The sequence below is a fragment of the Camponotus floridanus genome, unplaced genomic scaffold (assembly GCF_003227725.1).
Source record: "Camponotus floridanus strain SB8 unplaced genomic scaffold, Cflo_v7.5 scaffold133, whole genome shotgun sequence".
In the NCBI taxonomy this organism is placed as follows: Eukaryota; Metazoa; Arthropoda; class Insecta; order Hymenoptera; family Formicidae; genus Camponotus; species Camponotus floridanus.
Window position 1 is genome coordinate 57,501 of NW_020229252.1, and position 270,000 is coordinate 327,500.

At 31.4% G+C, this 270,000-nt stretch overlaps 15 protein-coding genes, 3 long non-coding RNA genes and 2 pseudogenes across 34 annotated transcripts; 13 read left to right on the forward strand and 7 right to left on the reverse strand.

The window, feature by feature from the left end:
• The first annotated feature begins 66,957 nt into the window (after window positions 1-66,957).
• LOC105253716 (tubulin gamma-1 chain) lies at window positions 66,958-79,199 on the forward strand. 2 transcript variants are annotated; one of them, XM_025406122.1, is made up of 8 exons: window positions 66,958-67,121; window positions 72,600-72,802; window positions 72,885-73,031; window positions 73,953-74,089; window positions 74,154-74,460; window positions 74,907-75,038; window positions 75,158-75,340; window positions 78,954-79,199. In XM_025406122.1, the coding sequence occupies exons 2-8, from the start codon at window positions 72,782-72,784 to the stop codon at window positions 79,155-79,157; spliced, it is 1,131 nt and encodes a 376-aa protein (XP_025261907.1). In that variant the 5' UTR covers window positions 66,958-67,121; window positions 72,600-72,781; the 3' UTR covers window positions 79,158-79,199. The 2 variants fall into 2 exon arrangements, with proteins under 2 accessions (XP_025261907.1, XP_011260230.1); XM_011261928.2 differs by lacking the exon at window positions 66,958-67,121 and adding an exon at window positions 72,179-72,314.
• A 93-nt stretch (window positions 79,200-79,292) lies between these two features.
• LOC105253715 (tRNA (adenine(58)-N(1))-methyltransferase catalytic subunit TRMT61A) lies at window positions 79,293-81,122 on the reverse strand. The gene is made up of 4 exons (XM_011261926.3): window positions 80,684-81,122; window positions 80,354-80,626; window positions 79,989-80,158; window positions 79,293-79,663 (listed from the first exon to the last, which is right to left on the reverse strand). The coding sequence occupies exons 1-4, from the start codon at window positions 81,036-81,038 to the stop codon at window positions 79,505-79,507; spliced, it is 957 nt and encodes a 318-aa protein (XP_011260228.1). The 5' UTR covers window positions 81,039-81,122; the 3' UTR covers window positions 79,293-79,504.
• Window positions 81,123-81,559: 437 nt separating this feature from the next.
• LOC112637124 lies at window positions 81,560-83,864 on the forward strand. Its single transcript, XR_003122423.1, has 3 exons — window positions 81,560-81,710; window positions 83,368-83,532; window positions 83,753-83,864. It is a non-coding gene; the product is annotated as an uncharacterized LOC112637124 (long non-coding RNA).
• Window positions 83,865-85,025: 1,161 nt separating this feature from the next.
• LOC105253717 (transient receptor potential channel pyrexia) lies at window positions 85,026-90,040 on the forward strand. The gene is given in 8 exon segments (XM_025406126.1): window positions 85,026-85,030; window positions 86,342-86,611; window positions 86,979-87,161; window positions 87,396-87,672; window positions 87,926-88,300; window positions 88,499-89,580; window positions 89,582-89,959; window positions 89,961-90,040. Coding segments are annotated over 8 exon segments (2,634 nt in total). The 3' UTR covers window positions 90,025-90,040.
• A 9,170-nt stretch (window positions 90,041-99,210) lies between these two features.
• LOC112637126 lies at window positions 99,211-105,784 on the forward strand (annotated as a pseudogene).
• Window positions 105,785-132,061: 26,277 nt separating this feature from the next.
• Window positions 132,062-132,868, reverse strand: LOC112637127 (histone-lysine N-methyltransferase SETMAR-like). The gene has a single exon (XM_025406127.1). The coding sequence runs from the start codon at window positions 132,866-132,868 to the stop codon at window positions 132,062-132,064; it is 807 nt and encodes a 268-aa protein (XP_025261912.1).
• A 1,288-nt stretch (window positions 132,869-134,156) lies between these two features.
• On the forward strand, window positions 134,157-135,940 carry LOC105250531 (pre-mRNA-splicing factor RBM22). The gene is made up of 3 exons (XM_011256694.3): window positions 134,157-134,390; window positions 134,482-134,535; window positions 134,737-135,940. The coding sequence occupies exons 1-3, from the start codon at window positions 134,337-134,339 to the stop codon at window positions 135,862-135,864; spliced, it is 1,236 nt and encodes a 411-aa protein (XP_011254996.1). The 5' UTR covers window positions 134,157-134,336; the 3' UTR covers window positions 135,865-135,940.
• A 111-nt stretch (window positions 135,941-136,051) lies between these two features.
• LOC105250529 (Bardet-Biedl syndrome 5 protein homolog) lies at window positions 136,052-140,039 on the forward strand. 2 transcript variants are annotated; one of them, XM_011256688.2, is made up of 8 exons: window positions 136,052-136,276; window positions 136,496-136,644; window positions 136,758-136,807; window positions 137,317-137,444; window positions 138,647-138,782; window positions 138,885-138,986; window positions 139,270-139,461; window positions 139,806-140,036. In XM_011256688.2, exons 1-8 carry the CDS (start codon window positions 136,236-136,238, stop codon window positions 140,019-140,021), a joined length of 1,014 nt encoding a protein of 337 aa, XP_011254990.1. In that variant the 5' UTR covers window positions 136,052-136,235; the 3' UTR covers window positions 140,022-140,036. The 2 variants fall into 2 exon arrangements, with proteins under 2 accessions (XP_011254990.1, XP_025261906.1); XM_025406121.1 differs by lacking the exon at window positions 136,052-136,276 and having other exon boundaries at window positions 136,606-136,644; window positions 136,733-136,807; window positions 139,806-140,039.
• LOC105250530 (WD and tetratricopeptide repeats protein 1) lies at window positions 139,692-152,093 on the reverse strand. 6 transcript variants are annotated; one of them, XM_025406120.1, is made up of 17 exons: window positions 151,677-151,928; window positions 150,746-151,082; window positions 150,328-150,384; window positions 150,029-150,142; window positions 149,709-149,839; window positions 149,520-149,631; window positions 146,509-146,892; window positions 146,329-146,443; window positions 146,008-146,178; window positions 145,806-145,930; window positions 143,112-143,239; window positions 142,947-143,027; window positions 142,472-142,614; window positions 142,177-142,324; window positions 141,868-142,060; window positions 140,577-140,727; window positions 139,692-139,863 (listed from the first exon to the last, which is right to left on the reverse strand). In XM_025406120.1, the coding sequence occupies exons 4-17, from the start codon at window positions 150,092-150,094 to the stop codon at window positions 139,859-139,861; spliced, it is 1,953 nt and encodes a 650-aa protein (XP_025261905.1). In that variant the 5' UTR covers window positions 150,095-150,142; window positions 150,328-150,384; window positions 150,746-151,082; window positions 151,677-151,928; the 3' UTR covers window positions 139,692-139,858. The 6 variants fall into 6 exon arrangements, with proteins under 6 accessions (XP_025261905.1, XP_025261903.1, XP_019882877.1 ...); XM_025406118.1 differs by lacking the exon at window positions 139,692-139,863 and adding an exon at window positions 152,010-152,093 and having other exon boundaries at window positions 140,134-140,727; window positions 151,677-151,855; XM_020027318.2 differs by lacking the exon at window positions 139,692-139,863 and having other exon boundaries at window positions 140,134-140,727; window positions 150,746-150,982; window positions 151,076-151,082.
• A 1,201-nt stretch (window positions 152,094-153,294) lies between these two features.
• On the forward strand, window positions 153,295-155,617 carry LOC105250527. 4 transcript variants are annotated; one of them, XM_011256684.3, is made up of 4 exons: window positions 153,295-153,660; window positions 153,729-153,924; window positions 154,008-154,594; window positions 154,896-155,617. In XM_011256684.3, exons 1-4 carry the CDS (start codon window positions 153,505-153,507, stop codon window positions 154,959-154,961), a joined length of 1,005 nt encoding a protein of 334 aa, XP_011254986.1. In that variant the 5' UTR covers window positions 153,295-153,504; the 3' UTR covers window positions 154,962-155,617. The 4 variants fall into 4 exon arrangements, with proteins under 4 accessions (XP_011254986.1, XP_011254988.1, XP_011254989.1 ...); XM_011256686.3 differs by having other exon boundaries at window positions 154,008-154,556; XM_011256687.3 differs by lacking the exon at window positions 154,896-155,617 and adding an exon at window positions 154,699-154,760 and having other exon boundaries at window positions 154,008-154,556.
• A 13,979-nt stretch (window positions 155,618-169,596) lies between these two features.
• LOC105255154 lies at window positions 169,597-174,021 on the reverse strand. Of its 2 annotated transcripts, none has more exons than XM_011264283.3 (7): window positions 173,539-174,021; window positions 173,114-173,245; window positions 172,903-173,028; window positions 172,715-172,831; window positions 172,447-172,629; window positions 172,070-172,302; window positions 169,597-170,189 (listed from the first exon to the last, which is right to left on the reverse strand). In XM_011264283.3, the coding sequence occupies exons 1-7, from the start codon at window positions 173,601-173,603 to the stop codon at window positions 170,182-170,184; spliced, it is 864 nt and encodes a 287-aa protein (XP_011262585.2). In that variant the 5' UTR covers window positions 173,604-174,021; the 3' UTR covers window positions 169,597-170,181. The 2 variants fall into 2 exon arrangements, with proteins under 2 accessions (XP_011262585.2, XP_011262584.2); XM_011264282.3 differs by having other exon boundaries at window positions 173,114-173,296.
• A 9,153-nt stretch (window positions 174,022-183,174) lies between these two features.
• LOC109610598 (putative gustatory receptor 28a) lies at window positions 183,175-196,860 on the reverse strand. The gene is made up of 6 exons (XM_025406124.1): window positions 196,535-196,860; window positions 193,250-193,646; window positions 190,282-190,485; window positions 188,161-188,223; window positions 187,950-188,039; window positions 183,175-183,444 (listed from the first exon to the last, which is right to left on the reverse strand). The coding sequence occupies exons 1-6, from the start codon at window positions 196,858-196,860 to the stop codon at window positions 183,355-183,357; spliced, it is 1,170 nt and encodes a 389-aa protein (XP_025261909.1). The 3' UTR covers window positions 183,175-183,354.
• Window positions 196,861-204,929: 8,069 nt separating this feature from the next.
• LOC105259413 (28S ribosomal protein S35, mitochondrial) lies at window positions 204,930-206,692 on the forward strand. Its single transcript, XM_011271317.3, has 3 exons — window positions 204,930-205,144; window positions 205,652-206,268; window positions 206,407-206,692. Exons 1-3 carry the CDS (start codon window positions 205,030-205,032, stop codon window positions 206,671-206,673), a joined length of 999 nt encoding a protein of 332 aa, XP_011269619.1. The 5' UTR covers window positions 204,930-205,029; the 3' UTR covers window positions 206,674-206,692.
• A 5-nt stretch (window positions 206,693-206,697) lies between these two features.
• On the forward strand, window positions 206,698-207,889 carry LOC105259414. Its single transcript, XM_011271319.3, has 3 exons — window positions 206,698-207,247; window positions 207,341-207,524; window positions 207,605-207,889. The coding sequence occupies exons 1-3, from the start codon at window positions 206,985-206,987 to the stop codon at window positions 207,635-207,637; spliced, it is 480 nt and encodes a 159-aa protein (XP_011269621.1). The 5' UTR covers window positions 206,698-206,984; the 3' UTR covers window positions 207,638-207,889.
• Window positions 207,890-208,070: 181 nt separating this feature from the next.
• On the reverse strand, window positions 208,071-212,846 carry LOC105259412 (kinesin-like protein KIF18A). The gene is made up of 3 exons (XM_011271316.2): window positions 212,616-212,846; window positions 209,912-212,498; window positions 208,071-208,207 (listed from the first exon to the last, which is right to left on the reverse strand). Exons 2-3 carry the CDS (start codon window positions 212,482-212,484, stop codon window positions 208,168-208,170), a joined length of 2,613 nt encoding a protein of 870 aa, XP_011269618.1. The 5' UTR covers window positions 212,485-212,498; window positions 212,616-212,846; the 3' UTR covers window positions 208,071-208,167.
• A 1,697-nt stretch (window positions 212,847-214,543) lies between these two features.
• LOC105259410 (vacuolar protein sorting-associated protein 4A) lies at window positions 214,544-217,899 on the forward strand. Its single transcript, XM_011271314.2, has 6 exons — window positions 214,544-214,599; window positions 214,707-214,818; window positions 214,952-215,328; window positions 215,428-215,695; window positions 216,788-217,230; window positions 217,604-217,899. The coding sequence occupies exons 1-6, from the start codon at window positions 214,579-214,581 to the stop codon at window positions 217,703-217,705; spliced, it is 1,323 nt and encodes a 440-aa protein (XP_011269616.1). The 5' UTR covers window positions 214,544-214,578; the 3' UTR covers window positions 217,706-217,899.
• Window positions 217,900-217,995: 96 nt separating this feature from the next.
• Window positions 217,996-221,539, reverse strand: LOC105259411 (pyruvate dehydrogenase [acetyl-transferring]-phosphatase 1, mitochondrial). Of its 2 annotated transcripts, none has more exons than XM_020030036.1 (4): window positions 221,157-221,539; window positions 220,384-220,525; window positions 219,718-220,275; window positions 217,996-219,147 (listed from the first exon to the last, which is right to left on the reverse strand). In XM_020030036.1, the coding sequence occupies exons 1-4, from the start codon at window positions 221,286-221,288 to the stop codon at window positions 218,468-218,470; spliced, it is 1,512 nt and encodes a 503-aa protein (XP_019885595.1). In that variant the 5' UTR covers window positions 221,289-221,539; the 3' UTR covers window positions 217,996-218,467. The 2 variants fall into 2 exon arrangements, with proteins under 2 accessions (XP_019885595.1, XP_011269617.1); XM_011271315.3 differs by having other exon boundaries at window positions 217,997-219,147; window positions 219,718-220,191; window positions 221,157-221,537.
• A 14,942-nt stretch (window positions 221,540-236,481) lies between these two features.
• LOC112637128 lies at window positions 236,482-240,959 on the forward strand. Of its 5 annotated transcripts, none has more exons than XR_003122426.1 (6): window positions 236,482-236,805; window positions 239,841-239,901; window positions 240,101-240,314; window positions 240,393-240,667; window positions 240,748-240,834; window positions 240,917-240,959. It is a non-coding gene; the product is annotated as an uncharacterized LOC112637128 (long non-coding RNA). The 5 variants fall into 5 exon arrangements; XR_003122425.1 differs by having other exon boundaries at window positions 236,482-236,793; XR_003122427.1 differs by having other exon boundaries at window positions 236,482-236,764.
• Window positions 240,960-261,160: 20,201 nt separating this feature from the next.
• Window positions 261,161-261,899, forward strand: LOC112637129 (annotated as a pseudogene).
• A 621-nt stretch (window positions 261,900-262,520) lies between these two features.
• Window positions 262,521-262,848, forward strand: LOC112637130. The gene is made up of 3 exons (XR_003122429.1): window positions 262,521-262,558; window positions 262,659-262,719; window positions 262,820-262,848. It is a non-coding gene; the product is annotated as an uncharacterized LOC112637130 (long non-coding RNA).
• Window positions 262,849-270,000: the final 7,152 nt, after the last annotated feature.

Below are 270,000 nucleotides of genomic sequence, written 5' to 3' on the forward strand. Positions count from 1 at the left end.
TATAGTAAAAAATTATAATAAATCGTAAAAAATATTTACAAATTTTCTACAACTTTTTACGAACATTTTGAGCGATGAGTTAGTTGTAAAAATTGTAGATAGTAATTAAATTAATGTAATTATAGAAAATAATTTTTAACGTAAATTTATGAAAAAATACAAATGTGATCCAAAACGTGTATTTTAAGATAAGAATTACGTAAAAATAATATAAAAAATTTGCAATTACATTATAAAATTATCGCATTAATTTTCGCATAAAATATTGTAAAATTATTTTTTCATCAGGATGGTGTTTTAAAAATTAAAAAAATAATCATGAAGAAAAGTTTGTTTTATTTTTGTTATACTTTTCTAAATATTGAAATAAAAAACTAAAATATTTATATTTTTAGAATACGAAAAATATGAAATAAATTTTTATAATAAAAATGAGGAAAATAATTAATGATGCGTATATCTGTAATAAAATGATTCACACATAATTTAATTATAATACATAATTTAATTTAATTATATATCTTTTTTCTCATTAAAACGACAAAAACACTATTAACTCGAATATGTTAATATTATTTAATTTACCATAAAAGTGATAATGCTATATACAATAAAATAAATTTTATAATAACATATTATTAATATAATATTATATTACATATTATATCAACATTATATTACATATAAATAGTAATAATGTAATATCATATTATATTAACATATTATATTAACATTATATTACATATAAATAGTAATAATGTAATATCCCGTAAAAAAAAGTTTATAGATAATTATATATAATTAAGTAAAATTAGATATAATTATATATAATTACATATATTAAAGCCTATTTATATTATCATTTATATCCCGTGTAGAAAAAGTAATAAGGTTTTGAAAAAAAGAACCTGATTAATGCCTTAAAATTAATCGGGCCCTACTAAGTATAGAACGCTTGGACCCTACATGGTTTGTAATAAATGGTGTTTTAGGGCCTGATAGGGAAATATTATCAGGATCCTATGTGGAAACACTATTGGAGCCTCATCAAAAAATTTTATATTGTCCGCGATTCGAAATTTCACAAATATTTATAGGATATGTAAACCAAGATTCTGTAGATATCATATAACATTTAGTGGAGATACTTATATAGATATATTTATTATTACATATTGATATTTATTTCTACATTTATTCTATCTTCTATGATACATATATGAATTCGTGATAAAAAAAATTAACCGTTTGCGGTTAATTTTTAGACCTCTAGGGCTCCTCACAAAAAATAGAAGAGATGCGGTTATAACAGTTTTCGAGCTAATGCGCTCTTTGATCGATAAGCCGTGATTCCCGAGATCGTGGCTTTATATACTGTCTTAGATGGATTCTACTTTATTATTATTATATTATTATTATATCAAGATATTTGTAACCTATCGAATTACACAAAAAATTTTATTACAATTCTTTTTCGTAGAGGCCCCGTTTGCCTAGAAATTTTTTGCTAACAGTGTCGTTTGTCGACATCCTATTTGTCGACATCCCGTTTGCGCTCAACAATTATTGCCAACAAATCGATTACCTATGAGATTTAATGCGCCCAAATAAAAAATCAAGTTAAACGTACGTTTGCACACATAACATTATTACCAACAGATCAATTGCCTACAAGCCCCATCAATGTGAAACCAGGTTTATATTGTACGGTTTCATGTGGGTTTGCAACTTTACATGCGATGCGAGGTTCACCCTACACCACCCCTGAGTCAGTACGAAACAAGGTCTATTATTGTATGATTCAATATGGATTTGCATGATATTTAAAAATTAGATATAATTCGTGAAAGTTCTTTTTTTTTAACTTTTTATTAAACGAGCGATGACTAAAATCTTTTGAAAGTCATTCAAAGTCGTGGCCTTGATATGTCCTTAAAAATTAAATCATTTAAAATCAAGATCAACTGAAAATCATTTCGAACAGACTGTCTGAATGTAATATTTACTTTTACGAAGAACATATTTAAAAAGTGTCTTAATTTTTGAATCACCAAAAATCCTTCTCATTTACTTCATTTTTTATCCTAAAGAAACCGATTTACAAAATTTGATCAAATCAGAGCATTATGTTTTTCGAAAGAACAGCCTATTTTGTGCAAAATAAAGCTTATAGGCAATCGATCTGTTGGCAATAATATTATATGCGCAAACGTGCGTTCGTCTCTTAATTTTTTTATTGTGCGTAATAGAGCTCATAAGTAATCGATCTGTTGGCAATAATTTTTTACGCAAACGGGATGTCGACAAACGCTGCAAAAAATTTGTAAGTAAACGGGACGTTCCTCCCGTCTCCATTGTATAAATATGTGTAACTATATCAAATCAATTGTATATATGATATAATTATAAATTTATATAATTATATCAAATTATATATAATATAATAAAATCATATTATCATATTATCATATTATATATAATTACTAGTATATATCAAATTATATATAATTATATATAATAAAATATATTTATATTATTATTTATATATAATTATATTAAAATATATGCAACTTCATATCAAATTATGTAAAACTATATTTTTATTAGTTATTTACGAGTTATTATATTTATACTTATTATTGAGTTATTAGTATTATTATTATTATTATTATATAATACTCGGAAAAAGTATTCTAATGTGTAATTTTGCGTAATTCAATAAAGGATTATAAATAGTGTTTAACATCCCACTACGATAGACTCTATAAAATGGAGAGTGTCTTGCGTGCGGGGAGGGGATAGCGGCCGAATGCGCAAGCGATCCCGTGGCCCCCCTCCCTCCAATTGTGCGCGACAGTGTCCACCATGGCGTTTTAGCGGGTAGCCGAGAGGTTTTTATCTCTCGCAGTTCCGCATAACCGTTTCCTAGGGGATATGTATAAATGCATTTCCCCATGTTAAAAAAAAGGGGATTATAAATAGCTTGACATAATAATATATAAATGATAATATAAACAGATCTTAATACATATGTAATTATGTACAAGTTGGTCCATTTAAGTAAGGCCACTTAAATATCTCTTCGAAGTGTGATGATGCAAAAAATATTTTTTACATAATGTGAATGGTATCGAAAAGCCAATATTCGGCAAGAATATTTTTTTTGCAAGATTTTTTTTCGGAGTTTTCAAGGTCATCGATGTTTTATTGTATACAAATATGTATTTTTTTTATTGCATCTTATAGCTGATTAAAAAATACATTCAGACATGTATAATAACATGATCTTGGCCAAAGCCAGCGATCTCAATGAACATAAATTTACGTGAAACTTTAATTTTTGAAGATCGAGGTAATTTTAAGATCATGTTATTATACATGTTTGAACATATTTTTTGATCATTTTTTGATTTTTTTACACACTGCAATGAATAAAAATATACAGTTGTATGTAAAAAGACATCAATGACCTTGAAAACTCCAAAAAAATGATCTAGAAAAATGACTTAGAACAAAATATTTTTACCGAATATTGCTCCTTCGATAACATTCCCATTATGTAAAAAATATTTTTTGTATCATCATAACTTGAAGAGATATTTAGGTGACCTTACTTAAATGGACCACCCTGTATAATTATATAATATATTTAATATTTTATTTAATTATATATAATTATTTATAAACTTTGTTTCTGGGTAGATATTTCAAAATAAAATAATTTATATATAAAGAAATTTTTTTACATGCTTATTAAAAATCATAATTTTACATGCCACACACACGTACGCACGCACGCACGCACACGCATATGTATATTAATATTGGAACCAAAAATTAAAATTATATACGTACATAAAGAAATAATAACCATATATTATTATTACCATATATTATATATACCATTATTATTACTTAAATAATAAAATTATTACTTGGTTATACTTTTATATTAAAATATTATATATAAAAAGTAACCAATAATATATACGATATTTTCAACTAATTGTAAGGAAAAAAATTTGACGTAGAACTTATATGGCACAACAATTCGAGAAATAATAGAAATGCATTTGATACATATTGCCGTTCGTTGAAGAGAATTTACTGTGCTGGAGAAAGGATAATGACATTGCGAAGGTTCGCAAATGGGTAAGGTAGATAGCTGAGGTCGTGGTAGCAAGCTGAACGACAAGAGGAAGCGGCAGGAAGTAAGCCACGTGCGCATGTGGCACAAGCATAGACTATATCGTGGTTCCCTTAATCCGTAACTTAATTAATGTCATCGGTGGAGAACTGTGCTTCATAATTTGATTTTCACGATGACGCCTCACCATAGATGTTACGATATTTGAACGATGAACGAATTACCTATCTTTCAGACACCGATAAACGTTTTGTCTTTTCTATCATAATCGAAAAAGCAATAAAATATCTAAAAGAAATTAATTAATTAGCAGAATAATTTGATAGTCTTCATTCCATTAAAAAAGTTTAAAACTATAAATTAAAAAATATATCACCATCTACAGGAAACACATTCAGAATATTAAAAAATAGTTAATTTTTTAACTTATTAAGATTTTTTTATTTATTTCTTTAGTTTTTTAATAATATTTTTTATTTCTATTTTTGAAACAATTAAGATAAATCTATAACAAAATTAATAAGTGATTAAACAATTTAATGAATAAATTATTTTTATTTCAAATTTAGTACTTACAAAAGTATTTTAATTTAATACACTTACAATAATATTAATTATCAGTAATTTTGATAATTAATTTTGATAAATAATAGATAAAAAACAACTATAAATAGTATGTTATATTGAGAATTATACATATATTACATTATAAGTAGAATAACATCAAAGCATATATCAAAAGTACTCAATGAAAATACTTTATTATAGTGTTTTGGAAAGCTCTCGACATAAGCTATAAAAATATGCAATAAAAAATAGATGGTTCTATTTAAGAAATTAAAGGTGTCCTTGACCTAACCTTAACGATGCCATCCAAGGTCAAACCAATGACACCATCTTATGTTCCCCTCAAAACCATCCAATTTTTGTCGAAAACGTTTTTCTCTAAAATGCTTAATTTTTGAAAGAAAAGAGTGTACGGGTGGTATATATGTATACATATATATATATATATATATATATATATATATATATATATACAGGGTGTCTGGAACATTTTTGCAGTCCCGAAGTGTGAAGATAGATTGGTTCAAATTAAGGAGGAACGTACTATACTATTTTGCGATATTCGCAATAATTAACGAAAAATAAATTAAAGAAGATCGGCCAATGCGCGTGGCTAGAAGTGCGTGGCGGTGAAGGCGGTCTTAGTGTAATATATATACAGGGTCTACCAAAAGTGTGGAAACCCCTAAATATCTCGGAAAATATACGTTTTACAGAAAAGTGTTTCCAACAAAAGTTGTAGGGTTTAAGAAGATCTATATACTGATTCTATCAGTTTGACCTTGGATGGCGTCGTCAAGGTCAGGTCAAGGTCACATTGACTTTTTTAAATGACACCCCCTACATTTGATTGCATATTCTTATAGCTTAATTCAAGAGCTTTCCAAAACACTATAATAATGTTCATTTTTATTAAGTACTTTGCGAGTTATGAGGGTTGAATGATAGAGTAGCGCCGGTATTAACATTATCCAAGGTGTACTACATGGAGGTTACTCGCTCGGATTTGCATCTGTTGTGTGTGTGATCCAGCTAACTAAGGCAAGATCGGTCGTGGATCCAGTCAGCAAAAGCAAAGACCCAACCAAATTACAATCGAGCATTTAAAGACCTGGAAAGCAATCGACATAGTAAACAGTAAATAAATTTGTGGATGCTCATTTATCATAATAATTGTTCGAAATGTGTGCGTGTGCGTGCGTGCGGTGCGTGTATACAGAGATCAGGTTAGGTTGCACCAAACGATTGCAAATGTGTTTCAATGTGTTAAAGTAAATGCTGAAAGTGGCTGCCATTTACTTCCTGACAATATGCTAATCTTTGGTAGAATGTAGAAATGACTTTACGATTCGTTTCAAAAGGTATCAAAGCCATTTCATCCCTTATTCGCTGTATCAATTCGTGAATGGTTTTAGGTTTTGTTCTGTAAACCTTACTCTTCAGATATCCCCATAGATAATAATCAAGAGGAGTTAGATCTGGTGACCGAGGTGGCCAATCCTCTCCTCCCTCATTTCCGTTCCTTCTTCCTATCCACCGTAGCGGAAAAGTCTCATTTAAAATACGACGTGGTCCTGCACCAAAATGAGCAGGAGCTCCATCATGCTGAAACCATATTTCTTGGAAATTATTTGGAAAAGTATTCTGTATGGCTGGAATTATTTGATCAACAAGTAATCTCTCATACCTTTGAGCGTTCAAATATTCTTCAAAAAAAAACGGCCCTATTAAATAGCCATCTATTATTCCGCACCATACATTTATTTTTTGTGGATGTTGTGTGTGAGTTTCCCGCACCCAATTCGGATTCTCATCTGACCAGAAACGAAAATTTTGATTATTAACTTCTCCCGTTAAGGTAAAAGTTGCCTCGTCTGTGAAAACAATTTGATAAGGGAAGATGGGCCGGACATCTATTAGTGCCATCATTCTTTCACAGAAATGTATACGACGCTCCTCATCTCCGTTTTGCAATTCTTGAACGTATTGCAATTTATATGGATGGAACTTGTTCTTCTTTAAAATTCTCCAAACCGACATGGGAGCAATATCGTGAGTTTGAGCGACTCTCTGAACACTAGAATTGGGATCTTCAATAAATGTCTGCAGAACATCAAGTTGTTTTTCTTCGTTGGTTGCAGACAATGGTCTTCCTGACTTAGAGCGATTTCTTACGCTACCAGTTTGTCTAAAACGTTCTATTGTTTTTAACACAGTGGACTTATTAATTCGACGGTTCGGATACGTGTCATTAAATAATCGAACGACATCAGAGAACGATCTTTCGTTATCACCCCATCCACGCATCATGAGGATAGTGATTCTTTCACGTTCCGACAAGTCGCCAGCCATTTTTAAAACGTTTAATTTTAATTAATCGTACGTTGTATTTGGACGATAACAATTAATTTCTGCTTGCTCAAAGCTGAAGTTAGAAGGTGCTCGTTCTTTGATAGCTTTATACATTCTTAGTTGAATTTTAAATGCGAGTTAGACTGCATGTAGTGCGTCACATAGCGGTAAATGAAGGAACTAACGAGACGTTTCATACACGTTTTATGGAACAATTTTTTGGCAATTTGACTTCAGCGAAATATGAGGATATGTTGAGGAATCGATCTTGCCTTAGTTAGCTGGATCACACACACAACAGATGCAAATCCGAGCGAGTAACCTCCATGTAGTACACCTTGGATAATGTTAATACCGGCGCTACTCTATCATTCAACCCTCATAACTCGCAAAGTACTTAATAAAAATGAACATTATTATAGTGTTTTGGAAAGCTCTTGAATTAAGCTATAAGAATATGCAATCAAATGTAGGGGGTGTCATTTAAAAAAGTCAATGTGACCTTGACCTGACCTTGACGACGCCATCCAAGGTCAAACTGATAGAATCAGTATATAGATCTTCTTAAACCCTACAACTTTTGTTGGAAACACTTTTCTGTAAAACGTATATTTTCCGAGATATTTAGGGGTTTCCACACTTTTGGTAGACCCTGTATATATATATATATATATATATATATATATATATATATATATACATATATATACACAGAATGTTCCTAAATTCGCGATAAATATTTTAATGACAAATTCTTTGTAACAATTTAAAACGAAAATTCTAATACAAAAATATCGAGGCTATAATAGTTTTTAAATGAGAAAAGTTTAAAGATCACGAATGATAGGGCTAGAGTTTCGCGCGCTCAGGAGTGGCAAAATGGCTAGTGATAAAGGTCCATGAATCAAATACTTTTAACATTGGTAAAATTATTGTGAAAATATTCAAGAATTTTATTAAAAATCTATTTCTACTTATCCATAATAAATTATAATAATAGTTTAAAATGTTTTCATTTAATAATTTAATATCGATATTGATATCTGCTGTCATATTTAGCTCCACTGAAGTTCGATATATAACAGCTGACACATATCAATATTAATATATTAAATTATTAAATAAAAGTGTTTTAAACTGTTGGTATAATTCATTATGGATAAATAGAAAATAATAGAAAAAAATTTCAGAGATTCTATTTTATTCTTTTGTAGGAAAATATTGGATGCTGAAGCAGTTCGTTATTCTTTAATAATAAAAAAAAATTAAATTTGATTTAGCGAGCAATAGAAATAGAAAATTATAAACTGTTATTTTATTAAACTTTAGATTTTTGGATTCCATTTCTTAACAACAAAATAGCTCTGAAATGGCTTTTTTACTCAAAAAATATATAAAAAATTTAAAATCTTATTTAATAAATTACATATAATTCCTAAAAAATTATTTTAAATATATGTATATAACTTTTCTTTCTAACTTTGAAATTATAAAGATAAAATATAAGAAAAGCAATATAATTTGATAATATCATATCGTTATTAATATAAAATCTGTAATAATTTTAATAATAATTTGAATGAAAAAACTTAAAAAAGTTACAAGGAAACTTTTTTATGTAAATATAAATAAAATTTAAATGTAAAATTTAAATTTGAATAAAAAAAAAAAATATTCTTATTATTACTTTCTTTAATAGATTTATAAATATATCTATCAAAATCATTTTTTTATATTTTTAATCTTATACAATTTTAAAATCCTAACATGATCTAATTTTCATAATCTCTAACATTCGGCTAGTTACGAATTATCTAGCCAGTTAAATATTTCTTATAAAGTGTGGAGAGAAAAGATACTAGATATAAAGATGAAGGCATTACAAAGCGTTTCCAGCAGTTTTTATATAACATTGTATTTCATTGCTCTTGTTCAATATGTTATTTTTGCATAAAAATTATAAATAATTTGAATAAATAGATTTGAGAAAATAACATTACACGTAATTATTATTCGTAAAATTGTTATTCATAATTTCGTTCTTAATTACTCGAAGCTACTTTTTCCATCATAAAATTTGTAATCAGTTTGACATCAGTTGTAGTTATTGAAAAAAAAACTAACAATAACGGCATTACAAGCAATGCTTTACTTCTCAACCCTAAATAGAAAATAAAATATAAATTAATAATAATATACATTATTGTTCATATAAAATCCACATTAATTACGAGAGATTGGATAACAATTTATTAATATGTGATGCGATATTTTATTCTCTGAATCAGTAAAAATGTCAGTGATTAAAATAATGACATAAAAAGAGATTTCATCAAAAATCAGTAAGTATTATTGATTTCCAATGAAAAAATTTACAGTTGTCTGTCTTATGTCTTATTGATTATGGCAATAAAATTTCACTAAAAAAATTTTAATTATAATTATATATATATTGCTACTTATATGCGCCTTGTGACGTACTTTTTGCGAAGATAAAATCGTCTTTCGATGTACTTCAAAACATCGATAAAATCACAAGTACCAACGAGAGCGGAGTTGAATACATAGTCGGATTTCCGATAACGGACATGACACACAGCGCGTTCCTATTCTTCCAAGTCGTGTATTTGCCAGAAAAGGTTTCTCGAGTTTATTCAACGGGATGACCCGTAAATCCTCTTACTGAACGTTCTGTACATCCGGTTCAATCATTTTAATCTCGTAACTCTATATCGAAGACGAAACCTTAAACGTTTAAAAATCTGTGTATGTGTGCATATCTTGGCACGTGTTGCAACAGCAAGTATCACTAGGTAAGCTATTAAACTCTTACTCCTTTTTACCTCAACGAAACGTGAAACCTTTCTCACTGTCAAGGATTCTTTGTAATACGGGAAGTTTGAGTTTCATATGCTATCTTTAACATATATGTTGTTCTATTAAAACTGTTGAAATAAGAAACCTACAATAGCGAATATGTGTTTTCCTCAATGTTTTATTTCCAACAATTAGAAATATTTTCATTGTTTCGTTATGTAACATTTAACATTTTTATTAGAAATGCTGCATTATAAAAATTCATATTCAATGTACACGACTTAATTCAAATTCGATTCTCTTTTCTTTTTATTAAAAATAAACAAAATATTTCTCAATAGATAACCCTATTACTTACATAGCCCTATTACTTACATAGCTAAATAGTAAAATAAATAGTTTGCAATAAAATGTAAAATACCGCAAAATTTATAATAAAATATCATATAAAAAAATCGAAAAAGCTGCTCTAAGCTGCAAAATATTATCAATACAATATAATTTCTATAATAAATCTGATATGTAATTTTTAATAAAATAATCTTAATAAAAATTTGAAATACAGTGTTTTTAATTATATAAATATAGTTAGTATGTTAGAGAAATATTGTAATGATGTGATCAAATAATTCAATACCTCAGACACAAATCAGAGATTAAAATTATTTTCTATTATTTTTTTATAAGACATTTCCGAAATAAAACGCTTCATATATCAAAATTTATATTTTAATTTATATTTTAATATTTTATATTTTAAGTTAACTTTATATTTTAATTTGTGTGTAGATAACATATAACGATGTGGATGATATATTTACAAAGTTATAAAAAATATCTAGTACGAAAATATATCTTGTGTCTATCTAGATATGTACAAAGAAAAAATTTTTTGAAAAAATAAAGAAGCAATATTCTATAAAATTGGTTTTAATATATTTAAGAATTTAGTGTACCTATTATAACGCAACCTATATAACGCATTTTTACGAAATATATTATCTTTAAACTGTGTTTTATTTAATACTGTGTTTTATTAAATAAAAAACATGTGTAGCATTCAAATCTAATAATAAAATATGTAATATATCTTTTAGATACATGAAATGATTCTACATGTATCATAAAATAAAAAACTTTGTATGCCTAAAAATCTTTCTTTTAAACTTATTAATCCTTATATTGTATTGTTATTTTTAGCAACTTAAAAGTGTACAGGGAGTTATTTTCTTTTTGTCCAACGCGTTTTTCAATCATTAAAACTGTCCAAAAAAATCTGAAAAAAGTTATGTACCTTCTTTGATCCTCTCTTAAATAAAAGTTAAAATAATAAATTTGCAAAAAAAAATTGCTTTAATATATTTTTATTAAATATATGAAACAAAATCTCAAAATGCTCGCTATGAAAACATTAATGAAATTAAAAATGACCACCGTGTACAGAGTAAGGATTAAATATTAAAAATTTTTAACATTATAACATGTGAATTGTTATATCATGCAAATCTGTATAAATATTTTATTAGATAATGTTCATATATTAGATCTCATACATTTAATATTGTTAAAAGAAGATTATATATAGATATTTATTAATGCAAAATTAAACAAATCTTGTTCTTAGATTAATAAATAAGAAATATATAAATTAAATTAATCCATAATTTGTAGTGTTGGGAAAACTGCAGATTGGAAATAATACAATTATCAACGCGTATTTTATTGAAAAATTTATTGAAAAATATGTAATTTGCAATTAACAATTCCATATTTTTTCTTCGAAACAATTATTTTCTTTACACTAATTCCTCTCCTTATTTTGTACATGAAAATATTAAGGTAGGATAATCGAAAAATGAATATTTTACTAGATATTTTACGATTTATGTAAAATTAAGAAATGATTTTAAGCCTTATAACTCGGAAAATACTTAATGAAAACTAACTTAATTATAATGTATATATACTTATTACATTTTTTGTAAATTTCTTTTTGAAATTTGTTGCTGGTACAAGAACTCCCAGGAAAAAAAGTTTATGTCTAATTATATCCCGGGAAAAAAAGTCCAAAATTGTCCTGTGCCATATATGGATTTTGTCAATCTATTTATGTTTTGTCAAATATAGTCATATATGATATCATATATAAATAAATATTATCAGATCTGAAAACCATGACTCCGACCACTTAACTGCTTCTATAATAATATAAATATAACTATTGTTTTTAAATACTGCATAATAAATTATTAATTAAATATATAATGCAAGATATAATTTTTAGAGAAAATTATATTTGTCTATATAAAAAAAGGTAAAATCATATATAATTATATATAATCTTAAATGATTATATATCATATATGATTTATATCAAAGCATACATGAAACTAACCTTTGCTTTGCTTTTATACGCTTTATATGCTTAGATATGATATCAGTATCTGACTATGTCTGATTGCATAAAATGACGTGAGGTATCTAATATCATTTTTTAAGATCAGAAATAGTCAGAGATGAACATCATATCTGAGCATATATAATACAAAAACGTATACTCTGATAAAATCATATGTGATATTATATATAATCATATGTCTGTATATAATTTTACTTTTTTTACATAAATAGACATGAATTTTTTTTCTTATATCTTGACATAACAGTATAAAATAATATGTAAATGATAGTATAAATAAATCTTAATATATATAATTATATATAATTATATTTAAATTTATCTAATTGTATATAATTATTAATCTTTACTTGAGTTCTTTTATGTGTGTGCGTGTGCGTGTGCGTGTGCGTGTGCGTGTGCGTGTGCGTGTGCGTGTGCGTGTGCGTGTGCGTGTGCGTGTGCGTGTGCGTGTGCGTGTGCGTGTGCGTGTGCGTGTGCGTGTGCGTGTGCGTGTGCGTGTGCGTGTGCGTGTGCGTGTGCGTGTGCGTGTGCGTGTGCGTGTGCGTGTGCGTGTGCGTGTGCGTGTGCGTGTGCGTGTGCGTGTGCGTGCGTGCGTGCGTGCGTGCGTGCGTGTGTGTGTGTGTGTGTGTGTGTGTGTGTGTGTGTGTGTGTGTGTGTGTGTGTGTGTGTGCATAGAGAGAGGGAGAGTAAGTTTAACTGAACTCGAAGTATATGTATATGTATCTGGAAAGACTAAACTTTAAGAGGATAAGTTCACGATAATGAAAAAAATTACCTATATGAACAAGATCTCGTTTTAGAAGCTCTCAAAAAACTTTGTTATAGAAATAACAATTATTAAAAATGAGATATCTTCAACATTATTTTTTTATTATTAACGCAAACATAATAATATTTTAAAAAAAGCTATTTAAAATATCTTGTTTGAGAATTTGTAAGTTTCCATATTTGTGTATAAATTGCATACATTTATGTATAAATTGTTGTATGCAGTGAAATATATCAAGAATGTTTGAAATATATCAAGAACGCAGCATTGCACATATCTATCAAAAATTCATGAAGTTCACAGAACGTAACATTATATAAATATAATGACAATTATTTTTATCTAATGAAGAAATGATTAGAAATACTTATCAATACATTTTTTTCCTAAAATTATGTTTATTTTGTAATTTTTTTAGATATAAAATCGTATAGAGCAATTCTGTGCAGTCTTCCGGTTGATTGTGTACTGTTATATATCGATTCCCGTTTCAATAATACTTATTGGTAAGCTCATTATGTCTGAGCAATGAGTGGAACATTTTCCCTGTCGGAGCATATTAAACTGTTTTATCCTATACAATAATCATGAAAACTCTCTATTCATATTATAGTTATATGTTATATTATATTATGTATATTATATATATTACATTATTGTATTAGGTTATTAGTTATATATATTACATTACTGTTATATTATTAGATATAATAAATTTTGTAAATTAACAAATTAATAAATATAAGAAATTTTGTAAGAAATTTTAAAAGAATTTAAATTTTTCTATGAAAATATGTCCTAATTTTGAATTATAATAAGAAAAAGAATTTTCTAAGAAGTAAATTTACCAATTTAACTTGTTATTTATTAATATTATTATAATTATTAATATTATTTTATTTATAAAAGAGAAATATTTTATAGATATGTAAAATTTAAATAACATTTGATGTTCATCCGTAATTCTTTAAGACCAGTGGTGACGAATCTAAATCCAGCGCACGACTTCAATCTCCAGATTCGTGCTTCGCGCTTTGGATACCAAGCGTCCGAATTGGGAATTCCTAAGCCCGGATCCCACAAAGTGGCGTTTAAATATACATGCGGAATAAGGCAATAATTCTGCCTACTTGAAATACGTACGCTCTTTCTAAAAAAAATATGAAAAAAACACTTGGAAAAAAGAAATTCTACAATATCAAAAGAAACAATGAAAGAGACAGAAAGAAAGAAAGAGGAAGGGAAAGAATGTATGAGAGAGTGTGAGAAGGGGAGGGGGAAAGGAGAGGTAAAAAAAGAAAGATACAGAAAAAAAAATTTTACGAATGTAAATATAATATAATTCAAGTATTCAGGTTTTTAAAATAGATGTATTGTAGATCATACATCCGTAAAGAATAGAGTTTTCATTTTTTATAATATGATTGATAAATTCGTATTAATATATTTGTCCATATAAGATATGTGTATGTATGTGTAATGAGCACAAGAAAAAAATGAAAAAATCTAAAAATCGTTAAAAAATAAAGCACTTATAATAATCGTTAAAGACAAGCTTAGCATTAACATAATTCTTAAATTAAAAAACTTAACGTTCAAGTTAAATAGGCAAATATTCTCTTTTTTCAATGTACAACTAATTCTAAAGAAATTACAAAAGAAATCATTCAATCGAAAAGTGATAGTATATAGCACAAAGAAAAAATTATATATTAAAATCAATATACTCAAATTGTTCTTATACTTCTTGTTTATAAAAAATAAATTTGAGAATGTCACGGTATAAATAAAACTCAAAACGTTGATCGATCACTTTTATATATTTTAACTTATTTAAATAGCAAAAAAATAGAGAACACGAAGAATATATATTAACCCTGCACTCCTAATTTTGTTATACAATCTACCAGACAATCCCAAGACATTTTTGTAATATATTTTGGAATATAAATAATTTTAATCGACTACTGTGGTCCGTTAAATTGTTTCTATATATATATATATATATATATATATATATATATATATATGTACGGCTTAAGACTGTTATAGCCGCATCTCTTCTATTTTTTGCAAGAGGAGCCCTAGAGCTCTAAAAATTAACCGCAAACGGTTAATTTTTTATGGCGAATTCATATATGTATCATAAAAGATAGAATAAATGTAGAAATAAATATCAATATATAATAGTAAATATATCTATATAAGTATTTCCACTAAATGTTGTATGATATCTACAGAATATTGGTTTATATATCCTATAAATATTTATGAAATTTCGAATTGAGGACAATATAAAATTTTTTAATGAAGCTCCGATAGTGTTTCCACATAGGGTCCTGATAATATTTTCCTATCAGGCCCTGAAGAACCATTTGTTACAAGCCATGTAGGATCCAAACGTTCTATACCTAGTAGACCCGATTAATTTTAAGGCATATTAATCAGATCCTTTTTAAAACCTTATTACTTTTTCTACACAAATTATATATCAAAATAACAAGATTAAAAATGTTTATAATAAGTTAATAAAGTTCTATGTTTGCTTAATTTAAAATAATTGCATGAAACATAAAATTCAAGTCAGATGTCAGCATTTGAAATAGATGTCCGTAATAAAATTTGTAGAACAAAAATATATTATTTATATATATGATTTATGAAGGATTTATTTCTATTCAATGCAAAAATAATATGTAAAATGCGTTTCTTTTTCAAGTATTTTACCAAATTTTACTAATAAATTTTTTATTTATTAACCTGTTTTATATAAATAAATTATATCAACATTTAAATATAGGCTATAAATATTTCAAAATTATAGCTTTAAAACATTTTTTATCTTTTAAATTATATAATTTCCATTGTGTATGATTTATATTTTATTACCATAATCATAAACAATATTAAATAATATTTAGATACTTAATAATTTATTTGAATGCTAAATTTTTTACTATAAAATTTTGTACTACTTTTTACAACTTTTTTTCAATGCTTGTAATTTGAAAAAATGCATCTTTCTTATATATTTTTCTTATATTTCTATAGATAATATTTTTTCATTAATATAATTTTAATAGATGTTAATAAAATTTATTTACATTTGGAATATTTTATATAAAATATATAAAAATGTAATAAATAAATATATAAAAAATAAAGAGACAATAGCGAAGGAGTGAGAAAATGCATGAGAAAATGAGAAAAGAAAAAATCAAGATAAAAAAATTTAATGTTTACAAATAAACATCTCACTAAAATTTAGATTATTATTTGTTAATGTTATTGTAAAATAACGATACTGTAATAATATATTTCTTTTTAAACATGTTAAAATCTTCATTTATATAATTCAGAGATTCAAGAAATGTTTATAATATAATAATTTTCAAACCAGTTATTTACTGACATAATTATTGAAAAATTAACTATATTTTGTTTATAATATTGCATAAAAAAAAAATATATATATATATATATATATATATATATATATTGTAAAACACATTTATTTTTTATGTAATATTACAAATAAAATATAGTTAATTTTTCAATAATTATGTCAGCAAATAACTAGATTGAAAATTATTATATTATAAATATTTCTTGAATCTCTGAATAATATAATTATATAATTTATTTATAAATTTATGTATTTTTATATAAATGATCGTTGATTACAAGCGCTGCTATTGCAACCTTATGTCAAACGTTAATCATGTTTTTTGGATGATCAAAGAAAATAATTGGGATATTTCTTAAATTTTTTGTCTCAAATTTTGCTGTAATATCTTTGTGAGTAAGACATGTAAAGCAATAGTAAACATACTTTTGTTATATAATTAAAACCTATCTATTACGCCCATACTTAAAAACTCAATTTATATAGCCATTAAAGAGATTTAGTAATCTAAAGTACACTTTCAATTAAATGGTTCGTGTATCGATACATGATCACTTGATTTAAGATACTACTCTTAATGCAAACCCTTTCCGCTGTATGTGTGTTTAGATGAATTCTTCAAAGTGTCCTTCGACTTTTGAGCAATCGGTAGTAAAAACTGAGAAACTATACAGGGTGACTGAAAACTTTTTGCACATCCGAAGTGTGAAGATAAAATGGCTCAAATTAAGAAGGAAGATCCTCTACTGTTTTGCGATATTCGCAATAATTAACGAAAAATTAATTAAAGAAAATCGCCCAATGCACGTGGTCATAAGCGCGCGGCGGCGAAGACGGTCTCACTTTAACATAATGGCAGCGTGCGGCGAAGCGGTGCCATTATGTTATAATGAAACCGCTTTCGCCGCCGCACATTTCTAGCTTCACGCCACGCGCATTGGCCGATTTTCTTTAATTAATTTTTCGTTAATTATTGCAAATATTGCAAAACAATAGAGGACCTTCCTTCTTAATTTGAGCATTCTACCTTCACACTTCGGATGTGCGAAAAGTTGTCAGCTACTGTATTCCTTATTCTTCCTAATATTCTATTTTAATATTCTTCAGATATTTATATTGCTTTGTAAACTTTTCAGCTACTCTGTATTCCTATTATTCTTCCTAATATTCTATTTTAATATTCTTCAGATATTTATATTGCTTTGTATACTATTCGATAACGTAAATTTGCAAGATTTTAGTTGATAATTTCAGAAAAATATTAATTTCTCTTTATAAAATTTTGAAGAAAAAAATTCTCTCAAAAAATTGGCCAAAGAATCTATAAAATTTATCGAAGGGAAGTACAGAACAGTCTTGTCTCTACCAATAAATTTTTAATATATTTTAAAATATCATTATATGTATAGTATTAAATATATTCCTTTTTTTAATATTTTAAGTTAATCGTTGCTATATAATTAAAAGAGAAAACGAAGAAAAAAGAAAATTTTAATTTTATTAAATAAAAGAATGACATGATCATTACTAATAAAATTGATTTCTTGTAATTTCTTAAATCATATTTATCAAATATAAGAAATAATTACATTTTTTTTTAATAATTATTATATTAAAATGCATCAATAATTATCAATATAAAATACATCAATATTTTTTTATATAAAATGATTTTTTCTAGAGAATCTTAAAAAATATAATAAAAAGAATAATTAAATATAATTTAAGATTCTGTTTAAATATCTGACTTCTTTGATTACAGGCTTGTGAGGTTCAATTACAAAAAGCAGAGTAAGTGAATCTGTGACGTTGAAAACGAATCTAGCCGCAGAATTTCCCTAGCACGTCAGGTTTTTGAGTAATTTGTAGTTGAATGGCCCAAAAATCGCTATTTTAGCTAATTTCATGAATTTATTGTGGAAAAACAAATTTTTTTGAAATATTTCTGCCAATGGTATCGTATAGTACTCACTTTCACTTTTCAAATCCACTTTCGATTACCGCCGCACGATTTTTTTTCGCTGAGATATATGTATAAGTATGAAGTTATAAGAAAATTTACATAGACATCAATATGATAGATTCATCACCTTGAAATTTGAAAAGATTGACATATGTCAGGTTCAGTTGCATAAAAAAAGTAAGAAATATCTTTGTTGCATATTTTGATAAATTTTTCTAAATTTTATTTTGGAATGCTTAATAACTGCTGTCTTACTTCACGATCAACTTTATTTAACAATCACATATTTTTTGCGTAACATTGTTCTGCGTAACATTCTTGCTATCTCTAGTTATTTTTTTTCGCGCTCTGCGCCTCCATCTAGCGTTACAATCCTTAACATGCCGCCTCCCTTGAAAGGATTATCTTTCAACAAAATTATCGCTTTTAATCCATTCCATTCATATTACACGAGAGACTTGCACAACTTAACCTACATAAATGCTATGATAAAATTAAGAAACGTAAAGAAACATTAAATTGTGAGGTCTTCGCTTCTGCTAAAATAACTCCAAAATAATATTGAATTCTTAATTTTACGAATAAAGTTAAATAATAATTGCCTCTAAGAAATATAAATACGAAAACATAATTACGAGAAACATAAATAAAATATAGTATATAGTATAAAATATAAATATAATAAATTTGCGGAACTTTACGATAATAAACAAATAATAAATTCTTTGAACTTTCTCTAAACGGTCTAATAAATCCGCTTACTCGTTGTTTGGGCAAATCTCCCATTTTTGCATCCTGTAGTGTTGGCCTAAATCGAAAACAAGCCAGACAGCCTTTAACAACCTTTCGTACTTCTCGTCTGCCACATACTGGCCAATAACGATTCCGAACTACGCTGAGAAGTTGCTCCAGTGGGCAATGATGATGTCTAACATGCTCATTGTGTATAATCAAACCAGTTACAAAATGCTTGGCCGGCAAAATTATTTGATGCTTTTGTGTCCAGGGTAGATTTGAATTTTGGAGTCTCCTATTCGAATCAGACCGTCTGTATCCAGAAAGGAATCTAATCCTCGTATTTGGCTTTTGCGTGAGATTTCTCGTTGCTCCTTCAAATCTTGAATCTCTTGACGAAATGTTTCTTGTTGCACCAATTTTACTATCGCCCTTTCAGCCTCATCGCATTCTTTGACCGTCAATGGACCGCCAATTTTCTTCTTCTTCTTGAGAGCGTTATTCTTGAATCGCATGCAATACGCAATCACACGTTTGAGCTTGTCAAAGGAGGAAGACCTCATTAATATGTCGTAATCCTACGTTGTCTTCATTGTAATCGTTGTTGATTTCATTTCCGGTAGATTCATTTCTGACTCTTCTTCCTGTTCGGGTCGACAAGAATCATATTTTAACCAGTGGGGACCGTTCCACCAGAGGCTGTTATTTAATAGCGTGTCCACGCTGATCCCCCTCGTGATTAAGTCAGCAGGATTTTCCTTAGAAGATACATGATGCCAGGCAATATTTTCCGTCATATCTTGAATTTTTGAAACGTGATTCGCTGCAAACGTCTTTAGCGAACTGGGCGGACTTTTTATCCAACCAAGCACTATCGTCACTCCAGAGGGTAACGATTCTTGAACCATACGATTTCACGCTATTACGCTATTACGTATAATCGCGAAAGTAAAAGCGCGGCTTCAAGTTCTAATCTGGGTAATGAGATTGTCTTCAAAGGTGATATTTTACGGCTTACGGCTTACGGTAATACTTTCGATTTCGAGCAAATAAGATGAGAATTGACGTTACCATTACTGTCAGTACTTACTGCGTACAAACATGCTCCGTACGCTTTTTCTGATGCATCGCCGAATCCAACGACGTTGAATTTCTCCGAGTTACATTTCTCGGAATTCGTAATTCATTGACTTTCGGCAAGGAGAGATAGTAATTTTTCCACGTTGCGCGGATATTTTCGGGTACACTTTCATCCCATTCGATGCTATGCGATCATAATTGCTGGAGAATTATTTTACCGTTGATCAATAAAGGAGCTAGAAGCCCGAGGATCGAAAACTTGTGCTATTTTTGACAACAACATCCGTTTAGTTATCGTTTATGAGTTTGATATCTTGATGCTATACTGTAGGCAATCTGATGCCGAGTTCCATAGTAAACCTAATGTTTTTAAACCCCCATCGTCGTCGATGAGTAACAAGGTATCGGTTCTAACCTTCTCTGAAAGATGTCGAAGTACTTGTGGGTCGTTTGACCTCCATTTACGAAGAGGAAATTGCCCGTTCATGAGAATTTGTGAGATATTCTTTTGCAACTTAATCGCATGATCGAGTTTTCTCGATCCCGTTAAAATATCGTCCATGTAACAATCTTCCTTAATGGCATGCGCAGCTTCTGGCAAATCGACAAGGTACTCCCTCGCCAATTGTTGAAGACAACGCATCGCCAAATATGAAGCGCATGCTGTTCCATATGTTACTGTGTTCAGCTCAAAAACTTGTACCGGTTGACTCGAATCTTCTCTCCAGTGTATTCGCTGTAACACTCGATCTCGCTTGTCCACACGGATCTATCTGAACATAGCCACCACATCTGCGGTTAAAACGTATTCGTGCGTCCTAAAACGGAGTATAATGTTTATTAATTCCTTCTGTAAATTTGGGCCTGCCATTAATTTATCGTTTAGCGAATTCCCCGTACTCGTTTTGGCTGCATCGAATACAACTCAAAGCTTAGTTGTCACACTATCAGGTCGCACTACAGCTTGATGCGGCAAATAATATGACTCCGATTCGAGTGCGTTTTCATTCGTCACTGCTGACATCTGTCCTTGTTGCTTGTAGTCTTGCATGAAATCCACGTAGCTCGCCCTTAACGTCGGATCTTTACTCAATCGTCGTTCTAGCGCAATAAATCGCCGATATGCCGAATCTTTCAAATCGCCTAATTTCACGCTCATGCATACTGGTAGACAAACAATAAACCTTCCTGTCTCGTCTCGTCTTATAGTTTCGATAAACTTGTCTCGCATTCTACATCTCCTTTCGTGTATTGACAGACTTCGGGAATCGTTTCTTGTTTCCAAAACCGCTCGACTTGTTCACTCAATATTTGATCCAACACGTGCAGACATGACGACGAAGAATTAGCTTCATCGTCGTTTAGGGGACCTTCTACTATCCAGCCAAGCTTTGTATTTTGCAACGCAGGTTGCCCGTTTATGCGATTTCGCGGTGCGCCTAGAAGTATTTTCCAATATAATTCTGCGCCAATCAATAGATCAATCGATCCTGGTTCCTGGAAAATAGGGTCTGCCAGAGAAATATTCTTCGGTAACGTGATACTATTTATTTTAATTCTTTTTTGCGGTAAATCTTCTGTTATCGATGGTAAGACGAGACACTCGAGTATTGTCGCAAAGTCATTGTGCATCGACGCAAGCCTTACTTGCGCGACCTTTCGTATTCTTGTTCTCGATTGACTGACATCGCAGACATCTCGGTCTTCTGATCGGCATGACAACTTTCGTATCATTTTTTCTGTGATTAGATTTGATTGTAATCCAGGATCAAGTAATGCCCTGCAAATCTGTTGGTTGCCCTCTTCATCTTGTACATATACTCGAGCTGTTGATAGTACCACACGGGATGCTGGTCTTTGAGTAGTATACTCCTACCGTCTCCTCATCTTTCGAAACTTCTGTCATCGGCTGTATGGCTTTCGTCGATAAATTCTCTGAGCAAATTGTCACTGCTGACATTTCCGTTTTTTCGTTCTCATGCGACGATGTTTCCGTTTCTCTGTGTAGAATAGTGTTGTGCTTGCCTTGACATTTTTTACACGATGATGCTTTGCAATTTTTTGCATAATGCCCTGGGTTGAAACAATTTACGCAGAGTTGCTTCTCTCGAACCAATTTAAATCTTTCCGATGTTGCCGTTTTGAGCAACTCATCGCATTTGTATGCTGGATGATCTTCGTTGCAAATCTTACAACTCGATGATGTCGAAGCAAGAGAAACCTTTTTCTCACTCTTTTTCTGTTGCTAATGCTTTTGCACTGTAGGTTTTTCCTTTGAGTTGTTCAAGACTCTGAGCATGTGACAACGTTCCGTCAAAAACTTAAATTCGTCTAGTCGTGGCATATTGTAGGGTGTTTTACCTTTAACAATGTTATCGCTGCTCTGTGAAATCGAGTTTTTTCTTTGCCAGATGTATTATGATTGTCTTCCATTCAAATACGGGCTGTTGCAACGCTTCAAGCGATTTGACGTGTGTATGAATATGTCAAATAAATTGTCGGATTGATTTAGCTTTATTTTCCTTCGTGATATTCGGAAATTTTAACAATTCATCGAGATGTGTCTCGATTATGATCATCTCATTGTCATAAGTGTCCTTATTTCGTAGCTGTGACACTCGCCACGCGCTGGACTCTTCGATTTTTTGTACTTTTTCACCAAATTTCGACACAAACTCTTTTTCTCAGATTCGGTTCGTTGTTTCTAGTTAGGCGCCATAATGTTTTAGAATGCTTAATAACTGCTGTCTTACTTCACGATCAACTTTATTAGTGCATTTGAAAATATGTTTGGTTGGTGTTGGGAAAAAAGAGAAAGTTGGCAATATTGAAAACTCCCAGCGCTGCGTTTCGTTTCTACCACTGGGATCACTAGGATTTAAAAAATTTGCTACTTGAGATATTAAAAGAGGTAAATAAGTAGTTAAATATATTTTATAATAATATGTTTAATAACATCACATATATTATTATTAATACGAACGTGTGTTTTATATTAATAATGCTATAATTATAATAAAGTGACATGATTTATCTAAAATGTGATTTAAATTCAATATTTGTATATCTGGTAACAACATTTTCCAAATAATCTGTTATTTTTGATACTATTTTCCTTTCATCTCTATTGTTATTACCTCTATTTTCGAATAAAATATTTTGTAATTCTTCATTATTATCATCACTATCTGAAGAAGAAACTACTCAAAGATTCAAAAATGATGTTTTCGAATAAAATATATTGTTCCATAATAATAATTAATGTAATTGCAACACTTTTATATATTGTACATACATACGGTACAATACAATCCTAATAATCCCAATACAATACAATCCTAATGATCCCAGTGGGAGAAACGAAACGCAGCACTGGAAATTTTCAATACTGCCAACTTTATCTTTTTTCCCAAACATATTTTCGAACGCACTATATTTAACAATCACATATTTTTTGCGTAACATTGTTCTCGCGTGCACACGCACTCTCGCCATCTTGCTATCTCTAGTTATTTTTTTTTTCGCGCTCTGCGCCTCCATCTAGCATTACAATCCTTAACAAATTTTATATCTTTTTATCGTGAGTCTATCCACTATATTAAAAGCGTCATTTTTAATTTCAAAAAGTGACAAAAAGTATTAAAAAATATATGTTTTTACCCTAATTTTGATTCATAGTGAGATAGAGAGGTGGCACGGTTGATTTAGATTGGATCCCTGTGCATGGTCTTATAATTGTATATCCGAGTGAAAAAAAATCGTGTGGCGATAATCGAAAGTGGATTTTAAAGATGAAAGTGAGTACTATAGTATACGATGCTATTGACAGAAATACTTCAAAAAATTTGGTTTCCCCACAATAAATTTATGAAGTTGATCAAAATAGCAATTTTTAGACCATTCAACTACAAATTACTCAAAAATCTGATGTGCTGGAAAAATTCTACGGCCAGATTCGTTTTCAGCGTCATAAAATCTGTCAGATTCACCTACTCTGCTTTTATAGCTGACAAAAGCTTAAATTTTGCAGACCTGTGTTATTTAGACATTCCATATACATGTATATCTTAAAGCGATTTTAAGCAAAAAGATTGAAGACTTTCCTGATATTACACCTTTTTAATAATATCAAAAGCTTGTCCTCCACATAATGGAAAATACAAGACTTAATAGAAACGGATTATTGCATTGCAACGCGATGCACTCATTCTAACTATTTTTATCCCATTGACATACTAATGTACTTTTTGAAAATATCTAAAGAACATGTATTTTTACTTCATGCTTTTCTCGCACATATCCAGCTACAAATTCAATTTCAATATTAGATATTATTACGTATAAATAATGTATAAATAATATTATTTTAGTAAAATTAAATGATAATATTCCGAGTGTGTGTATGCTTTTAAATAGATTTAAAAAATACTTTGGTACAACTAAAGCATTGCTAAAATAATATAACAATGTACTAATAAATTTTATTTTAGTTAATTTCGTTTACATATATTATTTTACATTTTATTATTTAGTAGTTAAAAATGTATACAAACATAAATGATTTAATTTCTAAAATTTTTGTCTTCTTAAATTGGTAAATTTATTTTATAATAAAAAAATATAAACGTTTATAAAAATTAGCGAAAGGATCTACTTTAGATTTTTACACAAAATTTATAAGCTTATTAACTTTAAATGATTCGATAAATGAATCTTTCTTGCTATCATACAGAATATATACATAACATTAAACTTATCCAAATTTACGTCTAAAACACTTCGTTTTCGTAGATTTATTGAATTTACGTCTAAAACGCTTCGTTTTCGTAGATTTATTGAACAAAGCATTGTGTGTGTGTAAAAAAATAAAAAAAAAAATAAAAAACATATACTCAAAGAAGCTTCACTTATAAATCGTGATATTGACATATATTTATTAGAGTGTTATATCTCAAAAACTATAATATATATAAAACCGCGATTATAACATTATAATTAATTAATATAAAATAAAAAAGTAAAAGAAAACAAGAGCCAAAGCGCAGGAAGTAGATGCAAGAATCTACATACATATTGAACAAGAATTATTTTGTGTGATGACTTACCGGATTTTTTTCTTTTTCGATCATATTAAAAAACAGCAGAAAATCGCATCAATTTTTTATCTAATTTTATTATGATTATTCACTTTTAACGAATATTTTATAACTACTTTTTAATGTTTTGATTGATACGATTTCTTCGTTGAAAAAAGTCCTAAGATTGACAGAAACATTCAAACTTTTCTGTAAAAAGTAATTCTTCTCCTACACAGAAAAAATTATCTAATAGATATCTAATAATTATCTAAATGTCTATATGAGATTCATATCCTCTATAGATAACAAGTAGATGTATATATATCATTCATATATCTATATCCACTAAGTAGCTACCAAAGATATCCACTACATATAAACATATTATTCGCATATCTACATTCACACACAAAAAATATGGACCACTAAATTTTGGCATACTTTTTTACAAACATCTTTCAATAGCAATAAATCAGCGAAAAATCATCATATTGAGATAAAACTAAACTCAAATTAAAGCTTCAATATTTCTCTTAAAAAGAAAAACACAAATTTGAATTACAAAAAATGTTTACAAAATGGCGGATGTAGAAGATAAACTTTGAGAAATAGAAAATAAATTTTTTTTAAACTGTTGCATTGCTTGGGAGAATCAGCTTATTAGTGCAAAAATATATAAGTTTTTAAAAGCTCATTTATTTCCTAATAAATTCATATTTTAATCAACTTTTTACGATCTTTTTTGATAAAGTTATATTGTTTTGAGAAAAGATTCAAATCTGACTGTCTATCTATGTGAAGCATCTTGGATTACACTTTAATTTCTTTTTTGAAAAAGTTTTCCGTGATAATTTATTTCTGAATTGCAGATTTGACAAGAAAAGTTTCATTTTGTAACATTTTCTTCAAAACGGTATAACTTTGTCAAAAAAGGCCGAAAATTGATTAAAATATGGATTTATTAAGAAATAAATAAACTTAAAAACATTTTTGTATCAGAGAAACGATTTTCCCAAGTAATGCAACAGTTTAAAAAAAAAATTTTGTTTTCTATTTCTCAAAGTCTATTTTCAGCATTCGTTATTTTATACATCTTTGTAACTTAAATTTGGTTTTTTTAGTTCTTAAGAGAAATGTTCAAGCTTTAATTTGAGCTTTATTTGATGTCAATACAGTGATTTTTTGTTGATTTATCGCTATTGAAAGATATTAAAAAATTGTGCTAAAATTTATTTGGCTTGTTTTTTTGCGTGTTGTGAATGTATATCCACATTGATGGATATGATATGGATATACACAACACGCAAAAATGGATATCTTGAATGGATATACATTTAAGAGCTTTGTGCCTCACCGGTAGACGGGGGAAACAAAACCGCCTAACCCGAAAGTGAGATCCATCTAAGGCAGTATATAAGGTCGCGACACAGACCCCGCGAGTCATGCGGCGTCTACAATGAGATTTTAAGGCGTAAGACTTAAGAAATTGAGTATGAAGAGAATACTCGACTGTGATTGGTCAATTTCTTAAGTCTTACGCCTTAAAATCTCATTGTTGACGCCGCATCACGACTTTACGGTCAAAGAGCGCATTAGCTCGAAAACTGTTATAGCCGCATCTCTTTTATGATTTGCAAGAGGAGTCCCAGAAAATTAACCGCAGACGATTAATTTTTTTATGACAAGTTCTGTCATATATGTATCATAGAAAATAGAATAAATATCCATGTAAAAATAAATATTAATAATATAATAATAAATGTATCTATATAAATATCCACTGAATGTTGTACGGATATTTCCAGAATATTGGTTTACATATCCTGTAGATATTTATGAAACTTCGAATTGCGGACAGTTGGATATCTATAGCATCTCTAATAACTATTTTTTATTTGTGGATATCCTTAGTGCCCAAAAGAAATATCTAGTGGATATCAATTGTTTCTGTATGGGCTAATATGTGCATATACAGATTTTACCAACTTTTTACTGCTCTTATTTATTTTTACTGCTTCATTATTTTATTTTTTATAGGATCTTATACATTTGTACATTTCTTATATATTTTTATATATTCTTACATTTATGTAACTAGTATACTTATTTATATAAAGTTAATTTTATAACATATATATATATATATATATATATATATATATATATATATATACAGGGTGAGTCATTTTAAGTGACGGACTAAAATTTCTCGAAAACTATAGGAGATACAGAAAAATGTTTCAAACAAAAATTGTAGGGTGTAAAGGGGGACATAAGATGGTAGCATTGGTTTGACCTTGGAAAGTCATTTGAAGGTCACATAAAAGTCACCTTCAATTTCTTAAATTAAACCCACTATTTTTCATTACATATTCTTGTAGCTTATCTCGAGAGCTTTCCAAAACACTACAGACAAATGTTTTTTCATTAAATACTTTTTGAGTTATAAGGCTTCAAAGTTTGCAGTACTTCGATATAAAATGCAAAATATCTCGTAAAATATTTAGTTTTCGGTAGTCTTACCCTAATACTTTTATGCACAGGATAATGAGACAAAACTATTGGTGCAAAGAAAACGTATGATTGTTTGTGATAAAAAATGTGTAATTTGCAATGCACTTTTTGTTATAAACAATCATGCGTTTTCTTTGCACCAATAAATTTTGTCTCATTATCCTGTGCATAAAAGTATTAGGGTAAGACTACCGAAAACTAAATATTTTACGAGATATTTTGCATTTTATATCGAAGTACTGTAAACTTTGAAGTCTTATAACTCAAAAAGTATTTAATGAAAAAACATTTGTCTGTAGTGTTTTGGAAAGCTCTCGAGATAAGCTACAAGAATATGTAATGAAAAATAGTGGGTTCAATTTAAGAAATTGAAGGTGACTTTTATGTGACCTTCAAATGACTTTCCAAGGTCAAATCAATGCTACCATCTTATATCCCCCTTCACACCCTACAATTTTTGTTTGAAACATTTTTCTGTATCTCCTATAGTTTTCGAGAAATTTTAGTCCGTCACTTAAAATGACTCACCCTGTATATATATACATACAGGGTGTTAAAACAGTATCGCATACGCTTAGTGTCATCCGATAGAGAAGGAGAATTTAAGAAAAAATGTCTAATAGTATTTTTCGATCCCATGAATAATTTCGCCGCAATTAATTATTGTAATCAATTAATCAGCGCGGAGCTACAAGAGGAAGCCAGGGGCGAAACGTGCGAAGTTTATGGCGCTACCGCGCTAGTCGTATGCGATACTTTTTTAGCACCCTGTATATATATATATATATATATATATATATATATATATATATACTAGGACTGTGAATTAATTTTGAGGGATTTACAATAGATGGCGTAACTTATGCTATATCGCATCGGACACTTCAGTAATTATATTCATGTCAAAGCTCTGTCATTAGGCTTTACTTTTTATTATGTGTCATTTTGCTGAAGTGTAAACAACATATTTTTTCTCAGCTCCGAAGATGTCGAATTACGAGCCAACAAAACATCATTTGCGAGAAGTTTTACTTTTCCTGTTTAATTCAAAGAAAAGTGCTGCTGAAAGTCATCGAGTGCTGTTGAAAACTTACGATGAACATATTCCATCGATAAAAACGTGTGAGTATTGGTTTCGACGTTTTAGAAGTGGTGATTTCGATACAGTTGACAAAGAACGCCCGATCAACCGAAAAAGTTCGAAGATGAGGAATTGGAAGCATTACTCGACCAAGATTCATGTCAAACGCAAAATGAACTTGCTGAATCGTTGAATGTTGATCGCACAACAGTTTCCAAACGTTTAAATGCACTCGGTATGATTCAAAAGTAAGGAAATTGGGTGCCATACGAATTGAAGCCGAGAGATGTTGAACGATGATTTTTCACGTGCAAACAATTGTTTCAACGGCAAAAAAGAAAGGGTTTTTTGCATCGTATCATCACTGGCGAAAAATGGATACGCTACGATAATCCTAAGCGTAGAAAATCGTGGGGTTTGCCTAGTCATGCATCAACATCGACGGCAAGACCGAATATTCATAGTTCGAAGCTCTTATGCTCTGTATTTGGTAGGACCAGCTTGATGTTGTGTACTATGAGCTGCTTCAACCGAATGAAACCATCACTGGTGAACGCTACCGAACACAATTGATGCGTTTGAGCCGTGCATTGAAGGAAAAACGGCCAATTCGAGCAAAGGCACGATAATTTCAACATGACAACACTCTATTACATGTTGCTCGTGTAGTCAAAAAAATACTTAGAAATGCTGAAATGGGATGTTTTACCCCACCCGCCATATTTACCAGATATTGCTCCATCAGATTACTACTTGTTCCGATCCGTGGAATACGGCCTGGCTAAGCAGCGCTTCCAATCTTACGAACATACGAAAAATTGGATCGATTGGTGGATAGCATCAAAAGATGAGTTGTTCTTTCAACGCGGAATCCGTATGCTGCCAGAAAGATGGGAAAAAATAGTGGCTAGCGATGGACAATAATTTGAAAAATAATAATGTACACAATTTTTCACAATAAAGCCTTGAATTTACAAAAAAATCCCTCAAAATTAATTCACAGTCCTAGTATATATATATATATATATATATATATATATATATATATATATATATATACAGGGTGTTCAAAAAGTCCCGGTACGGGGGAATAACTCGAAAAGTAAGGGTCGGACAAAGAAACTTTTCGGACAAAAGTTGTAGGGCTTACTCCGAGCTTTTATATCGTGACCTTGAATTTGACCTTGAATAGTCATTTGAAGGTCACATAAAGATTATCTTCAATTTCTTAAATGGAACCCCCTATTTTTCATTGCATATTCTTGTAGCTTATCTCGAGAGCTTTCCAAAACACTATAATTAAGTACCTTTTTATTAAGTACTTTTTGAGTTATAAGGCTTAAAATAATGTCTTAATTTTATATAAACCATAAAATATCTAGTAAACCATTCATTTTTCGATTATCTTACCTTCATACTTTTATGTACAAAATAATGAGAGGAATCAATTGGTGTAAAGAAAACATACAGTTGTTTTTAAGAAAAAATATGTAATTTGCAATTAACAATTCCATATTTTTTCTTAAAAACAACTGTATGTTTTCTTTACACCAATTGATTCCTCTCATTATTTTGTACATAAAAGTATGAAGGTAAGATAATCGAAAAATGAATGGTTTACTAGATATTTTATGGTTTATATAAAATTAAGACATTATTTTAAGCCTTATAACTCAAAAAGTACTTAATAAAAAGGTACTTAGTTATAGTGTTTTGGAAAGCTCTCGAGATAAGCTACAAGAATATGCAATGAAAAATAGGGAATTCCATTTAAGAAATTGAAGATAATCTTTATGTGGCCTTCAAATGACTATCCAAGGTCAAATTCAAGGTCACGAGATAAAAGCTCGGAGTAAGCCCTACAACTTTTGTTCGAAAAGTTTCTTTGTCCGACCCTTACTTTTCGAGTTATTCCCCCGTACCGGAACTTTTTGAACACCCTGTATATATATATATATATACACAGGGTGAGCCATTTTAATTTATCCACCCCAATAACTTTTTTATATTTGAATGTACAACAAAATGTTTCAAATAAAAGTTGCTTGACTTCGAGGGAGACAGAAGATGGGTGGCAAAAATTTGACCTTGGATAATCATTTGAAGGTCACATAAAGGTTACCTTCAATTTCTTAAATGAAACCCCCTATTTTTCATTGCATACCCTTGTAGCTTATCTCGAGAGCTTTCCAAGACACTATAATAAAGTACTTTTTCAGTAAGTACTTTTTGAGTTATAAGGCTTGAAATAATTTCTTAATTTTACATAAACCATAAAATATCTAGTACCATTCATTTTTCGATTATCTTACCTTGATACTTTTATGTACAAAATAATGAGAGGAATCAATTGGTGTAAAGAAAACACATAGTTGTTTCTAAGAAAAAATATGTAATTTGCAATTAACAATTCCATATTTTTCTTAAAAACAACTGTATGTTTTCTTTACATCAATTGATTTCTCTCATTATTTTGTATATAAAAGTATCAAGGTAAGATAATCGAAAAATGAATGGTTTACTAGATATTTTATGGTTTATGTAAAATTAAGAAATTATTTCAAGCCTTATAACTCAAAAAGTACTTAATGAAAAGGTACTAATTATAATGTTTTGGAAAGTTTTCGAAATAAGCTACAAGAATATGCAATGAAAAATAGGGGGTTCCATTTAAGAAATTGAAGGTAACTTTTATGTGACCTTGAAATGACTATTCAAGGTCAAATTTTTGCCACCCATCTTCTGTCCCCCTCGAAGTCAAGCAACTTTTATTTGAAACATTTTGTTGCACATTCAAATATAAAAAAGTTATTGGGGTGGATAAATTAAAATGGCTCACCCTGTATTTGTTGTATATAAATTAAAGTCTGTATTTACATCTAAATTTTAAACTAATCTTGTGTCTGCAATAAATTGTAACAATTTAACTTACCATATTGCTATCAAGTTTAAATGAAAAACTGAATCAAAATTTTTATTTTATATGATAATATATTTTATATGAGAGAGTAATGAAATACAATAATAAATGAATGAATGAAAAACAGAATAAATAAAAATATTTTTTATCTTTTGGTTTAATAATTTGATGGAATATTTTTTTATATTTGCTTTAAAAAAAGGAAGATATAGTAAATAATTTTAGTAAATAATAATTTTAGTAATAAACTATTAAGCAATAAAATCTAAATAAGCTAATAAGCAATTAAAATTTAGCCAAATAATTTTAGCAAACTTTTATAGAATTGGTAACAATATTGCTGTAATTATATAGAATGCGATTCTCTACAAGTCTTTTGCAATCAATTGCGTTGCATGTAGAAAGTTAGCCGCGGTAAGTTGGCGTGTGTACTTTTTATAAAATTCTGATCAATGCGAATTCGCAATGTATATGTGTCTTCTTAGTTAGGAATTGCTCCAAGGTTTCGTAAATATGCACGAATTTTGATTAACTTCCGGCTTCGTGACTATGCAAATCCTCTACTCATGCAGCGGAAATATGCAATGTAGTTTAATCGTAAGGACTTTCTTGAAAATTAAAGAAATACGGATTACATATTAAATATTACAAATAATTCCACGGTAAGAAATGATAAATTAATAAGTTAATAATAATCATTCAACATTATTTTATTTTGTTTTATTTTCATAAATATGAACGAAGCGTGGCACAGTAGAAAGCGCACTAATCTACAAAGCCAAAGGGCTACAAGGCCCCAGATTCGATTCTCAGTAGAACGAAAAGTTGTATATGCTCGCTACTCTCTCGGAAGGCAATGGCAAACCACCGAAAAATCTTGCCATGAGAATCTCTCTAATCTAGCCGGAATCGGCATTAAACTGTAAGTCCCATATACATGTGATAATTTGGTGCGTAATACAAGTATATGAAAGAGATATCACCACGTTCGATAAATCGAGCAAAGGACTGAGGAGGAGAAAGATTTTTATAAAAATAATAAATAATTCTAAGTTATCTTATTTTTAAGCAATAACAATTAAAAAATAAATCAACATGTTTAAATATATTATTTATTTTATTTATTTATCATAAATTTTATAATAAATTCTACATTTTAATAAATTACTATATCTTATAGCGTATTACACTATATATCATTAAGCTATATATATATTTTACAAATAAATAGAGAAATAAGTGAGAAATATAAAATTTTTTAAGAGTATTTAATGTCAAAATATATTACAATAACAAATAGCTAAACAAAACTAATATATAAATTTTTCCTATAATTGTTAATAATTATTTTATCAAAAAGAATTGAAAATTTAAATAGGATTTTCAAAGTTTTTTAAAATCCATTGAAAATGAAGTATAAAAAAATATAAAAAATATTTATTATTAATATTTTTATTATTAATATTTTATATAAAAAATTTATATAAAATATTAATAATTTACAGAGAATCTATTATTATAATTTTAAAATATATTTTGGATAATATAATAATTTCATAATATCCTCTATTTATTTATTTATTTATTTTATTATTTCTACAATTTTCATTTCGTTAAAACACTATTTTAAGACATTTTTTAACCTTTAGACTGCCAAGAAAATCACTTTTGTAACTTTGAATAAATCTAAAAATTCTGCATGATATATATGTTATTTATATAAAAAAACTTTTGGAAAAAAACTCACTATTTTAACGAAAAAATGCCAGCAGTCTAAAGGTTAAAAATTATGATTAGGAAATCTTATATAAAATATCAAAGGATATTTTACATGAAACATGTGGTTTCGGTCAAATTGGCTGAAATTGAAATATGTTGTAGTTTAGGTGGTGGTGATCAAAAATTTTCTCGGTCAAAAAGTCCGAAAATCAAAAGTATAAAAGATATAATGATTTGAAGTGAAGATTTGAAGTATGATATTGAAATTTTAAAAACGTCTATTTTTGAATACATAAATTAAATTAATATATAAATCTTTGAAAAAAATATATATATATACAGGGTGTCTCTTAACAATCCATTATGTACTTGTAAAGATATAGAGATGCACGACGGAGGAGAGGGACAGCGCGCCGCTACCCGTGGTTACTACTATCGCCATTTTCACGTTTCGCCGGCAATGTCTGACACGATGGACCGTACTATAACTCAAGCGGTCAAGTGATTCTCTCATTCGTTCGATTTTAATAATTAATATTTCTAATATTATTGCAAAAATTGTTACATGGAATAGAACTTCTTTATTTAATTTACTGCGCTCTACCTCCTCACAAGTGCGTGATGGAGTGCTCAGGGACACCCTGTGTATATAATGTGTGCCAATTCTACAGTATTTAATCATCCTAAACTCTTTTTGTCGTTACGTTTACTTGTTTTGTGTGTTACGCAGAGATCAGGCACAGCACACACATATACACGCACTCATGCACGCATATATAACGGAAAGGATTTGGAATCATTAAATATTGTAGAAGTGGCATACATTATATATAAATTTTTTTTTCAAAGATTTATATATTAATTTAACCTATGTATTTAAAAACAGACGTTTTTTAAGCTTCAATTTTAAGCAGCCATTTAAAAAATTATTGTATTTTTTTACTTTAATTTTTGAACTTTTCGCTCCAGAAAACTTTTGATCAGCACCATCTAAACTACAATATATTTCAATTTCAGCTAATTTTGATCGAAGCCACTTCTTTCATACAAAATGTGCGGAATCCTTTATATTTTAAAATTTACAAATTAAGAAACACGATAGTGTTTTGTGCCAATTTTACGCGCAATAGTAAGGTATTCCTTAAATTATCGATTTTCAATAACTCCTAGACTGATCGAATTCTTAATAACCTTAATCGAGCTTGTGTCTTAAATATACACGAAACAGTCTTTATTTTTTTCTATATGTCCTATATAAGCAGAGATATAATACAAAGTTTTAATATGAAAATTTTCCTTTAAGAAACGTCCATATATATTCCAATTATTTCCATGAAAATATACTTTCCCAACTTCATACACAAGATGGCGTTAATTGAAGTTATCGAAAATGCATAATATTGTATTAGAAATGAAATTACTATTTAAGATAAAATTATATTTTGTGAATGTACATGCATGTATACAGGGTAAACCATTTTAATCAATACACGTGAATATCTTAGAAACACTGCATTAAATCGAAAAATATTTCAGACAAAAGTTATATGGCTTGAAGAAGGACATAAGATGGTGCCATTAATTTGACCTTGAAGAGTCACTTGAAGGTCACGTGAAGGTCACCTCCAACTTTTTAAATACCCTATATATTTTTACATATTCTTATAGCTTATCTCAAGAGCTTTCCAAAACACTATAATAAAGTATTTTTACATTGAGTAGTTTTCGACTTATGAGGCTTAAAATAATATCTTAATTTTACATAAACCATAAAATATCTAGTAAAATATTCATTTTTTGATTATCTTATCTTAACACATTTATGCAAGTCATCGAACAAGGTAACAATAATTATTCTTTGGCGTTGTGTCAAAACAGATCTTGGGAAGTCAGATAGTTTCCCAGAGGAAAATCGTAAAAAGAGAGGTGTTTTTAGTGGGTAGGGAGTACCGAGTTGGTAATTAGACTTGGTACTCGAGTCCCACATAACTCACCGGACTGAGCGGTGAGTATGCATAAAATGCATTTTCCCCTCTCGTAAAAAAAAAAAAAGAAAAAAAAACAGGTAAGTGAACGAATGAGAGAGAGAGAGAGAGAGAGAGAATGTATGTATTCGCATGTATGTCCGTGCACAGTATAGCGACCAGCTGATCGCCGAAGACGCCCCGCGTGAGCGCCCGCGTCTGATGGTTAGTTGCGCCGCCCTTGCACGCCTCTTGTATCCGACCCGTAATAAGTAAAATATTTCTCTTAATAATTCAAAAACTATGCTTTGCATGAAATTTTGCCAAAGGAAAAATCGTCTTAGAATTCGATCAACATTATGTCTTTGCAAAAACATAAGGTTATTTAGAATCACCCTGTATAGTAGGATAGTAGTATAATAGGAGCCTTTCTCACCGCGCATTTCTATTCATGCGAATTGGCCGATCTTTTTTAATTAAGATCTCGAAATTTTATGTGATTGTTTACAAAAAGATATAGGACTTTTTAGTTTGGTTTAACGAGATCTACTATGATTTTCTTTTTGGTACATAATACGACGGACACTCTGTGTAAAAATATAATATATAATTTCTATATTATTATATATCATAGTATGTATAATTTCTATTATATTATATAATGTATATAATTTTGGGAGGACTTCAGTTGCCTACATTCCCGATTGCCAACTGCTACGTTTAACATTTTGACGACAGCTTCTTTTACGAACATTCCCGATTGTCTACATATATTATTGCGCACACGAAAAAAATAAAATTACGAAAGTATGATTTTGTACATGACATTATTGCGCACATAATATTATTATACATATGTACATTGCACACATGACTTTATTGCACACATGCTCATTGCGCACATGAAATTATTGCATACATGAAGATTGCACACATGATATTATTGCGCACACATACATTACACACATGATATTGTACACATGCACATACAATAAGAAAACCCAGATAGCACAGGACATTCTATTCAGACATTCATTTCATGTTCATTTTACGTCTGCAAGTCTCCATGGACATAAAATAACCGTTCATCCGATTCGAGACATCCGTTAACGGCCAATATTTGGACGTCCACAAAATGTCCGATCTTTGGAAGTAAAAGTTTCATGCGAGCACGCAAGGATGTGTTAGTTCATTTACTACTATGCGACGTGCGATGCGTTATCTTTCTCGTATTTATAAGTTTTAGTTATGAGAATTATATAAAGTTTGCAAAGAATAACAAATAAGATTAAAAATATACTGTTAAATTTAATTTCTAATTTCAATGCAGGAGTTTCAGATATTAAATTGATTTTATAAGTCGGACAAGTAAATAATCGGCAAATAAACGAAAACAATTCGTTCATTACCTATTTAAAGTGTAAAGTGCACTATGCAAGTATAAATTATAAATAAAATTTTTATATAAATTTTTTATGTAAAATTTTATATGAAATAGATAAATTAAATTATTATTTAATTTTGTTGGGCCAAATGTTTTATATATTATAAAGGATGGATAATGCGATCTACTTATACAGGTGTCTGAAATTTTTCCCGGTCCCGAAATGTGAAGGTAAATTGGCTCAAATTAAGAAGAAAGGTCCTCTACTGTTTGGCGATATTTGTAATAATTAACGAAAAATTAATTAAGAAAGATCGGCAATGCGCGTAGCTAGAAGTGAGCGGTGGCACACGGTGAAGTGGTGATTGGGGAGGGGAGGAGCGATTAGTGTATAGGCGCGCGGCGAAGGCTCCTCCCCTCCCCAATCATCGCTTCATCGCACGCTGGCAAGTTACAGTGAGATCGTCTTCGCCGCCGCGCGCTTCTAGCTACGCGCATTGGCTGATTTTCTTTAATTAATTTTTCATTAATTATTGCAAATGTCATCAAACAGTAGAAGACCTTCCTTCTTAATTTGAGCCAATCTACCTTCACACTTCGGGACCGCGAAAAGTTTTCAGACACCCTATACATAGTAAAAAATAATAATTATTAAAATAATAATAATTATTAAAATAATAATAATAATTTTATGTGTGTGTAAATTACAATTCCACTCTTTTGTCATGTCCAAGACATCTGTCGGATATCATTTAGGGATTAAAGCATGTCCACCAATTTCATAAACAGATATATCACGGACGTCCATTGAATGACCGCAGAACGTAAAACGGATTATCTGTGGAATCCTCAATATCTTTAATGGTCGTCTTATGTCTGAATGTCCTTCGGATATTTTTGTGCCGTCTGGGAATATACACCTGATATTGAACACATTGCATACACACAATAAGAAAATAGCTTTGCATAATTAAAATCCACAATTAAAAGTACAGACTGATACTGGGATTTCTCATAGAATCCCATACGGAATTCTCATAGGATCCCTTTTAAAATCTTTAATCAATTTGATAATAAGATTTCCATATGTGACTCACTTTCGAATTTGATCAACTTTTATGCACATATAATACTAAGTAAAGTCGAATCCCATACGGAAAAATTTATCTAATAGATATCTAATAAATATCTAAATGTCTATATAAAGTCCATATCCTATAAATAACTAGTAGATGTATATATATATCCACATAGTAGATGTATACATATCCACATATTTATATCTATTATATCTACTAAGTTATCAGATATATCCACTAGATATACACATATTATCCACATATCTATATTTATCCACAAAAAATATGGGCCACTAAATTTTAGCACAATTTTTTAACATTTTTCAATAACAATAAATTAGCGAAAAATCATCGCATTAAGATGAAACAAAACTCAAATTAAAGTTTGAACATTTTTCTTAAATAAAAGTACAAATTTGAATTAGAAAAAACGTTTTATAAAATGATGGACCTTGAAGATAGACTTTGAGAAATGAAAAACAAATTTTTTTTAACTGGTACAAAAATTTTCTGGTTATAAATTACAAAAATGTATGGGTTTTTAAAAAATCTGAATTATTTCCTAATGAATTTATACTTTAATCAATTTTCTACAATTTTTTTTATTGTTATATCGTTTTGAGGAAAGATTTAAATCGTCTGACCGTCTGTCTCTATGTGAAGCATCTTGGATCGAGTTACATTTTAATTTCTTTTTTGAAAAGTTTTCCATAATATCTGCATATAATTTCTGCATAATTGCAGATTTTATTTAAAAAATTTCATTTTATAACATTTTCTTCAAAACGATATAACTTTATCAAAATGGTCGTAGAAAATTTATTAAAATATGAGGATTTGTTAAGAAATAAATAAACTTAAAAACATGTTTTTATCAAGAAGTTGATTCTCCTGAACAATGCAGCAGTTTAAAAAAAAATTGATTTTCTATTTCTCAAAGTTTACTTCAGCATTCGTCATTTTGTGAAACATTTTTTGTAACTCAAATTTGGTTTTTCTAGTTTTTAAGAGAATTATTTAATTTGAGCTTTATTTCATCTCAATACAATGATATTTGCTGATTTGTTGCTATTGAAAGATATTAAAAAATTTTACTAAAATTTATTTAGCTCGTTTTTTGCGTGTTGTGAGTATATATCCACTGGATATTCATATACAATGAAGAGCTTTGCGTCTCGCCGCTAGGCGGCGAAAACGAAAGCGCCTAACTCGAAAGTGGGATCCAAGGCAGTATACAGGGTGTCCCTGAGCATGTGCTCACTCACTTGTAAGAAGATAGAGCGCAGTAAATTAAATAAAGAAATCCTATTCTATGTAACGATTTTTGTAATAACAATCGAAATATTAATTATTATAAGCATACGTGTGAGTTTGACGCCTGCGCACTATGATTACACTCACATGTCCGCTCAGCTGTCAGCTGTAGTTGCGTGCTGCTGGCGTACGCAGTCTGGTAACAGCGTGCGAGAGCTAAGACGTTGTAATAAAAATCTTGTGTTTGCGTAATAAATTAACAGTGAAAATGAAGTGTACTCTGCAGCAATATACGGATATGATTGTGGCATACGGACTAGCGGAAGAAAATACTTATCGTGCGGCCGCAATTTACATGGAATTATTTCTCGGGCGTGCACGAAAACCAAGTGGCCGTACAATTTTACGTGTTGTGCAATAAATTATGTGAAACTAGGTGTCGTGCATAATATCGGGATAACCGGTCCAGCAGTGCGCCCTCGTGTACGAGATGAAGAAAGGATTCTTGAAGCATTTTATTATTGTATCATTATCAACGTGTGCAATACATTTTATCGAGGGATTTTCAACCACGGATCAATTTTTGTAAAGGTACTGTCACCATTAATTTTTTACATTTACGATATATTCAGCGTATAGTAATAGCATTTTGAATAATTTTCAAATTGAGAGTGAAATAGGTCTATGGGGGAAACCAGTATAAAAAAAGCGTACCATGCTATCTACTGCAAGGTGGTGTGGAAATGATAGCGCATCATTTTCTCGCCACTAAAAGGACGGGTCATTTTTCGGCGCGAAATTGCGATATATCGCAAACCATCATCATGTCTCGGAAAGCGATCCGCCCACCGCTTCGCCGCACTCGTAATATCGGATTACAATGGGACGACTCTCGTCGCCGCGCGCTTCTACTCACACAGATTGGCTGATCTTCTTTATTTAATATTTCGTTAATTATTGCGACAATCCCAAAACAATACAGGTCATTTCTTCTTAATTTGAGCCAATCTACTTCTTTATTTCGTTAAGGTCGAAAATTGACGGACACCCTGTATATGTCTCATGAAAGATAGAATAAATATCCATAAATAAATATCAATATATAATAGTAAATGTATCTATATTAATAATGTATCTATATAAATATCCACTGAATGTTGTACGGATATCTACAGGATATTGATACATATTTACATATCCTGTAGATATTTATAAAACTTCGAATTGCGGACATTTGGATACACAGCATTTCTAATAAATGTTTTTCATATATTCGTAGATATTCTTAATGCCCATAAAGAATATCTAATAAATATCTAATACCAATTATTTTCTATATGGAATGCTACAAAAGCAAATGTGCAGAAATGTTTACTTTTGAGATATTTTTATTTTAATTGTTTTCTTAAATAAACAATATTTAAGATTTCTATATAGAAAAAAATATTAGAATTTAAAAATATTTTGGATCTAGGACTATACTTTGGAAATAGGAGTGAATCTTGCGTGAAACCCATGCGGAACAGAATAATTATGGACCTCATTTCGAGCCATAAACACGGAGGTGTGGTATAGATTTCGTTTCGTGGAAGTTCAAAACTCATGTGGAACAGAACAATCATAGACCTTGTTTCAGGCCGCACTATGTTTAATGACAAACTCAATTCTCCAAGAATCGACCTTGCGCTTACGCAATCAAAAAATTCAATATGTATTAAAATAATAAAAATTTGAATATCTCAAGAGAACAAAAAGCCCATACTACATGTCTGTAAAAATTGATTAAATTTGGAGATAGATCGCATACGAAAGCCTTACCCAAAACATCAAATTATATTTTAATTTTTTACATGAAATAATATCATGTGTACAATGTGTACGTGCATAATAATATCATGTGTGCAATCTATATGTGTGCGCAATATCATGTGTGCAATCTGCATGTATGCAGATAATTTCATGTGTACAATGAACATGCGTGAAATAAAATCATGTGTGGAAAGTTAATATAATTTTCTTATTTTACATGTGCAATAATGTCATGTGTGCAATGTGCATATGTACAATAATCAGAGTTGGGAACGTTACTTCAAAAAAGTAACGCGTTATCGTTACTTTTCGTGAAACTCATTACCACAGTAGCGCAACTCTCCCGATTTTGTGTAGCATAAAATGAAATGCGCATGCGTGAAGTCAGCGAGTATATCAGTACTGCCATCTGCACTTTCCTCTCACTCTCTCCTTTGGTTTTTGTTCTCTTTCTAACACATTATAATATGTAATATAAATTAAATTCAATAAAACTTGAATATATGTACATAAAGAAATTGTGAAAAATATAATATAAAATATATAATGCAAATATGTATAAAAAATAATATATATGACATGATGTGAATATTAATTAACCATTTTATATGTCATATATAACTGATAGCAGAAAAGAATGAAAAGATATATACTCATAATACTCATATATAATTTATAATATATTTACATATTAATACTTACATATATAATTTTTAATATATTTATATATTAATTGTACATACATATATTCTATATATATATATATATATATATATATATATATATTCAAAAACTTAAAATTCAAAAAAAACATTTAGATTAAGACTACAATCACTTAAATTTTTTATTATATAAAATATATATATTTATGTGCAAAATGAATAAAAAAATAAGAAATATATATTTGTTAATAATATATATTATTAGAAAACAAGAAATATATATTTGTTAATAATATATATTATTAACAAATATATAGTTCTTATTTTTTTATTCATTTTGATCATAAATATATATATTTTATATAATAAAATTTAAGTGATTGTAGTCTTAATCTAAATGTTTTTTTTTAATTTTAAGTTTTTGAATATACATATAGAATATATGTATGTCCAATTAATATATAAATATATTAAAAATTATATATGTTAGTATTAATATGTAAATATATTATAAATTATACATATATGAGTATTATGGGTATATATCTTTTCATTCTTTTCTGCTATCAGTTATATATGATATATAAAATGTTAATTAATATTCACATCATGTCATATATATTATTTTTTATATATACTTGCATTATTTTTTATTATATTTTTCACAATTTTTTTATGTACATATATTCAAGTTTTATTGAATTTAATTTATATTACATATTATAATGTGTTAGAAAGAGAACGAAAACCAAAGGAGAGAGTGAAAAGAAAGTACAGATGGCAGTACTGGTATACTCGCTGACTTCGCGCATGCGCATTTCATTTTATGCTACACAAACTTCAAAGGTGCCGACAGGAAGTTGCGCTGTATATACTGTGTCATTACCGTTACTTATTATTAAGAAAATAACGATTTGTTACTTTTTATAATACAAAAATTAAATTAATTTATTTTAAAATATAATTATTATTTTATAGTATTTATTATAATTGATTTTAAAATATAATTATTACTTTTATATATTCGACAATTATAAATTATTCCATCATTGATGTTCTTATATTCAATTCATATTCAATTTTTCATTTATTGTAATTTAGAAATTTTAGATTTATGAGTACAGAGAAAAACATCACGCAAGTATATAATTTTCCAAAATATTTGTAAACTGTTTTGTAATAGGAATAGATTTTTCAATTACTAAGGGGATACTATCCAAGATTACAGAATTAAAGTAACGATAAAAGTAACGGTTAAATTCGTTACCCTTACCGTTACAGTCAGAAAAAAGTAACGATCGTTACCGAAAAAAAGTAACGGTAACGGTAACGACGTTACAAGCAATGCATTACTTCCCAACTCTGGCAATAATGTCATGTATGCAATGCGTATATGTGTAATAATATTATGTATGATCTCCAAAACATAATGGCGGCGCACAGTGCTTCAGCGTTGCGTTGGTAAATAAACCCCCGGCCACTGCTTCGCTGCGCGCTTAGTATCAAGTGACACTGGGACGGCTTTTCTCGCTGCACGTTTATACTCGCACGTATTGGCCAATCTTTTTAAATTAATATCTCGAAATTTTACGGGTTGTTTTCAAAATGATATATGACTTTTTAATTCGGTTTAACGAGATCTACTTATGATTTTTTTTGGCGGATGATAGGACGGAACATCCTGTATGTATCTAATAACCTTTTGCAATCCCGAAGTGTGAAGGTAGATCGGCTCAAATTAAGAAGAAAAGTCCTCTACTGTTTCCCATTATTCACCATAATTAACAAAAAATTAATTAAAAAAGATCAGCCAATCCATGCAAGTATAAGCGCGCGACGAAAAAGGCCATCCCACTGTAACTTGATTCTAGGCGCAAGACAAAGCGATAGGCGGAGCTTATTTACTAAACGTAACGCTGTAACGTCGTGCGTTATCATCAGTTCAGTTTAATGAGATCTATTTATGGCTTTATTTTGTTTCGAGATACTGAAAACACCTTGTATATGTATATCGGGGAGCCCAGGTAGTGACAAGCTGTCCTTCCCCTCGCCGCGCGCCGGCAGGCAATGTCTGACACGGTGGGGCCGTGCTATATCGGTCGAGCGCTTCTGTCTTTCGTCCGATTTCAATAATTAATATTTCGATTATTATTACAAAAATCGTTACATGGAATAGGATTTCTTTATTTAATTTATTACGCTCTACTTTTTTATAAGAGCGTGAGCTTATGCTCAGAGACACCCTATATATATATATATATATATATATATATATATATATATATACAGGGTGTTCAAAAAGTCCCGGTACGGGGGAATAACTCGAAAAGTAAGGGTCGGACAAAGAAACTTTTCGGACAAAAGTTGTAGGGCTTACTCCGAATTTTTATCTCGTGACCTTGAGTGACTTTGAGCTTGACCTTCAAGGTTATTGGAAAGTCAAAGTGTTTTTTTTAAATGGGAACCCCTATTTTTGATTGTATATTCTTATAGCTGACCTCGAGAGCTTTCAAAAACACTATAATAAAATATTTTTCCCTCAAGCATTTATCGAGTTATGAGGCTTCAAATCATTTCTTAATTTTACATAAACCGTAAAATATCTTGTAAAATATTCACTTTTCGATTATTTTACCTTAATACTTTTATGTACAAAATAATGAGAGGAATCAATTAGTCTAAAAAAAAACACATAATTGTTCCAAAGAAAAAATATGTAATTTGCAATTAACAATTACATATTTTTTCTTAAAACCAACTGTATGTTTTCTTTACACCAATTGATTCCTCTCATTATTTTGTACATAAAAGTATTAAGGTAAAATAATCGAAAAGTAAATATTTTACGGTTTATGTAAAATTAAGAAATAATTTGAAGCCTCATAACTTGATAAATGCTTGAGGGAAAAATATTTTATTATAGTGTTTTGGAAAGCTCTCGAGGTCAGCTATAAGAATATACAATCAAAAATAGGGGTTCCCATTTTAAAAAAACACTTTGACCTTCAAATAACCTTGAAGGTCAAGCTCAAGGTCAAACTCAAGGTCACGAGATAAAAGCTCGGAGTAAGCCCTACAACTTTTGTCGGAAAAGTTTCTTTGTCCGACCCTTACTTTTCGAGTTATTCCCCCGTACCGGGACTTTTTGAACACCCTGTATATACACGGTGGACCATTTTAATCGATGCACTCGAATATCTCGAAAACAGCACTCTTCAGAAAGAAATGTTTCAAACAAAAATTGTAGGGTGTGAAGGGGGACATAAGATGGTAGCATTGGTTTGACCTTGGAAAGTCATTTGAAAGTCACATAAAAGTCACCTTCAATTTCTTAAATTGAACCCACTATTTTTGTGCTTTTATGCACAGGATAATGAGACAAAACTATTGGTACAAAGAAAACGCATGATTGTTTATAACAAAAAGTGCATTGCAAATTACACATTTTTTATCATAAACAATCATACGTTTTCTTTGCACCAATAGTTTTGTCTCATTATCCTGTGCATAAAAGTATTAGGGTAAGACTACCGAAAATTAAATATTTTACGAGATATTTTGCATTTTATATCGAAGTACTGCAAACTTTGAAGCCTTATAACTCAAAAAGTATTTAATGAAAAAACATTTGTCTGTAGTGTTTTGGAAAGCTCTCGAGATAAGCTACAAGAATATGTAATGAAAAATAGTGGGTTCAATTTAAGAAATTGAAGGTGACTTTTATGTGACTTTCAAATGACTTTCCAAGGTCAAACCAATGCTACCATCTTATGTCCCCCTTCACACCCTACAATTTTTGTTTGAAACATTTCTTTCTGAAGAGTGCTGTTTTCGAGATATTCGAGTGCATCGATTAAAATAGCCCACCGTGTATACATATATATATATATATACAGGGTGTCCTAGACCACCCGTACACTCCTTTTCTTTCAAAAACTAAGCATTTTAGAGAAAAACGTTTTCGACAAAAATTGTATGGTTTTGAGGGGAACATAAGATGGTGTCACTGATTTGACCTTGGATGGCATCGTTAAAGTCAGGTCAAGGACACCTTTAATTTCTTAAATGGAACTACCTATTTTTTATTGCATATTCTTATAGCTTATGTCGAGAGCTTTCCAAAACACTATAATAAAGTATTTTTTCATTGAGTACTTTTCGATTGTGAGGCTTAAAATAATATCTTAATTTTACATAAACTATAAAATATCTAGTAAAATATTTATTTTTCGATTATCTTACCTTAATACTTTTATGCGCGTGCGCGCGCGTGTGTATGTATATGTATATGTATATATAGGGTGTCCCATTTTAAATAATACCCCTATAAGCACACAATATTCCTAGGATATTGTATAAATATTATTAACTGGTAATAATATTTATACAATATTTTAGGAATATTGTGTCTTATGAAGACGCGCAAATATCTCCGAAACGGTGCGTTAAATAAAAAAAATGTTTCAAACAAAAGTTATATGACTTGAAGGGGGCCATCAGACGGCAATGATTTCACCTTGGAGAGTTACTTGAAGATCACGTGAAGGTTACCGTCAATTTCTTAAACGGACTCTTTATTTTTTATGACATATTCTTGTAGCTTACCCCGAAGACTTTCTAAAACACTATAATAAATTATTTCTTCATTGTAAAGTATTTTTACTTTTTGAGTTATGAGCTTGAAATAATTTCTTAATTTTACATAAACCATAAAATATTCATTTTTCGATTATCTTACTTTAATACTTTTATATATAAAATAATGAGAAGAATCAATTGATGTAAAGAAAAAACATAGTTGTTTTTAAGAAAAAATATGTAATTTGCCTCGACACGCGACGAAGGGAGGAACAGCGCACCGGCAGGCAATGTCTGACACGGTGGGCCGTGCTATAGCTCGAGCGGTCGAGCACTTCTCTCATTCACTCGATTTCAATAATTAATATTTCAATTATTATTACAAAAATCATTACATGGAATAGGATTTCTTTATTTAATTTACTGTGCTCTACCTCCTCACAAGTGCATGAGCTCATACTCAGGGGCATCCTGTATATACAGAAGAGTGTTCCAGCTATCGCATGCCAAAGAAAAACCAGAAGTCGATCTCGCTAAACTGAACTAAAAAATCCTATATCATTTTGAAGAAACCACATAAAATTTCGAGAATTAATTAAAAAGATCAGTCAATTCGCGTCCCACTGTAACTCAATACTAGGCGAAGCGGTGGGCGAGGCTTACTCATGTAACGCTGAAATGCCGCGTGATCATGTTTTGTCATCATGTTTTGGAGAGGGCGCCACCCGCTACTTCCTCGGCGCCTAGTACTAACAATAAGTTACAGTGAAACGGCTTTTTTTGCTGCGCGCTTTCACTCACGGGAATTGGTTGATTTTTTTTAAATTAATATCTTAAAATTTTACATGGTTTCTTGCAAAATGATATAGAATTTTTTAGTTTAGCGAAATCTATTTATAATTTTTCTTTGGCACACGGTAGCTGGAACTCTCTGTACATATACATATATCTTACAATTAGATCCTTAGCATCTGCTGCACAATTAAAATTTTGTAATTATAAAAACAATTTTATCATGTTTTTATTGAGATTTGTTATTTTTTAAATGAGTTTATTAAAAAATTATATTAAAGATGCATATGAAAACTTTGATTGGAAACAAAACATCTAATTAGAAACAAGCATTGAAAATCATAATTTAGTTTAAGAAATAACTGATAATTTTATAGAATTGAAAATATATAATAATTTACATAAAATAATTCTGTATGTATGCATGTGTGTATGTATGTACATATGCTTAAACATATAAAAGTATATAATAAAATATCATAAATAAATACTGAACTTGTTCAGTATTTACTGTAATTATGTAGTATGTTTAATATAATTTAATATGTATTACGCTTAATATAATAATAATAATATAATAATATATAATCAATTTTAAGATAAAAATTATCTATTTGTTTTTATCTTGCTGATTCATTTCAATATTTTTCATATTAAAAGAGTTATTATTTTTATCTAGTTCTTTTAGGAATATATATATGTTGAGGTATGACACTTTTATATTCTCTTTTTTATTCTTATTTTAAGTTATCTATAATTGTCTTTTAAATATAATAAAGAACAAAAAAGATTCATAATAATTCATCTCACCTTCCATGACACGTGTTCCATGTATTTTTGTCGGTCTGGCTTCTGTTTGTAAATTGATTGAGACGACCAATGCGTCAAGCTGCCTGACTGTAGCGCAATTTCATTTAGAACCTGTTTGTTCTTACAACTCGCGCAGTAACCGCATATTCGTAACCGAAACAATATTTCACTTGATTGGTTTAACTCACAGAATGATATCTCGCACAGCAGCGGAGTCGTCAGCTGGCTTTTGCCTGCAGTCGTTCAGCATAAACGGAAATAATTTCTTTACAAACGGAAATAATAAACTGTCTTCTTTCGCTTTACAAAGTGTTTATTTTATGACGGTTAAACTGTTTTATTTTTTAAAGTATTGATCATACGATAAAAAGTATTTAATTTTTAATTTCCAGCATTGACACAAAAATTTAGTTTATAAAAAAGTTATATTTTACATTATCTCTTTTAATTTAATAATATTTAAAATTATAATAATATTTAATACTTTAATAATAATATAATTTAATATTTAAAATAGTTTCTTAAATTGTTCTGCTAAAACGTTGCATCTTTTTATTTATGTATTAAAAAAAGTAATTACTATCAAAATAAATTCGGCAATATGATATAAGGTTGCTCAAAAATCATTCAAATTTAGAAAAGCGCACAAATATATTTTGAACTTCCCAATTTCCATGTTAATTTTTTTTAAAAAGAGCCTGGTATAAAAAAATTCTATTTTACATTCTCTATCCATTTTTATAAATAAATTATATAATCTTGTAGAATATACTAAAATCTTGATAGTATATACATATATGGTATAGGATAATTCATGTAGCTGAAACTTCTAACCAAACTTAAAAACAAAGCATTTCTCTGAAAATTTTAGGTTGAGGTTATATTCAAAATATCAAGATAGATATAAAATTATGCTTACATATATGCGTTTTAGATTTATATTTTTATATTTTTATAACTTCCATTCGAAATATTTTTTTATACTTATGAATACTTTTGCGCTATTTAATTCAAAAAATATACATTTTGAAAGTTCAAATTGCTTTCACATAAAATTATTTCAAGTGCAATACATTCCAATGATTCCTTGACAATTATGCATATGTATGTATACAGGGGGTTTCTAAAACTAAGTCGAAGATTTTAAGGGCGTATTCTAAGGATTAAAATAAAAAAACAAACTCATATAAACGTGAGTCCAAAAATGCTTTTCCTCCAAGTTATAGCCCCTTAAAGTTGAGGGAAAAAATCGAAAAATGTATTGTAAATCTCGGAGACTTTTTCATAGAACGTTAAAGTTTTGCACAGCGTAATAATTAATAATGAGCTTCATTTTTATGTGGTTTTGACAATTTTTCCCTCAACTTTAGAGGGCTATAACTCGGAGGAAAAGCATTTTTGGACCCATGTTTATATAAACTTTTTCTTATTTTAACCCCTGGAACGCCCTTAAAATTTCCGACATCGTTTCAGAAATACCCTGTATATTTATGTATTAGTAATATGTGTTTATTTGTGAACAAATCTGTTTTTATCGTTACCAAACTCAATAACGTAATGTGACAGAAATGTAATAAAGTACTTATTTGACATAAATCTTACATTCTTATAATCATAAAAAATAAGTTAAAAATCCTAATAGCTTATTATTATCATACATTGCTGGCTATTAAAATTGCAACATACACACACACACACACACACACATATGTATGTATGTATGTATGTATGTATGTGCACGCACGCACACGCACACACATACAGACATGCACGTGTATTGTTATAATTTTAATGATCAGCAGTATGTGATAATAAGGATTAATCATGTAACTTTTATTATAAAAAATTCAAATTAATTATAACTTCTATATATTCTATATATTATGAAGCCAAATTTTATGATAAAAGCAGCACAAATTTTACCACTATTTTCAAAATGATTTGAAGTCAGTCTTTTCCGTTCTAATTTATAGCTTTTATGTACATAATGCATATGTAATCTGCATATTAAAATATACAAACAAGTTTCTATTATATACTACTTGATATTAGTTCTTCACAAATTAAGTTTTATTGTTATTTTGTTGCATTGACAGTTACTAATTATAATGAGGTAATTTATTCTTAATGAGATAGTTGATATAATTATCGAATATGGGAAATGTGATGGTAATTGGTTAGATAAGCGACTTAGCTATCGTGAAAGATATGTATTTGAATTATCGACATTTAAATTATAATGATATATATTGAAATTAATATTAAAAAACTTAAAACAGTATTTTTATGAAAGGGCCAATATACAATTAAATAATAACAACGATATGTTAGCACTGGCAATTTCGCGCTTGAGCATATAATTTCGTCTACTATATATCAACTTTTCCAGGCAATTATAATAACTCCATTTAATTAGTTTAAAATATTTAACAAATATTTAACAAATTTTTTAAAAATTGAATCTCTTTTTGGTTGGATTTTTCACTAGCAAATCTGTTGTTCTTTAGTCAGTACAAAGCTGAATTTTATATAATCATCTTAAACTTTATCTCTCACAAAGTTTCATTTTATTGTCGATATGTTTGGTCCTATAGTGAAATTCTGTCAAATTGATCAACTAGAGATCGCACAACAAATCATTTACATTTCTAACCATTCAACGATACGACTAATTGTTGTAGACTAATGTTACTTCTTGCACTGCTGTTACTGCTACGATGTATCATGTCGCTTTCAAGCATCGACAATGCGTTGCATTCTTATACCATATTTATGCAATTGTCCCTCTATATTTCATCATTATATACGTTTGTTGATTTGCGATCGTTTTGATGATCTACCTAATCAGTGTCTGAATATGAGTTCCGAAAAGAATTTTTTTTTCTTTAATTTGCCATAAATAAGTTCAAGATTTGAATATGTCTTTCAAATAATGAACAATATATTTTATTGTTTGTTTTCCTAGATTTGTCTTGAATCAGCTTAGCAGATTAAGATTTGGCATAGATAATATCCAGATGCGTCAGATTGACAATGAACTGCAGTAGCCCAGCAGTTCGTTATATGGCTTTATAATCATTTCCGTTTTCTTTATTTCTTGTTTTGGATATATATTGTTAGAATAATTGATTATCGGATTCAGGAGCACTAACGATCATCATATTCACTAGTCTGAACTTATTCATAAATTCTTCAATATAGTTGGCCTGATGGGTCTTCACTGTTCTCTTGTTCCGATCTCTCTTTATCTCGAGTTTGATATAATATTGCGACTCGTTTATTTTGACCTCAAACTTAGTTCTTCTAAGAACTGTCTTAGCATTTCTGCCGAAGTATTCCAGACAAGCTCGTTGTCCATATAAAACAAGTAGAGTTTGTTGTTTTTTTATCCATATAAATGTTAACCTACTGGAAATTTTTCTGGTTTGTAGTTTTTGATAAAATTATCGAACTTTGCTTCTAGCTACACACACAGTTGGCTACAGATAAAATTATCATACCCTATACATACGCGCACATATAATTCCGATGCTAAATTTGACAAGAGTGAAAATAACCTCATAGTAGATCAAAGCCCCGTACAAACTATTAATAATATTTTGAGATTCTGTTGTAGTTATATTTATAAGTTTTTAACGTTTATAAAAATTTTAATTTTATTATTTTAGATGTAATATTTTTAAATTAATGTTGAGATCTTTTTCTCTATGTATAGAATTGTTGATATAAAAATATAAATATATATAAATATATTATGATACAAATGATACAAATATTAAAAGAATCTTTCGAACAAAAAAATGTAATTTGCAATTAACAATTACATTTTTTTGTTTGAAACAATTATGTGTTTTCTTTACACCAATTGATTCTTCTCATTATTTTGTACATAAAAGTATTAAGGTAAAATAATCGAAAAATGAATATTTTACAAGATATTTTACGGTTTATGTAAAATTAAAAAATGATTTCAAGCCTCATAACTTGGAAAGTATTTAATGAAAACTAACATAATTGTAGTATTTTGGAAAGCTCTTGAGATGAGCTACAAGAATATGCAGAAGCATATAGGGTGTCCCATTTAAAAAGTTGGAGCTAACCTTCACGTGACCTTCAGGTGGCTCTTCAAGATTAAACTGACACCATCTTATGTCCCCCTTGAAACCATACAACTTTTGTCTGAATAATTTTTTTGTATTCGGCTTACCAACGGAGATATTCAGGTGCGTCGATTAAAATGGGCCACGGTGTATATATATATATATATATATATATATATATATATATGAAACAAATATTTTTTCATTAATTATACAATTAAGAAATAATTATTATAGTCTTTTTAACAAACTTATTTATTCATTATATAAAAGGGATAAAAAAATGGCTATTATTATTCTCAGTTCAAGAGATTATATAGTTTAATTAATTTTCTAAATGAAAACTTTGTCTTTTTGTTCTGAAAAAAAAATATAATACATTTCTATCTATTAATGTCATTAATAACTATATAATATAAAAATAGATAGACAGATAAATGAAATGTATTTAACATTTCATATTATTTTAGATAGCTATTGCAATACGCATCAATTTTCATTCTACAGATAATTGCAACATATAATTTGTTATATACTTGTACGAATTACATATAATATAAAATATTAATTATTATTATATTAGCGAATTTGGCTATCACAAATTGAATTGTTTTAGATTCTACAATATTCTGCAACTAATTGGTATAATATATAACAGAGTGTGTAAATGAGAATTCTCGTATATTGAATATATTATATTAATATATGAGAATAGATAGTAAGTTGTTGTAAAATTTCATTACTTTATATTAATCAAATAGCAAATGTGAAATCATCTTTACTTTAACAATTATGTATATGCAGAATCTACTATATACTTTTATGATTTAATATTTGTGAAAATATTGTGATTTATTATTAGAGACCCCATTTCACATTATAGAAAATTATCTTTTTATTAAGAAGAAGAAAGAATCTTTATCAAGAAATGTGTTGCGAATAAAAAAGCGTTATTTTATTGTTTATTGCTTATATCATTTTCATAATAATAATATTAAAAAATTGCACTTACAAATAAAAATTCTGGATGATATGTACAACTTGCAAGATATTTTTTTAAATACTTATGAAGATGTAATAAGATTATATGTATGCATAAATAAAGCTACGGAGTTAAAAATTAAAAAATTTATACAAAGAAACTTGGTACTTCTATAGTAATTAGATAGCTAATTAGCTAGACTTTATTAATAATTGAATAGAGATAATGTTATAATTCCTAATAAAAAAATCACTAATGACTAAAAATTTTAATTTTTATTTATAGAAGTTAATATATATATATATATATATATATATATATATTATATTCAATATATATATTATATTCAATATATTACACGAAAATTATTATATTACAAATTGTACTGATCATTTTATATGATTATCAAACTAATTACTTGAGTGTTACAATAAAATCTATTATTATATTAATAGTCAAATATTTTCTTAATTAAATATAATACTATATAGTATATATAAAAAATTTAATAGTATATATAAAAATCATTAAAAAGATACACACACATATATACATGCACATATACATATGTACGTATTTACCTCTATAATGTATAAATGTACATGTATATGGTCTGACTATAAAGTTTTAGGACTATCTCTACCAAAAATAAAGAAGTCGTTATATCTTCAATATTATTATTTATTTTTCAATATATATTCCTTTGAATTCCACACAAAACTTGGCGGGTTGCTTCAGTTTGTATAAGGCATTTTGAAAATCCGAAATCGGGACGTTGTTTAATTGTCTTGTAATGCTGCTTTGAATCTGCTTCACACCGTCAAATCGGTTTCCTTTTGACTTTAGTTTAAGTTTGAAAATAGTCATCCGAGGACAAATTGGAAAAATAAGGGAGATAATAAAGCACAGTCACATTTTTAGACATTAAAAAGTGATTGCAACGTTATACGCGAAGTGTTGTCATGGATCAAAACCAATTCTTTTCATCTCATTCCTTTTCATTCAGTTCGCACACGGTTGATTCTTGCAAGCAACTTTTCCATGACGGTCTTGTAAAATTCAATTGTTGTCTCTTGAAGGGGGGGGGGACAAATTTTTTAATTGCCTATCACATCAAAAAAAGCAATGAACATTGTTTTCATTCTTGACTTTTATAATCGAAGTATCTTCTTTCTTGGTGAATTTTTTCCAATCTATTTTACACTTCTTTTATCATATGTATATTCTATAGTATTTACCTAATTTTACTCAAAACTTGATCGCATAGCGTTGTTCGATAAACACTTCCATGACGAGACAAAACAAACACGTTCGCACAAAACAAGTTCGAACTGCAGTTATAAACTGCACTGAATCAATATTGATAAAACTTAGTAGAGGCGTAGTTAAAAATTAATATAAAAGATTTCAAGTGGCGAAAGAGATAGGTGGCACTATTTGAACAAGTTTGATAAAATTAGTCCTAAAACTTTATAGCCAGACCTGTACATACAGAATATCTCAAAATCTCTGTATAATTTAATATCATAAGTTAAAGATAAAAAATAAAGTAAAAAATCCTAATAAATAAAAATATCAAAGTGTCACACAACAGTTTTTAAGCTATAAATGATCAAAGTTCATTAATAGTATTGTATAGAATTCGCTCGTTCATGCTTGCATATTTATGCTTGTATCGATTTGTGTATATCTATTTATATATTTGCATATCTATTTATTTCATATTTCTATTTATTTGTATTCATTTATTTTTATGTATTTCTACTTATTATATTTCGTATTCTAATATATATATATACATATATATATATAGCCACTATATATATGAACTATATAATTTAATATTTTTTTGCTAAACATCGTAGAAAAAATAATATGGGATTCTTCATCTCATTTTATATTAAAAAATAATTGTGTAATTCATGAGCGTAGGTTATGATACACTTTATATATACAAAAATTCCTATCTAAATGTAATTTCTATCTAAATGATTGATCAGGGATTGATTTTTGTTTAGAATAAAATATCGCAAATATTTGAAGTGTATCATAACTACATACACTAATATGGATTATACTATAAACGTGATAATATATAAATGTTATCATGTTTATAGTATAATCCATATTAGTGTATATCTTTCTAAACATTATTCCTCCTATTTATACATAAATATGTACAAATATAAAGTGTTTATAATGTAATTTATGAATATGCCCAGAAAATTCATGCAAACATTGAAAATTATTGAAAATAATAAATATAGCTTAACTTATGCAAAGATTCAAACATAAATAAATTTATTAACTCATTTAATTTAATGCATAGATTTATTGTTATATAAATATTAAAATATCAAGCCAACTTATATAATTTGAAAAATTGCTGTTATATTTAAATTAATATGTTATTTATGTTATATTTAAATTACAATTTAATATAAAAAGAATAATACTTATATTTCTAATCTCAAAAATGTTCTTGTTAAACTACTACATAGATGATAAGATATTTCTAATTCAAAAATAAAATGTATTATGCTTGGATTCACGTTTATGTAAATTTTTTATTTCTTAACAAAAAATAAGATATATATATATATATATATATATATATATATATATATATATTTGTGAGATAATATATCTATATATATATCTATATAATCTATATATTTTTCAATTTCAAAGATTTATTAATCTTAAATATATAAATATTAAATATTATTCTAATTATTATAATATTAATAAAATATGTAAATTACTTTATTAATATAGCATAATTTAAATTTTTTACATTCACTCTCATAATATTATTTTAGTCAAATTAAAATATAAAATATCTTAGTATCAATATAGATAGATACGATTATATTTTAAATATTTATAATTACTTACAAAACTTTTGATATAAAAGAAATCAAATATGCTAATTTATGAATTTTTAAAGCTTTGTTACAAATTTTGTTGTATAAAATATTCACAGTGTGTTTATAATTAAATTAACTATTAAGAACTGCTTATTATGACAAAAAAGAATTATTTTATTTTTAATCTTTTTCTCTCTTTCTCTTTGTCTATTGTTATTTTTTATTTTATATGTAATATTATATGAAATATTTGTATTTCTCAAAAATTACATTTTAAGAGTGATAAAAAAATTTACTCTGCATAATTATATTCAATAATATATTCTCATATATATTTCTTTTTATTCTTATTTTTATATAAAAAAGGTATAAAAAATATTATAAATATAAATATTTTACCATTTCATATATAGCATAAATCATATTTAAACTACATTTATCCATGACAAAATCAAGTTTTTATATAACTGCTCAAACGTTTTTGATACTACTTTAAATATTCCATAGGGCTGCATCCGCATATTGCACATCCTATGAATTCGTGAATACCTCGTAACTGCGCAAAAATAGATAAAGCGGTATGCATACATTCGCGAAATTCACCAAAACGCTCAATATATAGTTAGATAAAAACTCAAATCTTATGCGTCTTCATATACCTTAAATAATTTAAAATATTTAAAGAAATTTATGTTTTTGCTTTTCAAATTTTTTTTGTATTACTGTATTGCTATTTGTTTATAAAGTACATAAAATAAAAAGCAATTTTTTTAATTCATTTATACTATAATAAATATTATATGATTGTAAATTTTATGTCAATTATAATCAATGATGTTTTAATGCTTATTTTAAATAAATTATATAAAGAATATTATGTGACTATATGAAAAGTATTATAATCTTAAAATTGTAATATTTTCTTATTTTTTCTTTATTTTATATTATTTCTATATCTAAGCTATTAAAGTATATTATATTATACTAGTATTATATTATAAATTAAGTATTATAATTCTAAATTTATAACTCTTTTCTTATTTTATATATATTATTTTTATATTTATAAACTATATAAAGTGTTATAATAATACTAAACTACATAAAACATAATTATAAATTTATAACTTTTTCTTATTTTTCAATTATTTTATTTCTATTTCTATTTTCTATTTTCTATTTCTATTTCTATTTCTATTTCTAATAAGATAAACAAAAATATTTGAAGTAAGAATTATTGTAAAATTTTTCTGTAAAGTTATAATAATTTTAATAGTATGTCACATAATTTTTCAGGAAAATTATATGTAATTTTATAGTTGAAACATTTTCTTTATTTCTCTTCTATATTTTTTTCTGTCTATACATATATTAAAATACATTTACAGTTAATATCATATTACACATTGATATTTTCATAAAACTGATGCATTCCAGAAATATTACATTATGCCAACTCATGTAATTTCGTCTAATGTACTAAATTAAACCGAGTATACCCCTAAACGGATTATCCGCTTTTATACGAGCATATGAAATCCTTCATAAACGAATCATCTATATGTAATAATTAAAAGGTGAAATTATAAGCAATCCTTTTTTACAAAAATTGCATATGTGTATATGTGTATATGTGTGTGTGTGTTGTGTCAATCACAGAAGATATTACTTATTATTTACCTTGAATGCATCCAAGCGCGAGTAACAAGGACATAAGCAAGCAGTAGTGGCTTCTCGTTGACATGATTTTCTATCCACAATCACGCGCGAAGTTTATCTCAAAAGTAGAAAACACTTCATAGAATATGAGGCACTTCATACACGCACTTATAAGCACATCCTGTAATGATGTATATACATCAGTAGATGATTCTGTTATATACTTTGAATGAGCTAGAAGATTACAAGAAAAGGAGATGAATTTCTTTCTTGAACGTAGAGCAGCGTGCAGAACAACTACTTTAATAGAAAGTACACGTAAACATTGCGCGACGAGGAACGGAAGCAAACTGAGCCATGGCTAGCTGTCCAAAGTCCGTATCAAACCTCTTCCCTTCCGCCACCTCACCGAGTCACCCTTCCACCAGCCGCCAGTTATAACCTCCCACTATCCTTTGCTCACGCGCTCACCTCGCATTTCGCGTTCCACCGTTCGCACCATCAGACAAACCTCCCTCTTTACGTTCGGTACCCCTCCTGACACTTCCGGCAACGCGTTTGCATCACGCTTCTCGCTCATTTTTCCATCCCCATGGATCGTTCCGTCCTTTTTCGTTTCTCTCGACATCCATTCCCCTGGTGCATCCCCTTGATATCGTGATGCTACTCCAACATGCTTATTCCTACATGTCAATTTATCGCGTCTCCAGTTTATCGAACGTAGGATTATCGCGTTGCGACGCTACATCGGGCACACGTTTTGTCATCCGCTTGAGTATCTCTCGTGGATAATATATGTTTTACCGTGCGCGCCGCTATTGATCGTACCCCCTCAGGATTGTAATGAATCGTGACATTTACCAGAACTGCGAGATACAATTTTTCTTTATTTGATTTTCTCGTTGTCTTAAATATATCATTCTGCCGTATATTTTGTCATAAGTTGAAATATATTTTATGATTTTCATAATAATCTTATAAAATTCTCTCTCTGAATAAAATTTGCACACAACATACACACGTTTTCATCAAAATAACTATGTGTTCTACTTCTCTTATATTATTATTTTTATTATTTAAAATATTATTTTTATTTAATGAAATGAAAACAAAATGGAGAAAATTTCCTTTCGTAATATTAAATTATTAAAACTTTCAAAATATTTTACAACATGTTTTACAACATTTTTTAAAATATTTACACATACTTTTTTAACATGTATTAATGTTTTAAAAATTTATGTTGACTTATATCAGACATATAATCAAAAGATCTTCTTTTTTATCTAATAAATAATTGAAAAATCTTTTAATATTTTCATTAAAAAGTGCACGTTAATATAACAACATTTACAATAACAAATTACTTTGTACAAGATAAAATAAAGATGCCAAGTCCAATCGTGGCTATTCAAAAAATTGTAGAAAGATTAGTTTAATATTTCTAAAAATTTATATTTTTAAAAAAAGGTAAAAAAAATGCTAAATTCATGTTACAATTGTAAAAAACCGTTATATAAAAACAGCAATATTTTTAATTATTTCAAAAGGCTGCTCTACAAAAATAATAATTTTAATTTTCAAAAAAAAATAATGATATCAAAAAGTTACGCCAAGAATATAAGTTTTATGCAATAATTTCATTTATTATTATTATTATTATTATTATTATTATTATTACACATACAAATAACGTATTTTAAAATTATTACTATTCATACTATTCACTATTATAAAACAAAAAAAAATAAAATTAAAAATTAATACAAAATTTAAAACTTATAATATAAAATTTAAAACTTATAAAATTGATACAAACAAAATAAAAAATTTAAACTTATATAAAATAAAGAAAATAAAAAAAGTTAATGAAGAAACATGACTGCTAAAATAAACACACATTTTAATATTTTAATATTAATATTTAAATTTAATTGCATAATTTCCTTAATTAATTTTTAATTAATTTATGTTAATTTATTGTGTTGATTTGAAAATTTAGCAGTGCCAAGCTTTTTTAATTAAATTTTTTTATTTTTTTATTTTGTACAATTTCCAATTTTTTACTTTTTAAGGTAAATGTTTACTTTAGATTACACAGTTCGAAAAATTTTTATTTTCACATATATTGTAGAGGATACATTTCTAAATAATATGCTGTTTGAATTTTGCGGAGGTCGCTTTTCGTTCCTGAGATATGCGATTTTGAAATTTTATACTTACATCATCTTTTTGTTACATTCTAAATATGTTTATATTTTTCTATTTACATATCCCGAGGTCATTTTTCTGAATAACTTTCAGAAAATTTCAACCGCTTGTTATTTATTAAATAGTTATTAACAAAAAAAATTTCATGAATAAAATATAATTTTACCACATCATGTATGTTTAAGAAGAAATATATTTAATAGAATATATGTATTTGCAAACTTTGCTTTGTCTTGCAAAGTACATGCGTGGACATTGTGTGTTTTGTCCCCTCCCCCCCCCTACGAGGGGCTCCATTTTCGAAAGATATAACCTAACCTAATTTGTGTCTGAAATGTAGGAAATACCTTGATATATGACATTTCGTTTCATATGGTTCATATGGTTCATAGGATTTTGAGTTTATGTAAGTTTGCAACTTTCTATGCGAAGCCAGGTATATTCCACACTTCAGACACGGGTTGGGTTAGGTCATATCTTTCGAAAGTGGAGCCCCCCGTAGGGGGGCAGAACACACGGCATCCACGCATGTACTTTGCAAGATAAAGCAAAGTTTATAAATACATATATTCTAGATTTCAAGATTTCTAGCAAAACTAAATAATAATTCTATAGTTTAGCGATATGGAAGTTACAACGAGCAAACATAAACAAAAAAATATAAACACACAAGTAAAATATAATATGAAACCGTGATGAGTAAGTATAAGCATATAAATAGTAGCATATAACGCGAAAAGATGACATAAAAGTATAAAATTTCAAAATTGCATATCTCGGGAACGAAAAAAGACCGCTGCAAAATTCAAACGGTGTATTACTTAGGCTCGGTTGCACCAATATTATTTTAACTTTAAGCAAAACTTAAATATATATCTATCTTTATTTCTTTAGAAAGAAAGATAAAGATAAACATATATTTAAGTCTTGCTTAAAGCTAAAATAACGTTGATGCAACCGAGTCTTAAGAATGTATCCTCCACAATATATGTGAAAAATTGATAAAAATTTTTTGCTGTGTAACCTAAAGTGAACATTTACTCTTTTTAATATCAATTTTTACATTTTAAATTTTGTATTAATTTCATGATTTTTCTGTAATAATGAATAAGAATAATAATAATAAAATATATTATTTGTAATAATAATAATAAGAAAAGAAATTACTTATTACATGAAATTTATATTCTTGCCGCAATTTTTTGATATCATTATTTTTGTAGAAAACTAAAACGATTATTTTGTCTTTTATATTAATTAAAAAGAAAAACTGTTTTTATAATACTTTTTTATAATTATACCATGACCTTTTTTACTTTTTTTGTAAAAAGATCAATTTTAGAGGTATATCATGCGTTTTCTTAGTATATATTATTTTCTATGATTGAATTTTTAATATTAATTTGATGTTATTTCAAGTAAATAATTAAATAATTAAAAAATAATTAAATTAATTATTAGTTTTTGTGTAATATGGGATATATATTAATTAAATTAATTAAATTATAATGTAAATAAATTAATTAAAATAATCAATTGTAATAAATTAATGTAATAAATTAATTTAATTAATTGATTAAACGATAATTCATAAATACGTACAAAGTAAAAATATTAAACCAAGCATTTCTTTTATGTGATGTAAATGATGGAGATATATTTATGTATGATTTTGACATACATTCACAAACATTCACATTTTTTACATAGGAAAAATATTGTCTTTATATCTGAAGAGAAAAAATATGACGAAACTACCGAAAACAATGCTCCAATTTAAGTCAAATTTTGTAAATAAATTCTTTTTAGATAACAAAGAAATATATTAGAAGGATTTTGAGCGTTCAAATATTAAGACATGTTTTATACATTTTTTTGTATAAGTGAAATGTATCTTTATAAAGAAATGTATGACCTTGTTAAAATATATTATTTGTCATTTTGAGTCATGTTGATGCAATATACAGCAATCATGCTTTATTGAGAAGCATTGAAGCTTGAAAAATGTAAGAAGAAATAATAAATAAAAATCTTTTAAAGTCACTAATTTTGTTATCAAGATTCAGCCTAAGTAATATTGCGAAGATTTTAACTGGGCACTCAATGTTTATTAACTTTTTGCACTCAGAGACTTTTCTCAGATCACTTACCAGCAACTCGACCGCATTTTCTTACGAAATAGTAGAAAACAAATCACTTCAAATTAAGCTTTGGAACCAATTATTTTATTCGAATGATATTCAATCTTATAGTACTTATTTATGAACAAAAAATTTTTACATTATAATTATATTTTTCTAATATATGATAATATTTGAAACAATCACCAACATGCATCGATAGTGCACCTTATCTATCTCAAAAGCTTATCTATCTTTTCAGTGAAGTATCATTACAGATTTGTAAAGATTTGACGAGCGTTTGATAAAGATTGGACCAACGTTCATGAACGAGTAGAGCGCAATAAATTGAATAGAAAAATCTTTCACCATTTTGCAATTTTTACAATAATTATTGATATATTAATTATAAACTATTGGCAAATTAGCACGTCTTTCGCACACCTAATAAATTATGGGATACATTCTCTAGATATGTCAATGGCGAATGTTACATGGCAACGAAAAGTTTAGTAATGTGTTCTCCAACTCTTCTCTTTTCGTTATCATGCGATATTCGCTGTTGACACGCCTAGAGCACATATCTCATGATCTAGTTATATGAAACAAGCTCATTTACTAATCTTTTAAATTAATTTTTCAATAATCATTGCAAAAATTGCAAAATGGTGAAGGACTTTTCTGTTCAGTTTACTATTTTTTATCCGTTTATGAGCGGATTCAATCTTTATCAAACACTCTATATCGTATGTCACAAATAATATTCCCAACCAAAAAGAGAACTGCCTTTCATATAGAATCGCTCTTTATCGCTATCTCTTATTACAAAGAAATGCCGTCAGCGAAGACGCGGTACCACTGATTGATTTTTCTCTTACGTATATCTAAGCATACTTTCCATTTCTATATATTTCTTATATATATATGGACGCACATACACAAAATATAATTTTATCTCAAATAATAATTACATTCAATATTACGCATTATCGATAACTTCAACTATTACTATCTTGTATATAAAAAGTGTATTAGAAAAGTATATTTTTATAGAGATAATCAAAATATAGTGACGTTGGCATTTTTTAAATAAAAATTTTCATATTGAAACTTTTATTATCTATGCTTATAGGACTTGTAAAAAAATAAAGATAATTTTATTATATATTTATTCAAACTCGATAAAATTTATGTAAAAGTCAATCAATTACAGTTATTAAAAACCAATAATCTAAAATATTTTCAATTTCAGCTGATATATAAATATGCAGGGTGCTCTACTACTGTATGTGAACTTGATGCGAGACACTACCATATTTCTTGGTACATGAAAAAATGCATTGTACAAAGAGGCATTATTTTATTGTATATTGTTCAAGCTTGTATTTTCTACAATTATATTATAAAACAAAATATTTTTAATTATCTCGATAAAGAACATTTAATTATCGTTAATTGAAAAAGAATTATTCAAAATATATCTTACTAAAATTATGATATTAAAAAATATTGCAAAAATATAAAAAAACATAAAAACTTAATTTTAAAAAATTGGCGCTGCTATGACAGGATTTATTTAGAATGTATATGTATATTGTACCATATAATAATTAATAATAAAATATCTAGTCATCAATTAAAAAGCAGGAGGATCTCTTAGCACGTTTTTTAGCTCGCACAGGATTTTCAAGAGACAATTTTTTTGTATTGTATGATTATTAGGAATATTAAAAATAACCCCGTTAGAAAAAAACGGTTCATAAATAATATCACTCATGACTAATAATAAATGGACTAATAAAATATTTTCGCTCTCATCAAATCAATTTCTGCTCTGCCATCAAATTAACCATCATTTTAGATTATAACATGTATCATCTTCAATGTAAAAGTAAATACAGTTCATAATGAAAGATTAATTTTTTATTATTCTTGATATATGGATAACCATAATAATAGGTGATTATATATGTATATACATATATACGATATTATTAGTTGCTTGAGCATCTCACCGCATCAAAATTGAGATTATTGTAGAAGTTTTATTATTTTCATTTATTTTTTTATTTTATTTTTTGTGTTTTATTTTTTTTCAGATTTTTTATTTTTAAGCGCAATAACAAAAGTTTTGTGATATCTAGGTTATTCTAAATACAGTTATAACGTTCACAACAGATTATTAGAAGATTTAAAAAATAGAAGATTTAAAAAAGTATAGATAATACCTATGATTACTACTAGATAAATAAAGATAAGAAAGAAGAACCATCAAATTTTGAACAATTATTAGAAAATACTTAAGAGAATGTCAAAATAGTGACTAAATTGTGATAGAAAAATGCTCTCATTTAAACATATATCTAGATTACAAAATTATAGAAATCTACAATACCAAAATAGCTAAATACTTTACCTAATTCCTCCCCTTTTCAGTAAACCCTGTTTCCATTCAACGGATTTACTGGGGATGAGGATTATGATCTATCTATCATCAAATTCAAAATCAGAAAGTAATCAACGAAAAGGAAAATAATGCATATTAAGCAAAACAATATAACAATACCATAAAAAGAACATAAAAAGCACAAATAATACAATTTAAACTTAATCGTCAAATCAAATAATAGTAATAATAATGATAAAGTAAGAAAAAAAATTAAAATAATTCAAATTAAAATAATAAAAAATAATATGAATAATATTAATTCAATCATTAAATCTAATAGTAGGCAATAATAATCAAATAATAAAGAGAAAAGGATAAAATAATCAAAATATCATTAAAAAATTATCATAAAATATTAAATCAAATGATATTAATAATAATAATAATAATAATAATAATAATATAAAAAATAATAAAATAAAATAATCTTAAACCTTATCTAACTACAATTTCCGATTATCCCGTATTCACCGGGCTTATAATATACTTTTTCTCCTTTTCTCTAGCTTGATTGAAATATCATTTTCAATTCAGAGACTTCGCAATTTAAATTTCTTGACGGATAATAGATTGCAAAATTTGATATGATTTGAGTGAAAAGCGGTTCACAATAAAATCACTTGTAAAATAAAATGATAAAAATAAATCATTACAAATAACTTCCTCTTAATATCAGTATATATTATAATAAAAATATAAAGTAATAGTATAATATAAAATAGAAGAATAGGAATGCAATGATAATCAGTGAACGTCTTGATAGTGAGACGGAGAAGAGACTTCTATTCCTTGATGAAACAATGCCAGTAGAAGCCGGTCCTTTTCGGTTTGTTGAGGGATTAGATAATGCAAATTTAATCATCTTTTTTGTTCGGTAAAATAATCGATCAGCTTAGTATGCGGATCTTCTGTTTCGTTGATTAGCGAGTCGGTAGATAAGATGTTTAGTTTAGATAAAGTCTTATAATCAATATTGCGCTTCGATAATTTCAAATAATCTAGATAGATTAGATAAAATATATGTGTATATATCTCATAAGATTACTGGTTGAAATAGTCAAAATTATTAACTGATTCTTTTAATAAAATATCACACTGATTTAGAGTCCTGTACTTATAACTGCTGTAATCAGTGACTAATCATTTACTGTTTTTTAGTGATAATACACTGATTCACTTTTAGACAATGCTTTATTCGACAACACTATTAAATATATTATTATGCTAAGAAAAAGACGTCAAAATATGGTATATTTTATGATGTCAAAATGCGGTACATGTCATGATGTCAAGAATCTGTGACATTAGCCCGTCACTTTTACGTCATAAAAACGTCAATTCGTGACGTCAAGAATAGTTAGTGAATGACCAATTTGAAACGTCAAAATGACGTGTGCTTGCTACCTGGGACGTATATGTCAAAAAACATTCAATTAAGTGCATAAAATGTTTAAAGATTACGTGAAATACGAGAACTTTTTTTGTTTATAACTTTTAATAAACAACGGGCAACGCCTAAAACCTTTTGGATGTTACTCAGGGCAGTGACTTTGACAATATATGTCAATGTCAAGTCATTTGGGACTGGCTGTGTAAAGGTAAATATTTATCTCTTAAATTATTTTATATGACAAAATATTATTTATGCAATATCTTTTTTCTAAAAAATTTGATATCCTAGCAAACATCGCTATCTTCTAGGCGCGTACTTGCTGTACCTGAGCCGAGAGTGCGCGAATGTGTGTGTGTGTGCGCGCGACGTATCGTTGCTTTTGTTACAGTGCTGTCTTTTACGAACGTACTTGTGAGCCGCGAGTGTGAATGCACGTACTGTTTTTTTTTTACTTTTCGTTTAATGTTCGTACTTCTTTTTTACTATTCGTTTAATGTTCTTAACGTATTCTGTACTGCGTTTCATCTATTTCAGCAAGACAGTCGAAAGATTTATTGTGATATTAGTAAAGTGTGACTTGTGATATTAGTATTGATAGTGATATTTGTATCGTATTAATGATATTTTGTGATATAAAGTAATTATATGAAGATGTTTAAAAGAAAAATGGAAAATGTCTCTAGATCTTATCATAAACACAATTTTAAAATATAGAAAAGAAGATAATAAAGTGTCAAAAACTGCTTTAATTTGGCAAAAAATTTAAAGGAATTAACAAATAATGGATGAATTAAAGCAACATCATTATATACATTTGTTATTTGCAATATATATAATTTGCATAAATTATTATATATTAAATTCTCTAAAATAGATTTGTGCATAATGAAAGTATTCAATCTATCAATATTTTATCAAATGATTCTAATATTAAAAATCAATAGGCAGAAAACCACAGCAGAAAGATAACGGTAACGCAAAAGAACAAAAAATTGATGACAACAAATAATTTCAAATTAAAAGTATATTCAAGGAAGGACAAACGTTTCGATCCGGATCTGCATCATTTTCAATGTCTCACAAATTACAATAAAAATAAATATCAAAAGAGATTGCAATATAGAGCAAGGTTAAATCAAACAAGAACAGATGGATTTTAGTAATATTACAAAAAAAAGAAAAAAAACGCAAAAATCACAGAAAGAATGGTGATATAATGAGACGCACGCATAATTATAATTTTGTAAATAAAAATCCAAATTTAATTTCTCGCAAATAACGACGAGATGACGCTCACCTATGATATCGAAGCGTAAAGAGCAAGTGGTTGCAAAAAAAGGATAAACAGGCAATCACGTGAGAGAAGCGCGTAACAGATGAACTCGTATGATAGAGAAGCATAACGGTCCAAAGATGTAGCTCCAAATATTACATGGTGAGAAACAAATGTCCAAAAATATAAACGTAATAAAAAATGTCCTGTAAAAATAAAAACGAAGGCAGAGCAACCGGCGCCGCAAGAAAATCAAATTACACACAACACCAAACAACAGAAAAGATAAATTGATAATGAATTGATAATGAAAGTTATAAAAATCATAAAGTAAGAGCAGAATAAAATAGCGCAAATGAAAAAAAATAAAATAAAATTACCTAAAGATAAAAGATGGTATATGGGAAAGTCAGAAAAACAAAGGTACAGGGACTCGGAAAGAACGGGAGTCCCGTTAGCGCACGGTGCGATAGCGCACGAATCCGATAACACACGAAAAATTGAACACAATTCCCGATAGCCCACGTCCCGATAGCGCACCAACCCGATAGCGCCAAGCGTACCAAGTACAACTGCATGCAAAAACATACACACACACACGAGGGGATGCAAGGGGGGACCTTCTCCCCCCCTCCCGCACCCACCCCGTCCCCCTCGCTTCGCGTGCAAAGTTGTAGTTGGTGCAAAGTTGGTGCGCTATCGGGTTGGTGCGCTATCGGGATGTGGGCTATCGGGAATTGTGTTCAATTTTTAGTGTGCTATCGGGTTCGTGCGCTATCGCACCGTGCGCTAACGGATCCGCTCGGAAAGAGCGAACTGACTCCGACGATATATCTGTGGTTAATATGTCAATAAGGAGGGGTAACAAGAAAACGAAACAATTCAAGGCAGTGACAGGAAGATGGCAACACTGGAAAGACAATTTTGAAAGAGACAGGACTCTAAGGTTAAGAAAATTTGTGGATAATTGGAAAATAGGATTTGTCAAGGAGATCCGTATCAGTCTGTACGTTAATGCCATTTTTTTGACACGCAATATGCATCATTTCAGAAAATAATCTTCTTCTGTAGGAAGGTTCTTCATCCAAAATCAAGATATTATCCCAATCAAACTCATGACCAGAAAGTCTGTGAAAAGAAATCACTGATAATGAATTTGAGTGTGTATTGATATTATTAGCCTTGTGTTCTTTGATTTTCGTAATTAATTGTCTACTGATTTGACCTACATATTACGCTAAACAGTCATTGCATTTAATTTTATAGATTATGTTGGAATGATTAAATTTAGGTAAAGGATCTTTATGTAGTTTGATGAAATTATTTAATTTATTGCGCACAGCAAAGACCGCTAATTTGTTTAGATTATTGATAACAGGAAAGAATTCAGACTGTCTCTTTCAAAATTTTCTTTCCAGTGTTGCCATCTTCCTGTCACTGCCTTGAATTATTTCGTTTTCGGTTCTTGTTATCTCTCCTTATCTGTGATGCTAGAATGTTTACGCTGGCAACAGCAAATTATTTTGCATAGAGTATAGCTCGGCGTTTCTGTAGAACAGTCGGGGGTGTTGAGGAACGCCGAGCTATACTCTATGCGAGATAATTTGCTGTTGCCAGCGTAATCATTGGCATCACAGCTCCTTATTGACATCACAGCTCCTTATTGGCATCACTGGCCTCACTGGCATCACAGCTCCTTGACATGTTAACCTCGGTCACCACAGATATATATCGTCGGAGTCAGTTCACTCTTTCCGAGTCCCTGTACTTATGTTTTTCTGACTTTCCGATATACCATCTTTTATCTTTAGGTTTTTATTTTATTTTATTTAGATTTAATTTTGTTTTATTTTTTTCATTTGCGCTATTTTATGCTTTTACTTTATGATTTTTATAACTTTCATTAAGTTATTAAGGTTAAGTGAGATCTCCCCTATCACTAAAAAAGGCCTGAATTTCCAGACCTGTATGTAAGACCACAGTATATACAGTAGCGCAACTCGCTGTCGGCACCTTTGAAGTTTGTGTAGCATAAAATGAAATGCGCATGCGCGAAGTCAGCGAGTATACCAGTATTGCCATCTGTATTTTCCTCTCACTCTCTCCTTTAGTTTTTATTCTCTTCCTAACACATTATATTATAACCCCAATAGCCAAGTCTGCTAAAGCAGATCTTGTCAGGGAATCTGTTAGAAATTGTTGTCGACAGAAAGATTACAGAATCGATGCAGGTTCTGATATATCATGTGATGTCGCCAGAATGTCAACAGAAATATAACAAAGCTTGTTAACATAATCAGTTACCAGATTGGCAGCAAAAATCGAACAGATTCTGCCGGCATAACTTAGTGGCAGATTGGTGGCAGAAATTGAACAGGATCTGTGCGATGCAATTTGACAACAGATTGTCGGCAAAAATCGAACAGGATCTGCGCATACAATCTCTGATAGCAGATTGATGGCAGAAATGGAACAGGATTTGCATGATTCGATAGTTCTTTCACTTACCGCTACGTGAGCTGTACTTTCTCGTAATTGAATTTCTGTCAGAAATATATATAAAGTCACGAATATGAATAAAAGACTAAAAATATAGTAATTATCATTTTAATTTTTCACTTTAATTTCTGATATCTGATACAAGCAAATGAGAGTCAGAATTCAGAATATTAAACTGATTGGAATCAATATAATATATGGAAAATTATTCATGCACTGGCTATTTGAGGCATAAAGCAAGAATTTAATTCTAAATAAATTACATCTCAAGTTTTACAAGTTACATTTACTTTATTATTAATTTAATTAAATAGAATTGAAATTAGTTCTTCGCTATATGAAATATAACTATGATATAACATATTACATATATGTCATTTTCTATAAGAAAATTCTAATTAACTTGCCGATAATATTGTTATTTAGCACCTGTAATAATCAATTTTGTTGCATTTATATAATATTAATAAAAGTGCAAATCTTGTGAAATTTCTACTGTCCATTTGCCATCAGGTTGCATCCGCAGATTCTGTTCGGTTTCTGCGAACAATCTAACATCAAATTGCACGCGCAGATCCTGTTCGATTTCTGCTAACAGTCTGACATCAAGTCATGTTAGCATTGATAGCAGATCCTGCTCAGTTTCTGCCGACAATCTGATATCCGATTCTGTGAGCAGGTTCTGCTAGCAGATTAGAAGCAGAATGAGGACGCAGTAGATGTCATTCTGCTGACATGGTTTGATCAAATCTGTTGCCAGTCTGTCGACATACTGCTTACATTTTGCTTATTGGGAATATGTAATATAAATTAAATTCAATAAAACTTGAATATATGTACATAAAGAAATTGTGAAAAATATAATACAAAATATATAATGCAAATATATATAAAAAATAGTATATATGACATGATGTGAATATTAATTAACCATTTTATATGTCATATATAACTGATAGCAGAAAAGAATGAAAAGATATATACTTATAATACTCATATATAATTTATAATATATTTACATATTAATACTTATATATATATATATATATATATATATATATAATTTTTAATATATTTATATATTTATTGTATATACATATATTCTATATACAGAGTGTCCGTATATATATGTATGCATGTGTGTATATATGCATACATACATGGGAAAGTCAGAAAAACATAGGGACTCGGAAAGAGCGAACTGACTCCGACGATATATCTGTGGTGACTGAGGCTAACATGCCAAGGAGCTATGATGCCAATGAGGCCAGTGATGCCAATAAGGAGCTGTGATGCCAATAAGAAGCTGTGATGCCAATGATTACGCTGGCAACAGCAAATTATCTCGCATAGAGTATAGCTCGGCGTTCCTCAACACTCCCGACTGTTCTACAGAAACGCCGAGCTATACTCTATGCAAAATAATTTGCTGTTGCCAACGTAAACATTCTGGCATCACAAATAAGGAGGGGTAACAAGAACCGAAAACGAAATAATTCAAGGCAGTGACAGGAAGATGGCAACACTGGATTCGTGAGGGACCAAACGAAAAGTGATGATAGATTGGGTCAAACTAAGAAGAATAGTCCTACCATTTTACAAAATTCGCAATAATTATTAAGTAATAAGCAAAAATGTACATACATATACTTACATGCATACATATATATACATGCATACATACATATGATGATAGATTGGATCAAACTAAGAAGAATAGTCTTCTATCATTTTGCAAAATTCGCAATAATTATTAAGTAATAATAAAATGTCCCGGCGCATGAGAAGCGGTAGACCGCTTTTTGCTTATTACTTAGTAATTATTACAAATTTTGCAAAATGGTAGAGGACTATTCTTCTTAGTTTGACCCAATCTATTATCATATGTATGTATGCATGTGTGTATATATGCATACATATATATGTATGCATGTATGTATATGTATGTACATTTTTGCTTATTACTTAATAATTATTGCGAATTTTGCAAAATGGTAGAGGACTATTCTTCTTAGTTTGACCCAATCTATCATTACTTTTCGTTTGGTCCCTCACGAATCGGACACCCTGTATATATTCAAAAACTTCAAATTAAAAAAAACATTTAGATTAAGACTACAATCACTTAAATTTTATTATATAAAATATATATATTTATGAACAAAATGAATAAAAAAACAAGAAATATATATTTGTTAATAATAAATCACAAAATCGGGAGAGTTGCGCTACTGTATATACTGTGGTAAGACCGTGACCCTGGCACACAAAAATACATAAGCAATAAGACGCGAACAGTAAGAAAATCAAAAAATCGGAATTCTTAAGGCCTTTGCACATACAAAAATTTTAGTCGTAATCGTAAGGCCGTAAGAAAACTGACCAATCACAGTTGATTATTCTTTTATCGCAGAAAGAATACTCTACTATGATTTGTCAGTTTTCTTATGACTTTACGGTTACGACTAAAATTTTTGTACGTGCAAGGCCTTTATGTTTTAATATGGCTGCTTTGCTGTTTAATCATGATTGGTCAATTTGCTCATTGACGTTTCTGCTTATGTATTTTTGTGTACCGGACCCTATCTCGTCGGTAACACTACTTATTACCAACACGAGTTCAGATTGGCTTATTGCTTTATTGTTTTCTGCTTTCCTGCCAGGGTGCGTCCTAAAGGCTTCTAATGTAAACTGTCAATCTATGTATTTTACATATCTATGACATTAATAGTGTCAGTTGTGTATTCTTTTTGTACCAGTTAAAAAATAAAGTGATTTATATTTGAAGTATTTACAAAAGCGTCAAAATGCCTTGCGAAATGATAACTTTACAGCTTGGCCAATGTGGCAATCAAAGTATTATATGTTATTTTGCTATGGATATATTCTTTTCATGTATTAAAATTTTTTGATGCAGCTATAATTTCCAAACAGAGTAGCAAACCAAATATTAAGATTATAAAAAATAATCTGTATGATACTTTTTTTACATGATGGAAAATATAACAAAGAAATCAAAGAGTTTAATTCATTTTGTGACTTAAGATTTATAAACTTAAACTTTTTATTATTATCATAAAACATATATTTTCTTTCTAATAATAAACCTTATGTATTCTTATTCATGTATTTTTTTTATAGTTGGATTTGAATTTTGGAAGAGATTGTGTGCCGAACATGGAATTAGCCCAGAAGGAATTTTGGAAGATTATGCTGTAGATGGAACAGACAGAAAGGATGTTTTTTTTTACCAATCAGATGATGAACATTATATACCTCGTGCTGTATTATTAGATTTGGAACCTAGAGTAATTCACACTATTATGAATTCTCCATATTCAAAGGTAATATACATATTATTATTTTTATATAGTTTTATAGTTATAATTGACATAAAAGAAATCAAAATTTTTTAATTGTTACAAGCTATATAATCCTGAAAATATCTATTTATCAAAACATGGTGGTGGTGCTGGAAATAACTGGGCATCAGGATACCATCAGGGTGAAAAATTACAAGAAGAAATCTTTGATATATTGGATAGAGAAGCTGATGGTAGTGACAGTTTAGAAGTAATTATCTTTATTCTTTTACCAATAATAATATATGATATAATTTAAAATTAAACAATTAAATTTTGCTAGTATATTCTATGAGTAAAAGTAAGAAAAAAATGTTATATAATGTTATAGATCCAAAAAAATATTATATAACTATATATAATTTTAAGATCCAGAAACATTTTATAAAAATGTTATAGCGAATAACATGAAGTTGCTGTTAATGTATTATGATTTAAAGATATACCAAAGTAATTGAATTAATAAGACATTAGGTCAATGTAGATTAAGTTAGCAATATGGATTTAATCTATTTATTTTAATTATTTATTATTTGATTTAAGTGAAATCATTGAAGGCAATTAATTTTGGTAAATTAGCAATTTGTATCTGTCTTGAAATCAGTATGTTATATCAGTATGTAATACAATTTTATATTAAAATGCCATGAGTGTGTTCTCAAATGAAGAATATGCAAATATGATTGCTTATGGTTTTTATTACCAAATTTTACACTGTTAGATTTTTCTGTGACAAAATGTAAAAATGTAATATACTGTGCAAGAAGATTAATCTGTGATAAGAATTGATAAGCAAGATTAATGATGAATGAAACTGAACTAAAGCAAAATAGATATGAAATTTATAGGTATTTAATTTCTCAATGGTGTCAATATTGCATAAGAAATACCAGACAGTATTTTGAAATGGAAAATTAAATTTTTTTTTCAATATAATATGATATGTTTTTGAATCTACAACTGTATAACATTTTTTTTCTTATTTCTACTCATAGAACATTGACAAAATTTGAACCTTTAATTTTGCTCTGATTTTAATTTCATATTTATAAAATCTATATAAAAAGATATTAATTTTTTGTCATATAATTTTACAGTTTATGATAATTAAAAAAAGCTATTGAATTTATAGGGTTTTGTTTTGTGCCATTCGATAGCAGGAGGTACAGGTTCTGGTATGGGTTCTTTCATGTTAGAATCTCTTGCTGATAGATTTCCTAAAAAATTAATTGAGACATACAGTGTTTTTCCAAATCAAGATGAAATAAGGTAAATATTTATTTATTAAGAAAATTATTCTTTAATGTTTATATGTATCAATTCTTTGTTATAGCGATGTCGTAGTACAGCCATATAATTCACTGTTAACATTAAAAAGGCTGACTCAATGCGCAGATTGTGTGGTGGTTTTAGATAATACTGCTTTGAATAGAATTGCCTCAGATAGATTACATATTCAGAATCCTAGCTTTACACAAATTAATAAACTTGTTTCAACAATAATGTCCGTCAGTACAACCACCTTGAGATATCCTTCATATATGAATAATGATTTGGTTGGTTTGATTGCACCACTCATACCAACTCCTCGCTTACACTTCTTAATGACTGGATATACTCCACTTACAACCGATCAAGAGGTAATGATCAAAGTTCAGAATTTATCTTATATTTTATGGTTGATTACTGATATAATCTTACTAATACATGTTAAATGAAAGCATTGCTATGATAAGTAACAATTAGTAGCTCCAGATTTATGATATTATTATTTGCAATCTAGGTAATAGATGTTTAAAATGGAACAATCAGTCATAAGAGACAATAATTTTTGAACATTGCCAATAATTTATTTGGATAGAAATTTGCTAATTGTATACATTGAAATTATATATGCATACTTGTATATAGTTATTGTATATAGTATTGCACTATTATATGTATATTTAATATTTTTATTTTATATTTATCTAAAGTCAATCTTATTTAAATCCTGTCATGTATAATTGTCAATTATGACTGAATTTGGTATAAAATATACGATGTTATTATATCTATACTTATAAGAAATATTATTTAATAACAGGGCGCATCTGTAAGGAAAACATCTGTTTTGGACGTAATGCGACGATTGTTGCAACCAAAAAATATGATGGTTTCTACAGCATTAGATAGAAATGCATCTCATTGTTATATATCTATCTTAAACATAATTCAGGTAAATTTCTTTAAAAATGATCATATTTAAAATTGATTATTTCTTGAAATTCACTTAAAAATCAGACATATGTGTGAATTATAAAACACATAACACAAAAGACTAATAATGTATTTTAGGGTGAAATAGATCCGACACAAGTGCATAAATCTTTGCAAAGGATTAGAGAACGAAAACTTGCACAATTTATTCCTTGGGGTCCAGCTAGTATACAAGTAGCTCTTTCAAGAAAATCTCCTTATATACAAAGTACACATCGCGTTTCTGGCCTGATGTTAGCCAATCACACTAATATATCATCAGTGAGTGCTGGCAATTCGACATTACACAATCATTTAAATTGATTAACACAATATATAGTATACAATACATATATCTATAAAGTATATATTACTGATTTCTTAGCCTAACAATAAGTGGAGAATGAAGTTAAGAGAGAGAGAGAGAGAGAATATATTTCCCTCTTTACTCATGGAAGCATTCGTTGTTATGCACATGCATATATCGCTCAATACTACTATGTCAAGAGAGAAAATGATATATTTGCACTCTAGTGTTGACTTTATTTTTCAGACAGTATATGCTTTATAGATATATAATATAATATTAAAACTTAAATGTACTCTAATAAATAAATACATATATATATGTATATGTATGTATATATATATATATATATATATATATATATATATATATATATATATATACATACAGGATGTCCCAAAAGTCCCGGACCGGTCGAATATTTCATAAACTATGCACTTTAGAAAGAAATGTTTCAGACAAAAGTTGTATGGCTTGAAGGGAGCCATCAGATAGTGGCAATGATTTGACATGGGAGAGTCATTTGAAAGTCACGTGAAGATCACCGTCAATTTCTTAAATGGAATCCCCTATTTTTTATTACATATTTGTGTAGCTTATTTCTTAATTTTGCATAAATGTGTTTTCATTACACCAATTGATTCCTCTCATTATTTTGTACATAAAAGTATTGAGGTAAGATAATCGAAAAATGAATGTTTTACAAGATATTTTACGGTTTATGTAAAATTAAGAAATGATTTCAAGCCTCATAATTCGAAAAATACTCAATGAAAAAATATTTAATTATAGTGTTTTGGAAAGCTCTCGAGATAAGCTACACGAATATGTAATAAAAAATAGGGAGTTCCATTTAAGAAATTGGTGATCTTCACGTGACTTTCAAATGACTCTCCCATGTCAAATCATTGCCACTATCTGATGGCCCCCTTCAAGCCATACAACTTTTGTCTGAAACATTTCTTTCTAAAGTGCATAGTTTATGAAATATTCGACCGGTCCGGGACTTTTGGGACATCCTGTATATACAGGGTGAGTCATTTTAATCAATACACTCGAATATCTCGAAAACAGCACTCTTCAGAAAGAAATGTTTCAAACAAAAATTGTAGGGTGTGAAGGGGGACATAAGATGGTAGCATTGGTTTGACCTTGGAAAGTCATTTGAAGGTCACATAAAAGTCACCTTCAATTTCTTAAATTGAACCCACTATTTTTCATTACATATTCTTGTAGCTTATCTCGAGAGCTTTCCAAAACACTACAGACAAATGTTTTTTCATTAAGTACTTTTTGAGTTATAAGGCTTCAAAGTTTGCAGTACTTCGATATAAAATGCAAAATATCTCGTAAAATATTTAGTTTTCGGTAGTCTTACCCTAATACTTTTATGCACAGGATAATGAGACAAAACTATTGGTGCAAAGAAAACGTATGATTGTTTATAATAAAAAATGTGTAATTTGCAATGCACTTTTTGTTATAAACAATCATGCGTTTCTTTGCACCAATAGTTTTGTCTCATTATCCTGTGCATAAGTATTAGGGTAAGACTACCGAAAACTAAATATTTTACGAGATATTTTGCATTTTATATCGAAGTACTGCAAACTTTGAAGCCTTATAACTCAAAAAGTACTTAATGAAAAAACATTTGTCTGTAGTGTTTTGGAAAGCTCTCGAGATAAGCTACAAGAATATGTAATGAAAAATAGTGGGTTCAATTTAAGAAATTGAAGGTGACTTTTATGTGACCTTCAAATGACTTTCCAAGGTCAAACCAATGCTACCATCTTATGTCCCCCTTCACACCCTACAATTTTTGTTTGAAACATTTCTTTCTGAAGAGTGCTGTTTTCGAGATATTCGAGTGTATTGATTAAAATGACTCACCCTGTATATACAAGGTGTCCCATTTTAATCGATGACCCCGAGTAACTTTTTTAATTTTGATTGTAGGAAAAAATGTTTCAGACAAAAGTTGTATGGCTTGAAGGGGGACATAAGATGGTATCATTGGTTTTATCTTGAAAAGTTGTTTGAAAGTCACATGAAGGCCACCTTCAATTTTTTTTAATGGAACCCCCTATTTTTTATTACTTATTCTTGTAGCTTATCTCGAGAGCTTTTCAAAACACTATAATAAAGTATTTCTTCATTGAGTACTTTTCGAGTTATGAGGCTTGAAATCATTTCTTAATTTTGCATAAACCATAAAATATTTAGTAAAATATTCATTGTTCGATTATCCTACCTTAATACTTTTATGTACAAAATAATGAGAGGAATCAATTGCTGTAAAGAAAACACATAATTATTTCGAAGAAAAAATATGTAATTTGCAATTAACAATTCCATATTTTTTCTTAAAAACAACTGTGTTTTTCCTTTACACCAATTGATTCCTCTCATTATTTTGTACATAAAAGTATTAAGGTAGGATAATCGAAAAATAAATATTTTACTAGATATTTTATGGTTTATGTAAAATTAAGATATTATTTCAAGCCTCATAACTCGCAAAGTACTTAATGAAAACTAACTTAATTATAGTGTTTTGGAAAGCTCTCGAGATGAACTAAACAAAAAAGGCAAAAGCATATAGGGTGTCCCATTTAAAAAGTTGGATGTGATCTTCACGTGACTTCAATGTCAAACTAAAGACACCATCTCATGTCCCCCTTTAAGCCATACAACTTTTGTCTGAAATATTTTTTCCTATAATCAAAATTAAAAAAGTTATTCGGGATCATCGATTAAAATGGGGACACCCTGTGTGTGTATATATATACAGGGTGTACTACCTAGAAGTGGCCACCCCCTTTTATCTTTTAAACTAAAAGAGATAGACCAACGCTAACGATAGACCTAACGCTGTTTGAAACGAATATAACGATGCATGATTTAATGTAAATATTTTACATATTATACGAGATTTTCCGGCTGGAAATATCGCGGGCGACATCCACCATTTCATTTCGGCCCTGCGATATAGCCAACTTCCGACTCGTGCAGTAGAGGTTGACATATGTCATGTTGTCATTTAATCATGATACTCAGTCAGAAGTTGGCTATATCGCAGGACCGAAAATGAAATGGTGGACGTCGCCCGCGATACTTCAAGCCGGAAAATCTCGTATAATATGTAAAATATTTACATTAAATCATACATCGTTATATTCGTTTCAAACAGCGCTACAACTTTTATTATATCAAAATATCTACATTATTATAAAAAAATTATACATATCTTTCCGTTCTTTAATACAGATAAATTTTGTAATCAACCACTATGCTCACAATAAAGTTCAGTTAAAGCCATTTAATTTCATATATATTTGTTATGGTCTATCTCTTTTAGTTTAAAAGATAAAAGGGGGTGGCCACTTCTAGGTGGTACACCCTGTATATATATATATATATATATATATATATATATATATATATATATATCCTGTATATGTGTGTATGTGTATATATATATATATATATATATATATATATATATATATCCTGTATATGTGTGTGTATATGTATATATATATATATATATATTTATATTTATACATATTTATATATTTTTTGTAGCTTTTTGACAGAGCTTTACAACAATATGACAAACTGCGTAAGCGAGAAGCGTTTCTAGAACAATTTCGCAAAGAAAAAATGTTTGAAGACAATCTTGATGAATTAGATAATTCGCGAGAAATTGTAGAATATTTGGTGAAAGAATATCAAGCTGCAACTCGACTGGATTATCTTAGTTGGAATCCAAGCAAGACAGATGCATAAAATATTCAATATATAACAAACATAAATAACAAATGTATGAGTGATTTTTTTATTTTTTATAATTCCATTTTCCTAATATTTTAATATTTTATATTTATTTCATAGATAATACATAGTATTAAAATGATATTACAATAGTAAAAGCAATAACTTAAAAAATAAGCAAAATCAAAGTGCTCTTTATAGCTTTCTGTAGCTTTAAAATTACGAAGTTTTTATTTGTGACTTTCAGTAAATTTCTTATGAATTCTATTCAACTGTTGAATGCACATAGCATATTTTACTTTTGTATTTTTAAATTGTTTGCTTGTCTTGATCTGAATTTTAATAGGATTAATAATTCTTTTTTACTTTTGTGTACAACGATGACAAGAAGGAGGGAGAGTGGCAATTGTAATAAAGCCTGTATGCCCAGGCAACGACTGAGCATGAATAACTGTAAGAAGTTTTCCCTCTTGTTTCCTTTCTCTTCTTTCATTCTTCTCAGTTATATTCTCATTTGTGTGCTATAATTAAACAATTATATATTTTGTACTTTGTACGCATTAACATTTGTAATTTATGTTATATTTTTATTTAAAATTTTTTTCAATATCTTAAAAAATCTTATCTGTATCTTTATCTTAATAAATGTCACAAAAAAAATATTAATAAGGAATTGTACAACAAAAATTTAAAATAAGATATTCAAAAATATTCTGTACATTTCAAATTCATTCTATCATTTAATATAGCATTTATATCAATATGCTATAGATTTTCAATATAAGATATAATTATTTCATTTTCAATTAAAGATAAATATTCAGTGAATAATAAAATGCACAATACCTTGTATTTTAAACATTCAAAATCTAATATTGGCAGAGATCTGTATTGAACGTTCATTTCTCTTTGCAAACATTCATATGTGTTTAATTCTATGAATCCCTCACAGATAAGTTTGGCACAAGTACGTTGAACTTGCTCAATGCACGGAGAAAAAAAACATAGCTTTCCACCTATTTAATACCAATTATTATATGTAATATAAAATATAAGTTTTGCATAATATAAATGGTATGTCTTGGAATATATTTATACAACATTGCTATCATATACATGTATTAAAATATTTTTGTCGTAGAAATTATTTATTATATTGACCAATATTTTAAACAAATAATTAATTAATTAAATTAAAGAAAAAGTCTCACCTATTTGTTTTAAAACAACAGTAGCATGTTTTATAACTAACCATGGATGTGGAAGATCTAGAAAAACTGCATCAATTTTATGTTTCAGTTCTTCTCCAAATCCATCTAAGCAAACATCTCTTTTCTTCAAAGTTACAAAATCACTCAGTCCATGTCTATCAAATTCTGTGTTAGCAATAGACACACGCTGTTCATGAAAATCAAAAGTATATAAGTGACCATTTGGACGTATCACTCGAATTAGAGAATGTGATAATGAGCCACTACCAGTGCCTAAAATTGATTTATGAAAAAAATATAAAGTTCATTTCAATTAATATTATAGCATACCTGTTTCAATAATTGTACTGCCTGGTTTAAGTTCCATTAAATGTGTAATAAGGCTTATATCTGGACTATAAATAATTTGTGTTCTATGTGGCAATATCATTGTCCAGAGCTCTGGTGTTGGTTGTAATACATGTGCCCAACCTTTAGTTAGCTCTATTTTTGAACCATATTTTTGTCCTACAAGCGAAATGACTTTCAATGCACCATATGTAGTCTGAAATACATTATCCACGAGTTCGGCTTTCTTGTTAAAAGTTTTTGCTTTTACTTCCAGAGAATATATGTTGTTTGGATTCAAATACAAAATAACAACATCTCCCTCTTCTATAACTTCCTTAGTTTTATTGAAACTCATATTCCTCGCAAATATGGAATCAAATATAAGGAGACTTAACTAAATAAAATGGGAAAAAATTGATAAAAAGGTCTCGTACAATACCAGACCATCGACTTATAAGATTTGTCGCGTCGCATGCTCCAATGTACACTCCCGAGATCACAGATTAATAGACAGATAGCCAATGACCCGGGTAAAGACTAGACCGGTACTTTCTCACTGATTTCAGCGCCATACCGTAGTAGTGGCCAATGCAGTAACTACTAACTACGTTCTTAGGATGAAACAGAGAGATAAGTTAATCTGACAAAGACTAACAATCCATCGCTCTGACTTTGTCTCACCAACGATGAGCGACCTCGTGGACCCATGCGATGGCAAGCATGAGATATCGAGACACCTCCGATTAGACACAGTATAATTGGACACAACTGGCTTTGATTGGCTAATCGTGCTTGATCGTGCTGGTTACCCTAGGCATCGGTCGATATAATTGGCTGTGTCTAATCGTATTGTGTCTAATCGGGAAATCCCCTGAGATATCATCTTTCGCGTTTTTATACTCGGCAAGCGGCAAATCACAAACGATAATAAAAGTATGTGTATTTTTGTATTTATCAGTTTATTCGAGACGGTGAAACGATTCGCATCAGCCAGCAGAAGAAATTTTGTAGATTAGTTAGAAGTTGAGTAAGTAGTAATTAATTAATATTATATATTTCTATTTACATATATACGCGTGCGTACGTGCGTGTGTGTGTGCGTGCGTACGTGCATGTGTGTGAAGAATCTCTATGTATACTATTATTCAAAACTTAAAATAAGAACATTCATATATTATAATGCAAAATAACCGACGAATTCAATTTATCCGCTTATCAACTCGTTGCGCTTCTTTGTTAATTTGAATTCGTCGGTTATTTTGCGTAATTTTACTTCGACATTTCTGACTCTTTTATTATTATTTATTTTGCTTTGCGTCTTTCCGTTACTTATTTCTAATGACTGTTAATTTGACCTTATATTTATTTTATTTTTATGTTTATTACTTTATTCCGTGATTTGACATTGAAAAGGATCCGAATTGGATCGAAACGCAGCGTTTGTCACTTAAATTAAATAAACGTTTTATTAGGTTTATTATATTAATATAACCGTTTTTATTTTCGCATCTTTTCACTTTTGCGCTGGTCCTTTAAGCCTTTTATGAAATTTTATCGATTTTATCCTACAGACTTTTATTCTATTATAATAATTTTGATGTAAAAATCGTTGCATTTGACAATGTAGCAATTAGTTTCTTGTAAACGTTTTATAAATTGACTAAAATTCTCTCTTAGCCAGATTGTAAAACATTTCATTTTTAACTTGAGAATGTAACCGCACTTTATAAAATGTCTAGACGTTTTATAAAACGATGAATTTTGTAATCTGGCTACGACATTATTTTTATTTATTAGTGTTTGCTGCGATATATGTACATATAAAACATTAAATATTATGGTCATCTTTAATTTTTTAAACGGAACCCACTATTTTTTATTACTTATTCTTATAGCTTATCTCGAGAGCTTTTCGAAACACTATAATAAAATATTTCTTCATTGAGTTCTTTTCGAGTTATGAGGCTTGAAATCATTTCTTAATTTTACATAAACCATAAAATATCTAATAAAATAATTTCTTAATTTTACATAAACCATAAAATATCTACTAAAATATTCATTTTTCGATTATCTAATCTTAATACTTTTATGTAAAAAATAATGAAAGGAATCAATTGGTGTAAAGAAAACACATAGGTGTTTCGAAGAAAAAATATGTAATTTGCAATTAACAGTAAATATTTTTTCTTAAAAACAACTATATTTTTTCTGAACACTAATTGATTCCTCTCATTATTTTATACATGAAAGTATTAAGATTAGATAATCGAAAAATGAATATTTTATTAGATATTTTATGGTTTATGTAAAATTAAGAAATTATTTTAAGCCTCATAACTCGAAAAGTACTCAATGAAGAAATACTTTGTTATAGTGTTTTAGAAAGCTCTCGAGATAAGCTATAAGAATAAGTAATAAAAAAATAAGGGATTTCATTAAAAAAATTAAAAATGACCTTCATGTGACCTTCAAACAATTATCTGAGGTCAAATATTTGCCACTATCTTATGTTCTCCTTCGAGTCAAACAACTTTTGTCTGAAACATTTTTTTTAAGAACTTCTCCTTTTCGAGATTTTCGCGTGTATTGATGAAAATGGTCTACCCTATATATTTAAAATATTATTTGTATATTAAAGTTACACATGCACGCAAAAATATATATTATATTTATTTTTTCAGCTCTTTTTCTGCTATGAATGATGATGATGATGATGATGCAGAAAAACAGCAGAACAAAGATGAAGGAAAAAAACAGCACAAGGATGATGCAGGGAAACAACAGCAGGATCCATCATTCCACATGCAGCGTCGGACTGGTGTAAGGCGCGCCGAACGTGATGAAAAGTATATTTATTAAATTTCGGATTTATATATGTATATATATCAATTTATAAAAATGTATTTGTTATTTTACGCGTGCGTGCGTGCATGTGCGTGCGTGTGTGTGTGAGTGTGTGTGTTGTGTGAGAGGCGCGCGCGCACGTGTATGTGTGTTTAAATATATAAAATAATTATATCTTTCTATTTATCAAGCTATAATATGTTTCTCTCTTACGTTTTATAGATATAAATGGTCTGCACGCAGAGAGAAAGGAAGAATGGAGAGCAGAAGAGGAAAAAGTTCGAGAAGAGGAAGCAGATTTTTTAGAAGAGGAGGAGTAGGAAGAGGAAGAGGCCGCGGAAATATAATTTTTAATTATAATTTTTAATTTTTTTATAATAATATAATATTTATTTTTTTTTAATTCTTTTTTTAAGTTTTCTATAAATTTTTTTTCTACTAAAGTAAAGATATGTAAGAATATATAAAAATAATATTATAATTTAATAAATTTATTAAAATTTAATAAAAGTCTAATTTTATTTTGTAGTATAATATTATATTTAGAAAACACTGATTATTTTAGTTATTTTATTTCATTATTTTATTGCCCTTTAGAATCTTCATACTATTATTTTATTTAAATATGTTTTATATGTGAACATGTAAGACATATTGCTTACTTTCTAAAATCACATTTTCATATTTGTAAAAATAACATTATACAATACATATTAAAATAAAATAATAATATAAAGTTATATAGAGTGATTTTGAACAAACGTTTGTCTTTAAAATATCAAATTCTTGAATTAATTCTAAAACGATTTTTCCTCTTGAAAAATTTTGCCCAGAGTTTAGTGTTTAAACTATAAAGGAAAATAGTTAACTAATTACGGAACGAGTACGAGAAGTAGGTAGGGACGGCGCGATATAAATGATTACGTGAGGCGCTCGCCGCGATCAGCTGATTGCTACACTCATGAATTGATGTAGATTCGACCAACATTTCTCACTGGAACGTAATCACTTATATCGCGCCGTCCCTACCTACTTCTCGTACTCGTTCCGTTATTAATTCGAACTATTTTCCTTTATAGTTTAAAATCTAAGCTCCGGGCAAAATTTTGCAATAGGAAAAATCGTCTTACAAATCATTCAAGAATTTGATATTTTAAAGACAACAACAGTTTGTTCTGAATCACCCTGTATATATTTATATGTAATTTTATACACAATAATCTTGGTGTCAATTGTTAGCTATTCATAGAGCATTTCCAGGAGACGCCACGTGGAGGCCAATTGACACATAACCCGAAATTCTTAAAAACATAAACATAATATTTGCTAATAAAAAATATAAAAATGTTAATATCTTGCATTTAAAATTAATATATAAAAAAAGTAAAAAATTATGTTTTAATTTTAAAAAATTCCGAGTTAACTGTCTCCCAATTTATTCGATCTGCCATAAGGCCACGAATTTTTTACATATTTTATACTCGTTCCGCATAAAATGCTGCGAGTAAATGTAAAATAGTCAGATCGTACCGCTCGAAGAGCCGCGATCGTTTTACTTGTTCCGCATTAAATGCCGCGAGTAAATATAAAATCCCTAAAAAATTACTCTTTTAAAAAAAAGGTAAAAAAAGGTAAGTCCGCGTAAAAAACAGTATATGTATTTGCAAAATAGTGTATTATTAACTGTAAAAAACTACTGTATTGTATATCCTACAAAAATAATGATATCAAAAAAATTGCGCTAAGTGAAAATAAAAACTTAAAATATTTTAACTAAAAAAAATTGTTTTAATTTCCTACAAATAATATTAAAAAGTTGCGCCAACTAAATAAAAATTTTTATTATAAAATAGACATATTTCTTTTTTATTTTCAATATTAAAAGATAAATGATATTAAATGAATTGTAATATATCTATTATAAAAAATCGTTGAAAATATGAACAATCATATACATTGCAATAATCATATGCATATATCTTGAAAAGTTTAATTAAAAAAAAAAAAAGAAAATGATAATACAAAATACAAAATTAAAAATTATTAAAAAAATTAAAAATTAGAAATTAATAAATAAAAAATAAAAATTTATATAAAAATTAAAAATTAATACATATAAAAAAATTTTAGTTCAAAAACTTAGCGCTGCTACGCTGAACAATGTGCTAATGAAATTAGCAGCGCTAAGTTTTTTAACTAAAATTTTTTTATATGTATTAATTTTTAATTTTTATATAAATTTTTATTTTTTATTTATTAATTTCTAATTTTTAATTTTTTTAATAATTTTTAATTTTGTATTTTGTATTATCATTTTCTATTTTCTTTTTTAATTAAACTTTTCAAGATATATGCATATGATTATTGCAATGTATATGATTGTTCATATTTTCAACGATTTTTTATAATAGATATATTACAATTCATTTAATATCATTTTTCTTTTAATATTAAAAATAAAAAAGAAATATGCATATTTTATAATAAAAATTTTTATTCAGTTGGCGCAACTTTTTAATATTATTTGTAGGAAATTAAAACAATTTTTTTTAGTTAAAATATTTTAAGTTTTTATTTTCACTTAGCGCAATTTTTTTGATATCATTATTTTTGTAGGATATACAATACAGTAGTTTTTTACAGTTAATAATACACTATTTTGCAAATACATATACTGTTTTTTACGTATACAATACAGTAGTTTTTTACAATTAATAATATACTATTTTGCAAATACATATATATATATATTGTTTTTTACGCGGACTTAGCACCTTTTTTTACATTTTTTTTAAAAGGGTAATTTTTTAGGCCAGTTCTGCTGTCATGCCCTAGCTCCGAAAACTTGGAATCTATCATATATCATGACACAAGACGAGCTGATAACGCGGAGACACCTTGGAGCAAAAAAGAGATCGAAGTAGCATTACTGAAACTTCCGGGAGGCGACACAGCTTTATTTCTGATTCCTACTCTTCGTGGCGATGCTCTACAAAAGGTTCTGGAAGAATTTCAATGTGTGACTCTCAACAAAAATGAGGATCGCAAGCATAACATATCGTTGGTCACGTGTGCAGATGAGTACGGAATGATATTAGCGTCTCTAATTTATGCGTGTTGCATTAAGATACAATAAATAAATAAAAATAAATAAATAAATAATGATAAAAAAATAGAATTTTAAATAGAATGTTATGCTTCTTAATTTATTTATTGTGTATATTCCTATTTGATGTTACATATTTCTGTTAATAAAAATTGTTTCTGTTATTAAAAATCATTCTATTTCTACATTGATCATGTTATTTAACTAATCTATTTTACATATATTAAGATACTTTATATAAGTAAAATAATAAAATTTTTAATTACAATATTTTAATATCTTTATAATTTAGCTTTATATGTTAATTAACTATCTATAATTAACTTAAAACTTTACATGCAGAACTGAGCAAGAGACTGTATTGGCTGACGAAAATAGAGCAGCGGATATTATAACTGCGGGACAACTACTTGCTGGATGGCCGGATACATGTTTACTGATTTCTAGCTGGCTAGGTCATGTAAAAATAGCTAAGGCTTTGTTAGACAAAGGCGCGCCAGTTTCTACGACGGACAATGATGGAAGGTTTATATCACTTATAATATATAGAAGTCTAAATATTTATCATCAAAAAATTGAAATAAACTTCAATTATCATCAAAAACTGAACTAAACTTTTGAAAACCATAATTCATTTTTTATGATAGGAATAATTTATTTACTAGCTAGTAGTAAATTATCAGATACCTTGATTCATTAATCAATTAAACCTGTAATTATAAATCATTGATAAAAATTATACATTTCCATTATCATCAGGACACCGCTACATCTGGCAGCGTGCACCACGTCTACGGAGATCGTGGAGGAGCTATTGAAACATGGTGCAGATCCATGTAGGTGGGATTTCGAGGAGAAATGTACCCCGTTGCATTGCGCTGCCGCAGCTGGTTGCGTTGCTACTGTTAAATGCTTGATCAAGTCAGGGGCACATGTGAATGTTAAAAGAAGTCCACTTTATTACGCGGTGCTGAACAATGCTGTGGATTGCGTCGAAACTCTACTGCAAGCAGGTGCTCGTCCTGATAACTCACAGGTGCTTCTACTGCAAGCAGATGCTAGTCCTGATAAAGCACAGGTGCTTTTTCATTACAACCACAATTTAAAGATAAATTTAGTGGAGAAGTAATATTATATACCAAAAATTGCTGTAAAATTAAAAAGGCAAACTACTAATTATCTGATACAGCGAATTTTGCAGCGAAACAATTAATTTCTTACCAAAGTAACGTATCTCTTCTAGATATATTTAAGATATATTCAATAAATTAATTATGATTCGTTGATAGGTTTATAAAAAGACACCTTTGCATGTGGCGGTTACTTTGGGCAATGTCCATTGCATCAAATTGCTATTGGATCACGATGCGAATGTGAAAATTCAAATGGAACCAACGAAATCGACACCTCTACACTTGGCGGTGTAAAAAGGTGACCCACGATGCATTAAATTACTGTTGGACGCCGGCGCAAAGACTGAGACAAAAAACTCTAATGGTCAAACGGCAATGCACTTGGCAACGCTCGCCCAATCTGTAGAGACGATAAAAGAGTTGATTACATTTGGCGCAAAGGTGGACGAAGAGGATAATGAAGGTCGCACTCCTCTACACTATGCTGCAGTTCCAAATGAAAACAGCGAAATGATCAAAATTTTAATACAAGTTTGTACATGAAAATTCCTTTAACTCACTGGGTAGAATACCTTCTTTTAATTAAAATAACAAAAAAATTAATTTCAAATTTTAAATAGATTTTTTAAATAAATTACGTTAAGTAATTCCATTTATGTAATAAAAAAGTTTAAGTAATGGTTTTTATTCCAACGATAGAATTAATAAAATTATTTTTTGATTAAAAAGACAGGCGCATCAATTAACAAGGCGGACAAATTCGGTTTCACGCCGCTGCACATCGCTGCTTTGAACGAAAATTCGCACAACACGGGGATGTTGTTGTCAAAAGGTGGCGACATTACTGCGCGTACTAAGGACGGTGACATCGCTCTTAACTTCATCATACAGTGTACTCCAGATGCGTTATTGCAATTTAAGACGCGTCTCGATCAAGCAATCTCCCTACAAGTTGACAGGCTGAACAATGTAAATTGTAACTTACTATTAAATTTTAGGCCTTTGATATCGAGCAGTTGCAGAGAAATGGATCTGATGCTCTGTCTGGTGGAGCAGGATCAAGGTCACATACTAAAGCATCTGTGCGAAAGTTTTCTCCATCTAAAATGGAGGTGTATTCGCAAGTTTTTCGTGCTCAATTTCCTGTTCCATTTAATCTTCGTCGCTTTTTTCACCAGCTTCATCTGCGTGACATATTTATGACACAATGAACAGCTGAGCAGTGTCCTCTTCTGGCCATTATTAAGTTTTACCTGCTTATCTGCGAGTAAAGAGATCTTCCAAATCACCTATGGTATTTACTATTATACTAAACGTTGGGAAAACTGGTTACAGTGAACCGTGATAGTGGCATCCAGCCTCATACTGATTTCGCCAGCGCATCAATGGCAATATCACGTTGCTGCCGTAGGTATTCTGCTGGCCTGGATCAAGCTGATGATTGTGATCGGTTGTTTTCCCATGTTTGGCCTCTATGTGCAAATGTTTATGCGAGTGTCCATCCATTTCTTCAAATTTCTCATAGCCTACTTTTGTCTCATAATCGGCTTTGCTCTTAGTTTTAATGTGCTACATCACAATCACGATTCCTTCGCTAATCCGTTGATCAGTCTGCTTAAGATGATGATTATGATGTCCGGTGAGCTGGAATTCGAGGATATTTTCTTCGATAAAGATGACAAAAGTAAAGATGTGCCACTTGAGTATACTGGCACAACGCATGTTATGCTTCTTTGCTTCGTTATCCTGGTGAGAGTGATACTAATGAATCTAATGATTGGTATGGCTGTGTCGGATATCCAGGAGTTACGCAGGTTTCCAACGATTGGTGCGTCATGCCGAGATAATAGCTCCTTTCGAAAATATGCTGTTTTCTAAGTTGATTGATTACACTCATGCGTGTAAAATAATACAAGCCTGCAGAAAGAATACATTATTGTTGTATCCACCGGATCATTATGCCCTGCATATTCGGCCGAAAGATCCGCGTGAAAAGCGTCTGCCACGAAAGCTCATTCAGTCGTTGTATCGTTTGGCCAGCGAGCAGAAAATGCGACGAAAAATTTTTCATGGCGGCGCGTCACCACCCCAAAACATCATCGCGAATAAATCGAATTATATGAACAGGATATACAGCAATGACGGTAATCAACAGCAACTGGACGAACTCGTGGCCGAGCTAAAGGAATGTACATGACATCAGTATCAGGTTGAATAGCTTGACGAACAAGATAGAGAGTATCGCACGAGAGTAGATTTGACGATGCATTTATAACATTATTAATATTGCCTAATGTTTTATATGGTCGAACAATTGAATTGCTTTAAAAAAGCGAAACCGAGACTCGGATGATCTATCGAAACAGAATCTAAAATTCTAGATAAAACGCAAAGATGTGATATACTCAAGCAACTAACAAATCGAAAATAATTATAAATGTCTTCAGTTATAAATTTTAACGATCTAATTCGTGGCAATCCAAGAACAGTTGTGGATTTAACGAGTCATGTCATTTCCAGTATGATTTATATAGATATATCATAAATTATATAAAATATAGAGTTATATTTTTTTATTCTGTACTTACCAGTAATCCAGCTGTGTGCCGTTTTCGTGATTTCATCTCTGTAGAGACAGATTCGGTTGATGTCTTGAGGAGTTTTACATCGGTGATCTTAGATACGTGAATCACAGTCACATTCTTTTTCTGAGAAAGTTGCGTGTTGACTACGTGCAAGATCATTTTCAACTATGTATGCCAATTCCTCAGACAACTGAACGTTATCATTGAACGTTATCATAGCGCCCAACATGAGTTCCATACGTACTAAAAATATTATACCTAAATTTAATAAAATTTTTGATTTCTTGTAATATGTAAAAAAGCACATTAAAATAATAATAGGATGATAAAAGTAGTTCTTAAATACAAAATACAATGAAAAAAATAATGAGATTAAGGACCGATTAATAAGAAATAAAACAATAATTGTAACATAGAATCTTTTAAATATTGTTTATATCAAAACAGAACATATATATATAGTAAGCTCTTCAATGTTTCCAATTATCTTCAACAAGTCAAATACATAAAAAGAATCATATGATAGAATTGTCATCAATACTTAAACTAATTCCAGAGGCAGAAGAGTGCACAAACATAATAGCCAAAATATTTAGAAAACTCAGACTAATTCTTGCATTGTGTAGTATACAAAAAAAAGTAAAAATTACTAAAAATTACTAAAAAGTTAGTAAAAATTACTAAAAAGACATTCTATGATCCAGTTATTTTCTAATTATATTTAATGTAAAGATTTGTTATCTGCTACATATGTCGTATCTTTCAAATTGCTAATTTCTATATTATATTAACTTATCGCTACACTAACATTTTAATACCTTGTTACATACTAATCTAGCACAATAACATTATGTTATTAATATAAACGTGATATATAATGATTTAATAATTCATAGATAGTACCAACAAGAATAAAATAGCTTAAAGAACTACCTGCATTGATCGTACTGAACAATATCGTACTGCATTGATCGTACTGAACAATATCGTATTGCCATGCTCCTAAGCTAGACAACAAGGTACGAGTCTGTTGATTCAAAGCGAAAACTCGACTGGAATATTGTTCCTGTGATGTATATTCCTGTGATGTATATTTTGTTTAATATTTCTCTCCAATAGCAAGACTTTCTTGCTTTTCAGTCTTCGATTATTTTCTGAAATAAATGTATATTTCCACTCTTTTTCACACACAGAAAGTTTGACAAAAACACTTGATGATTTGAAAGAGACTATTTTAAGAAAAATGCCTAAATACAATTCCGTCAACTAAAAATCATTACATGTATACGAATATGTTAATTCATTCAATATTTATAAATTAATCGTATATTAAATCAATACCATGAGTGAAATTATTTTTTCTTCTAGTGTACATAAATCTTAAATTATACGTTGCATGAAAAATTTTTGTTTATAAAAGCTTTATCTTATAAAATATAAAATTATGATTCTTTATATATAAATCGAGGCATCGATAAAGACAATGAAGTGCATCGATAACGATCATCGTATATTATCACGTTGACTCGTACTCATATGGCAAACAGTGTATGTTATTTAGATGACTACCATTCATTATAGCCTCAGCGAAGATTTGCATCAGCAAGTCGCTGAAATCCAGATTCACAATTTGACCGGAAGAATGAAGAAGAATGAAGAATGTTTTCGGTGTGCTGCCACGTCCTTAAAAATGAAAATATCAATGTTAAATAGAAAATTAAAAAATATGGATTTCTTACAATGATGATAAGGAAGTATGCCTAAATCAAACACAATTATTGTCGCCTCTCACTCGCCATTCGAGTTGCTATAGCAAATCAAACGACGATTGATTGTGAATGTCGCTTCTCAAGTGCAAAAGATCAATTTCTATATGAATTCGCAATATGACTGTAATGTATAAAGAAATTTCAATACAATTTTTATTTTAAGATAAACTTTGAGAAATATGTTGTCATAATTTTCATTGAGATTTGATTCGCGTTTTAATACATGATCCATTCAGCTATATTTGTTTAATTGAGATCACTCTTAAGATTGCAAATTTTCTTATCCCATCACCACTGTTCCCGACTAACATAAGATGCGGTGATTGCTGCTACGGAGGCAATTGCATATCTGTCTACAGGGACAGATTTACATGCCGTTAGTAAAACGCCTACATACTGCTCACGATATCGTTCTTCGGATAGTTTCGCTACATTGTTTATAAACTACTCTTTCAAAATTTACAGCGGTTTCTGCTCTCTTTCGGTTGTCGAGCAAACGAACAAAACGAACTGATAAAATCTGAGTATTATATAGATAGAATTACATATCATCGTGGTTAAATCAGGTATTAATCTTTTTCATTTTTTATAAAAATCCAAAAAATTGTAACAATCGTACTGCCAGTTTGGATAGAACATATACATCGTTTTTCGCACTGTCGAATTACTAACGACATCCACTTAAAACAAATAAGTATACTCTTTATTTATTTTATTATGACATCAATGCTACAAATTATATCTTAAAATTATCAACGACGTCATGAGATGATATTCATCGGAATAACGCTAAAATGATACATGTTGTGAAAAACGATGTTAAGGATTTATAATAAACGTTACGAAAATAGAAGTCAGATCTGATCCAAAATTCAAAATTTCAATACAAATGCTGGAGATGATATGCATTCAATAGTAAACATAATATCATTCTATTTATATACACAAAGTATCCAAGTAGCAAGCACATTTCATTTTGATATTTCAAACTGATCATTCATTGACTATTCTTGACATTACGATAAGACGTTTTTAGGACATAAAAGTAACGGTCTATTGTCACAGAATATTGACATCATAACATGTATCGAATTTTGACGTCTTTTTCTTAGCATAATAATGTATTTAATAACGTTTTCGAAAGCAGATTAATCAATTCAAAAGCACCATTGCACAATTATAGCTATTTTATTCTTTAAAAGAATCTTGGCTCGATTAAACTAATTTATTCAAAAACGCTGGTAAAGCGACATATGTCCAAAAATGATCAGTTTGGATACGTCAAAATGATGTGCGCTTGCTACCAGGATATTATTATTAAAGATTACATTTTGATACGATATTTCAATAGCAAAATATACATCTCAGGTAGCAAATGTAATTATTTTGACGCTAAATTACATGAAAATGACATCAAAATTACTACTTTTTCTACCTGAAAATTTATATTTATATAAAAATTATTAAAAAATAATTAATGTTACTAATATTTTATTATTAATATCACTAAAATAACGAAGAAAACATTATTTATCTTCTTCAGATTTATAATTTTTTTAGAAAAAAATCATGTAACTGTTATACAGAAAATAAATCTTTCGAAATGTATAAAGCATTTTAATAATTAAAATATATATGTACATATTTAGTACTAAAATATGAATAGTATAAATTAGCATTTTCTTAATTAGATTGTTTCCTTCTTTAACTTGTCTTTTAATTTGAAGTGGAAATAAATCAACCGTTTTCGTTGCACAAACGAATTCTTAAAATATATTTTTTCGTGTCTTTCAATTAATTAAAAATTTTTTTTAAAAAAATACGCATGCTGATTGTTTCGAATGATATTATTAATAATAAGATAATCGTTCCCAGCAAGGATTCCATAGGAAAAGTATTTGTACTGTCAGAGATTTTCTTCTTTTCTATATCTTCTCCGCTACAAAAAAAGAAGAGAAATGCGAGAGATTTATGGGAGTTAAATGTATTACATGTTTTTTTATAAATATGCGTACGAGGTCTGTCCCAAAAGTATCCGACCTGCATTTATATCTTCGCACCAAAGTGTTCTAGCGATCTCTACCAGGCAGGAACATCAACAGTAGGACCTTACGAACTTATCGGTTGGTCGCCGACACTAGTAGGACGTATAGTTCATACGCAGTGTGTATTTGTTTACAGTGTCTTTTTCACGTTCGTCGGATTTTTAAGTAGCGAAAAATGACCGAAAAAGTTGAGCAACGAATTTGCATCAAGTTTTGCTTTATTACTGGTGATGAATCATGGGTTTGATCCTGAAACAAAACAAGTCTTCGCAGTGGAAGCATGCTTCTTCACCCCGACCAAAAAAAGCACGTCAAAGTCGGAGCAAAATCAAGTCAATGTTGATTGTTTTTTTCGATTATGAAGGCGTCGTGCATCACGAATATGCTCCTGCAGGTCAGATGATCAAGAAAGAGTACTACGTTGAAATTTTGAAAAGATTGCGTGATGCAATTAGAAGAAAACGACCGCACTTTTGGCAAACCGGTGACTGGCTTCTTCACCACGACAATGCTCCAGCGCATGCATCAAACCTTGTGCAGCAATATTTATCAAAACACAGTGTGGTACAGCTTCGCCAGCCTCCGTACAGTCCCGACATAGCTCCCTGCGACTTTTGGCTATTTCCTCGATTGAAAATGCCGCTTAAAGGACACCGATTCGACGACAAGAAGACTGTTGAAACCAATGCGACGAATGCACTAAAGGCGATTCCAATAACTGATTTTCAAGACTGCTTTGGGAAGTGGAAGCATCGATATGAGCGTCTTGTTCAATCAAATGGGGACTACTTCGAAGGATGCCACCAACCGGATGACGAAGAATAAGCCAAGCGCCGAAAAATGGAGGTAGGTCGATACTTTTGGGACAGACCTCGTATATAATGTGGGTATGCAGAGTCAGAACAATCACTTAAGTATCTAGCAAGCAAGAGCGCGCAGCAGGAAATCGACAATTCAACATGGAGAAAATTAATTGCCCGACTGATCTAACGGGTATTTCATGATGAATCATGGTTAAGTATTAACATTTGTATAGAAAAATCTCATACTGTGAAACAGCATATTGTGCGCTAATCGCGGAATCAACATTGTTGGTAGAATATAGCGACGAGCTGATTTAATTCTTTGCACTCATTAGTTTTTCCGCTTTTTAAAAAACTAGCAACTCGAAATGTTTTGATACAAAACTTGTAACTTTGTCGCTTCGCACTGATTGCAGTTCGAATAGCCGTCAGATCCAGGAGAAAGAATTACTCGGTTCGTGTGTAATAAGAAAATGTATTTTGTCTAAATGTGTTGTGTATACAAGTGAATGCGTGTGAGTGTGTGTGTGTATGTACAGATGAAAAGGCGCGGATGATTGTGTGCGTGTGTTTCGCGCGATGCGAAGATAGATGGGGCGCGCGTCAGGCGATCGATATATCGATTGTGCGGGGTGCGCGGCCCCCCGGGATCGCACGTCGCCTTTTAAGGCGGAGTCGCGTGTTTTACAAGTGCGCTTTGGCCGCGAATGCCGTTGCAGAAGTAGTGCGGTTGCGGATTTTAGTGAGCGGATTCGACAGAGTATGGTGAAACCACAGTATATACAGTAGCGCAACTCTCCCGATTTTGTGTAGCATAAAATGAAATGCGCATGCGTAAAGTCAGCGAGTATACCAGTACTGCCATCTGCACTTCCCTCTCACTCTCTCCTTTGGTTTTCGTTCTCTTTCTAACACATTATAATATGTAATATAAATTAAATTCAATAAAACTTGAATATATGTACATAAAGAAATCGTGAAAAATATAATATAAAATATATAATGCAAACATATATAAAAAATAATATATATGACATGATGTGAATATTAATTAACCATTTTATATGTCACATATAACTAATAGCAGAAAAGAATGAAAAGATATACAGGGTCTACCAAAAGTGTGGAAACCCCTAAATATCTCGGAAAATATACGTTTTACAGAAAAGTGTTTCCAACAAAAGTTGTAGGGTTTAAGAAGATCTATATACTGATTCTATCAGTTTGACCTTGGATGGCGTCGTCAAGGTCAGGTCAAGGTCACATTGACTTTTTTAAATGACACCCCCTACATTTGATTGCATATTCTTATAGCTTAATTCAAGAGCTTTCCAAAACACTATAATAATGTTCATTTTTATTAAGTACTTTGCGAGTTATGAGGGTTGAAATAATTTCTTAATTTTACATAAACCATAAAATATCTAGTAAACCATTCATTTTTCGATTATCTTACCTTCATACTTTTATGTACAAATTAATGAGAGGAATCAATTGGTGTAAAGAAAACACATAGTTGTTTCTAAGAAAAAATATGTAATTTGCAATTAACAATTCCATATTTTTTCTTAAAAACAACTGTATGTTTTCTTTACACCAATTGATTCCTTTCATTATTTTGTACATAAAAGTATGAAGGTAAGATAATCGAAAAATGAATGGTTTACTAGATATTTTATGGTTTATGTAAAATTAAGAAATTATTTCAACCCTCATAACTCGCAAAGTACTTAATAAAAATGAACATTATTATAGTGTTTTGGAAAGCTCTTGAATTAAGCTATAAGAATATGCAATCAAATGTAGGGGGTGTCATTTAAAAAAGTCAATGTGACCTTGACCTGACCTTGACGACGCCATCCAAGGTCAAACTGATAGAATCAGTATATAGATCTTCTTAAACCCTACAACTTTTGTTGGAAACACTTTTCTGTAAAACGTATATTTTCCGAGATATTTAGGGGTTTCCACACTTTTGGTAGACCCTGTATACTCATAATACTCATATATAATTTATAATATATTTACATATTAATACTTATATATATATAATTTTTAATATATTTATATATTAATTGTACATACATATATTCTATATATACAGGGTGAGTCATTTTAAGTGACGGACTAAAATTTCTCGAAAACTATAGGAGATACAGAAAAATGTTTCAGACAAAAGTTGTATGGTTTCAAGGGGGACATAAGATGGTACCATTGGTTTGACCTTGAAGAGTTATTTGAAGGTCACATGAAGGTCACCTTCAATTTCTTAAGTGGAATCTACATTTTCTCTTTACATATTCTTGTAGCTTATCTCGAGAGCTTTCCAAAACACTATAATTAAGTACCTTTTCGTTAAGTACTTTTTGAGTTATAAGGCTTGAAATCATTTCTTAATTTTACATAAATCATAAAATATCTTGTAAAATATTCATTTTTCGATTATCTTATATTACTACTTTTATGTACAAAATAATGAGAGGAATCAATTGGTGTAAAGAAAATATACAGTTGATTTTAAGAAAAAATATGTATTTGTTAATTGCAAATTACATATTTTTTCTTAGAAACAACTATGTGTTTTCTTTAATGTTAATACCGGCGCTACTCTATCATTCAACCCTCATAACTCGCAAAGTACTTAATAAAAATGAACATTATTATAGTGTTTTGGAAAGCTCTTGAATTAAGCTATAAGAATATGCAATCAAATGTAGGGGGTGTCATTTAAAAAAGTCAATGTGACCTTGACCTGACCTTGACGACGCCATCCAAGGTCAAACTGATAGAATCAGTATATAGATCTTCTTAAACCCTACAACTTTTGTTGGAAACACTTTTCTGTAAAACGTATATTTTCCGAGATATTTAGGGGTTTCCACACTTTTGGTAGACCCTGTATATATATATATATATATTTTTTTTTTTTTTTCAAAAACTTAAAATTAAAAAAAAACATTTAGATTAAGACTACAATCACTTAAAGTTTATTATATAAAATATATATATTTATGATCAAAATGAAGAAAGAAACAAGAAATATATATTTGTTAATAATATATATTATTAACAAATATACACATATATTTCTAAATGTTTTTTTTCATTTTAAGTTTTTGAATTGTATATATAGAATATATGTATGTACAATTAATATATAAATATATTAAAAATTATATATGTAAGTATTAATATGTAAATATATTATAAATTATATGAGTATTATGAGTATATATCTTTTCATTCTTTTCTATCAGTTATATATATGATATATAAAATGGTTAATTAATATTCACATCATGTCATATATACTATTTTTTATATATATTTGCATTATATATTTTGTATTATATTTTTCACAATTTTTATATATATATATATATATATATATATATATATATGTTCAAGTTTTATTGAATTTAATTTATATTATATATTATAATGTGTTAGAAAGAGAACGAAAATCAAAGGAGAGAGTGAGAGGAAAGTACAGATGGCAGTACTGGTATACTCGCTGACTTCACGCATGCGCATTTCATTTTATGCTACACAAACTTCAAAGGTGCCGACAGGGAGTTGCGCTACTGTATATACTGGGGTGAAACGTTGGTTTGCGATGCGCTGGTTTAAAGCGGCGCGTCAATTACGGCGCTCGGCGGCGGTGTTTTTATCGAGCTTCTTACGATGGTTCTTATCGCGATATTCGTATCTCAGCTGTTCGGCTTTAAATTTACCGGTCTTTAAATTTAGCAATTATATTCCCCGATGGAATCAGGTTTTCTCGGAAGACGTCGCGATGCTAGCGAGCGTCGGAGGCGGCTCAGGTTCCACCCCGTGACAGATGCGACGCCTTTCGGGGTGCATCGTTACATCCTGATGAAATTTTTTACAGCGAATAAATCATATATAAACTAACGGATATAGAGAACTATTGTATTTTTACAAATTTCATGTAGTTTAACATTATACAAAATTTGATACTGAATATTCTAATATCATGATAAATAATAAATGAAATAATAAACATAATATTTTACTATGCATCTAAATCAAACATAAATAATTATTGTCGCCTCCATTCGCCATTCGAGTTGTTACATCAAATTAAATGACGGTTCATTATGAAAGTCTCCTCAAGTGCAAAAGATCAATTTCTACCAATCGCAATGTAGATGTAATGTATGTCAATTTGATCAGAGTATTTTTTTTACGAATAAAAGACCAAAGAAAAATCTGACTATGTCGATTCTCAATAAGAACTTCGAGAGACTCTTCGGTAGTTTGACACAAGAAACAACGCCGAGGACACAGACTGCCAAAAACAAGAGATGCGACATTATGAACAAGGTCAGTGAAAAAAATAATCATCGATGGTTTTTCGATTTTTTTATGTCTTCATGTAGATTATATTTAGAAACCACATGAAAATATTTGGATGAGCGGGAAAGCATATAGCAGTTCCGAGGACAGCTTGGAATCTATCATATGTCACGCATCACAAGACGAGTCGACGCAGGAACAACCTTGGAGCAAGGAGGAGATCGAAGTAGCATTAACGAATCTTCCGGGAGGCAAGACAGCTTTATCTCTGATTCCTATTCTTCATGGCGATGCTCTACAAAAGGTTCTGAAAGAATTTCAATGTGTGACTCTCAACAAAAATGAGGATCGCAAGCTTAACATATCGTTGGCCACGTCCGCAGATGAGTACGGAATGATATTAGCGTTTCTAATTTATGAGTGTTGCATTAAGATAAATTAAATAAATAAATAATGATAAAAAATAAAATTTTAAATAAAATTTGTCATGCTTCTTAATTTATTTATTGCGTATATTCCTATTTGATGTTACATATTTCTGTTAATAAAAATTTTTTCTGTTGTTAAAAATCATTCTATTTCTACATTGATCATTTTATTTAACTAATCTATTTTACATATATTAAAATACTTTATACAGGGTGTCCGTCGATTTTTGACTTTAATGAAATAAAGAAGTAGATTGGCTCGAATTAAAGGAAGGACCTATATTGTTTTGAGATTGTCGCAATAATTAACGAAATATTAAATAAAAAAGATCGGCCAATCTGCGTGAGTAAAAGCGCGCGGCGACGTCGTCCCACCGTAATCCGATACTACGAGCGCGGCGAAGCGGTGGGGGGTCGCTCTCCGAGACATGATGGTTGTTTGCGATATATCGCAATACCGCGCCGAAAAATGACCCGTCCCCCCTTTTCGTGGCGAGAAAATGATGCGCTATCATTTCCACACCACCTTGCGGTAGATAGCATGGTGCGCTTTTTTTATAGTGGTTTCCCCCATAGGCCTATTCCACTCTCAATTTAAAAATTATTCAAAATGCCATTTACTATACGCTGAATATATCGTAAATGTAAAAAATTAATGGACAGTACCTTTACCAAAAATTGATTCGTGGTTGAAAATACCTCGATAAAATGTATTGCACACATTGATAATGTGATACGATGATAAAATTCTTCAAGAATCCTTTCTTCATCTCATACACGAAGACGCACTGCTGGATGGGTTATCCCGATATTATGCACGACACTCAGTTTCACATAATTATTGCACAACACGTAAAATTGTACGGCCACTTGGTTTTCGTGCACGCCCGAGAAATGATTCCATGTAAATTGCGGCCGCACGATAAGTATTTTCTCCCGCTAGTCCGTATGTCACAATCATATCCGTATATTCCTGCAGAGTACACTTCATTTTCTCTGTTAATTTACTACGCAAACACAAGATTTTTATTAAAACGTCTTAGCTCTCGCACGCTGTTACCAGACTGCGTACGCCAGCAGCACGCAACTACAGCTGACAGCTGAGCGGACATGTGAGTGTAAGCGTACGTGTGAGTTCGACGCCTGCGCACTATGATTACACTCACATGTCCGCTTAGCTGTAGTTGCGTGCTGCTGGCGTACGCAGTCTGGCAACAACGTGCGAGAGCTAAGACGCTTAGTAAAAATCTTATGTTCGCGCAGTTAATTACCAGTGAAAATGAAGTATACTCCGCAGGAATATACGGACATGATTGTGGTATACGGGCTAGCGGGAGAAAATACTCATCGCGCGGCCGCAATTTACGCGGAACGATTTCCCGGGCATACACAAAAACCAAATGTACGTACAATTTTAGGTGTTGTGCAGCAATTACGTGAAACTGAGTGTCTTGTGCATAATGTCGAGATAACCGGTTCAGGAATGCGTCTTCATGTACGAGATAAAGAAAGGATTCTCGATGCAGTTTACGAAAATCCTGGAACTAGCGTGCGTCGTGTAGCACATGAATTTGGTTTTTCGCGATACGTGGTACATCAAGTTTTACGTGTGAACGAATTACACCCGTATCATTATCAACGTGTGCAACACATTTTATCGAGGGATTTTCAACCACGGATCAATTTTTGTGAAGGTACTGTCATCATAAATTTTTTACATTTTATGTAATTTTTTACATTACATTCACTCTCGATAAATCATACGCAGGATTTCTCGCGCAATGTCGACGGGATTTATCTTTCCCGGACATTATTCTATGGACCGATGAATCTACCTTCACTCCGAACGGTGTATTTAATTCACGTAATTATTTACATTGGGAGAAAAAAATTCACATCTCATTCGTCAAGGCGCGTTCCAATTTCGCTGGTCCATAAATGTATGGGCTGGAATAATCGGGAACCTAATAGTAAGCGTAAACTATAAAATTAAAGCAATATTTTTCTTTTATTGCGGCTTCAATGCGGCTAAAAATTTTCGTTTAAAATTTTCAGATTGGTCCCTATTTTCTTCCGCCGCGTTTAAATGGCGAAATTTATGCGGATTTTTTGCAAAATGTGTTAATAGAGCTTCTCGAAAATGTACCACTCCACGTACGAACGCGGATAATTTATCAGCACGATGGAGCTCCTGCGCACTTTAGTCGAGAAGTTCGCGAGATATTAAACACGCGTTTTCCAGACAGATGGATGGGTCGTAATGGTCCAATCATCTGGCCAGCACGGTCGCCAGATCTCAATGTCTTAGACTATTTTGTATGGGGCCATATAAAAAGACTAGTCGAAGATCGGCGTCAAGCTACAAAAGACGAAGTACGCGAAGCCATTGTTGCGGCCTTCGGTCTCATTACGCCAGATATGGCGCACCGTGCAATTCGCGATATTGTTCAAAGGGCCGAACTTTGCATACGAGAAGGAGGGCGGCATTTTGAACAATTTTTGCATTAAATTGAGAGTGGAATAGGCCTATGGGGGAAACCACTATAAAAAAAGCGCACCATGCTATCTACCGCAAGGTGGTGTGGAAATGATAGCGCATCATTTTCTCGCCACGAAAAGGGGGGACGGGTCATTTTTCGGCGCGGTATTGCGATATATCGCAAACAACCATCATGTCTCGGAGAGCGACCCGCCCACCGCTTCGCCGCGCTCGTAGTATCGGATTACGGTGGGACGACTCTCGTCGCCGCGCGCTTTTACTCACGCAGATTGGCCGATCTTTTTTATTTAATATTTCGTTAATTATTGCGACAATCCCAAAACAATACAGGTCATTCCTTCTTAATTCGAGCCAATCTACTTATTTATTTCATTAAGGTCGAAAATCGATGGACACCCTGTATAAATAAAATAATAAAATTTTTAATTACATTAGTTTATATTTTAATATCTTTATAATTTAGCATTTTATATGTTAATTAACTATCTAGTATAATTAACTTAAAACTTTACATGCAGAATTGAGCAAGAGACCGTATTGGCTGATGAAAATAGAGCAGCCGATACTTCGGGACAATTACTCGCAGAATGGCCGGATACGTGTCTACTAATTGCTAGCTGGCTGGGCCATGTAGAAATAAGGCTTTGTTATTAAAAAGCGTGCCAGTTTCTATGAGCGACAATGATGGAAGGTTTATATCACTTATAATATATAGAAGTAGTCTAAGATATAAGTAATCTAAATATTTGTCATCAAAAAATTAAAGCTAAACTTTTGAAAACCATAATTCATTTTTTATGATAAGAATAATTTGTTTACTAGCTAGTAGTAAATTATCAGATATCTTGATTCATTAGTCAATTAAGCTTGTAATAATAATAAATCATTGATAACAATCATACATTTTCATGATCTCCAGGACACCGTTACATCTGGCAGCATGTACCACGTCCACGAAGATCGTAGAGGAGCTATTGAAACATGGTGCTGATCCATGTCAGTGGGATTTCGAGAACAAATTTACCCCGTTGCATTGCGCTGCCGCAGCTGGTTGCGTTGCTACTGTTAAATGCTTGATCAAGTCAGGAGCACATCTGAATGCTAAAACAAGTCCACTTTATTACGCCGTGTTGAACAATGATGTGGATTGCGTCGAAACTCTACTGCAAGCAGGTGCTTGTTCTGATAAACCACAGGTGCTTCTTCATCACAACCACAATTTAAAGATAAATTTAGTGGAGAAGTAATATTATATACCAAAAATTGCTGTAAAATTAAAAAACTACTAATTATCTGATACAGCGAATTTTGCAAAAACAATTAATTTCTTATTAAAGTAACGTATCTCTTCTAGATATATTTGAGATATCTTCAATGAATTAATTATGATTCGTTGATAGGTTTATACAAAGACGCTTTTGCATGTGACGGTTACTTTGGGCAATGTCCATTGCATCAAATTATTGTTGGATCACGGTGCGAATGTGACAATTCAAATGGGAACAACGAAATCGACACTTCTACACTTGGCGGCGGAAAAAGGTAACGCGCGATGCTCTAAATTACTGTTGGACGCCGGCGCAAAGACTGAGACAAGAAACTCGAATGGTCAAACGGCAATGCACTTGGCAACACTCGCCCACTCTGTAGAGACGATAAAGGAGTTGATTAGATTTAACACAAAGAGGATAATGAAGGACGCACTCCTCTACTCTATGCTGAAGTTCCAAAGAAAAGCAGCGAACTGATCAAGATTTTAATACAAGTTTGTACATGAAAATTCCTTTAACTCACTGGATAGAATACCTTCTCTTAATTAAAATAATAAAAGAATTAATTTCAAATTTTAAATAGATTTTTTTAATAAATTAAGTAATTTCATTTATGTAATAAAAAAATTTAAGTAATGGTTTTTATTTCAACGATAGAATTAATAAAATTATTTTTTGGTTAAAAAGGCAGGCGCATTAGTTAACAAGGCGGACAAATTCGGTTTCACGCCGCTGCACATCGCTGCTTTGAACGAGAGTTTGCACACAATAAGGATATTGTTGTCAGAAGATGGCGACATTACTGCGCGTACTAAAGACGGTGACACCGCTCTTAACTTCATCCTACACTATACTCCGGATGCGTTATTGCAATTTAAGACGCTTCTCGATCAAGCAATCTCCCTACATGTTGACGGACTGAACAATGTAAACAGGGAATTGCAATTAAATTTTAGAACTTTGATATCAAGCGGTCGCAGAGAAATGGATCTGATGCTCTGTCTGGTGAAGCACGATCAAGGTTACATACTAAAGCATCCATTGTGCGAGAGTTTTCTCCATTTAAAATGGAAGCGTATTCGCAAGTTTTTCGTGCTCAATCTTCTGTTCCATTTAATCTTCGTCGCTTTCTTCACTGGCTTCGTCTTCGCGATTTTGTGGGACGAAAAACAGCTGAGCGCACTCCTCTTCTGGCTATTAGTAACTATTACCTGCTTATTTGCGATTAAAGATCTTCCAAATTACCTATGGTACTTACTATTATACTAAACGCTGGGAAAACTGGTTACAGTGGAGCGTGATAGTGGCATCCAGCATCATCTTAATTCCTCCATTTCAATATCCATGGCAATATCACGTTGCTGCCGTAAGTATTCTGCTGACCTGGATCGAGCTGATGATTGTGATCGGTTATTTCCCCATGTTTGGCCTCTATGTACAAATGTTTACGCGAGTGTCCATTAATTTCTTCAAATTTCTCACAGCCTACTTTTGTCTCATAATTGGCTTCTCTCTTAGCTTTAATGTGCTGCACGGCAGTTACAAGTCCTTCACTAATCCGTTGCTCAGTATGCTTAAGATGATAGTTATGATGTCCGGTGAGCTGGAATTCGAGAACGTATTCCTCAATAAAGATGAGCCACTTAAGTATCCTGGCACGACGCATGTTATGATTCTTTGCTTCGTTATCCTGGTAACAGTGATATTAATGAATCTAATGGTTGGTCTGGCTGTGTCGGATATCCAGGAGTTACGTCGACGCGCGGGTCTCGAACGACTGGTGCGTCACGCCGAGGTAATAGCTCGTTTCGAAAATATGCTGTTTTCTAAGTTGATTGATTACACTCATGCGTGTAAAATAATACAAGCCTGCAGAAAGAATACACTATTGTTGTATCCACCGGATCATTATGCCCTGCATATTCGGCCGAAAGATCCGCGTGAAAAGCGTCTGCCACGAAAGCTCATTCAGTCGTTGTATCGTTTGGCCAGCGAGCAGAAAATGTGACGAAAAATTTTTCGTGGCGGCGCGTCACCACCCCAAAACATCATCGCGAATAAATCGAATTATATGAACAGGATATACAGCAATGACGGTAATCAACAGCAACTGGACGAACTCGTGGCCGAGCTAAAGAAATGTACATGACATCAGTATCAGATTGGATAGCTTGACGAACAAGATAGAGAGTATCGCCCGAGAGCAGATTTGACGATGCATTTATAACATTATTAATATTGCCTAATGTTTTATATGGTCGAACAATTGAATTGCTTTAAAAAAGCGAAACCGAGACTCGAATGATCTATCGAAACAGAATCTAAAATTCTAGGTAAAACGCAAAGATGTGATATACTCAAGCAACTAACAAATCGAAAATAATTATAAATGTCTTCAGTTATAAATTTTAACGATCTAATTCGTGGCAATCCAAGAACAGTTGTGGATTTAACGAATCATGTCATTTCCAGTATGATTTATATAGATATATCATAAATTATATAAAATATAGAGTTATATTTATTTATTCTGTATTTACCAGTAATCCAGCTGTGTACCGTTTTCGTGATTTCATCTCTGTAGAGACAGATTCGGTTGATGTCTTGAGGAGTTTTACATCGGTAATCTTAGATACGTGAATCACAGTCACATTCTTTTTCTGAGAAAGTTGCGTGTTGACTACGTGCAAGATCATTTTCAACTATGTATGCCAATTCCTCAGACAACTGAACGTTATCATTGAACGTTATCATAGCGCCCGAACATGAGTTCCATACGTACTAAAAATATTATACCTAAATTTAATAGAATTTTTGATTTCTTGTAATATGTAAAAGAGCATTAAAATAATAATAGGATGATAAAAATGGTTCTTAAATACAAAATACAATGAAAAAAATAATGAGATTGAGGACCGATTAATAAGAAATAAAACAATAATTGTAACATAGAATCTTTTAAATATTGTTTATATCAAAACAGAACATATATATATAGTAAGCTCTTCAATGTTTCCAATTATCTTCAACAAGTCAAATACATAAAAAGAATCATATGATAGAATTGTCATCAATACTTAAACTAATTCCAGAGGCAGAAGAGTGCACAAACATAATAGCCAAAATATTTAGAAAACTCAGACTAATTCTTGCATTGTGTAGTATACAAAAAATAGTAAAAATTACTAAAAAGACATTCTATGATCCAGTTATTTTCTAATTATATTTAATGTAAAGATTTGTTATCTGCTACATATGTCATATCTGTCAAATTGCTAATTTCTATATAATATTAACTTATCGCTACACTAACATTTTAATACCTTGTTACATACTAATCTAGCACAATAACATTATGTTATTAATATAAACGTGATATATAATAATTTAATAATTCATAGATAGTACCAACAAGAATAAAATAGCTTAAAGAACTACCTGCATTGATCGTACTGAACAATATCGTACTGCATTGATCGTACTGAACAATATCGTATTGCCATGCTCCTAAGCTAGACAACAAGGTACGAGTCTGTTGATTCAAAGCGAAAACTCGACTGGAATATTGTTCCTGTGATATACATTTTTGTTTAATATTTCTCTCCAATAGCAAGACTTTCTTGCTTTTCAGTCTTCGATTATTTTCTGAAATAAATGTATATTTCCACTCTTTTTCACACATAGAAAGTTGGACAAAAACACTTGATAATTTGAAAGAGACTATTTTAAGAAAAATGCCTAAATACAATTCCGTCAATTAAAAATCATTACAAGTATACGAATATGTTAATTCATTCAATATTTATAAATTAATCGTATATTAAATCAATACCATGAGTGAAATTATTTTTTCTTCTAGTGTACATAAATCTTAAATTATACGTTGCATAAAAAATTTTTGTTTATAAAAGCTTTATCTTATAAAATATAAAATTATAATTCTTTATATATAAGTCGAGGCATCGATAAAGACGATGAAGTGCATCGATAACAAGCATCGTATATTATCACGTTGACTCGTACTCGTATGGCAAACAGTGTATGTTATTTAGATGACTGCCATTCATGACAGTCTCAGCAAAGATTTGCATCAGCAACGTCAAGTCGCTGAAACCTAGATTCACATTTTATCCGGAAGAATGAAGAAGAATGAAGAATGTTTTCGATGTGCTGCCATATCCTTTAAAAATGAAAATATCAATGTTAAACAGAAAATTAAAAAATATTGAATTCTTACAATGATGATAATAAAATCTTTATAAAGAAATTTCAATACAATTTTTATTTTAAGATAAACTTTGAGAAATATGTTGTCATAATTTTCATTGAGATTTGATTCGCGTTTTAATACATGATCCATTCAGCTATATTTCTTTAATCGATGTGACTCTTAATATTGCAAATTTTCTTACCCCTTCAACACTGTGATTGTATGCAGTGATTGTTGCTACGGAAGCAATTTAATATCGGTCTACAGGGATAGATTTGCAAGTAGTTAGTGAAACGCCTGCATTCTGCTCACAATACCGTTCTTCGGATAGTTTCGCCATATTGTTTATAAACTACTCTTTCAAAATTTTCAGCGGTTTCTGCTCTCTCTCTCTCTCTCTCGGTTGTCACGAACAAAACGAACTGATAAAATCTGTATGAGTATTATATAGATAGAATTACATATTATCGTGGTTAAATCAGATATTTAATCTTTTTTATTTTTTATAAAACTCCAAAAAATTGTAACAATCGTGCTGCCAGTTTGGATAGGACATATACATCGTTTTTCGTACTGTCGAATTACTAACGACTTCCATTTAAAACAAATAAGTATATTCTTAATAAGTATATTTATTTTATTATGACATCAATGCTACAAATTATATCTTAAAATTACGACGTCATGAGATGATATTCATCGGGATAAAATGCTAAAATGACACATGTTGTGAAAAACGAGTTTAACGATTTATAATAAACGTTACGAAAATAGAAGTCAGATCTGATCCAGAATTCAAAATTTCAAGACAAATGCTGGAGATGATATGCATCCAGTAGTAAACATAATATCATTCTATTTATATACACAAAGTATCCAAGTAGCAAGCACATTTCATTTTGATATTTCAAACTGATCATTCACTGACTATTCTTGACGTTACGATATGACGTAAAAGAAACGATCTAATGTCACAGAATATTAACATCATACCATGTATCGAATTTTGATGTCTTTTTCTTAGCATAATAATGTATTTAATAACATTTTCGAATAAAGCAGATTAACCAATTCGAGAGCAACATTGAACAATTATAGCTATTCTATTCTTTAAAAGAATCTTGGATCGATTAAACTGATTTATTCAAAAACGTTGGTAAAGCGACATATGTCCAAAAATGATCAGTTTGGATACGTCAAAATGATGTATGCTTGCTACCAGGATATTATTATTAAAGATTACATTTTGATACGATGTTTCAATAGCAAAATATACATCTCAGGTAGCAAATGTAATCATTTTGACGCTAAATTACATGAAAATGACATCAAAATTACTACTTTTCCTACGTGAAAATTTATATTTATATAAAAATTATTAAAAAATAATTAATGTTATTAATATTTTATTATTAATATCATTAAAATAACGAAGAAAACATTATTTATCTTCTTCAGATTTATAATTTTTCTATGAGAAAAATCATGTAACTGTTATACAGAAAATAAATCTTTCGGAATGTATAAAGCGTTATAATAATTAAAATATATATGTATATATTTAGTACTATAATAAAATATAAATAATATAAATTAGCATTTTCTTAAATAGATTGTTTCCTTCTTTAACTTGTCTTTTAATTTGAAGTGGAAATAAATCAATCGTTTTCGTTGTACAAACGAATTCTTAAAATATATTTTTTCGTGTCCTTCAATTAATTAAAAATCTTTTTTACAAAAATACGCACGCTGGTATGACTGTTTCGAATGATATTATTAATAATAAGATAATCGTTCCCAGAAAGGATTCCATAGGAAAAGTATTTGTACTGTTGAAGATTTTCTTCTTTTCTATCTTCGCCATTGGAAGAATAGGAGAAATTTATGGGAGCTATATAAATCTATTACATTTTAAGAACATATATGCGTATATATTGTGGATATACAAAGAGACAGAATTATCACTTAAATATCCAGCGAGCAAGAGAGCGCGGCAGGAAATCATCGATTAAACATTGAGAAAATTAGTTGTACGCATCTCATACTGTGAAGCAATATGTATATTGCGCGTTTCGCGGAATCAACATTGTCGGTAGAAGATAGCGTCGAGCTGATTTAATCATTTGCATTTCATAGTTCTTTCGCTTTTTAAAAAACTAGCAACTCAAAGAGTTTTAATTAAAAAGTGATGAAATTTTTTACAACTAACATAAAAAATAAATCATATATAAATTAACAGATATGGAGAATTGTTGTAGAGAAATATTGCATTTTTCAAAAGTTCATGTATTTTTACATTGTACAAAACTTTATATCGAATATTCAATTATTATGATCAATAATAATTGAAATAATAAGTACAATGCTTTACTAGGAAGTATGCCTAAATCAAACACAATTATTGTCGCCTCTCACTCGCCATTCGAGTTGCTATACTCGTATCAAATCAAACGACGATTGATTGCGAATGTCGCTTCTCAAGTGCAAAAGATCAATTTCTATATGAATTCGCAATATGACTGTAATGTATGTCAATTTATTTGATCTCCGAGAATCTTTGTAAGAATGCGAGTCCACAGAAAAATATCACTTTGTCGAGCTGCAGTAAGAAAAAGACTTCTAAAGATTCTTCGTCAGTCATTTGACACGAGAAACAACGCCAAGGATACAGACTGTAAAAGCAAAAGTTCTGATATGGATGGAAACGTTATGAACAAGGTCAGTGAAAAAAACAATCATCGATGGTCCTTCGATTTTTCTATGTGTGATGATTATATTTAGGAAGAACATGAATACGTGAATATTTCGCTCGGCTCGATAACATATCGGCGAACATATAGCTCCGAAAACAGCTTGGAATCTATCATATGTCATGACACAAGACGAGACGCATCAAAAGACGAGCCGGGGAAACAACCTTGGAGCAAGAAGGAGATCGCAGTAGCATTATCGAAACTTCCTGAAGGCGACATGAACGTTCATGCTACGCTGAACAATGTGCTAATGAAATTAGCAGCGCTAAGTTTTTTAACTAAAATTTTTTTATATATATTAATTTCTAATTTTTATATAAATTTTTATTTATTAATTTCTAATTTTTAATTTTTTTAATAATTTTTAATTTTGTATTTTGTATTATCATTTTCTATTTTCTTTTTTAATTAAACTTTTCAAGATATATGCATATGATTATTGCAATGTATATGATTGTTCATGTTTTCAACGATTTTTTATAACAGATACATTACAATTCATTTAATATCATTTTTCTTTTAATATTGAAAATAAAAAAGAAATATGCATATTTTATAATAAAAATTTTTATTCAGTTGGCGCAACTTTTTAATATTATTTGTAGGAAATTAAAACAATTATTTTGTACAATTTTTTTTAGTTAAAATATTTTAAGTTTTTATTTTCAATTAGCGTAATTTTTGGATATCATTATTTTTCTAGGATATAATGTAGAAAATTAAAACAACTATTTTGTATAACTTTTTTTGGTTAAAGTATTTTTATAAGTTTTTATTTTCACTTAGCGCAATTTTTTTGATATCATTATTTTTGTAGGATATACAATACAGTAGTTTTTTACAGTTAATAATATACTATTTTGCAAATACATATACTGTTTTTTATGCGGACTTAGCACCTTTTTTATCTTTTTTTTTTAAAGGGTAATTTTTTAGGGATATCACTCTTTTTTGTACTATATGTTAAATATCTTTAAATAAATGAGCAAAGAACACGCCATCACCCCCGTCATATTTCATTAAAATTAGATGGTCCTCTTTGCTTACTATATAGATATTCAGATCCTTCAAACTTCTTTGCTATTCTTATTGCAAAAATAACGGATAACTATAAATCAATATGTCATTAGAAACCACCTCATTAGAATACACCTCTTTTCTTTCAAAAATTAAGCATTTTAGAGAAAAACGTTTTGGACAAAAATTGTATGGTTTTGAGAAGAACATAAGATGGTGTCATTGGTTTGACTTTGGATGGCATACCTTAAGGTCAGGTCCAGGACATCTTTAATTTCTTAAATGGAACCACCTATTTTTATTGCTATATTCTTATAGCTTATGTCGAGAGCTTTCCAAAATACTATAATAAAGTATTTTTTCATTACTTTTCGATTTATAAGGCTTAAAATAATATCTTAATTTTACATAAACTATAAAATATCTAGTAAAATATTTATTTTTTGATTATCTTAATAATTTTACCTTAATAATTTTACCTTAATAATTTTATGTACAAAATAATGAGAGGAATCAATTAAAACACACAGTTGTTTTTAAGAAAAAAGATGTAATTGTTAATTGCAAATTACATATTTTTTTTTCGTAACAATTATGTGTTCTTTTTTTACACCAATTGATTCCTCTCATTATTTTGTACATAAAAGTATTAAGGTAAGAATTAAGTTAAGGTAAGAATTAAACTAAGGAATTAAGTTAAGAATTAAGTATTAAGGTAATCGAGAAATAAATATTTTATTAGATATTTTATAGTTTGTGTAAAATTAAGATATTATTTTAAACCTTATAAATCGAAAAGTACTCAATGAGAAAATACTTTATTATAGTGTTTTGGAAAGCTCTCGACATAAGCTATAAGAATATGCAATAAAAAATAGGTGGTTCCATTTAAGAAATTAAAGGTGTCCTTGACCTGATCTTAACGATGCCATCCAAGGTCAAATCAATGACCATCTTATGTTCCCCTCAAAACCATACAATTTTTGTCGAAAACGTTTTTCTTTAAAATGCTTAGTTTTTGAAAGAAAAGGGATGTACGGGTGGTCTAGAGCACCCTGTATATACAGGGTGGGGCATTTATCTTGAGACAAGATAATATCTCGATTGGAATCGATTATTTTGAAAAAAGTTTTAGACAAAAGTTGTATGGTTTCAAGGGTGACATAAGATGGTGTTATTAGTTTGATCTTGGAGAGCCACCTGAAGGACACGCGAAGGTCAGCTCCAACTTTTTAAATGGGACACCCTATATGCTTTTGCATATTCTTGTAGCTCATCTCAAGAGCTTTCCAAAACACTATAATTAAGTTAGTTTTCATTAAGTACTTTCCAAGTTATGAGGCTTGAAATCATTTTTTAATTTTACATAAACCGTAAAATATCTTGTAAAATATTCATTTTTCGATTATTTTACCTTAATACTTTTATGTACAAAATAATGAGAAAAATCAATTGGTGTAAAGAAAACTCATAGTTGTCAGTTTCGAAAAAAAAAATGTAATTTGCAATTAACAATTACATATTTTTTCTTAAAAATAACTATGTCTTTTCTTTACACTAATTGATTCCTCTCATTATTTTGTACATAAAAGTATGAAGGTAAAATAATCGAAAAATGAATATTTTACAAGATATTTTACGGTTTATGTAAAATTAAAAAATGATTTCAAGCCTCATAACTTGGAAAGTACTTAATGAAAACTAACTTAATTATAGTGTTTTGGAAAGCTCTTGAGATGAGCTACAAGAATATGCAAAAGCACATAGGGTGTCCCATTTAAAAAGTTGGAGCTGACCTTCGCGTGTCCTTCAGGTGGCTCTTCAAGATCAAACTAATGACACCATTTTATGTCCCCCTTGAAACCATACAACTTTTGTCTAAAACTTTTTTCAAAATAATCGACTCCAATCGAGATATTATCTTGTCTCAAGATAAATGCCCCACCCTGTATAGTAGTCTTAACATCACGGAGCGCCGCTAGCGCAATCTTACGTCGAATGCGTCAAACGTACAACTTTGTACGCTTGCACATTGGAGACTTGAGCGTTGACCAAGGAGACGTTTCTTAATGAAAATTTTTCATATTTCTGAATTGTGTTCTGAATGTTTTGTAATTTCTTCAAAGGCTGTCGCAATGAGATTATCACAGTCGTCATCCATTTCAGTTAAACAAGTTAATTCTTCTTGTAATGGAATATTGTTACTTTCCATTTCACCACGAACTACCGATGTACCATCCGTTAATGGAGACGTTTCTTGACAAGTTACATTTCCTCTGTCGCTTCCATAAATATATCCACTTGATAAAATATGCCGCAACGTTAACCGTACCATTCTAGCAGTTGGATTACGGTTAAATCCTCCGCGTCCTCTAATTTTTCCAAATGTATGTTCTACAGAATCTTGGTTGCAGTGGCAAGCCTGAAATCCGGATAATGTTGTTTTATGGAACGATACATTGATAAAATTGATTTCACGGTCGTAATCATTCCATCAAAGCAGGGAGGTCTCGAAATCTTGTTGGGGGAAGTACTCCACTTTGAACACCATTCAACAAAAGACGTTAATAATTCTTCAACCATTAAATTATCATCTGATAATGGACCCTTTTCTCCTTTCCAATTATTTAAATGATAGACATTCATAGCATCTATTACTTTATTCATTTTGTAAACAAATTCTGCAGATGTTTTCCATGAAGAACTTTTTAATGTATTGTTTTGCCCTGCTGTTGATATTGCTGCAGCAAATCTTGCACTTAACATTTGAATTGCTCTTTTCACATTCATAACTTCAACATTGTTTGGATAAAAATGTGCGTAGGTAATGTGATTCAATAAATTTGAAGTATTTAATTGTCTGTCAATTTGCCATGTTGCAATAAATAAGTCATGAAAAGACATAATAATTTCGCCATTCACATAAATGTACTTATGAGATCTCAACTGGCTAATCAATTGCTTGATAAGAAGAGGCCAATCAAAAGAAGCAAAATAAATTTCATTGTTCAATTGAAAAGACGTGGAGAAATTTTCATGTGGAGAAATTTTCCAAATATTAAAAGCTTTTCTATTTGGTCCACCTTGGTCACATGTAATTATCTGCACATTTGCTCCTACATCTTTCAATTTTTGTAAACACATCTCAGTGAGTTCAATAATCTCCTTATGTGTTGTACTATTTCCAGTCAAAAAGTATGCTACTATTTGCCGCCAAGGATTTTCCGCATTAATGCTATCAAGGCAAAATAGTAGAATATGTCCCGCTTGTTCATCGCGTCGTCCCAGGGGTCCGAGATCTACTAATCCTTCGATGATATCATATTTTCGACTGTATTCTTCAAATTTTTTAATTGACTTCTCATCAAATTTTAAACAGCCAACTCTTTGAAAAAGTGGTAATTTAGACAAATTTTCTCGAATTTTATAAAATATTTCTTCGCAAAATCCTGGTCGAATTTCTGTTTCTGATATCCAATTTTTGACAGAAGATTCTGATGGGAGATTTAGTCCAGCCTTTCTCATCCGTGAATATCCACTTGCGGAATAATAAAACATTTGTTTTGCTAAATCTTTTTCTTCTTTTGTATATTCTTTTCGTCTCTTATGAAACTGAAGTTTTATCATAGTTCTCGCAAGTGGTTTTAAACATTTCTTTCCATTTAAAAATTCATTTAGACTGTGTTTGCAAACGTTCTTGTTTTTCTGAATTGCAATATTGCGATGTTTCAACATATAAGTCATACTTTTTTGTTTTCTCTTCCTCTCCATAAGAAATTTTTTCAGTCTCAAATTTTCTTTTTTTAACTTTTCAATTTCGAAGAATTCATCTTTATTATACACTTTTTCAGAAGCAGACTTTTTTTGCGTTTTTACTCGCCTTTTTATCATGTTCGCTTTCACTTCTTTCTGCGAGTAATTATCCAAAAATAGTGGAAGTGGATTTTCATTATTAAATCACTCATCGTCTGCGAAGTCATTTCCGAAATTGCAGAAAAGTTCTTTTCCGGAAGGGTAACATCTCTTACATGTCGCTATTTTTTTTTAGCTACTTCTTCATTTGTATTGTTTATTTCTTCAACGTTTACTTAAAAATCGGCATGCGTTTCGACTTCCATTGGAATGCAGTCTTGATTATCCGAATGGTTTACATTTTCTTGTATAATATTTTCATTAATTCTGCCTTCTTCTGTAATTTTTTCAGCATTATCTTTCACAAAATGTGTAATCTGAGTCTCCTTTGGGGTCCATGGTATGGGGTTCTTTCTAATATGTAATTTTGTACAGCTTATAAAATCTTCTTTATTAAAGTGGTCTGCACATAATCCTGTTTTTTGTATTGATGCTGGGGACCGCTTAAGTAACTTTTCATTGCCTATTTAAATATAAATCTATAGTTAAATTTATACACTGAAAAACATTTTAACCTTTAACCATTTAACATAAAACCAAATAGCAAACAAATTCATAAAAATGTTTTTAAAAAATTTAAAAAGCATTTTTTAAAACATTAAAATAGTTATGTAACTTTTTATTTATTAAAAAAATTTTAATTTTAACATTGAAATAATGTTTTTTATATGTTTTAAGAAAAATTACTTTTTAAAAATTACTTAAAAAATTTATTTTACATTTGAAACTCCCACAATTTTTATTATTAAATAAAAAGACATATTTATACTTAAACAATATATTTTTAATATTTAATGATTTAATAGATACGAGATTTCAGCACATACGTAAGCACATGTTTTAAGTTGATTCGTATTCGAACTTTTCGTCGAATGTCCCTTGTAAATAATATTTTTTATATATTTTATACTTGAAATTTCGAAATCTTTTTGTTTGTTATAAAACCTAAAGAAAGATACATGTTCGATCAGTGTCAGTAAAAATAGTAATTTAGGGATCCTAGGTTTCAAACTTGGGCTGTTAAGTTTTTCTTAGTTTTTTAATTAAAAAATTTTTTTAATTATTTTATACATGTAATATATGTATAATTTATTATATAAAAATAAATACTCGGCAAATATGTATTGTTAGATACGCTTATATATTTCCTTATATATTTAAAATACATAAAATGAACGTAATATAAAAAAGTATTTTTATAGAGTAATATTTTTAATAATATTTTTACTTTTTAAAGATATAATAAATAATTTAAAAATAAAATAAATAAAGAAATAAGACAAGGTTTTTTTTATTTTTTACATTTTTCGCGCCGGTTGATAGAAATTATAAAAACATGAAAAATATTCTTTTGTAAAAATATTTTCTTTATATTACGATTATTTTATGCATTTAATATATATTAGAAGATATATTCGTATCTAACAATAAATATATGCCGAATATTTATTTCTACATAATAAATATTACATATATGATATATAAAATAATAAAAAAATAAAAATAATTATGATAGCTCGAGTTTTAAATCTAGGATCCCTGGATTAAAAAAATATTACAAGACGCATTGGACGAAAAGCTCGAATACAGATCAACTTAATTTTAATACAGATTCACCACAAGAAAGGAGATCAAAATTGATGAAAGTCAACCGCAATCCTTGATAATGCACTTTAAAAAATTTTAATTAAATTTCATTAAACAAAATTACTTGAAATTTTTAAGACAGTCGTTTCTTCATTTTTCACACAATTAAGCTTTTTTATAATCATCAATTATTTTTGGTATTTTCAAGAATTTTGTTCACTGTAGATCAATGGCCGGCAAAATAAAATCTTTCTTAATTTGAGATCAGCAAAAGCCAATAAACATAAAATAAGAAGAAGAAAAGAATTTTGTATTTTTACTTACTACAATTTCTTATTCAAATGCCGAACGCCGAAAAAGCACGCAGTTTCCGCGAATCTTCGGTTTTATCGAAATTACAATTTCGTTAAAACTGTAGATTCATAAAATCGGATCACACACGTACACTATTCACAATAATTATTTCAATAACAACGATAAAAAATCGTAAGATATTGAAAATCGCAAAGAAAAGCACAATGAGAATTCGTTTTGTGAGACACAGTCGATGTGATCACTCAAGAACGTCAGAAGCTTGTGAGCTCGCCGCGATAAGACAAAACAATTGCGTGTCGATTTCACGTTGTTAAATCTGTTAAAACGCCGCACTTTAATTTTTCCGACATTTGCGACGTTTCTTTAAAGATTTTATTTTGTCCCGTTTCAAAGATCTTTTTCACGAGCAAAGTTCGGAAATGGATAATTAAATTTTTATACTTTATAATTTGTAATCCTCGATAATTTCAATAATTTTCTGTTTAAAAGTTATTAATTTTCTATTGCCAATTTGTTTATTTTTTCGCTTATTTTCTCACACACTTTTTTCCATTGCACTTTTGCTTATAGTTTTCAGTAAACAATTTTTTTCGTAGTTACTGAAAATTATTATTAGTAATTATATACTTATGCAGTGATCTGAATAATCTATAATTTAGTCGAAATTGTAGATTTTTTTTTAAAATCACGAAATTCGCGGAAATTGCGTGCTTTCTCGGTATTTACCGTTTGCGGTAGGCAGTTTATTTTCGATTGTTGCAAGCGTTGGATTAAAATAATTACGACAATGTGTGAAAAAAATCACAAAATATTCGACAGATATGCACATAGAAATTGTAATAATGTCATATCATAAAATTGTAAATTGTTTCGTTTTCCACTGAAGATTAATAAAAGATTTAACATTTGTATAAGAAACTACGGTAAGTAAAAATATAAAATTTTTGAAAATATGTACCAAAAATATTTGATGATAATGAAAACAGTAAACGTTGTGAAAAATAAAGAACTTAAAAATTGCGCTAAGAAATAAATGGGCTATGTGAGCCATACGGATATAAGGCGCGTCATATCAAACTTTAATTAAAGAATTGAAAATTAATTTCAACTTTAAAAGTCTTGGAAATGTTCAAACAAATTTTTTGTGCCTTATGCATATTTAAAAGTTATATCGAAAAATTAAATTTTGATATAACGTGCCTTACATCCGCGCACAGCTCACATAGCCCATTTATTTCTTATAGTTTATTTTAATATAAGGAGCTTTTAAATTCTTAATGTTAAAAATGTCAAGTGATTTTCTTTAATAAAAGGTAATTAAAAATTTTGGAACACCGTGTTGAATAATAAAATAACAAATGTATAATGTGCAAAATATTTAAAAAGATTTATTTCACATTTAAAATAATGATTTTTTAAATAAAAAAGCATTTCATATTTAAAAAAATTTATTTTTAATATTTAATAAATTTTATATATATGTAAACTTCTCTCTCTCTCTCTCTCTCTCTCTCTCTCTTTCTTTCTCACTCTCTCTCTCTCTCTCTCATACATATACACGCACGCATAAATTTAATGTATAAGAAAGATTTTTTCCAACTTGCCAAAATATATGTTTATAAAATAAAACAATATTTGATTACTGATTATCTAAGTAATCAAATAATTTTTTAAATTGATCACTAATTATTCGAGCAATCAAGTAATATTAATTTTTTAACAATTTTTTGTCCATCTCTGGTGAGTAGGTGCGAGCGGGAGCCAAATCTCTCACCTCTCATTCGTCTCATAATCGATTAGTCTGGATTCGCACCAGGGGCAAAGTCTGTTGATAAAATCAAAGGAATTTAGCCTAGACTCGCACCAGGGGCAAAGTCTTTTGGTAAAGTCAACGAAATTTAGCACGGACTCGAACCAGGGGCAAAGTGTGTCGGTAAGGGGCAAAGTCTGTAGCACAGAAATGGCGGTCTAGTCTTTACCCGGGTCATTGGCTATCTGTCTATTAATCTGTGTTAAAATATTATAATATAGCTCTGTCTCTCGCAATAGTATCCCTAGAAGATTATGGACTTGGTAGTGAGACCTCGAGGAAGTAAGACGTGTGCTCCAGTATATATCTATCTACTATTCATCATATTTAATTCGAACAACCTCCGTTTATATAAGGAGAGCATCTATATTTTTGACTTTGGTGAAGCAATCTGCTTCTGCTCGCCATACTTCGTGTAATTGCCTGGATCGCTGTAACTAGACGACGCATAATTTTGCGCAGTTCTGTGCCACGTCGCTCGGCCATCTTGGCCGGTTGTACATGTGGGAAAATCATACAAGAGCACGGTCAGTATTCCTGCCAATATGTCCATCCAAGATCCTACAGATAACTTTATGAATGTGCCTCGTGTTTCTTTGCATGACGGTGACAATAATCTTTTGTTGTCGAATCCTAATGCAGTCATTCTTTCAGATGAAGATAAGCTGAATGCTATCGCTCTTTCCCTCCCTCCCTTCTCCCCATCCTCTGATTCCATCCTTCCAATTATAAATAATCCAATTATTAATACATGTGTTTCTGTTTCGCAGACACTTTCTAAATCTATGTTCCGTCCCAGTGGTTGAGCCCGCTGTGGACGATGATATCGTTACGTACACTTGCGAGGTGGATAAAGAACCTGTTCCGATCAAGTATAAAAAGAATAAGAGAAAAAAGGACTGTAATCCTGCCTCATCTGCGAGTAAGCGTCAGGTATTGGGCGAGGGGGATGGTCGATCGCTGCAAGGTAAGACCAACCTTATCCTCTCTATTTTAGACAAGAATTCAGACTTGGGGGCCACTCGAAGTCCCCCCACGCTTACGGCAAACTGTTACGACAACAAATCTGTTGGTTCCTTCGACGTTATTATCCAGAGAACCATCTCTAATAATACTAATAACGATAATAATGGAATATCAAAGTCTCTTGCCATTGATCCCTTGGCGATTGGTCGCCTTCTCTATTTTGAAAATAAAAATGATATTCAGGAATTGAAAAAAATCGGCTTTTCAAAAATCAGCATCCGTTTTAAAACTTGGGAGGCGGCTAATAATCTTATTTCAAACCAAATTTTAAAAGACAAAGAATATTTTGCATACATCCCATTATATCGCACAACTCGCAAAGGGATTATTCGAGATGTTTCGCTGGATCTTTCGAACGAGGAAATTTTGACGGGCCTTGAATCCTCTGTTGATGTTGTTTCTGTGCAGAGGTTGAATAGGAGACGGGGGGGTCCCCTCTCTTCCTCCTCTTCGACTCATACCCATGTAAACAATGATAACAACAATCTGCTGATTCCGTCTCGCACTATTTTGATTACTTTCAAAGGTCAAACCTTGCCAGACCGTGTTTGCCTGTATATGATCAAACATTCTATTACTCCATTTGTATCTAAGACTTCTCTATGTTTTAAGTGTTTTCGATTCGGTCACATCAGCGCCCAATGCAAGGGTCATGCTAGATGCATTGATTATGGAGAGGCGAGACATGAGGATGGTGGAATTTGCTCCAGGGAGGGTGGTGCCTCCATCTGCATTAACTGCGGCGGACCACATAGAGCCTCGGACTTCTCTTGCCCGGAGTATTCTTTTCAGAGAAGAATTAGGGAGATTTCGGCCTATGAGAATGTGCCCCTTTCGAAGGCGGCTTCTTGTGTCCGCGGTCGTGAGTCTGTTTCGGGGGGGGGCTATCTGGGGGGGGGGATTCCCCCGGCTCCCGGGCTCTTCTCCCGCGGGGGGGGAACTTAACTTCTGGGCTCTTCCGACCCCCCCCGTCTATATTCCAGAGTTTTGTCGTCTTCACTATATGACTTGAGGGGTTCTTCGGGTGGCGCCGGGGTTCCCCCTTCCTCCTCTGCGCACTTCGACTGTTCTGCCGGTCCTCCAGGCCCCCCCTCTGGGCCTTCTGGATCCGCGGAATCCTGTGGGGGATCCGGATGGGGGCGGGCGGGACGGGGGGCGGGACTTACCGATCGAAACAATAATAATAGTAATTCTAACCACATTTCTAACTCTAATAACTGTGCTGATGGAGGCGGGCCATTGCCTTCCCGTCTTTCCACTCGAGGGTCCTCCCCGTCGGGGACTAATCCTCGGGCTTCTGGCCTCTCTCCTCCCTTGCTATTTCCCAATGGCAGGGTTCTCCCCGTCTCTGGTGACGGGGTGGCCATGGGGGGGTCTCCGGACTCGTCCTTTCTTTCGGCAATCGGGGGCTTCCTGGGGTTGGACTCTTCCCAGCTTAGCTTATTTGCTCAGGTAATGTGCATGTTACTTGAAAAACTGGTGCCTATACTCAAGCTTTTTGGAGTTCACGATGTGGTGAGCGGGCTGATAAGCGGATTTATGACTGCGCCGACGAGGGGGCTTTCGGGGGGCGAGTTTCCGCGCAATGCCTGATCCCGCTTCTTCTGGTAGCTTGGTCTCTGCGCCCCTTGCCGTTCTCCAGTGGAATTGTCGCTCCATTTTAAGTAAACTTGACGTTTCCCCAGCTCTGTTTAGGGAATACGACGTTTTAGCACTCTCTGAGACCTGGTTGACTGTTAACTCACGTCTTAAATTACACGGTTTTGACATCTTTCGAAAAGACTCGGTCACTCGTCAGGGAGGAGGCCTCGCCTTGGCGATTCGTTCCTCCTTACCCTATTCTTATTTAGACAACTCTATTTCATTTGAGGGTAGACTATTAACACAAGCCATCTCGATTCATTATACTAATTAAAATCTTACCATAATTTCTATTTATAGATACCCTACTGGCTCTCTATCCTCCAATGAATATGACGCCTTATTTTCTTTTTGTCGCTTCTTTTCCCATGTTATTTTGATAGGCGATTTTAACGCACACCATTCCGAATGGAGTGATGGACCCTCGGACGCGGAGGGCGAATTGCTTTTTTCCTCGGCGGTGGAGGCTTCCTATACTTGTCTAAATGATGGCTCGCCCACATTTATGACGAGACCAGGACAGAGATCCTCGGCTATCGACCTCACTTTCATCTCTTCCTCTATTATTGGACTCTGCGAGTGGTCAGTCCTAGAAGACACCTTTCTTAGTGACCACTTTCCAACCGCCATACTTTTTAACCGTCCACCTGTTAGAAAATCCTTTTTTTCCCACAAATTTAAACACTCCAAACTATTGGATGAACAATTTGCCGAGAATCTTTGCTCCTCTCTGGGTTCGCTGAAAGAAATTCTCAGCGACCCGTCGTTAAGCTCGACCCATAAATACAACTTCTTTGCAGAACATCTTCTCTGCCACTGGCCTTCCTCTCCTCAAAAACCATCCTCACCCGAGGAGCCGTCTCGTAGGGGGAGAAGAAGATTCTCTCCGCCATCGCCTTGGTGGAACGAGACGTGCCAGCAGGCCGTCAATATTAGACGCTCCCTCCTTTCTATCTTTAAAAAACAACCTACTCTCCAGAACTACCTTGCTTTCAAAAAACAAGAAGCCATAACTAGGAGAACGTTGAGAGCGGAGAAGAGGAGAGGCTGGAAAGAATTTTGTAATAAACTTAACCCTAATACTCCCATCTCTTATCTATGGCGATTTATTAAGCGGTTTAGATCTCGCCAGTTCGAGCCTACTGTTTTGCCTTCCTCCAACTCTGTTCACTCATCATCTCTTCAGAAAACTATTGACTTTCTCTGCCCTCCATCCGCTTTCCATCGCTCGTTTTCATCCATTAACGATTTTCCAGCTAGCTATTCCTGTAAGATATTCGACGATCCTTTCACTATTCAGGAACTGACTTCAGCCATACGCAATTTAAAGACTCATACATCCCCCGGATACGACAAAATAGATAATAAAATGCTCTCTTTATTACCAGAAGAATACTTGTATCTTTTGCTCGATATTTACAATTCCATTTTTAACTCGGGATCTTTCCCGGATGCCTGGCGTCATTCTCTTGTATTTTTAATTCCTAAATCATCCCCCGGTAAATTCCGTCCTATTTCTCTAACGTCATGTCTTCTTAAAGTTTTTGAGAGGATCGTCTTATATCGTCTCGGATGGTGGGTTGAGTCGTCTCTTATCCTCCCCTCTTTCCAATTTGGTTTCCGCAAGAGAGCCTCATGGTGCGGTCCCATGATACGGAACGTATGCGCAATGCGGAATTGGCGGAACAAAGTTCGTCCAATCACAGACATTCCGTCAATTGCGTTCCGTTGAAATATATTTTTTTATGTCCCATGGAGCGGAAAACGCGGAAGCGCAGTTGGGGTTGGCCATCACAAGATTCTTTCCCATAGATTTTTTTGTTGTCTATATCGGAACAGCGTACATTATTGGCTCGCGCAAATTACGCTTCCGTATTTTCCGCTGCATGGGACATAGGAAATACAAATTTATGCGGATCGGATTCACACATATATGTCAAAAAATTCATAAATTTCATATATAACCTTCAAAACTGACAACAACTTAATATTGAATATGGATTCTGAAAAATTGATTATTATTTTTTGTGGATTGTTAAATAAAATAAAACAAAGTTGGTGTATATTTAAAAAGAATGAATTACGCCGTAAGATTATAAAATTATATTCATTGTATATAATTGTAAAAAGAAATGAAAATATTAAAAAACGACGAAAATATTGGGTGCGACCTATATTCAGCTTAGAAAGAAGATTCCAGCAAGGAGCAAGTGAGAATCTTGTAAAGGAAATGCTGATCGAAGAAAAATATATGGATTATTTTAGAATGGCACCTCAATTATTTGACGCATTATTAGCATGAGTTGGACCATTCCTTGTTACACTCTTATTTTTTAATAATATTCTTACGGATATTTTTTAATAATATTCTTACGGATTCTGCTGTTTCGACATTTTTCATCATACACACAATTTCGAAGTTCCGCACAAAATGTGTATAAAATAGAAACTTGCGGATAGAAATCGGCGTAAAACAGACGTAAAACAGGTTAAACCAATCACGAGCGTTCCGCCAATTCTGCATTGCGCATACGTTCCGTATCATGGGACCGCATCATGCCTCGATAACCTGGGTATTTTATGTACAGAAATACACCATGGATTCATTTTAAAACAGACAACGAGCATTGTTTCTCGATATACAAGGGGCATTTGACAACGTTAACCCTTCTATTTTGACTTCTTATCTCATTGACGCGGATCTTCCACCCAAACTTTGTTGGTTCGTTTATGAATTAACTAAGGCATTAAATATATGAGTATTTTATACTCCGCCATTTTTAATTCATCCCCCCACCCCATATAATCTCACTAACCTATCTACTATAATCTCAGCTTAGCGACGAGGCGAGTGACACGAGAAACAAGGAGGGGGAATGGATTAAAAATGGCGGAGTATAGAATACCTGTATATTTAGTGCTCTAAATTAACCAGTCTAAGAGAGTTGCAATTTGTTATAGATGGCAGCCTGACGGAGCGACTCTTCTCATATAAGGGTGTGCCGTAGGGATCAATTTTGAGCCCGATTCTATTCAACCTCTATTTGTCGGGTTGTGGATCCACCTTGACTCGGGGCTGCCGCGCGGTTCAGTTTGCGGACGATATCGCCCTGTATGCCCGCTCGCCTGACGTTACGTCCTCCTTATTGATTCTTGAGCGATCCACGAGTGCTCTCTCTAACTTTTTGCTTGAGAGGAGTCTGGAGGTTTCCCCCGCCAAGTTGACTCTAATGATCTTTACCAAAAAAAGAAACATTCCAGCGAACAGCTCAATTCGCTTGGGTGATTCCAGCCTTTATCCTGTTCCCTTTGTCAGATTTTTGGGGGTCCTCCTCGATTCGCGCCTCGCGGGGACCGGCATGCCGGGGGAATTATTGGCAAATGCAGTAGACTCTCTAACATTATTAAATTTTTGAGGGGGGTTTGGTGGGGATCTGACCCCAGAACTCTTTTGGGCATATATAAAGTCCTAATAAGAGGATCCTCTGACTATGCCTCTTTTCTTTTTCGATACCACAATAAAGCTCTTACGGAACGATTTGAGCGGGTGTCTCGCAGGGCCATTAGATACTGCATCGGTCTGAAAAGCTCTACTCCGTGCAACATTGTATATGCTGAGTCGGGTATCTGCCCTGCCCGTTTTAGATCCAACTATTTGGCACAGAAACTTTTGATTAAATCTTACGCCATTAGACCTAATATCTTAATCAACAAGCTTCAAGATCTACACTTCTCTCTTTTCGAGTCGGGCTACCGAACCGATCTCCTTAACAAATTCCCACTCTATCGGGCTTTCTGTTCTGTGAAGGATTATAAGCCTAGAATTGCGGCCTTTTCAAAGATAGCGCTGTATTTGTTTTCCTATGAGACTTCTACCTTTGCTCCGAAAATAGATTATACTCCTCCATTAGTTGTTGATGACATCGCTTCTGCACCTAATCCTCAGCTTGTTTTTCTTTCGCACTTTTCGTATCTTATCAGGGACAGATGCTCCTTCTTTACGGATGCATCCAAGTCTGAGTCGCTCTCGCATTTAGGCGCCGCTTTTTATTCTCCTGATATTTCGATACAGAAAAAATATAAGCTAGATGGCTACTTCTCAATTTTCTCGGCAGAATATATCGCCATCATTTGTGCTATGGATTGTATCCTGGAAAGAGGTATCAAAAGATCCTCGATATTTACTGATTCCCGCAGTATTGTGGAGACTCTGGCCAATGGTTCATTGGACAGAGATCTTTCATACCTCATTTTTGCACTGAAGAACAAGCTGAAGTCAGCACTTGTGCAGAACTTAGATGTCGTCATTGTTTGGATACCTTCCCATGTTGGTATTCTGGGAAACAAAACAGCGGACCTACTGGCAGGGGAGGCCGCTCGCCAGAGGGAGGCGGTCGACTATCTCCCTCCCCATACTGACCTTTACTCGCTAGTAAAGGAAAAACATTTTTCTGACATAGAAAAATATTTGCTTGCTCAGTCAGAGATTAGAGGTGCGCAATATTTTGGTCTTTATCCACCTTTCGCGAGGAGACCTTGATTCGCGAGGCTTGACCTTAGTCGAGCAGAAATTACTTCTATCTGTAGAATTAGGTCTAACCACTACAATTTGAATTTCAGCCTCTACAGATGTGGCCTTGTCCGACGTCCTGACTGTCTTTGTGGATCGCCCCGCCAGGACATTAATCACGTCTTGTGGTCCTGCCTAGAGAACCTCTAGGAGAGAGAATGGACAACTGATCATGTGATCAAGCCTTTTCATGATTGGCTGGCAGAAAATGTATCAATTTTTAGCTATTGCGACGCCAATGCAAAATATGATGACACACAAATAGGTTATATCTCGAGCATAAAAGATGTCAAAGTAGACTGATTACTTAATAATAATCATTTTTAAATAGAATTTTTTGCTTATTATAAAAGTTTTGATAAAATAGGAGGTAAGTGTTTATTAATAAAAATTATAAATAAACTTTGATTTTAACAAAGGTACGTTTAGACGTGTCGAAAGTATATATTTATTGTTAGCAGGATTATTTTTGTAATAAATGTTGGAATATCTGTTAATTTGATGACACAAAATTTGTTGTCAGTTAATTTATTGTTTTATTACAGAAAACGTTATTTACTATGCCGTCGAGTTGCTCTGCATACAAATGTTTTAATAATAGTAATCAAAGATATTCTTTATTTAGATATCCGCAGGATAAAATATTGAAGCAAAAATGGATTGCTGCAGTTGGAAGAGGCAAAAATTCAAAAAGGTCAGAAGAAACAATTCTAAAAGGATTAGGCTTACGTTTTACTTGCGGTACTACAGGTTACAATTATATAAGAGAAGTTATTGCTCCTTTTCCTTCAGTCAGGATCTTACAGCGAAGAGTAGAAAACATCTCTTTTGAAGCAGGACTTTTGTCAGATATTTTTATTCTACTAACCTCGCAAAGTTTTTGAGAATTACTGGGTAACCAATTTTTGCATCCTCCAACTGCAGCAATCCATTTTTGCTTCAATATTTTATCCTGCGGATATCTAAATAAAGAATATCCTTGATTACTATTATTAAAACATTTGTATGCAGAGCAACTCGACGGCATAGTAAATAACGTTTTCTGTAATAAAACAATAAATTAACTGACAACAAATTTTGTGTCATCAAATTAACAGATATTCCAACATTTATTACAAAAATAATCCTGCTAACAATAAATATATACTTTCGACACGTCTAAACGTACCTTTGTTAAAATCAAAGTTTATTTATAATTTTTATTAATAAACACTTACCTCCTATTTTATCAAAACTTTTATAATAAGCAAAAAATTCTATTTAAAAATGATTATTATTAAGTAATCAGTCTACTTTGACATTTTTTATGCTCGAGATATAACCTATTTGTGTGTCATCATATTTTGCATTGGCGTCGCAATAGCTAAAATTGATACATTTTCTGCCAGCCAATCATGAAAAGGCTTGATCACATGATCAGTTGTCCATTCTTTCTCCTAGAGGTTCTCTAGTCCTGCCCGATGTTTGTATGTCACCGTGTGTCCGACTGTTACAATCGTTAAGAAGGGTCCTGGATACGCCTCCTCCTTATGACGTATTTACTATCTTGAAGAATCCTACTACTAAAATCATTATTCCAATACTATCCTTCCTCCGAGATTCGGAACTGCTCATATAACATAGCTGAACCATAACTGACCATATGTGCTCACCATCCTTCTCACGGAATTTATGCGACCTATGAGAATATCTGGCAGCATGGGCGCAGTTCAGATTGCCCGGTGCCATTAACGGAAAAAGAAGAAATATCCCTAGAATACATCTCACAATGCTCAGTTCGTTTTATAATAGTGCGTTCGAAAATATGTTTAGTTGGTGTTGGGAAAAAAGATAAAATTGGCAGTATTGAAAACTCCCAGTGCTGCGTTTCATTTCTCCAACTGAGATCACTAGGATTAAAAAAATTTGCTACTTGAGATATTGGGTGTGGGTGTTTACGACAATTAATCGGATCTTTGATCAGACTGAACAGTGGTACTCAGCGATAGATAGCTTTCTAAATTTCCCTAGACTAATCCGGATCAATGATGTGTCTCTGAAGTAATCGAATTAGATTAACAGTCATCGAAAGAAATTGCGGTCAAGCTGATCGAAAAAATTGTGAAAAACATCATAAGAAATTATAGAAGATACTTTATTATTCTTTTAATTAATATATCTTTATTTATCAAATATATATTAATAAACAAACGTATTTTACTGGAATAAGATGTTTTCTATAAAATACGAATAAGTTGTTAATCTAATTCGATTACTTCAGAGACACATCATTGATCCGGATTAGTATAGAGAAATTTAGAAAGTCTATCGCTGAGTACCACTGTTCAGTCCGATCAAAGATCCGATTAATTGTCGTAAACACCATGTGTTTCGGGGTCGCATCGCTACAGTAACGCTACTGTAGCGCTACATAAGCGTGTTTCACGTTATTAAAGCGCTATACTATCCAGACAGCACACATGTCCAAAAAACATCTAAAAGACGACTTAAAAACGTCTTCTAGAAAGTCCTCTAGACATCTTTAGGACATCTTTTGGCCTTTTTGTGCTGTCTGGGCTATGGAAGCGCTATAAAAGTACATTTCAGGACTTTCTGCTACAATTGTAGCGGTCGCCATTTTTTTCTGCTACAATTGTAGCAAAAAAGCTCCCACGTAGAAACTGCCGATAGTGAAAAAACGGCCCAGTATTGGTTCAATACGGGCGGCCGAGCGTTGGCAGACAATGTTGTGCCGTTATTGGTTAATTGTCGAGTATATAACGTCCCATTTTAAACACCAGATTTGGACCAATGCAAGGCATACAATTGGCGCAGTAATGTGCCAGTAGTGATAATTGCAATAATCAATATATTCAACAAAAATTACTAAAAATGCTTTCTGATATAACCGCACTATCTTGAAATCACATATGCTTTAATTGTTCTTATACAAATGTTATTTTTGATGTATCTAAATGTTATTTTTTTCAATGTGGAGTGTAAGAAACTTAACATTTGAGATTTTAAGACGTATCTTTTTAGTTAAAAATAAATAAAATCAATTAAAAATGTTTTATTGTTTTATAATATTAAAGAATGCATTTAATATATATATATATATATATATATATATATATATATATACTATATATATAATATTGCATTGTTTTTATAGAAAGATTATATGTCCTTATTAGCCCAAGGAAGTAAAGATACATCGGATGCTATCAAACGAATTTTATCTCGCATAATCTAGTAACAACATTTTCCAAATAATCTGTTATTTTTGGTACTATTTTCCTTTCACCTCTATTGTTATTACCTCATTTTCGAATAAAATATTTTGTAATTCTTCATTATTATCATCACTATCTGAAGAAGAACTACTCGAAGATTCAAAAATGATGTTTTCGAGTAAAATATATTGTTCCATAATAATAATTAGTGTAATTGCAACACTTTCATATATTGTACATACGGTATAATACAATCCTAATGATCCCAGTGGGAGAAACGCATTGAATAAAGAATACCAGAAAGGAGCATATGACCGAAAATCCTTTGTTTGCCGTGCGACGGATGTGACGTAATGAAAATGAACCAAATATCGATAGAATCGAATTTATGACGTCATTGTAGTATATACTGTGACGTTATCATTGAATTCAATAGACATCACATGTGTAAGAACTGTGTAAGAACTGTGAAAATTGAATAGAGTGAGAATTAAAGAAAAAAAAATAAAAAATGGTCAGTTGTTGCTTATGTGGATTTTCTAAAACAAAAGGACGCATAGGAACATTTCATACGTAAGTGGTATAATATATTCTATTTAAAATAATAGAGTCAAAATAAAAGTATTACAACTTGTAGATTAATTTTATTGTATTTTATATCTAACAATAGTCATGTTTAGTAAAGTATTTATTCACATTACTTTCATATTTTTTGTTTGATGCATTTTTAGTGTGTTTGAAATATACCGCCAGATATGTGATGACGTCATTTATGACGTTCATGACGTCATAAAACTAACCCAATGTTCCCACGATATTAAGGCACTAAATATATGAGTATTCTATACTCCGCCATTTTTAATCCATCCCCCCACCCCATATAATCTCACTAACCTATCTACTATAATCTCAGCTTAGCGACGAGGCGAGTGACACGAGAAACAAGGAGGGGGAATGGATTAAAAATGGCGGAGTATAGAATACCTGTATATTTAGTGCTCTAACGATATATTGCTACATGCTCCTTCCTGGTATTTTTTATTCAATGGAGAAACGAAACGCAGCACTGGGAGTTTTCATTACTGCCAACTTTATCTTTTTTCCCAACACCGACCAAACATATTTTCGAACGCATTAATTTTCGAACGCACTATAATTGTCGTAAACACCATAGACATATATACATAGACTGCGCATGCTATGCTGGCCGTTGAAGCAATGAAGTGAGATAGAAAATGGCTCGGAGGATCTCTTTCTCTCTCGCACAGTAAGAAAAGTGGGGGAAGCAGAATGAGAGTTGCAGGGGAAGCCTCCCATTAAGTCTTGAGGGGAAAAGAGTTCACTTCCCCCTCCACGGTGTGATTTAGAGTGAGACAGAGATCCCCCGATATTGCTTTCTCTTTTTAAATGTTTGCTTCAATGGCTAGCACAGCATGCGCAGTCTAGTTATATACGTCTATGGTAAACACCCCTAATGATCCCAGTAGGAGAAACGAAACGCAGCACGGCGAGTTTTCAATACTGCCAACTTTATCTTTTTTCCCAACACCATAGACATAGTAAGTATAGACCGAGCATCCATTGTATAAGCATTAGGGCCTTTGCACAAGGTGTTCCGTATCGCATTACGTTACGTTAAGTATAGATCGTAAATTTAACTCCATACGTAAACTTAAAATTCAGTTAACGCACAGAAAAAATCGTAACGTAAAGAAGTCAAAATAGAAGGGTTAACGTTGTCAAATGCCCCTTGTATATCGAGAAACAATGCGCTCGTTGTCTGTTTTAAAATAAATCCATGGTGTATTTCTGTACATAAAATACCCAGGTTATCGAGGCATGATGGTGCGGTCCCATGATACGGAACGTATGCGCAATGCGGAATTGGCGGAACGCTCGTGATTGGTTTAACCTGTTTTACGTCTGTTCCGCCGATTTCTATCCGCAAGTTTCTATTTTATACACATTTTGTGCGGAACTTCGAAATTGTGTGTATGATGAAAAATGTCGAAACAGCAGATATCCGTAAGAATATTATTAAATAATTATTAAAAAATATTTTAAATAAGAGTGTAACAAGGAATGGTTCAACTAATGCTAATAATGCGTCAAATAATTGAGGTGCCATTCTAAAATAATCCATATATTTTTCTGTGTCTTTGATCAGCATTTCCTTTACAAGATTTTCACTTGCTCCTTGTTGGAATCTTCTTTCTAAGCTGAATATAGGTCGCATCCAATATTTTCGTCGTTTTTTAATATTTTCATTTCTTTTTACAATTATATACAATGAATATAACTTTATAATCTTACGACGTAATTCATTCTTTTTAAATATACACCAACTTTGTTTTAATTTACTTAACAATCCACAAATAATAATAAACAATTTTTCAGAATCCATATTCAATATTAAGTTGTTGTCAGCTTTGAAAGTTATATTGGGTTGGGGAAAAAGTTTCTTCGTATTTTATTGCAAAAATGAAACAAATTTTATTCATATTTGAAATGAAGCTTATGAAATTAAATATGTGCCGTTTTGTTCGACCACCTTTTGCCATCTTTGAGGTAAAACCATAATCCCGTCACTGTAGAACTTGTGTGATTTCTGGGCGAAAAACTGTGACAAGTGATTTTCACAGGCCTCTCTTGAAGCCAACTTCGTACCATTAAGAGAGTTCTGTAGAGATCGAAATAAATGGTAGTCTGATGGTGCAAGGTCAGGACTATAAGGTGGGTGCATCAAAACTTCCCAGCCAAGTTCTCTTAATTTTTGACGAGTCGCTATAGATACATGAGGTCTCGCGTTGTCGTGATGAAAGACGACGCCTTTCCTATTGATCAATTCTGGTCGCGTTTTCTCAATTGTCTGGCGTAATCTTTCCAGTTGTTGACAGTAAAGGTTAGAATCAATTGTTTGACCGGACGGCAGCAGCTCGTAGTGAATGATTCCTTTGTAATTCCACCACACACTCAGCATCACTTTTCTTGGCGTCAATTTTGGCTTTGCCACAGTTTGCGGAACTTCATTTCGCTTTGTCCACGATCTTTTTCGTACATTATTGTCATACGTGATCCATTTTTCATCGCCTATTATGAGCCGTTTCAAAAATGGTTCGATGTCGTTTCGTTTTAACAATGATTCGCAGATAGAAAATCGATCCATTAAATTTTTGACTGTTAAATCATGTGGCACCCAAACATCGAGCTTTTTTTTGTATCCAGCTTTCTGCAAATGGTTTAAAACTGTTTTGTGGTCGATGTTCAGTTGCTTACCGATTTCGTGACTGCTAATATGCCGGTCTTGTTCAATTATTTCCATAATTTCATCGACTTTTTCAGTGATCGGTCGACCAGAGCGAGGTGTATCTTTGACGTTAAAATTTCCAGATTGAAAACGCTTGAATCAGATTTGTGCAACACGTATTGATACAGCATCATGTCCATAAACATCACAAATTTTTTTAGCTGCCTGAGTTGCATTCTTCCCTTTTTTAAAATAAAATTTTAAAATGTATCGAATTTCTTCTTTCTCTTCACTCATTTTCAAGATGCAATAACTTTTAACTGAATAGATAAATATCACTACTTTTTTGCTACTTTTTCTTTATGATATGTCACCTTTCAAACGCACACAAAGTATTGACAGATCCGATTAATATTATCAAGGTTATGCGATTCTAATTCCATCTGCCGGAAAATACGAAGAAACTTTTTCCCCAACCCAATATATGAAATTCATGAATTTTTTGACATATATGTGTGAATCCGATTCGCATAAATTTGTATTTCCTATGTCCCATGCAGCGGAAAATACGGAAGCGTAATTTGCGCGAGCTAATAATGTACGCTGTTCCGATATAGACAACAAAAAAATCTATGGGAAAGAATCTTGTGATTGGCCAACACCAATTGCGCTTCCGCGTTTTCCGCTCCATGGGACATAAGAAAATATATTTCAACGGAACGCAATTGACGGAATGTCTGTGATTGGACGAACTTCGTTCCGCCAATTCCGCATTGCGCATACGTTCCGTATTATGGGACCGCACCATTAAGCATACGAAAAGATGTAAGATGAGTTTCTTTCTCTTTTTAATGCCGAAGAAGTGGGGAACACTTCTCCTCATCTCCTCGCCCTTCCATGACAAACCGGTGCGAGAAGATGTGAAGAAGTGCTCCCCACTTCTCCGGCATTGAAAAGAGAAAGAAACTCATCTTACATCTTTTCTCTTTCTTTTCGTATGCTTAAGTCCCGATCTACAATAGGTAATTTAAGCCCTAAGCCTTAAGAAATTGACCAATCACAGTCAAGTATGAAGAGAATACTCGACTGTGATTGGACAATTTCTTAAGGCTTAGGGCTTAAATTATCTATTGTAGACCCGGCCTAACGCGAGAGCGTCCCGTTTCACACGTTGCGATTGACCACAGCCAATTATATCGACCTGTGCCTAGGGTAACCAGCAACGATTAACCAATCAGAGAGTCCTATTTTGAATTGGCCAATTGGCGACGTGGTCAATCGGGTGCCACCCCTTAACGCTTATATAATGGATGCTCGGTCTATACTTACTATGTCTATGTCCAACATCGACCAAACATATTTTCGAACGCACTATATGTCGATGGTTTCACTGCTTACGTATTTTTTTGTGCCAAGGACCTAACATTTACAGTTTAACAGTTTAACAGTTTGCATTCGATGGAAGCTAGTGTCTCAATGTTTATGTTGTAAATAGTGAAAATATAATATTAATTGCTTTTGATTGAAGATAAACTAATGCATTATGGCTACATCGAAAACTACCAATACATATAACAGACAAAATTGGGAGGATGCTGTAAGTATAAGGAGATTAAAGAATTTTATATTGGTGTTCTCACATTCTTAAAAATGGAATTTTTTCTTATATCTTTGTATTATTCATATAGGAATTTCCAATATTATGTCAGACATGCTTAGGAGATAATCCATATATTCGTATGGTAAGTTATATAGTTACTGCACAAATGTTTTTCTTTTAAATAGTCTTTATATTGTGAAGTAATATATTAATGGGAACTTTTACCTGAATTTAACAAATAGTAACAAATAACGTTGCAAAACCTAATATATTCTCTTTTTTTTTTTAATGAGAAAGTCTATTTTATTAAACTTTGTCATAACTATTATATATTTGTTTGTAGACAAAAGAGAAATATGGAAAAGAATGCAAGATATGTATGCGACCATTTACAGTATTTAGATGGTGTCCTGGAGCAAGGATGCGATTTAAAAAGACTGAAGTCTGTCAGACATGTAGTCGATTGAAAAATGTTTGTCAAACATGTTTATTAGATTTGGAATATGGTCTGCCTATTCAAGTTCGTGATGCTGCTTTAAAGATTAAAGATGATTTGCCACGTTCAGATGTAAATAAAGAATATTATGTACAAAATATAGACAATGAAATTGGAAAAATTGATCCAACAACGCCAGCTGGTGCTGTTGGCAAATCTGCCGCAGCTAGTGATCTCTTAATGAAATTGGCTAGAACGAGTCCATATTACAAGAGAAATAGACCACATATTTGTTCATTTTGGGTAAAAGGTGAATGTAAGAGAGGCGAAGAATGTCCTTATCGACATGAAAAGCCAACAGATCCTGACGATCCATTAGCTGATCAGAACATAAAAGATCGTTATTATGGCGTGAATGATCCAGTGGCAGACAAACTTATGCGAAGAGCGGCAGCTATGCCCAAGCTCGATCCACCTGAAGATAAATCTATCACGACATTGTATATTGGCAATTTAGGTGATATACTGACAGAGAAACAATTGCGCGATCATTTCTATCAATATGGTGAGATACGTTCGGTAACTATGGTGCCACGTCAACAATGTGCCTTCATCCAATATACGCAAAGAAACGCTGCCGAGGCAGCGGCAGAAAGAACGTTCAACAAATTGATATTGGGTGGAAGACGACTCACTATAAAATGGGGCCGTTCTCAGGGAAGGCAAACAATATCCGCAACAGAAGCAATGAGAGAGATTCTCGAACCTGTTCCGGGATTACCTGGAGCATTACCACCACCACCAGAAACTATGGGTAATAATTTTTTCAACCTGCAGACCACGCCTGGTATGATGCCGCCAATGATGATTCCACCACCGCCTGTTGCACCTCAATTTATGTTCCCGCCACAAATGGCGGCTTCAGCTGCGACGCCGATTTTCCCTCCAGGAACAACTCCTATACATTATCCAAGTCAAGATCCATCCAGAATGGGTGCATCACAGGGTATAGGCAAACCTTGGCCGGAAGAATAGTGTAATGAGATATGAGTTTTTTATGTAACTGTAATGAAATAGGACAGAAATATATATCCTTTGAATTCCTTTGAAATTACGAGATAGATATATATATATATATATATATATATATATATATATATATATATATATATATATATGGTTTTTCGACTCTTTTGTTATTAAATTTTTTATTTATGCTATTTTTATTTTTATGTAATTAATTTAAATATCTGTTGTTGGTAACACAAGATAAATTTGATTTTATGTAGAAAGAATCTCCAACTTCGCAAAGCATATTGTTGTGCATTTCTGTAGATATGACAACAGTATTGATTTTCTGTCTAACTAAAATCAGCTATAGTCGCCTTGTTTAGTTGATATCCAAAATGTGGCACGACAATGAAGTCAGATTTGATATATCTCACTCGTAATTATAAAATTTTAATTATTTTCAATTTTGTTTAATATATGTTATTTAATATGCTAAATGTAGTTATTCAATTCTTATTTCACATTTATATATCTAAATGTATCTCTTATACTAAATGTCACATATGTGTAATTAAATAGCCATATTAAAAATGAAATCCATGAAAAATTATTATAGAGTGCAATGCTTAACAGTTAAAATTATTTTTGTATGCAGTAATATGCAACTGCAATCTGGTGAATTGACTGTTGATAAACTTGACATGATAGAAGATACAAAAGGCAATGCTGGAGATTTAGGAAAATTGATTGTCACAAACTTAAGAATCTTGTGGCATTCTTTATCCTTACCACGAATCAATTTAAGTATGACACAAAATATCGTACAGTATAATTTGTAATTTAACAAAATATAATTTTAATTTATTTAATATAAATAATTTCTCGAACGGAGGAGAGTAAGATGCATAATTTTATAGGTATAGGCTACAATACATTTATCACAGTAAACACGAAAATTCTTCATACGGTAAGAAACATTTTAGCGTGAATATTTATTGCATTGTTAAAGTAGCAAGCAATTACAGCACTTGGTCAGCACTCAAATTTTTTCCTGACATTTAACATTTATTATAGATTATGTCTAAGGCACTGATTACGAAAAAAATACTAGTTTAGTTGTATCAGCTCTACTTTTTTTATTTATAAAATATTACAATTTTTTTCAAAAAAAACATTTTTTCTATTCCTTTATTATTAAATGCCACAAATATAACAAAAACTATCTGGATTATGTAAACAACGTCTCCGAGTCGAAGACATATCGAAAGTTAAAAAAATAATAATTTTGAGTCGAGTAAAACTCAAAAAAACTGCACGTGATGTCTAAAGGGGATAGTCTAAAAATATTAAAAAACAAGAACTGTTAAAAAAAACTTGTACTCGAAATCAGCACACTTAAATAAGCCCAAAACTGCAAAATTATAAGAGGAAAAAGTTAAAATTATTTTTTTTTGTTGACCAGTATTTTTTTTTTAGATTCATGGAGGATATATGCAAGCTCTTCATATATTAACTTCATTTCGAAACTGTCGATATGAATTTATATTTACGAATCACGATATCAAAAGTACGAGACATTATACTTCGGTAATAGGCGTTTACAGGTGATAATTATCATCTTTTTATATTGCTATTTATATTGCTATATTAAAATTCTTTTAAATATCTAGAAGAATTTCTTTAAAAAAGATTCGATTGATCTTCGCATAATGTTGAAAAATGATTTTCGTTAAAATTCAAAGTTATTTTCCCTCAAAATTCTATTAATTTGTTCTAAAATATTTTTTTATATGGAATCAAGTTTCGAAAAACCTGTAACATTTTATGTGAAACATCTCATATCATGGTAGGCATGTTTTAAACAATGTGTTTAAAACTGTTTGATTAAAACTTGTTTAAAACAGTGGACACTGTTTTAAACATTTTCATTTTAAACTGTTTTAAACTATTGCTTAGAACCGTTTAAAATATCGCAAATAAAAAATATATGATTATTTGGAAAAGAAATTGTAAAAAAAATCAAAAACAAACAAAAACTAATAGATGTGTATATTGCAAAAAAGTTTTTGTTTTAGTGTTTTTAGTTTTTTATCTATATTTATGTAACATATAGATATAAAAATATAAATAATAAAATAAAAATGATAAGATGGGTATTATTTTAGCAGAATATTTATTTTTGGATATTAAATAACAATCAATACAATAAAGATTACTTAGAAGATATTGACTGACTTTACATTTTTGCATTTTAAATTAATAGTATATAACTCATAGCAGGTAAGTAGTTCTAAAAAAAGTTCTTCTTTTAAAAAAAAGAATTGAGGTTTTTTATTTTTATTTGATTTATAATTTATGTTGAAAGTTAAGCATGAGGTTACTTAATAAAAATAGGAAAGGAACTAAAGTATTATATATTAAATATTATTAACTAGATCTTTTTTTCTCCAAAAATAAATATTCTGCTAAAATAATACCCATCTTATCACTTTTATTTTATTATCTATATTTTTAATAGCGTTGTCAACTTTGGCAACGTTATTTACAGTTTAACGCTAGCGAAAAATTTAAATATTTACACAGATCAAAGCTAAGTGTTTTTTGCTTGTTTAAAACATATTGTTTTTGTTTAAAACATGTTTTTTTTTATTTTACTTAAAAACACAAATAAAACAAAAAACATTGTTCTAAACAAAAAAAAACAATGTTTTTTGTTTAAAATAAAAAAACAAGTTTTTTGCCAAGTTCTTTGCCCTGCCTCATATACATATCAATAGGAGCTATTTTTATAAACCGTTTTTTACAGAGCTTACATATCGTCAAAAGTTTACAGAGAAATTAAATTGAGAAGCGGTATTATACGTGAAAATCGGCTGATTTTGTTACCTCAAGAAAAAGTACATTCTTCTGTGCAAGATGTTTGGAATTTATCTGTTGAACAGGTTCCGAATGTTTTAATTTCTAACATTTTGAATTACATTGTTATGCATGATAATCGCAAATTAAAAATAGGGAAATATCGGAACTTTTCGAATCTTTTACAGGGAAATATCGGAACTTTTATTATAACAAATATACGTTTAGTATGGTATGCAGATGTAAATCATCAGTTTAATGTGTCAATACCTTATCTTACAATTGAAAATGTAAGTGTGAAAATATAAATATGTATTATGTGTATATAATAATCCCAACAAACCAAAATATTGCAGCTACATTGCCGCAACATTGCTGCAATGTTGTAATATTGCCGCAATATTCTGTGTTTGCTGGGATAACACTCTAATATATAATAACAAACAATTGTTAAATCTTTAAAAGATATATCTTTTATTACATTAGTATCTTTAGAAGTTGGGAAAAAAATTTATGAAACATATACATTTAACATTTTTAATAAATTGTATGGTTTATATAAATTTCTTACAGATTACTATTAGAACATCAAAATTTGGACCAACTTTAGTAATTTTAAGTACAGAAGCTAGCGGAGGATATGTTTTAGGTTTTCGTGTTAATCCCTTGCAGCAACTTCACATTATTCACAAAGAAGTATCAATACTTTTTTCAGAATTCAGAAAATTTCCTATTTTTGGTGTGGAATATACATTTGAACATCAGGTACTTTATAATACATACTAATATACATTTTTCCATAATAATATTATGAGTGATTTATTTTGATTTATTAATCAAAATAAAATTTTCAATAAAATGTTTGAGATTTCTTTTATTGGAACCAAAAATAGATTATGGTTAAATTAAATTTATAAGTTTGAGTCTTAATAACTTATTTTTCTTTTTTAAAAATACTTTTACACCTATTTAAAATCAAATTGTTTGATAAATTTTTTCAATAACATCCCATAACATTAATATTTTGTTGGATGAATCTTGAATATAAGTAAAATACGCACGCGTCGTCCAATGAAAAAAAAATTAAATATTGTGTGTGTGTATTACAGGCATCTTCACAGGAGGAGGTTAACGTGGAACACTTTACTGAGATACAAGATAATCAATCTGAAATATCAAATGTGTTTGGTTATTATTTTTCCGAAGGAAATACAGGTCAAAGAAAACCTAATTTTTCAATTCATTTAGGACTTGCAGCAGAAGAGCCAAGAGAAAGCAGTACATTGCAAAATTTATGGGAACTTATACCATCATGTGTTAATTAAATTTTTAATTTAATCATTTTTAGAGTTTTAAATTTTATTTATAATTATAAATTTTATTTATATTTTATTTTAAATCTTATTTATATTAATGCCATAATAACACAAACTCATGTTGAATTTTGAGTTTCTTTTTCATTATAGAAAACAATATGCTTACAAGAAAATAGAAGCAAACTCATTTTGTACAAAGATACACGCGCACAATACACGCACATACGAATATATATACACACACACACACAATATGATATATTAATTATAGATTTGAAATATATAATTCTTGCTCAATTTTGGATTACATTTCTTAATACACTCATAATATCATCTTAATAAACAAAACTTTATCTTGTATTCAATCTTACAAAAATGCTTTTATTATATAATAAAAATAATTCAAGATCGATGAAAAAATAAATAATTAAAATAGTGTGCAAAATCATAATATGCATATTAATATAGATAAAATTATCTATTTTAGTCTGTTTTTTCTCGCAAGAATTTAACTTGGCCTGCAATTTAAAGCTTGTGTTATCGGTTGACTAAATTGATTTTCACCATTTTCGTCACCAAATTCATGCTGAGGATCACGAAATCTGTATCCCATATTCATAAGCATTAATTCGAACGGATCACTGTTCATACGTATTTGATTGGCTGATGCAGCATCATCCAGATTCTGTATTTCCCTTTCATTTACACTACCATCCTATAATTAAAATTAAATTAATAGCATTTGTCTTTTTGTCATAATATAAAGTTGTGCTCTATGAATTAAATTATGATAAACGGCTTTTGCATTTTTAAATCTTCAAATGCTAAAATAATGTATGAATACTCGACAACTTTTCATACTTATTTTTCTCGAAAATGAAACTTCAATTGAAGAAAATAATCGAAATAATTTATTTATACACTATTATTCAATCGAATAAAAGTTTATATGTAAATTATTTCGATTTATGTTGAGAATATAGACTTATTTCCTTTTTATTGTATTATTATGAATTTTAAAACCAATATTTTCAATATTTTCAAATACCTAAATATATATTGGACTAAACATAAAAATATTAATTACACTCATATTTATCATTAAAATTTTCTAGTAAGTACCAGTTAGGATAAGAAATCCTTGTCTCTTTTCTTTTAATTTGTTAAAATGATATGAAAAATTTAATACAAATGGAGAATGTATACTTTTGTATATATACATGTATATATGTGTATGAGTGTGCGTATGTACCTGTATGTATGTGCGTGCGCGTGTGTGTGTGTGTGTGTATAATTCTGTATATATATATATATATATATATATATATATATATATATATGATTAGATCAAGTCCAAAATCCATAATTTACACATAATTTACTATTCATTTATTATAATTTTAGTGAATATATTCATTTTTTATTGCTCCAATAATGTCGAATTAATTGTGTTCTATTTCTGGCAAAATAAGCAACATTTAACGGAATTTTTAGAGCATCAGAAGATCTCTTTCACTTGCTGATAATATTCATGTCATATGAGGACGCATCTTTCAATGTTCATGCAAGCATTTTCAATTTTAAAATTTTGTCATTATGCAGGCAATATGCTGACATATGTGAGTTATATTTTTTTATTTTAGACTTGAAAATTATATAATCTCATTAAGAGAATAAAATATAATTAATCAAAGAAAGAGAAAAGAGAGAGAGAAAGGAGAAAAGGAGGGAAGACGAGAGCAATTTTAGCAATTTACTTAAAAATTATATTGCATAATAATGCATACGCATTATATGCATTATATTTATATATATTGTGCACTGTAAAGAAAAAAAAGTAGAAAAAAATGTTTACCTCTGGCCATGGACTCCATAATCTGATCACAGGATCAATACCACTGGTAGCTAACAAGCACGTGGATGGATGTGGTTGTAAACAATTGACAATTCTATCATCTCCTCGAAGTACACGTATAATATTAGTAGTATTACGATCCCAGATGAAAAAAGAACCATCATCTGATCCAGCTACTATATATTGATCATTGCTTTAAACAGGAATTAATATTACATGATCAAAATAAATTATATAAATTATATAAAATTAAAAAAATGAAATAAAGAACAAATTCTTATCATACCATTAAATGTTATTTAAAGTTACCTTCCAAAGAAGTTTGCTTCTTTTATATCAGTTGTAGTATTACAATGACCACAAAATCTCATTTTGTAGTCGATTGTATTACGTCTCCATTCTTGCTCATATTCTGATATTGGAAAAAATGGTTGATTGGTTTGAGTTACATCTTTTCCTAATGAATAATAACATAAAAATGATTTTTTAAATAAAGCATTAGTAATATTATATGTAGTTTACAACATAAATTTATATACAAAAAATTTATATTTCATATTATTATTTTGTACACATTTTCATGAATGAGATCGAATAATGTTACCAGCATCAATAGCTTCCTTTATATCCATCTTCAATGCTTTACACGCTGAATTAGATGAATATTCTGGAAATTTTTGTTGAAAATTCTTGAGTACTTTTTCAGCTTCAATTGATCGATTTAAATCAAACAGACAACGCGCCAATCTGTACATATGTATAAGTTAAAACAAAAATTTAATTAAAAAAAACTTATCGATTCCAGCATAAAAAATTAAATTTAAAAACTTGATAATAAGAATGTTTGTTGAACTAAGATTAAAACTTACATTTAATGTTTTTTACTTTTAGCAAATTCTTATTATAGCTTTTAAACTAAATGTATTATCTTTTCTACAAATTTTTGAGATAATATATAATATAATATATATACTATAATTGAAATTGTATAATAATAGACAACAATTTCATATAATTAATTACTAATATGATTAAACTTTCTCTTAAACTTATCAATTATAAAAACTAATTTGATTTACCTAAAATGAGCTTTTATATGTTCCGAATCGAGAAATAATGTTGTCTGACAATCTCGTAAAGCGGCATAAATATCGCCATCCCTACATTAAAATTACATAGTATGTATGTTTTTTTTAAGTTATTTGATGTATACATACTTTTAACTAAATTATCAAAATAGTTACCAAGCACGTTTCATGTAAGCAGCTGCTCGATTAGCAAAAAGTACTGCTGCCCATGGACAGTAAGAAATTGCTTTATTGTACAAATTAATAGCTAGTGAATACTTCTGCTGTTCAAATCTTTCATTTGCCTGTTAATAAAAAATGTATTATATTAATTACAATGTAAAAATTTTTCTTTATAATATTTTATATATATATATATATATATATATATATATACTTTATATATATATATACATATATATATATATATATATATATATATATATATATATATATACAGGGTGTCCATCTTTCGTTATCTTTCAAAGACAGATTCCTGGAATCATCTGAAGATGATTTTTCCTCAACGAAAATGTCGAGACACTAATAATTTTCGAATTATAAGTGATTGAAAATAAGGGGTTTTTCGTAAACTAAGCTTTGTAGAAATAAAATAGTAACAAAACCACATTCTTCGATTAATTTTAAATAGAGTTTACATTAGTTGAGATTTAATTTAAGACTTAATTACAAAGATATATAAAGATGACAAAAATCGGGAACATGCAAAAAATGATGGCCTTCATTGACATTTTTGCTGAGGAAAAATCGTCTTCAAATGATTCCAGGAATCTGTCTTTGAAAGATGATGGAAGATAACTGGGACATATATATATATATATATATATATATATATATATATATATGCATGTGTGTGTGTGTGTGTGTGTGTGTGTGTGTGTGTATACACTATTGGTTTATACAGGGTGTATTTATAAAAAGTATTTTGTGTACGTGTACAGACATACACACAATAAAGACGTAAATCTGATCTCCAATACTGTAATTTTCAAGCCTCGTAACTCAAAAAGTACGGAATGAAAAAATATTTTATTATAGTGTTTTGAAAAGCATTCAAGATAAGAATATGTAAAGAAAAATGATGTTTCCATTTAAGAAATTAGTGGTGACTTTTATGTGATCTTAACAACTGTTCAAGGTCATAATATCATCATGTAATGCGCTACATAAAACCATATAACTTTTATATAAAATATTTTCGAAAATGTTTATTTTTCAACCCAGGTAGCAAGCACATATCATTTTGACATTTCAAATTGATCATTCACTGAGTATTCTTAACGTCACAAATTGACGTTTTTATGACATAAAAGTGACGGTCTAATGTCACAGATTCTTAACGTCATGACATAATACTGCATTTTGATGTCATAAAATGTACCATATTTTGACGTCTTTTTCTTAGCATAATAACCCGGGGAAAAAAGTCCATGTCTATTTATTTAAAAAAAAAGAAAAATTATATACAGTCTTATATGATTATATATAATATCACATATGATTTTATCAGAGCATACGTTTTTGTATATGCTTAGATATGATGTCCATTTCTGACCATTTCTGATCATAAAAAATATTAGATACCTCACGCCATTTTGTACAATCAGATATAATCAGATACTGATATCATATCTAAGCATGTATAATTAGATATTGACAAAATCCATATATGGATTTTTTTTGCCCGGGAATATATTTAATAATGTTGTCAAATAAAGCACTCTCTAAAAGTGAATCAGTGTATTATCACTGAAAAACAGTAAATAGTCACTGATTACAGCAGTTATAAGTACAGCACACTGTAAATCAGTGATATTTTATTGAAAAAACACTATATTAAGACACAATATTCCTAAAATATTGTATAAATATTATTAACAGTTAATAATATTTATACAATATCCTAGGAATATTGTGTGCTTATAGGGAATCAGTTAATAATTTTGACTATTTCAATCGGTAATATCTCAGTAATATTTCTTTCGTTAATGCCAGTAATATTAAACTATAATTCATCTCTCTATCTATTTCATAAATATAACAAATATAATAAATATAAAAATAAATATATATAAATATAAATAAATATATATAAAATTAAAAATTTTATTTATATTTACTAAATATTTATTATATTAAAATTTTATTTTATTTATATTATATATATATATATATTGAACTTGTTATTTTAAATAGATAACGAACAAATCATTTTCATTAAGTAGCCAGACATTTATTTGTCCGACTTATAAAATCGATTTAATATCTGAAGCCTCTCTATTGAGATTGTATAAGAAATTAAATCGAAGTAATATTTCTAATTCTATCTGTCACTCTTTGCAAACTTTATATAATGCTCATGACTAAATACGAGAGAGATAATACGATCATAGCGATAAACGAACGAACTAACGATTATAGGTTTTACAGTGAAATTTTCTGGTTTTACAGTAAATTTTACTTTAACAATTGTTAAAGTCTGATCGCGAAAGTCATGTTATATAAAAAATTTTAAAAGATTTTTTTATGGAATCGATATATTAACTAATGATATTAATAATAAAATAATCGTCACTTTATTACTGAAAAATGACGTCAAAATAATGTTATATCAAGACATCAATATAGTCATATAACGAATCAGTCATTTTGATGACATGTGACCAAAAATGACCAGTTTGAAACGTCAAAATGACGTATGCTTGCTATCTGGGAAGGAATTTCGATATTTCTTGTGCACCCTGTATAATAGAGAAATAAATTAAAAATTTTATTTCTAAAGATATTCATATCTTATGATACAAATTCCTTATTTAAACACACATGTAAGAAATAATTCTATAAACTCACTTGACGTTTTAATTCTTCGACATAGGGTGGCAATATTTTTACAGTTTTTTCTACAAAATCTTCTGTATAGTTTATGTTTTGTTTCATACAATACTTGTCAAGATCTTCATCTCGCTCGATTGAATCTAGTAAAACATAATTTAATGTGAATATAATAATTTTGTCACGTGTACATACATAAAAATGACGAGTTTTGTGATACTTGAATATTTCCTTGATGAACTAAGAAATGTTTTTGAATTACTTGACTCATTGATATCAAATAAATAAACTTGTTCTCCACCCATATTCACAAGTAATTCATTTCCATTATCACTGAATGTCAAATAGGTAGTTGTAATGCTCTTATTACCATCACGAGAATGCAGATGGCCTATTCAATATTTAAATTATGAATTGTATGATAATTTTAGTTATTAAGTTTAGTAGTTAATTTAGTTAATTTTAGTAAAATGATCATATTATATTTAGCAAAAAAAAATAAAGGTAAAGATAAATGATATCTCTGATTGTATAGACAAACCTGCTATAAAGTATTGTGTGCTACCCAATGGAATATTATCATCTGGATCACCTTTTCCTGCTCGACTTATATTTGCCCAATCTGAATTATCATGTATAGAGGGAGATGGAGGTAGCTATAAGTTTTCAAAATTAGATGTTATACTTAGAAAATTTATTGGCTGCAGTATGTTAAAAATACCTGCGATAACTTAATCATTCGTCGATCATACATCCGAATATAAGCATCGTTAGCGCCAATAGCTATCAGCTCAGGTTTTCTCGGATTTATGGCAATGCATTTGCCCTCCGCATAACGACCCATATGATAAACTAAGTTCACGAGAACACTGTGGTTGTTGCTCCTGCAAATATGCGGTGTACGAATGTCATATTGTAAAAAGAGACCATCTTCGCCCGCACTCCAAAACAAGAAGGGAATACTGGGCACAGTGGCGATACGTTTAATACGCTGTCTGTGGCATTTACACGTGAATATTGGTTCGGAGAGTGTTAGATCATGCACCCGAATCTTGCAGTCCCCTGCACCTGATACCAGTATGCTGTCATTTGATTTTGGCATAAACTAGAAGCAAATACAAATAGTATTAAAATAAATATCTCATGCAATATCTTAAAAATTTTAATAAAAATCATATTAAAATATTACACAAGTATAATAAGATCATTATGTAATTCTAACGAATTTTTACACACAAAATTTTCAACGTTTATATTTATTTATCTTTATATTTATATATATAAAATATACTATATTTATATAATACAAAATAGTAATATTTATATAATATATATATAAATTTTAATAATATTGTATCTTAAAGATTAGAAATTAAAGATTGATATAAAGAAAACACATAATGTTTTGTTGCCGAAAACATAGTTGTTTCAGAGAAAAAATATGTAATTTGCAATTAACAATTACATATTTTTTCTTTAGACCAATTAGTTCCTCTCATTATTTTGTACTTAAAAGTATTAAGGTAAGATAATCGAAAAATGAATATTTTACAAGATATTTTATGGTTTATGTAAAACTAAGAAATTATTTCAAGCCTCATAACTCGAAAAGTACTTAATAAAGTACTTAATAAAGAAATACTTTATTATCGTGTTTTGGAAAGCTCTCGAGATAAGCAACAATAATAAGTAATAAAAAATAGGAGGTTCCATTTAAGAAATTGAAGGTGACCTTCAATCAACTTTTCAAGGTAAAACCAATGATACCATCTTATGGCTCCTTCGAAATCATACAACTTTTGTCTGAGACATTTTTGTCTTAAACTTATGGATTTTGAGATATTTCAGTGCGTAGATTAAAATGACCTAGCATATATACAGGGTGAGGCATCTAAAACAGGCCACCTGAATAACTCCGTTGGTAAGCCGAATACAAAAAAATTGTTCAGACAAAAGTTGTATGGTTTCAAGGGGGACATATGATGGTGTCATTAGTTTAATCTTGAAGAGCCACCCGAAGGTCACGTGAAGGTCAGCTCCAACTTTTTAAATGGGACACCTTATATGCTTTTGCATATTCTTGTAGCTCATCTCAAGAGCTTTGCAAAACACTACAATTATGTTAGTTTTCATTAAATACTTTCCAAATTATGAGGCTTGAAATCATTTTTTAATTTTACATAAACCGTAAAATATCTTGTAAAATATTCATTTTTCGATTATTTTACCTTAATACTTTTATGTACAAAATAATGAGAAGAATCAATTGGTGTAAAGAAAACACATAATTGCTTCGAACAAAAAAATGTAATTGTTAATTGCAAATTACATTTTTTTGTTCGAAGCAATTATGTGTTTTCTTTACACCAATTGATTCTTCTCATTATTTTGTACATAAAAGTATTAAGGTAAAATAATCGAAAAATGAATATTTTACAAGATATTTTACGGTTTATGTAAAATTAAAAAATGATTTCAAGCCTCATAATTTGGAAAGTATTTAATGAAAACTAACATAATTGTAGTGTTTTGCAAAGCTCTTGAGATGAGCTACAAGAATATGCAAAAGCATATAAGGTGTCCCATTTAAAAAGTTGGAGCTGACCTTCACGTGACCTTCGGGTGGCTCTTCAAGATTAAACTAATGACACCATCATATGTCCCCCTTGAAACCATACAACTTTTGTCTGAACAATTTTTTTGTATTCGGCTTACCAACGGAGTTATTCAGGTGGCCTGTTTTAGATGCCTCACCCTGTATATACAGTGTGTGTCAAAAGTTCCGGGACGGCTGGATAATTTGAAAAATACGCATCACAGAGGAAAATGACCTAGACAAAAGTTGTATGATTTTTCCCGGGCAATCCGACGGTGACCTTAGATTTGACTTTGGATAGTCATTTGAAGGTCACATAAAGATTACCTTCAATTTCTTAAATGGAACCCCCTATTTTTCATTGCATATTCTTGTAGCTTATCTCGAGAGCTTTCCAAAACACTATAATTAAGTACCTTTTTATTAAGTACTTTTTGAGTTATAAGGCTTGAAATAATTTCTTAATTTTACATAAACCATAAAATATCTAGTAAACCATTCATTTTTCGATTATCTTACCTTCATACTTTTATGTACAAAATAATGAGAGGAATCAATTGGTGTAAAGAAAACATACAGTTGTTTTTAAGAAAAAATATGGAATTGTTAATTGCAAATTACATATTTTTTCTTAGAAACAACTATGTGTTTTCTTTACACCAATTGATTCCTCTCATTATTTTGTACATAAAAGTATGAAGGTAAGATAATCGAAAAATGAATGGTTTACTAGATATTTTATGGTTTATGTAAAATTAAGAAATTATTTCAAGCCTTATAACTCAAAAAGTACTTAATAAAAAGGTACTTAATTATAGTGTTTTGGAAAGCTCTCGAGATAAGCTACAAGAATATGCAATGAAAAATAGGGGGTTCCATTTAAGAAATTGAAGATAATCTTTATGTGACTTCAAATGACTATCCAAGATCAAATCTAAGGTCACCGTCGGATTGCCCGGGAAAAATCCTACAACTTTTGTCTAGGTCATTTTCCTCTGTGATGCGTATTTTTCAAATTATCCAGCCGTCCCGGAACTTTTGACACACTCTGTACATATATATATATATATATATATATACACACGCGCGCGCGCGCGCACACACACACACACACACATATGTTTGTAAAAATTTACTTTTACAGAGAATATATTCCCACGATGACCCGAATGAAGTACTAATTTTTTTTCATAACGAAAAGGGTCCCACAATATAATATCCTTATCATCTGATGCCGATGCAAGTATTCTGGATAAATATAATATTTTGAATCATTGATACAAAAATATGAATACAAAAAAATTATGAATATAACAGATACATACTGTCCAGTTTCATTCCATTCTAAACAATTAACACATCCTGTATGACCATTTAATTCCTTTTCTAAACCTAGACGTGATATTAGATTTTCGGTAACATGTAGTTTTTGCAAAATTGTATGTGTGACTGAGTCCTAAATTAATTGAATATATAACATTAGTAATTATAATATACTTAATTAAAACATAATTATAATGTACTTAATCAAAAATATATAGTTATAAAAGTTACTAATAGCTAATTATAATAGTTAATATATATAATTAAAAATTTATTAACGCAAATATAATATTTAATAATTAAAAGTTATTTCATGGCATACTTGTATTTCCCTTTGTCGTATTAGATCCACAACTCTATAATCCTTTTTCTGAATGTTAGAAAACATTGTGATGTTATCCCATTTATGTATTATTACATAAAATAAATCAGATTCCTGGAAATAAAGAAAACATATATAACTACTACATAAAAAGAAATTCAAGTTTATGCAATTTTAGATTTATGAAATTTCATTTAAATAGTTAAAAAGGAAAAAAATAAATTTTTTGTGTGATCAAAAAATAAAAAAGTTTGCTCTTTTTACTCAGATTTGACTTATAAAAATTTGCTCATTTTTACTTAGATTTTAGGCCTACTGGGCCCAGAGACAAGGTTTATGTCAAATTGTAGGGTATCCTGAAAGAATTGAAGATTTGTAGGTGTCAATGTCCTTTGCTGGTCAATATTAAGACTTTATCAATGTTGGTGCATAAAATGTTTTCATTTGGTTATTTATATTTATATGATGTTTTTACACTTTAAACTAGTAATATTTTATTTTATAGTTTCCATTTTAGAATTTCCAGAATTTTTTTTATCTCTTCTAAAAATTTCTTTTTGCATCTAAGGCATCTTCTTGTAATGACAGTGATAACAAATGTGTTGAATATTTTTTAGATATATTTATTAATACATTTGTTGGCTATATCCTTGATCTATTAATTCATTACAATGTTATGAAAAAAGAATCGAAATTAGTGATGTCCATGATAAGTACCTCTGAAATATATTTTAGAAAGAAAACATACAAACAGCAAATGTTGGGAAGTTGCAGCCACTAATATAGGTAAATATTATTATTGCCATTTAATCATATATATCTACGGTATACTAAAAACTTTCCTTATGCTATTCCTACAGATACCTTCTGGATTAGCAGTGATGTATTTGTTATTTTGGACAGCTCTGATGATAAGCCATCGAACAAGTATTAATACTTTCTGATCAATAAGTCCTAACGAGTAAAATAATGACTTTAGGAGGTTAGAAGTTCTTCCAATGGTTTAAAGATTTAAAATTATTTTTTCCTTAATACTACCATTATTACCTGCAAACTTATATATAAATGATGACTGAGCCTGGAGGAATCAAAATGGATGAATTTCTCTTATTTTATTGTTAGTAGTACATAATATGTTAGTACATAATATGCAAGTTAACTTGAAATCTCTTTTTTTATTGGAGCCATTTAAAAAATTGCATATAACATATTAACTTAACAGTCAAAGGTATCAATCACTGATTTCATTACAATTATTGAAATATATTGAGTATATGTTAATCACTTTATTTGAATCACTAAGTCTTATTCTACAATTTTTTTATTTTATAATTACATTGTTTTATAATTATGTTTTAATTGTATTTATAAAACAGGATTTTATTATTACAGCTCTTAATTTTATCATAAAATTCTATTGAAGATTCCAACAATCTTTGAATTTATTAATATTTTTGATACACATCCATTAGTTCCATTAATAAATACATAATGATAAACAAAATAATATGAGAAAAAAATATGAATATATAAAATGAATATATAAAAATATTTTTCTCTTAGTAGCCACATATATACCCATACAAATAAAATCATATATCGAAGAAGTATTAAAATTCTAAATATATAAGAATGTGAATAAACTTACTTGTTCATTTGAAGCATGTTGCACAAAAATTCCACATTGTCATACTGACTGATTCATTTCTCATTTCATATAAATATTCATTTACTTGCATATATAATTAACAGCACAGTATACAGCAAAAAATTATATGAAAATATTTAATAACTGTTACACACTCTTTCCATCAGAATTCGTTAGAACTAAAAAGAATAATGTACAGAGATACAGAGAAAAAATGTATGGAGCACAATGTTTGTGTGTGATGTGCACGCATAGTTAATACATATGTATGATATATGTATGCATATAAACACGATACAACTATTGATATATATGATATACATACATACGCACATATAGCTAGTATAATTTAGGGTCTGTTCTTTTTAGCTGCACTGCTACCACAATATATACAGTAGCGCAACTCTTTATCGGCACCTTTGATGTAGCGTGAGTAAAAATGAACTGCGCGGACTTGGTAGATAACCAATCACGGCAGTGACCTTCTGTCTCGCTTGCTTTCTCGTTGTCTCTCTTTTTAACTTATTTAGTACGTTCGAAAATATGTTTGGTCACTTCTACGCTCCCCTTGCCCCGCGAGAGAGGGGCCACGGAACGAATCGTTGTCGCGCAGTGTACAATACAATCCTAATGAGCCCAGTGGAAGAAACGGAACGCAGCACTGGGAGTTTTCAATACTGCCAACTTTATCTTTTTTCCCAACACCAACCAAACATATTTTTGAACGCACTATTAATCGAATCTCTGATCGGACTGAGCAGTGGTACTCAGCGATAGACTTCCTAAATTTCCCTAGACTAATCCGGATCAATGATGTGTATCTGAAGTAATCGAATTAGATTAAGGCTGATGGCAGAGAACTAGACGTGAGCGCTTATGTCTGTCGTAGTCGTGGACGTAAAGTAAGACAGAGAAAAACGTAAGTCGTACAAAGCCATTGTGACAATGGCCTTGTACGACATAAGGCCGCAACACACACTTTTGCATAAGCGCATAACCAGAAGCATAAGGAAATTGATTGGTCCCCAAGTATATGCATAAGAAAATGAACCAATCAATTTTTTTATGCTTATGGTTATGCGCTTATGCAAAAGTGTCTGCTGCGGCCTATACGTTTTTCTCTGCCTTACTTTACGTCCACGACTACGACAGACATCTAGTTCTCTGCCATCAGCCTAACAGTCATCGAAAGAAATTGCGGTCGAGCTGATCGAAAAAATTGTGAAAAACATCATAAGAAATTATAGAAAATACTTTATTATTCTTTTAATTAATACATCTTTATTTATCACATATATATTAATAAACAAATGTATTTTATCGAAATAAGATGTTCTCTATAAAATAAGAATAAGGCCGGTATTCATAGTCCGATCTTATATTTGAGATCGTCTTAAGTTCGAGCTTGAAATGCTACGCAGCTATTTGATTGGTTGAATGAGGTCTTAAGTCAACCTCCAAGCAGACTTAAGACGATCTCAAATATAAGATCGGACTATGAATACCGACCATTGATCCGTATTAGTCTAGGGAAATTTAAAAAGTCTATCGCTGAGTACCACCAGAGAGAAACCTGAGAGCGGCCACTTTGCTTTAACGAGCACATTAAAGTCACTAGATTAACAAAGTACCGCAATTTTGATCTCAATAAGATAAGCTGGAGCAAAAATGGCGTCCGATAGTGCAGATAGTGCACACTTTGTGTAGCTATCTATACTAAGTGAAATTTTTCTAACCTTGATCCTGGTCTGTCCTGTGTCCTGTTGTGTGTGAGGTGAAGAAATTCCTTCTGTTGCGCAAAAAAAGAATATCAAATAAAATATCGAAAATGCCAGGTTGTTGCGTGGAGAAATGCTGCAATCGTAGCGAAAAAGGCTACAGATTATTTATCTTGCCAACAGGCGAAAAAAATAGTGAAAGACGTGAAGAATGGCTGCAATTGATTGGAAAAAACACATTGGGAAAAAGGGCAGCGATTTGTGAGGTATAATTAATAAGTAATTATGTGAAACATTGTGTATTGCAGAAGTAATTATTACATCAATTTTACAGGTGCATTTCGGCGAGGACCAATTTGAGAAAAATCGAAAAGATGGACGAAAACTACTTCGCCCATTTGCAGTACCAAATTTATTATATAACACAAACAATGAAGAGGAAGATAATTCAGAAAAAGCAAAATCTTCTAATGTCATTGATGTCAAAGATATAGTTTTACATAATGAAATAATACTTAGATATAAGGAAGGTACGATTAAGGTATTAATTATCTGTTTTGTTATAACCATATATATTATTGTAATATTATTTACTTTAAACAAATATTTGCAGATGAAAACAATGCGAATAATATAAATGAAAATAGTAATGTCAATTTCTGTGGTAATGTCAATGATGACAATAAAACAGATATATCAAGACATCCTGAAACAACTGATGTAGAAATATTTAAAAAAAATGAATCAAATCATAACATCTACGATGAACAATATGTGACAAATTTAAAGAAAACTTTGACAAAGATTCAGATGCAATGTAATATTTGGAAAAGAAAATTGCGAAAATCAAATGCGATACTTAAAATAGCGAGAACATTTAAGAAAACTTTGGGAAAGACCAAGATGAAATGTAATATTTTGAAAAAAAGATTGCGAAAATCAAATGCGATACTTGAAACAGTATTCAACAAAGATCAAAGAAACTTTATGATATATAACACACAGAAAGGAACATCATGGTCTGCAGATACAATTACCAAAGCATTGAAACTTTATGTGGCCTGTGGACAGAAAGGATATGAAGAGGTGCGCCGACAGAATTTGCCTTATCCAAGCATTCGTACACTGCAACATCGCATACAAGGCTTAAAATTTAAGCCAGGTATTTTTGAAGATATCTTCCATTTGTTAAAAATTAAAGTTAGTATTCTGAATAAAATGTTTATAGGCCGGTATTCATAGTTCGTTTCTTATATTTAAGATCATCTTAAGTAAGGTTTGAAAATGTTATACGGCTGTTTCAGAGTCTTAAGACGACCTAAGACCAGACTTAAGACAATCTTAAATATAAGAACGGACTATGAATACCGGCCATAGTTTATATGGATGAAAGTAATATTTATTTTTGTTGATAAATATTTATATATTTTTATACTTAGCAAATATTTTTAATTTAAGTTATTGTATATTAGCTTATGGTTGTTTTGTAATTTAATTTCAGATACAAATGTTCAATTCTGAAGAGAAACATGCTGTACTTTTAATAGATGAAATCAATCAAACCTGATTTGCAGTATGACAATTCAGTTGCTTTAGTTGTTGGTCGACCTACAATGAAACTGTCAGGTGGATTTGATAGCTTTGATAAATTAGCTATGCATAGTCTTGTTTTTATGTTGTGTGGCATTTCCACTAAATGGAAGCAGACTATTGGCTACGAATTGACAACAAATTCATTCTGTTCACAAGAAATGTTCCAGAAAATTATAGCAATAATTCAAAACACATGATATTAGATTAATAATAAAAGTAATAATTTCCGACATGGGACCACAAAATAGGAGTTGGTGGCACATTATGAATATAACAGCTGATAAATTTAGTAAAATCAATAATTCTATTGAACATCCATGTAATAATCGAGATAGATTGTTTGTTATGCCAGAATCCGTTCACGTTTTCAAAAATGTTGCGTGCTCATTAACATCAAGTGTCAAATTGTATTTGAACAAAACTTCAATTAAAAAGTATAGCTTACCATGTAATGAAATTTCTATTATACCTATTCGCGAAGTATTTAACTTAGACCAAAAAGATACACTGAAACTATGTTCACATCTTAAAGAAAAAACCATAAATCCATCCCATTTTGACAAAATGAATGTGGCCTTAAGTGTAGGCTTATTAAATAACAATGTTGCTGCTGCTATATCATATAGCCAATAACAATATTGCTAGTAAATATAAAACTACTGCCTGGTTTCTCACCACTATGCATAAATGGTTCAAGCTCATGACAAGTCGTTATCAAAAGCTTGCACTGTCTCATTATAAAACAGATGTATACAATGATAATATCACTTTTCTGAGAGATTTTATAGAGATTGTTCGAGGTATTACAGTTGCAGATAGGAAATGGAAACCTTTTCAAAGTGGATTATTGCTTTGTACACAGACTATTCTAGATGTACAAGTTGAATATTTAGAGAAACAGAATTTCAAGTATTTATTTTCCCTAAAAAATTACTCTTTTAAAAATAGGTAAAAAAAGGTGCTAATTAATTTTTTTAATTTTGTATTTTGTATTATCATTTTCTTTTTTTTTTTTAATTAAACTTTTTAGGATATATGCATATGATTATTGCAATGTATATGATTGTTCATATTTTCAATTCGATTTTTTATAATAGATATATTACAATTCATTTAATATCATTTTTCTTTTAATATTGAAAATAAAAAAGAAAAATGTCTATTTTATAGTAAAAATTTTTATTCAGTTGGCGCAACTTTTTAATATTATTTGTATGAAATTAAAACAATTATTTTGTACAATTTTTTTTAGTTAAATTATTTTAAGATTTTATTTTCAATTAGCGTAATTTTTGGATATCATTATTTTTCTAGGATATAATGTAAAAAATTAAATCAGCTATTTTGTATAACTTTTTTTGGTTAAAGTATTTTTATAAGTTTTTATTTTCACTTAGCGCAATTTTTTTGATATCATTATTTTTGTAGGATATACAATACAGTAGTTTTTTACAGTTAATAATACATTATTTTGCAAATACATATACTGTTTTTTACGCGGACTTAGTACCTTTTTTTTAAATCAATTTTACAAGAGTATCCAACATATTTCATTCCACCGTGCCATAATATTGCTTACAAACTTGTAAAAAATTTTGTAATAACAAGGATTCATTTTTCATTAAAAAAAAGAATGTAACGATATTGTAAAATCAGCTAAGAGTAGCAGAAGTGTAGCTATGAAAATATCTGTATCAAATAAAAAATATTAAATAAAAATACTGATTTACATGATTTATATAACTTTATCTTCCTTCATTTACAAAATATTATATTACAAAGTACATTCATACAAGAATACATAACAAAAATAGGTAAAGCTCTCTGTAAATTCAAAATTAAAGTGGTCAATTAGGTGTAGAGAGCTAAGGATCAAATTAATAATGTAGATAATTAATCACAAAATATATTAATAATTCATAATACAAGCTCAAAAAACAAAACCGATATAATATACAGGGTGTTCAAAAAGTCCCGGTACGGGGGAATAACTCGAAAAGTAAGGGTCGGACAAAGAAACTTTTCGGACAAAAGTTGTAGGGCTTACTCCGAGCTTTTATCTCGTGACCTTGAGTTTGGCCTTGAGCTTGACCTTCAAGGTTATTTGAAGGTCCAAGTGTTTTTTTTAAATGGGAACCCCTATTTTTGATTGTATATTCTTATAGCTGACCTCGAGAGCTTTCCAAAACACTATAATAAAATATTTTTCCCTCAAGCATTTATCGAGTTATGAGGCTTCAAATTATTTCTTAATTTTACATAAACCGTAAAATATCTTGTAAAATATTCACTTTTCGATTATTTTACCTTAATACTTTTATGTACAAAATAATGAGAGGAATCAATTGGTGTAAAGAAAACATACAGTTGTTTTTAAGAAAAAATATGTAATCGTTAATTGCAAATTACATATTTTTTCTTCGGAACAATTATGTGTTTTTTTTTAGACCAATTGATTCCTCTCATTATTTTGTACATAAAAGTATTAAGGTGAAATAATCGAAAAGTGAATATTTTACAAGATATTTTACGGTTTATGTAAAATTAAGAAATGATTTGAAGCCTCATAACTCGATAAATGCTTGAGGGAAAAATATTTTATTATAGTGTTTTGGAAAGCTCTCGAGGTCAGCTATAAGAATATACAATCAAAAATAGGGGTTCCCATTTAAAAAAAAACACTTTGACCTTCAAATAACCTTGAAGGTCAAGCTCAAGGTCAAACTCAAGGTCACGAGATAAAAGCTCGGAGTAAGCCCTACAACTTTTGTCCGAAAAGTTTCTTTGTCCGACCCTTACTTTTCGAGTTATTCCCCCGTACCGGGACTTTTTAAACACCCTGTATATTATTTATATAGTATTAACAAAATCACATTCGTCAATTAATTTTAAATAGAGTTTACTTTAGTTGAGTTTTAATTTAAGGCTTAATTGTAAAGATATATGATGACAAAAATTGGGAACATGCAAAAAATGATGGCCTTCATCGACATTTTCGCTGAGGAAAAATCATCTCCAAATAATTCCAGGAACCTGTCTTTAAAAGATTGATTATGAGTTTTGGGACACCCTGTATATCGTTCCGCGGACGCAACATATATAAATTATATTTCATTAATTTATATTTAAAATATACATATTTCACGTTTTGTTTTATTTCTTTGATAGTGATTCAATAGTGATTTTAAACTGTAACATATGTAATATATAGGGTGGCAGAGAATTTTTGACCTTAACGAAGTTAGGAGGTAGATTGGCTCAAATTAAGAAGAAAGGATCTCTATTGTTTTGTGATTGTCGCAATAATTAACGAAAAATTAAATAAAGAAGATCGGCCAATGCGCGTGGCCAGAAGCACACGCGAAGGCGGTCTGACTGTAACATAATGGCGGCGCGCGGCGAAACGGTGATTGGAGAGGGGAGGAACGATGAGTGTGTAAGCGCGTGGCGAAAGCTCCTCCCCTCCCCAATAATCGCTTCGCTGCGAGCCGCCATTATGTTACAGTCAGACTGCCTTCACCGTCGTGTGCTTCTAGCCACGTGCATTGGCCGATCTTCTTTATTTAATTTGGCGTTAAATATTACGACAATCACAAAACAATAGAGATCATTCCTTCTTAATTTGAGTCAATCTACTTTCTTATTTCGTCAAGATCGAAAATTGACGGACTCCCTGTACGTACTTATAAAAAATATTCCGTTATATTTAAATAATTAAAACATTTATAAAATTTATTATTAATTAATATTTTCAGATACTTCTTATATTTTATAAAACATTTCATATTAATATATTTATTTAAATATTTCATATATAAAAAAATGGAAATTTTTTTATTTATCATATTTTTAAAAATTTAATCTTTTATCTATAAGAAATATAAATTATTTTGTAATTACGCGAATTAATTGCGCGCAATAATTAGTTTTAAAATCAATTATTTTGAGCATTGCTTTATACAGGATGTCCGTCGATTTTCGACCAAAATGAAATAAATAAGTAGATTGGCTCGAAATAAGAAGGAATGACCTGTATTGTTTTGGGATTGTCGCAATAATTAACGAAATATTAAATAAAACAGATCGGCCAATCTGCGTGAGTAAAAGCGCGCGGCGACGAGAGTCATCCCGTAATCCGATACTACGAGCGCGGCGAAGCGGTGGGCGGGTCGCTCTCCGAGACATGATGGTGGTTTGCGATATATCGCAATACCGCGCCGAAAAATGACCCGTCCCTCCTTTTCGTGGCGAGAAAATGATGCGCTATCATTTCCACACCACCTTGCGGTAGATAGCATGGTGCGCTTTTTTTATAGTGGTTTCCCCCATAGGTCTATTCCACTCTCAATTTAAAAATTATTCAAAATGCCATTTACTATACGCTGAATATATCGTAAATGTAAAAAATTAATGGACAGTACCTTTAAAAAAATTGATTCGTGGTTGAAAATCCCTCGATAAAATGTATTGCACACGTTGATAATGTGATACGATGATAAAATTCTTCAAGAATCCTTTCTTCATCTCGTACACGAAGACGCACTGCTGGACCGGTTATCCCGATATTATGCACGACACTCAGTTTCACATAATTATTGCACAACACGTAAAATTGTACGGCCACTTGGTTTTCGTGCACGCCCGAGAAATGATTCCATGTAAATTGCGGCCGCACGATAAGTATTTTCTCCCGCTATTTTCTCCGTATGCCACAATCATATCCGTATATTCCTGCAGAGTACACTTCATTTTCTCTGTTAATTTACTACGCAAACACAAGATTTTTATTAAAACGTCTTAGCTCTCGCACGCTGTTACCAGACTGCGTACGCCAGCAGTACGCAACTACAGCTGACAGCTGAGCGGACTGTGAAGATGCGGCCTCATTAACGCTAAAAAGTAGCGTCAACCATTGGTTGAACAATGAAGCAACTATACTTACCTCCTTGTTTAACCAATGATTGACGCTACTTTTTAGCGTCAATGAGGCCGCACCTTGAGTGTAATCATAGCGCAGGCGTCGAACTCACACGTACACTGCGCGACAACGATTCGTTCCGTGGCCCCTCTCTCACGGGGCAAGGGGAGCGTAGAAGTGACCAATCAGCTGGCAGCGTGGCAATGGCTGATTGGTTAGAAGCTACGCTCCCCTTGCCTCGCGAGAGGGACCACGGAACGAATCGTTGTCGCGCAGTATACGCTTACACTCACATGTCCGCTCAGCTGTCAGCTGTAGTTGCGTGCTGCTGGCGTACGCAGTCTGGTAACAGCGTGCGAGAGCTAAGACGTTTTAATAAAAATCTTGTGTTTGCGTAGTAAATTAACAGAGAAAATGAAGTGTACTCTGCAGGAATATACGGACATGATTGTGGCATACGGAGAAAATAGCGGGAGAAAATACTTATCGTGCGGCCGTAATTTACATGGAATCATTTCTCGGGCGTGCACGAAAACCAAGTGGCCGTACAATTTTACGTGTTGTGCAATAATTATGTGAAACTGAGTGTCGTGCATCATATCGGGATAACCGGTCCAGCAGTGCGTCTTCGTGTACGAGATGAAGAAAGGATTCTTGAAGAATTTTATCATCGTATCACATTATCAACGTGTGCAATACATTTTATCGAGGGATTTTCAACCACGAATCAATTTTTGTAAAGGTACTGTCCATTAATTTTTTACATTTACGATATATTCAGCGTATAGTAAATGGCATTTTGAATAATTTTTAAATTGAGAGTGGAATAGGCCTATGGGGGAAACCACTATAAAAAAAGCGCACCATGCTATCTACCGCAAGGTGGTGTGGAAATAATAGCGCATCATTTTCTCGCCTCGAAAAGGAGGGACGGGTCATTTTTCGGCGCGGTATTGCGATATATCGCAAACCACCATCATGTCTCGGAGAGCGACCCGCCCACCGCTTCGCCGCGCTCGTAGTATCGGATTACGGTGGGACGACTCTCGTCGCCGCGCGCTTTTACTCACGCAGATTGGCCGATCTTTTTTATTTAATATTTTGTTAATTATTGCGACAATCCCAAAACAATACAGGTCATTCCTTCTTAATTCGAGCCAATCTACTTATTTATTTCATTTTGGTCGAAAATCGACGGACACCCTGTATATATTAAATATATACATCGTGCGACCAAATTTTTAATCGTACCGAATTAGTGCGGGAGTGCCGTTTAGAATCACGCGTAAAATAGCGGAAATAGCGATATAAAAATATCGCTCGTGAATGCGGGAGTGTCGTTAAAAGTATCGCGCGTCAACAACATGAGAGGAGGAGGAGGCCTAGGAGAGGCATCTTGCATCGGCGGAGCAATCTGATGATGAATATTTATTATTTGTATATCAATTGTTATAAATTGTATGCATAATAATTCGGTCTTATTATTTAAATGAATTAAAGAGAAAATTAGAGAAAACGATTTTTGTAAAAGTCATATAAAACTTTCTATTTAAAAAACAGTTTCAAAACTTTCTATTTAAAAAACAGTTTCAAAAATTTATAAAATGTTTCCACATGTTTATCTCTGCTTATTATTTTACACATTGGATGTAAAATTCCGAACGATAAAAATTTTTTGAAATATTGATTGTATTTTGTGAACATTGTTATAAATAAATTTTATATTTGTATGTTACAGACAACGTAGCTTCGCTGTTGCGCATCAATGCCGGTGAGTGAGAAAAACTTTTATTTAACTTTAAGGTAACAAATTCGTAGAGATTGTAGATGTAGATGTAGATTGTAGATTGTAGTAATCCGTTGCCTTAAAATGGATGAGCTAGGATTATTTAAATTAAATAACTTTTAATAAATTCTTTCGAAATGCTTTGCATCTATTGTGAAAATATATTGATGTATTAATTAAAAAAAGAGAATCAAGAAAAGAAAATATTTTGTAAAGATCTTATCTAATTTATTAAATAAAGAGCACACATTAATAATTTTATCAATTTTATCAATTCTTTATGCTATTTTATTTTCATAACGTGCACTTATTTTATTCTAATTTCTTATAGCTCATCCATCGAGAATTCATCATCATAGAATTTGTTTGTAGATATTGTTTTTAAACTTTACTTTTACTTAATATAATGCCAAATGATTAATTAATTAAATAATTTGTAATATGATAAAAGTTATACACACACATGAGTTTTATATTTTATTAGAAAATATAATATACAGAAATTTGTAGTAATTTGGCTTTGAATTAAAATAAAATTATATTTAAATATTTAACGAACGATCCTAAAATCGAGCGATCATTACGATGAGCGTGAAATATTTACGCTCATTTGCCGTTAATTAATTGGCAAAAGAAGGAGTGTTTATCTCCTTTTTCAATCTCTGATTAGAGATCGAATGAGAAAGTAGCCAGAATCAACGAAAAGTAAGTTCAACTGGCCTGAAGAAAAGCTTTACGTACAATAGTACATAATGTCGAACATTTATTCACGCGGTTAGGGCACGCGGTTAGAGAATGTAATTAGGGCACGTAATTAAAATATACGTGATTAGAGATTAAAATATACGTGATTAGAGATAGGCTTTCCTCGAATAATTTTACTTAATCGAGAAATAGAATTGTTAGAACTATTAAGTGTTCATGAAGATTTTTTAATTTTTCTTTCAAGAAGTAGAGGATTGTTAGGGCTATTATGTGATTAATTTAGGTGATTAATGTATTATGTATCTTTTAAAGAATCAGGAAATGTAGGTTAGGTTTAAATAATATTAGGGACAGATTAAAAAATATTTCAATAATTATATTATTAATATTAACAAAAGGTTTTTAAGGTGGTTTTTAAGGGGTCAATATTTTTTGAGTGTTTTTTTAATAGGTATTTTATTTATATAAGAATGAAAATTAAATTGTTAACACTCAATAATTTTTATATTAATACGAATTTTTTGGGAAATTTTATGCGAGAGCTCAATACTACCCCGGCGAGATATAGGCTATGTAGGTCCCGCCGGGGTGTGCATAAGAAGCATTTTCTCTACGTAAAAAAAAAGAGGATTGTTAAGGCTATTAGGTGATCATTAAAATTTTTTTAATATTCCTTTAATGCTAAAGAAAATATATTAAAATTCCAATAATCTTAGGGATTAATCATCGCTAATCTTGTCTGGACTATGTAAACACTTTTAATAAATTTTATAAAATATCTATACCTGAGAACAAATGTCCATAGAAAGTATTCGATGGACTCCATAGGAAAGAATAAGCATGACAAGTGATAGTAATTTTTATGATGTTAATACAAAAGAATACAATAAATCATAATAATCCAAGAACTCGAAGAAAAGAATATATTGGATAGAAATGCATAGTGATTGAAAATGATTAGAAAGTAAAAGACAGTATGCATACAACCTATTTATTAATAGTAATACTATTTTGTAATTATATTAAATTTTATAATTTAGTACATTGTATTATATAAAGTATTAAGCACAAAAAAAGTATTATGCTGGTATGAAAATTATAATAAAAATATAAAAATATACACTAGTGAAAAAAATTAAGGGATCAAAAAAAAATTCCAAATTTGTTGCGATTTTTCGAATGGCTGTATCTTCGTTAAAAATGGTCGTATCGGAGTTGCAAAAAAAGCAAATTGAAGCGCCAAGTGTCTAGTTTAGAGTTCTTTTGGCCGAAAAATTTTCGAAGCCCCAGATTTTACGCAATCCTAAGAAATAGTGAAAAAAAAAATTTTGCAAATTTTTTCATTTGTTTTTTGGAGTCCACAGACTCGGAAAAAAATTTTTTAGCTAAACCAGTGCATGTATCCGATAGCTTGTTTATTCAGCTTTAATTTGCTTTTTTTAAAATCTTGATACGACCATTTTTCGCTGAGATATCGGTCTTTGAGTGAAAAAGGACCCTTTTGGCTTTGATCATCGGTATCTCAGGAACCAATGATCGCACAGAAAATCTAAGGGTGGTTCCATAATCTGGAATAAATTCTCTAAAAGGATTGATAATGATATTCACGAAAAAAATTTTTTTTTAACTTTCACATGAAAAAACACTTTCACATTTGAAAAAACAGGAAAAAAAAGGCAATTTGGGGTTTTTTAGAAAATTAACGGCTAAATTACAAATATTGATAAAACGACTAATGTTAAGTGTGCCTTTTACAGTTCAATATACCCACAAAAACCCTGTAAAATTTCATTTTGATCTATCCAACCGTTTTTCTGTTTCGAACAATCAAAATTTTGAAAAAATTAAAGGATCACGTTTTTTGCTCTTAAACGCTCATAATCTTCAACAAAATGGAAAAAAAATTTTTTTTGAGCTTTTTTCATGCTAACGCACATCGGGGTTGGACCTTAAGGCAATGGGGAAATGTTTTATTCACTGACGAATCCCGTTTCAATCTCTATGGCAGTGACCGACGTCCCCTTGTTTGGCGCCGTCGTGAACGTTTTCGCCAGAACGTCGTCCGTCCGGTTGTGGCCTACGGCGGTGGATCGGTCATAGTGTGGGGCGGCGTTTCGCGAAATTGGAAAACACCTTTGGTGATTGTTCGCGAAAATTTAACGGCTAGGCGCTATATTGACCAAATTTTAAGACCAATTGTACTGCGCAAACGACAACATCTGAGATCGTTCATTCTAATGCAAGATAACGCACGTCCACACACAGCCAATATCACCAGACGTTTCCTTGAACGGCACGACATCACATTACTGCGACATCCAGCAATGAGTCCAGACCTCAACCCCATTGAACATGTTTGGGACATAATGGGCCGTCGGTTGCGCAGAGAGTATCCAAATTTGCAGAACTTAGCCGCATTAGAGCGCGCACTTCAGCAAATTTGGAACACCATTCCGCAGCCTGAGATTACCCGCTGCATCAATATGGCTGAACGCTTGAGAGCCGTTATTGAGAACAGGGGTGGCAATACCCGTTATTAAATGGGAACTGATAGACGGACAGACGCAGATACAAACACACACACACATACATACACACTCTTTTGAGAATGAGTTTGGAGTCGTTAAATACAGTGGAACTGACGAGCCAACGAGTCTCATTTCTCCTAAAGAAACACACATACACACACACACATAGACATTTTTTTTTTTGGTTACCTTAAATTTGAACGCTGTTTGTGGTAAAAGTATGAAAAAAGCTCAAAAAAAATTTTTTTTCCATTTTGTTGAAGATTATGAGCGTTTAAGAGCAAAAAACGTGATCCTTTAATTTTTTCAAAATTTTGATTGTTCGAAACAGAAAAACGGTTGGATAGATCAAAATGAAATTTTACAGGGTTTTTGTGGGTATATTGAACTGTAAAAGGCACATTTAACATTAGTCGTTTTATCAATATTTGTAATTTAGCCGTTGTTTTTCTAAAAAACCCCAAATTGCCTTTTTTTTCCTGTTTTTTCAAATTCATGTGAAAGTTAAAAAAAAATTTTTTTCGTGAATATCATTATCAATCCTTTTAGAGAATTTATTCCAGATTATGGAACCACCCTTAGATTTTCTGTGCGATCATTGGTTCCTGAGATACCGATGATCAAAGCCAAAAGGGTCCTTTTTCACTCAAAGACCGATATCTCAGCGAAAAATGGTCGTATCAAGATTTTAAAAAAAGCAAATTAAAGCTGAATAAACAAGCTATCGGATACATGCACTGGTTTAGCTAAAAAATTTTTTTCCGAGTCTGTGGACTCCAAAAAACAAATGAAAAAATTTGCAAAATTTTTTTTTTCACTATTTCTTAGGATTGCGTAAAATCTGGGGCTTCGAAAATTTTTCGGCCAAAAGAACTCTAAACTAGACACTTGGCGCTCCAATTTGCTTTTTTTGCAACTCCGATACGACCATTTTTAACGAAGATACAGCCATTCGAAAAATCGCAACAAATTTGGAATTTTTTTTTGATCCCTTAATTTTTTCCACTAGTGTAAATAGGGTGCATATGAATTCTTTATATTTTATATAAAGGAAGAGACTTAAAATATTTGCAACATCTATATTTTTCGAGTCAAAAAAACTTCAGAGGAATCAGTGATTAATTTGACAAATTCTATATATATATTAATAATTAGATTTTTAAATAATTAAAAAAATGATTGATAGATATCAAAGGTCAGTTTACTGATAATTAATAAGATTTATAGAAATACGATTAAAAATGTTTTTATTCCACAGCAGGCATTTTGTGTTTTGTAAATAAAAAGATATAGATATGACAATGAATATAGAAAAATATTTATTTCATCTTTGAATATTACAGTATCTTTCGCAATTGAATAATTTATTTACTATCAATTTACATACATAAAAATATCTTGTTATACAGCACTAATGCTACCGACATTTCGTGCACATAGCACGGAACAAAACCAGAAATTGTGCACATTATATATTACTCTCTGAGAACATTTATGGACTTTGGCTTTGTAGTTCATGTCCACGTTTTCAATGTCCATAGAGAGAGTATCGCTTTCAGAGATCACCTAAAAGCAGGCCATGACATCTCTCAGTCTTCTCTCTGATAGAAATGATGTTAAAGGGTGTTTATGACAACTAATCGGATTTTTGATCGGACTGAACAGTGGTTCTCAGCGATAGACTTTCTAAATTTCCCTAGACTAATCCGGATCAATGATGTGTCTCTGAAGTAATCGAATTAGATTAACAACTTATTCTTATTTTATAGAAAACATCTTATTTCGGTAAAATACATTTGTTTATTAATATATATTTGATAAATAAAGATATATTAATTAAAAGAATAATAAAGTATCTTCTATAATTTTAACAACAAGATAAGAAAACTAGCGTCTCCGAGCCACAGCGGATGGTAGGTAATGCCTAAAAATTCTTTAATTGTACACGAAAATTTAAACGAGAACAAGGCATATGCATATATTTTACTTGGTGCATTTACCAAGATATATAGATTCTCATTTTTGAGAATAAAATCCTCTTTACCCCGTGAAGAGACGTAGACGAGAAAAATATCGGGGCGAAGTCGCTGAATCGGGAATCGAACCCGAGTCTTTTGCTTGCAGGGCGACTACTCTTACTACTGAGCTATTCAGCCCCACACCGATATCACTCTCGCCTATTTGTTTATAACTATGAAAAATGAAACGTGATCTTTTGCGTGAATTAAGGGGGGAACCTCATGTAAATAGCCTGTTTTTCAGGAATTTTTTTTGAAAAATGTAATGCGTAGATTAATTTGCAATTTAAGGCACAATTTATTTACGTTATAATATTTAAAGAAAATATTTTTTTAAGACTAATCATTAACAATAAAACGGTGCAATGGCGGCTTGAAAACAGCGTCTTGAAAATGCGCCGTGCAGCATGCAGGTCACAAAAATGACCTGAAACAAAAAATACAAAATGGGTTCTTTAGTTTATGCAAAAACGCTCAGCATGACGGTCTCCTTTTATTAAAATTTGCAAATTTGCAAAAATGGCGAAGTTTTGAAAAAAAAAAAGGATTTTCTTTTATAAACAATTGTTAATAACAATGTTTTAAATAAAAAAATTAAAAATCGGAGCTCGTCATGCTGAGGCCAAATATCTATAGAATTTCTATACCAAATTTCATAAAGATCGAATGATTAGTTTTTGAGCTACGTTGCACGGCGTGCGAAATTTTGCGTTTCGAGAAAAACGCGTTTAAAGTTTGAGTGATAGAAAAATCGTGAAAAAATTCGTAATTCGTTCTAACTTACCGCAGTTTTTTGCTAATCTGCGATTCCAGGGCCATAGAGTAGACCTTCCTCTTCTTCAAACTGCTTTACATTAGTAGAAGCTCTAACACAGCCAAGTCAAACTTTATTACAAAGGAACCGAAAGGCCGATTGTCCGACGAGCGCTCGACTATTTGAGTGCTCCGCCCAATTCGACTGTTTACTTTCTTTTGAAAATAAAGTACAAGGAGCTCTCGGATCACTTTCTAACTTTTTTTCTCGTATTTTTGAGGAAATTTTCTATCAATTTAAGCAAAAAAATAAAATGGCTAAAAAATTTCATTTTACATGAGGTTCCCCCCTTAAACTAAATCGAAAGGAATTAGGCTCGTTATGTATTAAACAATAAGATAAAAAAACTAGCATCTCCGAGCCACAGCGGATGGTAATGCCTAAAAATTCTTTAATTGTACGCGAAAATTTAAACAAGAACAAGGCATATACATATATTTTACTTGGTGCATTTACCAAGATATATAGATTCTCATTTTTGAGAATTCTATAAAATCCTCTTCTATAATTTCTTATGATGTTTTTCACAATTTTTTCGATCAGCTCGACCGCAATTTCTTTCGATGACTGTTAATCTAATTCGATTATTTCAGAGACACAACATTGATCCGGATTAGTCTAGGGAAATTTAGGAAGTCTATCGCTGAGCACCACTGCTCAGTCCGATCAGAGATCCGATTAATTGTCGTAAACACTCAAAGTTGGCCGTAAGCAGAAGTAAGGCTGATGGCAGAGAACTAGATGTCTGTCGTAGTCGAGGACGTAAAGTGAGGCAGAGAAAAACGTATGTCGTACAAGGCCATTGTGACAATGGCCTTGTACGACATATGTTTTTCTCTGTCTTACTTTATGTCCACGACTACGACAGACGTAAGCGCTCACGTCTAGTTCTCTGCCATCAGCCTAACTAGGATTTTAACTGGTTGACTTCTGCTTACGGCCAACTTTATCATCATTTCTATTGTCTTCTAGAATACATAAAGCTAAAGCAATATTCTGATTGGTTCTTCAGCTTACGTTTACGTTTTACGTTTATGGTTTTGGCAATTCATGTGCAAAAGCCTTTAAGGTTATAGCACACACTTTCTATAAAACATAACAGTAAGGTTTCGACCAATCGTGTTGCTCAATTTGGCCGTCCGTAACTAAATTGAGCAACGCAATTGGTCGAAACCTTAGTGTTATGTCTTATGGAAAGTGTGTGTTATAGCCTTTAGCGATCTAGTTATGGCATAACGCCATAGAGTGATCACATCTCTCAAGATCCTTCTAGTAAATAACATCTGTGCCGATGGAAAACAGTGGGGTCGGCCATTTTGGTATCTAAGTAGCGTCACGCATCTTTGAGTGCCTCCCATAGACATATATAATAGACTGCGCCATCCCGTGAGAGGAGCTGACCACCACACTGAAGGACAGAGACATTGCACGAGTAATGCTCTCTCTCTCGTTCTCTGTTAAGAGTGGGGAGAAAACGAGTGAAGGAGAAAGGCAACGTCGTAACAGAACGCGGATGATGACAGTTCAAGTCTCGTCGACCAAAAAAAATTTTTTTTTAATGTAAAATTGTTTATTATAATTATACTTACCGATAAAAATACATTGTTTATAAAGTAATACATTTACATTTTATATCTTTAATATAATAGAACATAAAATATATTTATATATTATATATAATATAGAGTATATAATATAGAGGTCTATATAAATATAATTGAACTGATAATAAAGGTAATTTTAAAGAAATACTTTTTTTAACAAGAACGATACATTTTATTTAAATAAAATTAATAAATTAAAATAAAAACATATACATCTATATATTTTTTGTCATCTTTGTCTTTATTGATTTTTAAATAAAACCATTCGATTATGGAAAGTTCTAACGCGTTGCACTAAATCTTGTGAAGATTTAGCTTCGTGATGAAGACGGATTTTAAAATATTTATTCAAAATTTGATTAATTAAATTTAGTTTATGATTATCGAAAATCGTTTCTTCAAGAAACATATCCATTTTTGAAAAAATATTGAAAGGAAGCAAAAGTTTTTTGGCATGTATCATTAATTTTCCAAGCACATTTTTTGTACAGAATACATTTGGTGTACTTCTTAACACTTTTTCCGCAGTTTTACAAATAATAATTACGTCATCGCTTGGTAATATTAACCCTTTTATTTTAGACAGAGAATTAGCAGTTTCCTTATTTTTTGTTACTCTATTTTTCAAAGTTATCAGCTTTGAAGAAGTAGAGTCATTCTCTAATTGATCAAGACATAACTCACATTTAATTGATTTTTTGATACTTTTCACAATGAAACCAGCAATGTATGTTACGATTTCATGGCTGTATTCACTCCATGACCACCCATAACTGCCCATGTAATCGTGTTCAAATTCAACAATACTGACAAGTTCATCGTTAAAGATTTCTGTATTTGTAGAAGTATCATTTATTTTTAGTACATTAGTATCATCCTGCAATGTACAGTTTGCTGCATCTGGAACAATCGAATTAACGTGAGATACTAATTTTTTGTAACTTAATTTAAATTGACGACATGTAGGATTGTTATTAAATCCGCCCATCCGTCGAATGCAGGAAAAAAATGTCTCCAGATGATCCTGTGACAATTTATAAGTGAGAAGATAACTCATTAAGAGTTTTCCTTCTCGAAAACATACTGTGCTAATTGTAACGCGCTCTTCATAGCTACAATCAGACCCCAAAATCCTATTTTACGTTTACTTTTCAAAATTGGGATTCTCTCGTTTGACATTGCATTTTCGATAATTTTGAGAGATTTGATATAATCAACATGCTCTGTTACTATTCGTTCCATTTCTTTTAAATTTTCTTTCGTAATGCAGTTCTGAGAATCACTTTTTGAAAATTTCCTCCGCGAATTCAAGAAATCAAAAATGTCGTTAATTTTTTTACAAAATTTAGAAGTTGCTTCAACGCCAATAAAATCTTTAGGAAAAGTTTCTTTCATGAAAAGCAAAGCATCAGCAACAGAATTACTGAATGTCTGAGCAGCTAGCTTAACTTTCATTTTTTCTTTTTGAAAATTTATGTGTCGTCGACGGATTTTAGTCGCTGGATGTAAGCGATATTCTTCTTGACGCTTAACAAGTTTTATCAAGTAACTCCATTTTATTACGTTGCCTTCCTTGTCAACGATATTATACTCTGCCAATGTATTACGTGTTAATTTGAGCATGTGACAAGCGTCAGGTACAGCTACTATTGGTTCTTTTGTCACAGAATGTTCGAAGACAGAATCTTTTTTAACATCACTTATATTTGCCCCTAAGTGCTTTATCATAGCCAAGTTAGTAGACGCTCCATCGAACGTTATGGATCGGATGTCACAGATTCCATGATTGTACAAGACGGTTAAAACTTCTTTTATTATATTTGCTCTAGTCTCAGCTGTTAAGCTTCTAATAAAATAATACGAAATAGGAGTCTTGAAATGTCCGTTTAAACAAACTAGCATGATCACTAATGCGTAAGTGGCTTCTTCAGATTCGTCATTATTAAGACCCAAGTCAACTTGTCCATGGTATTGTTTACCATCCCATTCGATCATTTTCTTGATAGATATTTCATCCACTTGCATTCCAAATTGTAGCTTAATTCCTTTCTTAGAATTTTCATCAATCATATTTTTTAAATTTATTAAAATTAGCTTATTTATACCAGGGCTCATATCAATTTTTGAGAACCATTTTCGCATAGTTTGGGGATGGGGTAGAGCTTTTATAAAGTTATTTCTTACATACTCATAGGCTGATGTCGAATAAAATAATAAGCTACAAGCAAACTCTTTAAGAGCAGGGGGATAAGTTTTTTTTTTTTTTTGTTAATATATTCTGCATTATTTCGGTTAATACTGGACTCGTAGTAAACTGGGAGGAAAAAAAACAAAAAAACGATGTATAAATAATGTATAAATAATGTTAATTATGTACGCATATCATTCTATCTTTATTCTACATTCTGTAAGAATAAAGATAGAATGATGCTTGTGTCGATTTATGTCGCTAAATGGAAAGCATTACTACAATAAGCGTTGCCGCGTCGAGTGCAGGAGCAATAAATTCAAAATTACTATGGATATTCATATTTATTTTAAAAAACATATTTATTTTAAAATTCATATTTATTTTATATATAAGTAATGTTAAATCTACTTATGATGGGACAAACACATAATTCGATGCAGTTATGACCACAATCGTTGGTACATGGAATAATTTTGTATAAATCTAATTACTCACTTCCAACGCATTACAAGCTTTATTCGATAACAAGCTATTCTTTTTTAAGTGATTCAATAATGATTTGAAATTTTCTATTTTCTCGTTTTGACGTTTTATTTTTTTATTAAAAACCCTGCATCGAGATTTACATGTTTTAACATGCTCATGAACAATTCTCCAACTGGTTTCATTTGTAAAGTCTTGTTTTCGTAGATCTCCGATATACCGAGGATTGTATATACGTTTAGCATTCTTCATTAGTTCATTTGATTTCCTGATGGAGAAAAACATAGCAATATAAATTTAAAGTACTTTGTACAAGACATAGGTCAGTAGTTTCAAATCACTTTTATTGATAAAAGTGATTTGAGAATACTCGTCATACTGCAAATAATAGCATCAATATTGGTAATCAAACCTTTTCAATCCAGTTTTCTGCTTCATATTATTATTACATTCTGAATCAATAGGCATATTCGGTTCATTGCAATTATCATTCACAATTTCTGAATGAAATTTATGTTCGGTGATTGCATTATTTGTATTTCCATTGTCAATATCATGTATATTACTTAAACTTAATTGCTCAATGTTGTCTTTGCTATAAATTCAAATTTTATTAATTGACATGTGCATTATTTTAAGGATACATTATTTTGATAATTATAACAATTTTAAAATCTTACATTTCAACAGATACAGTCACTTTAACATTTTCAATCTCAGCGGCTTTAACAGAAGAATATGAAAAATCTTGTAAATTAATATTTGTGACATCTGCCAAGGTTGTATGTGAATTATCCCTTGAAAATATTATTATTATTATTATTTTACATTAAAAAGGAGTTAATAATATAATAAAAATAAACTTTACTTTTTAGCTTGTAATTGACGATGTGAATGTAACAAAACTGATGTTTCATCATTAGTTTTTGCTAACAAAAGCGTTGTTTGATTTGAGCTAGTTATTACTTCTGTGTCATTATTCAATATATTTTTGCTGGAATATTACATATTTTAATAATTAAAAAGGCACAATCATAAACAGGAAATATTTATAATTATAATTTTAAATTAAAGTATACCAATTAGTTAACAATAAAGTTGGAACAGCTTCAGGTATTAAAAATCTTTTCACAATATTTCCAACAACTCTATACTGGAAATCTTTTGCTTCAAAATGTCTGCTACAAACTCCACTATACTTATTAACATTTCTGCCGATATTTAAAAACCATTTTACTTGCAAGTCTTTGCTTTTAGGGATACTAAAAACATATCAACTTAAATTTTACAACTTATTAAATAAAACTTAGTATTATACAAAAGTGATAAAAAACTCTCATAACATTCCAAAAATGAAGATAATTTTGAATTCAATGTGATTTAACTTATAACAATGTATAATATTATTTTACAAAATATTTATTAATGCCAAATGTGTAGGAACTTTCATAACCTCGAATCGCAAATGCGTAAGTATACATATTATAGATTTCATATTACTTACGTATGAATAGAAACATCCTCAATAGCTCCATATTCCACCTTACATATGCAACAAAATCTCACCATTTTTAAATGTTTAAAATATGCTAGTACAAGCTAACTGCAAATCTCACTCATAGCTGATAGCTATTCTTCTCTTCTCTTCTCCTTTCTTCCTTATTTCCCCCACCAACGTGCACATTAGACGGAGACACTCTTACTCGCACTATTGCTCTCTCGCTTCAGTGTGGTGGTCAGCTCCTCTCACGGGATGGCGCAGTCTATTATATATGGGTGCTTTCCAATTGTTTAACACATCTTAACACAAACATACACAGGAAGGCACAAAGTGTAGCGATGTGCACGACTCAATTGGAACAAAGTTAATGTGCGACTTTCGAGTGGAGGGTTAGGATTCTTCATAACCATGTCCATCTTGATATTTTTTAATCCATGCTGAGGGTGATAGCATCGATATATAAAATGGATTGACCATTGCGTGTAGACAGGCGTTAGCCCGCGGTGAAGAGAGAGATACTACATGCGAGGCCTATGTCTGTCTCTTTTGCTAGTATCTCATTGGTAATTTTTATAAATAATATATAAATAAAATATATAAATGCATATTATATTAATATATAAATATGAATGAAAATTTAATCAGTAATATATCTAACTTGCAAATATGCAAAAGAGACAATTTTATTTTATTTATTAAATATAATAAAAAAATTAATTGTACAAAAACTCATTAATTTGAATTACTTACTTCAATGATACTTTTAATATTTTTATTGTTCATTTTTGTATTTGTATGGTGTACTTTAATGGTTGTCTTTTAATTAAAAAGGATAAAACGAAAAGAAAATTGCCAACATAATCGCCGTCAGTCTGTAACCGCATATTTCATTTGTCCCTAGAAAACAGAAGGTTACACAAGTTGACTAGTAGCCCTCGAGCTGAGTACGGATGTGTAAAGTTGTGTCGGCAGTTACGGCAATTGGAACGCGACTTGTGTCGCCGTGTGCATAAAAGTGTCTAGGGATATCTCAATTGGAAAGCACCCTATGTCTATGGTGCCTCCTCAAGACTTCATAAATCAGCCCATTTCTGGGCTACTTCGAGCGTCAAATACGTGTTGTATCAGCTCCATTTTTTGTGTGCTTCCGCTGGACATATTAATTTCTGCCGGCTATTCAAGTGGAGGACCAGAAATAGAGCGCATCCAACAACGGACGTTCGCGCGCTTTTGTTCTCGGCTTCGGCCATTACAACACACTTTCCCTCGCTTTCCTATCCCTCCTCCCTTCCCTCCCCGGAGAAAGGAATCTACCGGAATTACATTTCAGCCCAGGATTTTGCATCGTCTCACTCTCTGTAAGTACAATCTTACTCATTTCAAAAGTTGTGCATACCCTTAAATATGGACTTGGAAGATCCCGACATGTCTACCGCGCTAGAGTCACTAATTACTGAGTCAGGCTTTTCGCCGGTGACTCGTATAAAGATTTTAGGCAAGCGGCCCATAGATAAAGAATATCTGCCAGCCTCTTCTAAGATCTCACGCTCCAGCACAGACAGTAGCCTAACCTCCCATCAAGAACCGAACTCTGGATCGGTGATCTCACTCACAGACACCATTCGCAATAACAGATACTCCGACAACAATGCTGGACCGTTCGACGTCCACGTGCAACGTATTTCTAATCCGAAAGCTCAACTCCACCCCATTTTTGTAGGGAGAGCTGTGTGCGAACTTGGCATAAGTGACATTCTTGAGATCAAAAAAGCGGGCTTCTCCAAAGCATCCATTTACTTCAAAACCAAAGAAGCAGCAAATGCTCTAGTCAACGATAGAAAACTATCTGAGAAGGACTTAGAAGCCTTCATCCCTCCCTTTCGCACCTCTAGGAAGGGAATAATTAGAGACGTTCCCCCAGAATTCACTGACCAGCAAATTTTAGAGAGCATCGTCAGTCCCTTTAAGGTCATTGCAGTATCCAGACTAAATCGCAGAGTCACGACACCTTACTTGGACTCTCAGTCTGATCCTCCACCTGCGGTCACCTACTCTCCGTCTCTCTCAGTCTCGATTACCTTTGAAGGGCAAAAAATCCCCAAGCATATATACTTATTTCACGTCAGCTACCCTGTTTCGCCTTATGTTGCAAGAGTCTCAAGATGTAATAAATGTTATAGATTTGGACACATCAAAACCAACTGCAAAAGTCAGCCTCGCTGCTCACACTATGGAGAGAAGGGTCACTCCTTCTCAGAGGAACACTGCCACCAAAGTCACCGTCCACCCACGTGCGTAAATTGTAAAGGCGAACATCGAGCAGACTCATTCATCTGCCCAGAATTCCTTACTCAAAAGGAAATAAGAAAGTACGCAGCTTATAGGAATATTTCCTTACTGGACACAAGAGAGATCTTTAAAGGTAACAGAACCCCTCCCTTCTTCTCCTCGTCCTCGGAAGAGTTCCCAAAATTAAACTCCTCCTGTTTCACTTCTCGTCCCCCGGACTCCAACCCACGCGCTCCTTCATCCCCCCCGCTTGAATACACATCGCCTCACCTCTCTTTCGCACAAGCCGCTAAGACTCTATCTTTCTCTTCAAGTCCCCATTCCTCCCCCCTCTGCATCCCTGTCCCAGACAGAGCTTCTTGCAAATCTTCTCCCTCTTTCCCGACCCCCACACGTCACACACACGCCTCACGCCTTAATAAAAAACCCCGCCTTCCCCCTTCCCCCCACAGGCCTCCTCACCCCTACGTATCATTTCCCGCACCCCCCCCTACTTCTTCAACTGTCTCTGTGAATCACTCTGACAACCCTCATCCTCCATCTACCTCTTCCCCTTCAAGTCTCCCAATCACCCCTCAAAATGCCCTCAATCACATTCTACGGCTCATCATTGATCTGTTGCCCCTACTTACTTCTTCCGATTTTCCTGGACTTGCCCCCACTATTCTTCAGTTTATCCGCAACCTTCCCGCTAACTTGGACAACTCTCCCCCACCTCCACCTATCTAGTATGGTCAACAAGTCTACTCACAACAACTTTACACTTCTCCAATGGAACTGCCATGGCATATCCAACAAAAGGGATTCCCTCGTTCAAATCAGCGACCAATACGACATCCTCGCGCTGTCTGAAACATGGCTCTCCCCAGATAAGGAATTCTTCCTAAATAACTTCCACATACTACGGAAGGACGGCCCCTCCAATAAATCAGGTGGTGTCCTGCTGGCAATCAACAAATCTATCCCTTTTACAAAACTCGATTCCATTTTTTCCCTGGACGGGACCCTCGAAGCTGTCGCAGCCAAAATCTCTTCTCTTCACACCGACATCTTTATCGTTTCCATTTACAGACATCCATCCAGTCCCTCTGCCTTTGCCTTTTCAACTCAATTCCATCCTCTGGACAGATCATCATCACAGGAGACTTCAACGCACATCACACCTCTTGGAGCTGCAAACGCTCTGACTCCATAGGTGTCTCCTTACTTGATACTTCCCATGACTTTTCCCTCTCTTTCATTAATGACGGTTCCCCTACATACATCTCTTATTTCACTCGCTCATCTTCAGTCATTGACCTCACTTTTGTCTCTTCTGGCTTGACCCCTTATTGCACTTGGATCTCCTTCGACGACTCACTAGGTAGCGATCACATTCCTTCTCTAATCACTGTTAACCAACCTGTCCAATCCCGATCCTTTTTCTCTCACAAACTTCAGACCTCCAAGATTAACAGGAAACTCCTCCTCACTACTCTCTCGCTCTCTTTCTCCTCTCTTTCCAACCGCATCGATTCAGCTTCCTCCCCAACGGAAAAGTACGATACCTTCTGCGACTTTCTCAGAGATACTATGATCACCTTACTCTCTCCACACAAACTCCCTACTAACGACTCTCCCTCTCCAAGTCGTGCAAAAGCTAAATCAAACACGAAAACCAAAACTTCTCAACTCACTCGCCCTCCTGCCCCCTGGTGGAACGAGCAATACTCTGAAGCCGTCGGGCTCAGGAAACAAGCACTCAAGGCGTTCCGCAGACATCCTTTTAGCGTCAACTACCTCAACCTAAAGAAGCAAGAAGCACTCACCAAAAAAATCCTCCGGCGTGCTAAACGCACGGGTTGGAGATCCTTTTGTGAGTCTATCACCTCTTCCACCAGTATTTCCGCCTTGTGGCGCATTGCAAAAAGATTCAAAAACAGATTTCTCAGCTCACCTTCATCTCTTCCTCCTCTCAGCAGCGACATACCGCCCGCTATCCTGGACTTAATCAATTCCATTTCCCCCCCTCATGTCTTCACAAACTCCCCTCATCCTGCTTCCTACCATCTCGCCCTCACTCTTGTCACATTTTCGACAGCCCCTTTCAACCTGAAGAGCTCCAACACGTAATTCTCTCCCTTAAAAACAAGAAGTCCTCCCCTGGATTGGATCAAATAGACTATCTCACTCTCTCCAACCTCCCCACCGCGTATCTTTCTCTTTTGCTGTCTAATGACCTTTTCTTTTCCGGAGAGTTCCCTGAGTCGTGGAGCCATTCGCTGGTCTACCTCATTCCCAAAACATCCTCAGGCAAATACCGCCCTATCTCACTCACCTCTTGCTGCCTCAAAATCCTCGAAAAGCTTATTCTCCTCAGAATAGACTGGTGGATGGAAAGATATGAAAAACTCCCCCCCACACAATTCGGCTTTCGCAAGTTCCGGTCATGCCAGGACAATCTGTCCATCCTCACCACGGAAATCCACACAAGTTTTACTCGAGGCACCTCCACCGCATGCCTCTTCCTAGATCTCTCTAATGCTTTTGACGACGTCATTCCCTCCATCCTCATCTCTGACCTCGTCGATTTAGGATTACCCCCCATCCTGTGCCAGTTCATCTACTCATTCACTCATACACGCAAGCTTCAATTCGTAATCAACGGAGACATCTCCGATGCACGTTACTCTTACAAAGGCTTGTCCCTCAAGGCTCCATTCTTAGCCCCCTCCTTTTCAACATTTACGTATCGAAACTAAATAAATACATAGGAGAGGACTGTGAAATAGTTCAGTTCGCTGACGACATCGCCATTTTTGTCAGCTCCCGTCACATCGATAAAGCGCTCGCAGAGTTAGAACTCTCGGCTAACAAAGCCGCCGAATACCTTACATCTAAAGGCCTGTCTGTTTCTCCTTCGAAAACCTCTCTAATGATTTTCACCAAGAAGCACATAGACCCTTGCGCTTTTTCTATTAACCTCGCAAACTCCACTGTTCATTCAACCGACTCTTGCAAATTCCTCGGAATCTTTCTTGACTACCGCCTTAATGGTAACAGCTACATTCGTTCTCTGTCCACCCGCTGCTCAAAGCTTCTTAACATACTCAATACGTTAAGGGGCACCTGGTGGGGAGGAGCGCCCTCTTCTCTCTTGAATATCTACAGAGCCCTAATAAGAGGCTCTATGGAGTATGGCTGCCTCACCTTCCCCTTCAATAACCACTCTTCCATGCGCCACCTTGAGAGTATCCAACTACAAGCGCTCCTGCTTAGGTCTACGCAAGACTACTCCTACGAATGTTGTTCTCGCGGAAGCCGGGGAAGGCCCCCTGAGATTCAGATTTGAACTCCTTACCTCTAAATACATTCTATAAATCTTTGCTCTGGACTCCCACCCACTCATAGACAAACTTTTCGCACTTCTCTGGTACTCACGCAGATCTCGAAAGACCAATCCATCCGAAAAATTTCTCCTGTTCAAAACCTTTAGCTCTCTCCTCCGTCTAAAATATCACATCATGAAATTCGACTATCCGGCTGTATACTCCATAGACTACAAAGCTCTCATCTTCATCTCTTCAATTGTCATTACTCCCTCTATCGAAGCAGAGAAAATTAAGAACGCTCTTATTCCTCAAATCGATTTCATGGAAATTTATGACTCTCTTATTGCCTCCTGCACATGCTTCTACACAGACGCTTCCAAAAATACCTCCAATGATTATGTCGGATTCGCCATATACTCCCCCTCCCCTCACTTGCAGCTGTTATTTAAAACTCAACCCTACGCATCTATCTTTTCCGCAGAAGCCCTTGCCATCCTTTACACCCTTGACTATATTCTCTCCAAACTAGTCACCAAATCTGTTATCTTTACTGATTCTAAAAGCGTCACTGAAGCACTTCTCTCGGTCAACTTGGCCCACTCGTACAACCACATCATCTTCGCCATCAAACAGAAGCTCTACGACATCAAGCAGGCTGGCCTCGAAAACACCATCGTCTGGATCCCGGCACACACGGGCATACTGGGTAATGAAACCGCAGATCACTTAGCAAAAACAGCTATTTCGGCAGGAAAACTAACTAAGAAACAACTCCCTCACTCCGATTTCTTCTCGATTCCTCGCAGAAAATACATAGAAAGTTCCTCCCGTTTGCTTAAAATCCAAGGTAGATACAAAGGGATAAGGTACTTTACCTCCTTCAACGAGATCACGCCAAAACCCTGGTTTCACAAATTTGAGTCAAACAGAGAAGGCATTGTAACATGCTGCAGAATCAGAAGTGGCCACTACGCCCTCAATTACAGTCTCAAACGCTGTAATCTGGTTGCAGATTCGTCCTGCCAATGCGGTTTCCACACTCAGGACGCAGACCATATCTTCTGGAACTGCCCCTTATTCGACGCACAGAGGTCAACGCTTTTAAAACACCTTTCAAGGTTCAAGAAGTTAACAAGACCATATCGGATTCAAGAAATTCTAGCTAAACCCTTCTCCGGGGTTATCCATGTCTTACTTTCCTTTCTAAAATCCTGCAACCTCCAACTTTGAACACAACAATTCCCTAGCACACTATCTCTTAATCCACTAAATCACCTACTCTCTCTAACCCGTTGTTGGCCTGAATACGCCGATCTCTGCTAGATCGGAGGTGGCCATTCAAATCCAAAGAAGAAGAAGAAGATGGAAAACAGTGGCGGATGGATTCTGATAGAGTCTTCAGTAAAGATAGGGACCCAGTCAGCAAAGTCTGTTCAAACAGATTTTGTCAATTTCTGCTACAAATTTTTGTCGACAGTAAGATTGTAGATTGTATAAAAAATTTGTTATATCAAATAATAATAACAGAATGTCAGCAGAAATGTTATAAAACCTGCTGACATAATTTTATAGCAAAAACTAAACAGGATTTGTTTAAAATTATCATAGCAAATTGATGGCGGATAGAAATCGAGCAAGATCTGCGCAACATAGTTTGATATCAAATTGATTGTAGAAATCGAGCAAAATGTGAATAATGTAATTTGATGTCAGATTGTTGGCAAAAATCTAACAGAAATTGTATAAAATTATTATAGAAGATTGGCGACAGAAACAGAGCAGGACCTCCGCAAAACAGTTTGATGTCAGATTGATTGCAGAAATTGAGCAGGATCTGTGCACACAATCTCTGATAGCAGATTGACGGCAGAAACGAAACAAGGTTTGCATGATTCGATAGTTCCTTCACTTACCGCTACGTGAGCTACGTGTACTTTCTCGTAATTGAATTTCTGTCAGAAATATATATAAAGTCGTGAATATGAATAAAAAACTAAAAATATAGTAATTATCATTTTAATTTCTATCATTTTAATTTCTGATATAAGCAGATGAGATTCAGAATATTAAACTGATTGGAATCAATATGATAAATGGAAAATTATTCATGTACTGCCTATTTGAGGCATAAAGCAAGAATTTAATTCTAAATAAATTACATCTCAAGTTTTACAAATTACCTTTACTTTTATCATTTACTTTATTATTAATTTAATTAAATTGAATTAGTCCTTCGCTATATGAGATATAATTACGATATAACATATATTACATTAATATATATTACGATATAACATATGAATATATATAATTTTAGAAGAAAATCGTAATTAACTTGCCGATAATATTGTTATTTAGCACCTGTAATAAGTCTTTTGTTGCATTTATATAACATTAATAAAAGTAAGCGCAAATCTTGCGCAGTTTCTATTATCAATTTCTACTATTAGGTTGCATACGCAGATTCTGCTCGGTTTCTGCTGACAATCTAACATCAAGTTACACGTACAGATTCCGCTCGATTTCTGCTGTCAATCTGTTGTCGGTTTATGCTGACAGATTCTGCTAGTAGAACCCAAGCTTAATGCGGACGCAGTTGATGTCAATCTGCCGCAATATTCTGTTTGAATCTGCTCGCATGCTGCTAGCAGACTGCTAACATTTTGCTTACTGGAGATGTATGTAGGAGGAGTAAAATACGAAATTGTTCATTAAATTAATTATATTTTACATTAATATTGCACGTTGTATCAGAAATGAAAAAAATACGAAGGAGCAGGATCGAATCATGAATCCGCAGCATAGTAGGGCTTAACCCCGTCTAGCAATGCCGTCCTCTCGCTGATAGGTGTAAATTCACCGGTATACAATCGGTATACATCATATTTTTTCAGTTAATCTATCTAAAAAATAACTAAGCATTGCTCTCTCTCTTTCTTCAAGTACTCTTTGGTCGAGTATTATATTTTGTTAAAATATTTTTAAAATCGGTGTTTCAAAGTTCACGCCCTCCCCTCGTGAGATAAAAGAAGATATTATTTTACTACAAAACTACTACAAAGAAGGATCCTCTGATAACTGTTCTGACGGACCGAAGCCTTTAGAGAACTCTTTTTGACGGCATTCCATACCCTGTGCCCCTGAAGGCACAATAATATGAAGTTTTAAAATACACTTGGTAACAAAGGAATGCCTTAATACATGAATTTATGCAACAGGAATACTTTAACACATTGCATATATGAAAAAATGCATGTCTCGACACGTACATGAACGTGTTAATATGTGTTTATTCCTGTTATCAGATAAATGTAAGCCATAGAGTACGTTTACACGGCAACGTTAATCTGGTTTAGTAACAATCGTAGTTATAACTTCCTAAAAGTGATGTTCGTTTACACGCAAGGAGCAATACAAGCAGTTACATAGCAATTACATACTTACACATTACATACTTTAACTTATTAACAGTTTTTGTATACTAGTACTCGTTACTTGATTATTCAGGTTGACAATACGATTGTTATAATTTTCATAGCGTTTACATGTCTTCTTAAAGCCGGATTTGTAAGTCTACTCCTTTTAGCAGGAATAACGTTACTACAACTGGTGTAATAATATCGGCGTAAAGCACGGTTTACACGGCATATAACACCAGTAGTTACAACAGCGGTTGTTACTAAACCTGATTAACGTTGCCGTGTAAACATACTCATAGGCCAGTATTCATAGTCCGATCTTATATTTGAGATTGTCTTAAGTTCGAGCTTGAAATGCTACGCAGCTATTTGATTGGTTGAATGAAATCTTAAGTTAACCTCGGACCAGACTTAAGACCATCTTAAATATAAAATCGGACTATGAATACCGGCCATAGAGATTATTAAACTTCTAATAAGTAACTAATAGATGTTTTATAAATATCTTAGATGTCCTATAAACGACCAATAGATGTTTAAATAAATGTCTTATATTAGATTTGATTTGAAAAAACACAAAGACGTCTAATTAATTAAATTTTAAACATTTATATCAACCGATCTCTTTAATGAAAAAGTAGTGGAAAGTAATTGATTCGATGTTTTTTTAATTGATGATTTCTCACTGGGTTACAATCAACATCTTTCTTTTTTTGTGTCTCGTCTTTCGTGAATCTTGATTTCGACTATCTGTGCATCACTTTGCGAAAAAAGCAGCCAATTACATCATCAATATAATTTCACGTAGTGGTTACATTGTGATTTGCAAATTTTGTTGGGGTGTCAAGTTGAATGACCATGACAAGATATGTTACTACTGCTCCAGTAATCTATATAAGAAAATTTCATCAGGTAAATTTTACATCATTAATATAAAAAATTAAATGAAAACAGATCTGGTAAATAATCAATTAAAAAAGTCAATCCTAAATCATGATCTTGGCATATAATCTCATAATTCGCATTTCGAAATAGCAATATAATATTTTTTCTACATGCTAAACCGTTGAATTTTTTGATAAATTGGAGAGAGACTCTCATACTCTATATATTATCCTATAAAAAATCAGGACCAGAATTTAAAAAAGACATACATATATATATATATATATATATATATATATATATATTTCTGGATGCTCTTTCTTTTTCTATATCCCATATAGCACGGCAAAATTGCAACAACAATAAAATCCGCCAAAAATATTATACAAAAATATTATAATATAATATTGCAGTAACATAGCAATATAATGCATATGCAATAATACATTATATAAAAAAAAAATATATATACACGGTGGCCATTTTAATCGATGCACTCGAATATCTCGAAAACAGCACTCTTCAGAAAGAAATGTTTCAAACAAAATTGTAGGGTGTGAAGGGGGACATAAGATGGTAGCATTGGTTTGACCTTGAAAAGTCATTTGAAGGTCACATAAAAGTCACCTTCAATTTCTTAAATTGAACCACTATTTTTCATTACATATTCTTGTAGCTTATCTCGAGAGCTTTCCAAAACACTACAGACAATGTTTTTTCATTAAATACTTTTTGAGTTATAAGGCTCAAAGTTTGCAATACTTCGATATAAAATGCAAAATATCTCGTAAAATATTTAGTTTTCGGTAGTCTTACCTATACTTTATGCACAGGATAATGAGACAAAACTATTGTGCAAAGAAAACGTATGATTGTTTATGATAAAAAATGTGTAATTTGCAATGCACTTTTTGTTATAAACAATCATGCGTTTTCTTTGCACCAATAGTTTTGTCTCATTATCCTGTGCATAAAAGTATTAGGGTAAGACTACCGAAAACTAAATATTTTACGAGATATTTTGCATTTTATATCGAAGTACTGCAAACTTTGAAGCCTTATAACTCAAGAAGTACTTAATGAAAAAACATTTGTCTGTAGTGTTTTGGAAAGCTCTCGAAATAAGCTACAAGAATATGTAATGAAAAATAGTGGGTTCAATTTAAGAAATTGAAGGTGATTTTTATGTGACCTTCAAATGACTTTCCAAGGTCAAACCAATGCTACCATCTTATGTCCCCCTTCACACCCTACAATTTTTGTTTGAAACATTTCTTTCTGAAGAGTGCTGTTTTCGAGATATTCGAGTGCATCGATTAAAATGGCCCACCGTATATATATATATATATTATTTGATATAATCCCCAAAAACTTACCTTTTTAAAAAAAGGTAAAAAAAGGGCGCCAAGTTCATGCACTAATTGTATCCAACTGTCATATTGTCTACAAAAATAGTGATATAAAAAAATTGCGCCAACTAAGAATAAAAATTTGTACAAGATAAATAGTAAAAAAAATTTTAATTAAAAAAACTTGGCGCTGCCAATTTTATTAATAAATTGTTCAGCTTAAAAGTCTAAATTTACAAATCCAGAAGATCTTAAGAGAATTAATAATAAATGTCCAGCAATTATATTTGCTGTTAAACATATATTTAATTGGAATATATGCCAATTTTATTGGCAGCGCCAAGTTTTTTTTAATTAAAATTTTTTTTACTATTTATCTTGTACAAATTTTTATTCTTAGTTGGCGCAATTTTTTTATATCACTATTTTTGTAGACAATATGACAGTTGGATACAATTAGTGCATGAACTTGGCGCCCTTTTTTTACCTTTTTTTAAAAAGGTAAGTTTTTGGGGATTATATCACTTCTTTTTTTAGTCTAATTTGCTAAGAGACATTATATTAAAAAAAGTATGTATATATATATATATATATATATATATATATATATATATGTATACTCTTTTAATATAAGCAAATTATATAAAAATATATATAAAATAAGTATATATAATATACATTTTATATATATATATATAATTAATATATTATATATATTTATATTTAGCTTGTAAAATAGATATATATATTTATTTACCTTATTCCAATTATCATACCGTACTGGCTCTTGCCAATTTTTAATTAATAATTTAATTATTTATTATTTATAACTTGCACTTTATCACTACTCAAAATGCGGTTAATGATACATGTCACTAATGACACATATGACACATGTCATTAATATCGAAAAGCGTCGCTAGCGCAATCTTCTGTCGAGAGTAGGAAAAGGACGTTTTCTCTTTCTATGTGTTGTGTACATGTGCGTGGACGACGACCATGATGATGATAATGATAAAGACGTTTCTTAATTGAAAATTTTCATATTTCGACTTTGCATTATGATATCTCCATTAATAGATCACGCAGCGCAAAAAGAAAGATACTTTCTTTATACAATTCAAACTCGCTCTATCGATTAAGACTAGTAAGAATTCGATCCGTTCAGCCGTTATTGAAATCCGATAATCTAAGTTACTCTCAACTGTCCGACTCGCGTATAGATACACGGTGTGCCGCGCAATGCTTCGCATGAACTTGGCGCGAGACACTACCGTGTCTCTTGATATATATATGTATATACAGGGTGTCCCATTTTAATCCATCCAATCGAATATCTCGAAAACCAAGCTTGAAAGAGAAAAATGTTTCAGACAAAAGTTGTATGGTTTCTAGGGGGACATAAGATGGTACCATTGGTTTGACCTTGAAGAGTTATTTGAAGGTCACATGAAGGTCACCTTCAATTTCTTAAATAGAATCTACATTTTCTCATTACATATTCTTGTAGCTTATCTCGAGAGCTTTCCAAAACACTATAATAAAATATTTTTTTATTGAATACTTTTCGAGTTATGAGGCTTGAAATCATTTCTTAATTTAACATAAACCGTAATATATCTAGTAAAATATTCATTTTTCGATTATCTTGCTTTAATACTTTTATGTACAAAATAATGAGAGGAATCAATTGGTGTAAAGAAAACACATAGTTATTTTTAAGAAAAAATATGTAATTTGCAATTAACAATTCCATATTTTTTCTTAAAAACAACTGTATGTTTTCTTTACACCAATTGATTCCTCTCATTATTTTGTACATAAAAGTATGAAGGTAAGATAATCGAAAAATGAATATTTTACTAGATATATTACGGTTTATGTTAAATTAAGAAATGATTTCAAGCCTCATAACTCGAAAAGTACTCAATAAAAAAATATTTTATTATAGTGTTTTGGAAAGCTCTCGAGATAAGCTATAAGAATATGTAATGAGAAAATGTAGATTCCATTTAAGAAATTGAAGGTGACCTTCATGTGACCTTCAAATAACTCTTCAAGGTCAAACCAATGGTACCATCTTATGTCCCCCTAGAAACCATACAACTTTTGTCTAAAACATTTTTCTCTTTCAAGCTTGGTTTTCGAGATATTCGATTAGATGGATTAAAATGGGACACCCTGTATATACACACATACAGGGTATTTATCTATTATCCCATTTTAAAGGACTCACTCACAAATATCTCAGAGACACTGCGTTAAATCGAAAAATGTTTCAAACAAAAGTTGTGTGGCTTCAAGGGGGCCATAAGATGGTAACAATGATTTGACCTTGGAAAATTATTTGAAGGTCAACTTTAAAATCTTAAATGGAAATCCCTATTTTTTATTTCATATTCTTGTAGTTGACATCGAGAGCTTTCCAAAACACTATAATTAAATGTTTTTCCATTAAGTACTTTTCGAGTTATAAAGCTTGAAATAATATCTTAATTTTACATAAAATATCTAGTAAAATATTCATTTTTCGATTATCTTACCTTAATACTTTTATGTACTAAATAATGAGAGGAATCAATTGGTGTAAAGAAAAAACATAGTTGCTTCGAAGAAAAAATATGTAAATGTTAATTGCAAATTACATATTTCTTAATATCAATTAGATATTTTATGGTAAATTAAGATATTATTTCAAGCCTTATAACTCGAAAAGTACTTAATGGAAAAACATTTAATTATAGTGTTTTGGAAAGCTCTCGATGTCAGCTACAAGAATACCAAATAAAAAATGGGGGTTTCCATTTAAGATTTTAAAGTTGACCTTCACATGACCTTCAAATGATTTTCCAAGGTCAAATCATTGTCACCATCTTATGGCCCTGACAAACTAAAACTTTTTGAAGATTAGTCAGGATAATGGTCTAGACAACAAATATGTCAAGATTAAAGTTATTAGTGAGAAATTAAAGTAAATATCTTAGAATCTCACTTTACACAATTTTAAATTTATTAATAAACAACAAGCGACTAAACAAAACAAAGCGACAACCTAAAAATTTTCCCTATGCTACTCAAGATCATGATTTATAATAGCATATATCAAGGTCAAAATTATTGAAATGGATTTTCCAATCATTTATTTATCATAAATTACTTACGGAACATATAAGGGAAATATTGATTTCATACAATCCAAAAGCAGTAAATGTCAAATCTTCGTGGATTAATTGAAGTGAAAAATGTATCACCTGAATAATAGAATTTATATGTAATAAAGGAATATTAATTTTTTTTATTATATTATATTATTTTATATATAATAAAGAAATATTTATTAAAATGTATCCATATATATAAATGTGATATTACTTCAGATTGCATTGACTTGTATTCCAAGAAAACATCATGCAAAATTATTCCCATTTGATTGAACTGCGTAAATAAATATACAATAGGATTAGTTATACATATATATATACAGGGTGTCCCATTTTAAGTGTCCACCCCAAATATCTCTGTCATTTTTGATTTTAAAGAAAAATGGTTCAGACATGTTTTATATGGTTTCGAGGAGGCCATAAAATGGTACCATTGATTTGACCTTGAAGGTCACATGAAGGTTACCTCAATTTTTTTAAATGGCACCTCTTATTTTTTATTACATATTCTTGTAGCTAACCTCGAAAGCTTTCCAAAACACTATAATCAAATCTTTTTTCGTGAAGTACTTTTCGAGTTATAAAGTCCCAAAATTACAAAAAGTTTGTAAATTTGGAGCTTTATAACTCGAAAAGTACTTCACGAAAAAACATTTAATTAGAGTGTTTTGGAAAGCTCTCGATATCAGCTACAAGAATATGTAATAAAAAATAAGGAGTGCCATTTTAAAAAATTGAGGTAACCTTTACGTGACCTTCAAATGACTCTTCAAGGTCAAATCAATAGTACCATCTTATGGCCCCCTTGAAACCATACAAAACATGTCTGAACCACATTTTTCTCTAAAATAAAAAATGAGAGAGATATTTGGAGTAGACACTTAAAATGGGACACCCTATATATATATATATATATATATATATATATATATATATATATACAGTTTCAAAAAGTAACGAAAACTTTTAATTTTCTCAGAAAGTATTTATTTAATTTTCAATTTTTATCTCATCCCCTTCAACAAAGTAGTCCCTTTGTGATATTATACACTTCTGCCAACTGTTTTCAGTTTGAGAAACACTGGTGGAACGCCTCATTAGGTATCGTCTTGAGTTCGATTTGCGATTTCGCCTTTATCTCATCTACTGTTGAAAAACGTTGTCCTTTGAATGTCCTTTCGAGTTTAGGAAAAGTCACAGGGGATCATGTCTGGAGAATAGAGTGGTTGCGGCATCACAACAGTGTTGTGTTTCGCTAAGAACTGTTGGATAAGCAAAGCGGTATGCGCCGATGCGTTGTCGTGGTGCAAAGTCCACGAATTGCCTCTCCAAAGTTCGGGTCGTTTTCTCCGGATTGCGCAAATTGTGCAAAACTTGTAGGTAGTACTCCTTGTTGACTGTATGACCAAGCGGCAAAAATTCGTGATGAACTATTCCATTGTAGTCCATGAAGAAAATGATTAGAAGGACCTTCATATTTGACCGGACTTAACGTGCTTTTTTCGGTCTTGGTTCTTCAGAAAACTTCCATTGACACGATTGAGCCTTCGTTTGGACGTCGTAGCCATATATCCACGTTTCGTCACCAGTTATAACGCGTTTGAGCAAGTCTGAGTCAACAGCGACATCAGCAAGCATTTGTTCAGCGATGGTTACGCGATGCTGTTGAAAATTTAGCAGTTACGCGATATTTGTTGAAAATTTAGCAGTTTCGGAACAAATTTGCTGTCACTCGTTTCATGTTCAAAACATCAGCAAAAATCGCTTCGCATGTGCCGTATGAAATTCCTATTTCTTCAGCAACCTCTCTAATGGTGATTCTTCTATTAGCAAGCTCTTTAATTAACAATCTCTTTAATTTTTTCCACGTTTTCATCACTGGTGGACGTGCTAGGACACCCAGATCTCGTGTTATCTTCGATGTCTTCTCGGCCTTTCTGAAAGCGTTTATACCATTCATAAACTTGTGGTATAGCATCATCGCTAAAGGCCTTCTTTAACATTTTGAACGCTTCGCTGTACTTAATTGCGTTTTTAACACAAAATTTCAAACAAATTCTCTGATCTGACATTTCATCACACAAAAAATCCCCGAACACTGAAGTACGTCTTGCTCATTCGCTTGCCAAACACAAACTAAGCGTCGCAGCTGCCTGAAAATTAATACGTACGTCGCTGGCAGTGCTACTAATACAAAAAAGAATCGACTCCATAAACAAGATACAGCACGCGCAATTTAAAAATTCTCGTTACTTTTTTATCAAACCTGGTATATACTATATACACAATTATATCATATTATATATATTTCTACATTAATTCAATACTCAACTTCATTTTTAGATCGCTGACAAACAAAACTGATGTATAACAATCGAAAACCATAGCAAAATATGAAGATCATATTAAAAATTAAGATCTCGTTATTTTCACTGTCTGTTTTCATATTATGATACATATCATGCAGAAGAATAATGATAGCATTAAAGCATATAATAGAAATGATTAAAAGCTGCAGACCAAAATTTGTATTAATCTGGAAGTAAAAATATATTTATACACACATGAAAATTATTGAAAATAACTTTAATTAATTATATAGTTCTTTATGATATATTATTTAATATAAATATTAACTATGTCTTTAAAAAGTTAGTTTAAAAATTGTCTTTATTAAGTTATGATATAATCAATAAATTGCAGATTATATATATATATATATATATATATATATATATATATACCCAGCAAACACCAAGTAACAGTTATATAACTGTTAGTTGTAATTTCCCACTCAACAATATAACAGTTACATAACAGATATGTTATATGGGTATATATTATATATATATTATATATATATATATATAATATATATATATATATATTATATATATATATAATATATATAATATATATAAAATATATATATATATAATTATATATATAATATAAATACCTTTGTCGGAGGGCTGTCATTATGAGGAGTCGAGGTGTTAAAATGTTTTGGAAGCAAGGAAGAGTTGCTGAAAGGGTGCTGAAAGGAAGAATATGGAATGAAGTAAACTGAATAAATGGATTAAGCATAAAAAAAAGGACATGGGAAATGAAAAACAGCATGGAATAGAGAATTTCAGGAAATACCATTAAATGAAATTGTCGAGTGAGAAAGGTTAGAAAGAATCGGAGTTGAGAGGAAGAGAAGAAAGGCGATAATACGGAAAAGAAGAAAGGCGAAAATGTGGGAAGGAAAATGAGAACATGAAAAAAACAGAAGAGATACGGTCGGTGAGATAGAGATAAATATGGAAAGGTACATAGCAGTTGCCCCAAAAACATGGCTTGATAGAGACAAGATAGAGAGATAGAAGGAAGGAATAAAGGCGGCAATACACACAGGAGAAGCAAGTAATGAGAAAAGGATTGCACGCGATAAGCAGAATAGAATTTGAAAGATAAACGAGAAATTGTTTATGTGAAGAGATATAAGAGATGTGAGATATGAGAGACGGATATAGGTGTGAGAAGGATCAAGGAGGGAAGTCATGTAAGAGAGTTATTCACGGAAGAAAAATGCGGAGTGAAGAAGTTGAAAAGGTATTATGTATAATAGAGATTAGGGAAAGAAGAAGAATAAATAGCGGTCAGAAAGGAAGAAAGGATGGAAGGCAGGAGAATGGAGCTATTGGAAGAGAGGGCGAAAGAAAGAAAGAAAATAAATGGGATATAAGATCAAGACTCGACGATGGAAAAGAGGAAATATAGGTGGTGGATGTTAGAGAGGAAGAGAGCAAAAAGGAAGAAGGAAAAGTAAATCGTAGTAAGCAACAGATGGGAGCAGGAAAAGAGTGGATATGAAATGAAAAAAAGAATATATAGAGAATAAATAAAGCTTAGATAATTGAAAAGATATATAGAGAATAAATAAAACTTAGATAATTGAAAACATAGGAGTAAGGAAAGGAAGATCAAACAAAAACAAAAGAGATGGGAGAAGAGCGAGGGGATTTTAGAAGGATGGAATTTTTGGAGGGAACAAATCTTATTTGATCAGTGAGCGACCTCTACAAGCCAGGATAGAATATCTGGAGGCTTGCCATGACTCTATTTAGGGTCCATCCGCCACTATTATTGGCACAATGGAGATATTGTTATTCACTAGAAGGATCTTGAGGGATATGGTCACTCTATGGCATTGTGCTCGTTGGTGGCGTTTCTTACAGACGGCCAGTCGGAAGCCAGCAGTGCACACGAATACCTTTACCGACACTTATTTGGTTCAGCGAGCGATCTATCAAGGATCCTTCGTGGCAATCAGCATTGCATCCATCGAGCAAGATACCAACATCGCTTTGGAGCCGCATATCACTGTATTAAAAAGTAACATTAAGTGTGAGATCTAGATAGCTTAGTATTTTAGAGCAGTTGCCCGAAAAACGAAAAACTCGGACTCGATTTTCGATCCAACCACTTGCACTTCACATTTTTTTCTAATCCATGAATATTGTTTTCTAATATCTAATTCGTTGGGTTGAAAAGTGTGTGAATGCTCTCTCCACAGGATATGTGTTGATGCCATTGCCACGGATGGATTCTGTCGTTCGTTGATTAAATGGGCGTATAGACATGTCTGATCTCCTCCCACATACATCCCTATTTTTATAGAGAGTAGTTTTACCCATACCAGCTGACCAAATAAGTGCCGGTGAAGGTATACTGCATGCTGGCTTCCGATTAGCCTTCCATGAGAAACGGTATCGACGAGCACAACACCATAAAGTGATCACATTTCTCAAGATCTTTCTAATGAATAATAATATCCCCATTGTGCTAATAACAGTGGCAGATGAACCCTAAATAGGGCCGTGATAGGGCCTCCAATCGTATTTAGAGTTAGTCTTTTTGATTGCAGTATTGAATATGGAAAGTAAGGAAGAAGAAGAGAGAAATGGAGGAAGGAAAAGAGAGTAGACACTGTCTACTAGACAGGATATGAGGAGAAAATCACTTTCCCTCCCAGTAACAAGATGGAACGAGGGAGGGGAAGGATGAAGACTGAGAAACGGAAATAGGAAAGAGATAAGCGAAAGGGAGGAAAGAATATCAGTATGTAAAGGTCGCAAATGGCTAGGTCCGGATATGGGGTTTTATTGTATGATTTTATATTGTATTGTTTTGTATAATATTGGTATAATACAGGTATACCATACAATTGTATAATACAGATTCTGGTACGCTTCTTAAAAGCACCTTTCTAACTTCTAAGAGATAAAATAAATATTATCTATCTATATAAATACCTTTGTCGCCAAAATATATAATCCATGATGAATATGCTGAATCAAACGGATTTTGGTCACTACAGTGCAACTGTATTCATTACACATGTTCAAATTCGCTATAAAGTCGACATAAATAATCGATAAATTCTCTTTTGAACGTTGTATCGCAATCTTGTTTAATTCGCGAAACCTTAAATACATATCGTTGATGTAATGGGTAAATAATCCATCCATAAATAGCAGACAGACTATCGAATACCACGATTGCAAGAAATAGCATATCAATTGATACGAATTAGTCGCGATTATATCGTAAGCATATTTCATCATAACAAGTAGTGCCACTATCATTATTGCAGCATCCTGCAAATGTGCGAGAAAAATATCCTTTTTCGAAAATTTTACGCCATACAACCTGAAATATAACAAATGAATCCCTAGCGAAAATGAATATTCGGAGCATAAGTCGAATGTAAGGAAAGAGTAATAGAAGCGTAAACGAAGCTCCTAAGAAGCGTAAATTGAAACGCCAAAGCGTAAATAAAGCGTTAAACGCTTCGGACCCCCCTCCCGCACCATCCTGCCAGTAGACAGGGTAGACTTCGCTTTACAACTTAAGCTCTTTGCACAATGCTAGGCAACAGGCAATAGAAATAAAGAATAAAAACTATTCATCAATAAATACGCGGAACAGAAAATATTCGATAATAAGAGCAGAGAATAGATATTATTTCTATTCTTATTGCCTGTTGCCTAGCATTGTGCAAGGGGCTTTACAGCATGTATCGATTGTGGCAAAGCGAGGTCCACTCTGCCTACCGGCGGAGTGAGGGATCGAAGGCCCCCTTGCACTCCCCGCGCGCGCGCGCGTGTGTGTGTCCAAACTATATAAAACAGAACAATTATTTTTATCCTTTTTCAGCTTATATCTCAGAAAGTATTTGAGTCCCCTTATATATATCGACCCTTATATATATATATATATATATATATATATATAAGGGTCGGATATATATATATATATGAAATTACTCGAGAAGACCTGCCCTATTATAACATATTTAAAAATAAACCAAATCGGAGGAGGGGCCCTTTTATGCATAATTATCCATTGTGCATTTAATACATGTTTTTACTATGTTTTTACTACAGAATTAAATTGTTAATTATTAATTTGTAATAACTTCTTAATAAACAATAACCGCCAATTAAAACTTTTTGGAGGTTATGACCTCAGGATCATGACCTTGATCACATATGTCAAGGTCAAAGTCATCGGTGAGATTGCCGTTCTTCTAGATAATTACCCAAATTTTTTATTTTAAATTTACAAAACCGTAAAAAATTTAAAGAGAAATAAATTTTAAAGCTTAACATGTGACTTCACATGTAAATAAAAAAATTTTAATTTCCATTAAATTTATAAATATAGCTAAATATACATTCTTTTTATGCGCTCTGGTCCGATGTTACGTCAAACTTAAACTAACTTAAAAGCTGGCCAATCACATCCATTCCTCAGAAGAATGGAATAACTGTGATTGACCAATGATGTAATTAATCGCTCTCAGAGGTGTCTGTGAAACCGCCACGACAATCTACGAATTTAAATTTAAAAAAACAAAAAAAATAAAAAAATACTAAGAGTTCTGATAGCACTTTTCATTCTAGGTTCTATAGTTCTTAAAAATAATTAAATAATTAAATAATTATTTATAAAATGGTAAACGGTCGGAACTCTGTGCAAAAATGTTTTTAAAGGATAGAACTCTTGTAGAACTGTCGTTAAAACTAGAGAAAATCATCAGCACGACATATTTTTACTAACAAGTAAACCTACGGAAGTGTCACTCATCGATTTTAATGAAACTTTGCACATTTGTAGAACTATGAAAAATATTTGATACGTATTTTTTTTATCAGTCAAGATTCGCTCTTGAAACTACCCTTTAAATGTAGAGGGTGGATTTTATGCACCAGGTAGAATAAGTTAAATGTTTCAAAAAATTAAATACTTATAGTGGATTTTTGAGGTCGCTAAAACTGAATCTGATGTTAAAATTATGGAAATCAAAATGGCCGATCCAATATGGCCTCCTACATACAAAGTGTTCTGTTTGGCCCTGTAGGGCATGGAAATATTGTAAAAAAATATTAAATTGAATTTTTTTTTTTTTTTTGGTGTTTCTCAAAGTTTTCGACATCGCTGATCACAATTCTGAGATCAGATTTTCGAAATTTTACGCAAAAACAATGTTGCCAACGTAAGCTGTCTTAAATGAATAACAACAGTTACATACATTTGAAGAGTAGTTTCAGAGCGAACCTTGATCGATAAAAAAAAATACGTATCAAATATTTTTCATAGTTCTACAAATGTGCAAAGTTTCATTAAAATCGGTGAGTGACACTTCCGTAGATTTACTTGTAAGTGTTGTGCTGATCAAGAACATTAAAAATTTATAAAAAATTATTAATTTTTGGAATATCGATCTGAAATTGCATATATAGGCTGAACTATAGCAGAACTATCGAAAACTCTTTCTAAAAATAATAATATTCAACGCGATATTTTAGAGGGAAAAGTGTCGTGCTAGATTCGCGAACTTAGCACATTTTTTCGATTTTTTAATATAAGGAATGCGGAACTCTTTTTAATTTTTATCAGGAACTGTAGAACTATGAAAAGTGCTATCAGAACTCTTAGTATTTTTTTGAAATTCGTAGATTGTCGTGCCAGCTTCACAGACACCTTTCAGAGCAATAAATTTTATCCTAAGTATTACCGAATTTTATATGAATGTCGGTCGATGACTAAAAATTGAATATGACAGAAGTACGATGTCATAAGTATTTTCAAAATATGAAAAGTAACGGTAAAAGTAACTCTTAAAATCGTTATCGTTACTAAAAAAAATGTAACATTATCGTTACAGTTACAGAAAAAAAAATATAACGCCGTTACCAATCCGTTACCAAAAAAAAGTAACTATAACGGTAACGGCGTTACAAGTAACGCGTTACTTCCCAATCCTGATTGTTACATATAATACAATTAAAGAATAATGAAATTAAATCAATCAAATCATTGAAAATACCTAATTTAATTGAAAATGTCTAATTTAATCGACATTTCGCTTTGTCGAAAGACGACTTTTAATATTCTGAAAATGGTCGACCTTAAGTCGATTCATAATCGATAGTTAAAGTCGACGATAAACCATACTAGAAATAGTTGACTAAATGTCGACTTAAAGAGACGACTTCAAATTGTCAATCAATTTTATAAAAAAAAATTCTTACTCAAATATAGTGTCAATGATGAACATCTCTTGGAGAGGAAAAGCGAATTGTTTTGGACGAAATATAGATGTGCCCATCGTTGTCAGAACTAAGAAAAAGTACAGAATGTACTCTAATGTTACCATGAATTTTTTAATAAGATGTTCTTCATCATATCCAGTGCAATTATTGTTCCAAGACATTTGACTTAACATGGAAAATAATACAATAAGTATAAAAGTATATAATCTGCCCACATAACTCGACAAATTAATCCCCAGAAGACGCGAAATTTTTTCGAGAGATTGACCTGTAGAAGTTGGAAGTTGCAATTTTTTTGAATCCATTAAGATTTTCTGAAAATGATTTTTTTAACAATCTTAAAGAAGTCGAAAATGTGAACTTATTAATATTGACCAAATATACTTACTCTAATACAGAATATTACAAAAAGAATTTTGTTTACACATTCAGTATTCGTATAACTATGCACGTATTAGAAATCACACTGATTCGCTACATGGCTTTATAATTTTATCGTTATCTTTAATCAGAGTTTTATTGATCGCTAAAGAAAAAAATCTGCTATTATAAAAATAATGCTAAAAACGTATTTATGTAGTATTTACATTGATATAACATACAATTATTTATATTGATCTAACCAGGAAAAATTGTCTACATAATCATTTGTAACACGTACACACGCACGCGTGCACACATACACACACCTAAGTATATATATATTTATATACAGGGTGGGCCATTTTAAGTGATCCACCCCAATAACTTTTTTATATTTGAATGTACAACAAAATGTTTCAAATAAAAGTTGCTTGACTTCGAGGAGGACAGAAGATGGGTGGCAAAAATTTGACCTTGGATAGTCATTTGAAGGTCACATAAAGATTACCTTCAATTTCTTAAATGGAACTCCCTATTTTTCATTGCATATTCTTGTAGCTTATCTCGAGAGCTTTCCAAAACACTATAATTAAGTACCTTTTTATTAAGTACTTTTTGAGTTATAAGGCTTGAAATAATTTCTTAATTTTACATAAACCATAAAATATCTAGTAAACCATTCATTTTTCGATTATCTTACCTTGATACTTTTATATACAAAATAATGAGAGGAATCAATTGGTGTAAAGAAAACATACAATTGTTTTTAAGAAAAAATATGGAATTGTTAATTGCAAATTACATATTTTTTCTTAGAAACAACTATGTGTTTTCTTTACACCAATTGATTCCTCTCATTATTTTGTACATAAAAGTATGAAGGTAAGATAATCGAAAAATGAATGGTTTACTAGATATTTTATGGTTTATGTAAAATTAAGAAATTATTTCAAGCCTTATAACTCAAAAAGTACTTAATAAAAAGGTACTTAATTATAGTGTTTTGGAAAGCTCTCGAGATAAGCTACAAGAATATGCAATGAAAAATAGGGAGTTCCATTTAAGAAATTGAAGGTAATCTTTATGTGACCTTCAAATGACTATCCAAGGTCAAATTTTTGCCACCCATCTTCTGTCCTCCTCGAAGTCAAGCAACTTTTATTTGAAACATTTTGTTGTACATTCAAATATAAAAAAGTTATTGGGGTGGATCACTTAAAATGGCCCACCCTGTATATAAAATATATAGAATCATTTTCTGTAGACTAAAGTTTTTTATTTCAAATAGTGATCCCAGTTTATTACCCTCTCCACACCCCTCTTCCAACTCCCATTCTTTTTTTTGTTATCCCATTCATTAAAAACATTTCTAAAAAATTTTATACAGTTATACATAATAGTGATAAGTAAATTAGCGTTTTTAGTCAACAATAGATTAAATAAGTTGCACAAAGATCCTTTACCTAAGAGTGGAATCACTCTAACGTAATCTATAAAATCATTTGTAACAATTGTGACGCATCATATATTAAAAAGACGAGTAGGCAATTAGCTACTAGAATAAAAGACTATCAATCTAATTTTAATAAATCTTTAAGTTCCTTAACAGTACTGTCAACACAGATTACTTGATCATAATTTCAATTGGGAAGACACAATAATTTTGGACACAACAATTTTGAAGAACCCTCGTATAAAAAAAGACTAGTAGTTGGGATGTTGCACATCTGTCACTAAAAAAACGAATTAAACCTATCTATTATAATATCAAAAATTGCCTTTCAATTTCAAAGTCTCCCGCCTGCTCTCCACCATCTTCTTCCTAGTATTACATCATCCTTCTTTTTCTCCTCTCTTCGCCCTCCCTTTCACATCTACCGCCTACATCCTTTGTTATCACTGTTTTAATCTTTCTCGCGCCCTCATTCCTTCATTCTATATGCATAGCGTTATTTCTTCTATCCCTCGCTTTTATTCTTTTTTGTACATATTTTTATCGCGATTTTTGCGCTTGCTTTTAACTTAGTAATAATAATTTGCAAAAAAATTGTTTATCATGGCTTTTCTCTAACGATTGTTTTTTTTCTCTCTTATTTACTGTAAATCAATTTCTGAGAAAAAAAATGTTTGTCGACAAGACCATCTTCAAGATTAAAATGTTATTTTGGAGTGCATTATCTAAGATATAATCCAACCCGTGTCCGAGAGGGGGATGAATCACTTTGCATGGAAAGTGAATACAATGAATTCCATCCCAACTTACGGCGGGGAGGCTCCATTTCTGAAAGATATAATTTAACCTATCCAAGAAACACATTAAAGTTAAGAATAAGTTAAAATGACGTTATTTTGACTCGAAATAGTCATGTGACGAAAATTTGACCTTAGTAATATATACTGCTCGTGACAGAAAAATGACTTTGCGCTTGTCTTGCAAATTTAGTATAGTAGTATAGTATTAAGTTTAGTATACGTAAAAGTTCTGAAAATTATTATTAATGTATATGGTTTTATGTCACTTCGATGCCATCAATGGATCATTTTTTATAATTTAATAGCCTTTCTATTATCATCTTACTTTTATATACATTTATACAGTGAGTTTCTACATTTGCCGCTATGCGGCGTACCACAAACTTAACTAAACTCGTATTCAATTTTTCATCATGAATGTATAAAGGATATATATAAAGTGCTACTAAACATTAGATAAGATCTATAGTATATTTTTTTCCTTTTGTGAGCAATAGTGTCAGAAAGAGAACAATGCTCACATGCACACAATCAGAGAACCACGTAGCAGCTCTCTGCTTGTGTGCGTATAGGTAATGTCCTCTTCCAGTTCTTGGCATCACTATTTATCAGTTTAATTTCTACTAAACTAAATTTAAAATAATTTATTTAATAATCTGGATTTCTTGTTGGAATTCAGAATATTAAGCAGATTATTTAAAATTAGGCGGATATAAATGAGAAATAATTCATTTATTGCGTATATTAATAATCGTCAACAAATTGTCAAATTTTGTAACCAAAAATCGTCATTTTGATTTTTTCTATTGTGATGTAATTATGACGTCAAAATGATGTCATTTTGACTACAATGTGTTCTTTGGGTAACTCAACACACTTATTATTAAAAATTAAAATTTGGTTTGAGAGTGGACTTTGCTTTGTGCGGAGAAAGTTACAAATGCAGAATTGTAGAAACATGGATATCATAGTCGAAAGAATACTAATAATATTAATTTACATTTTTCTCGTAAAACACTACTTTTACAATAATAATGTATACAATATAAATGTTGCGTTTTTAAGAAAAGAATAACTTTTATTTAAAATTATTTCTACTAAAATATTTATTAAGATAATGAAAAAAATATGTAATACAAAAAAATTTTTTATTCTTTATTTTCACTTTGAATGTCCTTGTCGCCCATTTTCATGTCGCCCATTGTCATATTCGTAATCAGCGCGTCGAAATACATTAGTATGTAAAATTTCAAAACAATCGGAGCCACTTTATCTTCAAAGACATTTTTTACGCAAAAATAATATTTCAGAAATTGTGGTATAAAAAGTATCTATTTCCATTTTAAAAAATTAATTGACTTCAAAAAGACTTTGTAAACTATCACTTACTAACATTCCTTACATTCCCTTTGAAATACTGCAACTTTTGTTTAAAACATTTTTCCGTAGAAACAATATTCTTGAAGATAAAAATTCATAACGCCTTATTTTACCCTATATGTGAATATATGTGAATATACAGGGTGTATCTCAAAAAGCTCCACTAAGCAAATAGCGTTATTCCTGATTAAAAACCGAGTCGAAAAGTTCTGAATCATTTTTTTCTATAATGCTTAATAAAGCAGTACTTAATGAGTAAAGTCGCGTCAATCAGCACCGAATTTAGCCTCCTTAACGAAATTTTCTTTAAAGAAACGCTTTTAACGGAAGAAATATGATTTTTAATCCTTAATTAAAAAATGAAGTTTTTCGCATTATAAAAGAAAAAAATGGTTTAAAAAAATGGTTTCAAATTTTTTTCATTATAGGAAAAAATGGTTCAGGACTTTTTGATTCGGTTTTTAATCAGGAATAACGCTATTTGCTTAGTGGGAGCTTTTTAAGATACACCCTGTATATTATAAACAGTTGCGCTCATAAGTATTTTGACAAACAGTTTTCGGAACGCGCACAACTAAAAATTAATATGATAAACAAAGTTCAGTCACTTACGACGTCTGGTAAGAGACGCATGTACAAGTCACAAATAAATCCGAATTAAACAATTATTACTTTTTATTTTTTGTTTTCATTATTTGCTTGGATCGTAAGTATTTTGACAAATATTTTTGAGAGCATTAAATCTAAAAAAAAGATTGTCTTAATATTTTGAAATTGATTTAAATGTTAGAAATATTATGCCGAAGAAATAAATGCTGAAAAAATATTATGCTGTCATTCGTGCTCTGAATGAAGGACGTACACAATCAAGTGTTTCTTATGATTTTGGCATATCACAACAACTTGTAAGTGTTTGTTTGGAATCGTCGCTATAAAGACAGAGGAGAAGTATACAACAAGAGTAGGTCGGGACGTCCACGAAAAACAACTATTCGGGAATTAATTAAAAGACAGTCTATAGCAGATCCTCAAAAATCTGCCACAGCTATTGCTAAAGATTTATATGAAAATTATGGAGTAAATGTACATGTTTCTATTATAAAACGACGTCTCAAAGAACAAGATTTAATAGCTCGACGGTCCAGTAAAAAACTCTAATTTCTAAAAAGAACAGAAAGGCCCGAACATTTGCTAAAGCTCATCAAAATTGGACATCAATTAAGTGGTACTATGGAGTGATGAAAGTAAATTTAATTTATTTTCTTTCGATAAACCACTTGGATCGTTGTTATCGTTTTTTTAAACGTTCATGTGGTGATCCTTATTTTCAATAAAAGAATGTAACCTCTTTTACGTGGAACAAAATGCATTTCCCAATTTTTTGAATTGGGAATAAGAAAAAATTAATGAGCACAGATAATTTAAAAGAAAACCTGAGTTATTTTAAAGTAATTTTATTTTAAAGTCATTTTTAAAATTTTTCTTCATAACGTGATCTCACGTTTAGCAATTGATTATTCAATTCGTGTGTGTATTTTTATATTAGTACGAAAATCATCAATCAGAATGAGAGTGATTCTAATATTAAATTTTCAGATTGTAACTAGTTAGTATAATTGCAATTATTTTTTCTATTTAATTAAAAATAAATCAATTGAGTGTGTTTATATGAAAAAAATGAATGGAATCGGGAATTCGATCTACTATAGATAGGAAATGTAGGTTACTGGGTTAGAAAATAAGCGAGGGAAAAATCGATACAACGTTAGTTACTGAATTAATTTAGCTATAAAAATAGCTATAAAAATTTATTTAATTCTAAGAAAAGAATAAAAGGATTAAATTAACTTTCTACTTATGTTAAATCTTTTGATATATTGGTGATATATGGTAATATGACAAGGTGAAATAGTCTTTAATAGATTAATAAGGATATACACACAAAATGAAATATATTATATTAATATTGTAAACATTGAATTGCACAGCTAAATGAAGAAAGATTTATATATTGAAAACTGTATGTAACGATAATCTAATTGTTTTCCTGTTTTATCTTTTTTTGGAGTGTTCTAAATTTTTAAAGATTACATTGCTCCAACATTTTAGTATTAAAATTGTTAATGTTGTATATCTTTATTCATGGGATCCAGTGAGCATTATTGAGAGGAAGAAGTCTTTAAGAGGACTTTTTGAAGACTTCATTAATTTTTTTTTTTTAAATGACATCAATAAGTTATCTTTTTGTAAGATGTCTTTCAAAAAAGCTCTTTATGATGTCTACTTATAGATGTCTTTAGAGTTCGCTTACTAGAAACTTTAAAGACATCTACACTGAGAAAACGTTTGATTGCGTCAACAAGACGTATATGATTGAAGGCATTTTGGTTAAATCAAACAAGAATTTCTTTCAGTTATCATGATAAAATTCGATTTTTTATAACTAGAACGTTTAATAGATTTTATTATAAGGATTTTGTATTTTCTGGTTGGATCTATAAAATTTTTTGTTACATTAATTTCTTTGCTCGCCGCTAGGCGGCGAGCCACTCTTAACTTAATTCGTATTCAATGTTTGCCATGAAATGTATATAAAAAACTAGAATTAACATTAAATCGAAAGTATATTTTTTTCCCTTACGAGCAGTAGTGTCAGAAAGAGGACGCTAGCTTTCTGATTGTGTGTGTTTGAGCTGCATCCTCTTCTTGCATCACTGTTTATCAGTTTAATTTCTAACAAACTGAATTTAAAATAAATAATTCTATAAAGACCTAACCTAACCTATAAAGAAAGTCTTAATGGTAACATTTTCTTAACATCTATAATAAGTCAGATTGAAGTATTTTAGATGTATGTGATGTCTTTTTTTCCTCTAAAATCGACGCATTAGAGGACTTATTGATATCATAATGTTATCATCTAGATAGAATTATCGGATGTCTAACTCTTGAATCTGAGTGCTTTAAGAACTTTTTTTGATAACTTATTGCTCACTGGGTTATTGCTCACTGGGATGTCTCTCTCATTTTATGCATTTAAATGATGGTTGACTGGTAAATCAGATATCAGTTTAAAATTTCTTGAATTGTGATTGCATAAATTATTTTTCCTATTTTTTGACTCTAATATATAAAATATAATTTACATATAATTATATATATTTATATATAACTATATATATAAAAATTTTTCCTTAAAAAGATGTTCTTTATAATATATTCGAACATATAAATTATATATTAAATAATATATATATATATATATATATATATATATATATATATATATATACAGGGTCTACCAAAAGTGTGGAAACCCCTAAATATCTCGGAAAATATACGTTTTACAGAAAAGTGTTTCCAACAAAAGTTGTAGGGTTTAAGAAGATCTATATACTGATTCTATCAGTTTGACCTTGGATGGCGTCGTCAAGGTCAGGTCAAGGTCACATTGACTTTTTTAAATGACACCCCCTACATTTGATTGCATATTCTTATAGCTTAATTCAAGAGCTTTCCAAAACACTATAATAATGTTCATTTTTATTAAGTACTTTGCGAGTTATGAGGGTTGAAATAATTTCTTAATTTTACATAAACCATAAAATATCTAGTAAACCATTCATTTTTCGATTATCTTACCTTCATACTTTTATGTACAAATTAATGAGAGGAATCAATTGGTGTAAAGAAAACACATAGTTGTTTCTAAGAAAAAATATGTAATTTGCAATTAACAATTCCATATTTTTTCTTAAAAACAACTGTATGTTTTCTTTACACCAATTGATTCCTTTCATTATTTTGTACATAAAAGTATGAAGGTAAGATAATCGAAAAATGAATGGTTTACTAGATATTTTATGGTTTATGTAAAATTAAGAAATTATTTCAACCCTCATAACTCGCAAAGTACTTAATAAAAATGAACATTATTATAGTGTTTTGGAAAGCTCTTGAATTAAGCTATAAGAATATGCAATCAAATGTAGGGGGTGTCATTTAAAAAAGTCAATGTGACCTTGACCTGACTTTGACGACGCCATCCAAGGTCAAACTGATAGAATCAGTATATAGATCTTCTTAAACCCTACAACTTTTGTTGGAAACACTTTTCTGTAAAACGTATATTTTCCGAGATATTTAGGGGTTTCCACACTTTTGGTAGACCCTGTATATCGACCTATGTGCCTAGGGTAACCAGCAACGATTAAGAGAGTCCTATTTTGAATTGGCCAATTGGCGACGTGGTCAATCAAATCCCATCCAATTATAATATACGTGACGTAAACTATAGATTTTCAGTACTGGCAGTAAATTCAGAACACGGCCTGTATAGGCCGTGTTCCGAAATTACTGCCAGTACTGCAAATTCTATAATGCACGTTACGTATATTATATATTTTCAGTGCTGGTAGTAAACTGGCAGTAATTTCGGAACATGGTCATAGAAGTCTGTGGTTTCAACGCATGTAAAAATGTTATCATTCAGGCTTAGATTTAAAGCAAGTCTTCCTCAAAATTTATCAAAAATATTGAAACTTTTCGCGACACGCTCGAACATTTTGGAAACGAACAGCAACGAATCGGAACGTTAGTACTAATTACACTGGTCAACACTCAAGTTTTTTCCTGACATTTAACATGTAGTATAGGTTATATCTAAGACACTGATTACGAAAAAAATATTAGTTTAGTTGTATCAGCTCTACTTTTTTTATTTACAAGATATTACAATTATATCGATTATCGATATTTTTGAAAGATGTATTCGCCACAAATAACAAAAACTACCTGGATTATGTAAACAACGTCTCCGAGTCGAAGACATATCGAAAGTTAAAAAAATAATAATTTTGAGTCGAGTAAAACTCAAAAAAATTGCACGTGATGTCTAAAGGGGGTAGTCTAAAAATAATAAAAAACAAGAGTTGTTAAAAAAAAACTACTGTCGTCTACTCGAAATCAGCACACTTAAATAAGCTCAAAACTGCAAAATTATAAGAGGAAAAAGTTAAAATTATTTTTTTTGTTGACCAGTGTTACCTATCTATTCTAATCTATTGGAAACAAAAGAATTTACATATCTTCATTTTTCAGAATTTCGCGTACTGGACCTTTACCCACAAACGAAAGTTATGCAGGAGAAGCGAAAAACACGAAAAACTTCTATACCACCATCGAGAGCTACGAATATGCCTACCGACCAAGATTGGCCGTCAGTATGGCCAGGTGCACGAACCTTTCATCCTGCTTCAGTACCTTTACCATTACGTCAAGGATATCAGGAAAAGGGTGCGTCACCCAATAAATATGCCAACGCTGAGCTTATGAAAATACCAAATTTCTTACATTTAACACCGCCGGCAATTCAGAGGCATTGCGAAGCGTTGAAACAATTTTGCACAAAGTGGCCCACAGTTTTGGAAAATGAAGAAATATGTTCGAAACACTTTCCCATTGAAATTATTTCATCCGATTATTGCTACTCTTCGCCCACTATCAGAGATCCACTCGCTAGGATCGTGAATCTGCAAGTAAAACTATCCTCGCTTTATTTAGATACTCATGCCAAGGATAAGTTATTAAGATTATTGGGAAATAAATATAATCCAGAAACAGATATAATAACAATTACAGCTGATAGATGTCCACTTAGGAAACAGAATTTAGAATATGCTTGGTATCTTCTCATGGCAGTGTATCATGAATCTTGGGTAAGTAATGTTAACAGTAGTAGTCAAATAAGTAAGGATAAATGCAAATAAGTATAATTTAATTTATTAATTTATTAAATTTTAATATTAATTTATATTAATTAATATAACATAATTCCCGAATATTTTATATTGTAGAGAGTAGAGTCTTGGGAAGCTGAGAAATCTATAGCAGATATGGAATATTTCGATTGGGACACTAGTCAGAGTCGTACGAGTTTAGTAACTCTATATACATGGCCGATACCGCCAACTGATTACGATTATGAAATTATCCCACACGCGACAGAATATAAAATTGCAGTCTCAGATCTTATAAACAATGGTGAAGATCAATATTCAGTTAACAAATACAAAGAAGCTGTTAAAAATTTGTTAAATCTCAAATGTGACAATAAAGAGTGAATCAGAGTAGCAAAACTAACTAAATTCATCACTTTACTAATGGTATTATCATTTCCTACAATTTTTGTAAACAGGAGAGTGTCCCACTTTAAAAATCAATTTGCCATGCACAATTTTACACTCGTAAGACATGCATGTTATAACAGTATAATGAGAAAATTAGAATTGTTGTCTGTAATTGTATTCAAATTTACTATAATTTACTATAATTTTAACAATTGGAGCATGAAAGGTTATTCAGAATATATAACGCATCGAAAACGTTAAAATATCTTATTGTTGAAATGTGAGGTAAACAGACAAATAAAAAAATGCTGAAAATTTCGTTGCTGCTCAGTGTATTTGTTGACATGATTCTTTGTGAAATTTATCCAGTTCATTCCAAGACAATTACAAGCCAAGCATCATCTTGTAAAAATCCACCTCTATGTTATTTATCGGATACATATAAGAGCGAATCAAAAAATATACTTTTACCTTATATAAATTCTCACAATTATGGCAGGCAACAGTCAAATCTTCAACGTAGTTACTATGGTGGATTTGACTCGTCCACTTTACCAGCTTATTACTCGTAAGTATTTTTTTAGATATGATAAATATATATTAAACATTATTTTATTTAAATGTAATTTTTGTTGCAATTATAATATTACATATATTTTAGGGCTTTCGATCCTATTAGTATATTAGCGTCATTAGCATTTTTAGCATTTCTATTGCAATCATTCGCTTCACTCTTTGATCGTTCGAGGTCAATTTTGCCAACGATAATTAGTGGCCGACAATCAACTATAGATTTAACTATTCCAGAAATTTCGAAACATATGTCACGCGCTTTGCAGGAATACGTAAGTATTTCAAATTGGATAACAATGTATTAATAATAATATAAAATGATAAAACGATAAAACATTATATTTACTTTCAGGAAAATCTTAATGAAGATTTAGAAAATAATTGAAAATAAAAATACTGACAACTTTTTGCTATTTACATGATACAATTTTACATCAAGTCTTATCGTTTCTTATTGTACAATTGATTTTTAAAATTTTCTTTGCGATGAAAATACAAGCAATCGACATATTGTGCACACAATAGAAATTTTATTCCGTTTCAGACGAAATTTCTTTTGATTAATCTTGAGTAACTTTTTAAAGCTATAATTGCATCACACATGTATACGAGTGCATAAAATGTAATAAAAAATTTACAGCTATACAAAAATTATTTTTAAACCTTATACACTTATACATATTTTTCTTTTTAAACTGAAAAACATAAGATAATATTAAAGTCATTTTATTATATAGTTGACTTTAAATGTATAGTCAAGATCTATTTAAGAAAAAAATGACAATGTTCAGTTTTATATATATATATATTTTTTTTTTATTCGGATTTGCTTGATGGATCCTTGTTAAAATTATAACTATTTAGCATAAGTTCTAATGTTGTATTGAAAAAATATCTCAAATTTTTTCTCTAATATTACCATGGAACTCTGGTAGATGGTAGAGCTGGAGTAAGTCTGTAATAAAATATTTTATTTATTAAATTATGAATTATTAAAATATATATATACAAGTGTTCTATATAAAACTGGATATTTTTTTAATAATAGACTCTAGGCAAAATAATTTGGAGACGAAATTTCTTTAACGAAAATATATCAAAAGATATTTTTTTGCAACTTTCCATTTTTTAAAACTGGATATTTTTTTAATAATAGACTCTAGGCAAAATAATTTGGAGATGAATTTTCTTCAACGAAAATATATCAAAAGAAATCATTATTTTTTTGCAACTTTTCATTTTTTATCATATCTTTATAACTAAATCTTAAATTAAAAATCTATTAAAGTAAATTTCACCTGAAATTAATTAAAAAATGTAGTTTTATTAATCTTTTAATTCTCTCCCCAGATGTTTAGTTTGTAGAAAATTTGTTTTTCTTAATCATTATTGATATCTTGATATTTTCATCGGGAAAAAATCGTTCCCAAATTAAGAGAATCTATTATTAAATGGATGTGTGTTTAATTTTAGGATACTTTATATGTATGTGTGTATGTATTAATATATTCGTGCACGCGTATACCTGAGTGTGTATATAAAATCTATGAAAGAATGGTTCAGATATAAACTGAGATTTATTTATTGTTTAAAATCTCAAACATAAAATCAAGTAATGTCACTAGTAATGAAAAGGACATATCTGCTCTCTCTATAATTATTATTCAATTCGTTCAAGTCAAGAGATCAAGGCAAAATCAAGGTTAATATATTTATATTCTATAACATATAAGTTTTTAGTCTCTGAATAATGAAAACGTTAAGCAACAGAAATTTTACATACATTTCGGTTTGGGAAGATTTTTTTCTAAAATATTGGGCAAAATACTTTAAAAAAAAATAAATGGAAAATGAAAATCATTCTCTCATCTAATTCTAAAGCTTTGTGTAAGAAATCTGGTTCTTAGAGCTAAAAAATTCTTTCTATTATATTTATACAGGGTGTCCCAAAACTCATAATCAATCTTTCAAAGACAGATTCCTGGGATCATTTGGAGACGATTTTTCCTCAGCGAAAATGTCGATGAAGGCTATTTTTGAAGGTCATTTTTTACATGTTCCCGATTTTTGTCATTATAAATCTTTGCAATTAAGCCTTAAATTAAAACTCATCTAAAGTAAACTCTATTTAAAATTAATCGAAGAATGTGGTTTTGTTAATATTTTATTTCTACAAAGCTTAGTTTACGAAAAACCCCTTATTTCCAATCACTTATAATTCGAAAATTGTTAGTGCCTCGACATTTTCATTGAGGAAAAATCGTCTTCAGATGATCCCAGGAATCTGTCTTTGAAAGATTGATTATGAGTTTTGGGACACCCTGTATAATTTCTATTATATTTATATAATTTTTATAACTATATTTTTTAAGAAAGAGATTTATATATTTTCAAATTATTCAAATATTGAAAACATTGCATTGGAAGTGCACGGGAAAAGTGAAAAATAAATTTTTTTTGTAAATAATTTGTCTTTAAGAATAAATTTCGATTTTAATTTGAATTATATTTTATATTTTGACATTACTTGTATACATTTAAATTTTTGTCTGTTTTAGAAATACTAAAAGGTACTAAAAAAATACAAAATCAAAAGTAAATATTCTTAATATTTGATGAATTAACTTTTTACATTATAAATTTTCTCTCTATCATTTACCTCTTTCCAATAACATATTTATGATACGGATGCGTCGTCATAAGGCCGCGCCTTTCTTTATTACGTATCACCTTAAGCGCCACATCTGTTTTTTCCTCGGCATTATTGTGTCGAGACGGAAGTGGTGTAAAATTAGTTGTGTTACTCTTCAGCTTATTTAAAATGGCAATACTTTTAGCGCTCATTTGAATAGGTTTTTGCTTATTCATATTCTCCTTACCAACTCGACCATTCTGTACAGTACTTTTATTATTCATCAATTGCTTTTTTATTTGCTTTGAGGGTGTGCTGGTGTTTTCACTATTTTTATCAGACAGGATACGTTTCCTTGGTGTCATTTTTGAATTAGTCTTCTCACGGGGAATTTCTTGCACAAATTTGTCATTTAACATATTATTTTCATGACTATTGCTTTCGCATAAATTAGTGATATTATCCATATCATTGTTCCTTTCGCTTGCAGTAGCATCGAAAGTAGAATTTAAAATATTTGTATCGCGATCATCGCACTTGTCATCATTTGTTTCCGATATTTCCGATTCCGCTGGCATAGGATTATTTAATGGATCCATTCCTATCATACTCAAGCAAGTAAACACATTGAAATTTTCCTCATCGTTTATTGTGTCTGAGTCAGACCATTTAATATTTCGGAAACCTTCAAGCAACTTTATTAATTCTTTGAATTCGAGTTGCATTTTATCGGTCATTGTTCCATAGCCTTTCACGATATTATAATAATTTTGCAATGTATTACTCATTACTTTCATTATAGTGTTAACCGATTGCCTCTCGCATTGCAGGAGATTACAAAACTTTTTCATGTGGTGCTGCATATTAGGAATCCAACATTTTTCAATGTCGGAAATTTGTAAAGACAATTTACTCTGTAAATTCTCATCGAAAGATTTAACTTTCTGTTGGGAAATATTTATTTCTTGTATTTCTGTCTCGACTGAACATAATTCCTGCCATATCGCTTGCATTTGCGCTTTAAGAGAATCTCTTTGACGTTGGAAATAATGTAAGGATTTGTTAATACGAGATTTTCCACTAGCATTTTGTTCTTCCACCGATACACAACCAACAGTTGTTAGATTATGCAGTCTTTCATCCGCGTCTTTTTTGTAAAGTATCCTACAGGCTAAAATCTTATCAGAACTTTCCAAAGTCAGCAATTTTTCAATCAAATCCTTTTTCTTTTCATATAATTTTGTGAGTCTGCAGTGCATCTCCAACATCAATTTATTTGGTTTATTTGCTAGCGATGATTGTAACGTTCCACTTTCAAAAGCTGCTAATCTTGATTTCAAAATATCTATTTCCTTCTTCTGTTCCTCCACTATTTTGATATAGCCAGCAACATGCATTTCGCAAGACACATTCTTTTTGGCATGCGATTTGATTTTCTTCGCACGATTTGCATATCTTAAGGTATTATACGTATCTTCATAAGTAAGGCTGGAGGGACCAATATTAGCTATCATAACAGTACGACAATTGCCACCGAGTGAATCTTTTAGTAGCCTTGTGAGTTTGGAATCTCTAAACGGAATATGTTTTATACCATCCGCTAAATTATTTATACAATTTCCAAGGGCCAATAAAGATTTATTAATGTTGGCGCCTTCTTTAAACCTTATCCCTTTGCAACCAGTAGCCGAGGCTCTTTCGGATCCCGCTAAATCGATCATGGATAGCTTGACTCGCTGCACTTGACTGTCTAACTTATTAATTATCTTGATATATACTTGGAAAACCGCATGGCTTCTACTACTTTCCTTATTTGCATCTGTTGGATGTTGAGTGCGATTTTTATTACCCTCTGCCAAGAGTGATAGTAATTCCTCAGCACTTTGGATAGTGATTGGTTCCAAACCGGCGACTACGACTCCACATCTACCGTCTTCTCTCAAATGCAATTGACCCGATTTATGCAGTAAATCTTGCACATTCTCATTATATATTTCCAGATAAGATACGCCCAAGTGAAATTCACGATGCTTGGTCTGTTTTTCGATCTCGGAGAAGAGTTCCGCTACAGTACGATACGTAATACCAAGATCCTCTTTCGTGCCCAACATCGTATGGGTTTTACCAGCGCCAGTAGCACCGTAAGCGAACACGGAGCAATTGTAGCCATCGAGGAGACTGGTAATCAAGTTCTTGGTGCTTCCTTCGAACACATTAGTATTGGTGGCCGTTGAGCTGAAAATCCTGTCAAAAATGAACTGAAGCTGTTTGTTCTGCTTTTTCAACATATCTCTACCTTTTTGCGCTACATTGTGAAAAAAGAAAGGTGTCTCGTGTTCCTTCGGATCAAAGATCAACATCTTATCGTCAACGACTTCGACTACCGTTCTGCTATTATCCTGCAACTCCCGTTCATTATGTGGACGGACTCTGACGATTACTTTGATGGATATTTCAGAAGTATCCTGAGTTGACATAATTGCAGTGCCACTTGTACTCGGCTTCACTGATTCACTACTCGATAACTGCACCTTTTCCGTTAATTTCTTAGCTCTTCTAGGCGAGAATGCCTTCTCAAGATCCCTCTTGTTGAAAACCATTTTTTTTATGTTGTCTAAACAAAATATTAATGCTTTTATTATCTTATGAATGTCTTTGTTAAACAAGATGTATTATTATGCTTTGATGAAATAATAAATAGAATTAAACACGTTTACTCAGAATGACTTACTCAATTGTTCTCATCAATTCTCACATGGTGCGTGGCTGTGTATGATACAGGCTATTATTACTGCAACTTTGAAGATATTTCGTGGATTCCAACAGGATTCTTATTTCTTTAGCGTCTGAGAATATACTATTCCAAACGACTTTTGTTGCGAAACAAATTTATGTCAAAATCAACGCGTATGGTTAAATCTAGTACTCGATATCGAGCAAAACACGCGAAAAGCCGTTAGCGTTTTATATACGGTTTTGAATTTTAAATTGTTTTAATAACGTTGACATGATCATTTGCAGGGTCGACAAACTAACGGCGTTCTTGAATGGCCGCATTCAGCGGACTCGATCGCTAAGTGATAATCGAACGTGATTGGTTTCTACTTTCAGTTCCGGCCAATCAGCGTCGAAATTACATCGGAAAATCTAGTAATGTTGCCAAACTGTTGAATCCACTGAATGCACTAATTGGCCACATTCAGCGAACTCAATAGTTAGACAATATTACTAGATTTTCCGATGTAAAGGCCATTCTACAATAGCTGTAGCATAAGGCTGTAAGGCATAAGATTCAAAAAATTGACTAATCACAGTCAAATATTAAGAGAATACTCGACTATGATTGGTCAATTTCTTGAGGAGTCCTCAGGCCGAGTTTCCACTGAGCGCGTCTCGCGTCGCGTCAGCCGGCGCGTCAGCCGGCGCGTCACGAGTTAACCAATCAGAACATCCCATTTTATTGCATAATTTGTGATGTCTTTTTGGGTGACGCATTGGTAAGATTGCTCTATTTTGGACTTTTGGATGAAACCGCGCATTCACCATGACGCAACCCGCCGATAATGAAATGATATTTATTGTTAGTTCAAAATTATTATCAAAATAATATTTTTAAGTTCCAATTATTACTCAGATATTTGATGGTGTAGCCAAAAGATTGTAATTAGTAGATTTTGTTATTTTTGTTGATTATGTCATGCTTCGCTGTATTGCTTGATATAAAAAAATAGTTGTTTTTTAAACTCTTATTTACAATTTAAAAAGTATCACAATTAATACAAAACATAATACAAATGTCTATTATATGACAAATGTAAATTAAACTAAAACGATTTATTTCAGATTATTATGAGCAAGTTAAAAACATAAATAGTGCGTTCGAAAATATGTTTGGTCGGTGTTGGGAAAAAAGATAAAGTTGGCAGTATTGAAAACTCCCAATGCTGCGTTTCGTTTCTCCCACTGGGATCATTAGGATTGTATTGTACCGTATATGAAAGTGTTGCAATATGTACAATATATGAAAGTGTTGCAATTAATTATTATTATGGAACAATATATTTTACTCGAAAACATCATCTTCGAGTAGTTCTTCTTCAGATAGTGATGATAATAATGAAGAATTACAAAATATTTTATTCGAAAATAGAGGTAATAACAATAGAGGTGAAAGGAAAATAATATAAAAAATAACAGATTATTTGGAAAATGTTGTTACCAGATATACAAATATTGAATTTAAATCACATTTTAGGTAAATTATGTCACTTTATTATAATTATAGCATTATTAATATAAAACACACATTCGTATTAATAATAATATATGTGATGTTATTAAATATATTATAAATATATTATATTATAAAATATATTATGTTATTAAATATTATGTTATTAAATTATAAATTATTATATATTATATATTATATATTATATATTATGTTATTAAATATATTATATTATAAAATATATTTAACTACTTGTTTACCTCTTTTAATATCTTAAGTAGCAAATTTTTTAAATCCTAGTGATCCGTTATCATTTTTGTCGCTCAAATGATCAGTTTCAGCGGCACGTGAAAATGCACCTTTAAAGAAGTGAAGTGAAGTAAAAACGCTCCATTAGTAATTTTCAATCTATGTTAAGTCTTCTTACTCCTACTTCATGACTTATGCCTTATAGAAAGTTAACATGGCTTCGGCGATATTGCAGGTGAGTGCAAAATAAATTATAGATTGTTTCACTGATAGAGTAAGAGTATCCATAAATCTGACATATATTATTAACAAAAATAAATTCACATAACAATGATTTTATAGAAAGCCATTGATCTTGTGACAAAGGCTACAGAAGAGGATCGTAATAAAAACTATGAGGAGGCTCTTAGATTATATGAGCATGGTGTCGAATATTTTTTGCATTCAATCAAATGTATGGGCATTTATATAAAGTTACATATTATTGCTCTAATATATTAGATCTATTAAAACATAAAGTATTTCATTATTTTACAAAAATGATTATATGAAGTTAGTGCAATGGGTATTTTTATAATGATTTTCAGATGAGACACACGGAGATAAAGTAAAAGAAAGTATAAGAGCAAAATGTATGCAATATCTAGAAAGAGCAGAAAAATTAAAAGCTTATTTGAAGAAGAGTAAGAAAAAGCCAATTAAAGCTGGAGAAGACAATACCAAGAATGAAGATAAAAAAAGTGACAGTGGTGACAGTGATACCGATAGTGACCCTGAAAAGAAAAAATTGCAGAGCAAGTTAGAAGGTGTTATAATAAACGAAAACACAAATGTTAAATGGAGTGATGTGATTGGTCTTGATGGAGCCATAGAAGCTTTAAAAGAAGCTGTTATTCTACCAATGCATTTTCCTTATCTCTTTACTGGAAGACGCATACCTTGGAAGGGCATTCTACTATTTGGAGTAAGTATATTCTACAATTTGATAAAATTAATTTAATACATATCTTCTATCTTCTGATTTAAAATATATTTTTAATGATTTTTTTTTTAACACTTGTAGCCACCAGGTACTGGTAAATCATATTTGGCAAAAGCAGTGGCAACAGAAGCTAACCAAGCTACTTTCTTTTCTGCATCATCATCAGATTTAGTGAGCAAATGGTTAGGAGAATCTGAGAAACTTGTAAAAAATTTGTTCGAATTAGCACGGCAAAAGGAACGTAGTATTATATTTATTGACGAGATAGATTCTTTGTGCTCATCACGTTCAGACAATGAGTCAGAATCTGCAAGGAGGATAAAAACAGAATTTCTTGTTCAGATGCAAGGTATACTCTAAGAATTAATTTTTATTAACTAAAATTGTAGATATAAAAAACCGACTTTTAAAATGAAAAACTTGAAGAAAACATGTTTTTTATAGTATTATTTAAATATATTATTTTTTTCTTTTTTGTTAATAAAAAAATTCTTATATTTTTATTCTTTTATTCCTAATATTTGTAATTTAGATTTAATTATAATTTATTTTTAATTTAGGTTTGTTCAAAAGTAACTTTAATAAAATTAATAAGACTTTTGTAATAAATTACATCAAACATGGTATAATTCTGATAATTTTCAGAGAGAGAGAAAGAGACAGATGTATAATAAAAATTTTTATGATGTATTTAATTGAAAATTATCTGAATTACATTTGATATCATTTTAATTGTAAAAGTTTTATTTATCTATTAAATATACATCTAAATATACATCATTATCTATTAAATATACTTTAAAACAAAATTAAAAATATAAGAATTTTAATTGGTTTTTTATTGTATTAAAATATGATTTAAATACACCTTTTAAAGTATGTTCATTTTATATTAAAAAGTAACTAAAATATTTTTTACAATTATATATATACAAATATTTATATATAAATATTAACAAATACTATCAAAATTATAAATCTTTTTGTGTCTGTAATGAAGACTATTCATTCTATTCATTTTAATTTGTTTTTTTTTTTTGAGAATTTACCTTTCTTCATTCAATTTTGATTTGTTTTTTGGGAATTTATCTTTATTAAAAATAATAATTGCCTTACTATATAACCAGTTGGATTGTGATTTACATTTAAAATAATGGTGGTTAATCTAAATCTATTATTTAAAAAATCAAAAATAATAAAAAGTCAATTTGCAATATTTCAAAATATATTAAAAAGATAATATTTCAAAAAATCAATTTTAATGGTAATATATTTGAAAAAGAATGAACAAAGGGGCAGGTTTAAACAAAGGGGCAGGTTTTTTTCACAAAAAAAAAAACCATATATTGTGAAATAAAACTTCTTCTTTTTCATTTCTAGCCGAAGTAAACAAGCATAACAATTTTGTTACATTAATATTTTTTTCTACTTCCAAAAAAAGGTGTAGGAAACAATAATGAGAATATACTTGTACTGGGAGCCACCAACATACCTTGGGTTTTGGATTCTGCAATCAGACGAAGATTTGAAAAGAGGATTTACATTCCCTTGCCTGAGAAACAAGCGCGCGCTGCAATGTTTAAACTCCACTTGGGTAATACATCGCATTGTTTGACAGAAGAAGATTATAAGAAATTGGCAGCATCTACTGAAGGCTATTCAGGAGCCGATATAAGCATCATTGTACGGGATGCTTTAATGCAACCAATCCGGCAAGTACAAACGGCTACACATTTTAAGCGCGTTACAGGACCGTCACCGAAGGATCCTTCTATTATTGTCAATGATTTACTTACTCCATGTTCTCCTGGCGATCCAGCTGCTATAGAAATGAATTGGATGGAAATAGATGGTGACAAATTGTTTGAGCCACCAGTTACTATGGTAATTTTTTTTTATTCTTTCTATTTCTTTTTATAGGTCTTACAGTTAAATGTTCTAATGTTTTTTTATACTTTCCAACAATAAAATAGTTTAAACATACAATTACTTTATTTATTATAATCTAATAATATTATATAACATTCTAATAATCTAATAATAATTTTATAATGAAACACCCATATTTATAAAAGTATTTAGATGTCAAAATCTCATAAACAAAGTATAATCATATCTGAGAAGAATTTAATTTATTTATTTTGAGATCTTCTAAATTTATATTTCACATTAGAATGTTTAACTTTGGAAAATCCTGTATATTTACAAAAAAAAAAAAAGATATGTTTTAATATATGTAATATTATTGTCATTTTAGAAAGATATGTTAAAATCACTAGCAACGACCCGTCCTACCGTGAATGAAGAAGACTTGACAAAGTTAGAAAAATTTAAAGAAGATTTTGGTCAAGAAGGTTGAGAAATATCTTTGAGCTTTTTCATAATTAAGTAAACAGATTTATAATTCAATTTAAAAATTTTTAGTTATCCACCTTAATCTTCTTATAACAACATTCGACTTAAATGTCTATATAAATATACTCGAAAATGAGTTTTTTTTCTCTCCTCTTATTTCTCTTTTTAAGCGCAAAATAAATGCAACCTGGTATTGTATAAGCTTATTGCTTATTTACTTAGCGAAAATAATACATAAATTAAAAAAAATGAACTATATGTATTTTGAGATAAAAATTCTTAGATTTGTAAAACAGAAAAAAAAAGAGAGGTAAATTATTTTTATTGCGAAATGCGAAGTAGAAAGATGATGATAAGGTATATGACAAACTTTGCGTTTAATGATTTATTATGTAATTACTGATATGTATCTAACAATTTAATTGTGTAAATCACATATTTATATAGATTTATATATAGATTTTAGTCATTTCTTTATCACTTTCGATTATGGTCTTAACTGCTTTTTGTGTATTGTTCGATTCTAATTCGTGCGGTTTCAGCAATGATCGAAAATCGAATTGTGCGGATAGATAATTTAAGGAATTCGCTAACAAAAAAAAAATAGATCATAATGAGTATTATGTAATACGCTGAGTATTACATACATATGTATTGCCAATATTCAGAATAATGTTTTCATGTAAATTCTTTTTATTGTTAATTAAAAATAAATAACAAACTATATACTAATATATTTAAAAAGTAGTAAGAGTTTGCGACAATTTTAGGGAGGACAATGCCTTAAAAATTCCGAATCCATATAAACGACTGTTATGGTAATATCATCGCGAAATATCCGCACTACTTCGCTCGGCAGAGTTAATAATTGCGACAATTTGACATGATCTATTCCATACTCTGTACCACCTAAGGCGTTTCTCAGTAAATGCGTCGCTGCATTGTTATCAAGAGGTTTTTTTTTTAAGCCCTCCTTACGTTGCAACAACATCTCGTTTATGTCAAACAATTTCATATTTTTACGAGGTAATCTCAATGGGCTGAGTGTAACTTTGCCACTCATATGTTCTCCTACTAAGCGTACAGCTTGCAATGGTGAAATCAGTTCCCATAATCCATCGCTAGCTATTATAAGGAACTTGTCTCTAGGCGTCAATCTATGATATTTGACGTCTGGATTGGCCGTTAAATATGGTGGGGTATGATAATTCGGAGGGATCGCTGTCTTTCCAAAAATCGGCACAATTTTTTTTATAACATCCTTTTTCCATTTATAGCGAAAATCACCTAGCGAACGAAGCGGCGCTAATTGTCCGAGCAGTCTTTCCATCTTAATCACAGTGGATTTCTCATTTAATGGATGTTCCGACATAATTCTTTCTACCTCCGTGCGATTATCGGTATTATGCTCTACCGTCATTATTTTGGCCGACCATCCATCATTTTCTAAACAATCAATTTTATTAATATAATGAATATATAAATTTTAATATATATTAATTTTATTAATTAATATATTAATTTTAATATATAAATTTTATTATTATAATGAAATAAAGATCCGTTAGATAAAATCACTAAAAAAAAAGATAAAAGGCTACAAGGACCAGTGCAAAGGTGAAATTTATGCAAAAATCGAACGGTTGTTTCAATTTAACAAACCAAAAGAAATGTTTATTTAATTTAAACACGACAAACGCTGCGTTTTGATCCAATTCGGATCCTTTTCAATGTCGAATAACAAAGTGAGTAATAAATTTAAAAATAAAAATAAAGTTAACAGTCATTGGTAATATAAATATAATATAAATAAGGTTCAAGAAAAACACAAACAAAATAAATATTTCTTTTGGTTTGTTAAATTGAAACCGTTCGATTTTTGCATAAATTTCACTTTTGCGCTGGTCCTTGTAGCCTTTTATCTTTTTTTGATAAATTTTATTGATGTATTTTTTAATCGTAATTAATATTAAAGGCATAAAATGATAATAAAACGAAAAAAAAAAAACATTGAACCTGAGAGTACTCCTAGGACAGCTTTACAATCGCCAACGCCAGCAACATGGAGATGAGGACCGTCTATGTGTGCCACAACAGCCACCGTACCTGACATTGCAACAGCGAGAGTTCGTGCATCTTTCTTATTCAGTTGTGACAAAGCTTCATTCGATAAATCATTATCTAATCTAAGAAATGCATTTTCCAGAGCTTTTTCCATTTGAAATTCTTTTCTGTCACCAGATTGTATCAAATCTCTTACAAAATTTAAAAAGCTTTCCTGGTAAAGATCTCTAATCTCCGCTACAAATTCTACTTTATCATTGTAAGTTTGAAGCAATTCTAACTTTTTGTCAGAACCAATAGAATTCAAATATTGTTGCAGTAATTTTGGTGGTAATAAACCTGCCGATATGTAACGAAATAGTCTTTTTGATACCACTTGTGCACAGGCACCACCACCATGACCATCGAAAACTCCCAATAATACACCTATAAATAAGAAATTGGAAACATAACTAGTTATAATATATTTGTAGTAACATGAATCACTCACGAATCTGCAAATGTTAGAGCCTGGCAATAAAAATTATGTCTTTAAATTATCTATATAAATAAGAGTTAGATTATATTCTTTGAAACAGATAATTTAAGAAATTTAATTACAGGTTTGCTCCTATATACCTTTAGTTAATAAACATTGTGCTTCGGCTCGCGTATCTTCTATAGGATTATTAGACGCCAATTGATTAGAATCGTAATATTTTACAGAACTCAAACCAGAGAATTCTTTGGTATACTCGTTAGCTTGCAAAACATTTGTAACCTGTAACAGAATAACATGTAATAATGTGTATATATAAAAATATACAATAAATAAAATAATATATAAAAATATATAACAAATATATATAAGAATTAAACGTATAAATATAAAATTAATTAAAAATATAAAAAATAATATATAAATAATACATAAAATAATACATAATATAAAAAATATTAAAGATATACAGGGTGTCCCGAAACTCATAATCAATTTTTCAGACAAATTCCTGGAATCATCCGAAGACGATTTTTCCTCAACGAAAATATCGAGGCACTTATAATTTTCGAATTATAAATGATTGGAAATAAGGGGTTTTTTGTACCAGGGAGTTTTCAAACCAAGCTTTGTAGAAATAAAATATTAACAAAACCACATTCTTCGATTAATTTTAAATAGAGTTTACTTTAGTTGAGTTTTAATTTAAGGCTTAATTGCAAAGATATATGATGACAAAAATCGGGAACATGCAAAAAAATGATGGCCTTCATCGTCATTTTTGCTGAGGAAAAATCGTCTCCAAATAATCCCAGGAATCTGTCTGAAAGATTGATTATAAGTTTTGGGACATCCTGTATATATAAATAATATAATGAAAAAAAAAAAAAAGAATTAATAAGCATAAGTGAACCTCTTGCGGAGTAAGCCGTGGTAATGCCGTATATAATCGTTGGAAACTTCTGTTATCGCGGGACTTGCTTGTTTTAACACATACATGTCGAAAACATTTAACAAAATTAAAGTCAATTTTCTGTAAAACCATTCCGAATATAAAGCACCTTGCTACTTTAATATTTTAATCTTTCTTCGTTTTTCCACTACATTTTCTCTATTTCTTATAGGTTAAAACTATGTAAATACATAACAATGTGCGTTTGAATTCGTTATGCAAAAACTTCCTATATATCAGAAATTATACAATTTAATTTAAAAATAAAATGAGTTATTTCTTTTTAAAAATTAATTAAGGAGACTAAAGTTCGTCAAAACAATAATGTGATTCATATATATTTTATTATTAGGTTTGTTTTTTATTCCTGCACTGACTGAACTAGTTCAAAAAGTGCACACTGAGGGTGCCATCCCATGGACGTCGATGAAGTCACTAGATATCTAGTGACTTTAGACGTCGGAATAAAGGATGTCACATATGAATTGCCCTAACCATAAAGCGTCGTCTATAACGGCAGTAGGATTAATGGATTAAAGCAGTAACTTAGACCCCTATTTTGTAATTTGTTGTTATTTTACAACATCGTTATACTAACGACTCTCTTACGAATGATTGTTTAATGACAATTTGGAAAAAGTTATTCTATAAGCATGTCGTTCAGGTACACTGCGCAACAACGATTCGTTCCGCGGCCCCTTTCTCGCGGGGCAAGGGGAGCGTAGAAGTGACCAATCAGCTGGCAGCGTGGCAGTGACTGATTGGTTAGAGGCTACGCTCCCCTTGCTCCGCGAGAAGGACCACGGAACGAATCGTTGTCGCGGAGTGTACGAATGACTACCTCTGCTTAACGACGTTTTTTAGAAGGTTGGTACTATTTTTCTATAGTATGTGTAATGGAAATCATAGATTTTCAATGTTGGTAGTATGTCACAAACGGAAAGCAATTCTTCAAGAGCAGCCATCCGGTATAATTTTTTAAATAATTCTTCTGGAGTTTCAAATGAATTACTTGCATCTCTCAAGTTTCTATTAAATTTCCTTAATTCTTGTCTAGAATAAATTATACACATAAAATACACACACGTGCGAGCAGTAACATACTATATATCTATATCGGAGTATAAATATATATATTATATATTCATATTTAATTTTAACACATATTTATTATATTTAATAAACACATATTGAAACGCTCACCGATTTTGTAATTCGTGTAATATTACTTCAATTAATACTCGATTCACGTTCATCCTTTTATTATAATTTTAAAAAATAATTTTTTTTATTTGTGTATGCGTGTGTGATATGTAATTTACATATATCACATTTTTTTAATTGTTGAAAAGAGAAAAAAAGTAATTGCACATTAATAATAATGTTTCTTATTAATAAAGTTATGAATTAGTTTTTATCTCAAATTCTGTTGCAAATTGTAAATTATTTTAAACAAGTTTGATTTTACAAAAAATAATTTCATATGTCTATAGTTGAACAATAATTTCAAAATTAATTACTTACAGCAGTATTAAATACAGCGGACTTACGCTATTTGAAATCAACTCCTTTTTTTTATTGAAGACCGATGTATTATTAATTCGCACAAATAAAATTTCGACTTGTCATGCGGGTGTACCATAGTAGTGGCAAAATCTCAATATTATAGGTTAAAATGTATCTTATAACGACATCATTTCATTTAACAACACCTCTCTGGTTGTTGTTAAGTTTATGACAATTTCGTCGCCATTTTATCATTAATTAACAACAGTTACTATTTACAGAATAAGAAAAGTCATTCGTTAATGACAATCGTTACATAACAACATCGTTAAGGCTTACAGAATAGGGGTCTTAAGGAATTGACCAATCACATTCAAGCATTAAAACAATACTCGACTGTGATTGGTCAATTTATTGAGTTACAGTTTTAATTCATTAATCCTACTGCCATTGTAGACGACGCTGTAGACAACGTGATAAACATAAAACGTAAACGTAAGCTGAAGAACCAAATAATTGAAATCCTAGTTACTTCTGCTTATGACCAACTTTATCATTATTTCTCTCGTCTTCTAGGATACATAAAGCTAAAGCAATATTCTGATCGGTTCTTCAGCTTACGTTTACGTTTTACGTTTATGGTTATGGCAATTCATGTGCGAAAGCCATATAGTGCGTTCGAAAATATATTTGGTCGTTGTTGGAAGAAAAGATAAAGTTGGCAGTATTGAAAACTCCCAGTACTGCGTTTCGTTTCTTCCACTGGAATCATTAGGACACGACCAAAGAGAAACCTGAGAGCGGCCACCAGCCTCGACGGGCACATTTCTCGATGCTTGACGCGCCGTCTGACAAAGTGGACGTGAACTATGTCCATTACGCTCGGTAACGACGGTAACATGATTTGTATCTATGATATGGGTTCATGTCCGAACTATTCAAAGATGGACAGTCGGATAAGAACCGATAATTCATCGTTCTGTCTTTGTCTCATCAATGACAGACCACGCGACTGCCACGCGACGAGCTTACGATTTTGCTTTCCCCTTCGTCGCGCTTTTACGTTCTTCGTTATGATGTAATAACGAAATGATCTTCACATCCTAATTTTCTAAGGGTATTGGCAGACAAGTTTTCCAACTTTGTATGTTCTGTAACAAAAATACAACACATTATGAAAATTACGATTACATGCATATTTCAAGCTGACATAGCAATTGGTATACCGAATGTTTGGTAAAAAAAAATTTTTTGTCAGGCGTGTTGGTTATAATCAATTCGATAAAATGTTCATAATAGTGCGTAGCAGTGTAAGTAAGATGACTGCTTGAAGAAATCTTCAAAATGAAATCTCTGAATCAGAGAATAACACAGTTACAAATAATTTATGGTACGACCGTCATAACAAAGGTCCATATATTGTATTTGTTAGAAAAATATCTGACCAAAAGAAAAGATCTACTTCTATTATTGAAGCTGCCAGACTTCTGTCTAAGGCAAACATCAAGTTTGAAGAAATTGATCACCACGCCTGGAACACATGGAAGATTTCTTTTAAATCTTTTCATGATGCTAACTCATCAATTAAAAATAAATACATTGCGGAACTGGGACTATCATTATACATTCCCAAATAAGTTATGTAGAAAAGGTGTAATCAAAGGCATCCCAAATGATATTTTACTAGACGAACTACAAGCTACATTAGAAAAAGATAACCCGCTGATCAAAATTAATTTTTTATTCAGACTAAAAAGAAGAGACCCTAATACCAAAAAATGGATCGAGTCTCAATCAGTCTGCGTAGAATTCAAGAGTCAAGATCTTCCAAAAAGCCTAAAAATTTGGAAAGTTAATCTTTTTGTTCAACCATACGTGACTCCAGTAAGAAGATGCTACAAATGCGGTAAACTAGGACATACCAGCAAGGGATGTAAACAATCTCACAACATATGCCTGAATTGTGGAACAACGCACCTCGTATCGGCAGATATCCCTTGTAAAGAAACCCCCAAATGTATTAACTGCAGCGGTCCACACCATGCTCTAGATAGGAAATGTCCAAAATTCATTCTGAATTCTGAAATTAACAAAAAAATGGCTTTCGATAATATATCTTACCTGGAAGCAAGACGCTCGTTATTGTCTCAAAATAATCCAAATGAAACCCATCTTATCAAAGATTTAGTGAACTTCCCAAATCTTTCATCAAGGGTGGACGTTCTGAATGTGCCAGCCTTTGCAGATCTCTTTAAGAAGAATCCTCCGACATCCTGGAAAGCTGGTCTTTCTTACAAAATCAAGGACCTTCTGGTGCGGGTTACTAACTCTCCGGATGCAGAACTTATCCTCGACGAGATATTACAGTTGCTTAATGTTCGTAATAATCCCCAACGTAAGTTGGACCCGCAAACAAATAGTAAGAATGCAAATGATCCAGTCACTTAAGATAATTCAATGGAATGCAAAAAGTTTTAAAAACAAAATTAATGATTTGATTTATTTCTCTGCAGATATTGATATTTTTTTGATTTCAGAGACTTGGTTGAAGCCCAACGATCAATTTTCCTTTAAAGGTTTTGATATTAAAAGAAAAGATCGCTTGCCGAAAAGATCGCTTGCACGGTAGGGGAGGAGGAGTACTAATTTTGGTAAAGTCAAATCTAAAATACAGCATTTTGAATAATATTCCGGACTGTCAGGGAAATCTTGAGGTGTGCGGAATAGAACTTTTCCTTAAACAGGGCAAGATGTTTATCATTTCATTATACAGACCCCCATCCAGCTCTAGAATAAATTCTCGTAGCTGGCGTAATTTCTTTGCAAACTTCCGAGATAAGATCTTGGTTGGTGGAGATTTTAACCTACCTTATGATCAAATTATTCCCCTAGAGGAAGGCATCTTAGACTTAGATATTACTTTATTAAATGATGAAACCCCAACATTCTGGGATTTAGAAAGGAATCACGCGTCGAAATTGGACTTATCGCTAATTAGTTCCTCAATCATATTAGAAACATCTTGGTTAATTAACCAAGACCCTTGGGGGAGTGATCACTTCCCTATCCTCATTAATATAAATATCTCTGCATCGCTTAAATCTACAATCAAAACACCATCAAAACTTTACTCCTCTAAGACAGACTGGCCAACCTTCACTGAAAATATGAAGAGTGATATTAATAATTTCCTACCAGATCTTCTAACAATTCAAGATATTCAAGTGTTATATACATCATTCACCTCAATTATTATCAATATTACTAAAGCTTCCTCACGTAAATTTCCTCCTTCACAAAAGAACAATTGTAAAGATTATACTCACTCTCCTTATTACAAATACCAGTCTAAAATGACAATTAATCACTCATCTAACGATAATCTTTCTAGTCCAAAATCTCCAAAGATAAATAATAAACATAAAATTCCATGTCCTTGGTGGAACGAAGCATGTGATGCTCTTATCCTAGAACGCAGAAAAGCTCTTGAAAGATTTAAAACACAAAGAACAAGAACTAATTTTCTTCTATATAAAAAAGAATCAGCAAAAACAAGAATTGGTCTCAGGAACATTAAAAAAGAAAATTTTAAATCCTTTTGTGAAAATTTAAGTAAAAACTCTGACCCCACATATGTTTGGAGAAAAGTTAGGGCGTTTAAAAATAAAATCACACAATCTGAGGCGAAAAACTGTTACAATAAACAGGCAATAGATACTGTTTCCAACTTAATAACCTCCCTTTTTCCTCCAGGAACCCCTTCTTCCCCTGTTTCTCTTCCATATAAAGATTATAATGTTTCATTGGATAATTCTTTCTCACTTACGGAACTAAATTACGTTCTTGATCATTTGAACACAAGATCTAGTCCAGGATTAGATAGTATTGATTATAAAATAATTTCTGAACTTCCCCCTAATGCGAAGAACCTTCTACTAATTATATATAACAGAATTTTCATTTCTCAGTCCTTTCCTTCGGAATGGTCGAAATATCTGGTGTTTTTTATTCCTAAATCTGGTGAAGACCTTAAATTTCGACCTATTTCTTTAGCCTCTTGTCTGTGCAAAATCCTGGAAAGAATGATATCGAATAGATTAAATTGGTATCTGGAATTTAATAGCCTTTTACCGAATTCACAATTTGGATTCAGAAGAAGTAAAAGTTGTATTGACAACCTTGCCTTTCTTCAAACTAACATTCTCCTTTCTTTTCAAAAGAACGAGAATGCCTTGGCCTCCTTCTTAGATATTAAATCAGCTTACGATAATGTAATCCCAAACATCCTAATTCAGAAACTTATTAAACTTGGTATTTCTCCGAACATACTGGCCTTTATCAATAATTCTATTTACTTAAGACAAGTCCATTGCAGATATGAAGAAATTGATGAAATTATTCTCGCATATAAAGGACTCCCTCAGGGAAGCGTTTTAAGCCCTTTATTATATAACATTTATGTTTCAGAATTGGAAAAAATTTGCGATCCAAACTGTAAACTTATACAATACGCGGATGATATTGCTATCTTCAGTACTTCATCCAACATGGAATTTTCTAGATCAATTCTTGAAAAATCAGTCAACGACATTGCGATTGCACTTTATCATCTGGGACTAGAGCTTTCTCCCGAAAAAACGAAATTCTGTAAGTTTGCAAAAAGATTAAATTCCAGGGACAATAATACTATATACCTAAACGTACAAAATAAAAAAATTTATACATCCACAAAAATCCGTTTCCTCGGAATGTGGTTTACGCCCAACTTAAATTGGAATCATCATATTGCACATATCTGGAAAACTTGTCAATATCCATTGAAAATTCTTCGCAGTCTCTGTCATACTTGGTGGGGAGCCGACCCACGCTTACTTAGAATCTTATATGTAACACTTCTGAGATCAAGATTAGATTACGGAAATTTTGTACTACATAATATCACGAAATTTCAGAAATCTAAACTTGATCGTATTCAATTTAAAGCAATAAGAACAATTCTGGGACAAAGAATGTCTTCTCCAACTAATTTTTTGCTTGCCGAATCTAAAGAACCCCCGGCTTTCATTAGAGCTAAATATTTATGCAAAAATTGGATGACTAGAGTTTTCTCCCAATCGAACCACCCCATTTTACCTTCTCTGAATGAATTTAAAAGGATTAAAAATGATCCTACAATCATTAATAGATATACTTCGTCTATTATACTAGATACCTTTTTAGAATTATCACACATCTCTCATCTAATAGAATCCAACCATAAACAACTTTGCTACACAAAATCATTCGACTCCATAATATCTATACCGGAAATTGATTTAACAACAGGTCTCAATTTTGACAAAAATTCAAACAATAACGAAAAGCTTTTCAGAGAAATTTTTCAAGATACCCTCAATAATTCATATTGCTTTTTTACGGATGGTTCCAAAACTACTAACGCTGAATTTACAGGATTTTCGATATATTCACTGGACCAAAATTTTAAACTTGAATTTCGATCTACTGGCTACTCTTCAATATTCTCTCTGGAAGCTATGGCAATTTTAGAAACGATAAATCAAGCTAATAAACATAATATCATTAATTTTACAATTTTTTCAGATTCTAAATCTGTTCTGACGGCTCTACAGAACATAAGTTGCAATAATAAATCTTCTCATTTATTACTCGAAATAAGACATCAAATTAAACTAATAAATGAAAGTAACGGATCAGTTAAATTAGTTTGGATACCAAGTCATTGCGGAATCAAGGGTAATGAAATGGCTGATGCATTGGCCAAAGAGGCTCCTAAATTTGGAATAGACTATCCAATTAATACGTCTATCAGAGATTTTAAAGCAACTTGGAAGAATGAGCTATTCAAATCGTTTTCCAAATGGTGTAAAGAAAAAAATAATAAAAATAAGGCTTCTTGGTACATGGAAAACTACTGGACAGACAATAGATCTCCTTGGTTCGATCAATTCAATATCTCTCGTAAAGGCATTGCTTCAATATGTAGAATGAGATGTGGACATACATCCTTAAATGAAAGCTTGTCAAGATTTTCCATAGTGCCTTCCTCGAGATGTCCCAATTGTGACAGTCCGGAAACGTTAGACCATGTGTTCTGGGAATGCAGTCGTTTTGATAAAGAAAGAATAGTCTTTATTCGCCAAGTATCCTCCTCTCTAAATACTTTTTCATTCCCAATCAAGTCTCTGCTAACTCTTGTTTATGATGAACACATTGTAAGAGCGATGGATCATTATATTAATGCGATTAAGTGTAACATCTAATATTAGCCTGTCTATATTGGTCTATTTATCAATAACTTTTCATATCATTAGTAGTTTAGTTTTAATCAGATATGAGTACCTAAATATAAATTTATACTCTTATATATATTTTTTCCATACAATATATATTTATTTTAAATTTAATTTAAGCTATTGTAAAACACGATTAATTTTCTCTGATTGTTTTCTAGTCGTTTTCTAAAAACTTATGATTATGATTATGATTTTGATATTATGACTGTTAAAAGAATATTTTTTTTAGTTTTAATTATATAAGTTACGATAATACTCAAATAGTCTAACATACGACTCCAATATGCTTATCTAGGGAAAATTTTTTACCAACAGACGATATATCTTACATGTATTTAGCTGTATGGCGTTCCGCCAAAGCTCGCCTTTTGCTCAATAAAAAAAAAAAAAAAAAAAAAAAAAAAAAAAAAAAAAAAAAAAAAAGCGGGCCATGACACCTCTCAGTCTTCTCTCTGGCTTTACGATAGAAAATCACCGCCCGCCTCATGCCGTCGCGTGATTTGCCATCATTGGTGAGACAAAAGCAGAACGATAGATTATCGGCTCTTGTCTAACTCTCATGTCCATCTCATGTGAATAGTTCGGATATGAACCATAGCTCGGACATGAACCATAGCTCAGATACGAACCATGTATTATTATCAACTGTAATAGATGTAGTTGACGTCCACTTTGTCAGGCGGCGCATTAGGACAATGTGCCCGTTAAAGCGAGATGGCCGCTCTCAGGTTTCTCTCTGACACGACGTTAATCGGATAATTTTTAATTGGTCTGATAATAAAAATTTTGATTATATATATTTAACTATATTTATCCGATTGATACCGTATTTGATATCATTTTAATCGCAAAAATCTCAATAATTCATTAAAATTACTTTCATATCGATAAAATAAAAAATAGGAGTTTCAGTTTTTAGTTTATAATCTCGTAAATTGCGAATGGATAGAGAAAATGAAGAAGCCGATTGTAAGAGACTTCGGAATTCTTTGATGATAGGTCATTTCGCTTGCTCTCGATTTCGCTGTCACTCTCGTACTTGATAGGTCGTAAAGATAAGCGGACTCGGCTTCCTCGCGAATGTAAACATCTTATAAAGTAAAAACTGAAACGCCTATTTTTTATTTTATCTATTTGAAAGTAATTTTAATGAATTATTGAGATTCTTGCGATTAAAATGATATCAAACACGACATAAATCGAATAATTTTTAATTGGTCTGATAATAAAAATTTTGATTATATATATTTAACTACATTTATCTGATCGATACCACGTTTGATGTTGTTTTAAAATTTGTCGTCATTGTCGCAAAATTTTCATTGTTCCATGAAAATTATTCGCATACCCTTATAAATATATCTTAAAATGATTAATTTATTTATTTCTCACAATTTGTCATCGGTTGCTTGCCAGCGGCAGGCTTGATAACGAAATGAATATGACAGTATATGAGTACGTAAGAGCGAGTGAAACAATAACAGAAGCGAGCGAGAGAGAAATAGTATGCCAGACTGCAAGAAAGACTCGGTTTTCGAGTCTTCGTTGCTTGTTCTATTCCTATCTCGCTCATTCTTATTGCCATTTCGCTCCCTCTTATTACCTTCTCGCTTGTTCACATACCCGCATACACTATATGTATATATATATATATATATATATATATATATATATACATATAGTGTATGCGGGTATGTGAACAAGCGAGAAGGTAATAAGAGGGAGCGAAATGGCAATAAGAATGAGCGAGATAGGAATAGAACAAGCAACGAAGACTCGAAAACCGAATCTTTCTTGCAGTCTGGCATACTATTTCTCTCTCGCTCGCTTGTGCATATATATATATATATATATATATATATATATATGCACAAAGAATTTAATAGGGACATTTTCTCGAGCGCCTGTATACTTTGAAGACATTTCGATAATTTGGGGACTAGTCTCAAAAAATTTAGAGGTTTTTCGCATACTTTGGGGACATTTTTATTCTTGTGTCCCTCGCATATTTTGGGGTCTTAAGTTTATATGATTTTCACTGCATAGTGGTGCCACCTAATAACATGTGTCCTCAAACTATGCATTGGTTACTTTTCATAACATGTGTCCTCAAACTATGCATTGGTTACTTTTCATAACATGTGTCCTCAAATTATACATTGATTATTTTATATAGTAGATGTATTCTATTTAACATAAAAGAGAAACTTTATTATGTGATTAATGAAAATTAATTTTAGTATTATTACTGATTCAAGATATAGAAAAGACAGCGTATTTTGTCATAAAACTATTCGAAATATTTAGAGTATCTCATAAAAATTATACCAACTCGTGAGTGGAGCAGAGAGCACTAACCAGAACAAAAGGTTTTGCAATTTTCACAATTATGAAATATTAATTTAAAAAATTGGCGAATAAATCCATGTTTCGCACAGTTAAACTATATATATATATATATATATATATATATATATATATATATATATAGGATGTGCGTTTTAAGCATGCCAGGTAATAACCGCCCGTATTCCGCAAGGACTTTTAACGACGAGAGTGGGGGTACGCGCGTGCAAACCGTTGACATATTTAGAGCACATATTTCGTAGTCTAGCCAAGCAAAAAAAAACTTACTAATTTTAAGCGTTGGTACAATCTTTATGAAACACGTCATACGACATACATATACATAGAAAGCTTCGCCGCACGTCTAGTATCAAGTTACAATATTACGGCTATCGTTGCCGCACGCTTGTACTTTGATCAATCTTTTTTATCAAATATTTCGAATTTTTACATGATTACAAAATGACAGAGGATTTTTTTAGTTCAGTAAGTTTAGTTAACCTAACAAGATCAACTTGTATATTTTTGGTGGAATAATTTACGTCAATACCCAATAAGCAAAATGTAAGCAGTATGTCGACAGACTGGCAACAGATTTGATCAAACCATGTCAGCAGAATGACATCTACTGCGTCCTCATTCTGCTTCTAATCTGCTAGCAGAACCTGCTCACAGAATCGGATATCAGATTGTCGGCAGAAACTGAGCAGGATCTGCTATCAATGCTAACATGACTTGATGTCAGACTGTTAGCAGAAATCGAACAGGATCTGCGCGTGCAATTTGATGTTAGATTGTCCGCAGAAACCGAACAGAATCTGCGGATGCAACCTGATGGCAAATGGACAGCAGAAATTTCACAAGATTTGCACTTTTATTAATATTATATAAATGCAACAAAATTGATTATTACAGGTGCTAAATAACAATATTATCGGCAAGTTAATTAGAATTTTCTTATAGAAAATGACATATATGTAATATGTTATATCATAGTTATATTTCATATAGCGAAGGACTAATTTCAATTCTATTTAATTAAATTAATAATAAAGTAAATGTAACTTGTAAAACTTGAGATGTAATTTATTTAGAATTAAATTCTTGCTTTATGCCTCAAATAGCCAGTGCATGAATAATTTTCCATATATTATATTGATTCCAATCAGTTTAATATTCTGAATTCTGACTCTCATTTGCTTGTATCAGATATCAGAAATTAAAGTGAAAAATTAAAATGATGATTACTATATTTTTAGTCTTTTATTCATATTCGTGACTTTATATATATTTCTGACAGAAATTCAATTACGAGAAAGTACAGCTCACGTAGCGGTAAGTGAAAGAACTATCGAATCATGCAAATCCTGTTCCATTTCTGCCATCAATCTGCTATCAGAGATTGTATGCGCAGATCCTGTTCGATTTTTGCCGACAATCTGTTGTCAAATTGCATCGCACAGATCCTGTCCAATTTCTGCCACCAATCTGCCACTAAGTTATGCCGGCAGAATCTGTTCGATTTTTGCTGCCAATCTGGTAACTGATTATGTTAACAAGCTTTGTTATATTTCTGTTGACATTCTGGCGACATCACATGATATATCAGAACCTGCATCGATTCTGTAATCTTTCTGTCGACAACAATTTCTAACAGATTCCCTGACAAGATCTGCTTTAGCAGACTTGGCTATTGGGGTAGTATATATACAAAAAAACATGTTTTTTAAAATATTCTCTTTTTTACATATTTACTCGCATCTTACGAACATGTTGGAAATTTTGCACATACAGTAATAAATAAAAAACTATTGTCAATTTTATAGTATTTGTATACTGTGAGACAAAGACATTGATTGGAAACTATCTTTAAATTATACAATCAATATACAGAAATGTCCTCAAATTACCCACAGGGCACAAAGCCGTCTAAAAGACGACTAAAACTGGACATATTTTCGTCAAAGACGTCTTTTAGTTAGAGACAATAGTCGACGAAAAGTCGACTAAAAGTCGGCTCATGACCCGATTTTAGTCACTAATCTGTCAAGCCAAAAGATGACTAAAAGATGACTAAAAGACGACTAAATCATATCATAATTTTTAAACGAAACATATATATTTCAATCCCTAAATAATAATATAATTTATCTATTTCATATAAAATTTTACATAAAAATTTTGTATAAAAATTTTATTTATAATTTATACTTGCATATTGCACTTTACATCTTAAATAGATATAATGAAAAATTATTTTCGTTTATTCGTCGGACATTTACTTATCCGACTTATAAAATTAATTTAATATCTGAAACCCGCTTTAGATCAGAAATTAAATTGAACAATACATTTTTAATCTTATTTGTTATCTTTTGCAAACTTTATATAATTCTCATAACTGAAACTTAAATACGAGAAAGATAGCGCATCGCAAGTCACGTAGCGGTAAACGAACGAACTAATACATACATGCTTGTGTGCTTGCGAGAAACTTTGACCTCCAAGACCGGACATCCAAATTGTGGACGTCCAAATATTGCCCATTAACGGATGTCTTAAACCGGATGTACGATGGACGTTTATTTTATGTCCATGGACGTGCGGACATAAAATGGACATAAAATGAATGTCCTGTGTTGTCTGGGTTTGGACGTACAAATTCTAGACTTTAAAAGGTCGACGAAAGGACGTCTTGTTTTAGTCGTCTTTTCAACATGATGAAAAGACATCTATAAGACGTCTTTTTCGCCATGTCCAAAAGTCGACTTAGAAAAGACATCTTTTCGTCGTCTTTTTAAGTTATCTTTTTGGACGTACAAATTCTAGACTTTAAAAAGTCGACGAAAGGACATCTTGTTTTAGTCGTCTTTTCGACATGATGAAAAGACATCTATAAGACATCTTTTTCGCCATGTCCAAAAGTCGACTTAGAAAAGACATCTTTTCGTCGTCTTTTTAAGTTATCTTTTTGGACGTACAAATTCTAGACTTTAAAAGGTCGACGAAAGGACGTCTTGTTTTAGTCGTTTTTTCGACATGACGAAAAGACATCTATAAGACATCTTTTTCGCCATGTCCAAAAGTCGACTTAGAAAAGACATCTTTTTGTCGTCTTTTAGTATTTTGTGCCCTGTGGGTAAACATTTTATCCCAATATACTTCTAAGATATATTTTATATTCCAAAACAAATTTAATCCCAATGTTATTTAGGCATACTCCAAATTTATTTAACTTTTAAAATTAATTTCTTTTGTCAAAAGCATTTCTTCAACCCACTTTAAAAAAATTAAATATTTTGAATTATACATTTATAAAACTGTAAAACAATTTCTTTATAATTAAATATTTATTTTACAAATATTCAAAAATATATAATTATCACAAAATAACATTAAATAAAATTTGCATTATTATCTTTTATAACAAGTAGTTTTTAAAGAATTTATTACATGTCAACGTAGAATTTTGAAATATATGTTTTAAATAAATATAATTTTAAATAAATATATGCGTACACAGCATTCTTTACAATTAATATATATATATTATATATATAATAATAATATGTGTACATATGAACAGATAATGTATATACATATGAATATGTACGTGAAAAAAATCGCAATTGAGAGAAATATAATTACAATAGTCTGTCCTAAAAGAGTATGTAATATTTATTCGGAATATATAATATTTAAAACTATACGTTGACATGAATTTTTAAAAGATGATTTTTTATGAAAAATAATAATGCAAATCTTTTATGATTTTCTAAGAACTAAATTTTTAAAGCATTTTTGGACTAATATATTTAATTATAAAAAAGTTGTCTTAAAGTTTTATGAATTGCAATTAAAAATTCACAATATTGAATTTTTCTTCCGAATGGACTCAAAAAATACGTCCAATAAAAGAAATTAGTACTAACACTGTTTGAAACTTGAAAAACATTTGCGTAAAACGTTTAATTTGAGATTTAAAATATTCCTTAAAAGTATATTGAGATAAAATGTTTAATTTGAGGACATTTCATTTAGATCAATTGTATAATTTAAAGACAGTTTCCAACCAATATTTTTATTTCAACGTATACAAATACTACAAAATTGATAATATTATATTTATCATTCTGTAAACAAGGTTTCCGATATGTTGTACCTAAGATGCGACTAAATGTATAAAAGAAAAAAATATCTTAAAACATGTTCTTTTGTATATACAAGGTATATGATATAAAGTAATCATCGAAAATCTATAAGTAAATCTCGTGAAGTGTAAAACTAAATCAAAAAGTTCTATATCATTTTGCAAATAATCACGCGAAATTTTGAAATATTTATTTTAATAAATTTGCCAAAGTATAAGTGCGCGGCGATGAAAGCCGTAACATTGTAACCTGATACTATGCGCACAGAGGAGCGGTGAGAGGAGCTCTCATCAAACGTGTCACGCTGTTTTGCTACGAGCTGTTATCATGGTTTGGAGACTTTTTTAACGGACTTGTACTGAACCTCTATCTACAGCGTGATAGATTGAACCTCTTACACTTTACCATATTATATGTTACTTAAGATCTTCTTTAATTAATATGTCAAAATTTTACGTGATTGTTTACAAAATGATAAAGGACGTTTTAATTGAGTTTAACGAGAATTACTTGCATGTTTTTGATAGAGATTTTTATGTTAGACATTCTGTATATAGAATGTTCAGATAACTGAATCGTCTCTGTTAGGTAAATAGATTAAACCGAATAGAAAAATTTTCCGTTTTGTGATTTTCGAAATAACCCAGATAACACGCTTGTCAGAATGAAAACTTTAGGAGAACTTCTTGAGGAAAACATTTAGTTATCTTGAAAATGATATCCAAATGGTATCTCATAATCATCATTTACCAGAGGCATCTACTAAGAGAACTCTTTAAGATATCTCATTTGAGAGATTTCTTGAAATTGTTATCTTTTTGATATCATGCTAAATGATATCAGTTTGATCTCTCATAAAAGATATCATTATGTTGTATGGTTTCTGAGCCTTCAAATGCACATGCGCTGTTATATGGACAGCTCAGAAACCAGACAAAATTATGATATCTTTAATGAGAGATCCATTTAATGTTTCAGAAGATATCATAGGCTGCGGTCGAGAAGACGCTCTGGATGCTTTGAAACATCATTCTATCTTTGTTCTATATTCTATGAGAATAAAGATAGAATGATGTTTCGGAGCATTCGTAATGCAGTCTTGACCGCAGCCATAAAAATAACATATTCAAGAGGCAGGTTTAACCTAAAAAATTGTATGTACTAGTGCTAATAAAAATACATTTTTATTGATAGTACAATACAATAGAAATTTAGTGCTTAGAAGTGAATAGACATTTAATGCTTTTAATAAGTGAGTGCAATATAATAAAAAATACAACGGTATGTTTCGCAGTAAGTAAAACATTAACTGATATACTAATATTAATCTTAGAATAAATTAATAATTAATCCTCTATTAGGTTATAATGAATGAAAATAATACACCTATAGATACCGCAAACTTTTAGATTAATATATTTTAGATGTCTGAACGAAAAGCGTTTAGAAATTTATCTAAAAGTCAAAGGAATCGGAGACTTGTTCGTAAAATCTGCAATTTAACGTGCAGTTCAAATAAAAAAAGTAGTAATGATAATGTGTATCCACCACAAGAAAATATATTACAAGACAATTATTCGGTTATTGAAACAGAAGTTTGTGATCATAAAAATGAATGTCATGTACATGAAGTAGTATTAAGTAATGAAATGGACACTGAACTATGTTCATACAAAGTAATTAATACAAAAAAAACAGAATTAAATTTTAAAAAAGAATTAATGCAATGTATGTCGATTTAACATCAGTCACAAAGCAACAGGAGCTTTATTAAAAGTTTTAAAAAATGTTGAAAATATTAGCGAGTTACAAAATCTTCCATTGGATTCACGTACACTTTTGCATATACCAAACAATGTTATGTTACGCGATGTATCGCCAGATCAATATTTCCATTACGGTTTAAAGAACGCCTTAATTGATCATTTGAAAGCTTTGGATATAAATAAAGTATCTCATGATATTCAAATAAATATTAATATAGATGGATTCCTAACCATTGGCGAAAAGTTCTAAAAGTCAATTATATCCAATATTAGGTCAAATTTATCCAGTAATTGCTGAACCATTTATTATTGGTACTTATCATGGATATAATAAGCCAGAATGTCCTAATATATTTCTTGAAGATTTTATTAAAGAATATAAAACATTACATGATGAGGGTTTCCAGTTTGATGGAAATTTACAATTTAAAGTAACAATTAGGGCGGTCATTTGTGATACACCAGCTCGATCTTTTGTAACATGTACAAAAGGATTTAATGGTTACTTTGGCTGTTCAAAATGCATACAACGAGGTAAATACATCTCTTATAGAATGGTATTTCTTGATCTCAATGCAGAATTAAGAACTGATGAAAACTTCATTGAAAGGAAAAATGAAGATCATCACAATGGAACATTTATTTTTGAACAAGTAAACTTAGGAATGATCAGTCAATTTCCCCTCGATTATATGCATCTTGTTTGTCTTGCTGTCGTAAAAAAAATGTTACAACTTTTTGTTAAAGGACAGTTTAAGTCTGTTAAGTTTAGTGCAAATATGATAAAAAAAATATTTGCAAGTTTAAAACGTATTTCAAAATGGATTCCAGCAGAATTTGCACGAAAAACCCGCAGCTTAGATGAAATTGATCGGTGGAAAGCTACTGAGTTACGACTATTTTTATTATATATAGGTCCTGTTATATTACAAAATTATTTATCTGATAAATATATGATACATTTTAACGCATTGCATTGTGCAATTAGAATCTTATGCCATAAAACAGATTGTATTATCAATAATAATGAATATGCTAAAGATTTATTAATTTATTTTGTAAAAACATGTCAACATCTATATGGAGAAGAATTCATGATTTATATAATAATATTCACAATTTAATTCATTTATCTAATGATGTTGCAAAATTTGGCAACTTAGATTCTTTCAGCAGATTTCCTTTTGAAAGTTTCTTATTTAGTATAAAGAAACAATTAAAAAAAGGTGATAAACCATTACAACAATTGTTTTAATAGAATTGTTGAACGAGCTAATTGCAATTTTTGTAAAAAAATAGACACAATTTTAAAACCACAAGTAAAAAATTTTAATGCCAAAAAGTCCGCGGAAACAAGAATAGATTCATTCGACAATATTGTTTATAAAGATTTCATACTTTCAAGAAAATTAATAATAGATTTTGTTATTTAAAAAATAATAATATTCTGTCCATAACAAATATTTGTATTTATAATAACAACATAATTTTAAAAGGAAAAACTTTATTAAATCCAGTTGAGCTTGAGAATTATCCTATAAGTTCATTACAGTTTAACATTGTTGTAGGAAATACATGGTCAAATATACAAACTTTTAATTCTGATGATGTTTGTACAAAAGCTGTATGTGTTCCATATGGAAAATCATATTGTTTTTTACCTCTTATACATACAGCAGTATAAAAAATATAACATGTATGAATTCTACATAAGTATCAAAAATATAAAAAAATATTTTCTAATATTTATTATATAATATATTATTATAATGTATATAATTATATTAATATGAATATTTTATAAATAATATTTTATAATTAATAATTTTTATAATAGCTTTTATAATAGTAATAATAGTTTTTATAAATAGTTTATAAGTAAATTTTATAGTTTATATAAAAGTATATTTTATACTTTTATAGCCTTACACTTTATATTTTTATTTTTTATAAATTTAGTGAATATCATGTCAAATATATTTTATGATTTTATATCATTTATAATTTTTCCATTAAACATTAGTATGAAATATCAGTAATGTTTTCATTACAACTACATTCTTTTTTTCTCTACGTTGGAGAGAAAAGGAGGAAAGATTAATACTGCAACAAGTGCAGCTGAAAAGAATAGATCTTAGAACTGTAACCTATTTAAATCTTGTATTATTGCTCCTGAAAAGATGACATATCATCTACAAAAATAAAAATGTATATAATTAATTACCATCTACCATAAATTGTCATTATTGCGTTTAATAGCGCTATTAGCTAGCTCCGCAAACAGCTGATAGCGATAAATAGCGTCAAAATTCGCGCCGCGAATAGTGTCTCCTCAAATGCACCCATAGGCTGCGTTCCGTTTCATGTATGAATGCGCATGATTTATTGCTTATCCTTGTTTAACATTCGGTGAACAATAAGCTTACTGACCGAAGGGTTCGTGAACATTATTTTGTATATTTCCCATTGTAATCAGTTCGTATAAGTATTGTATATATTATTCATAAACGTGTTTTAATACTTTGTGACAAATTTTGCTAACACTTATTTATTTTACGTTAGGATGGAAAAGATATCTTCGGATTTGATGATTTTGATTAATTAACCTAGGAATTATACTGCGGTATGTTGGCCTTGAATATTATTTATTGTTATTTTGAAAACAAACATAAATAATTGAGATAAATATAAGTCTAATTAAAGTAATTCAAACATAAATAATTGAGATAAATATAAGTCTAATTAAAGTAATTCAGACCTAATTAATAATTTAAATATTATTTACACATAAAACTAATAAAATACATAAAATTTAATTTCAGACATGTACTCGTATTTTGTTGTTTTTTGGGATGAATGGTACAATACCGGAATGGTACAATACCGCTACAATACCGGATTCTTGAATTATCTTAAAGTCTCAAGTTTTTAAATGGCCACCCAAAAATAAGAATGCTACTAATGAAAGTAAAAGAGGAACAAAGCCTCAAGAAAAATGGATAACAGTTCCATATTCCAAATTATTAGGACCTTTCGGTATGTAATTGATAAATATTTCTTTCCAATATATGTAACTTATAGAAATTAAATATTTATTTTATATTTGATATAAAGATACTTTCAAAGAAGCGAGAGAAGTTGAGAACAATACTTTAGATATTTCAACGAATGATGAAAAACTTGCGGAAGTGACAAAAAGAAAAATACTGAGGTTTCACAAAAACGTGCAATTCAAAAACCATATCGTTTTCTTTCTTCCTCTTCCAATTCTTCTTCTGAGGAAGAAGAGGAAAGTCAAACAAAGACAAAAGCTATTAAGAGGAAGAGTAGTCAACATTCAATGAACCAAACAACAAATAAAAATCTAATAGAGACAACAGAAAATTCATGTATGTATTGTATTATATACATTTTTTTTGGAAACTATTTAAATATATTGTGATAATAATGGATTAAAATAAATTCCCAGGTAATAATAAACCTCCAACAAATTACAAATCACTAAATGCAAGAGAATTTTGTCATACGTCGATTAAAGAATCATGGAATGAAAATGGTGATGTATATTTTATAAAAAATATTAAAAATATTAGAAATAAAATAAATATTTTCTATTTCATAATATAAAATTTTTGTAGATTACTAGATTGCACTAAGGAACAAATTTTTGAGAAAGACGAATTTATTTCTTTTTCACTTTATTCGAAAAGATATTTCTTTAGAATTACAGGCTGATAATACTTACACATGAAGGTATAAAGTTTTTATAACATTTTATATTTTAAGTTAATAAATTTTTATCAGTTGCATAGAACAAATTATAAAAAAAGAAACTATTTTCGATGTAAATTCACGTTTATTATAATTGAATGTATGAAACAAATAAAATAAAATAAGGTCAAAAATCGAGCAAACTATAAAATCATTCGGTATGATTATATAACTTAATTTACATCAGTGATAATACAATAATATAAATTAAGAGACATTTCGACTTTACTTAATCTTTTTAAATCAAAGAAAATGTAAATTAAATTATTTAGTCATCCCTTAACTTTACAGTTTGTTGAGCTTTATTTTATTCTATTTGCTTAAACATATACCAGCCTTATTTATTTTTTTATATTGTTGAATATTTCAATTGTTCAGATTAAAACTAATAAATGTAATGAATATTCGTTTTATTAATTATTTAAATTATTCATAAAATAANATCGTAAGGATAAAATTCCGAGTTTAAATAGAGTTTAACGTTGGTCATTTGCAGTCATCGAAAATATAACATCTTGTGACTACTGAATTCTTTTTACCAGTTTGCAGTGCAAAGATCACGTTCGCGGTTTCTCTAGCTGGGAAGCAGCTTTCACGGTCACGAATGTTTGGTCGTGCTATGTAGTAGAGGAAGATTCGTATAGGTCCCAAGATCGGAAACTCATGTTTCAATATCGTCCGCTTTCCAACATTCGCAAAATTGATAATTTATTAATACTCGTTCAATATTACATGAGGCATACGCCACTGTATATTGAGTAATTCAATCTCAGCCTTAGACACGGATGTCCGAATAGACAATTATTATCGTTGCGCGAACGTATCAAAATCAATTCATGACGAGCGTTAATCACAACGCGTTTATAATCTTCGCAAAATCCCAGCAACATGTTGAGCGGCACGCAAAAGTTGAAATAATTTTTGTCGCCGTTGTACGTCAAATCCCACGCAGCATTCTTCAAGTTTATACTTTTCTGGTGTGTTACAGAGACATAATTTTTAAGCGTTGATGTTATTCCAACATTTCTGTTGCGATCAATCTCTACTCCATCGAGTTCGTATCGAAGCTCATCAAACATGAATGCGACGCAATTGTTTCCCAATACAACCTTCATTTCATCATTCGCTTTACGCACATTAAACCTTCCCTCGATGTAAAGAAAGCTTTCGCATGGTAACGTGTACAAATCCTGATGTTGTATTCGTATCTCATCGCTGTATCAAAGCGTCGTATTGGCGTACGGATTGTACGTATGAGTCTCAATCTTGACGATGCGATCGTCAAAGACTGGCTCACCTCCGATATTCAAAATATCAATCATTCTTTTCGTACGATGAATCCCAATGATTTCAAAAGTTCACGATTCAACGCGCTCAGTTTCTTTTTACAGCAATCTTATTACTGTCACCCGATACCGCTCGTCCTATCGCAAAAGTATTGTCTCTCGCGTGCTCCGTTTCATTCAGCACGAGCATACTATGTTTGTCGCCGCCGTATATGCAATCTTACGGTAATTTCCTCTCCTCGAAAATCGAGCAATCGACCTCTTTGATCCACAATACGTATCGTTAAATCCGTAATGCTCCGTACGACGATCGGCAGATAAATGATCTGTGCTGGCGTTTCCGATATCTTATATCCTGGCGGTACGCTCGGTGAAAATTCATGTATCGTGTCTACGCGCATACCGTTGCTGTACGCACCAGTAGTCACGTTGCATTCTATACGAATAATATTTACGTTTATAATATTAACAGGTTCCGATTCATACCACTTGCGAGGTTGCAATATACGATTCGACAAGAATCCAAGCAAAGATCCTACATTGTCGAGTTTGGTAAAGTTTATTCTGTAGGCACATTTGATTTCGCTTTTTAGCGTAATGTGATTTGCGCGGAGCGCTATTGGATATTCCTCATCATAATCGTTTTCACCATCTCTGGAAAGGTGTTCATCTCGCAAAATTGCGCGTTTGAGATAGTCATTTATGGCGTGCAATTCGTACGATCCTTCGGGAATCGTAATTTCCTTGTCGTCGTTGTCAAAATAAAATTTATTATTCGAAAAATTTACGTTCGGAATCGTGTGATAAGTTTCAAAATCCGTTAATCCGAGCTCGTAATCGGCATAGGTCAAATCTATAGCGGGGAAATAGCTTACAGCGAGAACACTGCTTCTGCCAGTCAACGTAAGTGTCAGTGACATGTCGAACGAATACTGAGTCATGACGATGGATTGTCAGGCTTTAGATTGATCGCTTGAAGAAATTTTAAACACAACTGTCCACAGATACTCTGATTATAACTTTGATAAGATGTGTAATTGTATTTAATCTTCACTCGTCCGAAATATCGCACAAGTTCCTTGGGCGGTCCAAGATTTCCAAAACTGTCGAAATATACGATACGATCACCCCTCTTTGCGTACGCCACTCAATGAGTACCGGGACCATCAACGTCATCCAAATTGACGATACCGCTCTCGTTTCGTCGTACACCGCTTATCGGTAAATTATTGCTCATGAAAACACCTCTAAAGAAAGGTATATGTTTCACAAATTGTTCCAATTGCACGTTTCATATACGTTTCGCAAATTGTTCCAATTGCACGTTAGTTGTCGCACCGGCATGTAGGCATTTTTAATGTTTTTTCGACGCCTTTTTTTTCTCTTAGACTTTGTTGAGAATCTCTGTCCACGCTTGTACGGAGAGAGATAAAGTCCGCGACCTTCCATAGCGCGATTGTGACGCTGCATCTCTTCCAGCTGACGTTGCGCAGCCTTGCTATCGTTTACCGCCTTTGCGATTCCGCCGCACCGCCGGCCAATGAACCGACAACTTCCAACAACGGTAAAAGTGGTAAAATACCACCACGTTTCGCTACTGGAAGTATTCGTTTCTTCCTCCTCTTTGTCGTCGATGGCTTTTTCATCCCCATGCCGAGTTTTGTCTTTGCCTTCATTGCCGCCCAAACAATCGTAGCGGCTACTCTTTCACCGAAAGTCGAATCCCTCGCGATAATGCGTTCTCGCGCTCTTGCAGCTAGTATGCGATCAGCGATGTGACGTTGCTCGAGGTCGTTGCTTCGCGCGTAAGCAATGTCGTGTTCGCGACACGCCGCGTCCAATGGATTGATGCCTCGATCACCTCTAGCCAATCGTTTCTCTAATCGAGTTCCCGACCCGCAAAACTGATAACCGGGAATATGTAATTCGATGGGAAGCGCGTTTATCGCACGATTTAATAGGCCGCTGCCTTTTACAATTCTCGCTGACATACGTCGCAATCTTTTATCAATGGAGGCGAACCGTCAATGTGCGTTCGCTGCCACGGCTGGTTGTAATGTCGCATGCACGAACGATATTGTCGATCCTCCGGATCAGCCTTTATATATTCTGGAGTTTGACGTTTGAAGAGAAGCACGAGAAAAAATAAAAGAGTCCAAGCAAGGACTAAAGCGAGCACGGATAAATATGCCGATAAACGATTCACCGATATATTCGACACCGAATCGATCAAAGCGAAGGAAGCAATTTTCTAATATGGCTACTGTTTCTACTCCGATAAAAGTATAACCGCGTCAAACAATACCATCTACATCCGTCGAAGAAATTTACGAGACCACACCCGATTCGTTTGTAACATCGGTCCGACACGAATTAGAAACGTCCGAAGGTCAGAAAACATTCCGAGAGCATTTAGGTCCATTGGCGCAAAAATATATAGGAGATATTATGAGTGTTGATAAAAATAAGAGCATGAATTACGTCTACGGTGTTAAATTTACCAACGATGGAATGATGCTCGGTGATAAATGTTTCGATGTGGACAAGGAAGATAATATAATTATCGATGGAATAAAATATAAGGGAACCGAATCTACGGTTTGATTTTTAAAAAATTTCCCAATCATAAAAAATATACTCGAGACGATTTGCATAAATATCAAAGTATATTAAATATAACAAATGCGCATAAACGTGACAACAAAGTTAATAATCCTATTAAAAGTAATAAAGGGTACAAGTACAAATATATAATTGCGCCATTATTCCCCGATAGAAAGATGGGAAGAGGTATAGACGCGCCGCGCACCATGACGCTAAGCGACAACATGATCGATTACGTGCACTGGAACGATCCCAACAAATTGGTGGATCGATTGCGATTGATGGACACCTCGCGTCGAGCCAGCAACAATGCTCACGACAATGACATCTTGTCAATTATCGAAGAACTTCGCGAGGCCGGCATTATTATAAATTAAACTATGCGTCGGCGATACGCGTCATTCGGTCAATGTTCTCGGTACCGAAATGTCGATTAATAAATTTGGATTATCGCTTGGAACGTCGAACAATTTGTACTATGAATGGAATGGATTATTGAGAAATTACGTTCGCGATAACGCTCTCTGCCAAACTACTATCGGCTTTGACGCAAGGTCGCGCAAGATTCAACGAGTAGCGCAACTGGAAGCTGATACAGACGCCGTCAACAAACAATACGTGGATAAACTTTTGAGAGATCGACAGGGAGAAATTGAGCAAAAAATTATCGCGCTCGAAACAAACGTGCAGGCGCTGCGATTAATGATGCATGAGATAAAGAATGTGCTGAGACATCCAACATCTAACTCGACACAGTAAGCGAGATATACTAATATCGCATATTAATTATGCCTCGATCAAACGTGCGAGAGAACAAAAACATCTCCGAAAAGCGACAATTAGTCGAGGAATTACATGTTCCGGCGAGAAGACATTTTCCACGAAGACGCGTCATTGTACGCGGACACAACGATCTGTGGCAGGCGGACGTGGTGGACATGCATTCGTACTCTCGACTCAACAAGGGTCATAAATACATACTCACGGTTATCGATGTGTTGAGCAAGTATGCGTGGGCCGTACCGCTCAAGAGTAAGAGCGGGAACGAAATGTCCGAAACGATCGCAAAGATTATTGGAGACGATAAAAGATGTCCGAAAAATTTTCAAACCGACAGAGGAAAAGAATATTACAACTCATGAGTGTGCAGAAACTCATGAAGAAACACAACATTAATCATTACTCGATATATTCTATTATGAAAGCCTCAGTCATGGAACGATTCTATCGTACTTTAAAAAATAATATGTAGAAAATGTTTACGCTGAATGGAAATTACAAACGGATCGACGAGCTATCTCGACTCGTTGCAGAGTACAATACGAGAAAACATCGCACTATCGGTATGAGACCTGTGGACGTCACTCCGACAATCGCCGAAAAACATGTAAATACGATGTACAGCAACGTAAAAATTGCGGCTCCGGCAAAATTTAAAGTAGGCGATTCGGTACGCGTGAGCAAATACAAGACCATCTTTGAAAAAGATTTCACACCAAATTGGACGACCGAAGTGTTTAAGATTATCGAAGTGCAGAAAACTAATCCCGCGACATTCATACTCGAAGATTCGCGGGGAAATCCCGTCGCTGGAGGATTCTATGAATACGAGTTACAACGCGTCGCCAATCCCGACGTATATCTCATGGAAAAAATTTTGCGGAAAAAGGGTGATGACGTATACGTGAAATGGTTGGGAATGGATAAATCATGCAACTCTTGGATTCATAAAAATAATGTGTTGTAAACATTTATTGAAACATATAAAATATGCGTATATAAAATATATAAATATAAAAATATATAATATAAAATGTACACAATATATATATGGTTATGTACAAAATATAAAAATATATACATGATTATGTACAAAATATACAATAAATAAAATATATACATTTATTTACAACGGTATCCGATAATGTCCTCACGGTAATGTATCGGTGGTATCGGATACGATATACCGCTTGTCGTCGTACGGACTCAGAGCAATTTTCGTCTCGTGAATCGTGTATACTTGGTGTAGTTTAGATCGTATACACGACTGCTGACGCGTCATTTCAATCTCTTCGTTCAAGCACCGCGTGTAATCGTCGAACGTTATCGTTCTCGCGACAACGTTGCTCTTGACACCTTTGACTTTCTTCTTATTCTTTTTCCCATTCACTCGTAACGCGTACATCTTTGATCTGAACCCGATGAATTCGGTCATTACGGCACCGTTATTTTCGTCCTTCATCAGACCCGGCACCTTTTTATTTACACGCGGTATACCGTACGCATTGTCCACCGCATAATCGCTCGTATCGAATCTAACAATGTCACGCTTCATATTCTCATATACATTCGCACACTCGATGTGATGTATGAGACTGTCTGTATCGGTGTACATTATCCGACATTTGTCGCAATACATTGGTGTCATATACTCGTGATGAAATTCGTACAAACATGTCTTGGATATGTCGAGGATGCACATACCCACGTAAATCGGTTTGTAGAATTTCACCTCGAGTCTACGCAATTCCACAGCGTTAAGTTTTCTGAAAAAACGCTTCTGCTGTGGAAATTTGGTTTCGCGATCATCACCTCTGCGCCGTACCGACCTTCCCACTTTGTTAATAATTTTACATCGACACGATACGCACACTTTCCATCGTTTTGCCAAATACCGCATTATTCATTAATTTCTATAAATTTTTTTCGAAATCATTTTTAGCCAATGTTCTGAAATGTGTATTTAATTCTATATAATTTTGAAGCCAGGGAGATTGAGAAAACTGTAAAATTCGATGTATTTTTGTTACACGAAGACCGTGCCGCGTACACTGCTGCAGGTTGCGTATCACGTAACGCTTCTTATCGTATAACATTGCAAGCAGCTTGAATTCCCGCTTGCCAGGTGGTTTGTCGCGTGTCGGGCAAAACGGTAGGTCAGTGTGCGCATCGTGAAGATGTTGTGAGTATTCGAGAATATAACCCGTAGGCGAATCTAGCACGATGGAAGATACGTCAAAATTTGACACATCGTCGACCCATCGAAAATCAGCATAGGGCAATGGTTGACACATTGCGTACAAACGATCCATCCGTACAAATTATTTACATCAAAGTACATCAAGTACGATGATTGTTTCGATGGATCGTACGACTCCATGTACTTGTTATTAGCGCGAGCGTATCTACCCGAACATTGGCTCAGACCACCGCGTATACCACGTTCGATAAACATAACCATGTCGATGTCTGTAAGCAACTCGAACGTGATCTTTGTATGCTTCAACATGGCGTCCCACGTGTATCCGGGGAGAGTATAATAATACGCGGGGTCGAGTCCGTAACTTTCAAAACATTTATCTCGAAAATTTTCGAAAATGTCGGCTAATAACAAGACATCAATTTTGAGGTACAAATCGCTATATTCGCCTAGCGTCCGAATGGAGAATCGCATCCAGAAGTTCTCGGCGTGCGCGTAATCGCTCTCGGATACAGTTTCACCGGTCAAGGAACTGTAAAACGATTCGCGCGGCGGTAAACACGTATCATGCAACCTGTCGACGGAATCGATGTATTCGTACGGAAATATACCTCTTTGCGTTAACAAATTGAAATTTTCTGTTGATAAATTTTGAAATTCCGATTTTAAAATTTTAAGCTTATCTTTATCTAAAAATGATGCCAATTTATCGAGACTCGATGCGAGAAATTTGTATGAATCGATGAAACGTAATTTTATTTGATTTTTTGATTCTTCTTCTTCTTTAAGATCAACACTTTTGATAAACGAAATATATTTTTCCTTGGTTATCGGTTATAACTCGAATTTCCCTTCGAACGCTGTGGCTATTTCCTCAATAATAAAATGAGAATCGGATAAATTGTGAAACACTATCGGAATACAAAAAGAATCTTTGTAATTTAGATTACAATTTGAGTGTGCAGGACCTCTGTACCGCCCGGTCAGATGGCAATGATCGCGAACGCGTGTATTGTCTTGCGCAAACGGCTTTCCGCATATATGACAACGAGTGGCGCTATGGAATTTCTCCCACTCTTCGGACGTTAAATTTGCCATGGGGACATTTGTTTTTAAAATATTTTTTACACATTACGCCAAATTTTTAAGGTCTGCGACGAACCATGTTATACAATCGGCGCTTCGACGCGAATGATACGCTGATAACGATTCGTCGTACGAACAATGTACATAATAAGCTAAACTAAATACCCGATGGCGTTGATATAATTTTTCTTCTTTCGTCTTGGCCAGGACACATTCCAAGTCGGCGTAGACCATGAGTGGAAGCCGCTCCTTCCGATTAGGGTTGCTGAACTCGAGCCACTTGTCCTTGTCGCTCGGCAACCGGACAGCGCAGTCGTTTAGCTTTCCGCAATCGACCGTATGCGATTGCAACTTGGCGTCCGAAAGAAAATAATGAAGGCATCTGTAAAGAAAAAAAATTTTAATTAAGATTTATGTAACAAAGTGTATAACCTATAATTATCCAAATAATATAAAATAAACTTACCGATCGCAGATATATTTTTGAGTCTTGTGTTTGCTCAGTTGCGAGCTCACGAGCCGGGATAAATTCTTGATCCATGCGAAATGTCCCACGCTGTTGTCATCTTCAATGTACATCAGATTCACATGCTTGTCCCGTTTCTGGTCCGAAAGACGTATCGGGACAATGTTTTTGTCTTCGATGCCATACACATTGATTGAAATGTCATTTGCATGTTCAAATTTTTTAATCTGATTCACAGTCACTGGAAACTCAATGTCACGGAGATTCAACACTGTCGCGTAATGCAGGTACGATGATTCCCGTTCCACATTCCTTTCGGCGGGATACAGAGCGGCGACAACTGCCCACGTAAAACACGCATTGTCCTTTGATTGCATGTTAATCACCGCTCTCTTCATCATAATCTCCCGCGGTAACTTGATGTGACATCCCGCGCGCATGGGATTATACTTGTTTATATTTACGGTCAAGTTCAGTATTCGCGACAATGCCCACCCGCTATCGCGTTCCTGAAACTCTTCCAGAGACGCTAGGATGGACTCGGTAACGCGCCGTTCGTACCACTCGCGTAAATCGGATGTGCGAAAGAGTTCATAGTTTCTCGTATTCACACTTTTATTCGCGTGTTTATCACCCGACACAAATTCACCATTGAATATAGTGTTCACTTTTACATAATTGTGTTTTTTTAGAGCGTCCTGCACATGTTCCAACAGAATGTCTTTGGCATCTTCGAGAAATTGGTGCGGTTCGATGTAATTATAGTTTATCACCGCACCAATCGATACGCGACTCTCGAACGCCGTATCAATTTCGCGCCACACAAGTGCATTTTGACGCGCACTACATCCGGCACCCGCGTGTACGAAACGTCCACGTACCGAATTTTTCAAACTTTCGAAGCGCGCGATCTGAGCAATTAGCGATTGTCGATATCCGATCAATAATCGCGGCCGTTTGATTCGACTTTGCTCTTCCAGCGACTCGATGTACTCGTCGTATCGTTGCTCCCACACAATGTAGTTTTCCAACGAATCAAGCAAAGCGGATTGTTCTCGCAAAATTTGCTCCTCCATATTGCTAACGTACACTTGCAAAATTTAGCGTTTCTAATGACTGTCCTGATGCACTTTAGCTACTGGTGGGGTGCGTCTCTCTATCATGATTTATATATCGTCTCATGCATTGTTTTATCATCGAACATTCTAGAATGATTTCATCTTACAAAAAAATTCCCTGTAGTGCCGTGTGCAATTTGATCTTAATAATTTCGCGTTTTGTCACGTACATTTGAAAAATCTAACGTGATTGCATCAGGCGCAGCCGTACATCGGCGCTCGATTTTTGCAAATTCAGCTAAATCTTTGTCTAGGGATGATACACATTTTAAACTTGGCGATTATTTTTTCACTATTTGTCACATACATTTGAATAATTTTGACGTGATTGCATCAGGCGTAGCCGTACATTGGCGCTCGATTTTTGCAAATTCAGCTAAATCCTTGTTCCGAAGATGATGATGTCATCGCAGCCGTACATCGGCGCGACAAAATTTTGGAAGAAATTAAAATGTTGCGTCAGCAATAATCCCCTCTACATCACAATTTACGATACTATTTGAATTGATATTAATTCTAATACGATTGTAGTATTGCATCAATCGCGCATGTGAAAGGTTTATCGCTGAAGAAATATTAATTTCTGCGTTCTGATTCGAAACGGTGAAACTCCACCGTGTAAGAAGCAAAAATGCGACACGTAAGTTTAAATCGTTTAAAAATTTGTTACTTATTGATTTTTAATATTGTTGTATAATTATTTATATTTTATAGTATTCAGCCTCGTCGTGCAGCTCGTATTCTTGGCAGAAGGTACGCTCTAACCCCGACGTCGTACAAGTATTTGGACATTGGAATAAGCGTTGGAGCTGATTCTCGGCGATAATGGAGGCAATCAAATAGTGTTGCCCTTTTCAACGTGGAATTTGTTGATGCGGAAGCAAGCAGACGTTGAACAATTTCTACAATCGACTGTTCCCCCCATTAAGGATTGGAGATTTAACGATTGAAATGTATCAATCGAAAATTGTAAAACTCACATTATGCTGCAATTCTTTGTACATGAAACCAGAAACGTTATTACATTTATTTAATTTTGAAAATTGTATCGATCATATGCACAATTGGTTATGCGAGAATATGTATCTCGTAAATGAAAAATTTAAACAATTTCAAACTGTATTACAACGTAGTAATATTACTACTGTATGCGATGCTCTAAAAACGATACGCGAGAGTGATGTCTTTGACAGCGAATCATTGATCGATTGCGAATTATTAACATGTGCTGTAAATGATATTCTTTACGATGCGTGCAATAAATAATTATTTTTATTCCATCTATGATTTTATTTCTTTATATGAATAAGAATAGTCGACAATTTTTCTCAACACGCTCCGCCAAAGATGTAGAGAAATGCTGAGGTAGATGAGACGCGATGCTCTAGTTGGAATGAGACGCGAGATATTAAAAGATATATAATGAAGAGGAGTCTGCGGCATTAGAATATTATTTCGTTGTTCTTTGCGTTTCGTTAGTCTTGTGTGTTTCGTTGATCTCTTATTATGGATGAAGAAGACGTAATTTTCATCGACGATGAAGATATGGATGTCATTATCGTCGACGAGGGTATTGAAGAAATTATTATCATTGATGATGATGATGATAACCAAATGGATATTGATGATGATGATAACCATATGGACATTGGCAATCTAGCAGATGAGGATGGATCTGATGTAGAAATAGAACCCTTGACAGACAGTGCTTACAATAGTGACAATAGTGATGCTGAACTAGTACAACAGAAACAGCGACATTTAGACTTACCCGAAATATTAACATTAAGCGAGGCAACAAAGATATGTTGCATTTCCTATTTTTACATGGAAAATGGATCGAGGTATTGCGCTGATTGCTTTCTGAGTCTATCGGAATTGTTTCTGGAAGCTACATCTGTTCGGCAACATAGAATCACAGCTTATTGCAACATAGATAATATGTCATGCAAAGAGTGCAGGAAATCTCTACTTCTAATACTGCCGTGTGACATGTGCCCCATTTGCACATATTAAATAAATGGATAACATTGTAAGTATCTTTCCATTTATATTATATCATAAAGTATCTTAAAATAAATTATTAAAATCTAATAAAATATGTATCTTTTCTGTTACAGAAGCGGTCTCCCCTTAACCTGGCGCATCGCCTCCTCAGCCAGGCGCATCACCCCTTAAACTTCCTGGAGCGACCCCTTAGCCTTCCAGGAGCGCCCCCCCCCAAATATTGTTATTTTTAAATATTATTTTATATTTTATTATTAGATTTTATTATTATTCTTATTTTTAAGTACACACACACACATTGTATAAAATACACACATTTTTAATAAATATATATATTTTAATTTTAAAAAATGTGATTATTTACACGCCTCTCCTTGCGTTCCCATTCCTGCGTCTCTCTCGCGTTAGTTGTAAGTCTATCTCTTTCTCTCGCGATTAGAATAAGTAATCTCTCTCACGCTAGGACACAAAAAGTACACATTTAAATAAATTTTATTTGATTTTAATTGAGAAAAAAATCTAATTATTTACGCGCCTCTCCTCGCGTCCCCATCCTTGCGTCTCTCTTGCGTTAGTTGTAAGTCTCGCGATATTATCATTCTCTCTTTCGCGCGCGCACTAATTGTAAGTCTCGCGATATTATCGTTCTCTCTCTTGTTCACGTCGTCTTGGCGCTATCGTTCTCTCTTTCATATGCGTTCTCTTTCACTCGCGTTGTTCTTGCGCTATTGTTCTCTCTCGCACGCGATGTCTTAAAATATTATCGTTTTCTCTCTTTCGCTTAGAATATACTCGTTGTTCACTTACCTTTGCGTCGTCCTTCTCCCACCTATACGTCGTCCTTGTCCCACGTTAACGCCATCCTTGTCGCACTCGTAGTACTGTCCTCTTCACACACACTTTGCACTGTCCTTTTCCCACACGTAGCGCTGTCCTTCTCACACCACCGTCCATCGGTCGCGCCGCGGATCCCCCTTCACTGCGCGGACCCCCTCGTCCATCGCTCGCGCCGCGGATTCCCTTCACCTCGCGGACCCCCTCATCCATCGGTCGCGTCGCGGATCCCCTTTCCCCGCGGGTGACGTCACCCACCGCGCGCCGCGGTTCCTCCTTCCCCGCGCGTGACGTCACTCCCCCCCGCACCACGGTTCCCCTCGCGCCTCACCCCCCCTGAGAGGACCTGAGTTAGAATCCCCTTGGTCCTACTATTTACGCAGAAGATTCTTTCTCTCCTTATGTTATATGATAAATATACCGAATAGGGGACCTAGTCCCAATAACCTTGATCTTGACATATGTTGTCAAGGTCACTGTCCTGAGTAACGTGCAGGAGGTTTTAGCCGTCGCTCGTTGTTCTTGAGTGGAAATTAAGACATATGTTGTACATATACATTCTACATATGTAGAAGAATGTCGTAAGCTTGCCTATAGACGAGCTCAAGAAGCGAATCAACCTAGCACCTCGGGAAACGGACAGGGCGTTCCGATGAGGATCGACGTCCGCCGGAACGACTTACAACAAGGACGTCCTGCCTATCTTATTCAAAAAAAGATCAACACAACGACTCCCCCGGAACAAACCTCAGAATCTGCCAAATAAATGATACAAGACAGTCCATGGAATCACCATACTATTACTCTAACTTCTCCTGATTTAACAAATTATTGCAAATTTATGGTTAACTCCGGATCAGGGCTCAACCTCATTAAACAAAAATGTTTGGGACATGTCATTCTTGATAAAACCAACTCCTTGTCCCTACAAGGAATAGCATCTGAAACCATTATTACTTTGGGAGCAGTTTCAATATTTATACTCGGAGAACTAACTGAATTTTATGTCATATCCGATTTAATCGGATTTGCTCAGGATGGAATCCTAGGTAACAGATTCCTGAGGGAACGATCTGCTATACTAAATTATAAAGACAATTGTCTACAATACGAGGAAGCAAGAATTCCTTTCTCCAACGTAAATACTATATGTTTAAAGAAAAGAACGGTTACCCCCTGTTCCTTCTATATCTCAAATCCCGAAAAACAAAATGGTACAGATTCCCTCCTGTACACAAAGAAGAAATTAATAGACAAGTGAACGAATTATTGTCTTCAAACCTAATCGAACCATCAACATCTCCTTATAATTCACCCTTGTGGATAGTTCCAAAGAAACCGGACTCCCTGGGAAACAAAAAATGGCGAATAGTAATTGACTACCGAAATCTTAATGAAAAAACAATAGGAGATGCCTACCCTTTACTTAATATAACCGATATATTGGACCAACTTGGATCCGCTAAATATTTTTCTATACTGGATTTAGCTTCTGGTTTTTATCAAATACCCATGGCAGTTAAAGACGCCCATAAAACCGCATTTTCTACACCATACGGGCACTATCAGTTCAAAAGAATGCCATTCGGACTGAAGAATGCCCCAGCGACCTTTCAAAGGTTGATGGATAATGTCCTCTCAGGACTCCAAGGAAACGAATTGTTCGTTTATATGGATGACATTGTCATATATGCGAGATCCCTGAAAGAACACGAAATTAAATTTGAAAGACTAATGCAAAGATTAAAAGCTGAATTTAAAATTACAACCAGACAAATGCGAATTCTTAAAACGTGAAGTAATGTACCTGGGACATATAATTGGATCAGGTGGAGTCAAACCTGATCCCGTTAAAGTAAAAGCGATTATGAATTTTCCTATCCCGAGGAATCCAAAAAACATCAAACAATTTTTAGGATTAGCCGGATATTATAGAAGATTTATACCTAATTTTCCAAAAGTCGCAAAACCATTAACGGATCTTTTGAAGAAAGACCGGAAGTTTGAATGGACTAAAAAGCAAATAGAAGCCTTTGACATCCTAAGGAATTCGCTATGTTCTGAACCTATTTTACAATACCCTGACTTTACTAAACCATTTATATTGACCACTGACGCATCCGGATATGCAGTAGGAGTCCTCAGCCAAGGACCGTTCGGGAAAGATCTCCCCGTCGCCTATACTTCCCGCATTCTGAATCCTGCCGAGCAAAATTATTCAACAATAGAAAAGGAATGCTTAGCCATTATTTATTGTGTAACTCATTTTCGACCATACCTGTACGGAAGATTATTCACCATAGTAACCGATCATAAACCATTAGTTTGGTTACATTCAGTTAAAAATCCTTCATCCAGACTATGGAAATGGAGAACGAAAATATCAGAATATCAATATGAGATACAATATAAGAAGGGAACATTAAATAATAATGCTGATGCATTATCTAGAAACCCACCTGCTAATCCAGTCGCTCCGTTATTCCTTATCGACGACGTTGAGTATTCATCCGACGAATCTATATTCTCCCATAAACCTCAAAGATCTCGAGGAAACCCCAGTGAATCTGGAAAACAAAATAAAGAAATTAGTCAACAAAAACCAAGACCCCCCACAACAACCTACCCAAAACCCTTCCTCTGCCAGAGTTCGAACCCCAGAAGACCTTCAAAACCACCCCGTCGAACAAGGAGATGATGATAACTACACTGTAAAAAAGTCGGTAAATTTACACAAATAATAGATGTAAAAATTACATAAATACACAAAATCATGTAATTTTAAAAAAAGTTATATTATTTTACAGAAATTTTGTAATTTTACAAAAATTATGTAGATTTGTCTATTATTGTGTAAATATATCTTATTTTATATGGAAAATTACATAAATAATATAATATTTCAAATATTTTATGTAATTATCCTAATTTTTGTAATATTACCAAAATATAATGGTAATATCTCGCTGCAGAATATGCGCGATGTGATGGCATTAATGGATTTGTTCTTTTTAGCTGAACTGGCTGTACTAGCTCAGAGTTTATCTTTTCCTCTCCATATAGAAAAGAGAAAAACAAACTCTGAACTAGTGCAGCCAGTTCAGCTAAAAAGAACAGACCTTATATCTCGAGATAGGCGCGCAGCAGCTACTCGTAGTTGATTGTTAGCGATCGCGTAAGCAGCGCTGTCGCATGCGTGTTATAAGTCTGACGTACTAGTAATGAATTGGCTAAACCGTCGAAATGACGATCATCGGAAAGCTGCCAGTTCGTGTTCGTGCGTGATTGCATATTGCATCAGCCATTAGTCATTGTACTTTCTAGCCCTAAGCATTGTCCGATTGTCCGGATCCCGAAGTGCGTGAATTTTTATATATTTCTGCTGTGAGAGAGAGAACATCCGTATAACATTCATCGAGATTATCGTCTTTGTTCAATTTGCCTAAATCGTTATTGTTTGTTCGATCACGCAATCTCTTGGTCTCACAAGATAGGTAAGTAAAATATTTTAATAATTAGTTTCGAAACATATACATTATAAAGAATAGCTGTTCATTGTTATTTCGTTCAATCTTTATAATATCATTATTTTTTATATTGTAATGTTCAAACAAAAAATTTTTTGCATATATATTTGTAAATTAATAGAATCTTTCATGCTTTTTAAATAGAATTTTTTCGTTTTTACATAAATTCAACTTACAATCGTAAAAATTATTTGAAAAATCACAGTTTTACATACATATAATTTTGTATTTTTAATTTTATAAATATTAATTTTTAAATTTGTTAAAATCTAAGTTTGTGCTATGTAATCTGACATATTTTTAACTTAAAATTTGCAGTGATATATAATAAAAGAAAGAGGATTCTTCTAATGACTTTGAGCAGATCATCTCTAACTATTAACTTCGTTCTGTTTATTTCCTCATACAACGTTTTCTAAAGCAACATTCCAAACAGTTGAGTGAGTCTACAAAAAAAATTTACCAAGGACAAGGTAAGATCATAATATGATATGTTTTATTAATTGATTTCAAAACATGTATACAAATGTTATAATTGTCATTGTAATATCATTCACTTGTGACTTGTGACATTCAGTTTTATTTTCCTTTTTTCAATAATTCTTCATATGAAATATGTTGCAGTTACTACTTTGAAAGGAAATATCCTTATATGAATCCTATCTCAGTCCAATTTTATTTCTCCTTTCACATAAACTCCTTCCTACACAATTATAAATTTCTTTATTTATTTATTTGAAGATTAAATATTGAACAATGTTCAAATGTGTAATGTGCAACAGTACATTTTCATCCATTCTTTTGTATAACAAGCATCAAATTTTTCATAAAAACATGCCTTATTTAAAAATTATTTGTCTGTTCAAAAACTGTGGGCAACATTTTAATAAATATGTTAATTTTAAAAAACATATTCTTAGATGCCACACAAGAAATTATAAAGAAAGAACATGTGTTACTTATTGTTGCAAAGAAAAAAACTGTAACAATTATTTTACAAATAGAGTAGATTTTCATAAACATTTATATAATCATATTAGGCAAAGTAAAATTGGGATTTGTTGTGGATATCGATCTTGTCTTCTAAATAACACAATTTTCAAGACAGTCAATAATTATGCAGTGCACATATGTAGACATCATTCATATAATAATAATGAAAACAATTTTGATAAGCAGTTTATTGTTAATAACGAAGAATTTAATTTTGATGTGAGTAACAATTTCAATCTTGTTTCTCAAGAGATAACTTCAAATCAAGTTTTTGGTGATATAGAAAATACTAAAAAAGCTATTTCACAATTATATTTAAATTTGACTGCAAAATATTTTCTAACAGAATTTGCTCTACAAGCTGTAATAGATGGTATGTCATCTATACCGAAACTTATTCATGAACACTTTATTAAGTCTTTAAATGAAAGTGATATTCAAGATGATATAAAAGATAAAATTAAAGATATGTTTCAACACAGTTATTCTTTTTTTGAAAATATTCATAATTCCATTAATGGTAGTCTTCGAAATACGTATTCAAGAAATATATATTTTCAACAAAATTTTCATATTGTGATGCCTGTACAAATTAATTTAGGAATTGATAACAATCACAAACAATGTTTTTATTATTATATTCCAATTTTCAAAACTATTAAGGTTTTATTACAAAATTCTGATATTCAACACTTTTGTTTAAATTTATTTCAGATTTATAATAGTAATGCGCTCTTTGATATTAAAGATGGTAGTGTATTAAAAAACAATAATTTCTTTCGTAATAATAAATATACATTACAAATTTTATTGTATCAAGATGCATTTGAAATATGTAATCCTTTGGGTTCAGCCAAAAAAAAATTTAAACTTGTTGGCGTATATATGGTGCTAGGAAATTTACCCCCTTACCTCAGATCAAAACTTGATAATATACAGCTTGTTATGTTATGCTATGAAAAACATGTAACATTTTTTGGTTGGGAAAAAATAATGGAATATCTTATAAATGATTTAAAATGTTTAGAAAATGGAGGAATAGATATTAATGTTGGTAATAAAACAATAAATTTTGTTGGCACTGTTGTTGCTATGTTGGGAGATAATTTAGGAAGCCATCAAATTGATGGTTTTACCGAAAATTTTAATTCTGAATATTTTTGTCGTTTTTGTGATATAACTCAAAATGAATTCCAATCAAAGTATGCATGTACTAATATAAACAGAAATTCAGATAATTACAATTTGTGTGTCACACAAGCAAAAAATATCATGAAAGCTGTAAAGGGAATAAAAAATGATTCGCCTCTGAATAAACTGAATTATTTTCACATTTGTAATCCAGGATTACCACCCTGCATAGCACATGATCTTTTTGAAGGAATCGTTTCATATGATATTATACAGGGTGTCCCATTTTAATGCCCCACCCCAAATAACTTTCTTATTTTTAATTTTAGAAAAAGATGTTTCAGACAAAAGTTGTATGGTTTCGAGGGGGACATAAGATGGTACCATTAATTTGATCTTGAAGAGTCACATGAAGGTTACGTGAAGATCATTTTCAATTTCTTAAATGGAACACCCTATATATTTTTGCATATTCTTGTAGCTTATCTCGAGAGCTTTCCAAAACACTATAAATAAACATTTTTTCATCAAGTACGTTTCGAGTAATGAGGCTTGAAATCATTTCTTAATTTTACATAAACCATAAAATATCTTGTAAAATATTCATTTTTTGATTATCTTACCTTAATACTTTTATGTACAAAATAATGAGAGAAATCCATTGGTGCAAAGAAAACATACAGTTGTTTTTAAGAAAAAAATATGTAATTTGCAATTAACAATTCCATATTTTTTCTTAAAAACAACTGTATGTTTTCTTTACACCAATTGATTCCTCTCATTATTTTGTACATAAAAATATTAAGGTAAGATAATCGAAAAATGAATATTTTACAAGATATTTTATGGTTTATGTAAAATTAGGAAATTACTTCAAGCCTCATAATTCGAAAAGTACTTGATGAAAAAATGTTTATTTATAGTGTTTTGGAAAGCTCTCGAGATAAGCTACAAGAATATGCAAAAATATATAGGGTGTTCCATTTAAGAAATTGAAAATGATCTTCACGTAACCTTCATGTGACTCTTCAAGATCAAATTAATGGTACCATCTTATGTCCCCCTCGAAACCATACAACTTTTGTCTGAAACATCTTTTTCTAAAATTAAAAATAAGAAAGTTATTTGGGGTGGGGCATTAAAATGGGACACCCTGTATATTGTATAAAATATTTTGTGAAAGAAGGTTGGTTTCCTTATCAATTTCTAAATTATAGATTGCAAAAAATGAAGTTTTTGTACGAAAATGTACGTAATTGTATTCCTCTTATAAGAGATTCAACTAAAATTGCAGGCACTGCAAGTCAAATCAGAAAAATATTATTAATATTTCCCTCAACAATCTTTGATGTAGTTAAGAATATTAAGGATGATGTTTGGATATTAATGTTATATCTTCGAGAAATATGTTCTTTAATTTGTGCTCCTGCTTTGTCCTTTGGTCAGATTGCGTTATTACAAGAAAAGATAAATGATTACTTATCATTGAGAGTAAAATGTTTTCCAAGTATCAAATTAAAGTCGAAGCATCATTATATTTCTCATTATCCCATTTTAACTACATGTTTTGGTCCATTGAAACACTTATGAACCTTGAGGTTTGAAAGCAAACATAGGTATTTTAAAAACATTGTTAAACATTCCCAAAATTTTAAGAACGTAATTAAATTATTATCACACAAACATCAATTTTTGCAAAATAAATATTTCAATAATAATTATCGTACTTTAGTAATAGCAGATGATGCACAAGAATATATTTCTCAAAACTTTAATGATCAAGTTTCTTTCATTATAACAGATTATTTTCATAAAAGAGAAAATGAAAATATAAAGTACATATCCTCACAAGTTACTTTTAAAGGTATAACGTATAAAAAAAATATGTGTATCTGTGTAGGTAAAGATTGTTTTGATTATTTCACTCTATGTAAAATTAAATACATTTTGATAAATAACTGTTATACAAACATTTATTTTTTAGGTACCATAACAAAAATTACATATAATCCTGATTTTGGCATATATGAACAGTTCGAATTGAAAGGTCTAGATTGCAATGTAGAGAAAATTTTGTTGTTCCCATACACTTCCTTACTTGCACCACATCCTATCCTGGAAACTAATTTAAATTCTATTCCTGTATATGTCTTCAAGTATGCACCTCTTGATTCATAAATTTGGATCTTCAAATGATGTAAGCAATTTATACTTCAACGTAAATTGTTACATTATGCATGTATATATATGTTCCTTTATTTTAGATGTCGTATCTCTATAAAGTCTGGTCTGCCGATAGAAAAAATAAAATATCACTTATACTTCGTGAATCAGATGATATGCTAACAGATCTTATTACAAAAAGTAATATTAAACTTGGAATTGTTGGTTCTGTTCTTGTCATAGAGAAAGATGGCACAATAATTGATGACAATGAGGTTCTAAAATTTTGTTCCGGTGAAATTTTAATGTTACTACGACCAGAAGAATCCTGGTCTGTACAAAATAAAACTGCAGTTATGTCTTCTGATACTGCTTCACTCACATCTAGTTTAAATGAGGAAACTTTTTCGCCATCATCAAGTTCGCTATCTATTTCATCTCCAATAAATGAAATATCAAATAATAAACAAGTAGAACTTGAATTTTGGATAAATTTTCAAATACCATGGAATAATTTAGAACCAACAGTGCTTAAAGAACTGCAAAATGGAAGTCGCAGTAAATATGTAATAAATGCAGTTGTGAACCGTACCGTTTCTGAAATGAGAAACGTTCAAGAATTTATACCATCCAAAGCGTTTAAAATAATAGCTGAAAAAATTATTAATAAATACCCAAACTTTTAAAGATATAAATGAAGATGGTACATGTTTTGGCGATGGATTTCATACCACATATTTAAAACTTCGAGACCGAAATTGTTACTTAAATAGGCCACATATGAAAAGAAGTCTAAGCCAAAGTTTAAATATACCTATAAAAAAACAAAAGAAAGTATTATCCGCTAAAGCAGGATGTAGTAATTGGCAACCAGAAAAATATATTGATACAGAAACAGAGGAAACAATTGAAGAAAAGACTAAATTTCTATGTCAAATAGTTGACGATGATTCATCAAGAAACGATCTTAAAATTCAACACAAAATTAATTCCTATCTTGAAGCTACATATCCTGCGCAAAGATTATTTTTGAACAATGTTCATGAAATACCTAGTATCAAAAATATTAAAACCACGTGGCCGATACTTTTACAAAAAAAATTTATGTTTTGGCATTATGAAAAACTAATGGGACGTTCTATAGATCTTCTAAAGGAAGAAATTATAAAAAAACAAGAAAAAATTCTCAATTATGGACAACATAAAAAATATAAAGATATCAATGATTCTAATAATCCAACAGAGATAAAATTGATACAAATTATAAGGAGACATTTTAAAGAAGATTTTGAAGGATTATTTAAAACATATCCTGTAAATATTTTCTTTAAATATATTTATTATGCTTATATATTTATTTTGCTTATATGAATGTCATAGACTTAATTAATACTGAATATAACTTATTTAACAGGAAGGAACATCGTTGCAGGATATAAAACCACCAACTGTGGCACCATGCATCATAATCATAAGTAATTTCACTATATGTAGTTATACTAAATTTAACTTTAGTAAATTTTTATTGTTATATGTTTGCAATTGCTTTCATTATCGTATATTATATTATTACAGATGACGCAGCATGTCGAATGTTTTATTTATATATAGAAAATGTATTGATTGAGAGGACAATTTGCTTTTATGAAGCTTTGAAAATGTTGATGTCCGTATATTACATTTTCAACATGGAATATCCCATAAATTGTACATGTACTTTAGAATTTTTACAAAAGTATTTTTTAAATATTCATCCACTTGCTGGTTCAAAATCTCGTAGGATATCAACAAAATACAAAGTATTATCACTCTTTAATAAATTAAGAGATACGTCGAACAAAGAAAATACTGCTACACACAAATAGTGTAGTGTGTATGTACATATGTATGTACAACAACAGTAAGCATTATTATGTTATTTATATCAAATTTGTATTAATGGCATATGCACACATTGTATCTTTATGGTACATTTTTATATCATTTTATAATCTTTATTAATATTTTTATTTCTTTCAGAAAAAGATAAAGATCCTATATATTATAGCATGATATACTTTTCCTATGATATACTTCCTATCCTATGATATACTTTTTAGTTTAGTTTCTAAGAAAAATAAATTTTTAATTTATCATAAATACTGTCAATTGATTGCAAAGGTGTTACATTTCGGATACGTGGTTAAAATGAAGACATTTTTTCATGAAAAAAGAAGATTTTTTTTCTGTGAGTTCTTAAGTTTGGGATTAAATTGCATATAAATATTTACTTTATAATCTGTGTTATTTTTTTTTAGTTTCAGAAAGGGATATTTATGTACATTACGATATGCTATATATGTTACTTTTTAATTTATACTTTCTAATTAGAATAAAATTTAAAAATTTTATTCATTTTATCAAATACTATATAGACTATACAGTCAAAGGAATTATTACGGATACATGGTTTAAATAAAAATTAAGAGATCATTTCTTTACGATTTTCTTCATGAAAAAAGAGGATATTTTTTTTAATTTGTGAGTTCTTAAATAATTCTAGAATTAAATTGAATATAAATATTTACTTTATATCTGTATAATCTGTATTAATATAGTTTTTTGTTTCAGAAACTGATAAAGTTCTATACATTGCGGCATCCTATAAAATATAAAATCCGAAAAAATATACGATATACAAATGTATCGATGAATGAAAGCGTATCCTTATGGATACGCTATAATACCGATTTTAAGTTGAGATCGAAATTTGACTTTATCAGTTGGTTTCTCGCATTCTTTCTATTTATATTATAATTTAACCTATCTATGTAATTTTTCGTAATAAAATACATTCTGCATAGAGCACAATTCATAATTCATGTCATGCGGCAGAACCATGCTGATAAAAAAACAACTTCGATTTAAAGCGAAAAAAAAGTTTACGCGCATTTCGGAAATTGCGTGATTTAAGTCAATTTAGCGGGTACATCAGTATTACAACTTCGTGATTTTAGGATTAAATGCAATTTCCAAAGATAATATGTTTAAACGAGAGAAATCTTAAAAGGTTGAGGCAACTCGATTAAACAATATGTTATTATCAACAGGCAATAATTTAGACATAAGATATTTAATATATTACTTACAAAAAGCTCATTGCTTTTCAGATGATTATAAAAGGAGCTTATAATTTAAGATACGTATTGTACTTTTATGCTTTATTAAGTGATCTATAATGAGATTATATTCCAAAGATTTTTGATACAAGTACGTATTTGAGTTTAGATATAACGTGCGATAAAAGTAGGGAGATTTGTAAAGTCCATTTTAGATACATATTGGATTTTTATTTCGAGCAAATTTTGAAAACTGCGTACTTACCACGTTTTTTTTTTTTTTTAATTTTCCATTTATATTCTGACATGTCAATAACATGATTACTATTTTTTTCTTGCGATGAATATTAAAGAATCAATATTATTTGCGACAATTATAATCCACCACAAAAAAATCGTTAGATACTTTAGACATAGATTTACGATGATATATTTACTAAAAAGAGATTGCATTGTTTTTTTTTCTTTTTTATAATGCAACATTCGTAATATCGAAACGTTATAAAAAACTTGACATTGTAAATGTAAAACTTAACATTTTAAATAAAACAATTATTAATATTGTAGAAAATGATTGAATTATTTAAAGCATAAATATTTATTTCTCCAGCCATCTAGTGTATATAAATAAATTTATTTGTTATAAGGGATGTCAATTAAGCTTGACGTTTAAAAATAGGTCGATTTTCAATATTTTTTTTCACGCTGATATTGACAAAATCAGGCTTTTATATATAGTATATTGTTTTAAAAAATGAAACTTATAAGTTTTTCAATAAATGAAACTTACAAGTAAAATTTATATGTTTTAAGTATGCAAAAGCCTTTGTCATGCCAATATCAGCGTCAAAAAAAAAAATTGAAAATATATCTACTTTTTCAGCGTCAAGCTTAGTGATACCAGTTAAATAATAATTAAGCAGATTGCAGAAGTGAATTTACATAAAAGTAAAATTAAAATAATAATGTAATACAACTTTTTGAAGTTAAAATATTTAATATTTTAATAGTAAATGTACACAACAGAGTGTATTGAAAATTTTACTTACAAGTAATTTTCTTTGATAATTTTTGTAAAAATAACATTTTAAAGTGTAATATCGCAAACCTGTATAATATTATTACAAAAATAATGTAAACTTGTAATCGTAAAACATAAATTTCATATTTTTATTTGTAATAACTGAAATGCGTGAAGTATTATTACATTCTGTTGTGTAAATTCAATATTTGAATGTTTAGTATTCCAATTTCAAGAAGTTTTATTACATTTCTTATTCTGTAATTTTGCATGCTATTGTTAATTTATTTCTGTAATTTGCTTAATTACAAATTAAAGAATTTATTTTACTTGCATACTGCAAATTTACAAATGAGTGGAAATTTACACCTATTATAGTGGGTCTTAAAATTACCCACAATAATAGGTGTAATTTTACACAAAATTTTTTTACAGTGTACGCACTTAGCATTGAAGAAGTGACCGAGTCCACCGAAAGCGATGACGAAAATTACGAAGAAATATTAGACTCTGACGTTGTACCACACCGACCAGCTCCACCCGCTTCCCCCCCATGGAGCCAAGCTTTAGCACGGGAAGTCAGAGGAAGTTTATTACAGCAAAAAGACAATCATGTTATTTTTATTTATTTAAATGGAGCTCCTTACGACAAGTGTGCGAAAGCCTATCAAGAAGCTAATTTACTCCCCAAATATGAGGGACTAACTTTCGAAAGGGCAAGGGTATGTACCGTAGAAGGAAACACTCTGATCGCCCTCCCCATTAAATATAACAACCGCACTCTCATAGAAACTCAAAATCTCAAAAATTGCTTACGCTCTCTAGTAGACGTCATTACCGAAATTGAACTTCCTTCCTTGAGCATCAATAAGACCGAACGTTTTGATGGCCTTCCATGGTCATACATTCTAAACCAATTTAAAAGATACTTACAGGAATTACCAATTTATATAACAATATGTTTGGATTTAATCCAAACACCTGAAATAGGCAACCGACAATCTCTGATTTTAGAAAATCATGCCTCTGCCGTTGGTGGACATAAAGGCGTGACAAAAACTTACAATCGTCTTAGAGCTCAGTATTGTTGGAAAACAATAAAAAGAGACATCCAAGAATTCATTAGAAATTGCCGCGACTGCCAATTAAAGAAGCTAACCAGGGTAAAAACCAAACAACCTATGGTTATCACAGATACTCCCGGTTCTGCTTTTGATAAACTATCTTTAGATATTATGGGACCCCTTCCCATAACCATGAAAAATAATCAATACATACTGACTATGCAAGACTTATTGACTAAATATTCCGTCGCCGTACCATTAAGAGAAGCTACTTCTCTAACAATCGCGGAACAACGCTTTCACGAAAGACTTTATTTGTATTTATGGTACACCCCGCGCTATATTAACCGATCAAGGAACAAATTTCCTGTCTGCTTTAATACGACCATTAACTAGGAGATTCCGTATCCAACATTTTAAAACTACCGCATATTATCCACAATCTAATGGATCCTTAGAGAGATCTCATCATGTGCTAACTGAATACCTAAAAACTCAGATAGACAAGGAAACAAATTGGGATGAGTATATCAGACTCGCCATGTTTTCTTATAACACCAGTGTTCATGAAGGCACAAAATATTCACCCTACGAGCTAGTTTTCGGACGAATAGCCCGACTACCCTCAGCCCACCCTATTATTGAAGAAAACATCGAACCTACGTATCACGAATATATCACCAACCTCTTCAATAAAATCGGTGACTTACAAGCACAAGCCAGATTGAACCTCATACAAGCTAAGGAGAGAAGTAAGAGGTATTACGACCGAAATCAAAACCCACGACAATTAGAAAAGGGAATGTATGTATTCTTATTGAAAGAACCACAGAAGGGGAAACTCTCCGACCAATACACGGGCCCTCACGAAGTACTTGAAATTTTACCCCCTAACGTCAAACTCAAGGTCGGAAAACATGTCCGACTTGTTCACGTAAACAAAATAAAATTGTCACATCATCAACCTGGATGAAATAATAATTTAACCTTCTCATTTTACAGATGCTTTGACACAGACGGCTACTCAGCCGAGGCTGGATGCCGCCTCTCTAGGGCGTGCGCAACAGGCCTTCCTGTATGCCCATTACATGCACGTCATTGGGGCACTCAACCTCGACGACTAAACCCAGCATATTACCCCTTCTTTAGATGTTTTACATGTGCTCAACCTGTAGCCCTGTGCACGTCTCTGTGGGATTGCAGAAGGTGTTCCCTGTACTCACAAGCAGAACAGATGCGAGAATTTAGAGCAAATCGAAGTTGTTGATAATTCAATTCACAATGAGTAATGCCGGCGATCCTTCTTGCAACCCTATCCATCAATTTTTTGCACATTTGCCAAATCTCCATAGGGCACAATGTCGGAAAATCATATTCTATAGAAGATACATCGGGAAAACCCGCATTCCTACCCGCATGTGTTGTCCTTGCTATAGGCTCAGACAACTTAGAATTAAGCCTGACCTAGTAATCTGTCATTGGGTAACCTATGGTAACCTAAGCTTTCCTACCTGTGAATATTGTAAATCCACCTTAGAAATCGTCCGTCCCATCCTGCACTGAATGCATTTTCTCCTACCTCAAACGAGCCCTACATGAGAGAAACCATGGAGGGAATATAAACTCACTGGAAGCTTTCGCTTTTTGCAGAACGCACAGGCAGGGCTTACGAGCCTAAAAGGGACAAAGCGCGAAATGTGCCCACCACTAAAATCAAAAGCGCCAGCGCATCCCTTATTGGACGATTTATTTTTTAATAGCCTACACGTAAAATGCGTCACTATTATGACACACGATGTGTTAAACTCCGAGTACGCGTATATTATATGTACTAGTTGTTATAAACCCGAGGTTCATAATCGAGTTTTAACTCGATTTTCACACGTATTTATACGGAACAGTACGGAACAGTACCCACTGAAGAATGTAAATTATGTCAAAAACCATGTCGCGAAAGTCGCCCTCTCTCTGAGTGTGCAAAGTGCCTCCGAGCCTACCATGTATTCGTACAAAAAATAAATAGAGTAAATCAGGAGGTCACTTTTAGACGATCAGTGGGATTGTCTGTTAATTCGGGTACTTTAGATCTAGAATATGGGATAGCAGAAAGGAGGAGTGATCCCAATGACTTTGAGACTTTGGCAGAATCTCTCAAATTGAAATTATGGAACGCACTCCTCATTTCACTGTTCCACCAACATCTCAATAAACCTACACTTAGCCATTATAACTTGCATAAATCAATATTATAATACAGTAATCCTTACTTATATTTTATATCTAAGAAAATATATATATACATGTATGATAAAACTATAGAAATACATATTAATTTTTGGTGGCAGCGGTTAAGTTAGGTTAAAGATATTTAGCAAAAAAAAAAGGGGGGGAAAAAATATATTAATTATAAAAATGAGACAAAAAATCCTTATATCTATATACTTTTCTTGTTAAAACATATCTATCAAAAATTCTTATATACACACACATATATATATATATATATCTAATTATAGATTATATACCGCTACGTACCTGTACTCACTTAGTTGTAAGATTACCAAATATGTTAATCACATACACTCATTTACAATGTACTCAACACTTATGTACGCAAAAGTGAATATATCTATATATGTATATACTCATCAAATCGGAATTGTAATAATTTCAGACTACCATGAAGCCTCTAATCCTACTAATCCTCTTAGGCGAAACCGCTGCATTAATCGGATTTGATTGTGATGGACAATACCTTAATATAACGGCTGTTTCCCTACTTGATGTTGAATGTGACTTAAACATACGAAAACCTAATATCACAGATGTCCATATCCAACTACTCCAATTATCCGACTACAGTTATACCGAAGTTATACAGTGCAAAGTTGAAATATCCAGAAATATCTACCATTGTGGTATGCATTCACATATTTCTGCAGTCCATAATGGGAGAGCCGACGTGCATGAAACTGGATACTCTCAATGCCTGAGAATGCTCCAAGATGGAACACTTTCTTTTGGCAATAACAATCTTATTACCGGTATAAAAGCAAACCACACGACATACCGAAGCATTACCATAGCTGGTCGTGTGCAAGTTGACGGATATTGTAAAGGAGCACAATATAACGATCCATACGGAACATGGGACGACGTTGTCGTCCAAGCTGCCGTAAAAATCTCCTTAAAATCCTCTTACGTTCTTATCCAATTAAATACCGGAAAAATTAAGTTAAAATCCGGCACAACTTGTGACCTCATCGACGGCTCTTGCCTAGATGCTGACGATGGATACACCTTCTGGAAATCCATACCAACCACTACCTGTAATTTCCACCAATATGATGTCCTGTATGAGGGACCTGCCAATAAAATCACTGAGGAAACTTCCGAAGCCCCTGTTATCTACAGTTTGGTTACCCAGGAAATTACCTTCGCTCTTATGACAACCACAGAGTTGCCGCTGTGCGGTTATATTCTTCTACGAACTGAACATCCAAAATTATTTATCCTGGAAGCAAAACCTGGAAATACATTTGCCAGTCGAGGAACAATATCTGTGAACAATCT

What these genes read in the sequence shown, in the direction of transcription:
- LOC105253716 (XM_011261928.2), top strand. Translation starts at nt 72,266, where the DNA reads ATGCCTTGCGAAATGATAACTTTACAGCTTGGCCAATGTGGCAATCAA. An exon ending in CACTTACAACCGATCAAGAG is followed by an intron (nt 74,461 to 74,906) that starts GTAATGATCAAA and finishes ATTTAATAACAG; the next exon opens with GGCGCATCTGTAAGGAAAAC. An exon ending in ATCACACTAATATATCATCA is followed by an intron (nt 75,341 to 78,953) that starts GTGAGTGCTGGC and finishes TATTTTTTGTAG; the next exon opens with CTTTTTGACAGAGCTTTACA.
- LOC105253715 (XM_011261926.3), bottom strand. Translation starts at nt 81,038, where the DNA reads ATGAGTTTCAATAAAACTAAGGAAGTTATAGAAGAGGGAGATGTTGTT. An exon ending in TGTTGTTTTAAAACAAATAG is followed by an intron (nt 80,159 to 80,353) that starts GTGAGACTTTTT and finishes GGTATTAAATAG; the next exon opens with GTGGAAAGCTATGTTTTTTT. An exon ending in TTGAATGTTTAAAATACAAG is followed by an intron (nt 79,664 to 79,988) that starts GTATTGTGCATT and finishes GTTTAATTATAG; the next exon opens with CACACAAATGAGAATATAAC.
- LOC112637127 (XM_025406127.1), bottom strand. Translation starts at nt 132,868, where the DNA reads ATGGAAATAATTGAACAAGACCGGCATATTAGCAGTCACGAAATCGGT.
- LOC105250531 (XM_011256694.3), top strand. Translation starts at nt 134,337, where the DNA reads ATGGCTACATCGAAAACTACCAATACATATAACAGACAAAATTGGGAG. An exon ending in GACAAAATTGGGAGGATGCT is followed by an intron (nt 134,391 to 134,481) that starts GTAAGTATAAGG and finishes TTATTCATATAG; the next exon opens with GAATTTCCAATATTATGTCA. An exon ending in ATAATCCATATATTCGTATG is followed by an intron (nt 134,536 to 134,736) that starts GTAAGTTATATA and finishes ATTTGTTTGTAG; the next exon opens with ACAAAAGAGAAATATGGAAA.
- LOC105250529 (XM_011256688.2), top strand. Translation starts at nt 136,236, where the DNA reads ATGTGGCACGACAATGAAGTCAGATTTGATATATCTCACTC. An exon ending in ACACGAAAATTCTTCATACG is followed by an intron (nt 136,808 to 137,316) that starts GTAAGAAACATT and finishes TTTTTTTTTTAG; the next exon opens with ATTCATGGAGGATATATGCA. An exon ending in CTTATCTTACAATTGAAAAT is followed by an intron (nt 138,987 to 139,269) that starts GTAAGTGTGAAA and finishes AATTTCTTACAG; the next exon opens with ATTACTATTAGAACATCAAA.
- LOC105250530 (XM_025406118.1), bottom strand. Translation starts at nt 150,094, where the DNA reads ATGTTTTCTAACATTCAGAAAAAGGATTATAGAGTTGTGGATCTAATA. An exon ending in GCTTACATGAAACGTGCTTG is followed by an intron (nt 143,028 to 143,111) that starts GTAACTATTTTG and finishes ATTTTAATGTAG; the next exon opens with GGATGGCGATATTTATGCCG. An exon ending in AAAGGAAGCTATTGATGCTG is followed by an intron (nt 142,325 to 142,471) that starts GTAACATTATTC and finishes ATTATTCATTAG; the next exon opens with GAAAAGATGTAACTCAAACC.
- LOC105250527 (XM_011256684.3), top strand. Translation starts at nt 153,505, where the DNA reads ATGCCAGGTTGTTGCGTGGAGAAATGCTGCAATCGTAGCGAAAAAGGC. An exon ending in AAAGGGCAGCGATTTGTGAG is followed by an intron (nt 153,661 to 153,728) that starts GTATAATTAATA and finishes TCAATTTTACAG; the next exon opens with GTGCATTTCGGCGAGGACCA. An exon ending in TCCATTTGTTAAAAATTAAA is followed by an intron (nt 154,595 to 154,895) that starts GTTAGTATTCTG and finishes ATTTAATTTCAG; the next exon opens with ATACAAATGTTCAATTCTGA.
- LOC105255154 (XM_011264282.3), bottom strand. Translation starts at nt 173,603, where the DNA reads ATGGTGAGATTTTGTTGCATATGTAAGGTGGAATATGGAGCTATTGAG. An exon ending in CGTCAATTACAAGCTAAAAA is followed by an intron (nt 172,832 to 172,902) that starts GTAAAGTTTATT and finishes AATATTTTCAAG; the next exon opens with GGATAATTCACATACAACCT. An exon ending in GTGACTGTATCTGTTGAAAT is followed by an intron (nt 172,630 to 172,714) that starts GTAAGATTTTAA and finishes TTGAATTTATAG; the next exon opens with CAAAGACAACATTGAGCAAT.
- LOC109610598 (XM_025406124.1), bottom strand. Translation starts at nt 196,860, where the DNA reads ATGGATTCAAAAAAATTGCAACTTCCAACTTCTACAGGTCAATCTCTC. An exon ending in ATCATTGACACTATATTTGA is followed by an intron (nt 193,647 to 196,534) that starts GTAAGAATTTTT and finishes GTTATATTTCAG; the next exon opens with GTTGTATGGCGTAAAATTTT. An exon ending in TATATATTTTGGCGACAAAG is followed by an intron (nt 190,486 to 193,249) that starts GTATTTATATAG and finishes TTTTACTTCCAG; the next exon opens with ATTAATACAAATTTTGGTCT.
- LOC105259413 (XM_011271317.3), top strand. Translation starts at nt 205,030, where the DNA reads ATGTTATCATTCAGGCTTAGATTTAAAGCAAGTCTTCCTCAAAATTTA. An exon ending in GAACAGCAACGAATCGGAAC is followed by an intron (nt 205,145 to 205,651) that starts GTTAGTACTAAT and finishes TTCATTTTTCAG; the next exon opens with AATTTCGCGTACTGGACCTT. An exon ending in CAGTGTATCATGAATCTTGG is followed by an intron (nt 206,269 to 206,406) that starts GTAAGTAATGTT and finishes TTTATATTGTAG; the next exon opens with AGAGTAGAGTCTTGGGAAGC.
- LOC105259414 (XM_011271319.3), top strand. Translation starts at nt 206,985, where the DNA reads ATGCTGAAAATTTCGTTGCTGCTCAGTGTATTTGTTGACATGATTCTT. An exon ending in ACTTTACCAGCTTATTACTC is followed by an intron (nt 207,248 to 207,340) that starts GTAAGTATTTTT and finishes CATATATTTTAG; the next exon opens with GGCTTTCGATCCTATTAGTA. An exon ending in CACGCGCTTTGCAGGAATAC is followed by an intron (nt 207,525 to 207,604) that starts GTAAGTATTTCA and finishes ATTTACTTTCAG; the next exon opens with GAAAATCTTAATGAAGATTT.
- LOC105259412 (XM_011271316.2), bottom strand. Translation starts at nt 212,484, where the DNA reads ATGGTTTTCAACAAGAGGGATCTTGAGAAGGCATTCTCGCCTAGAAGA. An exon ending in AAATATGTTATTGGAAAGAG is followed by an intron (nt 208,208 to 209,911) that starts GTAAATGATAGA and finishes ATTTTATTACAG; the next exon opens with ACTTACTCCAGCTCTACCAT.
- LOC105259410 (XM_011271314.2), top strand. Translation starts at nt 214,579, where the DNA reads ATGGCTTCGGCGATATTGCAG. An exon ending in TGGCTTCGGCGATATTGCAG is followed by an intron (nt 214,600 to 214,706) that starts GTGAGTGCAAAA and finishes ATGATTTTATAG; the next exon opens with AAAGCCATTGATCTTGTGAC. An exon ending in ATTTCTTGTTCAGATGCAAG is followed by an intron (nt 215,696 to 216,787) that starts GTATACTCTAAG and finishes TTCCAAAAAAAG; the next exon opens with GTGTAGGAAACAATAATGAG.
- LOC105259411 (XM_020030036.1), bottom strand. Translation starts at nt 221,288, where the DNA reads ATGGTTTTACAGAAAATTGACTTTAATTTTGTTAAATGTTTTCGACAT. An exon ending in ACAATGTTTATTAACTAAAG is followed by an intron (nt 220,276 to 220,383) that starts GTATATAGGAGC and finishes TTTTATTGCCAG; the next exon opens with GCTCTAACATTTGCAGATTC. An exon ending in TGTCCTAGGAGTACTCTCAG is followed by an intron (nt 219,148 to 219,717) that starts GTTCAATGTTTT and finishes TTGATTGTTTAG; the next exon opens with AAAATGATGGATGGTCGGCC.